Below are 283,904 nucleotides of genomic sequence, written 5' to 3' on the forward strand. Positions count from 1 at the left end.
GACCAGCATCCAAGGACCTCTGGTCTTCCTTCATTCCCTGAGTATGATCATTGGCTTCTTTCTCTGCTGACATCCTGGGACTGCCTGGAATGATTTCTCCACTCTCCTTTGGGCTATCCACCTGCCCATTTTCTGAAGCTGTGCCATTCCTAGAAGATGCTGTTTCTGCTCCTCTCTTTCTCTTCAAAATCTCACTCAGAGGTTTTGGGCCCTCAAAATGAATTGAACCTTCAGATTCTTGATAACTCATTAGTGGTCCCAGTCTTAAGTTTTTCTGCTCCTTTGGCTGTGACACTTGTCGAGCTTTCACAAGCCGAGCCTCAGTACTCCCTGAGAACTTTGTACCTTTCAACTCAGCAAGGCGTTTTGGACCAGCAAAAGATGAAGTATCACCATCCACCTCATCTCTTCTGTTTCCTCTAATATCTCTAGACTCTCTGAAGTCATCGTGGCCAGGCCGTCTTATTCTTCCTTCTTGCCTTCCCTGGAGGAAGGATGTTGGAGGCCTGCCAGGTGACAATCTACTGTGGCTCATTCCCCCATCAACGTCCCTCTCTAGACGCGAATCATTTCGACTTCTGTCAGGTGAAGATCTCCTTGGAAGGGAGAGTCGACCTTGAAGCCTATTGCTTCTGGAACTTTCATGAGGTATATGGTGTGAATCTCTCGAAGAATAACCGCGGTTTCTTTGGTCATGACTGTGACGATCATGGTCATCCCTACGACGGACATCACCACGATGGTCAGGGCTAACTACGGACCTCAAACCATTGACCCTCCTTTGCTTTGACAGACGTTGGCGCAGATCTGATTCATCAATCTGATTGGGTTTTTCAACTCTTGAGAAACCTCTCTTTTCTAGCATAGATGGCCTTTCTGTCCAGTCAGATAAAACCCTTTGCTGTTCCCTAGCGTACTGATCTTGCAATTTCCCATATGAATCAAAGCCATGTGGATCATCATATGGTTCTCGGTCAAATTTAGCAAGTGGAGCATAATTAACAGAATGGTCATAATCAAACTCATTCAGAGAGTTCAAACGCCTTCCCTCATGGCTAGCCGTTCTTCTGTACTCATCTTCTGCATGATAGTAATCAGGGTCCCTGAGTTCATCATCAACAAGAACATCAAAACCAGGAGAGGATTCCCTTAAGGACTCATCAGCATCTTTACCATCCTGGAGAACTCGGTCATCAAATGCCTGAGCCTGAAGGCTATGGTGGGGCCTTGGTACAGAATTTCCACTGGCATTAGGAGAAGCATTTGTCATCATGTGTTTTTGACGCTCATCTACCGATGTGATGGGTGGCAGTATGTTTCTTCTCATTATGCTGACTTCTGACGGAGACATTTCAGGCTTCATAACTAGTTTTGGTTGAGGGGGAACTTCAGTGGACTTTCTGAAGTTCTCTCCTGTAGTCTGTTGTTGATTTGACTTATCAAGGCTCCCATAAGTCTTCTTTGGATTAAAGGGCTCAGAAACATTTGTCACAGCTTTTGTTTCCTGTTGCTGTGGCGGTGGATTACTGAGGGGTTGTGCTCCATGCAAGAAGGCGCATCTGTCACCCTTTAAACAAAGCCCCTTCTGGAAGTAATAGCAAGGAACAGCTGGTTTTCCCGAGCTATTAGCTGGAGTATGGCTTGGAGGCATTTTTGGTGCTACACTTTGTGAAGGTGGTACAGACAATCCCACTGAAGGTGTTCCTGGGGTTCCTATCAAGCCATCAAGTGGCTGAAAGCAAAGTATTAGGTATAGAACTCATATTGATGATTGATAATAATATACTAAAGAACAGAAACAACATGTTCATTCGTAATTAAACTAAACAGGTATATTTGAAGAAAGAACTCACCGGGTGCCGGAATGCACATTTTGGATTCAAGCAGTTACCATTAATCCAGTACCAGCAATCCCTTGGGTTAATCCTGGCAGCTTCACTATGGCGGTATTCACATTCACTTCCCTATATCAAAGAAGGGAAAATAAAGGGTCATAAGAACCATATCCTACAGAGTATTCATGAATAGTATAAAAGTTGGAAATATATCAATGCTGATTAACACTAGCTAACAATAACCTGATAGACAAGGTTCATGTTACTATTGTCACAGGAGAAAACATGTCTAAGAGGCTATGCAAGTGATTAAAATTTTCCAACTCGCAGGAAATATTGCCAAAACCTGCCCAAATACATTCCTTCAAAGTATAATTTTTATGCATTTTAACTCAGGCTCAGCTCATTTGACCAAAAATAAATTAGCTATGCAACTGCAATTTTGCACATTAACTTGTCGATTTGCAGGAGAAGTTTACCCTCGTCATCCCCTCTTCCTTTCTCTTTTATGAAGTCTGTGTTTATCAATGAACCATAACAATAAACAATTTTCTTTTTTATGAATAAATAATTATATTAAACGAAAAGGAAACAAGAGAACAAGGTCTTTAAGTAGAAGACCAAAAAAAAGAACTAAGACCCCATGAATCAACAATAAACTTGTTCCTTGGGGTATCATCAACAAGGGGATGGGGGATAGCCAACAATCTAGAAGAAACATCAAAATAGATGGCATTCCAAATCCTGTCTATAGAGCGAGATTTAGAGGTCCATCTTCGAAGATTGTGCAAATTATACAGCCTCTTTACAACTAAACAGTTTGTTGACCCTGATTATCCTCAATTTGTGTAAAAATAAGAATATTGTGATATACAACAGTGGGTTTGTACCTCATTTCATTTAAGATAGCATTGACATACATTTCAAATGACACGAGATTTACTATGTGCTCATCATTCAAACCCACGATGAAGATGATCTTAAAAAACCAATATCAGCCTCAATCCATCCCCTCCTTTTCGCTGCCCATTTTTCTCAGAGATTTTGGTCTCCTTTACTTTTGGGGAAGAGAAGAAAAGTGGGGGGGGGGGGGGGGTTGAGAGTGATATAAGGAGATTCTACATTAGTTTTTTCAGTAACAAGAGACAATACATTAGTTTATGTTTCATATGTCTGACTCTCAATGTGTAAACTTAGAAAGATTTTATTCAATGTAAGCATAAATGCATGCATGCACGCAGGTGGTCAAGCAAAATTGGTTATGGGCCTCAAATTCATAGCCCCAGACCAAAGACCCCCCAACCCCAAGAAAAAATTTCTTCTAAACCCACAGCCAGCTATTCAAGCTCAGACTGGACTATAATTGGTTTAGGAAGAACAATGCATAATAGCAGCTAGTCGAATTACATATTTTTAGTTTAACAAATAAAGGTCCTCATCAAAGTTGCTAGTAGGCGACCTGAGGCATGGAGGGGCAACAAAGCAACAAGGCACCTTAGGCACACAGGATATGTAAGATAGCAATGAGAAATTCATAAAAATATGCTTCTATGCAACACTAGAAGCCATATCAATGCATTATGATAATTACGTTAGTTTTGATCTAATATGAGAAGACCAACATATAATAAATTAAGAATAAGACATGATGGTGGGACACTCAATTAGGTTCAGCATGGTCCAAAGAACTCCTGTATCAGGCTGAAGCCAAAACTCACCCTTCTCCTCCCCACCCCCCCCCCCCCAACCCCTTTTTCCCCCTTTACTTATAAATTCATAGAAACCAACAAAATGAGAAACGTCTAGTATGATTAGAAGATCAAAGACCCCTTACAACTTAAGTCTTCCTTGAAAATTGAAAATATCTAGAGTAATCTCCAATAAATCTCCCCTAAAACATCCTCAAACAACTCAAACCTCCTCCCTATGATCTGCATCAGTTCTTCGAAGATAAAGGTTGACGAATCAGATCCACCAGATGACCTTCGATCAGAAGTAAAACTCAGAAACCATTGACTTTATCAATCAACCCTCCATGGGAATGATGGCAAATAATGCAGAACTGATCCCAAACTAGTAAAGCCACCAAGAGACCAATCGCAATATAACTACACATAGAGACAAAACAGTATTGAGAACCAGATTCTCTAACAATGTGTTCTTTTTAAAAGAAGAGATAAAGGATACGACCAATGCTTCGCCATCTGACTTGCAGGAATGGAATAACCACCAGACCAACATATTGAATTACCAAAGCATGGTCTGGTTGAAGTACCAACCAATCAAGCTCTTGAAATCACCATCAAGAGGGCTGGAAGTGAAACAGACCACTGCACCAAAAAGGGTGAAGCCAGAATTCACCTTTAAAAAATGGTTCAGACTTAAGCTTCTTCCCCTTTATTTAGAACTTCACGACGATCAATAAAGGAGGAAACCTTGAGTGTGGTAGCACGATAGCTTATGACTTAAGTCTTCTTCAAAATGGAAACTATCTAAAACATTGTAAAATAGAAAATTATTGTATTGTAGCATATCTATCCAATCCTACAAAATGAATTGAAGCCACAAGGTGATACCCACAATTCCTGTAGGTACTGAATATTGTTAATAAATTACTTGCCACTCAGACCTCTGGTAGTCCTTCTAGAATATCCTACAAATCCCCTTTATAAATCTTCCAATATCCTCCGTATCTCCTCCCTATGATCTGCTTCAGCTTGAGTTTCAAAATTAAAGTCACGGCAATTCTGAGGCAGCAAGTTAACTCGGAAATTCTGAAAGCTAAGGCCAAATCAAGTGATATCGCAAATATGAACTTCGCACTTTTTTTTTTCACGGCAGAATCATTTAAGGTTCCCTCCTCAGCCATGTCATTAAAGTTCCCACTTTAGCTGTTTTGCATATACCTCAATTAAAAGAATTTCAACAATCATAGTCCTAAATAAATGCACCTGCTCACCAGTTCTTTTCGCCACTTAAAAATGAAAAGTAATATAAATCGAGATACTTTCTAGCAAACTGCCCATTTATGAGATCCACTTTGCTGAAAGTGTTGAGTTAATATCTTCTCCAACAAGAAGCAAAGCAGATGATTAATCATTTTGCTTTTCAGCATCTCAAATGAAATTTGAAATGCCACTTGAAATGTGCATTCAATCTAATTGCCACAAGCTATGTATAAGTGATTGGAAATGATGTCTCCTTTCCGAAAAGCACCATGAGGGCTTAGGGAAGAGTTTGCAATATGCTCTCCCTGCCCAACCAAATTTAATTAAAAAAACAAAATCCAACACCCCTAAAAGTAAGAAAACATTTAAGTCCAACCAACAATTATTTTATTCTAAGACCATTAAATTTAACGTTCATATGTTCTAAGTTGGGAAGTGATGTCAAAATTTATATGGAAAAAAATCCTCTGTTGTGCACAACAATGCAGCATGAGAGACTGGCACGTGGATTATTCAAAATTGATGCTGAGATTAAGATCTTGTTCTAAGTGTAAGACCCATGGGTTGAAACCAATCTAATCCTCAACCCACTCATAGAAAACCCGATCCAGGTAGTTCTCCTTTTGTTTTGCTGCAATTCGTTCCGTTCCACCATCTAGACAACAAACTAGATTTCCCATCTTGTACTTCTCTAGCGTATTCAAATGCAGCATGTCCCACCATTTCTGACGAGATGCTTATCGGTGGGCAGGGTTCTCAACAGCTATTCCTATCTTTGTTTCTATTCGGGTGGCGTTACCGGAGGTGAAGGATTTATTGATTGGGCAAATTCACGGTTCATCATCGCCTCAGTCTTAAGTTCCTCTTCTGCTAACAACACTCCATTGCTTCCTAAAAGAAAAAGCTTAAAACCAAGGCACATAACCAAAAAAGGAAAAATTAAAAATAAAAACTATTCAAGTAAAGTGTGATTTGGCGAAGGCAAGTTTAGGATTAGGTTTGTGCTTGCCATGTTCATAAGAAAATCCTCTAGCAAAGCACGATTTGAGGAACCCATTTCATCAAGATTGAGATTCAAGGCCTGGAACACACTTGCAGGAATTGAAATTGTCGAACATGTTACTGTACCAAACCAGGAGAAGAAACTGATTAGAACACACAAGTTTCAGCCAACTTTTTTTTGTTCATTGCTAGGTAATTTTACCAGGCTGTGTGCATTTTTGTTCAGAGAACGGAAAGCTTCTTCCATTTCCTGCCATGTCTGGATTGAATTTGCCGGCAGATTAATATACCATTTGAATGCCGTCTCCAAGAGTGACTTGCTGGTGAAGTGCAGAAAAGCGAAACCTAAACGAGAACTATCCGATTCGAGGTTTGCGGGTAAAGAATTAATCCCTTTCATCAACCCATGGGTCTTTACACTTTAAAAAGGTTATAATCTCAGCCATCAATTTTGGATAATCCACATGTCACCCTCTCATGCTGCTCTGCTGTGCACAGCAGATGATTTTTTTCCATTTTATATATACAGTATTGAGCTTCTGCCTAATAAAATCATGAAAACAAGCTGAAAATAACGTCAAAGAACAGTCTGATAAGATAGGAAAAGGATGATCCTTTTGTTGCTTCCCCAAGAAACTTCTAAAAGCAGAACGTTAAATATGGGTCATGGAATGACTACAATTCCGTTTCATCATGCTTTGAATAGCTGCAACTTAAGGTCCCCTATTCAATCCAAATATTTCCCAGTAAGATGCTTACTGGCACATGCAAAGTAAAACCCACACTCCAAAACAACTTTGCTTCTGGTGTCAACAGTTTCCAGAAATGGTAACTCATGTTTATTAAAAACAACTATCAGGATATGCACTCCCACATAAAAAGCACAACATGTTAAAAAGATCCAACAGCATTATCAGTAAGCTAATCTTAAGTGATTGTCATAACTACCGTACTAAAATTGTATTCAACATCTGGACAACAAAACCAATATCTGAAACTCCTAGTTTCCAGAACCAAAAATATAGAACTTCACTAGTCCAACTACTGGGTTTTCAATTAACAAAACCTTAATCAAGCGCATAAATCTAAGCACTCATTCACTAATCAAGATCCAACACAGAAACAGTCAATCAACCCACTCATATCACACCGATTCAATATTCAATCTAAGAGAACCCAAGAAACCCTAGAAACCAAACAATCAAGATTGAAAAACCCACAAATTAGACAGAAAAATCGAACCTTTTTGCAGGTCAAAGGAGACGCAAGGAAATAAACGCAATCCGTATTTCTTTTCAGAGACTCTTCCTCAGCTGTAGATACATGCTGAGCTGAATCTCGAGTCCCAGCTTCCATGGGCGTTCTGCAACCTCAAAACGATCCCTTGTTTTCAACCCAATTCGTTACAAGATAGATCCTGAAAGCTTAATCAGTCAGAAGCTTCGCTGTAGCTGATAGAGATTAGGGCAAGCACATACGAGAGTAGGAAGGATTGATCCGATCTCGGGAGCTCAGATCCAGTCACCACTCACGTGGGGTTCGGAAGAAAGAGGAGAGAGAGAGAGAGAGAGAGAGAGAGTTAGAGATATAGAGAGTAAGAGAGAGAAACCACGGTGGCTTTTTCGGGAGCACTTTCTAATCTCTATTCATGGGTTTCTTCTGTACTTTCCCACGTTGTGAATGAAAAACTAGGGTAACGGCTACCTAAGAATAAAGATACTTTTCTGTTCAATAAGGCACTAGAAAAAGGCATCTTATGGGGTAGTTTCGTAAATGAGAGATGAAAGACAGTTACTGATTGGTGCAATTACGTAAACGCCCTAGTCACGTTAACGTTCAACACTATGGACTTGTGGTCAACGTAGGTTGCTCGATTGATAAAGTCAACACTTTTTAGTGAAGAAGTTGTAGATTCGACTCTTGTTGATGGAATACCTACTTAAAAAGGCCCAACTTCCCTGGGGGAAGTCTTGGGTTCGCACCCGTTTGGCGACATTAATTATATATATATAAATTTTCCTTGAGGATGTAATCGTGGGTAAGCTGGATCGGATGAACCTCATCAAAAAAAAAAAAAAAAAGCATTATTGTATTCAAAAGATAGTGTTGATACGTGTCAAATTGATTTTAAAGCAAGATTAAGGGTGTTTCTTTAATTGTGGTACGATCAAGCGGTTGTTTGATCTTTACCAACTGAGCCAACCCCCGTCAAGGTTATATAAAAGATTTACTAGTAATAGATAATTGAGCTATCAACCTATCTCTATTGTCCATTTGGGGCCAAACTACGTCCTTATGTGTGGCAGCATGGTCCCACCACAAAAAAATATTTACCTATTCGTTCATGATGCTTGCAAGTATATTTTATTGGCTCTTGTTCTTGTTTTTTTTTTTTTTTTAGAAACAAAGCTGAAATTATATTAGACTCTCAAGTCAAAGACCTGAGGCAAGTAAAGAAGGGTTTACAACGCAAGCAAAAGGGGACAACCTCCAAGATCTGCTAAGTTTAAAGACCCTTGAGCCCCTGGCAAGGGAAATCTGCCTATAGCATTGAAGGACTTGTTGATGTAGATGAACCTGATAAAAGAGAAAGTAGCTGAAATCTTTAAAATATCAAGGATAATGTTGTTGCTTAGCCAATCCAATGATTTCCCATAGCCATTTAAGGCATTGATAGAGGTAAGCAGTTAGAGAATATTACCACCTGATTGATCCTAAAATTCAAAATACAAACGACAAACAAGCTAAAGCTGGTTAAAGGGGTCGAAGAAACCTCATGAGCATAAAAAACATTGTTGAAGAAACTTGCAGGCAAGGTTCATCTTGAGCTAGCTTCACATCACTAATCAATCTATTACAAAAATTCATAGAGTCAATAAGAGAAAAAGATTTTTCAGTGAACAAAATGTTATTTCTATTAAGCCAAATCTCCCAACAAATAATATTGCACATAGTGACTACAAAATCCTTTTGATTTAAAGAGGAAAACCTTGAGGCTTGAGTCAATAAAGTCCAACCACTCATGAATGGAGTTACTATAAAAGTCAGCAGAGTTAACCTGTAACGTAGAAGCTCTCTAGATTTGTTTCGCAAACTCACAAAAAAAAAAACAAAGCATGATTACCAGTTTCAATTTGAATAATACTTCGAGAAGAACAAGGCAAACAAAAATGAGATTGAAAACTATTTATATCAAACAAAGCTTTTTGTGTTGCAATATACTTTCATGAGTAGCTCTCCAAAAGAAATTTCTAATTTTAATCAAAGTTTAGTACATATGTCACATGACCAAGTAATTTTCATTTTTTTCATGAAAATGAATAAAATAAATAAATATAAAAAATAAAAAATAAAAAGAAAAAAGACTAAGAAGAGTAAAAGAAAGAGGAGTTCCAGAATTCTCAATGTCAACCCTAATCTTCTCTAGTAAAATAGCAAAAATGTCCATCAATAGCCAATTTTATGTATTCAAACCTATGTAGAAGAACCTATGTTCAAAAAGAAAAGAATATCCGTAGACCAAACATCACTGAATTTGTTTGAAAATCGATCAAATATTTTCATCTGAATATAATAAGATATGGATATTCTTGAACCAATGTTTTGAGCTTATTAGTTTGTTGTTGTATTTACAACTTTATTTCCAAGGTTTTATTGGGTTTGACCCATACTTTAGCCTAGATGAACCGGTCTATAGCATGTATGACAATTTGGTCAAATTCCACTCGTTGGTTTCAAATGTTTTTGTTCGAGCCTTGTGTTTCTATGCTTCTATCATTCTAATTTTTTTTTTTGTGTGTGTTTTTGTATTTCTTTCTAGTTTAATGAATGAAGTTTGTCTTCTTACCCAAAAAATAAAAAATAAAAAATTCAATATTAAGTATCGAATCACTTAGGTGATTTTAAAAGAATTATCGTCTCGTATTTATTATTATATTTTGAGAGAAGTATTGTCTTGTATTTAGGGCCTTTTTGGTTACATAAGTCTGGAGACTTCAAAATCTAGAGATTTCAAATCTATATATTTCAACTCTATGAAGTCATAATTCATAAAATTAACCATTTGGTTAACCTGAATTAGTTGAATGAAATTTGTGGATTTATCTTGAGAAATTATATCGTCTTGTATTGGGTATTATATAAGAGACATATGAATACATATTGCATCAATTGTATCCAATATCGAAATTAACATATCAATTAGAATGGTGACAACTGCTCAGGACATTAATATTCTTCCTTTGAGGCCCAGCCCACAAGCCCAGGATTCTTATTGGGCCTTATGTATGGTGACCTATTGACAGCAATGTCCGATCCAATTGGCTTCATGGAGGTTCTTAACTACAATAGAATCTATGGCTATTCGAACATGATGGAATAGTAAAATCATTAATGGTGGATTAGTAGAGCGGTTAAAAGTCTAGACTCTCATGGAGAGGTCTTGGGTTCGCACGAATCTGGCGGCATTTCATTTCTAGTATTAAAAAAAGCACCAGGACCAAAAAAAAAAAAAATAATAGTGAAATCATATATTATTATATAAATACACTATATATTTGCATTATATAAATATAACATAAACAATAGCCAATATATAAAACCTTCAACAGATTCTCAGCCTATAGAGTCTTCGGCCATACCAGTGCATTCTCATTTAACCAATGACAAACTTCAATTTGGCCTGGACCAAAACCTAGAGCCTTGAAAGCAAGATTATTTGGATCCCACATTGTTGTGTCATAATGGCATGCCATGATCACATGATTCACCTTCTTGCGGGCAAATATATCGACTTCATATATTTTAACTTTCTGAAAAACATGGCAATAATAAACTTGGCCATGCATTTTTTTTTTTAGCTTAGAATAACCTCCCATATGATTGGCTACGCGAATAATTCAAATTGCCAATCTAAGAACCAAGAAGTCTTAATGCAAAGCCTTTTAAAGAAATATTGGTAAGAGAAAATTAGTTATTAGTAAAACATAAAAATATAAAAAATGGATAGTAAAATTTTAGGCATAGAAAGGATAACTAGGTTGCTATTTAAGTAAATTTTGTGAGCAGATAGATTAAGATGTTTTTAATGTAGCAACATGTAAATTTTCTATTTTAGAAGTTTTGTGAAATAAATAAACTTTAAGTAAAAAGCTTTATAGGTTATCTCTAGAACAACATTAAGTATCGCCACATAGAAAAGTAGTGATGTAGTAGAGTTCCTGCCATATGGCTAGGGTAGTCTACAAGCAGGGTTGGTAGAGTGGTAAGATCCATACTTTTCAGTGGAGAGGTCATAGGTTTGACCCTTGCGGATGACAAAGCTCCCCCCTGAGGATGTAATCAAGGTGCCCACAAGTTGTCTAGGATGAACCTCAGATACCCAAAAATAAATAAATAAAAGAAGAAAAAAAAACCTTCCACATTATCTTATTCACTTGTATAACTCAAAATATAAATGGATCAAACCCTACATCGTATTGTGTGCTGTGCCCCTTCACCGAGTTTCTCTATGTGTGCAAACCCAAGACCTCCCCATGGGAGTCTGGGCTTTTAACCGCTCAACTAACACATCATTGGCTTATAAATACACTATTGCGCAACGATGACATACAAGAATCACGGATGTAAGACGTGGCACAGATGAAAAACTGGTTTTCTTGTGCATAAATATATTTATTTTCAAAGGGCATTTACATTATATAGAACACAAACAATAGCTAATAAAACCTTCAACTGATTCTCAACCTATAGAGTCTTTGTCCAAACTAATGCATTCTCATTTAGCCAATGACAAACTTCAATTTGGCCTGGACCGAAACCCAGAACCTTAAAAGCAAGATTATTTGGATCCCACATTGTAGTATCATAATGACATGCCATGATCACATGATTCACCTTATTGTGAGCTAGTATATCAACTTCATATATTTTGACATTTTGAAAAACATGACAATAATAAACTTGAAACAAAAATGGCATACTATGACATAATGTTGGTGGCTCAGAGAGGTTCCCATGGATGAGTTTTATAGCTCCAATTGTGACATTTTCATAAGATCCTTCAACACTCTTGGTACTCCATACACGTAGATGGTGTCCTAATCTCTCAACAACAAAATCTATGAGATCCTCACCGGAAGTCACACAGGTGCATTGCTCACCCTGAATGGGTTTTTTCTCGCATATCTCAATGGTGTTTTGAATATATTCATCCATCTCTGAGTCGTCCACAACATCAAAAAGCTTCTTCAATTCCCCAATTTGAGCAAAGGAAAATGGAATTTTTGAAGCCATATCTCGTGGCAAGAATGATTTATATGATATTGGTTCCCTTAGATCAGGAATAGGAACAAAACCTCCCTCTTTCACCATTGACTCTCGAAAGTATGGTAACCCTCCTTGGCTGGCAATAGATAAGGGTGTTTCATTTGGAAGTCGATCATATTTCTCTTTAATATGATTCCATTTAGCCATTGGTGGAAGGGTTGTGTCATCCATTGTTTCCTTCACTAATGCATTTGTAGAGCAAGCAACATTAGCTTGCTTACAAAACAAATGCAAATGAGAAGCAAATTTGTTTTCCTCCATTAGTTTCATAAAAACTTGTACTTGATGTAGGCTTAATGGAGAAGCCTTTGCAGCTAAGCAATGTGGAAAGTGTGGAAGACCAATATTGTCTTTCCAATACAATGACAAAGAATTCTCAGCTTGCAAACCCTGCATTTTATTGGAGAAAAATTAACCAAAAAAAATAAATTTGAAAAGCAAATCAAGAAATGGAATGAGCAATTGAAAGGATTGAACGATGGAAATCATCATATTTCTTACACTCAAATATGTCATCTCCAGAAGGCCAATTAATAAAATGAGATGCATTTTGGTGGAGCTAAAATATAGAATAGAATGAACTGAACCTGTGCCTCAATGGAAATGCCTTTGTGCAAGTATGGGATTTTGAATTTATATAGAGGCAAAATTTTGTTTACCAAAAAAGATAAAACCTTCTCTTTTTAGGTTTGGGGTGAGGGTGGGGGTGGGGGTGGGGGAGGGTTAAGCATATTCTATAGTTTTTAACTTTTCTACAAAATTTTAAAAAAGAAAGCTACTCTTTTATGAGCATTAATGAAATCACAATTTTTTTTAAATATTCCTTTCCAATATTTGGGATTTCAAAAAAAAAATTCGAAACAATACATCTATTGAATTGTTGATGAACTGGAAAGTTATTCAATTAGGAAGATGACTTTCTTGGGAAGAACCTCAGCCATGCATTTTTTTTTTTGTCTTTTTTTTGAGCTTAATAGTACCTCTCATATGGTTGGCTATTTGAATAGTTCAAATTGCCACTCTAGGAACCAAGTTATAGACTCTCAGGTCAAAATGCATAATCATTTAAAGAAAACATTAAACATTGATAGGAGATAATTAAATATTATTAACAATTATAAGAATGGTGGGAAGATTTTAAGCATAGGAAGGATGACTAGGTTGTATTTTCAGAAAATTCTGTTAGTAGATAGTTTAAGACATTTTTAGTGAATTTATCAATATGTAAATCTTCTATATATGTTATAAGCTTTGTAAATTATGCCTACACCAACACTAAGTATTTCCGCATAAAAGACTGACATTAATCTTCATTTCTCTAGTTGGTTCTGGAAGTTTCTTTAGAAATTATTATTCTCAATTTAAGTGTTGTTCTTTTGGCGTGCTTTGCATGCAAGAGTACCAATTAATGCCATTTTATTTCAGTGGAGCTGAATTCAACGTACGTACTTGTGTCTTTTGTGTCAATTGTACAAAGATCACAAACCAAGTGACTGTTTTGAGTGCAAAATCCATTTGGGAAATGAGATTTAGATTAGGCCAACCATGTTCATACCCAAACAGATAGTTGAATATGAATAGGAGATCGAAGATTACCAAAAGCCAGACCGACACATGATATAAGGACTGGCCGATGGTATGGAAAGCATGTATTCACTGATATCTGTTTTGAATTTTGAAGGACTGGCACCTTGCTTCTCTTGCAAACCCAAGAAATTGATAAAAGCAATAACAGAATAAGGTGTGAAAGAGAAGAAAACCCATCTAGGAAATTGGTTGTTGAAGAATCCGAAAGCAATACCCAAATATTCATATTATCTTTTGATTCTTCAGATACACCCATGTTCGGAACCATTCCTGTCTCCTATTTGTAAGTTGGTGCATGGTTCAGACAGTTCCATTGTAAGCCCTACCAGCTACCCACAATTTGAATCGATGCAAGTTCATTTGCAAAAGTGTTCTGGAAACTCGAAACTTCAAAACCAACTATCCAACGTATGTGCTTCAAAATGACTTATACCAATGTTGGAATCTCAATATCTCCTTCGACGTAATTGCACCTACTCAAATAAACAAATGAAGAACTGTCTGAAAATATGCATAAAACAAAATAACCATGAAAATCCAAGAAACAGCATTTATATATGACTACGAACATCAGTTGGATCGATGAATTAGAAATTGCAAAGAAAGGCAAAGAACTTCGTATCATAAGAACATCCAAAGAACAAGAAGAAGAGATGCACCTCTTGAACAGGAAACAAAAAGTTGGGCTAGTAACTCAAGATGGGAAGCGCTATAGATGAGTTTTCTCTTGGGAACATTTTAACTCTTGAGAACCTGAGAGATAGGAAGGGTAGGGGTCCATATCAATAATAGAAACCCTAGATAAGGCAGTTACAAAGGTAATGGATGTTCATGGCTTAATATCAGCAACTGCTAACAGCCTGAGAAATAATAGGGAAGCAAAGTAGTCCCTGCCTCTTGAATGCCAGTTTCAGGGATTGCTTTACACTTGCAAGTAAAGTAAGAAAACACTCATTTTTGGTAATAAAAGTAAACAAGAAACTGGAGGAAGAAAATCATTGGATCTCGGATAAGGATATCATTGGTTCTGCTAGGGTTTCCAAGGAGTACTCTCCAATTACACATGTTGATTCCTTATGTTTTATTCGACAAATAGGAGCTCATGCATGCTCAAACAGCATCATGAAGAAAATCCAGAACTTGCAAATGAAAGCCGGTGTAGGTACCTTTAGAAGTTCAATAAGTAAGGCAACAGTACACATGTGCTTTTCTGTATGTTCATTCATTTTTTGATCCTTTATGGTTCCAGAATTCCTTTTTCATATCATTTTGTGTCTAGGAAAAATGTTAAGAGGAAGAAAGTTAAGGTTGAAGAGAAGAAACCTTATACTCCCTTTCCTGCTCCTCAACAACCCAGTAAGGTAACACAAATGCTTAGTTTTTTTATTTAATAGATTATCTAGTACAAAAGTTCTCAAAATCATCACAAACTTCCTCTTTCTCTTTTCTATTGCAATTTCTCAATTACTATTGGCCATTTGTGAATCATCGGATACTTTCTTATTCAATGTTTGTTCAATTACTCTTTTAGCCAATGACAAAGTTCAGATGTCGAACCAAGAAATGTCATCAGCCCCTGTTCACGTACTAAGAAACCATGAGAAATAAAAACAAAAAAAAAAAAAGCCCAGAAAAGAAAACTCACAAAAGAAAAAGTTTGACACCATGATATGATGCCGAAACAACAAAGAAACAAGACTGAACAAAAGAATTAATTGAAAATGGAGAATTTTATCTCTCAAAAGTTTCTTCAGAAAACAAAAATATTCTGCCGTCCTTCAAAAGACGCAGAAAACATGTTTTTATAGTGCCAAGAAACCCTAAACAAGAAGAAAAGAAAATTACAAAAATGCCACTGAAAACAGTAAAATGCCCAAAACGCCCTCAAAACGATCTTGAAACGCAAAAAATGGCGTCCAAGCAGTGTGACCTTCTCACGGGTTCGCTTTGAACCAAATTGACAAATTTCAGCCCATTTCGAGTCCGGGACCCCAAGATACCCCATATGCATCATGATGAATAGTGAAGTCATATATTATTATAAATGGGGGTTTACACTATATATAGATAATAATGGTATACAACAGTCATGGATGGAAGATACGTGGTACAGACAAAGGACTAGCATCCTTCTATTTAACATATTTATCCTTCAAATAGCATTTGCATTGTGTGCAACACAAACAAGTGAACCATAAGCTAGATAATAAAACCTTCAACTGATTCTCAACTTATAGAGTCTTCAACCAGATCAGTGAATTCTCATTTAGCCAATGACAAACTTCAATTTGGCCTGGACTGGAACCCAAAATCTTAAAAGCAGGATTATCTGGATCCCACATTGATGTATCATAATGGCATACCATGATCACATGATTCACCTTCTTGCGAGCAAGTATATCAACTTCATATACTTTAGTATTGTGAAAAACATGGCAATAATAAACTTGAAACAAGAATGGCATACTATGACATAATGCAAGTGTCTCAGAGAGGTTTCCATGGATGAGTTTTACAGCTCCAATTGTGACATTTTCATAAGATCCTTCAATACTTTGTGTACTCCATATAGATATATGGTGCCCTAACCTTTTAACAACATAATCTATGAGATCCTCACCGGAAGTCACACATGTGGATTGTTCACCCTGAATGGGTCTTTCCTGGCATATCTCAATAGTGTTTTGAATATACTCATCCATCTTTGAGTTGTCCAAAACATTGAAAAGCTTCTTTACTTCCCCAATCTGAGCAAAGGAAAATGGGAGTTTTGAAGCCAGAGGTCGTGGCAAAAATGATTTGTATGATAGTGGGTCCCTTAGATCAGGAATAGGAATGAAACTTCCCTCTTTCACCATTGACTTCCGAAAATATGGCAGCCCTCCCTGGCTAGCAACAGATATGGATGTTTCATTTGAAAGTCGTCTATAAATTTGTATCAAATGATTCCATTTGGCTAATGGTGGAAGGGCTGTATCATAATCCATTGTCTTCTTCGCTAATGCATTTGAAGAGCAAGCAACATTAGCCTCCTTACAAAACAAATGCAAATGAGAAGCAAATTCATTTTCTTCCTTAAGTCTCATAAACACTTGTACTTTATGTAGGCTTAACGGAGAAGCCTTTGCAGCTAATTGATGTGGAAGGTGGTGCGGAAGACCAATTTTGTCTTCCCAGTACAATGACAAGGAACTCTTAGCTTGAAAAACCTGCATTTTGTTTGAGAGAAATCAACAACAAAAAATGAAAAATAAATCAAGAAATGTAATAAGCAATTCAAGTGATTGAAGAATGGAAAATCACTACACTCAAATATGCCGTCATCAGAAGGCCAACCAATTGAATAAGATGCATCATGATGGAGCTAAAATAGAGAATAGAATGAGCTGAAGGCCTCTATGGGAATGCAATTGTTGGATGCATGGGACTTTGAACTTATATAGAGACAAAATTTTGTTTACCAAAAAACTAAAACATTTTTTTTGGGGGACTTCCACTAAAAAATTAAAAAAGAAAACTACTCTATTATGAGATCCATGAAAGAGACTTCAACATTCCTAGCTTGGCAATATTTAGGATTTCAAAATTCTTTGGAAACCACACATCAATTAATCAAAGAGTTTATGTAATGAAAAGTTATTCGATTAAGAAGATGACTTTCTTGTGAAGAACCTCAACCATGCATTTTTTTTAGCTTAGAAAACCTCCCATATGGTTGGCTACAAGAATAATTTAAACTGCCACTTCAAGAGCCAAGTTTTAGACTTTCAAGTCAAAATGCAAAGCCATTCAAAGAAACATTGATAGGAGAAATTAATTATTAGTTAACCATAATAAGAATGGGTAGTAAATTTAGGCATAGAAAGGATAATTAGGTTCTTATTTAAGTAAATTTTGTGAGCGAAATTAATAGATTAAAATTTTTTTAATGTAGCAACATGTAAATTTTGTATGTCAGAAGCTTTGTGAAATAGAGACTTCTTAAGTAAAAGCTTTAAAAGGTTATCTGTAGACCAACACAATGTATCTCCACATAGAAGAGTGATGTAGCAGTTCCTGCCATATGAATTTTTAAAAAGGGTCTAACTAGGGTTGTCTACATGCCAACTTCTAAACAAATGAATCCTCCCAACATTATATCTTATTCACTAGTATACATCAAGAAATAACTCAAAATATAAATTGATCAAACCCTAAAGCATGTATCATGCCTCTTTGCCGAGTTTACCTAACCATTACTATTTTGCCACCACTTATGTTCTTAAAAGAATCCGTCATATATGTTTGTATGTTTGTGATTTCAAGTCTTTTAGACTTGGGCAAATAAGTGTAAAAAAGCAAGTGAAACTGATGATTATTTATCCTTTGAATAGCATTTGCATTTTATGTACACAAACAAGTGAAGCGCCGGCCAGTTCAACCCTAATTCCGCTTCACCTGCTACATTTTGATCTAATCAAGAACATATATGATTCTGCTCCGAACGAAGTGGTTTGAAATTGTTGAAAACAAAAAACAACAGCAACTTTTGATTTTGACCATTTAACCAAAAACAACAGAAACTTATATCTTCAGTAGTGGTTACTTTGGTTGGAAGAGCAGGTAGTATAATTTTTGGTTTCTATGAACTAGCCAAAACCCTCCACATGCATGCAGCCTCTTCGAATCTTCCCTTTCACTCGATCTTCGTTGCTCCAGTATCCCATCAAAACTGTTGTATTCATTAAATCCTAGTTTCAATGTTTCATTGAAACCCTGAAATTTCAAGAAATAAGATGGATGGTTTTTCACAGGGGATGGTGGGTGATTTCCTGCAAGATGAAGAAATAAGATGGATGAAGGGGTTCCCCTTCATCCACTTATATGGTTTTTAAAAATTAATAGGGTATGGAGGCATTTTTGTAAAGTTACATTTATTAACTATTAAGGGGGCATTTTGGCCCTTTAACATTTAAAATTTGAATTCAACTAATAGTTAATTACTCAGAGTGTTAAGAGACCTCATGCTTAGATGTAAGGTTTACCACTAAGAGGACCCAACAAGATTTTAGGCTTGACTAAGAGAACCCACACATAAATTTTTCTTTTGGAAAACTTGGAACAAAAATGCCATGCTTATGATATATCACTAGTGGCTCAAAGAGGTTTCCATCAATAAGTTTTATAGCTCCACATTCCTGTGACATTTTCATAACATCCTACAACACTCTTATAAGTACTCCATACACGTACATTTCTCGACAACAAAATCTATGAGATCCTCACCGAAAGTCATACAAATGCATTGTTCGCCCTGAATGGGTTTTTCTGGCATATGATCTCAATAGTGTTTTGAATATATTTATCCATCTCTTAGTCATCCACAACATCAAAAAGCTTCTTCAATTCCACAATCTAAGTAGAAGAAAATTGGATTTTTGACGCTAGAGATCGTGGCAAGAATGATTTATATGATATTGGTTTTCTAAGATTAAGAATAGGGATGAAACCTCCCCCTTTCATCATTGATTCTTGAAAAATATGCAACCCTCCTTTTCTGGCATCAAATTAGGGTGTTTCATTGGAAGTCGATGATATTTCTCTTTGATATGATTCCATTTGGCTATTGGTGGAAAGGTTGTATAATCTATTGTCTTCCCCTACTGATGCATTTGTGGAGCAAGCAATATTAGCCGACTTAAAAAACAATCACAAATGAGAAGCCAATTCATTTCATCCATAAGTTTCATAAGCACTTGATGTAAGGTTATGAAGGAGAAGCCTTAATTTGCAGTTAAACCAATATAGAAGGTGTGGAAGACCAATATTGACATTCTAGCACAATGACAAGGAATTCCAAGCTTGAAATATCCTGCATTTTGTCCAAGAGAAATTCACAACAAAATGTAAAAAATAAATCAAGAAATGCAATAAATAATTGAAATAATTGAAGAATGGAAAATCATTACATTTCACATAAATATGTCATCTTCAGAAGGCCAACCAATAAAATGAGATGCATTATGGTGGAGCTAAAATATAGAATAGAATGAGCTGGAGCTGTGCCAGTATGGGAATGGATTTGTTGCTGATGTATGGGGTTTTGAATTTAAAAAGAGGCAACATTTTGTTTACCCAAAAATTAAACCTTTTTTTGGGGTTCGGGTGGGGTTTTTTTTTTTTTTTTTTTTGGGGGGGGGTTGGAGGGAGGGCTAAACTTATTTAATAATTTCTAACTTTCCTATAATTTTTTCTAAAGTAAACTACTCTTTGATGAGAATCATTAAAGAGATCATAAAATTCTGTCAGCATTCCTAGCTTGCCAATTATTTGGAATTTAAAAAAAAAATTGAAACAACATATAAATCGAAGTTTTGATGTACTGAAATTAAAGTTATTTAATTATTAAAATGACTTTCTTGTGAAGAACCTTAACTTTCATATGGTTGGCTATACGAATAATTCAAATGGCCACTGAAGGGACTAATTAGTTTTTAGACTTTCAGGTCAAAATGCATAGCCCTTTACAGAAACATTGATAGAAGAAAATTAATTATTAATTAACCTTAACAAGAATGGATAGGAAAATTTTAGGCATCGAAAGTATAACTAGGTTGTTATTTAAGAATATTTTGTGAGCGATAGAAACTTTTGTCCCTCCACATGATCTTAATTGAAAGGGAAAATTACATATAGACCCGTGTATTTGCAATCAATTATATCTATTACTCCCAAAAAAATCAATTACAAATGCCTCCTTACTACTTAGTAGAACTGTCCATTTTCAGCTTTCGATTCTTAAGAGTAAGAAGGTATTTGTAATTGAATTTTATTTTCAGGAATAGTAAATGTAATTGATCACAAACACAGGGGTTTTATATGTAATTTGTCCTGAATGAAATCATTCATATCATTTGTAAGTATGAGATTTCAAGTTTTTTAGAATTGAAGAACAAATTTGTTCTGAAACTTGAAAACTTTAAAAAGCAACAAATTATCAATTATTTATCCTTCCATAGCATTTGCATTTTATGCAATACAAACAAGTAATCTAGAAGCTAATCAAGCCTTCAACTGACTCTCAACCTACATAGTCTTTGTCCAAACAAGTGCATTTTCATTCATCCAATGACAAACTTCAATTAAGCCTGGGCCAAAACCCAGAATCTTAAATGCAAGACTACTTGGATTCCACATGGTTGTGTCATAATGGCATGCCATGATGAGATGATTCACCTTCTCCGGAGAAAATATATCAACTACATAAACTTTAACATTTTGAAAAACATGGCAATAATAAATTTGAAACAAGAATGGCATGCTATGACAAAATGCTGGTGGTTCAGAAAAGTTTCCATGGATAAGTTTTATGGCTCCAATTGTCACATTTTCATAAGATCCTTCAACACTCTCAGTATTCCACACACATACGCGGTGCCCTAATTTCTCAACAACAAAATCTATCAAATCCTCACTGGAAGTTGCACAGGTGCATTGTTCGCCTTGAATAGGGCTTTTCTCACATATTTTAATGGTGTTCTGAATATATTCATCCATATCCGAGTCATCCAGAACATCAAAAAGCTTCTTCAATTCCCTAATCTGGGCAGAAGAAAATGGGACTTTTGATGCTAGAGGGCGTGGCAAGAATGAAGTATATGATATTTGTTCCCTTAGATCGGGAACAAGAATGAAACCCCCCTCTTTCACCGTTGATTCTCTAAAATAAGGCAATCCCCCTTGACTTGCAACTGATAAGGGTGTTCCATTTGGAAGTCGATCATATTTCTCTTTTATACCGTTCCATTGGGCTATTGGTGGTAAGGATGCATTATCCATTGTCTTCTTCACTAGTGCATTTGTAGAACAAGCAATGTTAGCTTGTGTACAAAACAACTGCAAGTGAGAAGCCAATTCATTTTCTTCCATAAGTTCCATAAACAGTTGCACTTGATGGAGGCTTAGTGGAGAACCCTTTTCAGCTAACCAATGTGGAGGGTGTGGAAGACCAATATGATCTTCCCAATACAAGGAGAAGGAATTTTGAGCTTGAAAAGCCTGCATTATCTTTGTGGAAAAATAATAACAAATTAGAAAAGGTAAATCAACAAACGCAATAAAAGCATGGAATTGAACGAATAATATAGAATAACAGTGTTTTCTTACATTCGAGTATGCTACTATCAGAAGGCCAAGCAGCAGAATTGAATGAATCATGATAGAGAGCAAAATGAGTTCAAGAAAATGGACTTGTTGAATGTATGGGGTATGAGTTTATATAAAGCTGAAACTTTTTAAGTACAAAATGATTTCAAAAGGGGAGTGAGGAGGTGGGGATTTTTGCCAGTTCCCTATAGGGCTAAACATATATATATACTGTAATTTCCTAACTTTCCTGCAAAAAGTTAAAAAAGAAAAAGAAAAAGAAGGATTTCTCTTTTATGACAGTCACGAAAGGAAATTTCTTATTGTTGGTTTGGCCTTCTCATTTTAAACCTTAATTCTGGTAACTTGTTCATTTCTCTTATTTTGTTTCCTTTGATATGTCTATATCTAAAGTTTAACCGGCATAGAGAAAGATAATTATTATCGCCATAAAATTAAAAATAAAAAAGAAGTTATAGTTCAACAATTCAGTCATTAACGGTAAATGTGATAAGAAACTATAGATACGTGGCAAATCTGGACACCTCTTTTTCTTTTTTTTTTGTTGGGTATCTGGGCCAGTTTGTGCGCACCTCGATTATAACTTGGGGGGGAGCTTTGTCGTCCGCAAGGGTCGAACTCATTACCTCTCCACTGAGAAGTATGGACACCTCTTTTTTTATAGATAGGATAAATAACTAGTAAAATTTCAAAATCAAATTTAACTCTGAATTTCTCCTGCATCCTAGTTCTTCCTTTGGTACGTATGATATAAAAAAGGCTATCCTGAAGATATAGTCAAGTTACACATAAACTTCTAGATGAACCTCAAATTCAAAAAAAAAAAAAAAAATTTCCTTTAAGTTTTAGTTGTCCATTTAAAGAAACTCATTTTTCCAACAGTTACACTTTGCAAAAAATTGAAAATGAGAACAAAAAGGACCTAAATTTAATTCCATCATTTGAAAGGTTATGTTTATATCAATTATATCTATTGACATCGATCCCCAGCTTTGTTGCCAAAGTTTGGGGGATTCCAGCAAAAATTTTGAAGCCCGAAATAAAAAAATGTTGATTTACTAAAAAGTTATTTAACTTAGAAAATGGCTCTCTTTTTCCTTGATTTCTTTGAAGAACCTCAACCATACAATTTTCTGGAGTCCGAATTACCTCCCATATAGTTGGTTACATGAACAATTCCAATTGCCAATCCAGGAAGCAGGTTTGAGACCCTAGGGTGAAAATGAATGACCATTGAAGGAAATAATTGATAGGAGATGGTTAATCTTAGTTAGAAATGGTAGGTTTAAGCATGGAAAAATCTAGAAAATTGCTTTTCAAAAAAATATGTGTTAAAAAATTATCTTGATACGTCTGATGTAACGAGTTGGGATCTTCTATTCCAAGGATAGGCGATTGTGCTCCTTTCAACACTCATACCATCACATATTTAGAAGTGGAACCCAGTTATAATCCACTTTGTTTTCATAAATATGTTGAAGGAAGCACAATTTATGTAACAACATGCAAATGTATTAGAAAACCTGAGGAAGTCAATTTAACTTACAAGAGTTAGAGAGTATCTCTAAACCAATACCAATTTTCTTACAAAGAAGACTGAAATGGTAAAATATTCTTTTTTTGGGGGAGAAAAGGAGACTGAAATGGCAATATTCACCCTATGGTTTTTGAAAAATGGATACAGCTAGGGTTGTTCTTCTTTTGGTAAAGGATTTAAGGTTTTTTGTTTTTAATAAGAAGATTTAAGGTTGTTCATGCATGCCAACATTCAGATTCAAACCTTTCAAAGTTTTATCTTATTCACTTATATATTTAGCTGTGTACTTTTTTTCTTTTTTTCTTTTCTCATTGGAATTAAAAAGATTTATTTTGCCACTTTACTACTAAACTGGTCCCAAAAGTTCATATATTTGCATGCAGAACCTTCTTCTTTTTTTCCTTTTTTTTCATCATCTTCTCATAGTTTGCCACACCCAAAATAGCAGCATCTTGACCTAGTGTGATCCATCACATGTAAGCATTCAAAACTCACTCATTTCAGAAATTATGAATTGCATCTTCCAGTATACTTCTTATTAACAAGCTTTGCAAAAGATGAGGACTTGATCTCTAATAAGTTGTTTGGGGAATCATATTCCACTATGAGGCCTGCTTAAGACATGAAAACAAATCAATCTAGTTAGACAAGTACCAAAAAAAAGAACGTACCAAATTCAACTATACCCATTTGATTATGTTGCACTTATTAATAGCTACTTACAATTGTCAAGGAGGAGGACCATATCAACATTAAGAATTGATGTTATCCTATGTGCAACTGTAAGGACAGTAGATTGTGAAAAGTGTTTTCTAAGTGTTAATTTGTTGAATTAAATAATCAGTTGTAGTATCCACTGATATAGTAGCTTCATCAGTACTAATATTTTTTGCTCTTCTTTAGTAACACCCGTGCTAAACAAGCTAGTTGCCTCTGACCCATGCATCAGTTCTCACCATTTTCTGTCACTGTTGCAATAATACATGGAAATGGATCTAGAATTAGGACCTAATTTTCCTTTCTTTTCCCCTTAAGTTTGTATCCAAAGAGGTTGAAAGATAGGAGGTCATGTTGTACTTTATAAGTTAGAAATATTATATAGTGAACTCTACAAGAATTGTTATTTGTGTGTGAAAAAATTGATGTTGAGAAACTTTGACATAGAGTGAATGATCAGACCAACCTTCAAAATCTAGCAATTTGTCCTTTCTAACTTCATCACCAAGTTGACACTTATCTAAAGCCTAAGTGACAATAAAAAAGTTCATGTCAGTTCACCACCTCTCTTGATTGTTCTAATTTCAACTAATCATCAAAGACGATCGAGTTCAAGGAAAAACAAAGAAAAAATTATGAGAAGAAGTTTTACAGCTTCCAGGTGAAAATTGAGCTTCCATGTAAAAATTGTTGAGGGTAATAATGATTTTTCGCATTTAACGGATAAGATTGAACCTTCTCATGCTACCTTAGCCGAATATAGTGTTGTCCTAGCCACCATCATATCCCTTTTGTGTGAAGGATATCTCTCCAAGAATCTGATTCCATCTCAAACACCTCAAGGTCTTCAGAAAATTACATCATCTCAACAGCTGGAGCAGACTCAGAGTTGTACTCAAACACATAGGAAACTCAATCTATGTAAAACCCTAATATCAACCATGTAAATCAAACTCTAGAGCGAGAGTCCTAACTAATGGTGAAGGACTTTTCTATCTACTTATATATGTAAGCTGTAATATAATAAAACTCAAGGAAGCTCATTAACATTCTCATGGACATAGGTTACTAAGATCAACTGAACCATGTAAACTGAGACACTGAAACATTTCTCTCTAAACCCTAATTCTTCGCTTCCAACAAGAACGGACATTTGGACAACATTAATATATAGTCCCAATTAAAAGAATTTCTTGGACCAAACATTAATTAAAAAAAGGAATAAACTTAAATGAGTGCGATGATAAGAAAGGAAATCAAAGAGATAAATGTCCCAAGTGATCAATTGTAGTGTATTTATTTTATGTGTGATTCATCAACAAGAAAAGCACGGTAGAATAGAGGGCACTAACTGCATATCAGATTCTGGAGCTTTACCTTTGTCTGCAGCCTTAGAAGTGTCTCTATGTGGAAATGTGGAAAGCATGCAGTGCTTGATAGGTCAGGTCAGTCGAGACTGGGACGCCGGACGGTGGTCGTGTAGGTGGTGTAACCTATATGAGGTTGGAGAGTTGGATGGGTTTACTTCCATTGATGTTCTGCAGAGTGAACTCTAAGTCCTCATACCGTGGTACTGATGAAGAACTGGGATTGCCCAATGGTTTAGTAGGGATAATGAGACTGATAGGACGGGGTTCTCTACATCCAATGTGTCATGGGAGCACCAGGTTACAGACATTAGCAAATAGGAAGAAGCTCCTAGCGAGCTCAACATCTCGTTTCAGTGAGTAGGGAACCGTGGGGTTTAAGTGTTAATGGCCAAAAGAGCGAATTAAATACTCATCATACCAGAGAACGTCGTCTTTGAGGAGGCCTTGTCTTTTCGGTGTGAGAGCTATTCGGGGCATAATGTTAATATAACCTAATTCAAGAGCCAAAGAGAAGGATGGAGCTGAAGATATTGTGGCCTTAAATGGGCAACCAAGGGAGCTTATGGTCAATCCTATTACACAATGAACATATTAAGGATGGGCGATGCTCATATACATAAATGTACAACAAGAGAGGGCGCGCTGCGTATGTTCAACTTTACTGAGAGGTGGGAACATATGGGTACAGTGGAAACACAACCCTAGCAATGGGTGAGAAGGTAGCACTACTGATGCCGAAGGGGCACCCAGTCCAATTACACGACCCACTTTAGGGAACAAGTTGCTCAGAATGTCCCTGTCATAATACATCCAATGCACATCCAAGAGCTGGACCCAAATGATGCCTACGTGAAATGGAGCTAGATGGGCAGGGATAGAGGAGTTCAACGGCTGCAGGAAAACTAAATGTCCCTTATAGACCCAGGTGGGGGAAGAGGAGGGGGGGGGGTTTTGGGGGGGAACCCCCCCCCCTCCCCCCCCCCCCCCCCCCCCCGTGGGGGGGGGGGGGGGGGGGGGGGGGGGGGGGGGGGGCCCCCCCCCCCCCCCCTGGGTCTCACCCCTATTGTGAGTGAAAAAACATCTGAGGGCAGTATGTGGTCCTTGGAGGTGATCCAGAGTCACCCCAGTTAGCGGAGAGTGTTTGAAAGTGTTGGTTACCCAGTCCTTCCTGAAACAGTTTTGTTATCATGTAAAGGATGGTGGTACAAGGAGGCTCTCGTATGACAATCATCTTACACTCTCCGGTGCATAGATGGAATTCACTCAACCTACTGGATTCTATCTGCAAACTTATCATAAGAGAGCCTGGCCTATAGTGTGATTGCACGGCACAGCAGCTGTGCCCATCAACCAATTCACATGTTATTCATGATTTCACTTGCGTTGCTATTAAGTTTTTACTTCCCATAGTGTCATTCAACTGCCATGTCTCAATATTTATTAGAACCCTTAACTAAAAGCACTATAAAACTTCAATTGTGTTAAACAAAAATCTTTCAGGGCCCCAGAGAGAGAGAGAGAGAGAGAGAGAGAGAGAGAGAGCAGTGCACCTCTTCAACGAACCAAAATTTTTCTCTGGTAGCTCTTCAAAGAACTTGGCTTGGACCATGGCTGCTGCTGGTGTAACCCAACATGGGTGGGAGTGTAAGATGAGTTTTCGCCTGTGGGTGAACAGGTGGAGCATTTAACTCTAGATTCCCTGTGAAATAGGAAAGTGAGTGGTTAAGCTGGGTCGTTGAGCCTAGACAAGCGAGCACATTCATAGTTTCAAAGGAGATGGGTGTGTATGACTTGGTCTCGCAACTGCTGACTTCCTCAGAAATAATAGGGAGACAAGGAACTCCATGTCCTCTTGAATCCCAGTTTCAGGGATTGCGCTACACGTGCAGTTAGAATATATGATCACCGGTGCCCAAAAAACAGGTAAGTTACTTACCAGAAAATTAAGAATAATAATTGATAAAGAATCTACTCAGAAGACTATAAATATGACTAGTTGCCCAACTAGATGAACACGCTTGTTATATGGGTTCTGATTCTTTTGCATGATATTGTTCAAGAAACCCTTCATTTGCTTCCAAACTGCATCAGGAACAAGACCCCAAGATTTGTTTGCAGAAGCAGCTAGCTAGCATGATCAGTCCACATCTTATCTGATACTTGTTTGATCAAAAAAGCCACAAAAGAAGAAGAAAAAATGCATTTCAAGGACCAGATGTTTGAATATATCAATAGTGTAGCAGTGAAATACAAATGAGGGTACAGGTGTTCCATAGGTAAATAACTAGACACTAACATCCAGAATTTATGAACATTTATAAAACTACTAAAATGAGCAGTCGAGTATTCTGCCTGATGAACAAATGCAATACTGCAACCCCACAGATTGGCTTGGAATGAGATACAAAGTAAACGTGTTAAGCATGCTAGTGAGCATATTTATATTACACAGGAAATCCAAATAGTTGTTTGAAGAGTTCATTATCTCAATCTTCAACTAAACAATCGTCACTAGTTCTAGCGGAGCAATGCTACCTTCGTCTCCTGGAGAATCTGCATAAAAATTGAAGCAACTTCAGTTGAAAAACACAGTAACCATAGGGACAGTGGGCAAAGCATGAAATCCAGAGGGAGAAGTGGAAAAATTATGATAACCATCAACAACATTACCCGCAAAGGTTACTTATTGACATAGCAGGTAAATGATTGATACCCTAAATTAAACAAGTAACCTGGTGTAATAAACATCAAACTGGTTCAGCAAATTCCAACTTTTAAGACAAATCTCTATGTTAAGGGTACAGAAAAGCTCAAAAAGAAACACCGGTGACAGAAGTAGCAGAACATTGTTTGAATAACTGACCAAAGATCAGAGTAACGAAACACGCAAGTGCATAAACAGACCTATACAGGTAAAAAGAAAATTGCTAATCAAGTTTAACTGTACCCAATGCTACCTATAAAGAATCACCTCCTATTCTCATTAATTTTCTGCTCAGTGCACAACTCAATAGACCAAATTTAAGCAGAAGCCCAGGTCCAGAATGGCCACATATCATTCAATCTTATAACGAACTGCTTTTTCTTTTTCCTCAGCTTTTCTACCCTCCTCTCTTTTTTCTTGTGCATAAAAGTAATGTTTCTACTTAAGACCACCTTTACTTATTGAAGTATTAGGTTAAGCAGATGTTCTGGACACAAATGTATTTCTCATCTGGAATAAGAGTATCAGGAGCCAAAATATGATAGTAGTCATACCGTCTTCTCTCATTTTAGTAGTCAAGAGAGCCCACAGGCAGTACCCCAGATCCTTGTTTCCCTAATTTCTTCACATCCTCAGGAGAAAGTATCTTGATATACCAAACGTTATTTACGAATGCCCTGCACATATAGCCAGCCAAATACACAATCCATGAGTCGAGAGATAAAGGAAGAACTAAAGTTACAAGTTCTACAAGTATTTCAGAATCATCATATTCAAATTTTCCATGTTAAATATTAAAAATAACCACTGAAGAGGTTAAGATCATTTCAGTGGGTATTTTGGTTCCATTTGTTTCAATGTCAAATGCCTAGAAGTACAGTATAGGATTTTTATTCTTTTACTTTCCCTATATTATAACAGCTGGGCAGTCTCCCACTGTAAATATTTCTCTCTTCATTTCACAAAGCTCAACTACTTAAGAGGTTTAAAAACTTACCCATTTAAACCAAGACAAACAGAACACTATTCTAATCGACTAAACAGGTATATTGATTGCTTTTACAAAGTACTTACTCCCAAGGATCGTCTCCAAGGAGAAGCACATCATTCTCCCTGTCAACGAATACAAGCTGCCAGCCTGATCTCAGAGGGTCATCCAATTTGCCCTCAATTCCGAACATCCTCCCTAGCTCCTCTCTCAGCTCATGATAGCTGCTGAAGCGGGCGATGTCCAACGACCTCCCAATTGACCCCGATTTGTAGACCTGCATAAATCTCAAACAGCACCATCAAATCAACAACATTGCAAAAGAATCTCAAATGAGAACCAAATTATTGCTCACCTTCACAAATGTTTTGGTAGATGGATCATGCAGCAAATCAGAAGAATCATCCATGCAACCATACAAAGGACTCTGAAGGCCAGAAGCTCCAAAGGGAATGGAGGACACGTCAGCATCAATTGAAGAAGTAACTAGATTGCGCACTGAAGTCGGAAGCAGGAGCTCAGATGAATCAATATTAACGCCAAAAAGTGTATGGTTCTGGGCATCTCCACTACAATTTTCCGCCTCCAAAGAGCCATCTTTGCCAGTGAACTGTGGGTCAGATACTGAGTTACTGAATGCATTGTCTTGTGAACAAGAAAACTTTGGTACCCAAGCCTGCTGTTGTTGCTGCTCTGCAAGCATGGATTGACCAATTCTCGAGAAATTCAGAAGATTGCCATTCCCTTCAGGACAAAGTGATCCCACCATACTTTGCATGCATGAAGGGTTTATTGCAGACGAGAAGGTTATGTTTGAATCCGTAAAATCTGGTTTCTGACATAAAGGAGCAGCATAAGTAGCTTGCTGCGGTGCAAGGTGATCATTTGCAATCTGAAAAGCTTCTTGATACGTTTGTTGCTGCTGCTGTTGTGGCTGATGCTTCTGCTGATCATTCAGTGACCGTAGCAGTTGTGGCTGCAGAAGGTGTTGGTGCTGACTAGCCAGATTTTGAGCTTGTGCCTGTGCAGTCTGCTGAGAAAGTGACTGTTGTATAATTTGCTGCTGCAATAGTTGATTAGATCCACTTGACTGTTGCTGAAACAGGAAAGGCAAAGGCTGTTGAAATTGCAGATATTGCTGTTTCAAAGGATCACTTCTTATATCCTGAAAAGCTGCAGCAGCCATGGTTTGGTACTGTTGATCATGTTCATTTCTCAGAAATGGCTGATCATGCCTCTGCTGCATCCAGGAGTTCACACCGAGTTCCTGAAAATTTAAGGATTGAATACCTCGGTCTCCATTATTCCCTCTCAGCCACATAAAGGCATTTGCTGCATCTTCTTTACTACCTGAAACAGAACAGAGAAAAAACAAGAACTATAACAACAATGAGGAGTAAATAGAGAGAAAGTGTGATATCTGCATTACAGACAAAATGAAGATGATATTGGAGGTAAAAAGTAGCTTTCACAGTTGCTGGCAAAATTATCACCACTGTTGAGAAATTGTCCATCTACTTCTCTATAAAAGCTATCTACTTGATGGGGATAGTGGACAACCTATCAAGGTCTGTAAAAGGAAAAATCAGGTACACACTTCTATTACCATTCCATTTGGCAAGATCAATATTGCAAGATATCACGTAAGAGTAGCCTAGAAGACAGGAAGTTAGGGACCAAATATGCATGACAACACTTTTGGGTTTAATTTGTTAGTTCTAACGAGGAGCTTATATACAGGAGCTCTCTTAAAAATATTAGAATCTAGTTGCAGTTTCCATTCTTTTGTAGCACAGGCCAGGGGCTACACAAGAATTAAACCAAGGGAAAAAGTCACACGGCAGGAGAAATGTCTTCATATGTCACCCTGGACCAGAATAATTAATAAGATGGTGTACGAGTATGCTGAACAGATTGCACTTCTATTGTTTGATGAAATATAATATCCTTCAATTTGAAGTCATAAGTAGAGTATAATACCAAATAAACTAAAATGCTAAAATTAATGCAGTTCAGAAGAACAGGAAGGCCAGCCAACCTGCACCAAGAATGGCCTAGTAGGCTTACGTTTGAGTGCCCCATGGTTTTTTCCAGTCATGGGCTGATTAATATTGTACTTTCTACTGCAATGATCCAATTCTATAAGTAGGCTACATCTATAAAAGCAAGCGAGCCTTCAAGCGATATGAACACAGATTGAACTACCCAGGCCCAAATCCTAGAGTGGGCCCCAGGTCCCTCCAAATTATCTGGCCGATCCATTATGGAGGGCATTTAGGGCATTTTCAGCCCTATTTATTTGCTGGAATTAATTCCAGAAATTCAGTTTCACTTTTAGAGTCGAGTTATGTTAAGAAGTCTTAATTTGAGTTAGCAGTTGAGCAAGAGTCCTCAGTCCAGCACATGTTAATTAGAGTTTTAATTAAATTAAATTTAGCACGTGCTAATTAGAGTTTTATTTCAGCATGTATCAATTAGGGTGCATTAGATCTTTTAATCTTTATTTCAATGGTTATGACTCGTGTGGTGGGATCCTAATCTATAAGGGAATCCCACTTAGAGTTAAGGTCTTTTAGTAGACTATAAATAGCATATTCTTTCTTTGTATTTCTCAAGTCTGATTGAAATAAGAAAAGTGAGTTTGGACGACCATGGTGGTTCCTGTTTGACGGGGTCACAGTCCATTTAGAGAGAATCTTTCTTCTTCAATGATCAACAACCTTGTCTAGCATTCTTCTTCAACAACTCCAGCAAGTTCTTCCAATTCTAGCAGACATTAACAGTCAACAGCAGCCTAAACAAGTACAGCAACCAAGAGCCCCTCCCCTATCCTACGATCCGACCAAGAACCTTCCCCTTCGTCCCACTTGTGTTGCTTATCCATTGAAGAGCTTACTGCTAGTACAACTAAGCTTGATTGAAGCCCCATCTCACTGTTCCTACACTCTATAGCTAGCTATTCTGGAGTTCTATTGTGGTGATTGTTTTCCCCTTTATGAATCAACATGTCAAACTTTCATTCAGATACTTTTTGAAATACTTTTGGTATTTCATATACTGTCAGTGCCCCCTTCATGACCGGAAGATGAGCCCCATTCACTGGTTAGATATGTAGGAAACAAGCAGCTTCTCATTCTGATCCTACTTGCTAATTTCAGAGCTGTGTCAATATTTCTTAATCTAACCATTAGATTTGAGCCACATTGTTGGATGCTTCTATTGTTTTCAATATACAACATATCAAGAAGGCAACCAAAGAGCATGAAGCCAAACAATTTTATTTATGTAATATCTTATTGGCCACATGATTGGAAAAAGCAAAGAATACAATGTCACGTAATAGTTAATACCCAGTAGATACAATAAAACGGAAACCTCCTCCCCCCCCCCCAAGGAAAAAAAAAATCCAAGCAGTTCATACAAAGAGGAATTAAGCACCCCTAATATTGATAGAAGAGCAAAGAATCTAAATGCTTGGCTAGCTAACATACCTAGCAAGATTTGAACAATATTAAGGCCATATAAAGATTATGGAGCCAAGTGGTCAATATCCCTTCAATTGTTGAACCTACTGACGTAGATTAACATGCTAAAATCATCTGAACAAAGACTAAATACATGCTAAATCAGTCATCCAAGGCACTGGGTAGAGAATAATCCTCATTTATCAAGGATTATTTATCAAAGAAAAATAGGGTTTCACCTGCCTGTAAAATGCAATAGTTATGGGATTAGTCAAATAGGTACAAGTAAAAATGCATCTATAGAAGATACAATAACTAGATCTAAATCTAATTGTGAATGGACTCAAATGTGACACTAGAACTTTTAATCATACATTAAATAGCTATGGTTCTACAATTCCTGTTCATTTGATGTACTTAAGAATTTTAAGAATGTTGCTGACAAGGAGATTCTTAAATCCAAGTTTTAGGAGAAAAGAAGAGCACAAAATTATCAAAATAAGGTACCCTTATGGGTGTGGGAGTGTCAAGTCTCCCTCCAAAAACTCAGTTTCCAACTCTAATTTTTATTTTCATAGTTTCATTTGACATTTTTCATATCTCGTCTCATTTTTCATTCCCCTTTCCATCTCTTCATTCTCCTTTTTGGTACTTCTTTTGACCTGAGACAATCAATTTTCTCTCTAAAAACTAAGTTTCCATCTCTACTTTGCATTTTCATAATTTCAATTGTTATTTTTTATGTCTCATCTCATTTACTACCCCTTTTGTACTTGTTCCATTTTGGATCTATTTGGGAATCCATTTAGTTGACCTTTGGGATAAGGCTGAAATAGTTGTACTTGATTTAAGAAACTTATGTATTAATTATAGAGGGTCCATATCTAAAGAGACACTCGGATTTGATTATTTGCACCTCCCAAACCCTATAGTAGCAGAAGCTTTGTGCCCTGCATTCCTCTTTTAATACACAGCCATGCAGCAGCACTGAATCACACCACAAACATTTTATTTTAATTTCCACATTAGGAATCCAACTTCAGAACATTTACAGCTTCAAAGGCCTTATTCTGCATGCTATAAGAAAAGAGGGGGGGGAGAAAAAAACTTTATTCAACTGGTAGATGACAATATTTCAGTCCAAAACTGAATCTCAACTTTATTGTTGTTCTTCTTTTCTAAAGCTAACGCTTGCATAAATGTGTGTTGATACTGCTATACTATCAGACTACTGCATCAGCATTTTCTCTGCATTTGAGTAAAACAACAAAAGGTAAATACAGAAAAGTTTAAACACATACCATGCAAAGAAGAAATACCAGGATGCCAAGGTCTTTTAAGCCTTATGGGAAATAACGACGGATACATGGGAAATGTTGTTAAAGGCTCAATTTCCCACAAAGAAACTCTTGGCTGCCTCTCACCAGCAGTTGATTCATCCCAACCCACCTACATTTTTGGAAGTAAAAAGTAAATTATGACCATGGTATTCCAAAAACAAAATTTTAGCTAAAGCATATTCAAATCTAAACATATATGTAAGACGCTTGGCTCACATAGATCTCCATTAGATACCCTAATGGCCATTGACTCGTGATTCAGAGCAGGATCATTCAATTGGGATTGGGGGCATTGTCCAATAAGAACAGTTCAATAGGAAGCACAGATTGATGAAGCCCTGATTTAACCATTGCAGCTGAGAAGAGTAACAATATGATCATAGGCAAATTTTTTAATCAACCTCTACTAAATTTCCAACGGGTGCCTAAAAGCATTGCCAATCAGAACAAAAACAGATTTTTTTGGTCACAGGCCCTAAATGTCGTCTTCTGTAATATCCTACAATAGTTAAATATAAACAACCTTTCTATCTAAACAAAGCCAACTATTTACTACATCCACAGCATGGAAGCAAATCTTAGTATACCAGAAGTCCAAGATGGTCATATTGTCAAAAAATACCAGGTTTTGGCAATATTTCAGAAATGTCAATAGTTTTGACCAATGAATACCAAGTTTAGACCAACTTTAACCAACGGTTTAGTATTTTTGGCCAATGAATACCAAGGGCTGGGTGGCTATCTGTCATATTGTAAATTGACAAGGCAGGCACCATGGGACTCCGAGCATCACAGGGGCAGCTTAGTTGGCCTAGGTCCCTAGGTGCTATTTGTTTTTTTCTTCCACTTGCATTTTCCATCTAATAAGTAATTTTGACCAGTTTTGATTAGATAAGAAAGATGGGATCATTTACTAGTTAGTATCCCAAAAGATAAATGAACAATTTAAGAAAGTAATCAAACTTCAGTAGTTCAGTTCTCTTCTTCTTATATAAATTGCAAGACATAATGGTAAGTTACCGCATAGATTCAATCTGTATTGTTTTTGCAGCAATTTATAAGTCTAATTGTATTGTTGACACACTAGATATGATGGATATAATAAAAGCAAATAGCAGGGCACCATGTCTCCTAGGAAGTTAAGCACCCCCTTCAATGGAAATGCCTAGGATTGCCAAGGCAACCGGACTACTAGAATGCGAAGCTCAGACACTGAGACATCAAAGCTCAATCATGTCAGAAAATCTTAATTTATATACTTAAAACCTTGTTTTATGGGATCTAACAAAGATTGTTGAGTTGGCTGTGAAGTTTCTGAGAAGTAAGCTAAGCCCTTAAATTGCACTGAATCCTTCAGCATAGAACATTCCCAGATATGTAAGCACATCTATTTTTCCCTCCACCATAACTCCCTTTTGCACTTCATGAACTGTCTTGCTGCCCGCATGTAGGTAAAATCCAAACCACAAATAGGAACACTGCAGTACTAGCATTTATGCTATTTTAAAACGAGTTTTAAAAACGAGACTTGATTGGACACATTTACCTTGACAGACCGCCAATAAGAATTTGGCCAACGAACAGGATCAAGATCACCAGTGCCAGTTATCGTGCCCATGTACCTGAATTACAAAGAATTTGTCAGAAGAGGGGAAAAATCCTAACTTATTGATATAAGGCAGTGATCTAAAGCATTCACTACAATTAGCGAATAGACCACCAAGTCCAAAAAACTCAATCAAGACCAGAGAGTTTTTGAAGGTTATTACTTCCTCCACGAAAGAAAGAGGATTTTACTGGAAGCTGCATGCAGAAACCCCCCATAAATCAATTGTCAATGCAAAGTTGAGGAGACAAGCATTATATTCTGGACATCAAAGATCATATGTGCAAAGCTGCAGACAATATGATGCCCTCACAACCCCCCCCCCAACACACACACACACAAAGACACACCACAACCAAATAATGAAATAACAGCAGCTGCAGGCTCATGGCTTTTTAGGATTTTTTTTTTTTTTGGGGGGGGGGGAGGTTAAACATGGCTTTTTAGGTCAAACCAAATATCTAAACATTAAAGGTATTCAGAAGTAACATAAGAGATAGCCATGTTGCCAAAGTCTAATTATGCTACTACCGGCGAACACTAGACTCTTCGGTCTCAAACAGCATCCGAAAACGCATTCCAACAGTGACACGAGTGTGAAACACCGCTTTTGCATACTTGGAGAGAGGTATAACAAACTCTGAAGGACTTGCCCTGGAAAAATAACAATGAAACAGGAAATACAAACTATTAGGGAGAGAAGAAGGAAAAAAAAACCCAAAAAAAAAAAAAAACTCAAAGTGGTAAAGAATGAATTTGAAAACATTAGCTACCTCGGATTATAAAAAATCGTGAAACGGCTATTCGTGGCAGCAGCATGTGCTGCGGCAGCAAGGAGACCTATATGCATGCTATCACTTGATAGAACAGATGAAGGCATCACTGTTTGTGGTCGATTGGCACGGCGAATCCCCAGTAACAGTTGATTCCTTTCATTCCTAAATTGGATATTAGAATAAAATAATGAGCATCAACAACATTTCCACATACATGGCTGATTGCTCAAAAGTTAACATGTACAAGTCACTGATTACCAAATAAAAATAACAGAATCTCCAGCAACAAGTCTCTTGGCACTGACAAACACACTCCACCCTGTGGTAAGAAGATGCCTTTTGGGCTGCCCTGCATGATGACAAAGCAAGTAGGAGTTATGTATGCAATACGAAGCACCTACCATGATTCTAAGTGAAATATATTCTAGAGTAATATATGACCTAGCGAGCCAACTAATCAAGCAGACAACTGCATCCATGTTCTCAGCAGTTCCAAAGTGAATATATACAGATATTTCATAATTCATATCCTACTACAGCAATGAACCCAACCCTATGGCAGGACACATGACAATTCACAGATATGGCTGCAAGGGTAAGACATCAAAGGGAAAACAACAACAATAATAATAATAACCTAGAAATTCTCCAGCCAACTAGAAAGGCCAGACATATGGCAGCAGTCAGTAAAAAAATGTCAATGTTAGAACTTCGTAGCAACTTCAAGTCGAAAGAGGAAAAAGAAAAAGAAGCAATTCTTTAATATTATGAAATCAAAGCATGCTAATGACTTCACCATCTTCAAAGCTAACGACTTATTCTATTGTCAGTCAGTATAATGCCTTGGGGGCCTACTATGTCTAAACCCAGCCACAATAGAGACATTCGGTCAGAAAAGATTATATGAAATCAAGGCAATCAATAATGTACAGATTATAGGTGAACGTTACCTTGAACTGCTCATTTTATCACCTATAGAGAAGCCCTTAAAAGTTAGGGGGAATCAAGATTTTGATTCCTAAACATCAAGGTTTCTCTCCAAGGAATCAATTATTTTTTAAGGAACCTTGCTTACCCCTCAATCAAAGTTCTTTCACGAGAACCAATTTGTTTTAATGTTGTTGGCGTTAATAGTATTGAGTTCTTGAGCAATAAAGATGATCTTTCGCTTTTCCAATCTAGAAATCACATATGCTAAACTTGCCCTGAAGCCAGGTTTTCTTTTCTCGCGAAATGCTCCAACAAATCAGTTGATGGAATTAAACCTCAATGTACTGAATTTTACAACTCCATGATAGTCATAAAAATTCACAGCATCAACCAACTCAAACCCAACTAAATCATAGCAGTCCATACATTAAAAAGTTTTAGGTGCAAGAATCACAAAGAGAGAGAGAGAGAGAGAGAGAGAGAGAGAGAGAGAGAGAGAGAGAATCAGGTCTGTAAATTACATTGTCAAGTTCAACTTGATCACTGTCCTCAAAAATAATTTAATTTATCTATGGAGCCCTCTAACTAGTAGCAGGTGAGAAGGCTTCCACTGCCCTCTCAAATGGCAAAATAAGATTTCACCCTAAAGCTGTCAGATCTGTTACAGCTCCATATTCTGCTATCTTCTTCAACTATGTAGAAGTAAATAACTGTTTATTCTCTACCAACCAGACAAGCTGAAGTCAATCTTGGTGAGACAAAGATCAAAACCTATTTCACAATCCTATCACACATCGACACTTTTGTTTCTTTACCAATGGCCATAACAGAAATCATAATTGTCAAGGACTCGCCTTAACGACCACCTTGGCACCCAGGTGCATTAACAATTTGCCCATAGGACATTTTGGTCCGTTCTGTTGAGGCCTCCTTCAATGCCTCTGGTTGCCTTGAAATGTCACAACAATGACATATATAGCAGAAAATCTAGTATGATATCCAAATCCAAGGATCAACTTAGATACCATTTTGAGCTTGAAATCATCAATAACAGCCATGACACTATTGCAGACTAGTACACGGCTTCTACTAGTTTGATTTATGTCCCATTCAGGCCAGGTAACCATAAGATACACTTAGCCAAATGAAAACATCAAAGTGGAACAGCTAGAATGCACAGAGAGTTTTCTACAGTTGTCCATCAGTGACATGTAGACATAAATATCACTGAGAATTTTGCACAATAAAAAGCAAAAGATTGCAAACAGAAGGCATTCAATCAAGTGGGGGCAAAAATTATTGCTTTCACTAAAATAGAATTGATTACACATCTAATATTGGATGCTATAACCCTACTAAGACAAACTTCAGAATATTAGCGGTAAGGTTTGGATACTAACATCAATTTTTATTGTAGAGACTTCAGACATGCTTCAAAAGTTTATGGCAACTGTTACCGTTTATGAAGAAAGAAAAAATAATTCAGGACAATTTATAGGAAACAGAATTATGGAAGACAATAGTAAGTAAGAGAGAGAAAAAAATGGAGCATGAATAATGCATATTAAAGCCCAATTCCAGGGAATATAGAAAACCTAAAAAGCTCCATGGATTATCCTGTCGATCCAAAATCGGCAAGATGGAAAGAACCTTTTCCTTGAGCTCTTCAATATGCCCAGGAATAAAGTCTAAATTAGTTGCTACTTGAATATCAATAGTCAAGTATTCCCACAGGCTACTGAAAGAAAGAAGGTTCACGGGCACATAAGATCCATATATGAATAATTAATCTCAACTTACCACGAAAAATGTGTCTAAATTTCCACTCAACATCATGAAGATCTCTTGCGACAAGCTCCTGAGCTGGGGGCTGCTGGGAAAAGTCCTGAAAGAAAATTTTAGAAAATGATACTAGTAAATAGCATAAAACCATTTATCATTCAACGTAATGAACTCTCGTGCTGAAGGTTTACCAGAGGAGGAAACACTTTTTCAGCAGCACGACGAGGAACCGAGAATCCTCCATGAGTACTGGTATCACTTGCAGTTAATGTCTTGCAGAAATAATTGGTTGGCTGCTTGCTTGGAATTCCAAGGTCCGCAGGTAGATAAGCATCCTTCTGCTCTTGCTGGACGAACAAAAATTTAAGAATTTCAAGTTAGAACAAATCACCATTTCTTTGAGAATATGAATACTTTTAAATAAAAAGCACAACTTGGGACTACCGCTGTCAAGGGCTGCAATGTCATCTGAGCATAAACCTCGTCTGTTTCCACGTCTGCCTGGAATTCCACATCAACAAACTTCTATCAATCCTTTACTAACCTTAAACAGTAATCAACTACTTATAGAACCAACGTCCAAGACCTACATGCATCGTAACATCATGGAGTTGACAGATCAGTTGTGGAGGCAAGTTCGGATAATTGGGTATATGCCCATCGACTTCTTTGTTAGTGGAAGCAACAACCTGAGTGCAAGAAAAGAGTAAACAAAAACTGCTCAATTGAAGTCAAAGACAGCAAAGAAACACCGATTCTCACGTGTACCTGTTCACTGTGACCCTGAGGAAAGTAGACAACACGGCTGCCGACCGCTGGTAGGGACACAAGAGGCCCAGCACAGGCATGCCAAAGCTCAGAATTCAAGCATCTCTTCTCCCCTAATCAAAAACAAAGAAATTTGAAACAAATTACACTTTTTGATTGAGGAAATGGCGTTTCCAGCAAACTCCTTCAACTAAGAAAAGGTTTTTGCATAAGAAGCAGAAGAGGAAGAACTATACCGCCTTCCTGACCCGGCTGACAAATCCCCGTAGCCGAAATCTTCATTTTCAGGAAGGAAAAATAAGATTCTCAAGATTTAGCAAAACTGACTTGAAGAGATTGATAGCTTAATCTTCTTCCCAAGCACGCTTGACTGTGCCATGGATGATTCCTGCGAAACTACTGTTTGCCCTCAGAACCCTCAATCCGAAGTAATAGGCTCCATTTCTTTTCACAAACCACACAGCATTCTGTCATATCCGAGAACAAAATAAACCAGAACTTTACCAGTACAAGACTCCTGTGAGCGAATCCAAAGCTTAGATAATATCCATAACTTCCTCGACTAGATACAAAACATGAAACTCATATTTCCATTTCCAAGTCTCTCTTTTAATCGCTTTCAAAGCAGCAGCACAGTTGAAGATCCCAAACACACAATCAGCTTTACAATCACCGCAACTGATGGGTTCAACTTCCAGTTGCAACCACTACAACCTAATTCGACGAACAGAAACCAAGAACTGAAAGAAATTAATCTCTAACACATTCAGAGATCGCGCATTTCTTCACCAAATCCAAAACTGTAAAAGCAAAACATGAATATAGAGAAAGACACATCAGACATCATCCGAGCTCTGCGCGAAGCTCGTCATCCAAGATCGCCATCAAAAGAGCTTTTTCTCCAGTTGAAGAGAGAGAAAGAGAGAGAGATAAAGCTACAAGCTTTGCTAACCCTTTAAGCCCAATCGCTATCTTCTCAAAACAGACGAAACTCGAACTGTAGTGAGAGAGCAGGCTTTTATAAGCTCAGAGAAGAAAAAGAAAGGTAAAGAAAGATGAAACGTTGCGAGTTCGGGCAAAATGTAATCCTGACCGTTCATAATGTCCGTACTCGGATGATCTTATCCGTTAATTGTCTCTAATGCTCTGACTGATATGACCCGAGGCATGTGCCGCTGATTCATTAGTGGTCGTTGTCAGAGTACGGAATGATAGACTAAATTTATTTCCCATAAAATCCGAAAATAAAAAGATTCTTTTTATTTCCGGACAAGAAAAAATAAAGTGTTTCATAAGTCATAACCATAAATTTGAAGAGAAGCATAGAACTAACTAATTTGTCTCGTCCCTTATACCAAATATTTAAAATTACTTCTTTTTTTTTTTATGAAATATAATATTTAAATAATTAATATAACTTATATTAAGTCACTGAATGAGTCAAAATATGTCTAGGAGAGATATTTTTGCCACCAACAAAGTAAAATCCCCCTTGAATATTTGAGGTATTGGATTGATGCAAGAGCTGGACCGGATGAACCTCAGATCCAAAAAAAAAAAATCGATGAGATCCTCGTTGAATTTTTCCATATTTAGATGAAGTTGATCAAAGCAAGCGTATTTTTGATGAATCAAAATTATAATTTGAGGTCAAGTCCATCAAGATATCATAGTAACTCTTTTATAAGAAAAAATTCCTAATGTTAAACTACATCAGACCTTAGTCAATCTCTCATCTAGCATTATAATAACACATATGGGTATATTATATTTTTTTAATCTTTTCATGAATTCGAAAGGGAATCTAAATAAGATAAAGATGTAAATCTATGGTCTGATATAGATCTAAGACCTGCTTTTTCTTTTTATTCTTTTAATTTTATAGAGGAAGGATTCGATATGGTGGCATGGATATAGTTACACATCTACCATCTCATAAGCCTCCCTATAACTTTTTGTATTACATGCATTGATAAAGATATAAAAAGCATTTGTAAATTCTTAATTTTCTTTGTAAAAATCCAAGAACGTCACTTGTAGGGTTAAAAACTGGCTATGTAGATGTGTTTTATCTGTGTGTGATTTCACTCTCTCTCTTTTAATACTGACATATTTATACATATATGAATCTAAGAACATCATCAATGGCGTTAAAAACTAGTCATGTAAGTGTGTTTTCATCTCTACGTGATTTCACTAGATCTCCTATATATATTTTGAGTAGTAATAGTTTTGTATTAGAGGGTGGGGATTATTATATATGCCACAAATAGTGTTAAACCATGACCTCTTCACTAAGAAATAATATTAAGCAACACTTTGACAATATTTCATGGATAATTCTTATAGCCTAAAAACGTAAGTTAGTGTAGTAATAATTCTAACAAGAATTTTACCCAAAATTTTTTTCTAACAAGAAAAGATTCTCAAAGATATTGAAGAGGGTATTGGTCTTTGCAGCTTAGAACAAATAGAGATTCCAAAGGAAAATTGTCAAAAGAGGAGGAAAAAGAAAAGAAGTGGGAAAGGGAGGACGTCGTTTTCACTGCGATCCGTCAGAACGCTATTAAGATTTTCATGGGCTCCTCTAACAGGGTGTACGAGAACTTTCCTGTGGGCCCCACTTTGTTATGAGTCTTCGATGTAGCTCTGTCAGTGACAATCTTTATGGGTGACCTTGACCCACCAACGACTCAAGGGCAGTTATTTGTGAACCAATCGGGTCGTTTTCCTGTCGAGTTGAGGTGTGGTCCATATGGTTCATATTGATTTGGTTCACTGAGCTACTTATTTGGGGTTAAGGACACCCTGGCACGGAAGGTGTTGTCAATTGCAAAGCTCAACTTCGTGGCCGTTTTTCACGGGTTCAACTTCAGTGTTGCACAAAAATCTCGACTATGGATGGTTGAGATCAAAATCTCAGTCGAAATTTAATCTTGGCCGTTGGCTGCAGGTGCTGCATTTAAGTTCACTCCGTTTTCCACTCCATAATTGCAGAGCCTTCTTTTCTCTGCTGTTGAATTTGCTTGTTTCTTCTATATGGTATTTTCTTACAAATCATGATTTGAAAGTCATTTTTGTTCGATCAAATAAAGCTTTAAACTTTTTTTTCATTAAACATATAGATCAGGATGCGTTAACCACATGTGAGTAAGCCATCTTAATACATAGTAAAGAATTGAAAGTTCCCCGATTAATTAAGACTTGTTTGGTTATTGAAACAAGTTGTTAACAAACATTAACATACTTTGTGTTCATATTATATATGTCACTAACAATCACTTTCATTTGAAGAGGAGGTATTCCAACACTAATAGTGTCACTTATCTAACATTATTTGTTTAACCTACCTTTTGAAGGTTGTCACACGAGTTTGAATGTGATTTAGGGTTGGGATCCACAATCTAGAGAAGAGATAATTAAACATCTGTCTTGCTCTGTGATGGTTGTTTCGATTTTGCTTCCATGGATTTTGGTATTGCAAAATGGGCACATGATGAATGAAAAGGAACAGTACTCATGACAAGGAGAATTTTATTTTTCATTAAGAAAGTCTTTATTTCCCATAGCACCTTCCATATTTTCTACACAACCCAAGTTTTTTACACACCCCCCCCCCCCCCATTCTCAAAATTCACACTCACATAAGGCCTGACATAGTGCAGTTGGGTGGAAAGGATATGCACTTAGGTCCCGACTTGGTTGGCAGTTTGTCCCATCTCATTAGAGCATGTTCAGGATTTTGATCATTAGTTTGATAAGTCCTCTACTTTGGTATTGGCATTAACTGCCTTCTACCTCCTTTCTCCACCTACACCTTAAACATCTTGGGCATCCTCCCAATGGCACTATGCCCTTCATAGGCCATTTCACCCCTCCCCTTTCTCTCAAGTTGATATATTTTACCTTTGCAGGTAAAAGATTACACTAACCAACAGGGGTTGGTCCAAGTAGTAAGCAGCTTGGTCCGCTTAAGCAAGGTTCCAGTATTGAAACTTTGTGGATGCAAAAAATTCTTGCTGGGAAACTCATCCACCACAACTAGGTGTGCGACCCGAGTCGAACACCGGATTAGTCATGGCAAAGCCCTGAAAACTGGGGTTGGCAACAAAAAAAAAAAAAGACTACACTATACTTCTTATACTTTTCAACCACACATTTAGGATGAGAATTCACCTCTAATCATCTTATCAGTATTTAAAAATGAACCTCTCCTAAATATGTGATAGAGAAATGTCAAGTGAGCACAGTATTTTTCCCTGAAGGTAGAAGATTCGGACTCCTTTCTCTTTACCCAAAAAAAAAAAAAAAGAGAGGAGAGGAATGAAACACAATATATGCCTAGATTTGTGCTTGCTGCGTGTGCTAAAATGCTTTAATTCTTCTAATGAAGTAGATGAGAGGTCCAAAAAAAGGTAAAGCCAACATAATGCTCCACCATCATGTCCTACTTAGATCCTGATTCCAAAAGAGTGAAGCCATTGTACACCACAGATCACAAACAAGTGTAACATGACATGGTAGTATCCACAAAAGGCGACAAGGATGTTCAAGCAACTTGCCCACTTCCATTACCCTTTAGGAATGTCAATTTACTAAGTGGGGACAAAGCTGGCATTAATTTCCTCATACAAGAGTGAATCATGTGGATGACAGAGAAAAGTCATTAGGTCACATGCCAAGAAAAGGAGCCAGTCTTCAATCATTCATTGCTAAGAAGGTTTACCCCATTAAGGACTCAAGTAAGAAAAGAATCATCAAATCCTCTGCAAGATCAATGTGAAAGACATAATGAGCACTCATGGGCCCTTCTAAATCATTCTACCATTATTTCAACTAGGGCAGAATTGCTTTTCTAGAAAAGTGGACCTGTTCTCATAATTACCCTACATTTAAATAATATCCAGGAGAATATCTGGATACAAGAAATGGAGATCACCTACAACCAAATAATATCATCTTTTCCAAAAGTTAATGAACAGGTGAATTTGAATCAACATACTCAAAAGAAAAAGAAAAGAGCATTCAATAAGGAATTTTATTTTATTTATTTAATTATTTATACCTTGCCCTAGATAAAAGTTAAGAGGTTGGTTAAAGCATTGCTGATATGGATTTAAGGAGGCAATGAACCCAAAAGAGGGTCAAATTGTGCTAAAGAGCTGGCTGACTAGCATCATTGCATGACCAAAAGGAATTGATAGATATTTAGGGTTCATAAAGACCACTATAATGATTCATGAGATGCTTGTGTTATCCAAGACACCCTGATATGTCATAAATAATTCACACTACACTCCATTTGGTTCATCTAGTTAGTCATTACACTTATTACCAAAAAGAAGGAAAAAGCTAATCATTACACTTTTGCTTGAAAATTTGAGTGAAGAATTGGAGAAAATTACAACTAATAGGCCCACAAAGTGGACCACCCAATATGAGACAACTTGAAAGGGGTAGCTTCAGTCCTGTGCAATAAATGCGTCGGAGAACACGTTCAGCAGAAATGGCAGTCGTCGGATCAAGATCTCAGTTGAGATTTTTCATCTTGACCATTGTTTTTCAATGGTTGAAATCGACCGAGATCTCGATCTAACGACTGCACTTTTCGGGCTGATGCATAGAACTGAAGGAAAATCCACAATGTATAGCTTCAAATTGCCTGGACTCAAAAGGAAGGTTACCATCTTATCTACTTGGGGATATGGGGTCAATCTTCCACTAACAACTTAATTATACAGAAAATTAAGCAACTGGGTATTGGTTACTTTCACACCATATGTATAAAGATCACAACATGGAAAACGCTTCTAGCAATCCACTATCAGTTGGCATGTAAAATAAGATGGACCCACTCTGTTCAATGAATTTGAATGATGTTTACAAAGGGTTGTGATTAGATTCTAAATGTGCCATCTAGATTAAGTATTACCGATGAAGGTTATTGATGTTCCATCATATGAGTAAGGCATATATGAAGGATAGTGTGACAAATGGGTGCATCTTCATCATCACTGTGTGAGCACATTCCACTCAAAACGTTTCAACTCTTCCTTCTATAGGGGTAGACAGGGAGACCCGTTTGGGCCAAATTTATTTATTTCGTTTCACTGGATGCCTTCATTGATCTTGAGGTGGTTGTTGTTGGGACCCCTTGGCATACTCTAGTCTGAGCTATATAAATAAGCTAAGCTACAGAAATTGACGTGTGATTCAGTAGCTTTCTTATATAACAGTAGGGGAACATCAATTCTATTTTTAGGGCTCCAGCTGGGCTAGATTGGATTTTTTTGAAAACCCAGGCTGTTTGGAACCCTCAGGGTCATGCAGGCTGGATAGCTGAAGGTCAAGGTCAGGTAGGGATATGTATATATTTTGTAGAATAGTAGATACATTAGTCATCATGTATGGCAAGGATTGGCTAACTGTGTTGGAAATGGTTGATTGAAAATGGCCTGAATGTAATAACTTGGTTTTGTCATGCTAGAACTGTTACCTCTATTAACAATCACTAATGTGTCAACTTATCATAGTTAAAAGTCTTATTAATTTGAACAGATCCTACCTGTATTCTTAAATAAATACAGTGGTTATATACAGTATGTATAGATATCATATAACCAAGCTCAATTCTTCTTGCAACAAATGTTGGTCTAATTGGAAATTGCATATCCCACGCATGGCCATTATCACAACCATTTCCACAAAACCCCCCATATTAAACCCTAAATCACACCTCAACATATTTAGTAGCTAATAGCAACTTTATAAACAAATTGGGCAAAGATTAGTTTTTGGACTAGTAAACTCCATCTGATTTGATTGAAGGACTTAAAAACTCCTATTTCCAAAACTCAAGTATCTAGTTTGGGGGTTTCTATTGATCTCACCTGATAGGATTAGTCCAAGTAATTTTTCCAGAAAATTGGAGACCAGGATCGGCTGAACTTGTGAAGACCATTTTCAATGAACAATCTAAACAGCACAATTACTATTATGATGCTTATCTTAATATATGCATGTTAAGTACAAAATAAATACATGTAAAAAAAATCATACACGTAAGTGACAATGGCCCAGGTACTCCAAGGAATAAGTGTAGGAATTTCAAGCGCACCAATTCCAGCAGGAAAATGAGGATGGGATGAGACCAGTTCTACGTATGTACTCTGCTTGCTGCTCAGTTTTTGCAGCTCGTTGGTTTCTCTTTGCTTCGGCTGCTAGTCTCTTCTCTTCTGCTTTGTGAGTTGCTGCTGCAAGCTTGTTCATCAACTTATCATGCGCTCGGCCCCTCATCCTTTCCACCTCAACCTGAAAAGCAATTAACGTCAGTGCATTACTTTGATGTAATATCAATCAATTTCTGAAAATAAGGATCAAGAGTTTACTTCCTGTACTCGGTGGGGATTAGAACTCGAAAAGTTCTACAACTTCCAAATCAGGGATTTGGATATGTTTCAGTCCACAACACAATGAAAGTTATGCCACATGACTCACATCTAACAAAATGAATCATACAACAATTCAAGCAGTTTTTAAATTCTTAGCAATAGCAGCTTAGACCATAGAATAACTCATGACATGACATTACAGTCAAAATAGAGCATAGGATACTGTTCATGTTACCTAGATAGGTAAAAGAGTAGTAAACATTTTCTGAGTCATTGGAGTGACTTTCTTCACTTGATAAAGCATAATAGTGATGTTTTATTAATTAATCACCTTCTGCCAAAGTTACATACGGTCTAGAAGACACTCAATAAGGAGGGAAAACCTCAGAAACTGATTGTTGTGTTTGAGAAATTTGTGGTTTGCATTACAATGAAATTGGTCATTTATATTCTAGGTGATGCGTCCAAAATCTGCTCAGCCCTTAAATATCCTCGTGATGACCTGCAAAACGAAAGCGTCAGATGTGGCCCGACCGCTGGGGTCGGGAGTCCACCTCCGAAGGCTAAGTCAGTTGATGAACTTAATCACAAACGGCTCTGCTAGAAGCACAGAGCTAAGGAATGAAGAACTGGGAAAGGTGATCTAGATAGCAGATCGCTGATAGTTTTGGTCTATCAGTATGTATCTGAACCTAAGTCTCAGATAGTATTCTTTTCGATCCACTCACCTTGTATGGTAGTGAGGTTTATATAGAGTGTACCTTCGAATCTCCTTCGTTGGATGCACTTGAGCCTTCTTCGGGTAGTCGTTGGATCTTAACTGTTAGATCCGTTGAGCAATAGACTTCTACTAGTTTGGACTAGTAGAGGACTCCTGAGATAACCTTTAGGTTATGTGATAGTTATCCCTTCGGTAATGATTATCTGCAGCCGTCAATTCAAGTCTGCCATCATTAGGGTAATTACCCTAATCCATAAGTAGGATTAGGGCACGCTTGCAGCCGAATAAGCTTTCTTCTTCAGCAAGCCATCTTCTAGATCCCGTTCGCTCGGGAGCGAGTCGGTTCTCTCTGTCTCGACCGGGGTCGAGGGTCGGACCAGGTATGAACCCGGTCTGATTATAATCTCTCCGTATCACGAGCCCCCCAGACCAAGCGTTCGGTCGATCTCGAGGGCTTGGTTTTTAACTGGGTTCGTCGTCAGGTGATAATCTCTGTGTGCTTCATTAAATGTCATATCACATTTAATGCGGTGGTCACTTTTCCTTGAGCGTTGTGAGTGTAAGGCCACGTATCTCCTTGCAGTTGATCTGTCGTGGCTCACGTCATCCACGCGACGGTTTCCGAACGCCTATTTCGGATTCGTGAGTTCAAACTTTCAAAACGTCTTTCAATCTTGATCGTTGATTTTGAATCAATCTCGATCGTTCAGATTCCCGAACACTCGTGCGGGTGTTTTAAAAGCGGTTCGTTGTCTTCGTAGGTTTCATTCTTCCTGTCTGGAATTTGAACCTTTGTTGTCTGCTTCGCGCCTTCTTGCTCTCAAGCTTCCGCCTCACTGAATCAGTAAGTTTCTTGGTCTTTTTCTTTTTGTAGTTCTTGAAACAAGTAATGGCGGACGATAGGGCTTCTCCGGTACCCAGTGTTGGTAATAGCGGTGAGGCTTTTGCTTCTCCTGCTCCCGAACAGGTTGGATAGTGATAACAAAACCCTAACTGTCCTCCGGCGCGAGTTTTTGAAGTTTCTCAAAAGGTTTAGAAAGAAAAACCGAAACTTCTCCTGTCCTTCTCGAGTCTGGATCTTCCAAGATTGTCGAGTCTTCTAGGCAGCCTCAAACTTCCGGGTCCGATGGTGGACACTGGCTCTGTTCCCTCCATTTATAATGAGGAAACCCTTCTTTCAGCTATCCAAGATTTTGATTTTCCTTCCTCTTATCAGGTTAGGGCTCCCCACCCTGATGAGAGGGTTGATTCAACACTTTCGGGTGAATTTTCTCTGTATATAGATGCACTGGAAAGCGGGGTTCGCTTTCCCTTTTTTAATCCTTTGTTCTCCATGATTCTGAATCATTGGAATATTTGTCTCGGAATGCTCCTCCCCAATAGTTGGCGTCTCATCGTCGGCTTCTTGGGTTTGTGTTTTGAACTTGGCATTACGCCATCTCTTTCTCTCTTTGTACATTTTCATGTTCTTTCTATCTCCCATCCTCTCGGATGGGTTTTTCTGTCCAAACGCAATAAGGCTGAACTTGATTGGAGGGGCAGCATCCTTGTCAAAGGAACTTGCCCTTCTAACCACAAAAGATGGCGCGAACGATACTTTTTCTGTCGAGCACCTCCATCAGATCTTAACTTCCCAACCGCCTGGAGGAGGTGTACTTCTTCTTCCAAGAATAACCGAGGCCTTCCCTTATCCGAGAGAAGACGAGGCGGCCGTCAGGAAGATCAAATCCATTCCATGGTATCAAGAGATACATGGACTTGAAGTGGAGTATAACTCCATCCTTCAGTACTGGGGCTTGGCTCATTGTGAACTTCTAACCACCATCCTTTAATTTTACTGAAGTGATGTCTTTAATTCTGACTCTTGTCATTCTTCTTTGCAGTGCCCCCAAGAATGAACCCTGAGAGCCTGCGGGTGAAGGCCGCTAGGGCCGTTGTGACAGCCGAGCAAAGATCACCCAGAGCCTTGACCGTAGATCAGGAGGCCTCGTTCCCTCTCCCGACCCCTCTTATAGGGGTATCAGGAATATCAGGCCCGTGGCTGATGCTTCGGGTAAAAGGAAAAAACCGATGGTGGAGAGGTCCAATATCTCTTCCTCCGCCCGAACCAAAAGGAGGCATGACACAATTGATGCTTCCTCCAATAAAAAATCCAAAGCTTCAACGGATTGTGAGGAGGTCTTCACCCCCGGTGGACCCCGAAGGCGACCGACGGGGTGACTCGGGATCCCTGAGAAAGCTGCGAGAATGGAGCTCCCTCGGTCTTGCTCCTTCGATCGCCGGGAATTTGAAGCCCTGGATGACACCTCCCTTGTTAGTCAATCTACAAGGTACCAGTCTTCTTGCTTACTTATTTTTTCATAATTTCTTATGACTTCTTCTGATATTTTCCACCTTCCCAGGAATGCTGTGTTGAGCTTTTATCAACACATGGAAGCATTGAGCCGGGTTGGTCGCACTAGCTCCTTCTTGCAAAACTGTGAAGAGAATTTGGCCAAGGCCAATTCCGAAATAAAACCGGTGGCTGCAGCTGCCGTGGAAGCTGCAGAAAAAGCATGAGGAAGAAGTGATCTCCCTCAAGGAGGCCCTCGAAGCTTCGAAGATTCGTGCGCGCTGCTGCCGAGCGCGAGGCCAGGAAGCAAAAAGCAGCTGCCACGTTGTTTGGTGACAGGCTTGAATTCAAAAGTAGGGAGCTCGAAGAACATCTGAAGTTGGCGATCCTTAGCAAGCCTGAGCATATAAAGCCAGAGCTTCGGAAGGAGTGTGTTCGGAAATACCTGAACAGCGTACCTTTCTCCGAGCTGTTAGGTATCTACAACGTTCAAGCTTATCGCTTGGGGCAGAACGACGTTTGGGAGCGAATTCTCGGATCAATCCCTGCCTTCGACAATACTCCCTTTCGTGAGGTGTGCCACAAAGAGGTCTTCGGGAAAGTTGGTATGGATCTCCCGGACTGGGCTCAGGAAGAAGATGATCCTTTTCCAGCTGACCCTCAATATGAGGCATACCTGGCTGACGAGCCGGCACTTCCAGAGGAGAAATCACAAGCCGAGTCTCAAGTTGCTGCTGTAGAGGACTCAGCCGATGCCATTCTTGAGGAAGGATCTTCTCAAGATCCTGAGAAAAGTCCTCCCGAACAGGGTCCCTCGGGCAACAATGAAAAAGAGGCTTAGGGAGTCATCTTTTATTGTAAAGATTTACCCTCTTATTAATGAATAGACATTTCTTTTTCATGTTGGCCTTTACATTTCCCCGTCTCCTGCCGAAATCTTGCCTTGAATATCAAAGTATAAATGATAAAACTTATCACTTAACTTTACATTCCTCGCCGAATAATAATCTTGTAGAAATATTGTGAAGATGCGTTTCGGAAAGATGCATTAATCTTCCCCACTACTTCATTTATTGCAACGTCCGCACGTTTCCCTTTTGCGAAGTTCAAACGTTTTCTTGCTTTTGTATACCATTCACTGTTTCCAATGAATCGGAAATACATCCATTATTTTAATGGCGGTGCGACGATTGGAGGTATCTTTGCATCAGGTGCTCGTTTCCACATGTTTCCATGTGGCATCCCTCCGACTGTTGATCTTGCTTTCTGCGGATTTCGAAGCGTCATTTTGATCTAGGTCGTCGGTTGTCCTTAGCCTTCAACCGTCGTCTTAGTACCTAAGGCTATTTAAAGCCTTCGTGGGTACCCTCCATCTATCGTGCTATCTGCAAGTTAGATTTGCTAAAGTGCTAAAGCGACCTTTCGTCCTTCGGTCTGCTTCCGTATTCCTCGTACTCCAACAATAGCTCTATCAACTTCTAAACAAGTGAGTTTCTTGGTTACTCATCTCTTTCCCCACTTCCCCCCTGAGTAAACTGCACAGTAGTTATACTTGGGGTTTAGTTATTTGGTTTTGTTGGAAGTGATAAAAAACTAGGGTTTTCCCTCTTGTTGTCGTCGTTTTATTTCTGTACTGATACGGCTTGTTTGTTTGCATAGTGGCTCCCAAGATCAACCCGAACTTTATCAGAGCAAAATCTTGCAAGAAAATCGTTCCGTCGGTGGTGGTTGGGGCCAGTGAGGTGGTTTCAGCTAGTGAATCCTCCAAGCGTAAGGCGACTGCTGCCAGTGAATCTTCAAGTCAGATTCCCACAGTTTCTATTGATGCCGTCCCTGCGCCTCCTTTGCCCGAAGTGATCGCTCATCTTTCCCAGGAAGATCTTGATTACTCCGTTGCCGATGGTGCTGCCGACGCCCCTGCTGGTGAGACTGTTGGTGCACCCCCGAAAGAGACTCTTTAGGCATCTGAGGCAACTATGTTGGCATCTAATGAAGGTGTGGTCCCAGCAGGTGCTGCTCCTATTTCCCATTCTAATGCTTGTTTGGCATCCTCCTCCTCTCCTTCCGAGTCGGAGGATTTTGCCACTAGGAAGCGCCGTCGGTTGACAAGTGATGCAGCTCATCCTTCTCATCCTTCGCCTGAATTAGTGTCAAAACGAGTTTGACAGAGCGTTGGAATGGTGTACTGCTGCTCGAATGACTTCTGAGAGCGCAGTTCTTTCCAAACTTCCAGATGAAGTCTTTACGAAGTCACTGGTGATGTAAGTCTTTCTTCATTATCCTCTGATTCTGAAAAATTACTCTTCTGCTCCTTCTTAACTCGGAAGTTGTTTGCAGGAGTCTTCTTTGGTAACTTCCACAACCAAGTGGAAGCAGTTTCTAGGCTCGATGAGGTTGAGCAATGAAGTTTCTAGGCTTCGGGAAATCTCTGAAGCTAAAGATGTTGAGATTGCTCGCCTTCGGAATCTAGCTTGGGAGGTGGCAGGAGAAAAAATTCGATGATTGGTCGTCTTCGATCGGACTTGGATGATGCCAGGGAGAAGATCCGGCGATTGGAGCGAACAGTTGGAAAGTCGGGAGCCAAAGGATCTCGAAACGTTACCCGAAAGGCAAGCTGTCGTTCCTTTGCCCGAATCCCTTCCAATCGATGTTCGCAGAGCCTGCGTCTTCAAGTATTTACACAGTAAGCCCTTTGTTGATATGCTGAATGCTTATAACTTGCAGGCGTACCGGGATGGTGAGAATGAAGTATGGGAATCAATATTAAGGAAGGATCTCATTTTGATACGACTCCCTACAGTGTTGTTTGCCATCCTGAAGTATCTACCGACACCGGGTATTCCTCCTCCCGATTGGACCAAGGATAAGATTGATCCTCCACCTTCCTATCCAGATATTATGCATTATCTGGAAGATTCTCCTGTTTATTCTCCCCTGGAAGAAGTCAATTATGACGAGCTCATCTTGAATGCAAATTTGGTCGAGGACCATACTTCTCTTGGACAAGCTGGACAAAGAGTATGAAATTGCGGAGGATTTTATGTATACCGAAATATTTTTTGTAATCCTCATTTCTTCTCTTCTTTTCCTTGAATCCACACCAATGGTTGACTCATATGTTTGTTCTAGCAAAGTCGCGTCGATCTTGTATAACTTCTTAACAGTCACCTATGATGACTTTCTTTTTTGACCGAAGATTGTATCCAGCTCTTGTAATTGTTTTGATACTGGCCTCTTTGGATCTTTTGAAGAAATAAGAAATTAACTTTATCTTGAACTTTGCTAGCCACTTGAATCGTTGTTGCATTAGGTCTTAGTTGTTTGAAACAATGCCTTTACTTAAGGATTTCCGGAGAAATACAATAAGTCTGAGAAGGAACTCACTCGGGTTTTAAACCGATGCCTTTACTTAAGGATTTCCGAAGAAATACAATAAGTCTGAGAAGGAACTCACCCGGGTTTTAAACCGATGCCTTTACTTAAGGATTTCCGGAGAAATACAATAAGTCTGAGAAGGAACTCACTCGGGTTTTAAACCGATGCCTTTACTTAAGGATAATTCAAAAATTCAATAAGTCTTGAAGGAACTTACTCGGGTTTCAAACCGACACCTTGCAAAAGGAACTCACTCGGATTTTCATCCGATGCCTCGACTTAAGAAAGTCCGAAAATTTTCCATAAGTGTTGAAGGACCCACACGAATTTTCATCCGATGCCTTATAGTTGGATCTTGTTCTTGAATGTGGTGTATGATGCCCCCCAATCAAAAGATAGTTTGTTGAAAGCCAAAAATTGCATTAATTGAGTTGAAAATGATTACATCGCGAACAAAATTGAAATCATCATCAAGGATAAAACTTTTTGAGATGCCTAGCATTCCACGAACGATCCAACTCTTTCTGGGTGTTGATGTTCTTCAGCCTGTAAGCTCCTGAACCGACTGTTTTCACAACCATATAAGGTCCTTCCCAGGAAGGGTCCAATTTTCTTTGGTGACGCGGGTTGGAAGCTAGGGTGTTTCTAAACACCAAATCTCCGGCTAAGTACCGACGATTCTTCACTCGAGTATTATAATGAGACGCTATCCTTCTTTGATAATGTTGAGTTCATGCTATTGCCTTTGCCCGAACTTCTTCCAACAAATCAAGACTATCAAGTAGTCCTTGTTCATTTGCTTTTTCCTCGAACTCACGATCCCGTAATGTCCCCGCCATTATTTCCACTGGTGCTAATGCTTTGGATCCATATGCCAACCTGAATGGAGTTTCTCATGTGGGTGTTCGAACCGTAGTTCTATAAGCCCACAGTACATTATGAAGTTCTTCGACCCAAGAAGCTTTGTCGCCTTCGAGTCTTCTCTTTATTCCTTCCAAGTAGTGTTCGGTTAGTAACCTCTACCTGTCCATTGCTTTGGGGGTATGCCACTGAGGACATACGATGCTCGATCATATATGTTCCACAGAATTGCTCAAATTGTTGACAGTCGAACTAAGTACCATGGTCAGTGACGATAATCTTTGGAATCCCAAAGCGATATATGATTGATTCAAACACGAATTTCTCCACTTTTTTCTCAGTAATTGCCGCCAGTGCACTGGCTTCTACCCATTTTGTGAAGTAATCAATTGCTGCTATCAGATATTCCCATCCGCTTTGATGCCTTGGTGAATTTGCCCATGATATCAATTCCCCACATCGCAAAGGGAATGGGATTTAGAATTGAAGTCATAGTTTCCGCCGGGCGCTTCGATCTTGTAGCATGAATTTGTGAGTTACCACATCGACGAACGTATTCCATAGTAGCCTCTTGGACCTTAGGCCAATATAACCCAAGTCTCGAGAATTTTGTGAGCCGGGGCTCGTCCACCCATGTGAGCTCCACAAATTCCTTCATGAACCTCAGCCAAAGCTGATTTTGCTCCTTCGGGGCCTATACATCTCATAAGGGGTCCAGCATAAGATCTTTTGTATAGTCTCCCATTCCGAATGACAAATCTAGCTGATCGAATCTTGATCAACCTTGCCTCTATTGGATCCTCGGGTAATTTGTCATCCCTTAGATACTCGATTATCGGATCCATCCAAGAACGTTTCGCTTCAATATAAGAAATTTCTTTCTCATGATAACTTGGAAAAGTTATCTCTTCAATGTAGACCGAAGGGTCTAGATTCTTTTCTTTGGCATTGGCTAGTCGGGATAGCTCATCCGCCACTGAATTTTCATTCCTCGAAATCGAGATATCTTCAAATTCCAAAATTGGTTTTGAAATGCCTGCACTATCTCTTGATATTTCGCAAGCGTGGTTCTTTAATACCATACTCCCCCTGGACTTGGTTGACTATAAGTTGAGTCACTATAAATAGTGACATCTGCAATAGATAATGCTTTTGACAACCGAAGTCCTCCTATCAGAGCCTCATATTCTGCTTCGTTATTACTTGCTTCAAATGCAAATCTCAAAGCATATCGAATAATAAATCCTGCTGGACTTTTTAATAGAATTCCAGCTCTCTGCTCCATCTTTATTACTCGAACCATCCACATATACCTCCCAAGTGGTTGGTATAATGGGATCCTCAATGGTGGGTTCCACCGGTGCGGTAGTTTCTACTACAAAGTCGGCTAATGCCCGAGCCTTGATTGCGGTTCCGGGCTTAAAGCTCACTTGGAACTCGTTGAGTTCAACCGACCAGGACACCATCCTTCCGGACAAATCGGGTTTATTAAGAACTTTACTAAGAGGAAAAGTTGTAAATACCTCAATTGGATGAGCCTGAAAATATGGCCTTAGCTTCCTGGCGACCATCATGAGAGCAGAGCACGCTTCTCAATCTGTGAATATTTTGTCTCCGCATCTAGCAACACGTGGCTTACATAGTAAATCGGCCATTGTTTTTTATCTTTTTCACGAACAAGTCTTGCACCGATCGCTTGAAAGGGACGTCGCTAGATATAGCTGTAATATTTCCCCCTTCTCTCGGTCCGGACGGGATCGGTGGTTGTCCAAGTGCTTCTTTTAATTCCTCGAAAGCTTCTTTCGGCACTCTTCGATCCATTTCGCTTCCTTATCGCCCTTCAGGTCTTTAAGTGCCTTGAAGAAAGGCAAACATTTTTCTCCGGACTTGGAGATGAATCGATTTAAAGCAAAGAACTCTCCCCGTTAAACACCTGCACATCCCGAACAGTTTTGGGAGCCTCCATATCAATCGAGCTTGTATTTTGGCGGGATTAGCCTCAATTCCCCTCGGTGATACCATGAAGCCCAAAAATTTGCCCGAGGAGACTCCAAAGGCACACTTTTCCGGATTTAGCTTCATTTGATATTTCCAGCATGATCTGAGAATACCTCGGTCAAATCGTAATATGATTTGCTTTTGTAAAGCTTTTCACTAGCATGTCGTCAACATAAGCTTCAACATTCTTTCCTATCAGCTCTTTGAAAATCTTGTTGACGGCCCTCGATATGTTGCTCCTGCATTCTTCAGGCCAAAAGGCATGACCTAGTAATAATAGCTTTCACGATCAGTCATGAAAGCCGTATACTTCTCATCCTCCTTATTCATAAGGATTTGATTATACCCTGAGTAGGCATCCATGAAACTTAAAGTTTCATATCCTGCGATCGCATCTATCAAGAGGTCAATCCGAGGCAACGGGTAGCAATCTTTTGGGCAAGCTTTGTTAAGATCCGTGTAGTCCGTACACATCCTCCACTTCCCATTCGCCTTTTTTACCATTACCACGTTGGCCAACCAAGTTGGGCACTCAATTGGTTCTATGAAACCAGAATTCTTAAGTTTTTCAACTTTGCTTTGAACGGCTTCATATTTTTCAATGGAGAAATTTCTTCTTTTCTGTATCACTGGTTTCGCCTTAGGATCTATCCAAAGTTTGTGCTCTGCAATGGCCCGATTGATTCCGGGCATGTCCTCACAGACCATGCAAATACATCTTTATTCGTTGAAGAAATAACTTCAACTCATCTTTAAATTCTTCCATTGTTCAGACCCGATATAAGTAATCTTTTTCTCATCCTCGGTACACAGCTGGATTTGTTCCAGCTTCTCCACTGGTTCGGGCCTTTGCATCTTTGTCTCTTCCCGATCATTTCGAACTTCTATAGGCAGGGCAGTTACCTTCCTCGGGCCCTCCTTGTCTTTTAAATAGGCAACGTAACACTGCCGAGAGATCTTCTGGTCGGAGGAGACTTGACCAATTCCCATATCGGTCGGGAATTTTATCTTCGAGTGCTTTGTCGAAACAATAGCACCTATCTTGGATAAAGATGGTCGCCCAAGGATCATATTATAAGCTGGCAGTTCCCGAACCACCAAAAAATTGATTCGGACGGTTGTTTCCTTAGGAAAACTTCCAATGGATAAATCCAACTGGACCGATCCTTCCGCCACTGCAGATGACCCTACAAAACCATATAGATGTGTGGATGAAGGTTTCATCAAGTCCTGATCCACCTTCAATTTTTGATACACTTCGTAAGAAATTAGGTCGATTGCAGAGACCTCGTATCAATCAAAACTCTATGCACTTCCCGTCGTGCAATCTCTACCTTGATGACTATAGCATCATCATGAGGTAAACAAACATCTCTTTCGTCCTCCTCACTAAAGGTGATAGAATCTTCACCATTCAGCTTCTTCCGCTCTGCGTCTCTCCGGTTCCAACAAATTTGGATTTTGTTTTCGAGACTCCGGAGTGATTCGGGCTCTGGTCCCCTGAAGATGGTAAGGATTGGTGACCGAGTAGCTTCAATCACCTCCTTGCCCTTCTCTAGACTTCGGGGCCTCCCTTGATCTTTCCGAACTAACCAAACGGTCCCTTTTAGGAGCAGCCGCACGTGGCTCACGTGGCTCACGTGGCTCCTCCCTTCTTCTGCTAACGAAACTGGACAGATGTTCCTGAGATATTAATCTCTCAATATCTGCCTTCGATGACGACAAGTCATTAGTATAATGACCATAGTCCTTGTGGAATCGGCAATACTTTTCTCGATCCCGTTGCTCTCCGGGTTTCAAAAGAATTTTAGGCGGCCACTTTAAAATATTTTTTCTTTTGAGGATATTTAAAATATCAGCCCGAGGAGCATTCAATGGAGTGTACTCACTTTTACTGGGGGACCTTTGGCGCCAAGCCTGAGATTTTCCAACCCGATCACGGACATTTTTTTTTGGCTTCTGCTTCTGCTCAAGAGCCTTCTGTTCCTTATTGGAGACTTTATTATCTCCTTGGCGCACATCTAGAATCTCCATGACTTCAGCCTCGCTTCGGCATCTCTCGTACCAACTCAAGATAAGTCGCAGGCATATCCCGTAGTAATAACTCCAGGAGTTTCCGATTAGTGAGTCCCGTGAATAGAGCATTTTTGGCTACTTGTTCATCCAAATTTTCTATCTCCATCGTCACTTTGTTGAATCTTTTCAGAAACTCTCTGATTGATTCGTTCTTTCCTTGTTTGACAGTAAACAAGGTTTCTTCCGTTTTCTTGACCTGTATTCCACTCCGGAATCGCCCTATGAATTGGCGCGCCAATTCATCAAAGTTTACGATCCTTCAGAGGGGAGGTTCGAAAACCACTTTTGTGTTGCTCTAGTGAGAGATGAACCAAAAACCCTGCATAAAATTTCATCAGAATTACCTGAAACTGCCATGGTCTGTTGGTAATAGCCGATGTGAGCTGTTGGATCTTCGGAGCCATCGAATGTTGAAAAGGTAGGCAAACGGAAGTTACAGGGAAACTGATATCCCGCAATTGGCTCGGCAAAGGGAGTCTTCCGAATGACTGAGTAAATATCCTCAGTTATTCTTCCCTTAGCCAACTGCCCTAATTTCTCATTGATGTTGGCCAATTCCTGATCAATCTGGGTCGGGTGATCTTCAGCAATATGATCACGACCTCGACTAACACGATCATCCCGTGCTACTCGATCATCACGAACAACCCGTCTTTCCCGAGCATTCCGCTCATCACGAACTGCTCGATCATCACGAACGGTTCTTCTGACAGTGGGTGAGTGAGTTCTTACCCCTGTATCCAACCTTGTATTTGAATTAGTTGTACTCTCTTGCGGTCTGTCGAACCGATCGTCTCGCCTCGGTTGATCATCAATCCTCCTAAGTCCTCGGTCTCCTTCATGAAAATTCTGATCGATATTCCGGTCTTTAGCCAATCTCTGGTCACGTGGCAATGCAGTTCTCCCTGAATCGCGCTGATCAGGTTCTTGTGGTAAAACCACTCGTCTGGTGAGCATGCGGAGTGCTTGGCTCACCTCCAAGAGTTGAATCTTTACCTGATCTAATTGATCTTGGAGTGTATCAGGAGGATGATTACGTCCTCCCTGGCCACCATCTACCTCGATAGGATTTTGGCTTTCCTGGGGAATATCTGGATTATTCACTCAGGGATTTGAACACCGGAATTGCGTTGTGCAGCAGCTGCGCGGCTGCTGATCTAGTCACCATGGCTTTTCAAGTTGTTTCCCACAGACGGCGCCAATTGATGCGTCCAAAATCTGCTCAGCCCATAAATATCCTCGTGATGACCTGCAAAACGAAAGCGTCAGATGTGGCCCGACCGCTGGGGTCGGGAGTCCACCTCCGAAGGCTAAGTCAGTTGATGAACTTAATCACAAACGGCTCTGCTAGAAGCACAGAGCTAAGGAATGAAGAACTGGGAAAGGTGATCTAGATAGCAGATCGCTGATAGTTTTGGTCTATCATTATTTATCTGAACCTGAGTCTCAGATAGTATTCTTTTCGATCCCCTCACCTTGTATGGTAGTGAGGTTTATATAGAGTGTACCTTCGAATCTCCTTCGTTGGATGCACTTGAGCCTTCTTCGGGTAGTCGTTGGATCTTAACTGTTAGATCCGTTGAGCAATAGACTTCTACTAGTTTGGACTAGTAGAGGACTCCTGAGATAACCTTTAGGTTATGTGATAGTTATCCCTTCGGTAATGATTATCTGCAGCCATCAATTCGAGTCTGCCATCATTAGGGTAATTACCCTAATCCATAAGTAGGATTAGGGCACGCTTGCAGCCGAATAAGCTTTCTTCTTCAGCAAGCCATCTTCTAGATCCGGTTTGCTCGGGAGCGAGTCGGTTCTCTCCGTCTCGACCGGGGTCGAGGGTCGGACCAGGTATGAACCCGGTCTGATCATAATCTCTCCGTATCACTAGGTAATTAATTTTGGGTTAGACTGAAATTGCAACAGCCAAAAAAAAAACTCAGAATAGCACCAATAGAACTCTTAGTAATTGGATGTTCAGACCCATCTGGTCTCCCAGATTTCAGTTTCTCCAACGGAAGCGTTCAGTCACAAGAAGAAAAGGTCAGCTCACTAACTTATTTGCAGTTATATAGCCAAGACACTGCTACATTACAGAAGATCTTCATTGAAGTGTGATAGAGCCCTGGGATCATAGCCTGATGCTATATTGGGAGAGGAATGATTTGCTGAATAACTGGTGAACAGCAGTTAGGGAAAGAAATCAGATCTGGTCCTAAGAAGGAGGTTGCTGAAAAAAGAATGATTTGCAGAATATTTACTATTGAATAAGAGGGATTTGGGGACAAGCAAGAATCTGTGAACTCATAGATGATGGACTGAAGCACCAAAGACAAGCCTGCCAATTTGGTCACATATAGAGGTACCTGAAAAGTTACTCAAAACCCAAGACCAGTCCCGGGCAAATCCAAAAGAGCGACGAGAGCGGGGCCAGATGAAGGTAAGGGCTTTTCTCCAAAGAGCACTAGAGAAGGGGCAAGAAAAGAACAGATGCTCAATATCCTCAGTGCTATTCCAGCAAAGAATGCAATTTGTGTTCACAGGGACATGGCGCAAAACAAGGAAAGACTGAGTTGGGAGGGCAATGTTTAGGGCTCTCCAAAGGGTAAGAGAATGGCGGGGGATATGACCTTTGAACCAAACCAAGGGGGGCCAAATGGGGGGAGGGGAGGGAGAACGGAAAAGGCTCCAAGCAGAGGGGGTAGTGTAAATTTTGGAAGTGGAGGGGAGCCAAATAACTCTATAATGGGGAATGGAGAGGATAGGGGGAAGAGAGTTCCAAACTTGCGTGAGACTATGGTGAGGAGAAGGGACCCAAGAACCGTTAGAGATGAAATGCGAGAGGCGGGTAGATTTGGGAATGCGGGTCTCATAGACAAAGCGGGGAGTGAAAAGATTGATAAGGATACCCAATGGATGCCACGGATCTAGCCAGAATGAAGTGGAGGAACCAGTGGAGATCTGAATGGAAATGGCAGGGAGAGCATGGTGTCTCAGGAGAAGAAGCTTCCTCCAGGTCCAGGAAGGATTAGGAGGGATAGGGACAAATCAGAAGGAGTCAGATTTGAGGAGATAAGAGTGGACCCATTTAACCCAGATGGAATCCAGGTTGGTGACAATTTTCCAAATGAGTTTGAGTAAAGCTGCGGAATTGACTTCTTGGATACGACGAATTCCAAGGCCCCCTTCAGATTTGGGCCGACAAATGTTGGACCAACTGATAGGCCGGAGGAATTGTGCAGATTCTTGGCCCTTCCAAAGAAAAGCACAGAAGAGAGATTCCATTGTAGACGAAATGGCCTTGGGAATCGGGAAAATGCCACACCAATAAAGGTAGGAGGATTGGAGCACAGACCGAATGAGCTCCACCCTACTGGCAAAGGATAGAAGCCGGCTTTTCCAGAGTTGGAGACTCTTACGGATGTGATCTAACATGGGAGAACAGTGATGGCGAGAGAGTCTACCTGGGATAAGCGGGAGACCAAGGTAAACCACAGGGAAGGAGCCAGGCTTGAACCCCGAAAGATTTAATAGATTTTATCGAAGAGGCTCAGACACTCCAGAAAGGAAGAGGGTAGATTTATCAAGATTGACCCTAAGACCAGAGATGGATTCAAAGAAGGTAAGGGCCGAGATGATGGAGGAGATGGATCTATGGTCCGCTTTGGCAAATATCATGAGATCATCAGCAAAAGCGAGATGGGTGAGATTAAGGGCTTTGCATTTAGGGATGGGAGAAATCAGGAGCTGATCCGTCTTGGCTTGGGGGATTCGCGAGAGCACCTCCAGAGCAAGAGAGAAAAGGAAGGGAGAAAGGGGACAGCCTTGGCGAATACCGATACGAGAGGGAAAAAATCCAGCCGGAGAGCCATTAGTTAGAACGGAGAAGAAGGGAGTACAGGTGCAAACCTCGATCCAATGGATGAAGGAAGGAGGAAATCCCATGGCAGCGAGAACATTATTGATAAAGTCCCAACGGATAGAGTCGAAAGCTTTGTGGAGATCAACTTTGAGAAGGGCTGCAGAGGAGTGAGAGGATCTATCGAAACCCCTGACAACCTCGGCACAAAGTAGGATATTATTTGCAATACTACGACCCGCGATGAAAGCCGATTGGTTGGGACTAATCAAGCTATGCATAACCTTTTTGAGCCGATTCGCAAGGATTTTGGAGATGAATTTGTAGAGGAGATTACAAAGGGAGATGGGGCGAAAATCTGAGACAGAAGAGGCTCCAGCCTTTTTGGGGATTAGACAAAGAAAAGTTTGATTGATGGAAGGGAGTTGAGATGGATTAAGGAAGAAACTGCGGACAGCTCGGATAAGGTCATCCTCAATGAGATCCCAGGCACAAGAATAGAAGCCCATACTGAAACCATCTGGGCCAGGGGCTCGGTTTGATTTATGGGAACAAATAGCCTGAATAATCTCATCATGGGAAGGAATAGAGAAGAGAGAGGGAAGAGAAAGGGGGTCAACAAATTTATTGATAAGACCCGGGGGGAGGGAAGGGCGTTGCGGGAGAGTAGAAGGAGAGAGAAGATTTGAAAAGTAAGAGACAACCTCGGCTTTGATTCCCGATGGGTCGTAGATCCAAGTACCATTGCTAGAAAGGAGGGCAGGAATGGAGTTGTGATTAATTCGAGATTTAAGAGAGCGGTGAAAGAAAGCCGTATTAGAGTCTCCAAGCTGGAGCCAATTGATTCTGGCTTTTTGCCGGAGGAAACTCTCTTTAAGGGAGACAAGAGAAGATAGCTCTGAAGAAAGGTCCCTTTCACTCTCAGCAAGCAAAGGGTTGAGGGGGTCAGTTTGGAGGAGAGCTTGGATCCTTAGGAGATTAGAGCGGCTATTAGAAACCCTCGAGGGAATGTCTCCGAAAGTGGAAGAGTTCCACCGACGGAGAGCTTCCTTAGTATTCCTAAGATGGCGAGCAAAGGCAATAAGGGGGAGGGAGTGACAATGGACAGGCTTCTCCCAGGCTTCCTTGACAGCGGGAAGGAAGGACTGGTTAGAGGTCCACATATCAAAGAATTTAAAAGGCTTGGGACCAAATGAAGAAAGGGGAAGGAGATGGACAAGGCATGGAGAGTGATCAAAAAGGCAAGCAGGAGAGAAAGAGGCATGGGAGTCTGGGAAGGAGGAGAGCCAGTGATGATTGACAAGGAAACGATCGAGTTTCGAGGCAATCCTATCTACACCGATACGCCGGTTATGCCAAGATAGAGAATGGCCCGACCATCGAAGATCAGTGAGACAAGAGTCCTCAATACAAGAATTAAAATCCTCAACCACAACTGGGTTTTGGAGGACGCCCACCCACCCTATCATGGGAGAAACGAACAAGGTTGAAGTCTCCCCCAACACCCCAGGGAAGGTGCCCGAGAGAAGAAGACAAGGAACGAATGGAGTCCCAAAGAGGGGCACGGTCGGAGGCCCTATTAAAACCATAGACAATGGTGAGAAAAAAGGAGGAATTAGAATTGGAAGGAGAGACGGAAAGGTGCATGAGTTGAGGAGAAGAATCAGCGAGGGATATAAAGAAGGAGGAGGGGTCCCAAAGAACCCAAAGTCACCCACTTGGGCAATGAGAATAATTGGAAAGAAAGGACCAAGATGGGGCCAAAAATTGGGCAATCTGTTGGGCATTTTCAGCTTGGACATGAGTCTCAAGGATGGCACAGAAGGTAGCTTTAGAGTCCATAAGGAATTTTTTTGACTTCCCCCTGTTTTGCAACAGCATTAAGACCTCTAATATTCCACACAATAAACTCAGACATAATAAAATGGGGGGGGGGGGGAGCTAAGAGAAAACTGGGTTAAGCATTCTGGTGGGGCGAGCAAGGAGAACTAGTCTCACGCAAAGGGGAATTCTTCTAATTCCATTCAAGCCAATATCTTACCTTGGTGGACCATGGACCATATCATTTAGGGATTTCCTTTGTTATTTTTTCCCCACGTGTAAAGCTACACGTGAGGGGGAGATTGAAGATGTCTACAATTCAATGTTTACTTCAAGAGTGTTTATATTTTTTAGGTCATTATTTAAATACCTTTCACGTAGACTTCCTTGTGTAGAATTTGATCTTTGTTACCTTTGAAAGTTTGTCCCTTACCTTCGCAATCTTCCACTTTAGAGATCTAACATTGCTATAGAGCTAACTTTGTTGACTGTGCAGAACTTGATCTCTGTTAACCCTGGAGATTTGCCTTTTATGTTGACATCTTCCCTTTGGAGACCTAACATTGCAAAAGATTTGGCGTTTGACCTTTGCAGAACTTGATCTCTATTACCTTTGGAGATTGTCACTTATCTTGACAATTTTTCCCTACCTTTAGAGATTGTCCCTTGGGAAACTTTCCCTTTAAAGATCTAATATTGCTACAAATCAAAAGTTTCACTTTTGCTGTTGTACCCTAGCAATTGTTACCCCAAAAATATATTTTCCCTTAGATTTGCGCAGAAATTTAGTCTTCTCAACATTTGAAGATTCTACCTTTTTTCTTGGGCGTTCTTCCTTGGAGACATAAAGTTGCAGTAAAGATGAGGACAAAGCAAATGGGTATAAGGCAGACATAATCTATAAGTTTGAAGATCAAATTGCAGATGTTTACTTGGACAGATGTTTTAAACTCTTTTGGTCAAGTTGGGCATGTGTGATATCCATGCCTCAACTTGAGGGGGAGTGTTGGATTCTATTAAGAGTCTAATAAGAGTTTGTATATGAGTTAAATTAGAGTTTTTATTCATGTAAAATTATATTCCTTGTAATAGTATACTTTCCACTTAATTATAAATAGAGGGCTTGAAATCATTGATCAATAAGCCATTCTACCAATTTCATATTTCTCAACTGAAGTGCATGGTACTACAACAGGATTTTACTTTTTGAAAGCTAAACAAGTATGACTATTCATCTTAATTAGAAAACACCACAGTTTTACTAGGAAAAAATGAAAGAAGATAGAGTATACAATACAAACAATATTAACAGAATAAAATAGAGAAAAGAAGCAAATGAAACCAAAGAATAATATCTACACACATGCGAAGGTGGAAGAAAAAAAATAGCTAAACTAAAAAATTCTAATAAAGATGTTTGTTTGCTTAAAATTTTGCCATTCTAAGCAGAGTCGGGATCAACTCCCGTCGAGGGAGCATAGAGTGCTCCCCAATGGCTTCCCAACCACAAAAACAGTGTGGCCCACAGGTGAAAAACACATTTTGGAAAGAAAAAAATTCATATTTTCACTTGTGGGCCCCACTGTGTTTTTGTGGTTGGGAAGCCGTCGGGGAGATGACCCAACTCTTCTAAGCACTGGTAGTGATGTTTCTCTTTACAATATGAGCTTAACAAGCCTATCTTATTGCAGACAGAGCAAAGTTTTCACAAAAACACTGGGAAAGAAGAAAAAAAATCATCCCCATGGTCTAATGCTACTCCACAACTCCATTTTTAAGCAAATACTTCCGACTTCCAAGTACCAAATCACACTGATGTGGAGAAAATATGATCGAACCTGGTTCATGCTTGGTTTGACCTTCGACTCCGGTCGGGACGAAAAGAATCGACTCGCTTCCGAGCGAGCCGGGTCCAGGAGATAGCTTGCTGAGGAAGAAAACTAAATCAGCCACAAGCACGCCATAATCCGACTTATGGATTAGGTTAATTACCCTAATGATGGCAGACACAACTTGGCGGCTGTCACTTATCACTATTGAAGGGATAACCATCAAATAACCGTAAGGTTATCCTAGGAGTCCTCTACTAAGTAGAAGTCTATCGCTCAACGGATCTAACTGTTAGGATCCAACGACTATTCGAAGAAGGCTCAAGTACATCCAACGAAGAAGATTCGAAGGTACACTATATAAACATCACCTACCTACAAGGTAAAGGGAGATCCATACACACACATTTGGACATAAACACTCAGATGCTTATGATCTAAATCGTATTCCAGTTATTCATTCCTTAGCTCTGTGCTTCTAGCAGATCCGTTTATGATTAAGTTCATCGACTGACTTAGCCTTCGGAGGTGGACTCCCGACCCCAGTGGTCGGGCCACATCTAACGCTTTCGTTTTGCAGGTCATTTTAAGGAGATCTAAGGGCTGAGCAGATTTTGGACACATCATTTGGCGCCGTCTGTGGGAAATCGATTCAGAAAGCTATGGTGACTAGATCATCAGCAGCAGCCGCTGCACAACACGATACTGGTGTCCAAATCCTTGGAGTAAACAATCCAAATATTCCTCAGGGAAGTTTACCACCTCTCGAAGTAGATGGCGGTCAAGGGGGACACAATCCTCCAGAGACACTCCAAAATCAATTGGATCAATTGAAAGTCCAACTTTTTGGAAGTAAGTCAAGCACTCCGTGTGCTAACCAGAAGAGTGGTATTACCGCAAGAACCTGATCATCGCGATGCAGGGAGGCGTGTATTACCACGGGATCAGAGATTGATTGAAAATCAGAATATCGGTCAGAACTTTCGTGAGGGTGACCGAGTGCCTAGGAGAATCGACGATCTACCTAGGCGGGACGATCGGTTTGACAGACCGCAAGGAAGTACAACCGATTCGAATACGAGGTTGGTTACAGGAGTGAGAACTCACTCGCCAACTGTTAGACGAGTTGTTCGTGATGATTGGGCTGTTCGTGATGATCGAGTAGTTCCTGATGATCGTTTTGTTCAAGGTCGTGATCATATTGCAGAAGATCATTCAACACATATTGGTCAGGAATTGGCCAATATTAATTAGAAGCTGGGACAATTGGCTAGAGGAAGGATAACTGATGATATCTATTCAGTTATTCGAAAGACTCCATTTGCCGAGCCAATTGTGGGATACCAGTTTCCTCACAATTTCCGTCTACCAACTTTTTCCACATTCAACGGCTCTGGAGATCCTACGGCCCACATCGGTTATTATAAGCAAACTATGGCAGTTGCACGTAATTCTGATGAAATTCTCTGCAGGGTTTATGGTTCATCTTAAACCGGAGCGGCACAGAAATGGTTTTCCAACCTCCCATCAGGAAGGATCGTAAACTTCGATGAGTTGGCACGCAAAATCATAAGGCAATTCCAGAGTGGAATCCAGATCAAAAAGACCGAGGAAACCTTGTTTACTATAAGACAAGGGAAGAGCGAATCGATCCGAGAATATCTGAAAAGATTCAATAGAGTTACAATGGAGATAGAGAATCTAGATGAGCAAGTAGCTAAAACTGCTTTGTTCACTGGACTCACTAACCGAAGACTTTTGGAGTTATTACTTCAAGATATGCCTACAACTTATGCTGAGTTGGTACAGAGATGCCAAAAGCAGACGGCAAGCTCCACCAAAGAACAAAAGGCTCTTGAGAACAAGCAGAAGCCAAGGCAGAATGTTCGTGATCGAGTTGGAAAGCCTCAGGCATGGCGGCAGAGATCTCCCGGTAAAAGTGAGTATACTCCATTAAATACTCCTCGGGCTGATATTTTAAATATCATTAAAAAGCAAAATATCTTGAAGTGGCCTCCAAAGTTTCCTTCAAAACCTGGAAAGCAACAGGATCAAGAAAAATATTGTCGTTTCCACAAGGATTACGATCATTATACCAATGATTGTCGTCATTTGAAGGCAGATATTGAGAGATTAATATCTCAGGGACATTTGTCCAATTTTGTTAATAAGAGAAGAGAGGAGCCACGTGAGGTTGGCCCCAAAAGGGACCGTTCGGTTAGTCCAAGACAACCGAAGGAGGCTCCGAGGTCTAAAAAAGTTAAGGAGGTGATTGATGCTGCTCGGTCACCGATCCTTACAATATTTGGAGGCCCCGAACCCGAATCACTCCGAAGGTTGAAAACAAAATCTAAATTTGTTGGAACCGGAGAAACGCTGAAGCGTAAGAGGCCAAATGGTGAAAATTCTATCACCTTTGGCAAAGAAGATGAAAGAGGCGTTTGTTTACATCATGATGATGCCATTGTCATCAAGGTAGAGATCGCGCGCCGAGAAGTACATAGAGTTTTTAGTTGATACAGGGTCTGCTGCGGATCTAATCAGAAGCTTAAGGTGGATGAAGACTTGATGGAGCCATCATCCACACATTTATATGGTTTTGCAGGATCATCTGCAATAGCGAGGGGATCTGTCCAGTTGGACCTATCGATTGCGAGTTTTCCCAAGGAAGCTACCGTCCGAATAAATTTTTTGGTGGTTCGGGAACTTCCGGCCTACAACGTTATCCTCGGGTGGCCATCTTTGTCCAAGCTAGGTGCTATTGTTTCTACGAAGCACCTGAAGATAAAATTCCCAACAGAGATGGGAATTGGTTAAGTTTCATCTGACCAGAGGATCTCTCGGCAATGCTATATTGCCTATTTGAAGGACAAGGAGGGCCCAAGGAAGATGACTGCCCTACCAATCGAAGTACGAGATGATCGGGAAGAAGCAGAAATGCAAAGGCCCGAGCCGGTAGAAAGGCTGGAGCAAATCCAGTTGTTTATTGATAATACAGAAAGAATTACTTATATCATATCTGAGCAGCTGGAAGAGTTCAAAGGAGAGTTGAAGTCTTTTCTTCAACAAAATAGTGACGTATTCGCATGGTCTGCCGAAGACATGCCAGGAATCGATCGGAATGTTGCAGAGCATAAACTCTGGATAGACCCAAAGGTGAAACCAGTTATCCAAAAAAGGAGAAATTTCTCCATAGAAAAATACGAAGCCGTTCGGGGCGAAGTTGAAAAACTGAAGAGTTCTGGTTTCATTGAACCGATTGAATGCCCAACCTGGTTAGCCAACGTGGTAATGGTCAAGAAGGCAAATGGAAAGTGGAGGATGTGTACAGATTACACAGACCTCAACAAGGCTTGTCCTAAAGATTGTTATCCGTTTCCCAGGATTGACCTCTTAATATATGCAACTGCAGGATATGAAACTTTGAGTTTCATGGATGCCTACTTAGGGTATAACCAGATCCTCATGAATAAGGATGAAAAGTTTACGGCTTTCATGACCGATCGTGAAAGCTTTTATTATAAAGTCATGCCGTTTGGCCTGAAAAATGCAGGAGCTACATATCAGAGGGCTGTCAACAAGATATTCAAAGACCTAATCGGGAAAAATGTCGAGGCTTATGTTGACGATATGCTGGTAAAAAGCATTGCAAGGGCAAAGCATATCGTGGATTTAACTGAAGTATTCTCAGTACTGCGAAAATATCAAATGAAGCTGAATCTGGAGAAATGCGCCTTTGGAGTATCTTCAGGCAAATTCTTGGGCTTCATGGTATCACAGAGAGGTATTGAGGCTAATCCAACCAAAATACAAGCTTTAATTGATATGGAAGCCCCAAAAACTGTTCGGGATGTGCAGTGCTTAACGGGGAGAATAGCCGCTTTGAACCATTTCACCTCAAAATCTGGAGAAAAGTGTCTACCATTTTTCAAGGCACTTAAGATTTGAGGGGCAGCAAGGAAGCGAATTGGACTGAAGAGTGCCAGAAAGCTTTCGAAAAATTAAAGGAAACACTGGGAAGACCACCGCTTTTATCCCGACCTGAAAGGGGAGAAGTCTTACAACTATATTTAGCAGCATCCCTTTCGGCAGTTAGTGCGGTACTTGTTCGGGAAAAGGATAAGAGGCAATGGCCTATTTATTATGTCAGCCATGTATTACTTGATGCGGAGACCCGGTATTCTCAGATCGAGAAGCAGGCTCTAGCTCTCATGACAACAGCTAGGAAGCTACGGTCATACTTTCAGGCTCACTCAATAGAGGTATTTACAACTTTCCCTCTTAGTAAAGTTTTTTGTAAACCTAATTTGTCTGGAAGGATGGTAGCCTGGTCGGTTGAACTCAGTAAGTTCCAAGTAAGCTTTAAGCCTATAACGGCAATCAAAGCTCAGGCACTAGCCGATTTTGTAGTAGAAACTACTGCACCAATGGAGAACATTGTTGAAGAACCCACCATACCAACCATTTGGGAAGTATATGTGGATGGTTCGAGTAATAAAGACGGAGCAGGGGCTGAAATTCTTTTAAAGAGTCCAGCAGGATTTATCATTCGATATGCATTGAGATTTGCATTCGAAGCTAGCAATAATAAAGCAGAATATGAAGCCCTGATTGCTGGACTCAAATTGTCAAAAGCATTGGCAGTAGCAGATTTATAGTGACTCTCAGCTTATTGTCAATTAAGTTCAGGGTGAGTATGGTATTAAAGAACCTCGCTTGCAGAAATATCGAGAGATTGTGCAAGCATTGCAAAAAGAATTCAAGAATTTGAAGGTATGTCAGATTCCAAGGACAGAAAACACAGTGGCAAATGAGCTATCCCGATTAACCAATGCCAAAAAGAAAAGTTTAGACCCTTCAGTCTACATTGAAGAGATAACATTTCCGACTTATCACGAGAAAGAAATTTCCTACATTGAAGCAGAGCGTTGCTGGATGGATCCAATAGTTGAATACCTGAGAGATGATAAACTACCGGAGGATCCAAAAGAGGTAAGATTAGTCAGAGTACGATCAACGAGGTTCATTATGCAAAACGGAAGGTTGTACAGAAGATCTAATTCTGGACCCCTTCTAAGATTTTTAGGTCCCGAAGGAGCGGAGTCGGCTTTGGCCGAAGTACATGAAGGAATTTGTGGCGCTCACATGGGTGGACGAGCCCTGGCACACAAAATCCTGAGACTTGGGTTATATTGGCCTAAGATCCAACAAGCTGTTATGGAATATGTTTGCCGGTGTAGCAATTGTCAAGTTCATGCTACAGTATCCAAACGCCCAGCAGAAACCGTGACGTCAATTCTAGATCCCATCCCTTTTGCGATGTGGGGAATCGATATCATGGGCAAATTCACCAAGGCGTCGGCGGAAGAGAATATCTGATTGTAGCAATTGACTATTTCACTAAATGGGTTGAGGCCAGCGCCCTGGCAACAATCATTGAAAGAAAGGTGGAGAAGTTTGTGCTTGAGTCAATCATATATCGCTTTAGGATGCCCAAAATAATCGTTATTGATCATGGTACCCAATTTGACTGTCCACAATTCGAGCATTTTTGTGGAACTTACATGATCGAGCATCGTATGTCATAGTGGCACATCCCCAAAGCAATGGACAAGTAGAGGTTACTAACCGAACGCGACTTGAGGCGATAAAGCCTTGTGGGTCGAAGAACTGCATAATGTACTGTGGGCCTACCAAACTACGGTTTGAACACCCACAGGAGAAACTCCTTTCAAATTGGCTTATAGATCCGAAGCATTGGCACCTGTGAAAGTAATGGCGGGAACATTGCGGGACAAAGAGTTCGAAGAAAAAGCGAACGAGCAAGGACTGTTTGATAGTCTAGATTTATTGGATGAAGTTCGGGCAAAAGCAATAGCACGACCTCAACATTATCAACGAAGAATAGTGTCACATTATAATACCCGAGTGAATAATCGTCGGTACTTAGCAGGAGATTTGGTATTGAGAAATACCTTAGCTTCAGATCCACGCCATCAAAGAAAATTGGACCCTTCTTGGGAAGGACCATATATGGTTATAAAACCAGTCGGTTCGGGAGCTTACAAGCTGAAGAACATGACAACCCAGAAAGAGTTGGATCGTTCGTGGAATGCCAAACATCTGAAAAAATATTATCCTTGAAGATTATCAATTTCGTTCATGATGTAATAAATTTCAACTCAATTAATGCAATTATTGGTTTTCAACAACTATCTTTTGATTGGGGGGCATCATACACCACACTCAAGAACAGATCCAGCCACAAGGCATCGGTTTCAAACCCAAGTGAGTTCCTTCTACAAGGCATCGGCTTCAAACCCGAGTGAGTTCCTTCTCAGACTTATTGAATTTATCCGGAAATCTTTAAGTAAAGGCATCGGTTTAAAAACAGTGTGGGTCCTTCTACAAGGCATCGGTTTCAAACCCGAGTGAGTTCCTTCTCAGACTTATTGAATTTCTCCGGAAATCTTTAAGTAAAGACATCGGTTTAAAAACCGTGTGGGTCCTTCTACAAGGCATCGGTTTCAAACCCGAGTGAGTTCCTTCTCAGACTTATTGAATTTCTCCAGAAATCTCTAAGTAAAGGCATTATAAGACCTACTGCAACAATGACTCAAGTGACTAGCAAAGTTCAAAGATGAAGTTCAATTCTTTATTTCTTTAAACGACCAGAAGAGGCCAACCTTTACAACCAGCATATATATAAACAAGTGTTGGGGTACAATCTTCACTCGGTCAAATGAGAAAGACATCATCAAGAAGTTACAAGATTTGAAAGAGCTTTGCCAGAAGTAATACAGAGTCAGGAAGCAACACAAATTCAAGAAGAAGAAGAACAGAGTCGGAAAAAAGCATGTTATCAAAATCCTCTGCAATTCCATACTCTTTATCCAGCTTGACCAGAAGAAGTCTGATCATTGATCAAACTTGCATTCAAGGCAAGCTCTTCATAACTGAATCCTTGGAGAGGAGCATAAGGAGGGGAATCATCGAGATAATGCATGATATCCGGATCTGGAGGTAGAGGGTCGTTCGTACCCTTGGACCAGTCAGGGAGAGGAAGACCCAGCTTTGCAAACACTTTAGGATGACAACTAGCGCTGTAGGGAGTCGTGTTGAAATGAGGATCTTTCCTTAATATCGATTCCCATACTTCGTTTTCGCCATCCCGATATGCCTGCAAGTTATAAGCATTCAGCATATCAACAAAGGGCTTACTATGCAGATACTGAAGATGCAAGCTCTACGAACGTCAGTTGGAAGGGATTCGGGCAGGTAATGACAGCTTGCCTTTGGGGTAACGCTTCAGATCCTTTCGCCCCTGACTTTCCTGCTTCTCGTTCTAGCCGCTGGATCTTCTCCCTGGCATCATCCAAATCTGAACGAAGATGCTCAATCACAGAATTCTTCTCTCCTTGCAACCTCCCAAGCTAACTTCCTAAGGCGAGCAATAACAGCATCCTTGGCTTTGGAGTCTTCCCGAAGCCTGGAAACTTCATTACTTAGTTTACTGAGTCTAGAGGCTGCTTCCACTTGGTTGTGGAAGTTGCCAGTAAGACTCCTGCAACAACTTCCGAGTTAGTTAGGAGCAAAATCTTCAGAATCAAAAGGTAATGAAGAAAAACTTACATCACCAGCGACTTCATAAAGTCATCGTCTGGAAGTTTGGAAAGAGCTCTACTCTGGGTAGGCACTTGTGCAGCTGTGCACCACTCCAGCGCCTTGTCAAAATCGTTTGACACTAATTCAGACTTCCTCGGTGAATGAGAAGGATGAGCTACATCAAGAGAAGGATGAGCTACATCATCTGCCAACCGGCGGTGCTTCCTGGTGGCAAAATCCTCCAGCTCCAAAGAAAGAGAGGAAGAGGATGCCAAACAAGCATTAGAGTTGGAAATAGAAGCAGCACCTGCTGGGACTGCGCCTTCATTAGATGCCAACATAGTTGCCTCAAATGTCCGAATGGTCTCCTTCGGAGAATCCCGAATGGTTTCTCCAACAGGGGCATCAACATTACAGGCAATGACGAAGGGATCAAGATCTTCCTGGTAAGACCAAACGATCTCTTCAGGCAGAGGGAGCGTAGGAGGAGCATCAGTAGAAATTGTGGGAATCCAATCTGAAGATTCACCAACAGTAGCCTCCTTACGTTTAGAAGATTCACCAGATGCAATCACCTCACTGGCAAAGCAATCTGCGTCGGTACTGGGACAGTCTTCCTGCAGGACTTCGCCCTAATAAAGCTCAAATCGATTCTGGGAGGCACTACAAGTACAGAAAAGGCGATATCAGTACGAAAATCCAACAACATACAGAAAAAGGGAAAACCCTAGTTCTCAAACAAATATGAACTACTCAGAATACCCATTAAGTGAACCCCAAGTATTACTACTGTGAAGTTCACTCAGGGAGAAGGAGAGGAGATTCGTGACATGGGCAAAGTAAAAGCTTACTTGTTCAGATGCTGATCGAAAATATTGTTGGAATACGAAAAGTACGAATGCAGCAAAGGAAGACGGAATGTTGTTTTGTTTTGCAAATCTAACTTGCAGATAGCAAGATAAATGAGGAGTACCCTTGAGGGATTTAAATAGCCACAGATAATGAGGCGATGGTTGAGAGCCAAAGGCAACCAAAGGACCGGATCGAAGAAATGCTTCGAATTCTTCAAAAAGCAAGTTCAACGGTCAGAGGAAAGCCACGTGGAACTATGCACCTGATACGAGAATACCTCCAACCGTCGCGCCACCACTTAAATAATATTTGTATTTCCAACTCGTTGGGAGAAGTGAGTGGTATACAAAGGCAGAGAGACGTTGGGACTTCGTAATAAATGAAAAAGCAGTTGGGAATAGATAGAAGCTGAAACATCTCTCCCGAACGCTTCTTCATGATATCCCAAAGGTCATCCCTCGCCAAGGTACAAGAAGTTAAGTGATAATTTATATCATTTATATTTTATTTCCAAGACAAGCTTTTGGATATAGGATGAGGAAATATTAAGGCAATCATTGGAAAAGTTCTATTTTCATTGATTATGGAGGGTCAAGCTTTACAAAAAAAAAAAAAAAAAAAACCGGTGACTCCCTAAGACTTCCTCATTATCGATTGAAGAGTCTTTCTCAGGATCGTCTTCCTCAGGATCCTTTTCAGCGGCAGGCTGTGAAGTTTCTTCTTGAAGGGGCGGTGAATCAGCAAGATATTCCTTATATTTCGGGTCAGCTGGAATAGGATCATCCTCTCTCAAAGCCCAGTCAGGGAAGGCCAACTTAAGCTTCCCAAAGATCTCCTTGTGACACACCTCACGAAAAGGAGTTGTGTCAAAGGAAGGGTTAGATTTGAGGATCTTTTCCCAAACATCATTCTGCCCCACACGGTAAGCTTAAACGTTGAAGGCGCCTAGCAGGTTAGAGAAAGGAACGCTGTTCAGGTATTTCCGAACGCAATCCCTTTGAAGCTCTGGTTTAATATGTTCGGGCTTGCTAGGAACTGCCATCTTCAGTAAATGTTCGTTCTCTACGGCTTTAAGCTCAAGACTCTCACCAAAACAACGTAGCAGCTTTTTTCTGTTTCCTAGCCTCGCGTTCGGCAGCAACAGCACGGACAACTGAAGAGTCAAGATCCTTTTTCAAGGAATTCATCTCCTCATCATGCTTCACCTTCAGCTCTTCGGCTGCTGTCTTCAGCCGGTCTATTTCAGAATTGGCCTTCGCCAAATTCTCTTGACAAGTCTGCAGCAAGGAGCCATTGCGACCAACTAGGCTCAATGCCTCCATGTGTTGATAAAAGCTCAACACAACATTCCTGAGGACGAGGAGATTATTAAAAGAACTCATAAAAGATTACGAAAAGCAATTGATGAAAAATCAAGAAAGACGGTACCTGGTGGACCGACGAACAAGAGCATCATCTTCCAGGGCTTCAAAGGCCTGACGATCAGTAGGCAGAAGACCAAGAGAACTCCATTTGCAGCCTTCTCAGGGTCTTGTGTTGCCCTATCAGTCTGCGTCAGTGTCCACTGAGGCATGAAGATCTCCTTGCAATCTTTATTCCTTCTGGATTTTTTCGGGGCGGAAGCATCAACTGAATCGTGCTTCCTTTTAGTTTGAGCGGCAGAGGGGATATCAAACTCTTCCACCATTGGTTTTTTCCCTCTTCCCGAAGCCTCAACCACTGGCTTCAAGTTCCTGATACCCTTATAGGAAGGGTCGGGAGAGGGAACAGAGGCTACTTGTCCAGCAGTCAAGGCTCGAGGCGATCGTTGCTCAGCCGTCACCACGGCCCTAACAGCCTTTGCCCGAAGATTTTCAGGGTTCATTCTTGGTGGCACTGCAAAGAAGGACAAAAATCAAGATTGCAAAAAGGCATATCATTCTTAGAAAATTGAAAGATTATGGTTAAGAAGCTCACAATGAGCCAGTCCCCAGTACTGGAGGATGGAGTTGTATTCCATCTCATATCAATGTATCTCTTGATACCATGGAATTGATTTGATCTTCCTGACGGCCGTTTTGTCTTCTTTGGATAAGGGAAGGACCCGGTTACCCTCAGAGTATGAAGTATACTGTTTCCAGACGGTCAGCCTTTGTGATTGGAAGGGCAAGTTCCTTTAGCAAGAATGCTGCCCCTTCAGTTAAGCTTAGTCTTATTGCGCTTGGAAAGCACAACCCAACCGGGAGGATGGGAGATAAAAAGAAGATGAAAATGCACAAAAAGAGCAAGAGAAGGCGTAATGCCAAGTTCAAAGCATAAACCCAAGAAGCCGACGATGAGACACCAGCTATTGGGAAGGAACATTCCAGGGCAAATGTCCTAGTGATTCAGAATGGCTGCAAACAGAGGATTGAAGAAAGGAAAGTGAACCCCGCTTTCCAGTGCATCTATATATAGGGGAAATTCACTGGAAGGGTCGAATCAACCCTCTCATCAGGGTTGGGAGCCCTAAGATGGTAAGAGGAAGGAAAATCAAAACCCTGGATGGCCAAAAGAAGAGTTTCCTCATACGAGGAGGCAACAGAATCAGGTCCACCACTAGATTTGGAAGTTTGTTTTGACTGCTCAGAAGACTCTACGGTCACCCTAAAGAGTCATGGATGGTCCAGACTCAGGAAGGGCAGAAGAAGTTTCAGCTTTTCCTTCTAATCTTTTCTGGTTAACTTCTACGAAGTCACGCCAGAGAGCAGTTAGGGTTTTATTATCACTATCCGATTGCTCAGAGGAAAGGGAAACAAAGGCCTCGTTACCATTATCACTCTTACTGGCGCTGGGCACAAGGGAAGCTTCGGAAGAAACCCTACTGTCCTCCATTACTAAAATCTCACTATGGTACAAAAAGAAAAGAAAAACCTGGAGACAGAAAGTCAACTTTGCAAAGGGATCAGTAAACTTACTGATTCAATGAGGCAAAAAGCTCGAGAACGAGAAGGCGCGAAGGAGACGACAAGGTTTCAAAATTCCAAACAAGAAGAATGAAACCTACGAAGACAACGAACCGCTTTTAAGCACCCGCATGAGTGTTCGAAGACGTGAACGATTGAGATTAATTCAGCATCAACGATCGAGATTTGAAGACGTTTTGAAAGTTTGAACTCACGAATCCAAAACAGGCGTTCAGAAACCGTCGCTTGGGTTACATGAGCCACGATAGTCCGACTGCAAAAGGACGCGTGGCATTGCCCTCATAACGCTCGAGGAAAAAGTGATCACCGCATTAAATGTGACATGACATTTAGTGGGTTATGCAAAGACCATTGCTTGACAAAGAACCCAGTTAAAAACCAAGCCCTCGGGATCGACCGAACGCTTGGTCTGGGGGGCTCGTGATGTGGAGAAAATATGATTGAACCTGGTTCATGCTTGGTTTGACCTTCGACTCTAGTCGGGACGAAAAGAATCGACTCGCTTCCGAGCGAGTCGGGTCCAGGAGATAGCTTGCTGAGGAAGAAAACTAAATCAGCCACAAGCACGCCATAATCCGACTTATAGATTAGGTTAATTACCCTAATGATGGCAGACACAACTTGGCGGCTGTCACTTATCACTATTGAAGGGATAACCATCAAATAACCGTGAGGTTATCCTAGGAGTCCTCTACTAAGTAGAAGTCTATCGCTCAACAGATCTAATTGTTAGGATCCAACGACTATCCGAAGAAGGCTCAAGTACATCCAACGAAGAAGATTCGAAGGTACACTATATAAACATCACCTACCTACAAGGTAAAGGGAGATCCATACACACACATTTGGACGTAAACACTCAAATGCTTATGATCTAAATCGTATTTCAGTTATTCATTCCTTAGCTCTGTGCTTCTAGCAGAGCCGTTTATGATTAAGTTCATCGACTGACTTAGCCTTCGGAGGTGGACTCCCGACCCCAGCAGTCGGGCCACATCTGACACTTTCGTTTTGCAGGTCATTCTAAGGAGATCAAAGGGCTGAGCAGATTTTGGACGCATCACACACCATCCATGCACAAATTTTTCTGATAAGGTGGCCGAGTTTCTATGAGATTGCAGCATTTACCCAAAACCTAATCATTCTTGTAAAATTAACGTATTTCCCATTTAACAGCGCTGCATTATTGAATGACCCCTCTGAACCACCTTCAAAATGCAAGTTGACCAACTAATTCCCTGAGTAGGGCAACCAAAAGAAGAAAATAAGAACAAAAACACCTATCTGGAAAATTTGGAAAATAACAGATAGAAACTTCTACCCCAAATCTGTGAGAATTATGTGGTCCCGAGAAATTGAAAATATCTCTATCTTAGCATTTTCATTGCATGTCATATCCCATTCTCAAAAGTTGATATGAGTGACAAGAGAATCAATAAATGGACAATGCACACCCACCTTGTCTGGACCTCTGTGTGTGTGTGTGAAAAAGGTAAGCTTAGATTTTGCAAATTCTCCACCTCCCATCGAAAGACTCGTTCTCCCAGGAAACAAACATAGCCTTTATGTTTTCTCAAGGGGGTAGAGAGGCTAAGGCCTTCTAGCATGTAGGTGGCTTGCTGTCATCTCTCATGTTTAGCAATTTTTTATTCCATTCAGAAAATTAGAGAACAGGTACAAGGTTGCTAATGGTTTTTCCCGAGCAAATCACTCTCTCTTTCTAATATAACAACTTTCAGGAATGAGAACTCAACATGGAGAGAGAAAAACATGAAAATGGAAGATTCAGGTAAGTAAAATCGTAGTAAGCCTTACTCAGTTCAGAACAAAGCTTCACTGAATTGCATCTGAATTCTTTGGAAACCTCTGGGCTTCCACCTCTTTAGAAACCTGAAACCCAACTGTGAACATAATTGGACTACCTTTCAGTAACCCCAGGAGGAATGGAAAGCCTTATATGGTGGATCTTTGGCAGAATGAGAGTTTGATATTTTCAGTTGACTACAATTGGTCAGTCCAAATGTAGGCTTTGTCAGGTCATGAAATTTTCATGAAAGATGTTCCCCCTTCCTACACTTTCAGGTACAATATGGAACACAGCCCAGGCTCTAATTTCCTAGCTGATGATTTTGTATGACTTGGCTAATTTAGAACCAGGGGCCAATGATTGACTTCTACATGAAAATAACTTCAAATGTTCAACATTCACCATAAATGTAACCAATTTCAGTTCACTGAAGTCTGAACAGCGTACATCACAAAAAAGTCTGAGATGCAGCCCCTGCTTCTGCTTCCTCATAACATCAAGTGTGTCAGGCTCCCATAATCAAATGGTCCATCTATCTTACTTCTTCAAGTTTTGAATAATATATAGGATCATAATGAAGTTAAGTCCCTTTTTTAGTGAAAGCATTATTGCTGGAGAAGATACTTAAATTCCAAGAAGACAGTAACAAAGATAGTTAATACAAAGTATACATAATTTGATGATAAGTCAAACTGAACCCATTATATTAGATCAACTGTCAATTGTGTAGGGAAGGTTAAAAGTTTTCATGCAACAAACAGCCAGATTGGAAGACTACACACCACAAAGGTACAGAAAATACCTCAATTTTCCTCATCTCAGCCTCTGCCTTCGCTTTTTGGTGATTTTCCCATGCTTGTATTTTGATCTCTTCACGTGTGTACCTGAAATGCTCACCATGACTTCCAATTTGAGATAGGGAAAAAAACATACTTGGAGGCAGTAACTGAAAAGAAGTGATGCCCTATTGGCAGCAATTCTTCTCATTCACCGAGTGAAACTAGCCATGACCTGACAGTTCCAAATACGTAGAGAAAGGAAAAAAAAAATACTTGGAGGTAGTAACTGAAAAGAAGTGATGCCCTATAGGCAACAATTCTTGTGATTCACCTAGTGAAACTTGCCATGACTCAACAGTTCCAGATATGTGAAGAATCAAACTGGAATTCTTGTAAGAAAATAAAAGCCAACTTTTTTGCATGAAGTAATTTAACCTGGCCTTATACTTTGCTTTCTCTGCTTCCTCCCAAGCAGCTGCTCGGATCTCAATGACATTTTGGGCTTGTTGATCCACAGGTACACTTTTAAATGAAGTAGATGCATCCTTGACCTCGCCATTCTTGCTTGCCCAAGTAGCAATATTTGTCTTACCAAGCTGAGTTCCAAGAACCATTATCTCCCTCCTAGTTTTCATTTGTAATTCCTTCTCAGACACCTCATCTTTGTTGGGATTTAGATGGCAATCAGTTGTATCAACAGGTGATGAAGCAGAAGCAGCTTGGCCAGCAGTAGTGGGCCGAGTAGAAGAAGGGCTTCGCGTTGGTGTTGTTGCTCTCACAGGAGTTCCAGTCCTCGAAGGTTCTTGACTTGCTATAGGAGTCATTTCTGTACCCATATCTCTCATAGACACAGACCTAACTGTGGTAGGGGGCGCAATAAACGTTGTGGAACCAAGGACAGATATGGATGAATCATGCTGGCTCAGGCTAACTGCACAAAATGACACGTAAGCACAAGTAAGTCAAGTTCAAAATTTTACCAATAACCATAATTTAAGGAATGTATATATATACAGATTGCTTCAAGGTAAACAACTTTTTGAATGTTATGTAGTCTTCTTTATTTCTTATTCCTTTTGGGGACCATAATCTTCTGCAGTTTTCAGTCCTTGCAGTTGGTGCATACCTACCTACTTTGAGGAAAGGCGGGAACAAAAGCCAGAATCTTACTTGGGGTGGGGGAGCAGAGGATAGTAATAATACCAAGTGACAGTAAAATGCAGGGCAACGTAAAGTTCAGGCAATTATGAAGCCCCAGAAGTCCAAAATTGTTAGGAGATGTAGCCTCTTACCAGTGGTGTATGCCATGAATAATTCGCCACATTAGGATAGGCTTAGAACTCCAGACACCTCATAAAAATTATTGTAGTGATCCAAGAGAAATCATGATCAAGAATTTTTAAATTGATCTGAATGATTCATGATGAAACAGGAAAACCTAGCTTTATTTTCAAGATCCAAAGGAAAATGACTGCCCAGTCCCCATTACTGCATGATTCTAGCATCTTAACTATGAACTTCGGTTTGAAGCATCACCCAGATTGACAGACTCATACACAATTCTCACATAGCTAATTAAAGAATGATTATATGTTTCTTTTGCCTAATGCATGTAACTCTGTATCTACTTAAGACAAATAAGGATGAAAAACCTTAATATCCTATAGAAGGTCCAGGCAAAGCCATTACACCCCAACCTATGATACCTGTGGTGTTTCTAGCCCTCCTTCTCAAACACTTGCAAGGAACAGACACTTTTGGGTAACAAAGATAAACAGGAACTTTAACATAATTTACACAGCATCTTAATTAGTATTCACAAATCACAACTTCGATCTGCCTTTGTATCCTTGGCCTTTTGACAAAGATAACAAAATCTGCTGTATCAACACCCTTAGCTATATTACTTGCAGATTTTGGCACAAAAGGTGTCCAAAAACCTTGTTTTCTATAGATAAAAAAAATCCTGATTTTATTAGATAGCAGAAGAAAGGTAGAAGGGCATCTCTACATAGTTTCATGGACATCATCTGATAAGGAGACAAAGGTCATGGACAACAATCAGACGATACATAATGCAGCAAAATACAGATCCAATAACGACAATAGCACAATAACCGAATTAACACTATCATAGTTCGTATGGATCAACAAAAACAAAACCATAGCAAAATTAGTACATAACGACGGCATACCAAGAGTATATTTTGGACATTTTGGTATATGTGAAGATTTTTTAGGAGATCTTCCTTTGAAATTAAGTAGCAATGAGAACAGCAGAAAATATACATATCTTCGTCCGACGAAGAAAAATAAAGGCAAATAAAATAACATGAAGAACAACTGTGACCTAAAAACTTGCTTACTTGCCGAATCTGACACAGAGTTCTGCATTACAAATTCGGGCTTACAATACGAATCTGCGACTGGACATCCGTCTGGCATCCAAGACTTCTGTGCCCACACTTCCTTCTTAGAATCGTTGGTGTCGATACGTTTAGTGTCTACATCTTCGAAAGCAACTGATCTTTGTTCTGGGACTTCATGGACAACTCTTGTGGATGCATGCCGACTTCCATATCCAAGCAAACCAGTTTTCCGAGAACCAACCAACTGCCCAGCCACTGCTTGGGATTGTCCAATCCTAGACTTGTTTGACGTAGGGCTTGCAATCCATTTCTGAGCGTCGTCCCACTTTGAGGGAGACGGTTTAGAGAATGGAGCCAAGCTCACTCTATGAGAAGCTCTCTCAGACTTCTGAAAATCAAAATTAGAGGAAGATACACTCTCGTGGCCACTTTCATAGTCTAGACAACTATCATCTTGCGATCTAATTCTCGAATTCCCAAAAGACTGTTCCTTTAATCTGCGATCACTAGCCATATCAGAAGCTAAAGTGTCTGCCGTCGTCGTTGAGGTTGTGCATTCAGGAAGAACATCCACATCTTTGCAATTCTCTGAAGTACTATCCCCTACAGAAAAAGTTTATAGCAAATCCGTAAGAAAAAGAAAGATGAAAAGAAAAAGCATTCTTAGTGTTAACCCAAACTAACTCTCCGTGTTCCCAAACAGTATAGCAAAATAACTCACGAATAGATGAAATTCCAAGTTCTAACCTCCACTACCCATCTCACAAACTTCAGATCTCAATGAACAACTCGATTCCAGCTCTTCCTCTTCCTTTCTCTTCTTCTCAATCCCTAAAAGTATGTTCCGAAGCTTACCGGGAGATAATCCTCCCCCCTGCAGAGAAAAACAACAACAATTTTCAGCTCGCTGTTTCCCCCAGCTTGATTCCAAGAAATTCCTACAATAACAAATCAACCTAACTGAACAATAAATCCACTAGCTACAATTCAGATCTTAAGCTAAATTCCTCTGCAAACTCCATTTAGACATTACAGATCTTCAAATTGAGTATCTGTAAACTCACACAAACAACAGAGATAGAAAACTCAGCTGCAGAAGCATCGAGAGAAGAGAAAGCAATAGAGAAAGAAGTATAACCTGCGGTTTATCTATCCTTTCGTAATCCATCTGAGCTTCTTTCTTTGATTCACGTAATGTTCAAATGGTGAAAGACCAGCTTCTGCTATTGTGTCTGGCTTCTGCTCCTGATAGTTTGACTGGAATTGCCACGTAAGAGGATCTTTATTTATAGTTTCGATTTTGGACTAAGAAGAGAAATACCATTATTTTTTCTAAAATTTACAATAATGCCACTATATCATTTAGCCGTTAAAGGCACCTTATTTTACAGTTTTAGCTGTAACGTAAGACAATCTGAGCTTGGTTGTTTTCAAGAAGAGCTTTGACCATAAATTAATTCTTATTTATATGGTCTTTAACCGTTTGAGTTGGAAGTAACTTGGAAAAGTGATTCCCATGTGGCAAAGAATAGAATCCAAAGATATTTCTAATTTTGAGGAACATGACCAATGAGACATTTATTCTCTTCGCGTCCATAAATCACTGATTATTTATTTATTTTTCTTTCTTCCTTGATAAATATTGGGGCAAAACTAAATGTTGCGCATTTAATATGCAACATCTGCTGCCAATGGTCAAGATTGAAGTCTCGACCGAGATTTCGATTTCGATCGTCCGTCTCACAAGTGGTTGAAAGTGAGACAAAAGGTCGAGATCAAAATCTCGATAATCTCGATCATTCGCAGCATATTATCGCACATTAAATGCGCAACGCTAAAGTTGAACCATAAACACTAATACTCTGTTAATTGTAAAGTGATTACAATCTTTGTATGGATGTAATCAATACAAGGGTTAGTGGTCCATACATTTCAAAATTAAGAATGGATATTTATTAATTAATAAATTTTATTTATTCAAATATTTGGGAATAAAGTTATTTGGAATTTTTTTAATACAAAATAGCATTACTTTTTTAAGTGTTGATAATTCTTGATTAATACCTTGTGGGTTTATATTGATCACACAGTTGTATGGGTGGTCATATATTTAGGTTGAGAGATTTGCAGGTCCCTGGATCTTGTACATATAAAATGAGCTACATCATTCTTATAAAAGCCAATTATATGAAATTAATCATGGAATCTACACTGGAGTAATTTCATTTCCATGGCACTAGATTCTATACGGTTGACTCTTGGGGTGTTATGAGCTCATTGTAGAAGTATAATATTCGAGGTCTCAAACTATCCTTAAAGAGTTGGCTCAATTGACAATGACAAACATTTTTAGTGAAGATGTCACATGGTTAAATTCTCCTTGGTGATATGTGTAATAGTTACTCTATTAGGATTGAATCCTAAGAACAATGACATAACCGAAAGAAAGAAAAAAAAAAATGAATACAAGAACACATAAGATTTACATGACAAAACTTCAAGGGGAAAAAAAATCCTCGGTGGCCAAAATCCACTAATTTCAACTATTTCAAAAATCAGTTATTGAAGTGAGTTATGTATTTATATCAAAATCCTAATACATGGTATAATCAATACCATACGTTTATTAAGGTAATTTGGGATATTAGATAAAGAATTCAAATGCAATTTGACTTCATCAAATTCCTTTTAAGCTCAAAAACTCAAAAATTTTACCTTCGCTCACTTTTTAAGGAAACTCCACGAGCTCAGATCCATTTGCGAGGTTGCCAGCCCTTGTCACCTCCTGCAGTCATACAGAATCAGACCCCTACATATATAACACCCCTATATGTAGAAGCTCCATTGTACCAAACAAGACCAATCTCAAATGCCGCATAGGTGAATCGATTATAAAGGTATGAAAAGTTGAACTCAGGCTCCCATAATTTATTAGGCAAAGATCCTTTATGAACTAGACTTCTTTTTTCCCCATTTTGGCCCCAAAAGAAAAACTGATGATTATATTAACAAGACAGATTGGTTGAAGATGCCACCAAATTCCTTGCCAAACTGCTTAGAGACTCTAGCAATAAGGTCTACTAAAACTTGACTAACCCATACAGTTTTTTCTTTCTATTCTGATAATAAAACCCCTGAAGTCCTATTCAAAGTAATTGACATGATTTAATGTGATTAAAGTGATGAAGACCAATTAGTGTAAAATTATATAAATAGTTTAGTGATGGGCATATCTCCAAATTAATGTGAGTATGGTGGACAAAATGTTAAAAAAGTGAACAGTTAGTGCCATGTGTTTGGGACCATTGACCAGGACTTAATATAATGAAGAGTTGGGAATGCAAACAAAACAGAACAACCAAAAACAGTTTTGAGATAATTGTATTATGTATTATTGTGGTTGGTAACAAGATAACAACTGCTACGAACTACCAACCCAGTTTAAATAAAGGATAAATATTCAACCTCTAATGAGAAATTAACCCAATTGGAACTAGGACCTAAGGCTCACTACTCTATATATGTATAGGGAAACTATAATTTCATATTAACCAATATTATTTTTGAATTCATATTTTCTATCACATGGATATAGGTGATAGATAGATCTAGACCATTGATAGAATAGTGCTCCCACAACTAAAGGTATGGGTCTTATATCCCCATGAAAAGTGAAGATCTATTCCATCTTACCCATATGGGTAGGTAACTTAGGTTTCACCTTTAGAAGAAAAAAAAATTTCTTCAAAGAATTGGTAGCTTTATATTAAGAGACGAGGACTATCGCATATTTACATATACCATAAGGCGACTCAATTTGTGACTTCTGCACTAAGAAGTGCCGGTCATTACTAATTGAACAACCTTGATATGGGTTCTTTAAAATTCTTTACATCAACTTGATCTGAAACAACCCGGTGTCATCCTCGTCTTTCTCTTGTTAAAACCTTCAAAAAAAAAAAAAAAATTCTTAGGACCCAAAAAAAAAAAAAAAAAAAAAAAAGGTGCTTAGAAGCACGGTGGGGAGCCAATGACAGTGAATAATTGCAATCCAAAATGGAATGATTTCTTCCATCGTTTCTTTTATTTTTTCTTTCTAGGGTTTGAAACCTAAGGGGAAAAAATGAGATTTAAAAAATACAGTAGATAGCTTAATCCTTTTATTGTAATAGTGGATACAATTGACATGTAAGATAAAATAAAAGTTTTTTGTTGATAAAATATAGAATAAATTTCAGGGGAAAATAATATTGCTGCTACCTTGAGTAGCAATTGTTCTCGATCAATTACAGAAATAGAGGAATTCCCTTCCCAACAGGCATCACCATTCTAGACATGATGAATCCATTTGCAAATATCAAAAGCCGATTCCCATCACTACATGACCTGCATTCAATACAACAAATTATAGCACATTATGCTTTGCAAAAGCCACTAGTGTTCCTTTGAACCATCTAATAAAATGCATCAAAAGGAAAATCAATTACATTCTAAAGAAAATTCATACCCTGGAGAAGTGTTTGAGCTAGTAGATTTGTTACCTTCATATCATGTTTCAAGCCATTCAAATGGAGATGTTGAGTGAAAACGTTTTTTTGGGATGTGTTTGATTTTGTAATTCTCTTTGCCTCCATCTTTCAACCTCCTCCAAAGATCAAGGTGCACTGGAAACACCTGCAATACTTTTAGCTTGCTGACATATTGTAGTCCTTCAGGAAGATTCAACAACCGTGGACAAGCATGGAAGCAGAGGAAGGCTAAGCTTGGCAATGCCCCTTCTTCTATCTCAGTCCATTCTACTAGATATCTTGAACAGATTCTGAGCGTCTCTAGCTTTGGAAATCCACCCAAACCACAAAATTCCTTGTTCATTTGTTTGGTGTTGCATGCTCCACCCAAATTCAGATGCTTCAAGTTAGGAAGAAACTGAAGTGCAGAAATTGCTTCATCTGCTAGACATGAGCTGGCTAAGCTTAACTCAGTGAGGATTTCCATGGAACAGATCCAATCAGGAAGATCAACTAGACGCCCACACAAGGAGAGTTTTTCCTAAAAAGGGTGGGGTGAAAGGTCCAATGTGGGCAACAAGTCATCTTCCTTATATCCTGATTGTATAGACAAGCATAGCAGCTCTTTCATATTCATAATAGCAACAGAGAGCTCACTAGCATGTTCTTCAGATACATCCTTCAATTTCAGTTTCTTGAGTTGAGTTGAGCCTCGCAGTTCTTCGATGATGCCAGGTCTTACATATAAACCAGTTATACTTTGTACGTTTGATGACATGCCTATTCCTAGGGGGACATTTATTTTATTCAAAGGCAACATAAGGTGCCTCAATTGCAGAAGATTCACAACTCCACTTGGCAATACCCTTGGCCTTGGGATGGATCGCACTCTAATGTCCAAAGTTTGCAGATTTTGAAGGTTGCCTATGCTTTCTGGAATCTTATGTAGTAGTGCATGTTTTAAGCCTAGATACCTCTAGTGTATGAGATCTCCTATTTCCTCTGGTAAGCTCTTAATACAAAAGGATTTCAATTCCAAAACTCGCAAAAGTTTGAAGGTATGCAAGGCACTTCTCATGGGGAACATAATCCTTGGGAATAGATTCCTTTTGCTGGATTGACAAATAATGATCGAATTGGGAAATCATCGAAGGTTGTTGTGATAGTCTCACCATGGTAGTCGAAGACAAGAATGTTGGAACCTTTGGGGCAATTAGAATCATAACCAGTGATATCTTCTCCTTGCTCCAGCATGAGTAGACAGATTCTATGGTAAGGATCAACAAATTTGAGTGTGTGTTCCAACCCAATTTCAACTTGAAGCATTCCTTGGCAAATCAAATCGCTGATATTTTCTTCAGATATATCTTCCATAACTTCACCTGGTTTTTCTTGGAACAAAGCTTCAGCTACCAATAGCCGAACCCAATCTTCCTCTTCTTATTTTCTAGGGTAAGATAGAACAATAGAGTAAGCAGGAGGATCTAAGGTGACTAGGTAAGTTTCCATAATTCATGCAAAGGGGGTAAGAGATTACTTGCCTTCTATGTTAACACCCTCAGTTGTAGAAGAACTTTGCCCAGTTACCTCTTTTGCTTCCAAATCCAATGTTGGTGTCATGTTCAGCGACGTTCTGAGTGCAACTGTGGCAAGACCTTCATTAATCTTCTCCAATTCATTGCAAAACTCCACAATTGAGAGTGCTTGATCAGACCCATCTTGACACCTACCGATCTTATCCACATATTGATCCACATAATTGCTAGCATTCTGGGTCTTTTCTATGATCTCATTCTCCCAATTGCAATCCAATAACCCATCCTTTTTTTTGCTCTCTTACCTACTTCTCCAAGAAAGAGCCTATTCTTGAGCTGTTGGATTTGATGTAGCAGATCTGTAGAAGCTTCATTCTCTTGCAATATTAAAGAACTCAGTCTATGCAGCAAGGATTTCACTGAGATTTCTGCCACCTCATACAGATGAGAATTCGATTGACAAACAAGGGTTTGTATGGTCAGGGGAACAGACAAGAGGTTTTTAGGGGAAAAAATTACTCATTGTGCTCATCTTGTAGTTCCTTCCACACACAGAGTCAAGTCCACCATTGAAAATTCAGCACAAGAAATATCTCTTTTCAGTCGCTAACCCATTTAAGCGGATTGGTGGGAAAATTTTTGGTCGTTTACAAGAAAAGTCTTCCAGGTACAAAATCAAGTCCATTGTATTGAAACATTTTCCCAAGGTTGCAAAATTGCAATACAATTATTAACTAACTTTTCCGTGCAATACCCAGCAAAACACAACACAAATATAAGTAAAACCAAATAGAAAATAAACTTGTCACATTGACCCTAGACCCCGTTGGGATTATCATCAGTCTGTTTTCTTTTCTTTCTTTTCTTTTCCACCATTAATACATAGTAGACAATGCAGTCTTTCATGAAGTGTGTCAGTCGTCGAATGATAGCACTAAAGTAAATGCAGTAGCCAATAACGCAGATAAGAATTGCCATCCACTTGAGCTCCGACGATATCACTGCATATAAGCCAAACATAAAGGCAATCATAGCTGCTCCCACTGCACGGTCAACTGAGGTTAGAACACGTATAAACACGGCTGCGGTTGGCCTTCTCGTGGCTGTCATCACGGCCAAGATGGAGAAAGAGAAGGCAATTGCATCTGATAACAAGAAGACTTGTAATGCTGGCTTGTGTAAGAGTAGCGGAGAACCATCAGCCTTGTAACCCCCAGGTATTGCAAAAGCTGCCGCAAATGTTACTGTAGCAAGTAGACCTGCCACCACTGAGAGGCCACCCATCGTTTCTTTTACATCCTTATTTCTACTGCTTTCGGCTTGTTTTCTACGATCAGAAAATCCATACTGGTTCCATATCACCCACTTGTACAAACCTGTCATCCACCTGTACAAACTAGTAACCTGTACAATTCAGGGTAGAAGAATCAACAAAACATATGTTAGATATTATAGCAGATAGGTGTAAAAGGAAGATGCATCAACATGATCGAGGGGCTGAAAAATGGTAATCTATATATATATCATATATGCATGGGGTCTTAATTACGAGATCCAAATTGGTCTGAAAGAAAGAGTGTCTCTACTGACAACATGAGCAGAAAACATGTTCTAAGATGAGAGATAGACTCATTGACGGGAGTGTTTTATAGAAGTACCAGCATCCTTAGGATAAACATCTTGGGTATTCTAGATATCTTGGTTATTCTAGACTTCTTGGCTTTTCGCTCCAAACCTGCTACGGATAACAACTGTTTGATGAACAAAGTAAGATTGAACCAAGTTGCTTTAAGTTGCGGTGTGTCTCCTTCGTTATCAGGTCGTCTTTTTAGGGTCCTCATTTCTTCCATTTCCAACAACTTTTTATAGAAACTGATATTAGAATCGTGGGCTAGGATGTCAATATCGAGGAGGGCTAGGTGAAGGGCATTGCGGCCATTATAATCTGAATGCTCGACCGAGGTTGGGCAGGCTTGAAGTATAGCCCGAACAGCTTCCAAGTTACCAGTTTTTGCGGCAACTAATAGAGGCGAGAGCCCATCATTATCGCGCATGTCTGCAGAAGAAGCACCCACCTCCAGTAGCAGACGCACTATCTCAGAAGAATTTTCTCCTTCTGTTGCACTTGCATAGTATAGTGCAGTTTTTCCATCGGAATCTTGCTTTTTAGTAAGTTCCTCTATGTTCTCTGTGGCAATCTCACATATAATGCATATACATTTTAGCATCAGCATTAAAACTAGAGCTAAAAAGAAGATCGGAAACTAGTTAGTAAAAACCTACCTGAGGCATGTAAGGGAGTCTGACCCGAGGGACCATCAATATTCTCGCCTCCTCCTGCAATTTGCAGGATCTTATTCAAAACACGGACGAAGCCGGCTCCAGCTGCCAGATGCAGAGGAGTGGCACGCATTTTATTCGCATCAAAGACGACCACTTCATCAAAATCTAGCAAGTGCAATGCCACTTCTTCATGCTTGCTCAGTAAAGCCACATGAAGAGCCCTGTTGCCTTCATCGTTTGAAGTTCTCGATATCGAGTACGTCTGAGAACTCTGTTGGAACTGCTGGAAGGAATGTTCAGTAAGGAGTTTGACGATGGGAAGGTGACCCACTCTTGCAGCAACATGAAGTGGGTTGTCTCCTTTCTCGTTTGGATAATTTAGAAGGGAAGGGTCACGGTCGATAATTTTTTTCACCGACTCTTCATATCCCAACCTCGCGGCTGTGTGCAGCGTAGTATTTCTCCGGAGCTCAGATGCAATATCTGACAACGATACACGAGCTTTTGGTGCATCATAAACTTCTGCACTCGCATGCCTCTCCATATCGCAGGCCAATTCCTCACAACAAGTGCTCACAGTGAGAACTGAACTGCAATCTTTTCTCCTTTATATAGTCCAATACGTAATCCCTTTATCTTTGTTCCATGGAAGCTTCAGTTTTTTGGAAAAGAAATGCCTTGTCCTCTCTTCAAGGCTCTGCTTTTCTCTCTTCAAATTCTATTCGTGGAGACATGGACTGACAATTAATTCCTTTTCTTTATTCGTTGCCCTTGAATTCTACAATTAATTTATTTTCTTTATTCATTGTCTTGAAATCACCTTTGCCTTTTTTTTTTGGCTCAACTTCAGTACTACACAATTAATACAGAGCATTGTGCTACGAACGGTCAAAATCTCGATCTCAACTGTTCGTTGCAGGTGTCGTGTTGTACATTACTATGCATCACCTAAGCAATTTCCTAGAGAGTTCTTTGATTTTTTTATTCATTACTTGATCTTAGTCATTAAAGCTGTTTGCTTTCCTTAACTAGGTATACAAGGCATCTCGGTAAACACAATTGAACTTGTTATCTTCTTTGGAGACCCTTGTCTTATTCCACTGAGTTCTTTCACTAAGAGTACACATGTTGCTCAAGAATCTCCTTGCTCTAGTTCAACTAGGGAATACTTTGAATCAGAGTTTAATAGAAAAAGAACTAATGAGAGAGGGCCGCCTCTGATGGACGAGGAGCCACCTCCAATGGTAAATTTAGATTTTGGGTAACATAATTCCTCTTATGAATTTATTTTTTTTTTATAGAAATTCCTCTTAGGAATGAGTAAATATCCAAAGAAGTATATTTCTCTTGGGTGGTTGTAGAAGTAATGTAAAGTTAAACTTGGCTTACCAAGTGAAGGCTTATATGTCCATTTTTCGTTGTTTAAGGATTGCTCACTGCAAAAACATCAAAGAGTGCTAGAGCCTGGTTGAAAGGAACAACATTTCATGTAATCAAACAGGTACCTAGAAGAAAATGAAAAAGTCAAAAAATAAAGTAGATAAAGAAGAAATTTGTTTGGAAACAAGGGGTGTGCATAGCTCAAGAACTTGAGGCCATCGTGAAGGATAGGTGTAAGAGTGTCTTCCTCCAATGGCTCACAATTCTCTTTTTTTTTGGTAACAACTCGTACCTATCAAACCCACCGATGCAAAAGAGTAAACATGGTTATTTTTATCCCCTAATCATCTCATAAGATCTAATAAAATCTTAAATTGTGAGCTCGAAAACAGAGGACATTTCATTGTCCTCCTAAGCAGTTGGATCAATATTAGTTCCCTCAAAACTCGTACGTTAAAGAAAGAGATGCAGCATAAAAGTAAAAATGATTTAAGTATTAAAATAAGTTCTTTTTAGGGTGGGAAGAACACACCAACAGCTAAATTCCATGGAGTCGGTGGGTGGACTAGTTGTAGAGGAAGAGGGGAAATCTAGGGGTCATAGTTCTCATAGAATCTATCAGGATGAAGACCTAAAAAAAAGTGGGTTTATTTAGAATTCCATATACAAGTTCTAAGGAAATGAAATTTAGTTGAAATGGGAGAAAAACTATGAGAACCCAGGAAGGAATTAAGCATGCTAAAAACCTGCTCTAAGTTTTTCCTTTTCAATTCAAATAATGATGAAGAAGACCTTTGTATTACTGTGAAGTGAATTTCCTTTGAGATGAATATCTTCTTGTTTAAATCTCCAGTCATTTTTAGCAACCGGATCAGCCACGATAAAAAATTAAAAAAAAATCTCAAGCACATGAGATGAAAGATGTAAAAACCAAAAATCCACTAAATGTGAGAGGGAAATCAATGAGTTTTGCTCTCTCTCTCCATGTATTCATCCTTGAACTCTCCCTTACATTTTAGAAGGTAAGAGATGCATAGAATTTGTTCAGTAGGCCAAAAATTCAAGTACTGCAGAAGTCCTTGGAGTGGTAAATGGGGTTGGTTGTTATAGGCGGCTGGCAAAAATCATGAAAGTTAAGAATAATTTTTATTGTTTACCTAAAAAAGAAAAAAAATAACAATATTTTTAATTAACTATCAAATTTTTTTATTAAAAAAATTAACTGACAAGGGTTAATTGCCAATTTGCCATTGGTGAAAATCATGGAGGGTTTTTTTTTTCTTTTTTTTTTCAATAAAATCATGAAAGTTAAGAATATCTTTTATTGAAAAAGATATTTTTTTATTAAATAATAATTACCTAACATTTAAGAAACTGTCTACTAGTAAGTGGTTTGGACAGTTGTGTGCTCTTAGGCCTGGGCATGAGTGCTACTGGTTTCTGTGGACTATACTAGGCCTCTAGGCCTCTAGTGGGGCTCCACTGACGGAGGGCTAATGTTTGCATAAGTAGCACTCGTTCCACTTCCTTCATTTATACTCCAAGTGCAATTGCTATAATATATACTCCCTCGACCACTTCAAGACAGATCGATTGCACACTCCCCAGTAGTCCAAGAATTGCACACTCCCCAGTAGTCCAAGAATATGCAAGAGTTATCAGTATTTATCAAATCTGTTCCTATCTAACGGAATGCTGTTGGATCAAATGACAAAGACATTGTTGAGAAAGAGAAAGAGTGAATATATATAATCCATCTGCTAATGTTTTTCCTCTTGTAGTCGTCTGGTCTTTTCTTCCGGGGATTCTACTATTCGGTTGGCCAAAAGACGCATAACCGTCGACCCCAGACCGAGGAAGCGAATGCAGCAGCCAATAACGCATATAAGAATTGCAAGCCGCCTAGACTCCACGGATATGACTGCATATAAGCCAGAAATAAAGGCAACTACAGCTGCCCGTAGTGCATGGCCAAGTAGGCCTAAAACCCGTGTATACCTGGTTAAGCTCATGTCTTCCCCTTTTTTGGCGCTAAGAGCTGATGAAGCCACTGCCATGACGGAGCAAAAGAAGGCAATTGCATTTGATATCAAGAAGACTTTTAGTGCTGGCTGGTGCAAGAGTAATGGAGAACCATTGGCCTGATTGTAACCCCCAGGCATTGTAAAAGCTGCCGCAAATGTTAATGTAACTATCAGACCTGCCACCACTAAGAAAGCATTCATGTTTGCTTTTAGATCGATCACTTTAATAATTTTGGCTTGTTCTCTAGGATCATAAGGTAACAGAGCTACTCGTAGCTTTTGTTGGAACGCATTCCATAACTGTACAATTCATGGTAGAATCAACTAGACATGTTAGATTTTCATTTTTCTTTTGGTAAACAAGAAGACATGTTAGATATAGTATATACCAGATGGGTGTAAAAGGAAAGCTAGCTGCATGCAACAAGACTACAAGAGGGGCTGAAAAATGGTGTCATGCATATGGGATCCATTAATTGTTTAATTTATGGAAGTACCTTACGACATGGATAACATATGACCGAAGGTGGATTCATGTTTGGGCAGGCTTTTTGTATAGTTCGAACAGCTTGCAAATTACCTTCTCTCGCCGCAACTGATAGAGGTGACTGCCCATCGTTATCAGGTATGTCTGCTGAAGAAGCATCCAACTCCAGTAGCAGACGCACTATCTCAAAAGAATTATTTTGTGTTATTGCATGGTGTAGAGCTGTTTTTCCCATTGAATCTTGTTTTTTAGTAAGTTCTGGTATCCACTCGTGTAGCACTTCTATGTTCTCTGTGGCAATCTCACATACAAGGCAAATGCATTTCGGCATCAGCATTAAATTAAAACCAGCAGCTAAAAACTAACCATACACATATATATACCTGTGCATCGAGCAAAAACAGAGGCATGTAAGGGAGTCCAACCCGAGGGGCCAGCAATATTCTCGCCTCCGCCTGCTAAAAGGATCTTAATCAACACACGGACAAACCCGGCTCTAGCTGCCAGGTACAAAGGACCGGCACCGTTGGCGTTTACATCAAGGACGATTTCGCTTTCCAAATCTAGCAAGTGCAATGCCACTTCTTCGTGCTTGCTCAGTAAAGCTACATGAAGAGCCGTGTTGCCTTCATCGTTTGGTGTTCTCCATATCCAGTATCCCTCAGAACTCTGTTGGAATCGCCGGAAGGACTCATCGGTAAGGATTTTGACTATGGGAAGGTGACCTGCTCTTGCAGCAACATGAAGTGGGTTCTCTCCTTTCTTGTTTGGGCGAATTAGAAGGGAATGCTCACTGTCGATAATTCTTTCCACCAACTCTTCATATCCCAACCTCGCTGCTATGTGCAGGCAATTGTTTCCCCCAATATCTAACGACGCTTCGCGATGGGAACTCATAATTCCTTCCAAGTGAAGCAGCAAAATTTCTCCCCTGCATTTTCAACAAAACGAGTAGAAGGGTTAGTTGGAATCCTATCCAACATCAGACCTTAAGGAGGATTCTGTTTTTGGCTTGTATGAATCATGAGAAGACCATAATCAAGCTTTTTTTATCCAGCAGGTCCAGTGAGTGAAGGGAAGAAGAAAACAGAGCAACAACTGAGATCTCGAGGTAAGTAAAACAAAATCCTCAATCAGCACAGAAATTTCCATTTCATGTGAACCAGCAAGCTGACTGCCTGAATGCTGCTGTGAGCTGGGAGTAATCGCTCAGCTCAGACCCAGCCAGCCAGGCCCGACCATAACCTGATGTAAATGGTATCTCTGTAAATGTATATTGAACTTGTTATCTTCTTTTGATTCCAAAGAGTTCTTTCAATCAAGAAGTAAAAAGATTTTCAGAAATATCTGAAATTGTACTTGAAACAATGTGAAGGCGGAACCTTAGTGCAACAACAAAAGCCAATCCATTGTGACCAAATAAGTTTGTCATGGGTATGAATTCAGAAACACCTTCTCTGAAGGCAAGAATAGCAATACATAAAATATGACCCTCCACAGACCCCGCAATGGTATAGCTCGTACACTGAGTACACCATTCTATACTTATAAATGCAAAATGATAAAAGGAAAATACCAATTTTAGTTTAGTTAGGTTTTCCATGGAACAGACCCAGGTAGATCGACCAGACACCCAACTAATAAGCACAGTTTTCTGATAAATGGAGGTGGTGATGAAAGGTCCAATCTTGGAAACAAGTCATCTTCATCATATCCAGAGTCTATAGGCAAACAGAGCAGCCCTCTCATATTCATGATAGAAGCAGAGAGCTCACTGGCATATTCTTCGGACACTTTCTTCAAATACAAAGAGGGCAAGAGAATCCTCACCTTCTAGGTTAACACTCAGTTGTAGAAGAACTTTGCCCAGTTTCCCCTTTAGCTTGTGAATCCGATGCTGGTGGCATGTTCAGTTGCAACCTTCTGGGTGAAATTGTGGCAAGACCTTCATCGATCTTCTGTAATTCACTGCAAAACCCCTGAATTGAGAGTGCCCGATCTGACCCATCTTGACACCTACTAATATTATCCACATATTCATCTACACAACTACCTGCTTTCGGGATCGTTGCTATCAACTCGCTTTCCCAATTGCAAACCTACCCATCCTCTTGTTTGTTCTCCCCTACTTCTCCAGAAAAGCTTTCGATCTCCACAAGTCTGTTCTTGAGCTTTTGGATTTGATGTCGCAGACCTGTAGAAGCTTCATCCTCATGAAATATTAAAGAATTCAGTCTTTGCAGCAAGGATTTCACTGAGGTTTCTGCCATCTCTTACCAATAAGAATTCAATTGACAAAGAAAAAAAGGCTCTGAATGGTGGAGGTGAACAAAGATGTTTTAGGGGAAATTACTCATTGTGCTCATCTTGCAGTTCCTTCCACACACACAGTCAAGTCCATCATTGAAAATTCAGCTCAAGAATATCTCTTTCAGGCGCTATCCAATTTAAGTGGTTTGGTGGGGAAATTTTTTTTTTTTTTTTTTTGGTATTGGTGCTTTTTGTAATACTGGAAACGAAATGTCGCCCGGTGTATGCGAACCCAAGACCTCCCCCATGGGAGTAACTGCTCTACTAAGCCACCATTGACATTGGTGGGGAAATTTTGGTTGAAAAGTCTTCAAGGTACAAAATCAAGTCCATTGAAACAAAAACATCTTTATTTTTCCAAGATTGTAATATCACAAAGTAATTTTCCATACAATTCCCAACAAAATACAAAAATAAGATTTTTTTATTTTTTTTTGATGAATAAATAATTTAATTAATGGAAAACAAACAAGCACATACAACCACTAGCCCATACAATAGCACATACAATGGGAAGGGGGGAAAGCAATCAAGAAAGAGACTAGAGAGGGGAAGAGAGATTTCAAGAACTAACAATCAACCTATTTCTTGGAGTGTCAGTGACAGGGGGATGGGGAAGATAGAGAAGTCTAGAAGAGACATCATGGGAAATAACTTTCCAAATCATATCTCGAGAGTGTGATTTGGTAGACCATCTTCGCATATTACGCTCCCACCAAAGACGATGTATCGTGGCGGCAAAGACAAGCTTACCCACTTGATCACAAATAGTAGCACCGGCATAGCTTCTTAGGATCCAATTCCAATCTCGGACAAAACCCAAAAGGCCTCCGTGATCTAGGCCAAATAGATGCAAGTGCTAGGGTCCAAACAGAGGAGGATAGCGGGCAACGGGAAAAAAGATGGTCAAGGTCTTCCGTGTTATTCCAACAAAGGTTGCAATTTGGATTGGCAGGGATGTGGCGGCTAATGAGGAAAGCTTGGGTTGGGAGGGCAAGGTTTAGGGTTCTCCAAAGGGTAAGGGAGTGGCGGGGAATATGGCATTTGAACCAGACAAGGGGGAGCCATGGGACAGTGGGGGAGAAACTTAATTTCTCACATCAACCCTAGCCCCCAAGAGTGAATGTCACTGATCTGTTTTCATCTTTTCATCTTCTTCAAATCTGATGGCTTCTTTCTGGAAATCTACCATCAGTTTAAGGAGACCACCAATTTCCTTAACTTCATCTGCAGGATATCACAAATTAATGAAGCCAATGCAGCCGCCAATAACGCAGGCAAGAATTGCCATCCACTTAAAACTCCATGGAAATAAACACTGCATATATGCCAGAAATAAAAGGCAATTATAGCTGCGTCTAGCACATACCTAACTAAGAATAGAACACGTATAAACATGGATATATAAGCTTGTATTTCCCCCTCTTTTGGCACTATAAGTCCATGAAACCACGGCCATGATGGAGCAAAAGAAGGCAATTGCATCAGATAACACGAAGACTTTTACTGCTAGCTTGTGTAAGAGTAATGGAGAACCCAGGTAGGGGCCATCGGCCTTGTAACCCCCAGGTATTGTAAAAGCTGCTGCAAATTTTAATATAGCAAGTAAGACTTGCCACCACTGAGAAACCGCTCATCTTTTCATTTAGATCCATCTCTTTAGTACTTTCAGCTTGTTTTCTTTGATTTGCAAATCCAAAAAATTTCAATATCATCCACTTGAATGCATTACAGATCTGCACAATTCAGGGTAGAGTCAATAAGACATATTATAGCAGATAAATGTGAAAGGGAAGCTACATGCAACATGAGGAGCTGAAAATTGGTATCATACATATGGGGGGTCCTCACGAGATCCAATTGGTCAAAATAAGGGAGAGAGTCTCTCTACTGACAACATGAGCAGAATAAATATATAGATATAGTGTTTTATGGAATTACCTGAATATTTGTAGGATTCCTTAGGGTGGTGTTCATGGGCTTTTTCGTCCATACCTTCTATCGATGCAATCTCTTGGCTGAACAAAGAAAATTTGTGCAGAGTTGCTAAACTTCACGGTGTGTTTTCTTCTTTATCAGGTTGCCTTACAAGGGCCTCCATTTTGGCATTCCCAACAATTCTTCATAGAAATTGATATCAGCATTGAGGGCTAGTCGAAGGGCATGGCTGCCACTATTATCAGAACACTCAACTGAGGTTGGGCAGGTTTCTTTTTTTTTTGTGGGGGGAAGGCTTCAACTATAGGTCCAGCAGCTTTTGAATTAGCTGTTTTTTGCAGCAACTAATAGAGTTGAGAGCCCTTCATTATAACATATGTTTGCAGAAGCAGCATCCAACTCCAGTACTCAGTAGCAGAGGCACACTATCTCAGAAAAATTTTCTTGTGTTATTGCATGGTATAAAGCTGTTTTTCCATCTGAATCTTGCCTTTTAGTAAGTCCTGGTATCCACTCGTGTAGCACTTCTATGTTCCCTGTGGCAATCTCACATACGATGCATATGCATTTCTGCATCAGCATTGAAACTAGATAACAAGAAGATAAAAAAACTAGTTAGTATACGCCTGCTACCTGTGCTTCCACCAAAAACAGAGGCATGCAAGGGAGTCTGACCCAAGGGACCAACAATATTCTCGCCTCCACCTGCAAAAAGGATCTTAATAAAAACACGGATGAAGCTAGCTCTTTCTGGAACCATCGGCATCACATCAAGGACGACCAATGCACTGCCTCTTCTTCATGCTTGCTCAGTAAACCTTCATGAAGAGCCGTGTTGCCCTTCATTGTTTTTTCTCCATATTGGGTATCTCTGAGAACTCAGTTGGAACTGCTGGAAGGAATCAGTAAGGAGTTTGACGATGAGAAGGTGACCTGCTCTTGCAGCAAAATGAAGTGGGTTGTCTCCTTTCTTGTTTTGGTAATATAGAAGGGAAGGGAAGGGCTATCATTGATAATTCTCTTCACCAACTCTTCATACCCAGACCTTGCTGCTATGTGCAGGCAATTGTTTTCCCAGTGTTCAGATGCAATAGCTGATGATGAGGGTACACAATGAGGATCACCTGCTTTTGATGCATTATAGACTTCTGCACTTGCATGCCTCTCCATATCACAGCCCAACTCCTTACTAACAAATCTCACATTCCCTCTCTTTTGCCAAATTGAGAATTGAATTGCAATCTTTTCTCCTTTATATAATCCAATACCTAATCCTTTTTATCTGTCTCCATTTAAGCTTCAGTTTTTTTGGAAAGAAATGTCTTGTCCTCTCTTTAAGGCTCTGTTTTTCTCTCTTCAAACTTCCATCGTAACTCATGAGACATGGACCTACCATTAATTCTTTTCTTTATTCCTTGCCCTTAAAACTTCCATTGCTTTCTGTTGGAGTTCCTGCAATTCCTTTCTTCATTACTTGGTCTCAGTCATTGGATCTGTACTGCTTTCCTTAAATCTGCTTGGTGCAAATGGCATCTCTGTAAATGCATATTGAGCTTGTTATCTTCTTTGGATTCCCTTGTCTTATTCCAAAAGAGTTCTTTCAGTAAAGGGTACACAACCTCTTATATAGTTTTCCTTTTTCTGAGATTGAGTTGATCTCAAACTCTTTCCCACATCTTGAATACATATACTTTCCAGCTTAATGAAAGTTTCATCGAGTCTATAATTCAAAGCAATTTTAGATTTAATAGGTAAAAAGGATATTTCCAGAATAACCTGAAATCCTACTTGAAATAATGCGAGCGGCAACCTTGGCATAACAGCAAAAGTTGCTTCATTGTGATAAAAAAAGTGGTCATGGGTCTTTTGCAAAAGCAAGGATGACACTGCATACAATATGACCCAGCTCCCTAGACCCTGCAATGGTGGATACCTCATACACTGAGTATGCCATTCTGTATTAGTTATAATGCCATTGTCCCCCACTTCTTTCAACTATAAATGCAAAATGATAAAACTTCACTTCTACTTTAAAAATATTTTGTTATACTAAGAGAAGGTCAAAAACTAAGGTTAAGGAGTGTTGACAAGAAAATATCTCATTGAATAGAATTGTATTGAAATCTGAATCATCCACATTAACTCTGTCATGCAAAAAACAGTGATAGGAAGTAGTACAAATGTCTTTTGTTTGATTTTATAATTCTTTTTTCTTCAACCAAATTAAACAGCCTTTCATTATAAAGTCCAAATAATATGGATTCACTGATAAAACATGGTGGCATATTTTGAATCCTTTGGAAAGTGTCATCAATCAATGCATGGACAATAAAGAAACTCCAAACAAGGCAGCACCATTATCATCCTGGATATGATGAATCCATCTGCAGATATCAAGAATAATTCATATGACTACAATATGAGCTGCATTCAATACACACGGAAAAAATAGCACATTACACTATGCCAAAGCTGCTAAATCTTCTTGATAAACATTTCTTAAAATTCTTTCAAAAAGTACATGAAAAGGAAAATCAACTTTTATTATGAAGAAAATTCATACCCAGGAGATGTGCTTGACCTTGTAAATTTGTTGTCATTCATTTCGCATCATAATTTAATCCACTCGCCCAGAGAAGAAGAGTAATAATGTTTTTCTGGGATGTGTTTGATCTTGTAATTCTCTTTGCCTCCATCCTGTTTCAACCTCCGCGCAAGATCTGGGTGCATGGGTAGCACCTGCAATACTTTCAGTGTCCTGACATATTGCAGTCCTTCTGGGAGAACCATCAACCGTAGACAATTTTGGAAGAAGAGGAATTCTAAGTTTGGCAATGCCCCCTTTTCAATCTCTGTCCATTCTACTAAGTTTCTTGAACAGATCCTGAGTGTCTCTAGCTTTGGAAATCCACCAACACGACAAAATTCCTTGTTTATTTGTTTGGAGTTGCTTGCTCCACCCAAATTTAGATACTTCAAGTTAGGAAGAAACTGAAGTACAGAAATTGCTTCCTCGGTTAGATAGGAATAAGCTAAAGTTAACTTAGCAAGACTCTCCATGGAACAGACCCAATCAGGAAGATCAACTAGACGCCCGCATAAGGAGAGTTTTGTTAACAAGGGCGGTGGTGAAAGTTCCAATCTGGGCAAGAAATCATCCTCACCAAATCCCGACTGTACAGAGTTTATAGACAAACAGAGCAGCCCTTTCATATTCATGACAGAAGCAGAGAGCTCACTAGCATGTTCCTCGGATACGTCCTTCAATTTCAGTTTCCTGAGTTGAGTTAAACTTTTCAATTCTTCAAGAATGCCAGGTCTTAGGGATAGAGCAGTTAAACTCTGGAGGTTTGATAACATGCCTATTCCCGAGGGGACATTCATTTTATTCATAGGCAACAGAAGGTGCCTCAACTGAGTAAGATTCATGACTCCACTTGGCAAGCCCCTTGGCATGGTCTGCCCTCTGAGGTCCAAAGTTTGTAGATTTTGAAGATTGCCAATGCTCTCTGGAATCTCATGCAGTACTGCACTTTTTAAACCCAGATACCTCAGGTGTATCAAACCTCCTATTTCTTCTGGTAAGCTCTTGATACAAAGATTCTGTAAGTCCAAAACTCGCAAAAGCTTGAAGGTATACAAGGCACTTCTAATGGAGGCCCAGTGGTCGTCGGGAATGCCTTCATACCAGTACTCACTGGGGAACTAGTCGTCGTGAATAGGCTGTATTGACATATAACGATCGAATTGGAGTATCACTGAAGGTTGTCGTGATAGGTTCACCAACGTAGTGGAAGACAATGGTTCTGGAACTCTTAGGAAAATTAGGTTCTGAATCCAGGTTAACAGTGATACCTTCTCCTTGCTCCAGCTTGAATCGGCAGATTCTATGATAAGGATCAATCAACTTTGAGTCCCTGTTCTCAGCCCAATTTCAACTTGAAGCATTCCTTGGCAAATCAAGATGCTGATATTTTCTTCAGCAATATCCTCCATAACTTCCCCTGGCCTTTCTTGGAACAATGCTTCAGCCACGAATAGCCGAACCAATCTTCCTCTTCTTATTTTCTTAGGGAAGATAGAACAGTAGCGTAAGCAGGATTTGAGGTCGGAAGGCATGTTTTCATAATTCAACACGAAGGGGGCAAGAGATTCCTCACCTTCTGTATTAACACCGTGGTCAGTTGTAGAACAACTTTGCTGCCCAATTTCCTCTTTTCCTTGCGAATCCGATGCGGGTGGCATGTTCAGTTGCAACCTTCTTCGGAGTGAAATTGTGGCAAGACGTTCATCGATCTTCTCTAATTCTTTGCAGAACTCCCCAATTGAGAGTGTCATATCAGACCCATCTTGACACCTACTAATCTTATCCTCGTATTGATCCACACATCCACCTGCTTTCTGGATCGCTTCTGTGAACTCTCTCTCCCAATTGCAATCCAACCCATCCTCTTGTTTGATTTTAGCTACTTCTCCAGTGAACCTTTCAATGTCCACAAGTCTGCTCTTGAGCTTTTGGATCTGATTTTGCAGACATGCAGAAGCTTCATTCTCCTGCAATATTAAAGAACTCAGTCTTTGCAGCAAGGATTTCCCTGAGCTTTCTGCCATCTCCTGCCGAAGAGAATTCGACTGACAAACAAGAATAGCTTGTTTGTATGGTCGAGGTGAACAGACTGAGATTCTTAGGGGGAAAATGCTCATTGTGTTAATCTTGCAGTCCTTTCTACAACCAAAGTCAACTCAACCATGGAATCGCTCTCCAGCTGAAGTGGGATGGTGTGGAAAATTTGGGTGTTAAGTGTTACAAATGAGGTCTTCCAAAGTTATGCAAAGTGTGGTTTTTTTTTTTTGTACTTCAAATTTTCTTTTAAAGAAAGAAAGACTTCAAAGTTCTTTAATTATTTATTCAAACTTATTATTTTTTGGCAAACGATTCAATCAAGTATTTTTCACATTTTTAATCTTCCAAGCAATATCGTTGGAGAGTAATATCTTGTCTATTTCTGATAAGAAAATAAATGGTTCATTTTTTTTATAGATGTGTGACATGTGTCCTAGCATTGATATCAAAAGGTTGAAATTTATTTATAAGTCACATTATTTTTTTATTAATTTAATCACAACTCTTTTATGTAACTTATAAATGAATTTCAACCATCTAATGTGATGTTGGGACACATGTCATATATTTACAAGGAAATGGATGGTCCATTTCTAATAAAAAAATATATTGAATAAATTTTCTTTTAGTTGGCCTGCAACTTCTCTAGTTCTACTTCTATCATTTTTTTTAGCTTATTTATATTATAATTTTTATTTTTTTATAATAATTTATATTACAGTTTCAAAGAAGTTTAATTTTTTTTTTAAAATGAAGAAGTCTAAATATTATTGAAAATATTATGTATGACAAAATTTCATTCATTAATTTAATTATTTTTCCATTGTGTCCAGTATGAAATGACTCATAGCAGTACTCGGTCAAAATGATTTTTTTTCAATGTATTTTTTGTTTATATCTAGTTGGTTGATGGGAGGGACCGTTTTTTCCGGTAAGGGACTCTCATTGAAACAGGCAAGAAGGACTAATGACGTCTTAATTACAAAGATCAAGAAGCCACGTAGTGGAATTTTACCAAATCTTCATGCTTATATCAGTAGTTGATTGATGGGAGGGACCGTTGGCCTATTGATTTTGATGGGCTGCTTAATAGCCTCGACCAAAAAATAAAATAAAAATGGTGCTCAATATTGTTAATTACATAATAATTTTTTTGTATTATTTTAAATCATTCATAGAACTTGGTCCACACGCACAAGGGATGTGAAGGCGAGGAGAATGGAGGTTCAAACCTATTCTTCCTTGGACTTATTACCTCTATTTTTGAGGCGGTAAAAACTCTCTACTATGCACAATAGTGCACCTAAATGCCAAATAAAAGGCAAAGCAAAGAAACTAGAAAATTATCGAAAAAAATTTTAATTTAAAATTAAGCTTTTAGACTCAACCTTTTTTTTTTTAATTAGTGCATGACTGTGTCCAACATAATTTTTTTTCCACATTCATAATTAGATGGTTTTCTTATCATTATTATGCTAATATTGCTAGGCTGGCAGCTAGCACAAGTTATGTTAAAATAAGATAAACCAGCATATCATTTTTTTTTCAATTTATTTTATTGTTTCAGTAGTTAGTTGATGGGAGGGAGTGTTGACCCAATTATTTTGATGGGTTGCTTGATGAAAAGAAAATAAAAGTTGATCTTTTACTTATTAATTATACACTTAGTTGGTTTCCTCATCTCAATTCTGCTACTATTATTAGGATGGCAGCTAGCACAAGTTATGTTAAAATATAAAGTTTTTTTTATAGGAGGCTCACTTATTGGACTTCAAAATCTTGAAGTGGACGATTTTGAAGTGGACTAAATTATAAGACACGACTCTATTCATATTGAAAAATTGTAAGTTATCAACTTTAACGATAAAAGCTTTGACTATTAAGGTGAGTAACTTCAAATGATTCATTTAGCCCAATTATATGAAATGATCAAATTGCCTCTCAACCATGACCCAACCCCTAAGTGGCCATCTTCTTCCCATATCCCACCGGCCACCACCACCGCCCCCTCTCCTACCGGCCACTACTCGCCCTTCCCCCCCCCCCCCCCTCTTTCTATTTCTCTCTCTCTCTCACACTGACAAAGTTGTCCTAAGATGAAAGGGAAAGTGTGCGCGAATTGTTGAATTAAGCCGGCAGGGGAGGGTCAGTGATGATCCCCCATGATGTGGGATTCCAATCTGTATGGGAAGAAGATGGGTGAGGGGTTGGGTCCCTTACGTGACTTAGGGGCAATTTGGTCATTTTATGTAATAGGGGTATATAAGTATATAAGTCATTTGAAGTTGCCTACCTTAACGGTCAAAGCTTTGACCGTTAAGGTGGTTAACTTGCAATTTTTCAATATGAAGAAGGCGGGTACCGTGCAAATTAACCCACTTAAACGGGCATTCAAGAGTTTGAAGCCCTCTTAAGTGGGCACCTTACCAAAAACTCTAAAATATATGATATAAGGTGATCTAATCAGATGGTTGATAAGTTCATTTCATGCATATTATTTTGGTTGATTAACTGACTATATTTGCATGTGTTTATAATTTTTTGAGCAAATTACATGGCGCCCTATATTTGGGGTGAAACTAATGATCACCTACTATTGTCTTTTCTGCTTTATATAGTCCAATACCTAATCCATTTTATCTTTAGTTCCATGGAAGCTACCCAATCCTTTTTATCTTTAGTTCCATGGAAGCTTCACTTTTTTGGTAAGGAAATGTCTATTCGTTTCTTAAGGCTCAGTTTTTTCTCAATCAAAACACAGATGACGAAGCCAGCTCTAGCTGCTAGGTACAAAGGATTGGCTCCATTATTGGCATTCACATGAAGGACGATTTCACTTTCCAAATCTAGCAAGTGCAATGCCACTTCTTCATGCTTGCTCAGTAAACCTTCATGAAGAGCTGTGTTGCCTTCATTGTTTTGAGTTCTCCATATTGGGTATCTCTGAGAACTCTAATGGAACTGCTGGAAGGAATCAATAAGGAGTTTGAAAATAGGAAGGTGACCTTCTCTGGCAGCAACATGAAGTGGGTTTGTCTCCTTTCTTGTTTTGGTAATAGAGGAGGGAAGGGCTATCCTTGATAATTCTCTTCACCGACTCTTCATATCCAAACCTCGCTGCTATGTGCAGGCGATTGTTTCCCCCGTGTTCAGATGCAATATCTGACCACGGTACACAATGAGGATCGCCTGCTTTTGATGCATTATAGACTTAATCGCATGGCTCACCATCTCACTGGCCAGTTCCTTACTACCAGTGCTCACACTCCCTCTCTCCTTCCTAAATTGATGAGTTAGTTGGAATTCTATCCAGCATCAGAACTTAAAGAGAATTCTGTTTTTGGCTAGTATGAATCAAGAGATGTCCATAATCAAGCATTTTTATCCAGTAGGTCTAATGAGTGAAGGGAAGAAGAAAGTACAGCAAGAACTAGGATCTCGAAGTACAACACAATCCTCAATTAGTAGAGAGAAATTTGCATTTCATGTAAACCTACCAGAAAAGTAGTTCATATCACTATGATGTGACCTGCATTTAGTACACACAAAATATAACACATTACGCTGTCCCAAAGCAGCTTAATCTTCATGATAATCATCTAGAAAGTTCTACAAAAAATACCTGAAAAGGAAAATCAACTTATACTATAAAGAAAATTCATACCCAGGAGATGTGCTTGACCTTGTAAACTTTTTTTTTCTTACATTTCACATCATCTATAAAATTGCTTGTATGGGATGTGTTTGATCTTGTAATTCTCTTTGCCTCCGTCCTGTTTCAACCTCCTCCGAAGATCTGGGTGTAAGGGAAGCATCATCAGTACTTTTAGCGTGCTTACATATTGCAGTCCTTCTGGGAGACTCATCAACCTTGGACAGTTGTGGAAGTAGAGGAATGCTAATCTTGGCAATGCCCCTTCTTCAATCTCAGTCCATTCCAGTAGATTCATAGAGGCAATAACAAGTGTCTCCAGCTTAGGAAATCCACCCACCCGACAAAATTCTTTGTTCATTTCTTTGAATTCGAAAGCCTTCCACAGAGTCAAATGTTCCAAGTTGGGAATATTTTGAAGAACCAAAATTGCTTCCTCAGGTAGAAAGGAAAATCCCAGTTTTAGACAAGTGAGGTTTTCCATGGAACAGACCCAGTCAGGTAGATCGATCAGACGCCCATCTAAGCACAGTTTTCTGATAAATGGCAGTGGCCGTGATGAAAGGTCCAATCTCGGCAACAAGTCATCTTCCTCATATTCTGAGTGTATAGACAAACAGAGCAGCCCTCTCATATTCATGACAGAAGCAGAGAGCTCACTAGCATGTTCCTCGGATACATCCTTCAATTTCAGTTTCCTGAGTTGAGTTAAACTTTTCAATTCTTCAAGAATGCCAGGTTTTAGGGATAGAGAAGTTAAACTCTGGAGGTTTGTTAACAGGCCTATTCCCGAGGGGACATTCATTTTATTCATAGGCAACAGAAGGTGCCTCAACTGAGTAAGATTCATGACTCCACTTGGCAAGCTCCTTGGCATGGTCTGCCCTCTGAGGTCCAAAGTTTGTAGATTTTGAAGATTGCCAATGCTCTCTGGAATCTCATGCAGTACTGCACTTTTTAAACCCAGATACCTCAGGTGTATCAAATCTCCTATTTCTTCTGGTAAGCTCTTGATACAAAGATTCTCCAAGTCCAAAACTCGCAAAAGATTGAAGGTATACAAGGCACTTCTTAGGGAGGCCCAATGGTCATCCGGAATGCCTTCATACCAATACTCATGGGGTAGTCTTGAATGGTTTGTGAAGACATGTAACGATCGAATTGGACTATCATTGAAGGTTGTCGTGATAGTCTCACCATGGTATTGGAGGACATCAATATTGGAATTCTCAGGAAAATTAGATTCAGAGTCTTGGTAACCAGTGATACATTCTCCTTGCTGCAGCTTGACTATACAGATTATATTATAAGGGTAAACAACTTCGAGTTTTTGTCTCACCCCAATTTCAACTCGAAGCATTCCTTGGCAAACCAATTCGTTTATGTTTTCTTCAGCAATATCCTCCATAACTTTGCCTGGTCTCTCTCGTATCAAACCTTCAGCCACAAATAGCCGAACCAATCTTCTTCTTCTTACTTTCTCAGGGAAGATAGAACAGTAGCGTAAGCAGGATTTGAGGTCAGAAGGCAAGTTTTCAAAATTCAACACGAAGGGGGCAAGAGATTCCTCACCTTCTGTATTAACACCGTGGTCAGTTGTAGAACAACTTTGCTGCCCAGTTTCCTCTTTTCCTTGCGAATCCGATGCCGGTGGCATGTTCAGTTGCAACCTTCTTCCTAGTGAAATTGTGGCAAGACGTCCATCGATCCTCTCTAATTCACTGCAAAACTCCCCAATTGAGAGTCCCTTATGACACCTACTAATCTTATCCACGTATTGATCCACACATCCACCTGCTTTCTGGATCACTTCTATGAACTCGCTCTCCCAATTGCAATCCAACCCATCCTCTTGTTTCTTCTTAGCTACTTCTCCAGTAAAGCTTTCAATCTCCATAAGTCTGCTCTTGAGCTTTTGGATCTGATTTCGCAGATAAGTAGAAGCTTCATTCTCCTGTAATATTAAAGAACTCAGTCTTTGCAACAAGTATTTCCCTGAGCTTTCTGCCATCTTCGGCTGCCGATGAGAATTCGATTGACAAACAAGAACAGCTTAATTTGTATGGTAGAGGTGAACAGACTGAGATTCTTAGGGGAATATGCTCTCTGTGTTCATCTTGCAGTTCTTTCTACACACAAAGTCAAATCCACCATTGAAAATTCAGCTCAAAAATATCTCAGTCGCTATCCAATTTTAGTGGTTTTGTGGGGAAATTTTGGTTGTTATATGAAAAGTCTTCAAGGTGCAAAATCAAGTCCATTCGAACTGAATGATCTTTTTATTTTACCAAGATCGTAATGCAATCATAAAGTAACTTTCCATATAATACCCAAAAAAATACAAAATTAAGTTACAGCAAAGAGAAACTTAATTTCTCACATCAACCCATTTCATCTTTTCTTCTTCTAATCTACCATTCGTTTAAGGACACCACCACATCTGCAGGATACCACAATTTAATGAAGCGAATACTGCAGCCAATACTGCAGACAAGAATTGCCATCCACTTAAACTCCATGTATTCACTGCATATAAGCCAGAAATAAAGGCAATTTAGCTGCGACTAGCACATACCTAACAAAGAATAGAACACGTATAAACATGGATATATAAGCTTGTATTTCACCCTCTTTTGGCCCTATAAGTCCATGAAACCACAGCCATGATGGAGCAAAAGAAAGCAATTGCATCAGATAGCAGGAAGACTTTTGAACCAATTTGAATGATCTTTCAAAAGACAAATTTTGCTTTTCCAAAACTTTTCGTCTTCCTTCCACTGTGAGCAGAAAGAGTTTCAGCAAGCGATAGAACTCCCATGAAGTTTGCAGCAAGTATTTCATTGAGCTTTCTGCCATCTCCTATCGACGAGAATTCAATTGACAAACAATGAAAACTTTGTATGGTCGAAGTGAAAAGACATATTTTTTGGGGAAAATACTCTTTAAGTGTTTCACCTTTCAGTTCTCAATTCACACAGAATCAAGTTCACCATGGAATTGCTCTCTAATTGAAGTGGGTTGGTGTGGGAAAATTGGGTGTTACAGAAGAAGTCTTCTAGGTACAAAATCTAGTCCATTGCCCCCCCCCCCCCCCCCCCCCCCCCCCCCCCCCCCCCCCCCCCCCCCCCCCCCCCCCCCCCCCCCCCCCCCCCCCCCCCCCCCCCCCCCCCCCCCCCCCCCCCCCCCCCCCCCCCCCCCCCCCCCCCCCCCCCCCCCCCCCCCCCCCCCCCCCCCCCCCCCCCCCCCCCCCCCCCCCCCCCCCCCCCCCCCCCCCCCCCCCCCCCCCCCCCCCCCCCCCCCCCCCCCCCCCCCCCCCCCCCCCCCCCCCCCCCCCCCCCCCCCCCCCCCCCCCCCCCCCCCCCCCCCCCCCCCCCCCCAGACAAAAAGATTTTAATTGTTTCATGATTGTGATACAAATTAACTTTCCCTGCAACACCGAACAAAATACAATTTCATCTTAACAGGGCGAGGGAATGTCATATTTAATTTGAGATTCATCCCTACTGTGACTGTTGGCTGAACAGAGTTAAGGACTTGGGCGAGGGAGGGCTGATGGGTTCATTGGTTCAGATTGGAAAGCCAAGGTGAATGCTCAGTGAGTGTATTAACTATTTCTTTGTGCTCCATTGTTCATCTTCCTTCAGGTTTCTTTAGTTTAAGAATTTTGTTTGAAAACCTCCTCTGAACTTAAATTAATTCTACTACAACGGCCATGATTGAGTATATCAAACGGCTATTATGCTTTAGAGATGAGTAGGCAAAAGTAGAAACCATCCACGTCAAAAATGGCTATGTGTTCACATGTCTGACACGTGTCGGTCGATCTATAAAACAACCATCAATTTCCCGGTTTCTCTTCCTTCGCTGTGGCGCCTATGTTTTCGAGAGAGAAAAAAAAAATCAATTTCAAGAAAACCTCCTCTGCTAGTCGGTCTTGTTGAAAACTGAACTAGGTTAGGAATCAAAGAAGAAACCCTCGAATACATCTCTAAAAATATTCTGCAATTAATTAACTCTAAATTTCAAGTAGAAAAGTTACAATCTTTAACGTTTGAATTTTCCATTTCCGAGATTTCCTTCTTGAGTCGCCGGGGAATTTTTCTCCTGAATTTTCCGGCGAGGGAAGGCTAATGGGTTCGACCGCTGTGCCTTCGTCGGTGATTTATTATGCAATCAATGACGCGTCTAATTGGTGGGAGAAAATCAATAATTCAACAGTTTGGCAGGATCGTATCTTTCATGTCCTCACGGGACTCTATGGCTTTGTTGCCGCCATTGCTCTGGTAAAAGTTTGATTTCAGCTGTATAGAATTTGCTGTATCTGTTTATATTATTGAATTGGATGGAATAGTAGTTGAAGCTTTTATTTTTTTTTTCTTTTCCTGATGATGCATCTGTTATGTGTTTTCTTTGGGTAGTTCTCAGAATAAGGAACTGTTTGGGATCATTGTATTTCAGAGTGGTTGTTCGTTTTGTTATCTGTTGATTTTATACGAATTTGAGCTATGGCTTTTAGGATTCTTTAATTCGAGGGAAAAGTATATAAAGTTTCATATGTTGGGAATTTTGGTTTCTCACCATCGTGTTCCTAGGGTAGGTCGTAGGTTATTCGGTTTCAATATGAGCTTGAAGTCGCTATGATGTGGGGGTTTTGTTGTTTCTTGTTTCATCAAATTGTTGGCAGAAGCTTGTGAATTTTCGTTTGGAAGTGTTTAATTTTTTGAAGTCATGGGTTTAAGATGGAGTGTGCTATGTTTGCAGATCCAACTGATTCGAATAGAATTAAGAGTTCCTGAGTATGGTTGGACGACACAGAAGGTTTTCCACCTTCTTAATTTCTTGGTGAATGCGGGTTTGTATCTTTTTGTGTATGCATCATTTTCTGTTTTGCAATTTTATTGTGTTCTGATGGTTCAATTTGCTTGATTGTGTTTCACAGTTCGGTCATTGGTCTTTGCATTCCGTCGGAATTTGCAACACATAAAGCCCGAGGTGTGGATTAATTTTCATGGATTGAGTCTTTATGGTTATTATGTGTGCTTTGGTAGCCTCCTTTTTGTTTCTAATAGTTTTCAATGCCTTATCATCAGATCTTCCAACATATTTTGCTTGACATGCCAAGTCTTGCTTTCTTCACGACTTATGCACTACTAGTTCTGTTCTGGGCAGAGATATACTATCAGGTCAGAACTTCTTCAAATATTGTTAACTACCTGTTGGTTTGTTTTCTTTCTGTTGACTGTTAATTTTTGTCAGGCACGGACTGTATCAACTGATGGGCTTAGGCCAAGTTTCTACACTGTAAATGCTGTTGTATATGGCATCCAGGTAAAGTCTGAGTTTCTTTTGTTTATCAATGTCAGCCCCAGCTGAGCAAATTGTTTTAATGAGAAACTGTGAATCAGCTAAGTTTTTCAAATGTATGGGATTAGTGAGTAGGAGTTCTGTATTGCCTCTGTATTTGTTTTTCCTTTTGACGGTAGATTCAAACTTGTTGACATTGGCAAACGGAGAAACTTACTAGTGGTTGTTTTGTGGACAGCGTTGCTTTCTAGGCACTTAGCAAGCCTCCATCAACTCTATAGAAACTATTTAAAACACACTTGGACAAATCCGGTACTTCTGCCAGACTATAAATCTTATATGTTTAATTGAACTCTTTTATCTCTAATCTGAACCCTTGCTGACAGTTCGTGTGGGCATAATTGGTTTCCATCTTCAAAGCTTTCTGCAATGTTTAACAAAAAACCCAACTTAACCTACTGTTATTAATGGCCACATTAAGACTGGTTGGTTCTCCTTGCATGGGTTTTGAAATTGAAACATGTCGGTATGACCAGGCTAGTTTCATTGTATCAGATTGTTAAATCATCTCTTTCCATATTGCAAGTATGGGCCCATGTCTTAAACATCGAGATGGGAATTGTTGCAATATTATGGTCCTCACTATGTTTTAGGGTTAAGAAAGCTAAAAGAGATCCATTGTTTAATGGTGCTGTTGGTTTTCTCTTTAGACATTTTCATAAGTTTCTTCTTCTTCCTTTTATTGTACCCTAAAATTCAGATTTGTCATTTCATTTACACAACTTATTTGGGTAAGCATTATTTTTTTCAGAATTTTTTGGCTTGCTACTTCTGTCTTCTAGATCATTTGTGGGAGGAAGACATCTTTCTTCAAGAGGTTTCAGTTATAAAGGAAATAGGCTGAGTATCCCCTTAGGTTTTATCTATTCTCCAAAACTGCCACCAATATTCTAACTTTGTAGGTCTGAGCCAAAGCTACAACTTATTGTTGATTGTTGGCCTCAGTTACAAATACAGGATCATGATGAGTGCCTCCCAAGTAAAGAAATGGAAATCCTAGAATGCCAGCCAAGTCAGAACTCTATATTGGAAGTTAATATAAGCTTTCTGAAATCTAAACTCTCACCATACGGCCAACTTCTAGCCTTACAGACATAGCCCAACAAGTTGGTGATCAGAGTAATTCATACGATGATAAAGTTGCCTAAAGGTTGAGAGCTTTCCAATCAATCACCTCATCATTTGAAGAGAAAAGAAAATTGAATGAGTTTAAGGTTGTGAAATCATTAAGTTCCCTTTTCGGTTTGTGAGAAAACCATGCAACAATGAGAGCACCAACCTTAATGTAGCTCTCAAATCAACAGAGCCTTGTTTAACCTGTAATTCTTGTCCCTCAGCTGTATGGAGTGGGGATTTCATATTGGCATGGGGGGCATGGGTAATGAGTTTAGGCCTCAAGACTTAGGCATGTAGGCAGCTGATGGATAGAACCGGTAGGTTATATGGGTATGTAGGTATGGCCTTGATGATGCAGATACTGCATTTCTCTAGCCCAAACCCAATTGGCATGATGAACAGGGTCCAATTTGAGTCGAGGGTCTGGTAGGATTTTCAAAATCTACCTATTTGGGAAAATTAATGCTTTTTTTAGTTTATTTTATTTTATTTAACATAGAAGTTAGCTGAGTAGGATATTTTGTGACTAATTATTTTTAATCCTTATTGAATTAGTCTTCTAGATACATAGTTGGTTTTAATTTAGGAGTGTTTGAATTCTCTCTCTCTCTCTCTCTCTCTCTCTCTCTCTCTCTCTCTCTCAAAATCGAACCCAAAACTTCAAACCCTAAACCCTGCCCCAAAACCTAAGACCTGGTGTACAAACCGGAATCTTACGGCTTAAGGATCTTTAACTGTGATTGAACAAAGATAGTAGGAGAATGCAAACTTTCATAGACATTGCAGAACACAAAACCCTAAACCAAGAGTATGGGTACTCCAATATGTGGAGACTTAAGCTCTTGGGTGCTTATATAGGCACAGAATCTAGACTCGGGTGCGCATAGGGCCCCATCGTCAGTACTTGGGATTCTTTCCGGATAAGCACGAATCAAAAGTGACATGCAGACCACGTGAAAAGAAGGAGCACTAAGTAGCGCCGAAAGTAAAAGATTCGGTGCGCAGACCGAAATAAAGAAAAGATGGGCACGTAGGCCCCACACTCTTTTTACAAAGTAAAGGCACCATCTGTAGTGCCTAGGGTCCACACGCTTCCTGTGAACTTCAGGGGGTCCACATGGTAACTTCTTCTGCCAGTTTTGCATTAACATCCACCACTTCCAGTGTTGCTTCTTCCATCTTGCCCAATTCTTTGTGACACCAGGTGTGTGTCCGATTTTCTGCATTATATAATTTTTCAATTTTTGGGGCATAGTAGGCAGCAAGCATATTGTAGGTGAACTGCTTTGCGCAAAGAACCCTTTTAGTTGCCGTAATGTGTCCAACTTCTCGGATAGATTTCTGCAAGTCCAGGATGGATCGGAGCAGCTGCCTCTGTTTGTCTTGTAGTGCAGCCCGAGCTTCCTGTTCCAATTCCGCCATAGACCTTTGACCCGCTTCGTCAACCTGTTGGGACTGAGCGACTCGGCGGAGGCGAATAAGATCCACATCCTGCGAGGCCCCGGGGGCACTCGAGTGGTCGTATTTCCTCATATACCCGCCGATGCAAGAGTATACTCGGGATGGGTATGTTGCTTGCTTCTGGACTGTTAGATGATTCACTGTGGCTGGACATGCTTGCGATGAGTGAGCAAGCCTTGAGAGTTTATCGGCAAGATAATTTTTGGAACCGTCAATATGCTCTATGTGGACTTGAACTCCGGTTCCGGTGAGGTAGTCCACGAATTGAAGCCAACGTAGCCTTGAGGGCTTATGGTTTACAGATTTACCAAAGAAACTAACTATAGCTTGACAGTCAGTCCTTAAGGTTACCTGTTGCTTGTCGAGATAATAGATCTTAAAGGCCTCCAGTGAATTTATAGCCGCTGCAATTTTTGCGTCTATAGTACTCTTGATGATTGGAAACCGACCACTGGCATAGGCTGAGATCTTTTTAAGACTGCGTGAGTCATGCTCACGTGGCTTCCATTTCAAGATTCCTCCCCATCCTTTTATGCATCCATCGCATTCAATAATAATGAAACTTATTGGAGGGGGAATCTCTAGGTCCGGCAGATCTTTGACAATTGCTTTATTTTTCTGACGAGTTCCCAGTCCGATGGCTTCATGTTTTTGTCGCCATACGGGCTCATCTTTTGATACAGAGGACCCAGTAGGACCCCTAGCTTTGGGATATGAGACCGGGTATAATTCAATGTTCCGAGCCATGATCTCAACCCTTGCTTTTCCTTGAAGGACGCGTCAGATACCTCAATTATTGCCTTTATGATGTGAGGTTGTAACCGCATCTTCCCTCTTCCAATGTGAACGCCCAAAAAGTCAATTTCGGGAACAACGAGCTTCATCTTGGTGGGGCTTAAGATCAGCCCTTCCTTCTGACAGATGTCTAGCACTTGTGTCAGGTGTTGATAATGTTTTTCCTCATCCTCAGAGTAGACGAGAATATCATCAATGTAGACAGTTGTAAAGTCTTCTGTTCCTTTGAAAGCCTTATCCATTTTTCGCTGGAAAACAGCTGGTGCGTTCTTCAATCCGAATGGCATGACAAGCCATTCATAGAGTCCAGATGGCGCAAGAAATGCCGTCCATTCTATGGAGGACTCGTCCATTGCAATCTGATGGAAACCGGACTTTAGATCGAACTTAGAGTAGATCTTAGAGTTACCGATTTTCCTCAGGATAGTGTTGATGCCTGGCAGGGAATATTAGTCTTTGTGAGTGTTGTCATTGAGAGTCTTGTAATTGAAGACCATTCTCTCCTTTCCTCGCACCTCTTTTCCTTCAGCATCAACCGTAGTGCCAGATCGCACTATCATAGCCATGGTCCTATGCCGACTCTGGCTTTCCCTTATTACCCCTTGTTTCAGGAGCTGGTCAATGTTGCGTCTAAACGCCTCTTCCGTGGCGGGGTCCACATGCTTGAGTGGTTTACACTTGATCTGGTTTTGCTTCCAGTGTTCCATAGGATTTTCCCCTATGACCTTTGCTTCCTTTAGCCTTTGCAATATGGGCCGAAGCTTCCTTTGAAATTCTGGGCTAGCTTCTTTCATACTAAAGTGGGCTTCACTTGTAATGCCTAGATATTGGTCATGATCCATTTCTAATTCTGGGATTGCATAGTGACTTACTGATGCCTCGGTGGTAACTGTGGTCACATTTTTGTAGAATGTAACCTGATTTCCTTCGAACCTGACACCACCAAACATGGACCGAATAAAGTTGCACCCAATTAAGAACTGGGCCACGGTTTGCATTGGTACCACAAAGATAAGGGGGATCCCGTAATTGGCTCCCCCAATTTGCATGTAACCGTTTGTTTGGACTTTTCCTTGTACCTCGGTTCGACTGCCGACTCCATTAATGTGGGCTTTATATGGCAAAGCCTCCACGAACTCTTTGGGTAATGTTGTTGTGTTGATACAACAGGTTTGACAGCCGGTATCTACAATAGCTTGTACCTCAATGTTCCGTCAACCAAATTGGAAGTGCACTGGGATATTGTAGAGATGGGTAAGATGATTTACCCGTTTGACCGTGGCTGTAGGAGTTCTTTCTTCTTGTACCCGGAGTGTTTCATGTGTTACCACTGCACATGAATGGTCATCGTCATCAGAGGAAGTGGCAATGACAGATTTCGCCTTTAGTCGGGCCAACTCTTCTCGTAGGGCTTTATTTTCTTCTTCAAGTGTTACCTTGATGGCCTGTTTTTCCAGTTCATGGGCTTCCTCTCTTAACTGGGCCTCCAGCTATAGTTGCTTATAAGCTTCTTGCTGGGCTTTTAGCTGGACTGCATGGGCCTCTTGTTCCTCTTTGAGCCGTTCCTCCAGTGGGGCTAACCTTTTGAGTTCTTTTACTAAGGTTGCTAACTGTTTGTTGGCTCGCTCGGCTCGGTCTACCAAACCAGTTGCTGAACCGGTGTCCTTTTCAACCGGTTTATACCATTCGGAACTCCTGAAGTCCTAGCTCTGTTGTAGCACAGATAGAGCAGAACGTATGATTACAAAGTTCATACCTTAATCGCATTCTTTGGTCTGTGACACGCTGATAGATGCGACAGATAGCATCTGAGTGTTTCTGAATCACTTGATTCTCATCCCAGTGATGTTGGCATTCTTTGTAGGCTTGGGATGGCTCATACTTTGCTGTCCACCGTGGTCTATCTAGCTGCACAACGTGGGTGGTGACAACAAAGACGTTATGAACCTGGCTTGTGAGGACATCATTACATTCCTCTTCTCCTTCAGTGATGCTGTAAATGCCATCAGAGTCAGGTTCATTTTGATCAACAGAGACGAGATCCCAATCCTCCGGTAGATTGGAATTATCCAGATATTCCGCTCTGCTGTAGTGGACTTTTACTTGTGACCTAGGACAGTCACGTGCAAAATGCCCCTCTCCACCGCAGGTGTAGCATTTGCACTTCTTCTGTGCTTGTGTACGTGTCTCTTTCTTTTTAAAAGCACGTAGGTGGGTTTTATGTGGCTTGCCCTTGTACGTTTTTGCCTTCCTGAGACTATATCGTGCCTTTGGCTGCTGTGCCCCATAGTATCCGGGTAAGGGTATCTTTGCACAGAATGAGAGATCTTTGACTTCACGCTGTATAGCGACCTGTTTGCAGAGGTCCATCAAGTACTTGTATGTGAAGTAGATCCTTGGTAGGACTCCTATTGTCAGTCCTGGATACTTTGCGTCAAATGCCTTGCGTAATTCTTCGGAGAATGGTGTAGGCATTTTTCTGAAGAGCTTTTCTGAGAGCTCAGTGGATATAAACATCCGTCCTGAACGTGCCACTAGGATTTTGTAGGTATTCAGGTACATGAAGATGTCCTTCATGTTGGTGCACGTCAGTCTTTCTAAATCCGCATAGGCTCTATTCTGCTCTTCTGTACTTCCTGCGTTGCTACTTCATATGTAAAGATTCTATGTATTTAGGTTGTGATATTCCTTGTGTTTGTAGCTGCTGCAAGGATCACCTCACACTCAGTTGGGAATGCCAACTGCCATTGTTCCAGGACCTTTCTTTCATCTGGTCCGAGTAACCCGATGACAGCGGTTAATCTTTCAGTATTATCAGCCCAATTGCGTGAATTCACGTAATTAATTGCTGATGATTCCCATGCTGAGATGGTGTTTTCATACCGGCCAATGTCCTCAGGTAGGACCAAAAATAGGCCGTGGTCTGCATATGCTGGCGGTAGTGATACCATCTGTTGCTGCCGCACATAGCCGCCTGCGAGCTGTCTTGGCCTCTGGTAGCCTGTCAGGTCTACATTAATGGTAGATGTACCAGTTGCCGGAGGATAGCCGACGGGACCATCTACCTTTCGGCTTCATGGATCATATGCTGACTGTGCAGAAGTTTCCCCTGCACTGGCCAGCGCCTGGCTTTCTTTTATGCCAACCTGCTGCTCAAGCTGCTGAATTAACTTATCGAGCTCGGCTTCACCAAGCTCTAGATTTGTATGATCTTCAATAGTCCATGTCATAAATGCAGGTGATTCAACTACAGCTTCACTCTCCTTGGAAGAATCTTCTGGTTCCTCCTCTTGTACGGCAAGTTTTTCTGCTTGAGCAAGAAGCTCATCCCAATAAGTGTCGTCGACTTGCTCGTATTCCGACGGTCCTGGTGAAGAGAAGGAAGAAATGGGGGTATACCACCCACCACCTTCCGAAGAAGCGGGAGATGCTTCACTGTCATCGTCAGAGGAAAGGAACTCAGTGCCCCAACCATCGGGTTCGGGCCATGGTGTAGCGGGAGGAGCTGTGTAGGAGACCAGAAATTCATTGGCACGACCGGAGGGTTCGCCTAGAGTGTCCCAAATGGTGCCATTGTCATCGGTAATGCTGACGGAACCCATGAGGACATGGTGTTCCTCGAGTCTGCATCACTAGGACGGGAGGTGGGCAGTGACTGGTATGCTCCAAAGCGGATACTGAGGGAGCCATCAGCACAGTCATGCATGCGAATATTACGGGGGACTTGGATCGTGCGTGCTTCCAGAGATGAAGGTTGAAGCCGCCATGGTACACCCTGTTGAGGAACTTCTTGGGCACCAAGGATCACGCGGATTCCATAACTGGCGAGGTAGGATCTCAAGGTATCAATATTATATCTGAATCCCGTATAACTAGTGTTGGTGATGCGCCCAATGAGGCTCCGAGTAATGAGCAGGTTACTATCTGCATCGGGGTGCCAGTCGTAACCTGAGGTCTGAATGCTGAGCGGGAAGAACCTAAAGAAATCCCAAATGCTTATGAGCATATTTGGGGCACAGGAGACTAACTATACAAAGTGTGTTAGGTCAACTTCCATAGCTCCGATGACTCGAGTCCGGGAAAGACTCTTGGCATCCCGGAGGACAACCAAGGCCTGTGCGCCTGAGTGTGTTCGATGCAAAGCAGTTACCTTAATCATTGATTAGGCCCAAATGAATGTGTTCCATCCCAGCCTGCTGAAGTCTCCGGTAACTTTCCTCAGTGATGAAGGACAAGTCTACCTGTTGTCCTTCCCGAGTGCACAGAACTCGTTCTTCCGAATAATGCTGGTATATCTGATTGTTCGGTCCTCCAGCAATGGAAGTGTACAATACCTCGGCGGGTACTGTATGCGCACGCCTGAGCTGGGCAAACGTCAGCTCTGTATCTGGCTGCAATTGTTGTTCCAGCATGCATTGATATCGTTGCCGGTGCAAGACTCTGTTGATGGTACCGACAACTTGTCTCCGGATCCTATGGCCCACTTGATAAGATCGAATTTGATCTTCTGCGGTTGGCGTTGTACGCCGATGGCCTTCTGGGATCTCATGGAGCTTGTAGAAGCTGAACGACTGAAAGACCTCATGGATCTACTCATCGTAATTTTGCCTTTTCGCGATTGTAGATGTCTTTTGGGTCTTCTTGTACGTACAATGGTCCTTTAACTACAGGTTGCTTGTCTTGACCAACTGTAATGCTTCCAAGCCTGGTTGAGAGGGCTCCGATGGATTGCTCTAGATCGCCGGTGAAGCTCAAACGTCGGACGCTGACTTCCAGGCTAGTAACTTTATCGTCTAGGGCTGCAACCTTGTTGGTAAGATCAACCAAAAGATAGAGCAGAGTATTCTGCTGCCGAATTACTTCTTGAATAAGACCTTGAGTGATGCCAGTAGGCGGAGCCTGAAATCCTCTGGCTGGGTTGCTTATCGGGTCAGTGGCGACTAACGTGTCTTTACAAGTTTTAGACCCTTGTAACTTCTGATATGACGGCGTTTCCGTCATGGACTTTCTCCGGTTTGGAGGAGGTGTCGAACACTTTGAAGTAAGTGCTTCACCTCAGAGAGCTGCTTCTGAGTCTCCTGAAGTAACCTTGTTACTTCGGCTGTCGGCAGTGGCTGATGGTGTTCAATAGCACTGCGAAGACTTTTTAGTTCACTGTGCAGCTTTTGATGTTGGAGTCGACTCTCGGTGTTTAACTCAGAGATCTGTTTCTTCAAACTATAGTAATCCTTAATGGATATCCTACAGTGAAGATTTAGACGATCATACACACAATGGAGGTTATGTGCAAGATCTTTCTGTGTAACAACTGATCCTGCAAGGTCCAGATACTGGAGGTCCAAAGTACCTCTTTCTCAAACCACCTTTGTACTTCTGCTTCCCACCTTTCACTCATACACAAACCGTCAAGATCTTTTGAAGGTCAGGGCTGCTGTGATCAGGCTGTCCAAATTACCAACCTTCCTTACCCCAGTCACCAAGAATGCAACCAAGTCACAGACTTTGTAATTGAATAGTCGAAACTCTTCCTGGAAGGACCACTTACAGTATTACGCTCCACTGAGCAGATGCTAGCTGGCGTATTTCTGCTGTCCAAAGGTTTCCCCCTTGGCAGGACCTATTAGAGCTGTTGAAACCAGGTTTCGTTCCTATCAGTCCTTAACATGAGTCTGGCTTGTAGGAGTTCAAGAGACTTGTAGAGAAAGAAGAGGAGGTCGAGAACAGACTAACAAATCAACAGTTCCTAACGATCGCAACCTTTATTAAAGTGAAGAGTTACCTGTAAACGCTGAATACATAGTGCATAAATCGTCGGTATGAAGAGAGAAGCTAGCTCAAACGACTGGAACCTATTGCACCTCTTGTGACTTACGGCGGTTCACGGCGTTCTTTTGCTGAAACCAAGCTCTAAGTTAGACACCGAGAGTCGACTCCAACATCAAAAGCTGCACAGTGAACTAAAAAGTCTTCGCAGTGCTATTGAACACCATTAGCCATTGCCGACAGCCGTGAGGCAAAAGACATCTACAATTGCGAAAAGGCAAAATTACGATGAGTAGATCCATGAGGTCTTTCAGTCGTTCAGCTTCTACAAGCTCTCAAAGATATCTTGCGCAACCGGCAGACGACTTATCAAGGGGCTGGACCGGACTTGCTGGAACAACAATTGCAGCCGATAGACACGCTGGAACAACTTTTTGCCCAGGCGACGTTTGGTGTCGGGCGTGCGCATCAGAGTACCCGCCGAGGTATTGTACACTTCCACTGCTGGAGAACCGAACAATCAGATATACCAGCATTATTCGGAAAAACGAGTTATGTGCACTCGGGAAGGACAACAGGTAGACTTGTCCTTCATCACTAAGGAAAGTTACCGGAGACTTCAGCAGGCTGGGATAGAACACATTCATTTGGGCCTAATCATGATTAAGGTAACTGCTTTGCATCGGACACACTCAGGCGCACAGGCCTTGGTTGTCCTCGGGGATGCCAGGAGTCTTTCCCGGACTCGAGTCATCGGAGCTATGGAAGTTGACCTAACACACTCTGTACAGTTAGTCTACTGTGCCCCAAATATGCTCCTAAGCATTTGGGATTTCATTAGGTTCTTCCAGCTCAGCATTCAGACCTCAGGTTACGCCTGGCACCCCGACGCAGATAGTAACCTACTCATTACTTGGACCCTCCAGCAGGTTGGCATAATAGAAAGCCAGGCGCTGGCCGGTGCAGGGGAAACTTCTGCATAGTCAGCATATGATCCAGGAAGCCGAAAGGTAGATGGTCCCGTCGGCTATCCTTCGGAAACTGGTACGTCTACCATTAATGTAGACCTGACAGGCTACCAGAGGCCAAGACAGCATGCAGGCGGCTATGTGCAGCAGCAACAGATGGTATCACTACCGCCAACATATGCAGACCACGGCCTATTTTTGGTCCTACCTGAGGACATTGGCCAATATGAAAACACCATCTCAGCATGGGAATCATCAACAATTAATTACGTGAATTCACGCAATTGGGCTGATAATACTGAAAGATTAACCGCGTCATCGGGTTACTCGGACCAGATGAAAGAAAGGTCTGGGAACAATGGCAGTTGGCATTCCCAACTGAGTGTGAGGTGATCCTTGCAGCAGCTACAAACACAAGGAATATCACAACCCAAATACGTAGAATCTTTACATATGAAGTAGCAACGCAGGAAGTACAGAAGAGCAGAATAGAGCCTATGCGGATTTAGAAAGACTGACGTGCACCAACATGAAGGACATCTTCGTGTACCTGAATACCTACAAAATCCTAGCGGCACGTTCAGGACGGATGTTTATATCCATTGAGCTCTCAGAAAAGCTCTTCAGAAAAATGCCTACACCATTCTCCGAAGAATTACGCAAGGCATTTGACGCAAAGTATCCAGGACTGACAATAAGAGTCCTACCAAGGATCTACATCACATACAAGTACTTGATGGACCTCTGCAAACAGGTCGCTATACAGCGTGAAGTCAAAGATCTCTCATTCTGTGCGAAGATACCCCTACCCGGATACTATGGGGCACAGCAGCCAAAGGCACGACATAGTCTCAGGAAGGCAAAAACGTACAAGGGCAAGCCACATAAAACCCACCTACATGCTTTTAAAAAGAAAGAGACACGTACACAAGCACAGAAGAAGTGCAAATGCTACACCTGTGGTGGAGAGGGGCATTTTGCACGTGACTGTCCTAGGTCACAAGTAAAAGTCCACTACAGCAGAGCGGAATATCTGGATAATTCCAATCTACCAGAGGATTGGGATCTCGTCTCTGTTGATCAAAATGAACCTGACTCTGATGGCATTTACAGCATCACTGAAGGAGAAGAGGAATGTAATGATGTCCTCACAAGCCAGGTTCATAACGTCTTTGTTGTCACCACCCACGTTGTGCAGCTAGATAGACCACGGTGGACAGCAAAGTATGAGCCATCCCAAGCCTACAAAGAATGCCAACATCACTGGGATGAGAATCAGGTGATTCAGAAACACTCAGATGCTATCTGTCGCACCTGTCAGCGTGTCACAGACCAAAGAATGCGATTAAGGTGTGAACTCTGTAATCATACGTTCGCTCTATCTTGTGCTACAACAGAGCTAGGACTTCGGAGTTCCGAATGGTATAAACCGGTTGAAAAGGACACCGGTTCAGCAAGGTCTCGGTAGGACCGAGCCGAGCGAGCCAAGCGAGCCAACAAACAGTTAGCACCCTTAGTAAAAGAACTCAAAAGGTTAGCCCCACTGGAGGAACGGCTCAAAGAGGAACAAGAGGCCCATGCAGTCAGCTAAAAGCCCAAAGAAGAAGCTTATAAGCAACTACAGCTGGAGGCCCAGTTAAGAGAGGAAGCCCATGAACTGGAAAAACAGGCCATCAAGGTAACACTTGAAGAAGAAAATAAAGCCCTACGAGAAGAGTTGGCCCGACTAAAGGCGAAATCTGTCATTGCCACTTCCTCTGATGACGATGACCATTCATGTGCAGTGGTAACACATGAAACACTCCGGGTACATGAAGAAAGAACTCCTACAGCCACGGTCAAATGGGTAAATCATCTTACCCATCTCTACAATATCCCAGTGCACTTCCAATTTGGTGGACGGAACATTGAGGTACAAGCTATTGTGGATACTGGCTGTCAAACCTGTTGTATCAACACAACAACATTACCCAAAGAGTTCGTGGAGGCTTTGCCATATAAAGCCCACATTAATGGAGTCGGCAGTCGAACCAAGGTACAAGGAAAAGTCCAAACAAACGGTTACATGCAAATTAGGGGAGCCAATTACGGGATCCCCCTTATCTTTGTGGTACCAATGCAAACCGTGGCCCAGTTCTTAATTGGGTGCAACTTTATTCGGTCCATGTTTGGTGGCGTCAGGTTCGAAGGAAATCAGGTTACATTCTACAAAAATGTGACCACAGTTACCACCGAGGCATCAGTAAGTCACTATGCAATCCCAGAATTAGAAATGGATCATGACCAGTATCTGGCATTACAAGCTGAAGCCCACTTTAGTATGAAAGAAGCTAGCCCAGAATTTCAAGGGAAGCTTTGGCCCATATTGCAAAGGCTAAAGGAAGCAAAGGTCATAGGGGAAAATCCTATGGAACACTGGAAGCAAAACCAGATCAAGTGTAAACTTGACATCATTAATCCAGATCTCACCATACAGGATAAACCACTCAAGCATGTGGACCCCGCAATGGAAGAGGCGTTTAGACGCATCATTGACCAGCTCCTGAAACAAGGGGTAATAAGGGAAAGCCAGAGTCGGCATAGGACCATGGTTATGATAGTGCGATCTGGCACTACGGTTGATGCTGAAGGAAAAGAGGTGCGAGGAAAGGAGAGAATGGTCTTCAATTACAAGACTCTCAATGACAACACTCACAAAGACCAATATTCTCTGCCAGGCATCAACACTATCCTGAGGAAAATCGGTAACTCTAAGATCTACTCTAAGTTCGATTTAAAGTCCGGTTTCCATCAGATTGCAATGGACGAGTCCTCCATAGAATGGACGGCATTTCTTGCGCCATCTGGACTCTATGAATGGCTTGTCATGCCATTCGGATTGAAGAACGCACTAGTTGTTTTCCAGCAAAAAATGGATAAGGCTTTCAAAGGAACAGAAGACTTTACAGCTGTCTACATTGATGATATTCTCGTCTACTCTGAGGATGAGGAAAAACATTATCAACACCTGACATAAGTGCTAGACATCTGTTAGAAGGAAGGGCTGATCTTAAGCCCCACCAAGATGAAGCTCTGTTCCCGAAATTGACTTTTTGGGCGTTCACATTGGAAGAGGGAAGATACGGTTACAACCTCACATCATAAAGGCAATAATTGAGGTATCTGACACATCCTTCAAGGAAAAGCAAGGGTTGAGATCATGGCTCGGAACATTGAATTATGCCCGGTCTCATATCCCAAAGCTAGGGGTCCTACTGGGCCCTCTGTATCAAAAGATGAGCCCGTATGGCGACAAAAACATGAAGCCATCGGACTGGGAACTCGTCAGAAAAATAAAGCAGATTGTCAAAGATCTGCCGGACCTAGAGATTCCCCCTCCAATAAGTTTCATTATTATTGAATGCGATGGATGCATGGAAGGATGGGGAGGAATCTTGAAATGGAAGCCACGTGAGCATGACTCACGCAGTCTTGAAAAGATCTCAGCCTATGCCAGTGGTCGGTTTCGATCATCAAGAGTACTATAGACGCAAAAATTGCAGCGGCTATAAATTCACTGGAGGCCTTTAAAATCTATTATCTCGACAAGCAACAGGTAACCTTAAGGACTGACTGTCAAGCTATAGTTAGTTTCTTTGGTAAATCTGTAAACCATAAGCCCTCAAGGCTACGTTGGCTTCAATTCGTGGACTACCTCATCGGAACCGGAGTTCAAGTCCACATAGAGCATATTTACGGTTCCAAAAATTATCTTGCCGATAAACTCTCAAGGCTTGCTCACTCATCGCAAGCATGTCCAGCCACAGTGAATCATCTAACAGTCCAGAAGCAAGCAACATACCCATCCCGAGTATACTCTTGCATCAGCAGGTATATGAGGAAATACAGCCACTCGAGTGCCCCAGGGCCTCGCAGTATGTGGATCTTATTCGCATCCGCCGAGTCGCTCAGTCCCAACGGGTTGACGAAGCGGGTCAAAGGTCTATGGCGGAATTGGAACAGGAAGCTCGGGCTGCACTACAAGACAAACAGAGGCAGCTGCTCCGATCCATCCTGGACTTGCAGAAATCTATCCGAGAAGTTGGACACATTACGGCAACTAAAAGGGTTCTTTGCGCAAAGCAGTTCACCTACAATATGCTTGCTGCCTACTATGCCCCAAAAATTGAAAAATTATATAATGCAGAAAATCGGACACACACCTAGTGTCACGAAGAATTGGGCAAGATGGAAGAAGCAACACTGGAAATGGTGGATGTTAATGCAAAACTGGCAGAAGACGTTACCACGTGGATCCCCTGAAGTTCACAGGAAGCGTGTGGACCCTAGGCACTACTGATGGTGCCTTTACTTTGTAAAAAGAGTGTGGGGCCTACGTGCCCATCTTTTCTTTATTTCGGTATGCGCACCAAATCTTTTACTTTCGGCGCTATTTAGTGCGCCTTCTTTTCACGTGTCACTTTTGATTCATGCTTATCCGGAAAGAATCTCGAGTACTGACGATGGGGCCCTATGCGCACCCGAGTCTCGATTCTATGCCTATATAAGCACCCAAGAGCTTAAGTCTCCACATATTGGAGTACCCATACTCTTTGTTTAGGGTTTTGTGTTCTGCAATATCTATGAAAGTTTGCATTCTCCTACTATCTTTGTTCACTCACAGTTAAAGATCCTTAAGCCGTAAGATTCCGGTTTGTACACCAGGTCTTAGGTTTTGGGGCATGGTTTAGGGTTTGAAGTTTTGGGTTCGATTTTCGTTTGGGTTTAGGGTTCTCTCTCTCTCTCTCTCTCTCTCTCTCTCTCTCTCTCTCAAAGTATACAGTATACAGGATCTAAAAATCTAGTCCATTCTTCGCGGAAATACAGTAAAATCTGGTCCATCAACTGTATTATCATTATCTCTTCCATACCGATGGAATGGCAGTATGAGTAAGTCCCGCATTTCCGGTTGAAGGACATAAGGTGACAGAGAATTCAGATGATTAAACAATCAGTAGTGAAGGTGAGACAAGTGAATTCTATAGAATTCAGGCATACTCCTTGGAAAAAAAAGAAAGAAAGAAAGATCGTACAGTTTCTTCAAGGAAAGAAACTGCTCTGATACCACTAAGGAGGGAGAGGTGCCGGATTTTAGAGATCGCTGGTACGATCTTTTTTTTTTTCTTTTCTCTTTCAAGGAGTATGCCTAAATTCTATAGAATTCACCTGTCTCACCTTCACTACTGATTGTTTAATCATCTGAATTCTCTATCACTTTATGTCCTTCAACCGGAAATGCGGGACTTACTCATACTGCCCTTCCATCGGTATGAACTCTAGGCCTTTACACAGCCGTTGACAGATGATTTTTCCTTTGTAGTTTAGGAGATAGGCACCTTTAACTTTACTCCATTTTTTCTTTTGCTTTCGTTAGAGAATTACCACCATAGATATACAGTGCTCTGCCTCACCGACTATTTCACGGGGCTTGTAGCATCCGCATATTCTATAGTTATCTTCTCAGACTATTCATCAGGGATTATTATATAATACTGGCCGTCACCGACAGCAGAGGCACGACTGTAGGCATGCTTTACGGTTATCCAGTCCGAAGATAAGAAAGAACGAAAATGAATAACAAACTCATACTAGGTATCTTACTCCAGGCCCATCTTAAAAGTTTAAGGAAAGAAACTTACTGAAGGAGGCAATAGCCTTCTCCTTATCTTATGCCGTTGGTCTTCAGGGCTTAAAGGAAGCGAAGAGAGAACATCAGGGAACTCAGAATTTCTTAACAGAAGTCTTTTATTGCTTGCACTCATTCTGCTCTTTTACAAGTACATAAGCTCGCTTATATAGGCGAGAAAAGTAAGTTGAAATGCAAACTTAAATTAAAGCAACTTAAAGTTACATAAAAGAAAAAGGCAAATTTACATCCTGTGGCTAACAGGCTCCTGCGTAAATCTGGGTGCCTTTATGTCGCCATTATAAAGGAGACGTGTCAACAACACGTTAGATGATAACAAGATTCAATTACTTCATCATAATCTATATTTGCGATTTTACAGGATCCAGGGATCTTGCAATTGCAGTTAATATCCTTCACCATGTTTCGCTGCGGATTCTGATGGGAAGGTAGAGTGGGTATGATTACACTCTGTCTAGTGAGCTGAACACAATGTTTATTAATGGTTAATGCACCATCCATTACTAAAATAAAATTGAGGCCAATGAGTAGATCCCATGGCGAATCTCGAACAAGAACTGTTCCTAATTGTAACCATTGGCTTTGGCCACAATTAGTCTGAAAACTAATGAGAGGATTTTTCAGCTTTTTGGTGACTGAATATCCAATATTATCTATTCCTCTTGTGATTATGGGGGGTATTTCAACTAAATCCGATGGATCAGTAAACCATTTGGTATTAATGGTAGAAACTAAACATCCGGTATCTATGATTCCTTTGAGGTTGTATACTTTGTTTCTAAACTTTAATTGGCAGGCAACCTCAAGCTCTTTTAAATCCAGTTTTAGCTAGCATAACTGAACTTGGTCGGTTCTGGCTATTCCAACTTCCATGTTCGAAGTAGAAGGGATATCTACATTTGTTGATCCGAATCCTCCTCTTCTCTGTATATCTGGGCCAGGTTCATAGTTTGGAAGAATAATGAACTGGGCAATCTTTTCTCCTACAGTAATAGGTCTATCTAATTCTGAATGATTAAAGAAGAATATCTTTATTGGATCATCAAAATCTGCATCAATAATGCCTCCAATAACAGTGATTCCTTGACTAGCAAAGGAAGATCTTTCTTTAATCATCATTCCAAATTTTGGGTTTATCTGGAATGTTAGATAAGTTCTACTTGTGTTATTGATCTAGCAGCTAAGATATGGTCAACCGGACTAAAGATGTCATATCCTAGATTATGCTTCGTGGATTTTCTGGGAAGCATAGCAACTCTTAAAAACCATTTAACATCTGGGTTTAAATTAATATCCTCAGTTTTGGCATTAAGGGTATCAATCTGTTCTTGTAATAATTCAATCTCGGTGGAATCTCGCTTAGTCTCTAATTCTGTAATTCTAATATTTTTCTCTCTCTGTTCTACAAGGATTACAGAATTATCTAAACACTTATTGCATCTTTCTTCTAAGCAAGTTCTACACTGATATCCAACATCTAAGCAGAGAATTTACTAAAAGATCGTACCGGCGATCTCTAAAATCAAGTTCTACACTGATATCTAAAAAATGCCCCTTCTGTATTTCAGCGAAGAATGGACCAGATTTTCTTATACTGTAAAATCAAGTTCTATACTGATATCTAAAAAATGCCCCTTTTGTATTTCAGCGAAGAATGGACCAGATTTTCTTACCCTATAGAAAATTTGTAGTTGTCTATATAGATGATATTCTGGTTTACTCCCAGAATGAAAAAGACCATTTTCAACATTTGTTGACAATGTTTAGGCTATTTCATGATCATGGTCTAGTTATTTCCAAAAAGAAAATGAAAATAGGAAAAGATGAAATTAAATTCTTAGGCTTAAATTTAGGCAAAGAACTTGTGTCATTACAAGACCACATTGCCAGGAAAGCCTTAGAATTTCCAGATAAACTTGAAGGAGTTACCCAGATAAAATCCTTTATTGGACTAGTTAACCAAGCCAGAGATTTCATTAAAGATTTAGGAAAAATGCTTGGACCTCTTTATGCGAAAACATCACAAAAAGGAGAAAGAAGATTCAATCAGCAAGACATTGCCTTAGTCAAAAAGATTAAGGAGCTTATCTCAAAGGTACAGCCTATGAGATATCCTAAAGAAGATTGGTTTCATGTTGTTGAAACTGACAGTTCTCAGGAAGGATGGGGAGCAATCCTTAAAATTAGACCCAATGAGTATTCTACTAAGAATACTGAAGTATTATGTAGATATGCATCAGGGATACATAAAAATAAGACCCTTGCTGCTATAGATTTTGAAGTTGAATCAATTATCAAAGGACTTGAGGCATTCGAGTTCTTTCTACAAAATAAGAAGTTTATGATTCGCACTGATTGTGAAGCCATAGTTAAATTTTACAAAAATTTAAATGAAAATAAGATTTCTCAGAGAAGATGGCTCGTATTTCGAGACATAGTAGTTAATAAAGGTTTCAATATTAAGTTTGAGCATGTTGGAGGAACTGATAATTTTATTACAGATTATTTGTCCAGAATAACATGTTCTCAGAATATTGCAATAGATGAACAAATTTCTTTACATGATTCTAATCTTTGTTCTGATCATGATCTAGATGGCTGATCCAGCTAAAGAAAAAGATTCGTCATCTAAGGCGAAAGATAAGATGCTCGAAGAAGCAATCAAAGATACAGTGGGAGAGACCACTAAAGATAAAAAAATTGTCAAGATCAATTCTCCAAATTTGAAGGAGAAACATGTTCCAAAAAGATGTCAATTCGGTCAGAACTATTTGTTCACCATTGACCCAAGATTCCAATTCAAGAACTTACTTGAAGTTGGGCCAGAAGATAAAGTTGTCCTAGATAACCTCTGGATATCACACCATCAGGTAGTCCAGACTCCTGCAGATAAAAACAAAAGAGATTACTTTGCCACGGCAATGAACAGTTTGTGCTACCAGATGAATATGTCACAATCAAAATCCCAGACAAGATATCGCTACTATGTGGTGATGAAAGGGAAAATGCCTAGTGTTTATACATCATGGTCTGATGTGGCAATGTGTATTAAAGATTTCAAAAATCCTTTATACCAAGGATTTGTAGATTTGGGCGAAGGCGTTCGATCGTGTGCCGAAGGACGCTTGGAGTTAACTTTTACAAAGATCCAAAGATTGAAAGAGCAGACCAGAAAGATTTCAAGGGAGCACTCGTTGCTTGTGATGAATGCTCCGTCACAAAGATGGAAATGCAAGACCTGGTTAAAGGTCTAGATACTAGCAGAGCCCAGTGCTCAAGGCTGGTAGAAGAAGTTAATTCCTTAAGAATCAAAAACTTGAACGAGAAAACTTTGAGATAATGACATGTCTTCTCAAGGCAAAAGATCTCCTCCAGATGAATGAGGCCCAAATTCATAAGGCCTTTGAGCAAAAAAACCGGAAAACCCAAGAACCGGTCCAACAGATTGTCCAGAGCGATCCAGCCCAACAATTTGCCCAGGCTGAGATACAAGGATACTCAAAGATGGAAGCATATGTCAAGTCAATTGACACAATGCTCGAGCAAATGAAGAAGATAACGGCGGAAAATGACGGACCCTCCTCTACTAAAGAACAATGAATGCCATACAATTTAATGTGAGGTTAAATCTTCCAAGGAGTAAACCTCTAAAGTCAAAGATGAAGAAGGTGGTACATCCACTCAAAAGATACTTGGCAAAAACCAAGAAAAAGTTGAAGAATAAGCTTTTTGTTCAACAGAGCTGTGAAGCCACCTCATTTCTTTCAGAGGTAGGAGAAGATGCCACGCATAGATTAGTTTCACTTTTCGAGGAAGATGACGTCACCAGATATTTTGACGGATAAAGTTGCAAGACACGTTGATATCTGATGTGATGTAATGCTTATCTAAAAGATTCCCATCTAACGTGTTGTTGACACGTCTCCTTTATAATGGCGACATAAAGGCACCCAGATTTACGCAGGAGCCTATTAGCCACAGGATGTAAATTTGCCTTTTTCTTATATGTTACTTTAAGTTGCTTTAATTTAAGTTTGCATTTCAACTTACTTTTCTCGCCTATATAAGCGAGCTTATGTACTTGTAAGAGAGCAGAATGAGTGCAAGCAATAAAAGACTTCTGTTAAGAAATTCTGAGTTCCCTGATGTTCTCTCTTCGCTTCCTTTAAGCCCTGAAGACCAACGGCATAAGATAAGGAGAAGGCTACTGCCTCCTTCAGTAAGTTTCTTTCCTTAAACTTTTAAGATGGGCCTGGAGTAAGATACCTAGTATGAGTTTGTTATTCATTTTCGTTCTTTTTTATCTTCGGACTGGATAACCGTGAAGCATGCCTACAGTCGTGCCTCTGCTGTCGATGACGGCCAGTATTATATAATAATCCCTAATGAATAGTCTAAGAAGATAACTATAGAATATGCGGATGCTACAAGCCCCGTGAAATAGTCGGTGAGGCAGAGTACTGTATATCTATGGTGGTGATTCTCTAACGAAAGCAGAAGAAAAAATGGAGTAAAGTTAAAGGTGCCTATCTCCTAAACTACAGAGGAAAAATCATCTGTCAACGGCTGTGTAAAGGCCTAGAGTCCATACCGATGGAAGGGCAGTATGAGTAAGTCCCGCATTTCCGGTTGAAGGACATAAGGTGACAGAGAATTCAGATGATTAAACAATCAGTAGTGAAGGTGAGACAAGTGAATTCTATAGAATTTTGGCATACTCCTTGAAAAAAAAAAGATCGTACCGGCGATCTCTAAAAAGATCGTACCGGCCATCTCTAAAAAGATCGTACCGGCGATCTCTCTCTCTCTCTCTCTCTCTCTCTCTCTCTCTCTCTCTCTCTCTCTCTCTGCTAAGTGACCAATCTCATTATGGCTAAGCCAAGGCTTTTCTAATATGTGTTTGGGTGCTCATGCTCCCACCTTGTTTGCTTTGGATGTTCATTTAAGTCATCAAGATTGGGCACCTCGGTTGGCACTTTATCAAAATATTCCTGCAAGCGGAGGTTCCTATGTGGTATGTGCTCGGTTAACCTACTTGATAAAGATGGGATTTCATTATGGGAATGTACAACCGTAGAACAATTATGTCAATCCATTGAGTTATGGTATGCAGCAAGTGAACATTTGCGACAAGAAATGAACCCTAATTTTAGGATGACAGAACCTTCTAAGCCAGCCCATATAATGTCTTTTTCGGGAGCTAGAGAAAGTGCCTCTCAGGTATGCCAAATAGTAGGGATGAGAGGCTTATGTCTCCAAAATGTCTACTTATTGGATATGGGTGATAGGAAGTTATACAGGAGAAAGGAGCAAAAGGTTAGGCTAGTAGCTAAAGGCTTTACTGAAACATATGGGATAGATTACTAGGAAGCCTTTGCCCTAGTAGCCAAGATGAAGTCTGTAGGTCTTCTTCTCTCTATTGCTGCGAATCACTGGTGTCTATTCCAATTATATGTTCCAAATGCTTTCCTAATTGGGGACTTGCAAGAAGAAGTTTACGTGAGTCCTCCACCCATTTGTCTAAAGAGAGAAGAACAAGAGAGGTAAACTGGAGTCGAAGCCATAATGCATTCAACCAGCTCATGATCCTTAGGGTATAGAGCATGGAGCAAGCAGAGAGATGAAAGGACCACCTTCTCTTGCTTGCTTGATCGGAATCAATTCTATATATATACACACACACATATTCATACATACACTCACATATACATACATACATACATACATACATACATACATACATACATACATACATACACACCCCATCCACACGCCATCATTAGAGATAAATTTGAGATAATTGAGTTATGGTTTGGCAGCGTGTGTGGTGGAGTATGCTTGTGCTACCCAACCCCCTTCCCTATAGCAAGAAAAACCACAAGAAGCCTTGTCCCAACTAAATGGGGTCAGCTACATAGATTCTTGCCTTCAGCCTTCCGATGAGCTTTAAGGCCATGTTAGATACAAGGCCATGCTATGCGCATCCTTTCTCACCACTTCACTTAAGGTTATCTTAGGTTGCCCCTAGCTCTTATAATTCCTTCAATCTATATTATATCACTTCTCCATACTAGGGCATTTATAGGCCTCCATTGAATATGGCCGTGCCACCTCAAATGACTTTCTTGTAGCTTATCACCTACTGGAGCTGCTCCTAGACTAGTTCTAATATGATCATTCCCAGTTGGTGGAGATTCTACCTTCTATTTTGGTCCTCTACATTTTGAGGAAGCTTCTCCCCAAGCGTGGCATCACTCAGTATCACTCCATTCGCTAACATCGTTAGAGACATTATTTGATGAATGGGAGAACCTACAAAGCGGGGATTAATGGATGCCTTGGCTTTGGAAAAGCATAGTTGCCTCTGACAATGAAGATTCAATTACTTAGATCAAATGCTGCGCTCATCTTGTACCATCTTAGGTATGGCCCTAGCTCTTATAATTCCTTCAATCCTTCCTAGTTTTGCCTCATCTTAGCATCTTCATTTCTGCCACACTATACGATGCTTTTTAATAGCTCAACACTCTGTATCATACAACATAGTTGGTTGAGCGTAGGTCCTATAGAATTTTCCTTTGAGCTTTAATGGAATACGTCAATCACCATAAGACCCTAGAAACACCTCTCCACTTCATCCACCCTGATTTAATTCTTTAGGAAACATCATCCTTTGCATCACCTTATTTGTTTATAATTGAACCAAGGTACCTGAAACACTCACTTTGAGGATTCTCCTTATCATCAAGTTTTTTTTTTGGATGAATAAATAATTTAAATTACGAAAAAGGAAAACAAAGCGGCCTTTAAGAGGAAGGCCGAAGAGTTAAGGCCCCAGGAGACCACAATAAGCATGTTCCTTGGGGTATCATCAGTCAGGGGGAGGGGAGAAAATACAATTCTAGAAGAAACATCAAAGAAGATGGTGAGCGGGATTTGAAAGTCCATCTTCGAAGGTTGCGCTCCCATCATAAATGATGGACAATGGCACAAAACACGAGCTTACCAACCTGATCACAAATGGTAGAACCTAAAAAGTTTCTTAGAATCCAAGACCAGTCACTAGCAAAACTAAAGGAGCGCCTCGAGCGGGGCCAAATGGAAGATTTGGCTTTTTCCCAGATAGATATGGAAAAAGGACAAGAAAAGAAGAGGTGGTCAAGGTTCTCCAAACCATTCCAACAAACGATACAACTTGGGTTAATAGGGAAATGGCAGTCAATAAGGAAGGATTGGGTGGGAGGGCATGGTTAAGGGCTCTCCAAAGGATAAGGGAATGCTGGGGAATGTGGCCTTTGAACCAAACCAGGGGAGGCCAAGGGGGTTTTGGGTTATGGGCACGGAGAAGGTTCCAGGCTGAATAAGTGGAGAAGGTTTTGGTAGGGGATGGGAGCCAAATGGCTTAGTCACTAGGGGAGTTGGAAAGGACGGGAAGGGAGTCTCAAACTTGTGTGAGAACAGGGAGGGGAGCGGTGGTCCAAGAACCACCGGAAATGAAGGCGGACAAGGGGGTGGATTTAGGATGCTAGTATCATAACCAAGTGGGGGCCAAAAAGGGAATAGAGAATGCCCATCGAATGCCATGGGTCAAGCCAAAAGGAAGTAGAGGAACCAGTGGAGACTGAGATAGAGATAGCGGAGAGGGTGCGGGGGCGCAACAAGAGGATTTTCCTCCGGATCCAAAAGGGGTTGGATGGCATGGGAACCATCCAGAAGGAGTCAGACCGGAGAAGGAAAGAGTAGACCCAATTGACCCAAATGGAGCCATGCTTTGAGACAATTTCCCAGATGAGCTTGAGAAGGTAGGGCAAATTAACTTCAAAGATTCGGCAAATGCTGAGGCCGCCTTTAGAGGTTGGGCAACAAATGGTCAACCAACAAACAAGGTGGATGACACGAGACGCCTCGCGCCCTTTCCAGAGAAAAGCAAAAAAAAGGACTCCATGGCATGGAACGGTGGACTTTGGAGGGGGGCCCAAAACCCAAGAATAACCGCCAACAAATGGGATTCCAGGATTCTTGCCCTCCAATCAGTATCGAGGCAGGTAGTAGACCCCCTAAGGTGATGAGCACTACTCTCCATGAAAATTTGCTGCTGTTTGATACAGCCTTTTTGAGTATAATAATGCTTCTGACAGGCAAACAGAAATAACCCAAATTACATACAGTAGCGGTAAAATAGTCTTTAGGTTTCCAGAAGTAAAGTATTGGACTGAAATAGGACTGACTCACTCCGGCAACCAGCCAACCTAATACCAATTCTATCCTTGGATAAACAACAAACATCCCATTGATTCTGTTGGGCCCCCTGAATCAACCGAAAGCAACACCTATTGAAGAAAACCAAGTTAAGAGATTGAATTTAGAGTGAGAATAGGATTTCAAATGAAGACACAGATGCTCTGTTTTTCTAATCCCACTCTAGACTTGAATTTTTGTCTCGTATACTTCTGCTACTTCCTCGACTTCATTATGTAAGTTACCTATTTCTCCTAGCTGGAGGTGTTAACAGGTAAATGGGGAGGGTAGTTGGATGGGTGAAAGTCTTACCCTCCTAATTTTGTTTTCCTTTCTAGATGATGAGAATATAAAATTTCTTCCCTCATCCTCCACAAACTATGGTAGCTAAGACAAATTGAGAGTCATGCACTGCTACTGCTACACACGTCTTGGAGAGAATATAATGGAAGAAGATATCCAGCCCCAATTTCCAGTCTTAATGCTTGTCACTAAACCATCTTATATAGTGTCGATTACATCATACCTGCTTGTTATGATTTTCTCTGTGACAACCCCGTAATGATTTTTGTAGTTGCTTTATTTTGCTTTCACTGAGTAAATGAAGATCATCTCTACTTCCTTTACATAAATCCATCAGTTTTTCCAGTAAAACCATAATGCATCTGATGTCCTTTGCATGTCAACTGTTATTCTTCTGGTTCCCATCATTTTGTGCATCTGACGGCATTATCCAGTTTTGTATTAGATAACTGTAATCGTTTAAAAATGATTTTCCAAGTTCAATATATAAACCCAAATTTAACTAGAATAAATGTCTTTAGAGCTGCATTTAGATTTTAGAAATATTTTCAGAAACTAAAATAATTTTTGGGGCACTAGGAAGATTATATCAATTTGATTGGGCCAAAAGAGATTGGAGGTAGGAGAGACCCCTTGGTCAGTTCACTAGTCTCAAGAAGATTCAGGGTTATTGTATTGCATTCATATGCTATAAGATGTGCATCACGGCATGCAGTTCATTGACTGATAAGACCAACCTTTTCTTGATTGTTGTTCAGATAGGCATATGTTTAGGCCAATATGTGTAACCCCACTGAGGTTCATGTAATTTTGCATACAAGCTAAAAGATAAACCGAATCACTTCTTTTATTTGTTTTGGTTTGTTTTGCTTTTTTGATGAAATAATAAATAAAACAATGTGGTTCATAATTGCAAAGTAGATTCTTTTAACCTTTTTTCTTTACTTCTTTACAGGTAGTGTTGTGGTTAATTTTGTGGTCGAAGCCCGTCCATGTTGTGCTAATCCTGTCCAAGATCTTCTTTGCAGGTTTGCATGTGTTACAAATAACCACTTATTTAATAGCATTCCTAATTTGAGCCTAATTCTTTTGAACATGTGTTTTGCAGGTGTCTCACTGTTTGCAGCCCTTGGGTTTCTTCTTTACGGAGGAAGGTTAGGGTTTTTCTTGGGCTATTAATTACTGTTACTATATTTGAAAATGCGTAGATTGGATGCATTTATTGAGTGTTGCCTACTAGGACTTGCTTGCCCACCCTGTATATGGAAGCTTCAAATTTTGAAGCACAAGATCGCATACAGACACAATGTACATTTTACATGTACATTCTGGAGAGGAACTGGACTCATGTTATGTATGAAATGTGATATCAACAATCCATAGTTGTTGAGGCATATAATCAATTCAAGGTGGTTGGAGGGGGAAAAAACTGTGACCACATTGAAGTCCTGCTTATTCAATGCCTTGACAAACAGTCTTGAGTATACTCACTCAATAGATGGGAATGGATAGGGATGCCCAAGCTAGTGATAGTGTTTTGGGCCTGCATAAAGAGTTTAAATATGGAAAGGAATTCTAACCTCAATTTGGACAAGCAGTTGGTCTTATGCCAATAGAAGTCTTGGAATTTGAAGAAATTATTGCTCACAAGGTTATCTTCATTCATGGGCCCCAATGGGGTATTTATAGTTACAATCTGAGTAAATCCTACTTTGAATAGGATAAGAAAATATAAAGCAAATAGAATAGAAAAACCAATCCTAGATATTAGGAAACTTAGTCTAATACAAAATATGAAGCCAAATATAAAGAATATAAAAAAAACAAAGATATAACTAAAAGAGGAGTCTATTCCAATTAGGAAACCTTAATCATACTTCCAACAAGAAGGTTGGGACATTTTTCTTACTGCATGGTGGAGATCCTAGCTGCATCATCTAACACAACATCAACTTTGAATGTTGCTGGAATAAATAATTTCCAACATTAGTTATTGTAGGTCAACATGCTGAAACAAAAACCACAAAATACCAAATCGAAATAGAAACAAAACGAAACACAGAGATTTAACGTGGTTCACACACCAATGCGGTATGCTACGTCCACGGGTGAAGAGGAAGAGTTTTTCACTAAGTAGAAGAAGAACAGAAGGAGATCTCACAACAAATCGCCAGGAACGGCGTTACAAGAACTCTCACTCAAAACCCTAACTGAAAATCCCAAATCTTTCAATAATGTGGTAGGCGAACATATATATATATATATATATATATATATATATATATATATATATATATATATATATATATATATATATATATATATGGAGAGAGAGAGAGAGAGAGAGAGAGAGAGAGAGAGAGACTCCAATAGGGTAAATGGGTCTACCCATCAGGTCAGGTCAGGCCATTCCGCAAGGGCTACGCCCTCACACTCCCTATATAAACTAACATCAGTGGTGGGCTATCGGCCCAAGCCTCTGCTTCCACCACAGATCTTCAAAACGGGTCTTCGGATTGCCCACTAAAATATGTCGGTACGGGTCCATCTTCCAAATCGGGTACAAGAATTCGAGTCACAACATAACACATGTTATTACCATTGAAACAGGAATACAACTGGTTCAATGGGCAAAAGGGTCTGGGGTTGGTGACGTAAGCTCTATGTGGTGCATTTAGGGGCCTTGCCTGACATTCTGCACGCCATGCCCAATCCAGACTATGTAATGATGGAACTGGCAGGCCAGAGCTTATAGCAGCCTTTCTTATTAGCCTGGCCAAGCATATAATTTCTTCCCTCAGCCCCTGCTAATTTCTGTTTTAAAGTTTCTATTTACATGGTCCTGCATTTACTGATGGCACTTGAATTTTTGGCTTTCATGTTCTGTCAAGACTCTTCTTAATGCTTCAACGCTTCCCTGTTGAGTCAAAAGGTCGAAGAAAGAAGTTACAGGAGGTATTTTGGACTGTTCAACTTTGGCGGGCACTTTATGTCTTTTAGCTAGATATTTAGTCATCTGTTTTCTGGTTTATACAGGTTGGCTACGTGACGGCAATATGTTTCTCATGTTTCCTAGTAAGATGCATCGTGGTGAGTTGTTCTGTGTTCTGCTAGCATAGTCTAGTATTGTATAATGCTTGCTTGTTCTAATGATTCACCCATCATAGGGAGTGGCTTTTAGTGCTGTACCAAAGGTGTTTGCTCACATTGCTTCTGATTGTTGAAACCATCTCACATGCTTTGATTTCAACCGATCAATGGCTACAGGAATATTGATACCACTGTAATGTATCTAACTTGCAAACTGATTGCAATCATGTTATGTGACAGGTATGCATCAGTGCTTTCAATAAGGCAGCTGATCTTGATGTTTTGAATCATCCAGTACTAAACTTCATATACTACCTGGTAAGTTTGGTTGTCTTTGGACTGGACAATTGGTTATGTGAAATGATGTTAAAGTAGCATTGGGAAGTTGGAGATTAGGAAATGTGACTTTCTAATGCTGTAGGCAGGTGGCCAATTAGTTACAAGCCACATATTTGTCAAAATATTGGCAAAGATGCCTTTGAACCACATAGTGAATTTTCAAATCAGGTCGGGTTACTGGAAGAGCAATTGACCCGTGGTTATAGTGAACTCCAAATGTAGCCTTGTCCGCTCTTATTTTCAGTTAATATATTTTTCAGGAAAAATTAGGAAAACAAAGTTGGCTCTTTAATGGTTTAGTCTACTATAGAGCAGATTTATTACTTTTGAAGGAAATATTCTATTTTGCTGCCTTAGGAAATAAAAGTAACTAATACATATTTTGTTGGTCATATCAATCCATTCTTTTTGAAATTGCTTTGTTGGGTAAAATTTATTCTGGGTGGCATGTCTAGTTGTCATTTGTAACTTGGGGGAGATTGAATACATAATAATGCATTTACTAACTTATTTGGAAGCAAGATCAAAGAATTCTTTTCTTTAAGAACTTCCTTTTATCCTTGAACTGTTTACAGTTGGTGGAGATTCTACCTTCTATTTTGGTCCTTTACATTTTGAGGAAGCTTCCCCCCAAGCGTGGCATCACTCAGTATCACCCCATCCGCTAACATCGTTAGAGACATTATTTGATGAATGGGAGAACCTACAAAGCGGGGATTAATGGATGCCTTGGCTTTGGAAAAGCACAGCTGCCTCTGACAATGAAGATGCAATTACTGATATCAAATGCTGCGCTCATCTTGTACCATCTAAACAAGGGCTCTGTTCCTTTCAAGTGTTGTAGATTTGTGAAAAAGGAATATTTTCGTTCAGAATTTGTGTGAATTCTTAGGACCCACTTTACTGTAACCTTTACTTGATTGTGTTTGTGTATAGATGATACAATGGAATACTGTGTTCTGGGTTCTTGATCTACTTTTCTGCTCTGGAATGATACTCAGCATCAGGAAGTTAAACTCTTGGTAAACCACCTTTTAAGAGAGCACAAGAGTCAACAGCCAATTGCCTGGTAAGTAATGGTCGTAGCTTTGATAATTGGTGGAGAAAGATACTTACCTCGTGCTTTGTTGATTAAGAGGGAGAGGATATCATCTGTTCAGGGCTGATTCTCTTTCTCTCTCTCTAGCTCTGCAAATCATCTGTTCAGGGCTGATTCTCTTTCTCTCTCTAGCTCTGCAATCTTACTGCAAAATAAGAACTGAGGATGGAGAAAGTCTGAATTTCAGAGAGGATCTTTCTGCTTCACGGGCCTTTGTTGTTTCCCAAGCAAATAAATCAGAGGAAGAACCGGCTTAACAGAGGGAGTGGATTTTCTGGGGTGGAGATGGGTGGTTGAGAAAATATACTGGCTTTTGGCTCTTCAATTCTACCAGTCTTCATTTACCTAATGTTCTTCCCCTGTTTTTGAATGGCAGCTTTATTTCATGTGCATTGTATTCTACTTGATTTCTCTGCTATTGCAATTACAACAGAGTCCACCCATTTCTGCCATGTGTGCTTTGTAATTGTCTTATGCTTAGACATTATTATCATTCTGCTCTTTTATTAGTTTTAAAACTAACCTTTAGTCAAAAAAATCCAATTAGTACATTGGGAGGGCTTAAATTCTGAAGAAGCATGATCAAGACTAGAGCAAATTGAACTGCCACTCCAAAATGGAGGCCTTAAAGCACTAACACCACTTCATGTTTGAAAAATACAAACGCTTAAAAATTGGATTTTCAGTGGACATATTAGTCCAATTTGTCACTAAAAATCATTAAATTATTGTTTATTTTTGTTTTCTTTTATATTTTGATAGAGATATTTTTTGGAATTGAAACAAAATAAACAGTGGTTTTTTGGAAGTATCTGTGTTTTTTAAACATAAAGTGGAGTGTCAGTGCTTTAAAGCCTCCATTTTGAGGTGCCTAATGCAATTTGCTCTTAAGATTATATTGGATACGTATCAATGGCATTTTAAATTTCTCAGCCAAGACAGACAGGGTTGCACCCACTAGATTCCTGATAGTTATGACTGCCAACTCACCACAATTGGAGAGTGGTTAGCTAGAATGGTGATCTCTGTGGACTTTCTCAGAGGGTTCATTATAAAAATAGAGAGCAATCTAAGATTGGAAAGACTGCTTTATCTGCAAAGAAATGATGCCATGGATCAAGAGTGAAGCTGACAAGTTCAATATGAACGAGTTTGGGGAAAAAGTGAAGTTGAAGCTTTTAAGCAAACCTTACAAATCTATATCCTGTAGTTTTATGTAAGAGATACTGCAAAGCTGATGCAAGCGTGAGAATGGAGATGAGAAGAAGAAGTGAGTGTCCGTAAAGGATAAACCTCTGAATTCAAATTCAAAATGACAATGATCTTAATACGATATAGTTTTGATGTCATTCATGCATTCAATCAACAAGGTTATTCATGGTTATGTACAAAAATCTATTCATCTACTTACCTTTCCTGTAGGTTTTTTCCTGTGCTATTGAGAAAAAGATTCAAAAATAAGTGCCGTGCATCATTGACAGTCAGAAAATACTTACAAATCAAGAAACATCAGATACTGGATTCCAAACCTATTGTGATGCAAATCTAAGCACTGTGGAGTTAGTTCATGATAGGGGGAGCTAATGTAATATATAAAGAAATCAGAGATTCTAGCTCTCTGATAAATATTGAACATTATCAGTAGGAAATATTCAGGAAACCTAATTAAATACATACCTGACAGATGCCATCTGCTCTCCTATACAAGTAGAACTATTTATTGATTAAAACTTACATATTCTGAGAAGCTGAATGTGTTGCTTTTGTTACATAGCTTTCTTCCTCATGTTAGGAAAAGAAGATAAAAGCTGAAAATTTAAGAACATAGAAAAGTATGTACAATCTCTCTGAAGAAGGCAGCCCAGTTGAGATGGCATGCATGGAATTTCTCGTGTCATTGTCGAAGACAACCGAAATGACTACACCTCTCCGATATGCGATAATGATATAAACCTTTCTCCCTTAGACAAGCCAGTCAGCCATTGACATCAATATTCTCCAGCCAAGAAACTATCTGCTGGGTGGAAGGCCTCAGTTTAGGGGATTCATCCAAGCAATGGCACGCTATCTCAAGAGCCCGTAACATTTCCTTATGATTTTGCTTGTCATAGATGAATGGATCAAACACTTCGCTTTCCCTCTTCTCCTTCTTCATCTGAAGCACCCATGAGATCAAATCCCGGCGCCCTTCTGGTTTGCACACATCCACTGGTCTCTTCCCTGTAAGTAGCTCCAAGAGAACTACCCCAAAACTATACACATCGCCCTTATATGTGGCCACGGAGGCTTGTCCATATTCCGGAGGGATGTAGCCCAATGTTCCAACAAGGCCTGTGGTCACATGAGTATCATACGGAAGAATAAGTCTAGCAAGTCCAAAATCAGCCAAATGTGCTTCAAAGTCTTCATCTAGCAGGATGTTACTTGACTTGATATCTCGGTGTAGGATATGTGGCTGACATGATTGGTGTAAGTAGGCCAATCCCCTTGCTGCCCCTTGTGCTATTTGAAGCCTAGTCTCCCAATCTAGTGACGAAGCTCCATCAAGCTTCTCATGCAACCAGTAGTCCAGGCTCCCATTTTTCATGTATGAGTAAATTAATAGCCTGTCATTTCCATATATGCAATAACCTTGAAGGAGGACAAGGTTTCCATGCTGAGCTCTTGAGAGTGCTTCGACTTCAGCATAGAATTCTCTCTCCATTTGACCACAGTCATCATCAGAGAGTCTTTTGATTGCAACCTTCTTCCCATCTGGAAGGGTCCCTTCATAGACAAGACCAAAGCCGCCACATCCAATAATATTTGCTTGGTCAAAGTTATTGGTGGATCTTAACAGGTCATCAACGGAAAGCTCTTTATTACTCTCCGTGTGGAACAGAACAAGCAGTCCTGATCCCAATTGCTCCAACTCTTTACTGGTGGCATCAAAGCATTCATTTTTGGGGTCATCCCTAGTCTTACGACGTGGCCTTGAAATCATCAAAACTACAAGAACAAGAAGGAAAATTGAACTTAAGCCAATCCCAAGGGCCATTCCAACAATGATCCTTATGTTTCTTGTGTGTTTTGGGGTTCTTTCAGAAGGATTTTGATCAGCAGTACAAGGGCTAGAGCGTTCACATAGATCCTTGTTACCTTCAAAGCTTGAATTTGGGAAGGTCAGGAACTGACCACCCAATGGTATCTTTCCAGATAGCTGATTGTAAGCAACACTGAACTTCGAAAGAAAGCTGAGATTTACTAAGGAATCAGGTATGGTGCCTGACAGATTATTATGTGACAAATCCAAAATCTCCAAATTTTTCATCATCGATAACTCACTAGGAATTTCTCCAAACAGAAAGTTCTTGTTTAGATCCAGAACAATGAGTTTTGCCAGGTTTCCAAAGTCCGGCCAAATTGGTCCGGTGAGCATGTTATTGCTCAGGTCCAAGGAAGGAGGAAAGCTACCAATCCGATTGTACTGTAATGGTCTTCCTGTCTGGTTCCGTTTCATGAAAAATGGAAAGTCAGGTAAGGGCTCCTCAAACAAGATACTGCAGTTGACAAGGCTCTCCAGTGAAGTCAAACTTTTAGGGATTACTCCAGAAAGAGAGTTGTTTGACAAGTCCAAATAAAAGAGAAACCTCATCTCACCAATCCAGTTTGGAATGTTTCCACTCAACCGGTTCCAAGAGAGATCCAAAAGCTGTAATTTGGTGCAGTTACTCAACCATGTCGGAATCGAACCTCTCAGACCACAGTTTGGAATAATGAGGGTGTTCAGGTCATGGAAATGGAAGCTTGTATCTGAAGGCATTTCTTCCTCATGGAAATTTAATGTAAGAACCAGAGTTGTTAGATTCCTGAATTGTTGGAGAATCCCAAAAGCAGCTGAAAGATTATGGAGACTGGTATTTGAGAGTGAAAGGGAAGAAAGTAGGCGGAGGTTCTTGAAGCTCTCAGGGATTTGGCTGTCAATATAGTTCCGGGCGAGATTTATAGTTCTTAATTCTTTACATGAGGAGAGAATGTCAAGAATGGGACCATAGAACTCGTTAGAACCAATATCTAGGGAGGTGAGAGAATTCATGGCTGAGCAATTAAGGTTGAATAAGCCACCTAAAGAATTGTTCCTCAGATTAAGCGAGACAAGGGTTGAAGAATTTGACAAGGAAATCGGTAAACCACCAACAAATTCATTAGAATGGGCTAAAAAGCGCTTGAGTTTTGGAAGGTGATTGAAAACATCCGGGATTTTTCCAGAGAAGTTGTTAAAGGAGATATCCAAATCGATGAGTTTTGTTAAGTTACCAATCATACTCAAAGACCCATAAAGCCAGTTATCCTGAAGAGACAATTTCTGCAACTTTGCTGGCAAATATAAATCCTCAGGCAAACTTCCGGAGAGATAATTTGAGTTGAGACAAAGATGTTCTAACGAACTACAATTTCCAAACTGAAGGGGAAACTTCCCAACAAAGTAATTCATGGAGAGATTAAGAACTCGAATTTGGGTTGAGTTAATACAGATATCAGTGTTAATGGCACCCTCAAACAGATTCTCTGAAATGTCAAGATACTCAAGAGCGGGTAGATCACTCTCAACAGGGAGCTCGCCAGAGAAATAATTATAGCTTAAGTCAAGGACTTGCAAGTTCTGTAAATGAAACAGATTAGAAGGAACAGTACCTCTTAAGACATTGTGAGAGAGATTCAGGAACCTCAGCTGATCCAGACCAACCAAGGATTCAGACAAATTCCCTTTCAATTTTTTCCTACCAAGCTCCAATCCAACTACCCTTTTGCTCGAATCTGTAGAATTCTTCACTCCCACAGCTGAAGAAGAACACTTGACGCCAGTCCAACTACAACAATCAGAAGAAACATCACTTCTCCACCCACTAATCCCTGATTCCAAACCCTTCAAGAAATCCTCCAATGCTTTGAGGTCCTTAGAATTGCAAGTCACGTTCTGAGAACTCAAGACCAAAACATGGAAGAAGAAGCTAAGCAAAACAGTAACAACCCAGAAGTCTCCAGTACCCATTTCTGAAGTTGCCCCTCAAGAAACCCTTTTGAGAGGAATAAATTAACTGGGCACCTTTCTCAGAAGCAGAACCCATTCCCTTTGAAACCCATTCGAGCTCTTTGGGTCCTATTATTTTTCAATTTGCTGCAGAATCAGAAGAATAAACCACCGAAACAAAGAAGAATAGATTGGAAAATCAAACTGAAGACAAATTTATCCGTCAGAAAGATTGACAAGAAAATACAGACAAATAGGGAAAAGGGTTTTTCTTTGACTTCTAACCGTTTTTGGGACTTCAAAGCTTTGGTTGAGCAATCTCTACTTAACCCATTTCTCAGCGTGAAGAGAGAGAGAAGAGAGAGACAGATACGCTGGGCCGCCGTGCTAGATGATCCACCTGAAATCTTTGGTGGATGCATTCTGTAGAAAATAGTCAAATTTGTGATTAGGAGTAAACATGAGATGTTGACCCAAAACCACTCATAATTTTCTTTTCTGTGAAAATAATCACTCATAATCATGGAGAAGTTTGACCATTTGCCATTATTGCTTTCTTGCTTTCTTGCATGGATCATTGGCATGAATCGACCAAATTGCGGTTGAATATTTAAAACGAAATAAAAAAAAAATAAAAAACTGAATAAACAGTTGGAGTAGAAACAAAGCCAGATCTCTAGTTTTGGATCATGAACTTGAGAAAATAAGATCATCCCCTTGGATCTTTCTCTTTCCTATGCTTGTACTTTTCAAGGTTACCAACTGGGAATTGGGGATCCTTCAACTGAGAATGCATCTGAACTCTTGAAGCAATGAGCATCTAAGCAGATCTCATGTTTGACTTGAACCTTTTCAACCTATGCTGTTCTTGTAGAAGTTGCCAAATTGCTTGGATTAAGAAAGGTTTGACTTCTCAATGTTTCAATTTAGGTAAAGTTTATTCTAAATCCATGCTAGGAACTTTGAATCCATGCACCTTAAAACATGCATGAATCAAAATCAGATCCATTGACTAATAAAGTTGATAAGGAAAGTTCAGACTACAAATCTCAATAGATTGACCCAATTGATAAAAGTTAACGTCTCATAGTATGAGGTCAAGAATTCAAATCTTTCTACGATAAGAGAAAAAATCTCAAGATTCAGGGGCTACTCCAGGGCAATGGAGCTGTGCCCCCATGATTTTTTGAAATTTACTTTGAAAGACCCGTCTGATAGTCTTTGTATGAGTAAAATATCAATATTTTTTTTTTAGAGAAACCTTTATGATTTTCTTTCTATATTCAAAATACCAGATAGTATTTGACCATCTTTCCATGTGATTTCATTATCGTTAGATCTAGACTTGTTGAGATTTTTTTTTTTTTCATTTTGGTTTTCTTTTTAAAAGCGTTTTTAATTTTCAAGATTGTGGAACTGATATAATTTGATTAACCACCCATGTGTGGAGTCATCATTTTCCATTTAGCAAGTATATAAAATGGATTTATATTGTGGTGGTGGGCCCATTGGCCCATGACTTCAAGAACCTTATCATCACATTCTATGATTATATGAGACTTTTTGTTTCATGGTTGGATCCACTTATACCATAATTTGTTGCTCCACATTAATGGACTATCCACTTGTAAGTTGTAACACTTGGTGGAGAAGCAATTTTAAACCATTTTCTTCCCCAAGATCATAATCACAACACTAGGGTAATGGTGACCATAAAATGTGGGCTTAGATTATGAGAAGATTTTACTTTTTGGGTACCCATTTGGCCTTCAATGGTGAAGCACTAAGTACAACAAAAACATGATTGAAAATCTAAGTGTCACCCACCATTGAGTGCTTTTCAAATTAGATGACTTGATTTGAGCAACTGTGGTGTTCTTGGTAAGCTATTTGATGCCATATAAGAAAGCCAAATCCAGGGAGCTTGTCATTTTCGAAAATTCAATTTGGTAGATAGAGAGGATTCGATTTGTTAAAATGAGTTATAATGTGGTGGGCCTCTCTTGCTAAATGCTTAATGCTAATGTTGCAAAGGTGAAGTAGATTGTGAGACTTGGGTTTTTCTAGACATGGATGTGTGAAAATATTATATTGTCCCCATGGAAATGTTGAAATATCATATACATGGCAAAATTTTCAAGTTGTCACCATCTTTTGTCTACTTTCAAAAGGGTAATAGAGTCATTTCAATAATGGGAAAGTGAGATAGACCCAGAGTGATAGCTATGTGCACGGCCACTAATAGCATACGTCCTTATAAAGAAACTACAATTAAGAATCGTCGCAATCTTATAAGGTTGTGGGCTATAAAGATAGATAAAGAGAAGGGCATTAGGGTTGGTTGATCAACACTAATCTCGTTCTTTCTCTTGGCTTTTATTAAAGTGTATGCTTGTAGTCGAGATTTGGGAAATCTGATTTTATACTATGAGACATTGATCTTCTATGTTATTTGAGACTTGTAAGTTTTTCTCATAGATAATAGTTTTGTCATTTAGAAAAATCAACAAGAATCATCAGGATCAATTTTTAGACTTCAATTCTCTACAAGTAATCAACTAGTAATTTTTGAATTTTCTTAAGACTAGAGGCAAAAACCTCACTCTATATTTAAACAATTTTATGTTGCCAAAGAATAAAAAATGGGAGAGCAAAGAAAGAGAGAGAAAAGAAGGAAATGTCCTTATACAGTGCACTTATATAGTTATAGCTGAGGAAACATAAAAATTAAAAGAGTATTTGAGGACCTTTTTTAATTCAAAATAAAATCTTTAATCACAGCCTTCTGTTTGGCATATAAGTGCACTGTTGTGCACTGTGATTTTTTTTCAAATTTGTCATAACTCACATACAAGTATCAAATATTTATTTAAATTTTTAACGTTATAAAATCTAGCCAACTCTTGGTTAGATTCTCTAAAATTTTGATTCAACTTTGGTGATCTTTCTTTGTTTGCTCATGCGGAAGAATCTTTTTTTGGATTCTTAACACGATATAATCTAGACGACGATTGATTAGATTCTCAACAATTTGCTGATGTGGGTGCTTCTCGTGCAACTATTGGAAGGCGATATGTGATATTTTGAGATTCAACAATTATGAACTCCCTTACCTTTAGAATCACATCATTTACATTGTAGAGGTGGACGAAGGAATACCTCTTGTCCCAAAATTCCCAAAGATTGAATATCATTACACTGTTTTTGAAAATGTAGCCAAAACTAAACTAAATTTTGCATATTGAAGAAATATCAAAAATGGTAGTGCTGCCACCAACTTATTTATTCAACAACAGCAACACTAGAGATGGACACAAAAAGTGCCTTACAATTGATGAGTTTCATCTTTGTTCTAAGGGTTTTGTGGACGTGATCCATTTTGGGTTTGACCCAACTCTTATCCTGGCTGACCCTGTCTATTGCATGTATGACAGTGTGGTCTTTTTCCGCTCCTTGATTCGTTTCGAATCTTGTGTACTCATGCAAGTGTGTTTGTACTTTTTTTAGTTTTCTGAATGAAGTGTTGTTTACCAAAAAAACAATTGATGAGTTTCATTAGATGCAAAAACATAAGAATAGTCTCTGATTAGCATTGGTGGTGCTCATGGATTCACTACAAGAAAATGGCTGTTTGACTTCGCTTTTTCTTGTATTCGTCACCATATATTCATTTTTCTGGACGGTTTACGAGAAATTGTTGCCAAATACCCCGTCACCAAATAAAACATTCACTAACGGTTTACAAAAACCGTCGCCAAATAAAACATTCAACGATGGTTTGAGCTGCTAGAACAAGAAGCATCAGGTGAACGTTGGGGCGGGGTCCCGCGAGGGCCGCCCCGGGGGGGGGGGGGGGGGGTGGTGGGGGGGCCCCCCCCCCCCCCCCCTGGGGCGTGGTTTGCCCTCCCCCCCCCCGTGTGTTTTCCCCCCCCCCCCCCCCCCCCCCCCCCCCCCCCCCCCCCCCCCCCCCCCCCCCCCCCCCCCCCCCCCCTCCCCCCCCCCCAAAAAAAAAAAAAAAACCCCCCCCCCAAACCCACCAAACCCCCCCCCCCCCCCGCATAACCATGATGAACTAGTTGAAATCTAGGATTACGAAATGTGATTTTGATTCGATGGTAAACAATTTAGATATAAATAGATGAAATGGCACTCTTGTTGTATAAAGGACAAACGGGGAAGTCATAAGGAAACAAAAAAAAACGCAGAGAAAAGTCAATAGATCTGATTCTCCTTCATATCTGGGTTGGTACTCCAAGGGTATCTTAGTGATTACCTCTTATTATAAAGGGTATTACTCCATTGTGTATTACATATACTTAGAGATTACATTGTATTTCCTATATAACACCTGTAGTCTTTCATTAATTGAATACAATGAGAATCGTTAACATGGAATCACCGCCACCTCCTAATTCAACCTATATTCCAAATCAAATTATCAGCCATTTTTTAAAGAAAAGTGTTTAATACTTTACTCTAACCGGATAATTTCCAATATCCAATTATATGGTTAGTGATTACCGGTTTCAGAATCCGATTATCATCATTTTAAAAGGAAAAATATGTTGAATACTTTATTTGGATACAGACACCCTTAAACAAATACGAATGCGAGATTCAGGTATCCATTTACAAGTCTACTTGCTCACCACAGGTGGTTTGTACAAACCACCTGAATCTTGCATTTGTATTTGTTTAAGGGTGTCTGTATCCAAATAAAGTAAATATTCAACATATTTACTGTATCCAGAAAAAAGAAAAATGTAAATCGGGTGGATGAGATTTTACCCTCAACGATCCATTCCATCTTTACTGTACGTAGCTCAATGCTGCATTAATTACACAGGACCGAAACTCCATCACATTCATTTGGGGCTATAAACCCAGGTTTTATCGAGGATATACCCATGCAGATAGTAAATCTAAATTCAAAATGAATTAGTGTTCTTTTTACCATCATTTGTTGGGATTAAAGCGATCAATCACACACACAATCGGATAAAGAACAAAGAAAGAAAAAGAGATACGGATTTTACCCTCGTTCACCTCAATGTGAGGCTACGTTCAGCATTAGATTTTTCACTATATTCAAAGTTCGATTACAAGAAAATATAAGCGCTTAAAACCCTAAGCCATAGCTATTCATGGACCCAAGTCCAAACTATAAAGAAACTCTCAGTCCCATAGAAATATGGACTCTCTATGGGCTATGGGGAACCCCCATGTCCGTCGGCAATACAATGTGAAGCATTAACCATACTCAACATTATCAAAGAGAGTGGATTTTTTATGTTTGATTCTAATGCTTCTTTGTCTCTCATTTCTTTATCAAATTGGAAGCCCAAGAACCATTTGAACTATTTCTCCTTGGTTGTGCCAGAGCTGATCAAGGTCAGGTAGAAGAGGTAAGGATGGGCTTAGCTACCATCCAGCCCACCCAAAACCCAGAGCCCACTTAAATTATAAATTTAATTTCAAACATGAGTTACATCCATAGTGGTGTAAGGGTTGTGTAATTTACATTATAAGGTCCACATAATTTCTAAATGGGCTTCAATAGCTTGGCGAGGCTCTTTAGGATTGGCCCATTTGAGAGATCTACATATAAGAGTTTCTTTTTTTGGTACAAAGCACATTTTGTATCTACCGAATGAGATATTATATATGCCATCAGCAAGAGTCAAATTCATGACCTTTTTACTAAGAAATGTTGATTTTATTAATTAAACAACTCTGTGTTGTTATTAGAATTATTTTTATATGTTTCTCGGTTGGAAAATTGTTCTTTACTTAACAATGGACCTTTTAGTGTTAGAAGAACGAAAGTCAGCCTTTGTTTACTTTATCACCTACCAACACGTCTATGTAAGAATTGACAAAACATTTCCGTGTGGCCCCAAAGTGGAAAATCACCAGACTTTTAGAACACTATAAAGCTTAGGTGGTCCTAGAAGTTTGTGAAATTACAACCAATCAATTTAGAACTTTTGTTTGTCACTAAACGAGCATCTCCTGCGTGACACAACCTGCGACGTTTTAGATTTTCAATGACTGTAATCTCTCGACCATGGTAAATACAATTGTTGGAATTCTATGATGCCACGTATGGTAATCAAAGAATAACATAAGAGATACCCCATGACAGGAGGAAGAAAAAAATTTCGGCAATTCCAAATTTCCAGATTCCTTGTTTGATTTCTTTACCCAAAAATAGAGATTCCTTATTTGATACTGAGTCAGTGGCCGAGTCGTGCTAAATTAACCAAAAGCCGTCCTCTCATTCTATTGAAATTAATTACGAACAAAGGTCGGCAATTTCTAATAACTACAAAACAAATTCCAAAATCCAAACACACGTCACGGCGCCTTCTTTGTAGCGACCAGTTCCGCTAATTAAGAGATTGATGAAGATGCCACGTCAGCTGCCGTGTGGATTGTTGTCAACCGGGTCCCACTTTCCAAACTCGATCGGTCTCCAAACGTCTTAGACCAAAACGAGTCTCTCTTTGAATTCCCGGTCCAATTTGCTAAAACTTTCTTTCCTTCCGCCTGACGGAGACGTATACGGTTGCAGTTTTTTAAATTGGACCGGAAGGAAGACCCAAAGAACTGAATTATTTGGTCTGGTTTGAATTTTAAACAAAAAAGAACCTTAGGTTTGACTCATGTAATATCTTTCTAGAAAATCTAACTTCTCTCTTCAGCATAGTGTGAAATTTCGGCGAATTTCATTAGTTCACCCTTTGCGAACCCACCCAACCAACAGACGAAATTTTGGCAAATTATAGTCAGATTTCGACCCCCCATTTCAGGAGGTATTTTAAGTCATTTTGGGCCGAAATTTGATATCTAGCTTAATTTGATAAATTTGAATTATTTCCTATAAATTCTTCTTCTTCGCCACATTTAACATGTTACCTTCTGTGGCCTAAATCATTTGAACATAATTATAAAAATTATCCCCTTAGTTGACCTTGAAGATTCCATTATAGAATCCCTTCATAATTTAAATTATTTCTAGAGAGTCTTTCTTGCATATATTTTTCTCTAACCACATTTTGGCATGTTATCTTTTGAGGCTTGAATCATTGGGATATAATTTATAAGATTATTCATTGATCTTGAAGATTTTGCTATAAAATGTTTTTTTAATTTGAATGATTTTCCATAAATTATTATATGTAGATTCTCCTCCTTAACCATATTTGGAACATTGTCTTTTGATGCTTGAATCATTGGGACAGAATTGATAAGATTGTCCGTTGACCTTAAAGATTCTGCGATAGAATCGTGAGAAAAATTACCTAAAAATCATAAGAAATAACAAAAAAATTTCTATTCACGTAGTTGGATGTTTAACATGAGTCTAATCTTAGAACAAAATCTTCATTTTGAGGAGAGGAGAGAAAATATTTGAATTTCTCCATTTTCGACATTTTTTGACAAAAAGGGTTTTGTTTTTAGATTAGAAACGTGTCAAATTAACATCCAACCATCTGAGTCGAAAATTTTCCTTTTTAATGGAGGATCTTGACTCAGCACTTGCATGTCTGTTGCATCTTATATATCTAAACTACATATATAAAATTGTGTTTGATAAAAAAGCTCAATAGCCTAGTTAGTTAGGTACATGAAAAAAGGATGATCATGGGTGTTTGTTTGGTAGGACATGTCATATGTGTGTATTTAACTCCTGTACCTGTTTTGAATATTTATTATCTTTCATAAGCAATTTCTCCGAGTTTATTATGATATTGAATGGCTTGGCTTAATGAAATTGACTTTTTTTGAAATATATATGTGTTGTATATGCATTCTAATTAGTGTTAAAAGCAAGTTTTGGGTTTCTACAATAGTGTTTTAAAGAAGAGAGAGTTACACTATCATTATACTTGGCTTTGAAGATTGACCCATACTGACATATTCGATGTAGAACTAAATTAATGAACAGTTTTCAATATTTATGATGGAAGTTGGGAGTTTGGGTGAAAGTTTTCTAATGATTTTTTTAAAAATGGTGAGACAGCTCTATTATAATCTCTTTTCACGTAAATTGTTTGGGTGCTACGCAATTAATGTACAACACCTACAGCAAAGAACACACTTTTGAGAAACGGACCGTTTGCAGTACAGTGCTGCGCAGCACTCAAGTGGAGCCCCTCCTTTTCACATAGTAATAGTTTTTCTTGAATATATTCAACTCCAGAGCAGAAATAAAAGAGTTAAAAACTAGTTAAATTCTAAATGAGCGAGTGGATTATCATCATCCAACTTCTGAGCATTTGTGTGGTCTACATGAATACTTGATTGCAAAAGTTGAAAATGTGAGAAAATGGAAAATGGAAATCTAAAATCTGACTGTAACTTCTCTATTATCTCAGTTAAAACCCACTAAAGCCATAATGACAACCATTATTCTTCCACGAGGATCTGATAATGATTCAAATTTCTTTTTGGGCAAAATGATTTAAACACTGATACCATTCTACAATGAAAACATGCTACTAATGATTCATCGTTTGGTCTAGATCTGCTTTTCAATACTAAATACTAGTAGTTAGAGCTCGTGATGGTTCAAGTTATGCTTTAAGCCTGAAAATGTGTTGCTACAATGATGTGTGGCAGCTTTCCTGTATAGGGGTAACAAGAACAAAAAAGTTATAGGTTTGAATTTCCGTCACTCTACATCTTTTTTCCCCCTCTCCCGGGCTTATGATTGTCGAACCTTATGACGGGATTGATGATGACTAACCCAGAAGCAGTCAACACGAACATGACCTATCACAAGAATATTTTTTCTAGTAGGTCGATAACTCTAGAAAGAGAAATTGAATCCCCCGGGTAAAATATGAACAGTCCCTACATTCAAAGCCTCATTTTTACTATTAACAAGAACTTGTTTCAGTTGCGTATCATAAAGGATTCGAACAACTGCTTCAGATATAGTATCAGGAAGTACGGCTTGTGAAACCTCAATATCCACGAGCTTATTAGCTAAGTGACAATTGGCACATACAATATGCCCAGTGGATTATCTTTTAATGCTATAAGAAATACATCAAGTGGGTCATAAATGTAGCATCAATGACTACTACATGTTCTTTAGCCAAGGAATTTGTGAAGCACAAGCTACGCTTGCTCCTTTCAATAATGATACTTATTAGGCATGATTTGATATAAGTAAAAGCACAACCATTACCAATACCACAATTATCTTGCAGCCTCAATTGTTGTCAACACCACCACCACTGGTTAAGCTCCCAAAAGCAACAAGTCTATTCTCAAAATATTGATATGAAACTAACCTAGCATGCTTTAATTTAGTTAAATATCGTAACACGGACATGTCGTCAATCCAAGTGTCAAAGTAGTTTTTTCTCTTTTTTTTGTTACACTAAACGGGGTCAATGATCCAAGAAGAGCACTAAGAACGACAAGAAATACGATTCACTATGAGAATTTCCTCCAAAGCTGATGGAACATTTTGAATAAACATCAAAGAACACTCATAATTAAATGTCTTTTAGACATTCAATCGGCAACTTTATTTGCGTCACGTCCTTATCCACACCATCAAGCCCCAAGCCAATCTCATCTGTTAGCCTTATAAGATTTAAATCAATAAAAAATTGTCGTAAAAAAATGATTGTTACCATCTAAACATTTGGTTTGGAATCAATTTGTCAAGATTTTTTTTTTTTTTTGAATATCTTCTCTGAGTCAACCGATTCCATCCGAGTTACCAGAATATCTATTATTTGCATAGAACTCCCTCAATGAATAAACCATTTCAGAATCTTTCTGAAAATTGGAATCTCTCGTTAATTACGACACTTTTATCGTTTAGGGGGAAATTATTATTATTATTATAGTAATTTAGTATTACTTTTTTTAATTTGGTAAATTTAGGGGAAAATTAGTTATCAAAGGAAGGTTGACTGAGCAATTCATTTATGTCTTTGACCTTTTCTTCTCAGTTTTTCATTCTCTGGCTCCGTTTATTTATCAAATCTTCCTGATTTTTCTCTCTCGTCTCCTCTCTCTCTCTGTGTTCCCAAAAGCTCTCGTCTTGCCTTCTTTGCTTTCATGGCCTTCTTCTAAAATCGGAATCGTGATCGATTCTAGGTCATTAATGGAGTTATCAGCTCAGACTAACGGAGAAGAAGCAAGAAATTGTGATGGAAATCACGCGAACTGTGTCTCTTCCGACGAAAATCTCAAAGATGGAAACACCGAAAGTGGTGATCAACCGTTACATGGAAATCATACTGATGACGATATGTCTGAAATTGAAATCGAAAAAAGAGAGATTTTGGTGGAAGAAGACAGAAGCAATTCGAATTTGGATTCATCTATGAGAGACGAAGCAGACGGACCAGAGACACTAGGTGGAGGTCATGATTTTTCTGATGCAAATGAAGCCATTAATCTTAATGGAGATTCTCAACTTCTTCGACCTCACTCGAATCTTCCGCAGCCAGAACGTCCTGTAGGATTGATGAAATCACGCGATGAGTTTAATCAAATGCAGAGATCACAGTCTGTTTCGGGAAATATTTCCAAATACATTCGAGATGGGAGCAACGCAATTTTAAATCGTTTGTCATCTATGAAGGATGTAGAAAATCGAAAAGCTCACTTGAATGATTCTTCTTTTACTGAAATCCATCTTCCAGGAGTAAAGGTGATTGTTCAAATGAAAGACGAGAACAACTTTAAAGGTCGAATTAGTTTCTTTTCCAGATCGAATTGCAGAGATTGTTCGGCAGTTCGATCGTTCTTCAGAGAGAAAAGATTGAAATTCGTTGAAATCAATGTCGATGTTTACCCTACCAGAGAGAAGGAATTGATCGAGAGAACTGGAAGTTCTCATGTGCCTCAGATTTTCTTCAATGAGAAGCTAATTGGTGGTTTGGTGGTTTTGAATGCGTTGAGGAACAGTGGTGAGTTCGAGCAGAGATTGAAGGAGGTGACGGTGAAAAAGTGTCCGGAAAATGCACCGGAGCCGCCGGTTTATGGATTTGATGATCCAGATGAGGAACGGACGGACGAGATGCTTTCGACCGTTAGGGTTTTAAGGCAGAAGTTACCGATTCAGGATCGGTTGATGAAGATGAAACTCGTCAAGAACTGTTTCTGTGGGAGCGAGATGGTTGGATTGCTTGTGCTTCAACTCGATTGTGGAAGGAAAAAGGTATGTTCCGTATATAATATATTATCTTCTCATATGTTTTTATTCACGTTAGATTAGAATCTCCGATCACACGTTAGATTAGATTCTCCGATCGCATCATAAGTATGTTTTAAATTTAGATCCTATGATAAAAATGAGAAACTCAAGAAAAATATGATCAACGGTTGTGTTTGGGTAGATAGAAAAGAAATATATTCCTAACCTCCAGGGTTGGCAAAAGTCCATTAGAGTTTTGATTTCTTCCAAATTAAGGGTGACGCTTCATCTTATATTGTAGTCAAAATGCTCGTAAGGTGGTTCTGATAAATCTTAGTTCTAATTGAAAAAATGAAAAGAAATGGGATTTTCAAGTCTTGTTTGGGTCCTACGCACATCAAATCACACACTGTGGGCTGTCAGGTTGAAATTTTGATCTCAACCATTGAAATTCAACGGTTGAGATTTCGGATCTGACTTGACGGTCAGCAATTTCCGAAACTTCTATGATTTGATCATTAAGAGAAAAGAAAAAAAGAAAAGAAAAAGGATGTCGGTAAATGGCAATTAAATGGGACGAATACTTTATGCATGACTCTCAAACATTGTCTCAAACTCATGATCTTGATTTATGAGGAGCTTTGAATTATATGAATTCAAACTTTTGATGGGTTTGTGCAAATTTAATTGGAGAAAGAGAATAGAAATTTTAGGAATTGAAGAATATGATTTCTTCTAGGTTCATTTGTTTCGTCCAAAGTAAAACCAGTTTTTTTCACTTAAGTTGATTATATATGACATGATATTTTGAGTGGCTGAGGTTTAATGAATAATAACGACGACCATCTAATGTTCGGCACCACATGCACCATCATGTACCACAGTGTGTTAGTCTAGCAAAATCTTTCAACTTCATCCTTATAGTAACTTTTTTTTGTGTAATTTAAATATACCACGAGGATGAATTTAACACTAACCTCTTCATTAAGAAGAGTTAATTCATTTGCTAATAGATTTAAGAGGTTTTTTCTGTTGAAATTAGGCTGTGGAGATAGGGAAGGAGCTCGCAAGAAGGCACTTCATCCATCATGTATTTGGGTAAGAAATCATTCAACAAGCCCATTCTGATGGACCCAACTGATGTTTTCACTAAAGTTTTCTCATTTTTTCCCTCGTTCTTTCAATCTTATGTGCAGGGAAAATGATTTTGAAGATGGCAACCATTTCTACCGTTTCTTAGAACATGAGCCTTTCATTCCAAAATGCTTCAATTTCAGAGGATCAACAAATGACAGCGAGCCAAAGCCAGCAGCTCTTGTGAGCCAAAGACTAACCAAGATCATGGCTGCCATTCTTGAATCTTATGCCTCTGAAGACAGAAGCCATGTTGATTACCTGGGCATCAGCAACAGCGAGGAATTCCGGAGGTAAGTTTCCGAATTCCTTGCACATATCATGAAAGAGATTGTGCTTACGTAGTGCATCTGATGTGATAGTGCCTGTGATGCCCACCTTAGATATACACCACATATATTCTATTAAATCTCATCCACTCAAAACATGATTCGTTTCACTTTAAGAAAAAATTGGTTTTTTTGAGTGATTGAGATTTAATGATATCTACAGGCAATGGGTACACATGCGCCACCACGTCAGACAACACCTAGCTTTAACCCTTGGATATTTATGTCCTTATATGTTTTTCATGAATGTAGATATGTAATTCTCACGCAAGATCTTCAACGTCTGAACCTTTTAGTGCTCTCAGAAGAAGAGAAGCTGGCCTTCTTCTTGAACCTACACAATGCTATGGCAATCCATGCTGTGATTAGGGTAGGTTGTCCAGAAGGAATTGTTGACAGAAAAGCTTTATTTGCTGACTTCCACTATATAATAGGTGGCTACCTTTACTCTCTCTCAACCATTACAAATGGTATCCTCAGAGGTAATCGGAGACCACCATACAACTTGATCAAACCCTTTGGAGCTGGAGATAAGCGTTTACAGGTAAAATATATGTGTCTTCCTTCGCATCTAAATTCTGCATCAATAGATCGAGATAAGAGAACTTGAGAGCCCCTTTTACAAGAAAATCTGCTAAAATGAAAAACCAACAAAACCCAAACAAGAAATAATAATAAGAAGGTTTATTAGCAAATTGCTACTAGCCCTGTCTAAGCAAATGGGCTGCCCATTAAGAGCTGCAATTGCAGATATACTAGCAGTATTGCGTCCTTATTTAAGGCACTGAGTGTTTAATACTTGACATATCATAAATTAGGGCTGCAACAAAGTTGGGTTAGACCAAGCTTTTGCAATTTCAACCCTGGTCTTATATAATATAATCTAAGCACATTCTCGCCTTGACCCTAATTCAGGGCTAATGATTATTGTCTCTGACCCTAAACCCTACAGGACCAAACCAAGCTCATTCCTGCCCTGATTGGTCCCTGTCCTTGGCCCTAATTGACTTTGTCCTTAGCTCTGATTAGCCCTATCCTTAACCTTAATCCTGATTGACTCTATATTTGGCCCTGATTGAGCTTGTCTCTGATTTTGATCGGTTCTATACTTGGCATTGGCCCTGATTGGCCTTATACTTTGCCTGACTCCGATTGACCCTATCTTTGTCTATGTTCCTAATTCAATAAGATCAAACATGAAAGACAAAATTAAGGCTAGAATAAGGGCCAGAACAAGGGCAGGGGTCAAGGCAAAAAATCAGGAATGGGTCTAGATAGGCTTAGCGGGACAAAGAGTAATCCCATGCTTGCCCTTGACCTTAGTCAGGACTAGAATATTTTGACCCTCATCTGCCTTCAGGGTTAGAACAGATTAGAGTCGTCAGGGCCAAATTTGCACCCCTATCATAAACATGAAAGAAAGAGAAAAACATGTAATGCAACACTTCTTTGCATGACAATGGTATCTAAATTAACCCAAAACAAATAAATATTGCAGCTGGCTCTTTCCAAGTTTAATCCATTGATTCACTTTGGACTTTGTAATGCAACCAAGTCAAGCCCTAGAGTTCGGGTTTTCACCCCCCAAGGGGTTGAAATGGAACTAAGAAGTGCTACGAGGGATTTTTTCCATGGGAATGCAATCGAGGTGGATTTGAACTCGAGAACTGTCCATTTCTCAAGAATCCTTAACTGGTAAGCTATAATTTGTAGGCTTTTTTTTTTAACATTAAACAAATAGATTTACTTATTAGATTTTGTTTTTGAGTTTATTAGTTGAATTTTGTGTTGCAGGTTTAGCGCTGATTTTGGGTCTGACAAAGATATCCTCAAATGGATCGTCAATTATATGGATCCAAGTAAAGCTGGTCTTCTAATGCATCTTTTAAGCGATGAAGGCCCTATCAATTTTACATACCAAAATTATGATTGGTCACTAAATAATTAAAATCCATGTAATGCCACGATGGACACGCCGTATATAAATTTCCTTACTATAATGAAAATGTTTATAATTTGGGGTTTTTTCTTCTCTCTCTTTTCCCTTTTGATGTTTTCAAGTTTTAAAGATAGATATGAAAAAAAATGAAAGTCAAGAGAACGGTAGATGAGAACATAAATTACAAACTCCCCCTTCCTCCATAGCTGATTCATAAAGGATAATGAAATAGTTAAGATGTTTCAACATCTGATTATTTGCAAATTGCTTGAAAAAGGAAACAAATGTGCATATGTTGGCTAGCAAAATGGCTATTAATTTTAGTTGGGCCTATCCACATAAAAAAATTTATCTAAATTTTGAATTTAAGTATTTGTAAACCATTGGCAATAGATTATCCAAGCAAAAAAGGATTCACATCTTTTGTAATTCAATTTTGGATTCATTTTTCCACCTCAAGCAACCAAACAATCTACCATTTTGGGATTTAAGGGAAAAGTAAAAAATCTACTCTTTTTTAAGAATTTTCCCACCCCACCTTTATTCTAGCAAACAAACGCAGCCTTATAGGATTGTGTCATGTAGTATTTAAGTAATCCAATGGTTATCCAATTTAAACTAAATTTGAATTGTATTTAAACCCACCCATAAATTTGAATTTTATTCAAACTCTAGTTTGTTAAACTACCATTAACTTTTGCGCCTATCCAAGAGAACTTCATTTCTACCGGCATTGACTCCTCCCTGTGAGAAATTGTGTTATCTAAAATCTAACTTCACCATCGGAGGTGGTTTTCGTCCACAAAGGTGGACTGCTCTCACTTGTTACTTTGTTTATAGATTCATGGCTCAACACGCTTCTTGGTTGAATTAGAGCAGGAAGACTTTAGAGCAATAGATCAAAACACTGAAATTTGTGCATCATAGGAGGTATTGGATGTTTTCAAAGGTAAGTCTATCATCTTCTAAATGTCACTCTTGATTTTCTTTGGGTTGTGGCTCTCAAACCTTTCTTCCCCGAGACTTCTCGAATTAATTTCAATGTGATTTCTCTAAATTCCTTGATTAAGATCAAGATCACCAAGACACACTCAACTTCTTCGTGGATGTTCCTTAGGGGATAGGTTAAGAAGACAAAAGGATTCGGGTGGGGGGATAGGTTAAATGGTTTCTTTTGGGTGGAAAATTAACCGGGTTTGGGTTTCACCCTCAAAATATACTATTTTAATCTAGACCATCGATTTGGTATTTTCCAAGTGTCAACTAGTGGTGCCGCATTGGCGCACTGCCATGCACAACAGATGATTTGTAGAGTAGAGGATTTCCCTTCCTTAGCTGACGGAAAAATATCTTCTGTTGTGCATAATAGTACACATATATACTAAATGGTTGGCTGGAAAAGTAAAGCAAATACAAGACTATTGGAGAATTTTAAAATTTTGAGCAAATTGTACTAGCACCCAAAATGGAAGTCTTAAAGTACTAACATCCCATTTTATGTTTAAAAAGCATAGAGATCTCAAAATTGAATTTTTATTAGACATATTTGTTTAATTTGTTATTGAAAATCTTTCAGACACTGTTTATTATAGTATTTTTAAAAATAAACAGTAACTTAATTGTTTTTCAGTGATAAATTTAACAAATATATCAAATGAAAATTCAATTTTTGGGTCCATGTGATTTTTAAACATAAAATGGAGTGTAGGTCCCATTTTGGGTGCTAATGCAATGTGCTTACAAATTTTAAAGTTAAACTTTTTATCTCATCCTTTTATTTGGTATAAAAAGTGTATTCCGGTGTTGTGCACATCGGATGATTTTTTTTTCTCAGCTGACGGCTGTGAATTAAGTTTTCGAGTCTTGTAAAGCAACCATTCGCAGCAAGAGAGAAGAAGTCCTTGACGCAGGCACTTGAGGTGAGTTTTCGGTATTTAGGGAAGTTAAAGAAAAATGCTGTTGTTGTTGGGCTGCTCAGGAATTCGGATTTCTGTTGGTTTCTCAAATGGGGTTTCGATTTTAAGCTGTACTCCAATATTTGATTTTGTTTGTCTCAAATAAAAGATACGTGAGAAGTGAAATGTAGAACGAATAAATTTCTTATCATTGATTTCCTCATCTGAAGTTTTCAGTCATCTAGCGCTGTCTTTTTCAGAATTTTTTTTTGGGTTGTGAATACTGAAAATACTGATTTCATATTTCCTTTACAGCCGTCAGATAAATGGGTTTTGCGCTTAAACCTCCAACAACCCTATTGCGGCGAGAAAAATTTCTGCCGTTCTATCAAACCCAGGGACGGTGCAGGATTGATGTCCGGAAGCAGAGACTGCCACTGCAAATCTGCTGCATGTCGAAGACAGCAGCCGAACAGAATCTTGGGTTCCCACTGATGGTACTGATAGACTAGTGCTCTTGTTCATTCTAGCTCGATTGCGTTATTTGGAAGTCGGTTTACTGTTATATTTCTTGCTGGTATTTTTTGACAGTCAAGTCGTTCTCTTTGTACTTGTTTTAAATGGAATTGATAACGGTTGGACTGTTAAATTTTTTTTATTCCATCAATTGAAGCTATCCAATTTATGTGGTTATTACTCACTCCTGTGTTGATTCTAGTAATACATTTCTTTGTGTATGAAGTTGTTGAGTACAACTGATGCCAAATAGGCATATTTAGCTGCTTGAGATTAGTTTGTTAGTGATAAGAGCAACACTCATGTGCTTTTTCAAGGGCAGTCCTGGGAATAATATATATAGTAGATAGTAATGCTGGATTGCAATGTATCCTTCAAGTTTCATGCTTCTTGGTCAGGTTTGATGTTTTTACTAAGTCATATAGACAAACTAAGCATGGCAGGGATTAGGATGTTGAGATGGATGTGTGGAAAAACTGGGAAGGATAAAGTAAGAACTAACCATATTGTAAAGGATTTGGGAGTTGGATGTCACATGATAAGCTCAGTGAAAGTCATTGGCAGTAGCATGGCCATGTTTAGCGGAGGCCCTGGGATGCCCAATACGTAGGACTGATGTAATTCTGATGGAAGGATCTAAAAATGCTAGGGCCAGGCCTAAAGATTGTTAGGAATGACGTGCTTGGTTTAGGCTTATCTTATGACATTGGCTAGAGCTGATTGGAGGGCAAGGATCATATAGACAAATCCATCAGGTGGGGTTATTTTCTGAGTTGATATCCAAGTAGCTGGGTTATTTACTTTTTTCTTTATAAGGAATAAGGATTTATGTAGCTGACATATTTAGTTCAGATAAGGTTCAGTTGTTGGGGTTCTGCTAGCTGATTGGAGACATATAACTCTTGTTCAACCCAGTGGTCCTTGCACCAACTATATTATGGTGAATCTAATAGAACCATGTTATTTGTGTTGGTCAATTGTGCTTGGGTTCCTTCAAGATTTTAATATCATGGGTTCTGTGTGTGCAATGTGGTCTATTTCATCTGCTGCTGCTGTGCATGGGTGGTTGTTGAGCTAGTTTTTCTACATAGTAAGTTATAGATTTCATGTTTTCTTGTGGTCACTTTTGCAACAGAAGTGCTGCTTGAGTGCAGGTGCCAAAATAGTAGCTTGTGAATTTTGTTTTAACACAACATTGTAAGGCATGGGTGTTCCTTCTGAAACTGACTCCGAAGATAGACAACACATGAATTCTTGTCTAATTGACAATTCTTCCTCCTTGTGTTTCTTCAATTGAAAACAATGTTGGCATTGCAGTGTTGCTTGTGGAAAAGTGACTTTCTATTGATATTTATCTTATCAAAGATAAAGATGCATCAGTATCAGAATGTACTTTCCTTTCAAATATACAATGTCTGTCTTTTCACTGCTTCCTCTCAAGACAGAAACCAAATCTTGGTTGAAGGGCTCAATAATAGCAGAGACTTTTTAATCCCATGATTTATCTTCAAATCTGCAACTATTCCTCTCTTTCAACAAGCACCATGTAATAAGTATTACGGACCAAAATCCACTGGGTATTATCTTTAAGACTAGTGATGATCAAGCCAGGATGTGAAATTCATCCTTACTGGAGGTAATGAGATCTACTCAATTTGGTCGACCCCCAACCTAAATTTTAAAAGTTGTTGCGGGTTTATATCTGTGTTTTCATATCCAATGTACAATTTGAGATAGTTATTACAAAAAAACTCTAGGGCATAAATCAACTTCTAACAATTTTCAGCTAAATAGATTTGGGGATTTTCCAAGTTCATTACTGTAAGTAGAAGCTCCTAACCTGGGAATAAATAAAAATTGACAGCATATGCAGCACAACAAGCAGTGACACCTGTCCGTAATGGAGTATTCCTTTAAGTATTAATCCAGACCTCTTAAAAAATGAATGCTTGTCTGTTATGGGGAACTCCTCAAGAGTACTAATCAAAACCTCTTAAAAAAGGATCTTTACTAGAATACTTCCACATGTATGCAGGTTTTGTTAAGCCTTATAATGTTTATTCAAACAATGGAATAGAATTATTAATCTTAAGATACGAGTTTCTTTGTCTTTTTTAAACTACAGTTGTCCAAACCTAGGGTTTGTCTGGTCCTGTTCTGTGACTACACCCAAAGTATTTTACAATTTCTCCACCGATTCTTGTTGTATAATTGCTCACCCCCATGCAATGATCTTCACTGTGTTGGGTAGCTTATGGGATACCAATAATTTATTCGACTGAAATTAACTACTTCTGACATGATATGATGCTTCCCTATAGACAAGAAGATATTCTGTTTTTTTTTTTTTTGATGTGTCTGGTTAAGAGTGAATGTTGCTATGTTTTCTTTCTTAACATGACTGATGGAGCTACATCACTTACATTTGATGGCCCCATGGTGTTTGTAACTTTCTGTAGGTGAATAGCTGTACTGGTAAAATGGGGAAGGCTGTCATAGAAGCAGCAATCTCTGCTGGAATTCAGTTAGTTCCCGTATCATTTGGTACTCCAGAAGAGGCTGGTCAAGTTGTGGAAGTAGGTGGACAGAATATTCAGGTTTATGGCTCTTCTGAAAGAGAGGGCATTCTTGCATCAGTATTTGAAAAACACCCAAATCTGGTTGCTGTTGACTATACTGCGCCTAATGCTGTTAATGGTAATTTTTCTCTTGAGCTTGTGTAAATGACTCTTTTTTACTTGTGGTGTGGCGTGCTCTAGATTGAGTAAATAGATAACATCTGTTAGCGTTGACATGTGTATATTGAAAGTAGGGGCGGAGGCAGGATTTTACATTGGTGGCGGGCCCAATAAGGGCTTATATTAAAATATTTTAGAGGGCCCCCCCTCCACGCGCATGATTCAAAGTCCAGGCCTCCTGCATGTGAGTCATTGTAGAAATAGTAACATTTTGTACTTTGTTTAGTGAAGACTGTTTATGGTTCATGTTTCTTTTCCCAGTGGTTGTGTTTTTTATGCTGATCCAAAGTTCACCCCCCGCCCCACCCCCAAGAAACAAGATAATGTGCATAGGAGAAAGTTCCGGTAGAACCAAGCCTGAAATTTTGTGCAGATTTTTTGACCAATTTTTGGTCCTAGATAGAACCAATGCTTCGTGATTCTTCGTTCTGGGTTTTATATTCTGTTGCATTCCTTCTTTACTTTTTTGTTTGTAGAAGGCTGGTCAGCTGACATTAATTCCAGCCTCTTTATTTTAATCTACAAAGAGTTCCTTTTTGGTTTTAGTTTTTTTTTTTTTTCCGGTGATGACTTGTGTTTGAAAGGATCTCCACGCATGGGAACTTCCCCATCTTAATTTGTTCTTACATGTACGGAACTTCTCTCCCCATGATTTTGACAAACTTTTAGTGTTATGCTTGTTTCTCCTATTAGAAGTAAAGAGCTCCTATGAAATGCTGTAGCAGTGTTAGTGGATACCAAGATATACTAGTGATGATGATCAAATTCTAGATGAGAGTCCTAGTTCATATTTTTCTTCCTCAAGGTTGAGTTTCTGCTGTATAAATTTTCTGAGCATACAACTCAGATTCTGTTTCATTCTTGTGCGCAATTAATCATTTTAGATTCTTTCTTCAGTCTCCAGATTAACTTCCTAGTGCTGAAATAACCTCCACCTCAGTCCATTGATTAACTATTGGCACTTCACTAAGCATCTTTCTTTGGGTGCTCTTACAGCAGTAGTTCTACCTTAGTTTCTACTTTTTTACGAGTTTCCAATTGCTGAAGTTCACTTACTATTTTCTGTTCACAGTAGTTTACTTAGTCGAATAACAATAACAACAACAACATAAGCCTTGTCCCAACTAAATGGGGTCGGCTACATGGATTCTTGCCTTCCAATCAGTTTTCTTTGAGGCCATGCTAGATACAAGGCTTAAGCTATGCATATCCTTTCTCACCACTTCTCTTAAGGTTATCTTAGGTCTACCCCTAGCACTTTAGTTCCTTCAATCTGGATTATATCACTTCTCCATATAGGGGCATTTATAGGTCTCCATTGAACATTGTCGTGCCTCCTCAAACAATTTCTTCGAAGCTTCATTTATGGGAGAAACTCCCAGACCAACTCTAATATGACCATTCTTTATTTTATCCTTCTTAGTTTTACCACTCATCCATCTTAGCATCCTCATTTTTGCTATACTGAGTTTTTCTATATGATTTTTTTAATAGCCCAACACTTTGCACAATACATCATAGTTGGTCGAACGACGGTCCTATAGAATTTTCTTTTAAACTTTAATGGAATATGTCGATCACACAAGACCTTGGACACACCTCTCCACTTCATCTACCCTATTTTAATTATTTGAAAAACAACATCTTCTATATGACCTCTTTTGTTTATGATTGAACTTAGGTATCTAAAAGAATCACTCTGAGGAATCTCCTTTTCATTAAGTTTCACCACCTCATTGTTTGCCCGATCATAACTAAAGTTACAAATTAGATATTTTGTTTTCATTCTACTTAATTTAGAGCCTCTTGATTCCAAAGCTGCTCTCTATGATTCTAACTTGGTATTAATACCCATTTGAGTCTCATTTATCAACACAATATCTTCAACAAAAAGCATACACCAAGGGACCTCGTCTTGAATGTTTTTGGTTAATTCATCCATTACAAGTGCAAATAAATATGGGCTTAAAGTTGATCTTTGATGTAATTCAACTGTAATTGGGAATTCATTGCTTTGTCCCCCCCCCACTATTCTTACACTTGTCACTGAACCATCATACATATCCTTAATTGAATCATTGTCTTTAATTTGTTTTGACTTACCATACTTGATTCTACATCCTATTTTCTATACTTTGCTGGTTTTTACTTGCTATTTTCTCTTGTTGAACACGAGGACTTATGATTTTTATTTTAAAATCTAATCATTGGATTTTCTTCAAGGTTGAAAGAGTTGGTACTCACCCTTAATAGGCCTTTTGGTTTGGGTTTGTATTAGATCCGATCATCCCTAACTTGGCTCGAGTTATCACATCTCAACCATTCCTCCGTACTTTAGTTCTAGATTCTCCCTTATTTTCTGATCCTAAACCCTAGGTGATTGAAAACTCATTACAATTTTTTTCTTTGTTTAATTACTTTCTTTTATTTTGGTCTTGATATGCAGATAATGCAGACATATATTGCAAGGTCGGAGTTCCTTTTGTCATGGGAACTACTGGTGGAGACAGGGAGAGGCTATATAAGACTGTTGAAGACTCAAAAGTTTATGCAGTAATCTCTCCACAAATGGGAAAACAGGTGCTTAGAACCCTTCTTTTTTAGTTAAGAAAGAATTCGGTTTACCATATTTCTCATTTCCTGAGGAAAATCTACTTTCTTTGGTTTTGGTAGGTGGTTGCATTTCTTGCAGCCATGGAGATCATGGCTGACCAGTTTCCTGGAGCTTTCTCAGGCTATGACCTTCAGGTAATAATATTGTTCATAAATTGTGTCTCCACACCTTTGATATTCCATGGTATGGACAGAGCTTCATTCCTGAGTAAAAGTCCTAGACCACTGACTAGAAAAATAGAAGTATTAGTGCATTTTCAATGTGAGGATTGTCAGTTAGGAAATAGTGGATCAGTACAGCGATATCTCATCCATCTTCCTCTTAACAGACTGGGGAAATGTATTTGGCTTAAGGATTCCTGGGATGGGTGTCTCTTGGGAAGTTCTACTTTTCCTCTATAACTCTATGGGAAATTTAAGGGCCATATGGGCATCATGCGATCATCTACAAATGACGTCCTAGAAGCATATGCTAGTACTAATAGCAACAGGACTTCCATTTAGTGCTGACCTCTCTCTATAAATGGTTCTGGATCGTGCTCAGAGAAGGCTTTGAAGACATGATATTTGGGGCATATTGCAACCTTTATAGCTTGGTCATCATCCAAAGTTCAGTGACCTCAGATGTATGCTTGTATTAAAAGGCACTAAGATCCTTGGACTCTCAAATGAAAACTGCTTATTCAGTTGGAGACCTAGATTAACCAATTCTGTGACAGATCCTACCATACAAGGAGTAAGAAGGCTTGAATGGTGCTTGCCTCCTTGGGGCAACTGTCTTCCATAGCCGGAGAAGAGAAACTGGGTTGTTCTTTTTTTTTCCCCCTCCCTTTTGTTACTGATGCAGATCCTTGTTATCATCTTTGAAGTTCATTGTAGTTGTTGAGGATGTTATAGTCACAGTAGTCAATGTTTATGACTGTGTTCCATTATACCTTTTATTCTTTTATGCTGTCAATAAATGCTATTATGATAGCTTATAGAAACATAATGGTTAGTGATGGTCTCTTGGTTTTATATATGATAAAAAGAGTTGCATTAGTCTAATGGTTATTCTGTGTTGAGTTGTTATAGGCATCTTGATAACCATTTTTGATGTATTACCATCTTCAGGTGATGGAGTCCCATCAGGCGAGCAAATTGGATACGTCTGGAACAGCTAAGGCTGTTATCTCCTGCTTTCAGAAACTTGGTGTTTCATTTGATATTGATCAGGTGTGTTAATTACCTTGCAACTTATCTTTGTGCTTTTGAGGAGTTGAATTTTCTAAATCAGAAATGATAGGATTTAGTTATTAACTTTCAGTTAGTTATTTGACTGTCACTGCCACTGAACTGCAATCTGCAATGCTCAGTCACTGTCGCATGCTTGGCTGCATGACCCTATGAATCAGTTAATGAGATGTGATGCTCAGGTGTAGTGGAAAGTACAAACTTTCCTTGTTGTTGGCCACTGTGGGAATCCTTGGCAGAATCAATTGTGCTGGTTTGTCTCTGGCTTTGGTATGGCCTCACTCTCAAGGTCCATTTCATTGCAGATTTGATGACCTAGAACTCTGTTGGACTGTTGTACGCTAAATTATTTGAGTTTTCAGGTTCAACTTACTGAGGACAATCACAAATTGGTTTTCCATCAGAACATCTGTTGAGCACTTAGTGGACTTGGCTGTACTTGGTCAGTTTCCCACCTTCAACCATCATGCTGTCTTGGGCATGTGGCCTGCCTTCACTTTCTGTGGAGGCAGGTAGCAGCCTTGAGCTGCATAGGTTATGGCTGTTGCTGAATGTGCAGGCCAGTGTGGCATGCTTGTGCATTTGTTGCAGCATGGCTGCATGCTGGCCTTGGCCCCTATGCCATCTCACTAATGATTTTACCGCATCACTGAAGATGCTGTGATAGCATTCACACCTCATGCGGGTCTGTTATTTCATACAAGTATATCCTCTTTAATGACTGTGACCCGCATGCCATCGCATGATACACCACACACAGATGCATCAGTGCTGCCCCACACTAACAACTAAATTTGGGATCACTGTGATTAACTGCTGTGGCCACTGCCATGCAACCTGCACTGCCCAATCACTGCTGACTCATCCAGAAGCTATGTCATACCACCAGATATTATCAAACAGTTGCCAAAAATGACAAAACACTGCCAGTTTGCCAACAAAGATCTGATAATAGGGTGCTCTGAACTCTCGTTTCAGGTCTAACATTTTGGTGATTCTTGAGTTAAAGTTATCTAATTCTTCCTGTTTCTGATCTATCAGTGCCTCTTACCTCTGTTCCTATCATCTTGGCATATAGCCTGCTTCTGTTGCTATATCAGTCCCTATTATCTGTTTTTCTTTGTGTCCAGTTAGCCTGTTCTCTGCTTTAATCTGATTAGGTGGGGTTTTTGATCTTGCACCAGCAGATTTAGAGGCTAGTTTTAAATCATCTATCATTTTTTCCCCCATTTCTTCTCTCTGTGAAAATGTTGGGCACATTTCTTTCTCACATCCTCTAGGGATATTTGACAGAGTAGATTGGTTGAATGAAAATCTGTTTTGGCTTTAACTATTTGAATAGCTTATGCCTTGTATTCTAAATCATGGTAAGTCAATGTAATCATTGGTGGACCTTTAATGTTTTGACATATTCATTTGATCTCTGTATGATTTTTCCTTTTGGTAGATAAAACAAATTCGTGACCCCCAACAACAGCTTGAAATGGTGGGAGTTCCAGAGGAGTACCTATCTGGCCATGCATTCCATATTTATAATCTTACATCACCTGATCAGACGTAACTTCTCCATTCTGATTTCCTTTTGGTGATTTCTAGCTTTCTACATATTCACGTGTCTTTGCTTCTAACAAGCGTCAAAAAACATACGCAGAGTTACATTCGAGTTTCAGCATAATGTATGTGGTAGGTCAATATATGCAGAGGGTACTGTTGATGCTGCAATTTTCCTTGCTAAGAAGGTGCCAACTGCTCGATTTCCTCCTTTCTTGATGGTTCTGCTAATTTGTTTTGCTTGGTAAAATCCAACCATAAATTTGTGCAATGATGCAGGTTAGGTCCAAGGCAGAGAAGCACATCTATAATATGATTGATGTTTTAAGGGAGGGTAACATGCGGTGATGGATTAATGAATGCCATTTATTGTTTGTACTAATTTATACTTTGGTGACATTCTTGATCTTTGTCATTATTGTTTTTATTTTGAGGCCCTAGATATGTTGAGGTTAGGTTATCAAGGATATGAACTCATATATAGGGTAAATGCAGTTTTGAAGCAAGGGATGTTGCTTTTGGCAAATTTGGCAGTAAATGGTTGTATCTCTTGATATTTTTGAAGATTGTTGTTAAGGCTGTGAACTTATATTTAGGGTAAGTACAGTTTTGAAGCAGGGATGTTGCTTTTGGCAAATTTTGAAGTAAATGATAGTTTCTCTTGATATTTGAAGATTTCTTATGTGTTGTATCTTCAATAGTTCTACTTGAACTTCTTCCTTTGCTTTTGTTGTTTTCTTGGAAATAAAAAAGAAGAGTGTGTATTTTATTGTTTCATTCAAACTCTTAAATTCAGGGAAAAGTTTCCTTCACTTGGCTGTTAAGGTCAGCTTCTGTAGTTTTTCTTATCTTTCCAGAATCGTAATTGTAGCTAGGTAGTCAATTCCTTGGGATCTTGCTTCTGTTAATGCTCAGTATGGTTGAAGGAGTATCTCGATTGTCCGATCCCAAAATTTCAGTCGAGATCAAATCTCGATCGTTTATTTTGATCGAGATCTTTTGAAGGCAACAATGAAATTTTGGCATCAAACAGTCGAGATTGCTTCGATGGATTGTAGGACAGAAGCTTTTTCGATTCCCTGGCCTAGAAGAGCCTTTCTTTGATAGGAAGGAAATATTTGCTGCAGTGGCTTTTTTGTATAAAATTAGTTATATGATGGTGTTTTTTTTTCCTTGGCCCTAAGGGGGTTTAAATTCTTGAGGTGTTGGTCTTTAGCCAGCCTACTCTTTAAGGTTTATATTTAAACATTCTCTTTTGTCTTTCACATCCTTTGTTGCATATTTAGGAGGGAGAGTTTACTTTGGTCCATCTTATTAGGGATTTTGCTTCAGTGTTGTGCAATTAATGTGCACCGCTAAGATGCCATTGGTGATGATTAATTTTGGTGGTCGAACACCTTTCTTTTTTTTTTTCCTTTGTACACCACTGGAACAAAAAAAAAAAAAAAAAAAAAATTGAATCTCAACGACCACTTTAGATCAGCTGGACTGTAGGCGTTGCACATTAATTGTGCAGCAGTGAAGCAAAATCCTCTTATTAGTGCTCAAGGATGGACTTCCTCTTAAAAGGAGTCTTGAGTACCTCTCCATCTTCTCCACACAATAAGAATAGGAATATGTCTTAAGTAAAATTTAACAACACTTCTGATTTATTTTTTTAGTACTTAAAAGTGAGCCTTACTCCTATTATGTAATAGAGAAGCGTCTAAATTCTCTTAAATGTGTGGCAAAGGGATATGAAAAAACCATAGTACCACGTGCTTAACGGGTGACAACATAGAACTAGCACAACCTTGCTCGTGCATCACACGTGCCTTCACCTAATCAATTATAATAGAAATGACATTTTTTTAGTTTTAATGGAATTTTCAAGTCTATTTAGCTATACTGTACCTGTCAATATTGTCAACTATTTGCTTCAACATTAAATGTAAACATGGCTGCAAGGGTAAGTAAATAGACATTCTTCAATTTCTTTAACCTAATTTTGGATTATTTTTCAATGTCAAGGATCGATTCATGGGGACATTAGATGCCAAATGAAGCTATTTTTGTTTTGTTTAAGTTCTTAATTTTTGGATTATTCAACTCCAAATCATTTAAGAGAAGTCCACTAGTGGGTTTATATCAACAAACAAAGCATCATAATAACTGGAATCTCTTGCAAAAGGATATCATTAATTAAAGGTGATATTAAATGCAAACCATCCTCTTTTACAAACTCTTTTGAAACCCTAATGTGAAAGGAATCAAATCATCTTATAAAACTGCCAGACCATCTCAACGATGATAGAACAAACTATGATAGTAAATGAAATCTCTCATTATCAAGTCTCTCAACTCTTATTCTCTATAAATCCCACTGTAGCCATGCAGTGTCAGACATACACAAACACACTTCCATAATCATAGTTTTCAGCCATTCATGTCTTCCTTAGAGCAAACTTCCTTCTGTGAAAATTATATGCCTGATGAGCTACTGATAGATAGCATCAAGCAGATCCATGGAAGCATTAGTAAGTTAGAATCATTGCAGCCATCGAAGCTGGTTAATACCCTCTTCACTCAGCTAGTGAAGTTGTGTACATTTCCATCTTCAATTGACATCAACAACTTACAAGAAGAAGTGCAACAAATAAGAGTAAGTTTGATAGATCTGTGTGGACGTGCAGAATGCCTTCTTGAGCTCGAATTTGCAACTATTCTTGCTAACATACCACAACCATTAGAGCATCTTAATCTCTTCCCTTACTATGAAAACTATGTTAAACTTGCTGGTTTAGAGTACAAGATTTTACTAGAGAATGGGGTGACAGAACCCAAGAAGGTGGCCTTTGTTGGGTCTGGTCCGATGCCTCTTACCTCCATTGTAATGGCTACCAATCACCTGCAACTCACACAATTTGACAACATCAATGTCGATGGATCGGCAAATGAGGTGGCTCGACGTATCGTTGCTTCAGATGTGGAGTTAGAGAAGAGGATGAAATTTGAGACTTGTGATATAATGGAGGTGAAGGAGAAGCTAGAGGAATATGATTGCATTTTCTTGGCAGCTCTTGTAGGGATGAACAAGGAAGACAAGGTACAGATTCTTGGGCATGTCAGAAATTATATGAAGGGTGGAGGGTTTTTGCTTGTGAGAAGTGCAAATGGGGCAAGAGGGTTCTTATACCCTGTAGTTGATGAGAATGACTTGCTTGGTTTTGAGATCCTCTCCATCTATCACCCAACTGATGATGTGATCAATTCGGTTGTTCTTGCTCAGAAACCCATCTTCTGAACAGAGAAGAGGTGTTTTGTTGTCACAATAAGTTGATCAATGGCTTTTGATTTTTATATCTTTCTTTCACTAAGTTTCTAATTGTTTGTGCTTTATTAAAAGGTCTTCTTGTCACAATAAGTTGATCAATGGCCTTTGTTTTCTAGTATTTTTGAAATAATCAGCCCTGCAGCTTTGGACATGCAAGGTTCAACATCTACAAAACCTTCAACTTTCTCATATCAAATGAGCTAATTAGATCTTAGAACAATGGATTGAAGAACAGTTACAATCATATATGCATAATATTTTCAAGAGATTATGAAATGGGTACTGAAAAACATCTTCTGGTTCTTGGTTTTGAGAAGCTCCAAAGTAGGGAAGAAACTAATCCTTCATGATGAAAGGCCAGCAGCTATCAATCAGCTTGCAGAAACCATTACTGTTGGAACTGTAAAATTTCGTTTCATCACGTCAAAAATCATTTGTTAAACAAATCAAACTCAATAAACAAATACTAGAAGTAGGAATAATTTGATATAAATAATCAATTGTGCATGAAGCTACTTAGTTGTGAAGTTGATTTTTACAATTAAAACAACACCTATTGAACATTATCGTACCTGTCTGATAGCCGCATGAAGATCCTCATCTGTGAAGTTTCCAGTTTCTAAGTGATCTGGAGGGTGATTTATGAACATCATAATGTCACCTTCGTCGACATGTTCCAACCTGAAGCTCTGGATATCGGCTGAGATGCCTATTGTTTGGCCTGTAAAAATCCAGCTTATTCTTCATGGAATGTTTGAGAACAGCATGAAAGTGTATTCGATTTAAGAGTGAGTAAAAGGTTGCAGAGGAAAATTGGATCACCTTGAACACATGTACTAAGCTCAGTTGAAGCGTCTGTTGGAATGGTAGATGATGCATTAGAACCACCAAAGCATATATTGGGGTAAGAGATGGATGCAGATGCATTCAAAGAGAAATTTCTTGAACCAAGTCCAGTACTGCTAGCATTGTAAAATGGAACATGGGAAGAATTCTCCATGTAATCATCGAGCATTGTGGTTCTTGGAGGAAAGCACTGATGTTTTATCCCATTGTAGTCTCTGTGTTGATGTAAATTATCCATCCTTAATGGGTTTGATGAGTAATAGCCAACTCTAGGAATATGCATTCTCTGCAATACTTGATTAACTTCAGGAACTTGTGTATAGGGTTGGACTAAAATTTCTCTCTGGTTTAGAGTTGGAAGTACAGATAAAGGGTTCGGATCTAAGCAAGATTTCTGACCAAATTGACTGTGTTGAAGTGACACAAGATTCTTATAACCGTTGACTTCAAATCCATCAGGCTGAGTAAATCTCATGGCAATTTGGTTATTAGGAGATGTAATGGTTGTAGTTGATGGTTGTCCACTGATTCCAGTTGACTCAACATCATTTGCACTGTTCTTCTTGATAGCATTTCTGAATTTCTACCACAGCAGTAAAATGATGACTCTGAGCAGCAAAGACCAAATCAAAGCCACCATAGATTTGGAGTTAAGGAATGAAGGCTCACCTGAAGACGGCTAGCAATATTGTCTCTAGAAACCTGTGGTTCATTCATATGTTCTAGTATTTTCTTAGGAACAGCTTCTGTTGAACAGAAGTAAAAAAGAAATCTCAATAGAAGTTCTAGAATTCTGCTAATATAACAAGTTAAGAAGACAAACAATACTTACTGTCAACTCCTATTTCATTAACTGCATCAATGAACTTCTTGTTCAGTTCAGGTGTCCAAATTACTCTCTGCTTTTTATGTTTTGAATTGTCTCCACCTGAATCATTGTTTAGGTTACTTTCATTCTCCTTGCTTTGAAGCCTTTGTCTTTTGGTAGATTTTGAATTTTGATCTGGAACTTCATTTTTGACAACTGATCCATTGGGGTGATATAATTTTTTTCTAATTACATGTTGCCATATGTTTTGAATTTCCTCCTTTCTTATGGGCTTTAGCAGGTAGTCCCTGGCTCCATGCTTTATACCCTTCATCACCATGTTCTTTTCACCATTTGCAGAAATCACTGCAATAATGTGTAGCAGAGATACTAAAACAAATACAAATCGACGAAAAACCAAAACAAATTCGACAAAGTAAGATCGATCTTGATGAACTCACTAACTACAGGTATGTCCATTTCCAAACTAACAATCTCCAAGAGCCTGAACCCATCCATGTCAGGCATGTGAACATCAGTAATCACTATATCAAAATTGTCTTTCTCCTCCCATAATAGTTTAAGTGCTTTGGCTCCATCTGAGGCAACCTTAACTGCAATGCATATGGGAAAATTTTGTTCAGGAAAACTAGCCAACTCAATAAGACTAGATTACATTGGTGGGAGCAACAAAAGAAAGAGCAAAACAGAGAACTCTTTCCTGGTATAGAGGAGAAGAAACTAGAGAAACATGATAAGAAGAAACCTTTATAGTTGCAACTTTGCAGAACAGCCTGAAGTGTTCTGAGACAAACCATATCATCATCTACAGCCAAAACCCTCAACCCCTCAGGAAAAATCTCTTGATCTTTGTTCTCTGATTCCGCTGCTTGAGATTGATCATGATTATCATTCTTCTCTGATAGATGATCCATTCCCAGAAAGGAAAGACAAATAATATCAAAACCCACTGAAAAACTCTCAAAGATCTCAGTATCACTGTTTTGATTTATCTCCCAGAACAACACCCTCAGAGAAAGATTTCAGAGAATCGCTGGGGAGATTTTTACAGCAATTGAGTCAATGACAGATTAAAGGCACGGGCAGAACAGAGATCAATCCGGACAGAATCATTAACCCGTGATGTAAAAACAGACAGAAAACAACACGTAGGAAAAAGGAAGGGGTGAAACCGGATTTCAAAAGCTTACAATGACATCACAAAACGCGATCAAATAAATTTTGGATGTCACGATTTCATTCCCACCAAACACTAATTTTAAATTTAACCCAGATTTGAAGTCATAGATGAAACTCAGAATAAATCTCGACAACCAAACGCAAACACCCAATGCTTCTATTCTCTACAAAAATGGAAACCAAATCTTCCGTGTCTTTTACTTTCTAAAATCCCAACTTTCCCATATAAGAACAAACCAAAATATCCAGTTTCCATAGTAATGCATTTGTTATTCTACACACATATGAAAGTCTCCATCTTGGTGTGCTTTGTTTTTTCCCTCTTGATTTTCTATTTAATACTTTTAAAAACCATGAATTTAGCTTTCCAGAAAGGAAACTACAAATCATAAAATCTAAGCAGATTTGTATTCTCAGAAATCACTCTCTCACTGTCAGTGAGTTTGAGTTTGCTTGGAGATCCTATCTCATAACCCTGTGGCTCTGAACTCCCACTAAGAAGCTCTCATTCCACAATAACCAGACGCTTTGGATCCTACAATAACCCATTATCAAACCGTTTTAACTGTTTCAAATTAAAAACTAAATTTGGGTGTTGGATCTTGTAAATTGGGGTTAAGACCCAAATAAATCAACTTCTTTAAATAAAATAAAACAACCTCATTTCAAAATTTCACCAGGAAAAAAAATGATGTATCACACAAACAAGCAATAAAAAGCTATAACAGGTTGGGTTTTTTTAGTGGTTGGGTCTGGTTTGCTTAATAACTTACACCAAACTGATTCGAAATCCATAGGTTTTTCAATCCTCAACTTATATCTTGTCCAATTAGCCTTGGGTTTGGCCCTTAGTCCTTGGTGTCAGGGTAGAGGTATGTGCTTTTATGACATTTTTTGTCACACAGTAGGAGTAGGACTCATGTGAAATCCGGGGGTTGTGTTTTTGCTTCTTTTTTTTGTGGTTGGGGGGGGGGGGCCCTTTTTTTTTTTGGGGGGGGGGTGGGGGGGGGGGGGCCTCTGGGGGGTCTCGGGGGGGGGGGGGCGGCGCGGGTGGGGGGGGGGGGGGTCGGCTGCCCGTCTGTTGGGTGGGGGGGGGGGGGGGCACGGGGGGGGGGGGGGGGGGGGGGGGGGGGGGGGGGGGTCAACGAGAGGAGGTTTGGGTTATACTTTGCGAGATGATAGGAGTCTCCTATTCTCTTTTCTACACCCTTGGTAGAGAAGCTTTAGGAATCGTGAGAGCCAGATGCCTCTACAAGGGGTTGACTCACATAGTGATGGAGAGTGATTGCATGCAGTTTGAGGTACATGCTCTTAATGCTAAACCCTAGCCGTTGAGATGCTAAATGTTGGGAGGAGAGCATCCACCTACATAACCCATTTATGGTTGTAGTTTTCACTTTGTGTGGTGTGGTTCGACACTGGTGGTGCTCTAGATGGGAAACACCGTATAAGGGGGACCATGCCAAATCCACTACTAGGATGTTGGATTATATATCAACACCTTAAAAACACCATGTACATATTCAACCAAAAAAAGTGTATCAAAACCAATTTTCCTTCAAATAAACGGAATCATATGTCGAGCCATTGAGAATTAATAGAATCTACACGTCATGCATCCGATGTTGGGCACTACCGGCGTGACCACGTTAGACACCCCACACAAGCAAATCCCTCTTTTTACTTGTAAAATTAAATAAGAAATATATGCGCGCCATTTTTTCGATTTATTCCCGCCAGGAGAGGTTTTCTCTTTTCTCCAAGGCTCGTCACCTGTTGTAAATCAACAAAGCGGAGCTGTAGAAGCGCGTGAGGCCAAAAAAAAAAAAATAATTCAGAAATGGAGAAACGCGCCACCGATGCTCCCACCGGCTGTTACAAGTGCGGCCGTCCAGGCCACTGGGCTAGAGAATGCACTCTCTCTGCAACAGATCCAAAATCAAACACCGATTCTCTCTCCAATTCAAACCCTAAAACTAATTTCTCCCGTCCATATTCCAGGACCGGTAATTTCCTTCCCAGACCACAAGAGACAGCTTCTGAAAAACCCAAGAAACTTCCAAGGACGAGACCCAAGCTCACTCCTGAACTTCTCCTCTCAGACGATGGCCTGGGTTATGTCCTACGCCACTTCCCTCGGGCTTTCAAGTTTGGTGGCCGTGGTCATGAGGTAAATCTCTTACAAATAATAGATTTTTTTTTTCTGGGTTTTTTGGATGACACCAAAGACGTAAACAAATTATGGAATGTCTTTTCTTGGGGAAACCACAGCACAACATGGAATCTTAATGTTGATAATTGGTTTATAGAGTTACAAATACTGAGTTCGTCCGGGTTTTTGGTAGATGTTACACAAAGGTCGATACCATGGTTACAACTTCTAGGTTTTGAATTAGTTGATTTAATTGGATTGATTTACTCTATATGATTATGATTTTGTTGGTTCTCTGTTTTTTTCTCTCTCAAACTAGATGCCTGTTTTCAGGTTTCTCTTGGGTATTGATAATTAAAGGCAGCAAATCTCATCTCTGCACTTTTAATCTAGATCTGGACTGTGATCATAATATACTTTTCCGAAGACATCCCAATCATAATACACTTATTTTTGAGTGTTACTGCCATGACTATAACTGGGTTGCAGCTTTGGGGTTTTCAGTGCGGTCGATTGTGGGATTGATTTTGATTTATGTTAGTTTAGATAGATTATTCTCTGGTGAGATCTTTGTATTTGGGGATTATTTGTTTTTGATAATTTTGAGTTATTTTTTGACATGGAAAGATGTGAATTTGATGACTTACTGCAATCACTGCCTTTGCGTTTGTACTCACTCATTGGATTTTCAAAGGATTCTGGTTTGCACAAGTACTCTGGCTGCGGCTTTGGTTATGAATTTTGTAGATTTAGTTTGATTGATGTTGGTCTCTGAGTTTGGATGTGACAGGTTCCCTGATTTTTCTATCAAACAAACATCCGCAGTTTGAGTTTTTCCATCTGCAAATTAGTATTCGTGTAATAACGATAGTGAAAGATAAGGCTTTTGAAAACTATCACTGCTGGTATTTGTAACGAGTAATGACTATGTTGATTGTTATTATGTTTGTTATTACTCCTTTTTTTTTAACAATCTGTGTCTGGGTTTATATAGGTTCGGGATCTTGGGAATCTCATTGGGTTATATGCTCAGTGGCACAAGCATTTGATTCCCTACTATTCCTTTGAGCAGTTCATACACAAGGTTGAACAAGTTGGTGCCACCAAACGAGTCAGGGTAATACATCCTCACTTTGGTTTTTTAATTCTGGCATATTCACAATTTGGCTAATTTTGAGATTTCTGTACATATTCCTAAATTTTTTCTACTGTGGTTTTGATTCATTGCCTTAGTTGTGCATCTCCTTTTGTTCTTTGTTTCAAGTATGTGACTTATATTCAGTGATATGATTCTGAACAGACATGTATTAGAGACTTACGAGACAGAGTTGCCAATGGAGGAGACCCCTCAAAGTTGCATGAACTTCCAGTTGAACATGACATCTCAAATTGTGAACCAGGTATCACAAATTATGGTTCTGTCAACTTTTGTCATTTTCTTGTTCGTGATCAGGGAGTGCCTCTAGGCATTTTGGTTGGAATATGTGAAGTGTGCAGAAGCAACAATATCTGAACAATGTATTAATAATATTTGATAGCAAATTATAGTATTCATTTTTTTTGGGGGTTCAAATATCCCTGATTTAGGGACAGAAATTGGAAACCTCAAATCCGGTGCTTAAAAGAAAATATTAAGTGAAAGCAACTCTTATATGGTTTCTGGAGTTTCTAGTTGGCCTCCTAGATTCAGTGAATCAATTTTATTTATGGATTTCTTTCGTGATCTATCAGGAAGGAGGTTATAGACTGGCTGCCATTGGGAATCAAACATCTGCTACCCACACCATAGATGGGATTGGGATTTTGGATGTGCTATGAAGCCACCATAATAATTGTTATAAAGGAATCTTTTTGTTGGGGCATTTTATGCATGTCAGGATCTTAAAGCCCTGAATCTTTCTAATAGTGTTATAGCGTATCAAACTACCTGCATGTCAGAAGTTGATATTGTTATTCATGCTTTGTTGTTATGGTATTTGTCCTTCAATCTTCTTTTCTCCATTTCTGTATCAGTCAACTGGATACTAATTTTTCTCCACGAAGGTCTGTTTGACCAGGTCATTTTTTGAAAACTTTCTTGCTGGGGGTGATCTTCATGCTTCATCTGTTATGTATTCTTCTTTGTTCATTATCATAAGTGAGTCATGATTTAATTCTTGCAGGTATGGAGGAAGCAACAAACTTGGAGAGCACAGATCATCAAATGGCAGACCCCCAAACAAATAATCCCAGTGCTGATATTGTACAAGAAGAGATGTTTGATGAGATCTACAGGAGTGCAACTGGAGTAAGTAATTTTTTTATCTTCTTTTTATTTTTGCTTCTTTCAGCTGTTCATCTGGTATGGTTCCAAGTACTTGTTCATTTCAAAATCTGAATAAAAAGTTAATTTATTTCAGTTTCTTGTCCTTGAAAAATACATAATCTTTGATTCTACAAAGCCCAACCAACTTCATTATCATTATTTTCTTCTTTCCTAGGGTGTATACTTTATTTTTATGTTGGGTAACTTTATTGTTAATTAAGTTGCTTACTTGACATCCCCACCTGACACCATGCTACATATAAAGAGCTTCAATAAAGCATTAGCTTGGTAAACTTGTCTGCATGATTATTTCAATTTAACCTCAACTTCGTCTGGCTGTTTACTCAGGTTGCTTCAGAAATTGTTTTATATAGTCAAATTATTTGATAATTGGAAATACCCCAAAATGTATAATATTACACCTGCCATTTTGAAGGCTTACTTAGTGAATTTATGAAGACTTCCATAAAAGTTCTTCCCAGAAAGTATGATTCTGCACCTGTATTTCTACTACGTTAAGAACTAGATAGTACTGAATCGAGGAAGAGCAACGAGGGATTTATGATGACAGTGGAGCTCATCAATAACACATTGGTTGGATGGAGAAAGAGGAAGCATAATACTTTTAGGACTAAAATTCCCTTACTCTTAGTGCTAGATGACCCAGGGAGTATATGCCATCCTTATGGCATGAATAGTCATTTAACATATTAAGTCAATTTAAATACTTTGATCTGAATGGTTTGATCATTAAACTGTTCACTTGAATGGGGCAATTCCAATCTGTATGAATCTGACCTAGTTTTGGTTTCTACTTGTATTGGAGGAATGCATATTTTTGTTTTATATGATCGAGATGGGATATAGCTTAGGTCCTTGTTTTGTCTGTAATTTTTTCAAGGGAATTATCTCCTGTATTTCCAAGTATGAAATTCATCCCCCACTTGGAACCTTCCAATTGTTGCAAGTGAAAATGTTGAATGGATTTTAGCAAAGGCGACTTATTTTCCACTCAACAGGTTACTCAGTATTTCAACAACAGAGCTGTAACTTTTGGTTACTATTTTCCGGGTTGGTGTCTATGTACTTCACATGAAAGTTTCTGGATTTTAGTGAAACTATGTATTCGTTGTATATTGCACTTTTATAATTTTCTAAATAAGCCCTCTAAAGATAGCAAGTTGAGTTTTGAATGCTTATTGTTTTTGCAAAAATCTGAGTAGCAACCATTCAGGTTCGAGACAAAGCTGAAGGAACATTAATTTTTTTAGTGGTAGTATTCTTGAAAAGTGCAAGTGTATTAGTACACAGAATAAATACCCCCACCCTTGTCAGCCTAGGCTCTACAGATCCCAAAAGAGAAACCACTTTATATTACTGTCTGGAAGAAGTTTATGAAACTTCCCGTCTTACTGGCTGATATCCAAATGCAGTTATTTCCGTCGAGAGTTAGAGAACTTTTGAACACCAAATAGATTCTAAATGTCATGTTTAAGATAAAAAATTCCATCTATTGGAGATTCGTTGATCACTTTCTTGCTTTAATAATTTTGTGACTGAAAATCTTGTTGGCCTCATGCTTAGCGTAAACAACTGTATGATAACCAAAGATTTTGATTAGGGTTATTAATGTCATGATGGAAGAACAATTTCTTTGGAAAGAATACAGAACCCACATTGACAAAAGTTCATTGGAAAACAAACTGTGTACACTAACACTCGATGGAGCCCCATCTTGTACTTTAATACAAAACAGTAGTTGAACAATCATTTCAAAGATGTATCACCTCTGAAAGGAATTGCAGGGTGATAGTAGACAAGATGTATGGAGTCTTGTTAAATGAATTGGAACGTTTGATTTATGTGGTAGATGAACTTCTTTACTGTTCTCAGTTGGGAAGCATTGTAGCCATGAAAGAGTTTGTGGAAGAGTATTGAAGCATATGGTGTTCTGATGTTATTGCAATATTGGACTTCTGATCTTTTGGGTTGTGGGAAACATGTATTTTCTAGTAGCCTTGGGATTAACTGAATTGCTAACACTTTATACCATTTTTTACCTTTGTAGTTGCTAGAATCCACTGATAATATTTGCAACCCCAACTGCAGGAACCTAGTCAATCACAAACTCAAAACAATATCTCTGAAGTTGCTACTGATCAAAGTTCTGGAAAAGAGTTGTCTAACAGAGTTGCAGATTCCTCAAATGAAAGTCAAGTAACAGAGGAGCAGAAAGCTCGTATGGAAGCTAACCGATTAAAGGCGTTAGAAAGAGCTGCTGCCCGTGCCCGATCCGTGGGAGCAACTTGAGTGTCACTATACATTGTGCTTGTTTCAATTATCTACTCTTTGTTCTTCATGTCAATGGAAAAGTCAGTTTGGACCATCTCTTCATTTGCATTTTTGCAGTAGAATTTCTCCATTGCTGTGGCATCTCTCAACTGCACGATTCATATCATCTTTAGTAAATCATTTTGTTATATGATCTGTCATTTTCACCTGTTTCATGTAGCCGTGTAACATCATCTTTCCTTGAGAATGGCAGCTGCATGATTAATGACTAATTCTTCTGGAGTCAACTGGTAAGCCTCCACACGTTTGTTGGTACACCCTCTCATTTGGACTCAATGCAGTTATGGCATTGCACTCTTGTAAATCTTGGTTTTAAATTATTTTTAGTAGTAATTTTAAATTTTTTTCTTTATTCACACGATTTCTTTTTATTTAATTTATTATTGAAGTTGGTGAATTAATTACTTTATGAATTTTATAAGGGAAATTATCAATGTCATCTTTCCATAATAAATCAAAATATAAGGTGATGCAATTTTAGAGTCATCTATTCTAACTGAAAACTGGTTAAAGCATATCATAACCAGCCCAAATTGGTAGTTGAGACCGAAATCTCAGATCTTTGGTAATAATACGTTGACCAGGTTGGTATGTGGAATTAGGTGAGTAAAATTACATATTCAACCCTTGGGTTTTTAAATTATTACGTCTTCACTCCTTAAGATTTATTCTGTTACATTTACTTTTCTTATGTTATTTTATTACATATGGACCACACCTTTATGATGAGTTGAAATCCATTGTATATGCACAATTTCCAAAGTACCCTCTTAAACTGTTTGGATGATTTTCAAGTATACATATACAAGAAAATTCTCTCTTTCTAATTAAAACTAACAGCGTTAAGCAGTCGTGGCATTTATAATAGAATAAATTTAAGGGATATATAGATCCATAAGAGGGGTGATTAGGGTTGGAAGATATATATTTTTTTTGGGTAAAAAACAATCTTATTCAAAGCAACTCAGTGGAAATCGACTATTCTTTCGGGCTTGAAACCGAAAAAGTCTTCCTGACTAAGAGATCTGTTATACATTAGAATTCCTAAGAATATAAGCATAGAAATAGTGTACAAAGTTATCCATTAGATAATGGATATCTTGGATGGAATCCGGATCATCTCCCCGTCGGGGGCAGCACAGAGTGCTCTCCCATGGCTTCCTGACCACAAAAACTAGTGGGTCCCACTGGTGGAAAAAAAAGTTTTTTTTTTTAAAAATTTTCCAAAAAGTGTTTTTCACCGTGGACCCCACTGGTTTTGTGGTCAGGAAGGGTCGGGGAGCATTTTGTGCTCCCTGTCGGGGTCGTTGATCCGGACTCATCTTGAATCAAAGGCTCTAATGTCATCGGTGGTTATATCTGGTCAACAAGATACCTGATTATCTGCTTGCAGTCTGATTTAATTAGAATCAACTTATATCCACATGCAAGCGCTTCCAATAGTCTTGTTCTAACGACAATAATTTCTCATTCTTCAGCAAAATTATAATGCCCAGATAACGATAAAGCACCCAATGGTTTACCCTCTACTTCTCCGGGATGAGTAACGAAGGAAAAAAAATAAAAATCTAAGAATATAAATATATTTATAAGTAACCTAAGGGGTATATATGTAATTTGATATTTTTTATTTTTTTATTTCAAAGTAAATAATATTTCACCATCACATTTCCTCCGTGTCTCTTACCTCCTTTTGATAATCTTGCAAATAAAGAACAGGATCGTGCAAACAACCTTTAGCTTAAAGTATCAGAGCCTATAAAGTTATATAATCGTTTCTTCCCTCTTTACCAGAGAAAAACATATAGAAGCCCTTCTCTCCCCCTTCTCTCCCCCTTCTCTCCCTCTCTCTCCAAAGCTTTCAGAAGCTCATCTCTCTCTGAAGGAGGAGAAGGAAGGAAAGAAGCCTGTGTTTCGGTAAGCCTACTTCTGTGTCTTGTGTTGAAGGAAAATGAACCCTGTATCTTCTGTGATCTTATGTTTACAAGCATTCTGATTTTCCTTCACTTTCTTTTTACTCTGTTTTCTTGCCTTTTGAACCATATTTCATGTTTCTAGGTTCAAACTTATTTAAAAAAACCTAGCTTTGATAGGATGGAATCTGGTTAAGATAGATCTTATCTTTGATAGGAGACAACTAGTGATGATTAAGTCTAGCAAATTACATATATGTTTAGATTAATGTGTGGAACTGCTGCTTTAGATTTACTGCAAATCCATGGCTGTTTGCTTGTTAGAACTCTCTTATCTTACTTGAAAATATATTTAACAGAGACTGGTTTTGGTATCCATTAGGTTTTCTTTTCGTTGTGAGATGTTTCTGTAGTAATTCATGTTTCTTATGTTCTTTTGATGATTCAGTTGCAGCTTTATCATAATTATTCTTTAATTAAAAACGAAAAGTAGGAATTTCACCCAAATAGAAAAGGTGATGGAGACTTGAGAGAATACGAATAAATAATTGTAATCCTTTCCACTGTTTCTTGATTCTCGAAAAATCCAACAATGGTGGACAACATTCATGGTGGACACCTTTGGCACTCACCGACAAAGACCTAAAAAGTTGCTTTTTGAAAATCGTCACGTGGTGAAATATTTTGTGTAACACGTGGTCCATTACCCTTCGCACAAATAAGCAGGGAATAGAGATTTTCTGTTTCAAGGGTATTTCTGGAACACTGAATTTTGTAATGCTCCTGCATTGCCCTTTGTTTTTTCTCTGTCTTAAATGCACAAGTAGATGGCAAAATTTCAGTGGAGATTTGATCTTGATCATTGTTATTTTCAAACGATTTCGATTGAAACGAATGGTTGAGATTTGATCTCGACCGAAATTTTGGCATCAGACGGTCAAAATACCTCATTGGACCATTTTGTAATAGAAGCAATGTCTGTTGTCTATCCGATCTTTGGATGGACAACACTTGGATTGGTACACTTCAAACCTTCAAATGGAAAGGCTAAAATGAAATTAGTCCATCTAGAAATGGCTGAAACTAATTAGTCCATTTTCAAAAGGTGTGATTCTTCTCCATTCGATGATTGCAATTTTATCAATCCATGCAACGTCCATCCAACACTTGAACGGATAGGACGGGAGATCACACGAGACCCTTTTTCATCTCACCATTTGCCTATGAAGTGGTGGTAGGCAACTTTGTTAAGTTCTTTTTTTTTTTTCATTAAAAGGTGCTTAAGAGAAGCAAGGACAGGGCAGAGCAAGAAGATGAAGGTGATAGAGAAGATCAAAGCAGCTTCAAAGGAAGAAAACCAAGTGTTGTTCTCATTTGAATACTTCCCCCCAAGGACTCGTGATGGTGTGGATCAAACGCTTGAGCTGTTGGATCGTATGTCATTCCATGGGCCGGCTTATTGGGACATAACCTGGAGAGATTCTAGTGCAAAACTCAGCCTTGAGATGGCTAATGTGATGCAGAACTTGTTCTCCATTGATACCATGATTCACTTCACCTGCAACAAGATGCCTGTACAAGAAATCAATCAAGCTCTTGACACTATCAAGTCTCATGGCATCCACAATGTTCTTGCCCTTAGAGGTGATCCCCCTCTCGGCGAAGACAAATTCGTTAAGACCGAAGGCGGATTTGACTGTGCCCTAGACCTCGTAAGCCACATTCGTAAAAACTACGGAGACTACTTCGGCATTACCGTTGCTGGTTATCCGGAGGCACACCCAGATGTGCCAAGGAAGGATGATGGTTTACCAACTCTTGAAGGATACCAAAGTGATCTTGCATATTTGAAGAAGAAAGTTGATGCAGGTGCTGATCTTATCATCACTCAACTGTTCTTTGATACCAATATTTTCCTTAAATTTGTTGATGACTGTAGACAAATTGGGATAAATTGCCCAATTGTTCCTGGCATTTTGCCAATCAATGACTATAGGGGCTTCTTGAAGATGACTAATCTTTGCAAGACAAAGATACCAACTGAGATGACCATTGCACTTGAAGCTATCAAAGACAATGATGAAGCTCTTAGGGCTTATGGCATTCACATTGTAACTGAGATGTGCAAGAAGATTTTGGCTCATGGGATCAAGACATTACATTTTTATACAGTTAACAAAGAGAGAGCAGTGTTGTCTGTATTAATGAATCTTGGGTTAATCACTGAGATCAAAATTTCAAGGCCCATCCCAAAAAACCAGGAAGAGATCACAAAAATGTCGTCGGAGATGAAGAAGATGCTTCGCCGTTGATCATGTTGAAGGCAGTATCAGAGGACAATAACTCGGTACCTCCATTAAATAAGAGAGGACTCAGGCATGTTCTAATTACTTCTGATTGATTCCAGGCCTGAAGAAATTATTTGTACTCTGTTTTATATAATTTAAATGCCTCTTTGTTACCAAATGATTCAGTTCTGCACTTTAGAAATTTTAATGCATTTCCTCTTTCTCTGCTAACTTGGGTTAGGAGATGGTTTCAAAAGGTACGAGATCATTAAATTTGATCATTTTGTGGTTAAATGAAGTTGAACTGAATTGACTTGGGAAGATTCAGTTACATCTATCTCTTCACAGTGTCAAATCTTTTGGCAATCATGTGATAAAAAGAGAACAACCATATCATTTAGACCAACTTTAATTCAAAACAACCCTAGCAAATGCATAAAAATACCTTAAAATGTTTCATAAATTTTAATTTTATGACAATTTAGTATCAGTTTGATAATCTACTATTTCTGTCTAAAAAATACTAAACATAATTCTAAATGATTTTGGAAGCAAAAACATTTTTACAGGTGTTCACAACACTTGCTTATAAATGAAAAAACAGAATCGGATTCTTATTTTAAAATACCAAATTTTCCTTCTCTAAATTGTTTTACTTGAAAACCTTTGTCCAAACAAAAATATTTCATAAATTTTAATGTATATTTAAAAAAATACCCAAAATAAAACAAATTTATCAGAAACATATCTGAAAAACATTTCACTTTGAATTAATGAGATAGTCTTTTGATCTATCTCACTAATTGGATCCAATATAAATGTGTCATGTTCATGTGTGTGTCCTGATTTGGTATCTGATTAAGGTGGGCACCCACTTCTCTAACAACCATGTAACATCATAAATGATTGACACGTGTCAAAAAATTATCCCAGTTCACTATGGTGATTCCTGTCTTCTTGATGATGGTGCTGTATTCTTCAATTCAATCACTCGTTCCTTGAGTTGTTGCAGAATGGTTACAGAGCAGCTGTTTCGTCCTTTCACTCTGTCAGATCTCTCTTTCTCTCTCTTAAATTATTGGCTTCAGCGATCCAATACTTGTTTTTCGTTTTGTTCTTGACTTCCTCTTTTCTTCTCTTAAAGGAAGAGAAAGCTTGATTAGTCTCTTTCTGATTTCATAGTTCCACTGTGATTTCCACGAACCCAGTTTTGTTTTCTCTTCCACTGAAGCACAGATCGATCTGGGTTTACTTTGGATTCCCTGTTTTTCTAGTTTCCTTAACCTCAGAGCTTTAGCAAGCCCGAGGGATTCCTCTTAAGAAATTGATTTATTTTTTGTTTTTCTTCTTATTTTAGTACAGTTCACGTGAGGTTACCTCTCTTTGTCCGTGAATCTTGCAAGCAAGAGACTCGACAAACAATGTAGAATCAGTTTCTCTTCGATCAACGAAGTGGAGTTTCAGTTTGAAGATGTGTGAGTGTCGGTTTAGTTGAAGGTGGGTTTTGTAAAAGAGCGACAGATACTGGTTTTGTAGGGTTTCCTATGGAAATGGTCGATGGGTTATGTTCATCCGGTTAAAGAATGAGAGATTTCATCAGAGAAAGTTAGATTCGGTGGTTTAAATCGGGGAAGCGAGATACAGATGAGGAAAAAGAAGAAAATCAGAACCAGAGAGGAGGAATAGAGCTTTAAAACTTCGATTTTTACACAAATGGAGTATCTTCTCTTTCCAAGGTGCTTGTTGCTCATCTCTGTTGTGTTTGTACTATCTTTTCTTCCTTTATCAGAATCAGGCGATGCAGAAGCACTCTTAGGTGTGAAATCCTCTATTGATCCTTCAAACTCTCTTCCATGGCCACAAGGATCCGATTTCTGCAAATGGCGAGGAATCAGAGAATGCATAAAAGGGAGGGTAACAAAACTTGTTGTAGAACATTTCAACCTAAGCGGCACCTTGGACGAGAAGAACTTAAACCAGTTAGATCAACTCCGTGTCTTGAGTTTCAAAGCAAACTCGATCTCAGGCGAAATCCCCAACATCTCTGGTCTCAAGAATCTCAAGTCACTCTTTCTCAGCAACAACCAATTCTCCGGTAGTTTTCCAAGTTCCATTACAGATCTTCACCGCTTGAAAGTTATTGTTTTGTCGGGAAACCAAATCTCCGGTGAAATTCCATTGTCTCTGTTCAAACTCCAGCGACTCTACGTTCTTTACTTGCAAGACAATCGATTCACAGGACAAATCCCTCCTCTGAATCAAACAAGTCTCAAATACTTCAATGTGTCCAGTAATCAACTCTCTGGTGAAATACCCAGAACCTTCATACTCTTACAATTCAACTCCTCATCGTTCTCCAAAAACCTCAATCTCTGTGGTGAACAGATTGGAAATCCTTGCAGTGTCACACCCACTTCTCAGTTCATGGTTCCCTCTGCTTCTTCAAAACATAGTCGAAGAAATAAGCTGGTCAAGATTATTGCAGGAACCATTGGAGGGTTTGTACTTCTATTGATTACTTTGTGTTTATCATGGGTTTGTTGCAAGAATTGCAGAAAAAGAAGAAAATCAGTAGATTTCACTAGCAAAGAAGTTGCAGGTGGAGAAGAGGGATCTGGTGATACTACCAATGGCAGGGATGGTAATAATGGAAGGAAACAAGGGGGTTTTTCGTGGGAAGGAGAGGGACTAGGGAGTTTGGTGTTCCTTGGAGCAGCGGATCAGCATATGACATATGCTTTAGAGGATCTGTTGAAGGCTTCAGCAGAGACGCTTGGGAGGGGTATTTTGGGAAGTACATATAAGGCTGTGATGCAAACTGGGTTTATTGTGACGGTGAAGAGGTTGAAGGATTCCAAGTACCCGAGAATGGAGGAGTTCCGGCGACAAATGGACGTGCTGGGGCGGCTCCGCCACCCTAACCTGGTCCCACTTAGGGCATATTTTCAGGCAAAAGAAGAGCGTCTACTAGTGTATGATTACTTCCCAAATGGCAGCTTGTTCTCGCTCATACATGGTAACAAATGCTTAAACTCCCCCTTTTAAGTTTTAATCATTATCATTATATTACTAAATAAGTGTTGTCATTGTCATGCATATTTACATTGTCATACCCTCTTAAAAAATCACAAGATAAATCTTTTACTTTCAAGATTAGGGTAATAGTGTCATTTAACATATTTTGTTTGAGAATAACATGTATGATAATGACATATCTTCGTGATAAAATATAATGACAATGACATCGAGTCTTAGACTTATTATTTTCCAACATATGGAAAGTAGTATGGGGTTTGGGTTACAAAATAATTAGCACCGGCAGGTCGGGTAGGGTTTGAATTTAGCCATTGGACTAGTCGGGTTCAACTGGACCTGACTCTGTGTCGAACAAGAATTATATATAAATTGAATTTAAATAAGGATAAATCAGGGTTAGTGTCAGAGTTAGAGTAGGGTTTAGGTTTAAGATTTAGGTCTTTAAGATGAGTTTAGATCACCCGCTTCAAGTGGGAGAGGTATATGCTCTTTTTACGTTTTTTCATCATACAGTAAGAGTGAGACCCTCGTAGAATCTATGATATACCTCTATCTTAATGGATAGAAGATCCAGGCTGGATTGATTTGAACCTGCCTGACTTGACCCGACCCGTTAACACCCCTAGGGTTAAGGAAACCAGCATGAAGGTTCAAATGTATCCTAGTACATGAACAGAAAGTCAAATAATTCGTCCATCTCTCATGGCTTTCACTTACTCAACAGTTCCATGTTTGTCTTCTTTCTCTGCAAAACTTTCATTTTCCTGAGGGCCCCAAGTTCTCTGTCATCTTCTTTGTGATGTTTATGGATCCTCAAGAACAGATCCACCACACATGCTTTCGTCCTTTAGACCTGGAAGCCAGACTGCCCCCAGCAATAATGTCTTTGTCCTTGTCTACCTCTCAGCCTTGACTGAAGAGTGAAGACTTTGAATGCTTATTCAAATTTATAACATTGTGTACAGGTACAAGAGCATCAAGTGCTGGAAAACCTCTTCACTGGACATCCTGCCTCAAAATTGCTGAGGATTTGGCAGCAGGGTTGGTCTACCTCCATCAGAATCTTGGCATTACTCATGGAAACTTGAAATCCTCCAATGTGTTATTAGGATCAGACTTTGAATCTTGCCTCACTGATTATGGACTCATGTCATTAAGAAATCCTGATTCAATTGATGAGACAAGTGCATCTTCTCTCTTCTACAGAGCTCCTGAATGTAGAGATGTATGGAAACCTTTAACTCAAAATTCTGATGCCTACAGCTTTGGTGTTCTCATATTGGAGCTCATGACTGGAAAAACTCCATTCCTGGACCTCGTCCAAGAACATGGGGCTGACATTCCTCGCTGGGTTCGTTCAGTAAGGGAAGAGGAGATTGATTCTGGAGATGAGACTGCAGAAGAGAAACTTGGGGCTCTCTTGAACATTGCAATGGCTTGTGTGTCTCTTGCTCCCGAGAGCAGACCAGTAATGAGTGAAGTGTTAAGAATGATAAGAGATGCAAGGGTTGAAGCTCAAGTATCTTCAAATAGCAGTGATCATTCTCCAGGTAGATGGTCGGATACAGTTCAAAGTTTGCCAAGGGAAGAACACTTGGGCATATGAGAGATTCTATAGATTAGCAGGTCTGAAATCCCTATCTAATTTTTGTTTTCCCTTCTTTGCTTTTCGATTTATAATTTGTTAAGGAGCCATTGTAGATTGTGGTGGTGTAAAGCTTTAGGGTTGTTTCGTTGTTGTTGCAGTAGATAAGATTAAGTTTGATCATCTGTTGTTTTTCTTCCTTTTCTTCTGCAAATTTAATGGTTAGTAGTACTTCGAAGATGAGAACAAACTATGAAGATGGTTCCCCAATCTCATAAAGTGAGGAAAAAGATGGATAGATTATACTGCCCCACATTTGAGTAATAAACATTATTGAAATTGGTCCCTCTTCGATGACAAGCTTTGTTGTTTCTCACATTGGGTTTTCCAGCTTTAAGGGCTCAATAAGCCAAGAATGAATCTATCTCCAATTGGGTCACTTTTATAAAGTCTTTGTATTTCTCAATCTGCAGGGGCAGGCCTTAGGATAATAGTCAGTGGACCACAATTGTAGCTTGGGTTTAAGTATCGAAATAGCTCTCAGTGAAAATTGTTGGTAAAACTGTATAAATTGTTCCAAAAAAAATGAGAGGCCCCGGTCCTTGTGTGAGTTTACTTGTGGCGAGAAAAGCGAGGGAATGTTATGATGGATAAATATACTTTTAGACACATGTGGATAATAAAATATCATTAAGATCGGTCCCTATCCAAGTTTTTTGAATTCAGTTACATTATTTGCAAAAAATTGGTCTCTTTAATGAGGATTTTTTTTCTGGGTGGGGTAGAGTATTTTCGTGCTTTTGCAAAAACTAACAAAGGGGAGTTAGCATATCTGCATTTAGGAGGTTATTAGATTCTTAACCTGCCAGATCCTAAGAAACAAAAACCAATTCCATGCATGTAATGTGAATGCATGGGTATTCGGGATAATGTATAACCAAATTCACGCTTGTACAAGAAACATTGCAAGAATTTTTCAGGTAATTGAAATTTTGATAGAAGATCACTGCTATGTGAATGTGATTAGTAATGCTAACATATCTTAATATTCTATTACCTCCATTTAATTCTTCAGGACCTTGAAGTTCGGGGGGCATGTTTGGCCTCTGATGGCCTTGACTTGCCCGAGCTCGAATAGGGCTTGGGCTCATGATTCTAGCCCTGAGGGCGGGTTTAGGCCAAAATATTTTGGCCTTGACTAGGGCCCAAAGGCGGGCTTGGCATAACTCTTTGGCCCGCCGGACCTGGGATTACTCTTAGGTCCGCCGGGTCTCTCCAAACTTGTCCCTGATTTTGGCCTTGACCCTAGCCCTAATTTTGGCCCTAATCCTAACCCTAGCCTTGATTTTGAGCCTGATGGTTGATCTGATCAATGAATAGAAATAGGGACAAGGATAGGGCCAATCAGGGCCAGGGCAAGGGACATGACCAATCAAGGCTACGGCAAGGGCCAATCAGGGCTAGGGCCAAGGACAGGATCAATCAAGGCTAGGAATAGGGCCAATTAGGCCAGGGACAATGCCAATTAGGGTGGGAATGGGCTTGGCTTGGCTCTGTAAGGCTTAGGGTCAAGGACAATAATCATTGGCTTTGAATTAGGGTTAGGGCGAGAATGGACTTAGATTAGAATACATAGGGTTGGGCTTGGGATTGCAAAAGCCCGGCTCAACCCAACCCTGTTGCAGCACTATTTGAAGTCAATCAAAGAGCAACTATAATAACAACCATGTACTTTGAAGCTCGAGTAAAGCATGCAAATCTAGTTCATGGGAGCACAAAAATCATAAGTGAACTGAGAAAACGAATACGTGATACACAAGCTGAAGTTGAGAAGGCCCGTGCAGCAATTTCCCTCCATGCCAACCAAATAGGCACCACAAGGATCCTTCCTCAACAGTTATCAAATGCTTCTACCAGCTCAAAGAACAATCCATAAACACCATCCATGCTGATTACAGGAGAGTCTTCTGTCTTTACATTAGCTTAATAAACAAAGTTGGAGGCAACAACTACCATTTTTAGTACTTCTTCAATTTGCAAATGTGTGGTTTAGTTTTGGTTACACTTTTAGAGACATTTTAATTGTATTTGGTCTTTGAGTACCATGGGACGAGGGGTACATCCACCTCTACAAGGTAAAGGATGTGATTTTAAAGATGATCTCAAAATATCAGGTGTCACCTTCCAATAATCTCACGTAAGTAACCACAGCAACAAACCAAAAAAAAAAAGGTCACAAAAGCATAATCAAGATTTTGGAGAATCTAATTTCAGAGTCATGTAAATTATATCATGTTAAAAATCCAAAAATCCAATTAATGAGTCTCCCGTCTTAGCAAACAAAACGTGACCCAAATCAAAAGAAAAAAAAACCATTTAATATTATTGAAATTCTAGAATATGATTTTTTTTTTGTAAACCTAAATTATCAATACTTATTTGACATTTCTATTTACTGACATCCGCGTAAGAAAAAGCCAAAGGATACTAGGATGGATAAATATACTCTTAGACACGAGTGGTTAATAAAATATTATTAAAAATCAGTCTTAGGTCCACGTCCAACTTTGTTAGAATCCAATTCAATAACCTGAAAAGTCGGTTTAAATCTTTTTGGGATCGGTTTCAATAATATTAAATCTTTTTGGGATCCACGGAATATTTTTGGAAGGTAGAAACGCCTTTTTCCGAAAATTGGCATGCAAAGGAGAGTTATTACATCCAAATTTAGAAGGATATTGGATTCTTAAGATATTAGATCCTATTAAACAAAAACCAAATCCTCGCATGTAATGTGAAAGCATGGGTCGGGATCTATATAAACAATTCAGTACGCTCGTATGAGAATAACCCATCAGATATCGAGTTCAGTCTGCAATCTATCTATGCCATCTCTCTATCTTTATTTCCTCAACAATGTCAATTGGTGTGAGGCGTTTCAAAAGAAGGCACTTTCGTTTTAAATCTATCCATCACTTTAGGTGCAACTTACAGAGAGATTTAGAGCACTTGGGATTGACGACATCTTTGTCAAAAATGTGGCGGAGAGGTAAATCTTACGCTGTACAAATTGTTTGTCATGCTTCGCTACTTAGACATTTTGGTTTGGCTCTTTTCATCAAATTGAGAATCCATAATGTAGTTCTCTTCAATTATTGCAAGAATATAATGGAAAATTGATCTATAATTTTATCTGATGAATTATATAAATTTTATAGTTAGGTGTTCATGGTTATTCATTGATATGATCATCAAACAAATTTTGCATTTCATTGAACTCAAAACCTAGAACTCCATAAAGTTGTGCCAAACTTTCATCTATTTATCCAAAATTGTTTTACTACCAAAAGCAAAATCACATTTCTGTTGCCATACACTTCTATATTCATTGGCTTTTGAATAGTTCAACATGAGTTACTGTTGTGCAGTTTGCACCAATGTTAGGAGGAAATGCCAAGAAGACTCTATTTTTGCACCTTATTTTCCTCCAAATGAACCAAAAAAAAAAAAAAAAAAAATTGATCTCCTTCACAAACTTTTTGGTGCCAAAACATTGCAAAAGTCCTTAAGCTAGGTAGCTAGAAATTTTGATGGAAGATATTGTAGTATAAATGTGTTTAGTGATGCTAAGAGACGATAATAATCTATTGCCTTCATCTTATTCTTCAGGAACTTGAAGTCGTTCAGAGAGCTACAACAATGGCAACTATGTACTTTGAAGCTCAGAAATGAACGCAGATCCAGTTCATGGGTACATAAAGATGTTGAGTGAATTGAGAAAGTAGATACGTGACACACTATTGCTGAAGTTGAGAAGACCTGTAGCAATCACCATTTGTTCTATGGAGCTGGTGTTACTGGGAAGCAGCCTCAGCAATCATTTGATGCTTCTAGCAGCTCAAAGAACAATCCATGAACGCCACCCTTGTTGATCAAAGAAGAGTCTTATGTTTTTGCATCCAAAACTCTTTCAGTTTTAAGTCGCTTCTTATGTCCTTGATCCATTGTTGCTCTAGTTGAATAACCCATGAACACCACCATTGTTGATTAAATTAGAGTCTTATGTTTTTGCATCCAAAACTCTGTCAGTTTTAAGGAGCTGCTTGTATCCTTGATTGAATAAATAAAGTTGGAGGCAGCAGCTACCATATATTTCTACTGCTTCTTCAATTTGCAAGTGTGGTTTAGCATTGGCTACATTTTTAGAAACATTTCAATGTTATTTGGTCTCTGGGTATTTTGGGACAAGTGGTATTCTATTGTCCATCTTAATTTACAAGGTAAAGGATGTGATTACAAAGGCAGGGGAGTTCATAACCGTTGAATCTCAAAATATCACATCTCACCTTCCAACAGTCGCATGGAGGCACCCACATCAGCAAATTTTAGAAAAATTAATTGAAAGAGCACATCAAAATTATCTTCTACATTGTATCGTGTTAAGAATCCAAATAAAGATTGTAATCTTTTGGGGAGTCTTGTAAAACATGGCTCTTGAAAGTGCAAATCTTGGAGTGTAATAATGGTGAGATGGCCCTAGAAGAAACACTGAAGAACTGAACTCAGAAAGCCACTTCCGAATCAGAAATGCAAACAAAGCAAAAATGATAGTCCTTATTCATTACAATAAGCAACAATACAAGTTGAACCACACCCTAATAGACCAGATCTTTTCCAGAATCAATGGGATTGTTATATTGGAATTTATGAATTCAACATTATTAAGTTAAAAGCAAAGGTTAAAAAAAAAAAAAAAACCTAATTTGAAAAACTACGTGCGATCATGCACAAATTACTTCCTAACAACAATATTTTAGTCTTCTGGAACTGATCGATGCTGTGTTTACCAGGTGAAAACCTAGTTTGTTTCGCTCCAAAATAGAGCAAATCCAACCGCACCACTACCCATGCAACTTTCAATGGATATACCCAATGGCTTCACTGAATTGGTAAAGAAAAAATATAAAACAAAAGGATGATTATATGGTCATGCGGCCATGACGATTAGAGCTACTAATAAGGATCGCCATATATATCAGCTGGTTTCCACAGTTTTACATAGAAAAAAGAGAAATAACTCATATGGTCATGCTTCCAAATGATCATAATCAACAATCAGTAGGTTGCCGATGATGGATTAGTAGATCAGTAGCTACATCGCAACAATTAGCCTTGGAGTTACCAACCCAGATTTCAATGAGAATCAGATTACATTGAAATTAAAACTTCACATACATTGAACATTTTTATTGAGTTCATATTGATGAGTTTGCATATAAGGAAAATTCAACTGATGACACAGATTAGAAATCTAACTTTGTAAATCTTGGATTCTTCCAGATTATACAATACAGCATAAGGCTGTCAAACTTTCATCTATTTATACCCAAAATTGTTTACTACCAAACACAAAATCACATTTCTGTGCCATACATCTCTATAATCCTTGGACTTTGAATATTTCAACATGAGTTACCGTTGTGCAGCCTGCGCTTACTTTAGGAGGAAATGCCCAGAAGATTGTATATTTGCACCTTATCTTCCTTCTGATGAACAAGAGAAATTTGATTTGCTTCACAAATATTTTGGTGCCAGAAACATTGCGAAAATCCTTCAGGTAACTAAAATTTTGATAGAAGACATTGTAGTCCAGATGTGATTAGTGATGTTAACAGATCTTCTTAATAATCTATTACCTCCATTTAATTCTTCAGGACGTTGAGGCCAGTCAAAGAGTAGCAACAATTGCAACTATGTACTTTGAGGCTAGAGCAAGGAATGCAGATCCAGTTCATGGGTGCACAAAGATCATCAATGAATTGAAGAAGCAGATACGTGACACACAAGATGAAGTTGAGAAGACACGTCTAGCAATTGCCTTCTGTGCCAACCTAGCAGGCACTATAGGGAACCAGCCTCAACACCCATCTGATGCTTCTAGCAGCACAAAGAACAATTCATGATACAACACCCATGTTGATCAGAGGAGAGTCTTCTGTTTTTGCATCTAATAGACTCATCCATTGTAAGGTGCTTTTGTGTACGCAAATGTGATTTATTTTGGCTGCATTTTAAAAAAGAATTTAATGGTATTTTATTTTTCGGCGATTTGGGACGAGTCATATTCCTTCATCCACCTCTATAAAGTAAAGGATATGTTAATAAAGGCGAGAAAATTCAAAATAGTTGAATCTAAAAAATATCACGTGTCACATTCCGATAGTCGCGCAAGAAGTACCAGCATCAGCAAACGAAAAAAAATCACCCGAGGATAATCTAGAACTTAGAGAATCTAATCAAAGAGTTGTTTAGATTATATAATCTTAAAAATCCAAATAATCAAATTTTAGAGATTCTAATTAAGAATATTCTAGATTATATTATGTTAAAAATCCAAATAAAGATTCAATATTTTTACGTGAATCCTTTAAAAGCCTCTGCAAATGTAAACCCTTTGGGTCCTTTTTTCCACATATCATTCTCTTGGATGATGTGTAGGCACAAATAAAATCTAATAACCCCTTCCCCCACGAGTTTGGACCGTCTTTCCTGACGGTTGTTGACCACAAATTATAAGGTGGCTCACAAGGTAAGGTGATGAGATTTATTTATTTTTAAATATTTTATTATTTTTTACTTGTAGGCCATAGTTAATTTTTAATTGTAAAACCATAAAAGAAGCACAAAGTGCTCCCGATCAGGAAAGAGAGATGATCCACATCCTCCCCCCCCCCCAACGCACACAAACGCACAAAGAAAAATTAAACTAAATTGAATAAAATAAAATATTTAAAAACCCTTCAACTTTTCATCTCCCTTTGTTAATTGGTTGTATAAACTTAAAATGCATTTATTAACTGTAAATGATCAACTTTTATCCTTTTTTATATTTCTTCAGTAATTTATGACTTTATTAATTGATACATATTAATTGCCATAAATTATTATTTTTTAAATGACTTGCCATGAATCCAGCCAGATAATCTGCAAAAGTGGGTTTTTCAATTTGCCCCCAAAAAGATCTTGTTGGATTTTGCAAAGTATTTTAAATGGTAAAAATGTCTTTTTCAACCAACGGGCCAACGGGGTTGGTCCAAGTGGTAAGCAGCTTGGTCCGCTTAAGCAAGGTTCCGGTATCCAAACCTTGTGGATGCAAAAAATTCCGCTGGGAGACTCACCCACCACAGCCAGGTGTGCGAAGCGGGTCGAACACCGGATTAGTCAGGGCAAAGCCTTGGAAATCGGAGTTGGCAACCAAAAAAAAAAACGTCTTTTTCAAAAATTGACATGCAAAGGAGGGTTAGCATATCCAAATTTAGGAGGACATTGGATTCTTAGCATATTAGATCATATGAAACACAATCAATTCCACGCATGTAATGTGAACGCATAGGCGTTCATGATCATATAGATCCAACTCACACGCTCATATGTGAATAACTCGTCAGATATTGAGTTCAGTCTGCAATCTTTGCCATCTCTCTATCTTTATTTTCTCGACAATGTCAATCGGTGTGAGGCATTTCAAAATAATGCACTTTTCTTTTCAAATTTATCCATTACTTCGGGTGCAATTTACAGAGTGATTTAGAGCACTTGGGATTGGTGACACCTTTGTCAAAGATGTGGCTAGAGGTAAATCTTACATCCTACAAATTATTAGTCATGTTATTCTACTTAGACATTCTGGTTTGGCTCTTCTTGTCAAATTGAGAATCTATCATGTAGTTCTATTCAATTATCATAAGAATATTAGTGGGAAATTGATCTATAATTTCATCTGATGAATATATACAAGTTATTGTTTGGTCATGTTTATGGTTATTCATTGATATGATCATGAAGCAAATGTTTTGTTTCATTAAACTTAAAACTTAGAAACTCCACAAAATTTATTTGTGTTATCTATTCTATTATTACTTGATATGGTTTAAATCATACAATGGATTAAGCCTTCAAATATATATTTGGTTTTGCCGAAGTAGAAAATTCAAGTGCCTACAAATTTGTAGTCAAGGTATTGGTAGCCATAAACTAGTGTATATACACATTCCTTAGTCAGGGTGATCTTGTCTATTGCATGTATGACATTTGGTCAATTTTTAGTCCTTGATTCGGATCGAACCTTGTCTTTTCATGCATTTATCTTTTGTATTTCTTTCTTTCCTTTGATGTGTCTGTATTTCCTTTCAAATTCATGAATGAAGTTTTTCCACACAAAAAAAAAGGGAAACACACCCCCCAGGACAAGACCACCCAGGGAAAACCCCCCCACCAGAAATCAAACACCTCCCCATGAACATCGGAAAAACCGAAATACAAAACCCCAAACACCGCAAAAAAAAACCCGCACACCCAAGAAAACAAACCCCAAAAAATAAGAAAACCAAACACAAAAAACCCAAAATCAAATAAAGCAACAACCCCTATTTTATTTTAAAGTATCAAACAAAAAAACCAAAAAGAGACGGAATTATCAACATACCTTTTAATGCATTTAATTACGATAGAGACGGTTTTTTAATTGTTTCACAAATTAAAAAAAAAAAAAAAAAAGGAGGGGCAAAAAAAGAAAGATAACAAGGTGGATAAAAATTAAAGGGAAAGATAACGAGGGGAGACGAAAAGGGTTTAAAAAAAAAAAGCCAAGGGAGTGGGGTTAGAAAAAAACGGAAAAGAAACAACGGAAAGTACAGAGGGGAGGGGAATATGCAGGTAAGAGGGGAGGTAAGGATATTATCCAACTAAGAGGGGGTGTAAGTGCTATTTGTCCAGCTAAGAGGGGAGGTAAGTGATATTTACCCAAAAAAAAACCATTGTATACACACACATGCACTGTAGGTTTGATAAGAATAGAAAGAAGAGGTGACTCTTTCATATTCAGGAATCTGCTGTGGTGTTAAAGGAAAGTAGATACTTAGGCAGCAAATTGCCTTGGAGTTACCACAAGGGATATCAAGAAAAATCAGATTCGAATTAAAACTTCACATACATTGAACAGTTTTATTCTAATGTTGATGAGTTTGCATATAGGGTAAATTCATTAGAAATCTAACTTTGTAAATCTTGGATTCTTCCTGATTGTACAATACAACATAAGACTGTCAAACTTTCATCTATTTGTATCCAAAATTTTTTTACTACCAAAAGCAAAATCACATTTCTGTTGCCATACATCTCTACAATCCTTGCTCTTCAAATAGTTCAACATGAGTTACCGTTGTGCAGCCTGCAACTACTTTGGGAGGAAATGCCAAGAGAACTGTATTTTTGCAGCTTATTTTACTCCTGATGAACAAGAGAAATTTGATCTGTTTCACAAACATTTTGGTGGTAGAAACATTGCCAAAGTCCTTCAGGTAACTAAAATTTTGATAGAAGACATTGTAACACAAATGTGATTAGTGATGCTAACAGATCTTAATAATCTATTGCCTCCATTTAATTCTTCAGGTTGCTGAACACAGTCAAAGAGCTACAACGATAACGTCCATGTACTCCGAGGCTCAAGCAAGGATTGCAGATCCAGTTCATGGGTGCACGAAGATCATCAATGAACTGAAAAAGCAAATATGTGAGACACAAGCTGAAGTTGAGAAAAGGCATGCAGCAATCGCTTTCGGGAACCAGCCTCAGCAACCATCTAATGCTTCTAGCAGCTCAAAGAACAATTCATGAACACCATCCATGTTGATCAAAGGAGAGTCTTTTGTTTTGTATTCATTAAACTCATCAATTGTAAGGCCTTCTGTGGATATAAATGTGATTTAGTTTTTGTTGCATTTTCAAAAGATTTTGATGGTATCCAATCTTTTGGTATTTTGGGATGACGGGTATTTCCTCATCCACCTCTATAAGGTAAACGATGTGCTCAAAAAAGCACAGGAATTCATAACAGTTGAATCTCAAAAATATCACGTGCCACTTTCCGATGGTGATGGAAGAAGTACCCACATCAGCAAACAAGAAAGCATCATCCAAGCATAATTAAGATTTTAGAGAATCTAATCAAGAGTTGTTTAGATTATATCATGTTAAGACTCCAAATATTCAAATTATAGAGAATCTTATTAAGAATAGTGTAGTTTATATCATGTTAAAAATTCAAAATAAAGATTCAATAGTTGTATGGAAATCATGACAACCTTTACTATATGGCCTACAACAAATTTGCATATGGTGTATGAGATTAGAACACTGACAAGTATTTGTAAAATTAACTTAAAAAGGTATTGCAAGTTCATGATGTACAAAAGAGAGACTATTTTTTAAATCAAACCCTATTACATTCATTTTTTTTCTCTTGCCTTCTCTCTTCCCCTACCACTAGTGTAACTATATTTGTCTCCATTCTTATCCCTCCAGAAGCTCTCCAAAATCATAACCAAATTCCTAGTTCTCAATCTCAAACCCTCACTTTAGTGTTTTGTGAATTGAGAAAAGTAAATTCGGGTCACTCACAATGAGATTCTGGAGAAAAGGATCACCTCTTAATTTGTTTCTTGAGATATAAACAGATATGGTGACCCAGATAAGATTTTAAAATCTAAAATAACCTCGTTCATTGGGTTCAGTTCAATGGGCACCATCTTAGCTTATTCTTACATCGTGTTTTTGTAAAATTAATTGTCATTAATACAAATCTATAATCAGAATAGAATGAATTGTGGTGTAAATAAATAAAGTTGGGTTGAGAAATAGAAAAAATAGAATAAGAATTGAATTTGTTTTTTAATAAAATTTCCAAATAATAATGGGTTGCCCGGTGGTTTTTAAAACAAGGAATAGGAAAGAATAATCGAATAGAACTTATTAGGTCAGCTTGGGGCCCAAAAAAAGTTTTTTCTCTTCGAAACCCCATGTATTGGAAAGTTGAGTGGACGAGAAATCATACATAAATGATTGAACTCTCATATGTTGTCTCCTCTAGGGATGGGGGTAGGCCCAGCCCAGGCTTGTGTGGTGTTGGTTGTTGTACACGACTAAAGAAAGTAAGGAAGACTTTAATGATATCACCAAAGGAAGAATTTAATGATATCACCACTCTTCACAAGGCCCTGAAAAAAAATGAAAATATCTAATAAATGTAAAATTAATTGTCATTAATAAAAAACAATTTTTGAGTATTCTGAATTAATTTTATCCCTCAAAAGTGATCATCGTTGGGCTCATTCTATCAAGATCCTCCTAGCCAAGTTGGGCTCTTCTTGGCATCTCAATTTGTGAGTTGTAGTTTTACTTGTATTCTTAGAATGGCCAATGTTGTGGCCGATAAACTAGCAAAAGTGACTTTGTAAATTCTAAGCTCGACATCATGGCCTACTACCACTCCGTGGCTGGATGACTCTGTGGACATCCCCACATGTTTGTCTCAGAGCCATTCATCAAACCCATTCACACATCCGCTACAATTTAGCTTTTCTTTTTGTGTGTGTGTGTGTGGGGGGGGGTAACTGGTAAGATAACTTTTTCATACATGGCTCTCGCAACTTAATGACATTAATTATCTCTATTAATAAAAAGATTTTGAGTAATATCACTTGAGCATTAGTATCGATCATCATGAGTGAGTTTAGTTGAAAATTCGATCAATTTGGATGCCTTAGAACTTATAAGAGGGACTTAAATTTAATCCTACTTCAGTGATTTGAATCACTTATTACATTACATTCAATTAAAAGCCTAATTAACGACATAAGCATCCCCATGCATAAGAGACCTAAAACACAAACCTCATACAATCACAATAATCGAACCTACAAAACACAAACCTCTTACATTAACCCAAATCCAAATCTAAACTAATGCTGGATTAGGTAGAAGAAAGTAAGTGCAACACAGTATTAAAATTCATAGCACAGCTACCATTAGGTCCCATTCCAATTTGGCACAGCTCTTTAAGTTCCTGAAGTTTCTCCTTCATTTTCTTCCCTTCATCTTTAACCAAAACCAAATCCAATGCTTCAATGATACCCTCTTTAGTGACAACCCCATTATCAAGTTGCGAACCTATTCCCCAAAAATGAGAGACAAAACGAGAATTGGTATGATGGTCTGCTATGAATGGCCTGCAGATCAATGGCATCCCCGTAATCAAACTCTCCAGCACAGAGTTCCATCCACAATGTGTCAAGAACACCCCAACTGCGCTGTGTTGCAGAACACGAAACTGAGGTGTCCAGGGCACTATTAATCCCCTCATCTTGTCCTCTGATATCCATTCAATGAATCCCTTTGGTAATTGACTAGTGTCCTTCAAAGACCATAGAAATGGTGTTCCACTTGCTTGTAGTCCTTCTGCCAATGCAACCAATTCATTTGGTGGTAGAAAACCTGTTGTGCCAAAGCTAATATACATCACTGACTCAGGTTTCTGCTCATCCAACCATGGCATACAATCATTTTTATCCAAACTTGATTGATCAGGTGTGAACAGTGCAACTGATAAGCACATTTGAAGCTTCAATCTTATGGCATCCATCGTTGCTGAACCTAATTCCTCATAAGTATTGACGCAGACAGCAGCAGCTCTCGGCAATTCCTGACCCATCCGATGTGTTATTCGAGCAAATGTAGCCTCGAAGTTCCCAGAAGCAATTCCATCAGGTAAGTCACGAATTCGCAATGCAGAGAGCCCTGGAATGAAATCAAGCGTCTCATCTTCCTTTCCTGCAACAACAGCTAAAATATTCTAGTTCTGGGTTAGTTCTCTAACTAACAAAACAAACAAATAATCAATAAATCGGGCGAAATGATTACCATTTGGAGCAACTCCAATGGTGGAGCGAATTAGATCAGTGTAGACATGAGTGGCAAGTGAGAAAGGACCACCGGCAAAAGCTGCAACCCAAGGGATACCCATCTCCTCTGCAAGCTCCCCAGAAAACCAGAGGAAAGCATCACTCATGAGGCATGTAATCTTCCTGTTCTCCTTCTCTTCTGCAACTCGCAAACCCTTTCTACAGTTTGTCAGCGCCACCTCCATGAAAAGATCAATGGGTTCCAACGGATTCCCTCTGAAAACATAGTTTTCTGGTAACCCACTACCAATGTCATAACGTTTAATATTTTGAGGAGCTTCGTCTTCACCTCTGCTGCCAAAAAGTTCACCATTGGATTTTTCTGTGCTGAAGAACGAAAAGGTTGTTTCCGGTGCCGCCGCCGCTAATCGACGGGCAAATGTGATATGACTCAGTGGATGACTTGAAAATGGAAAAACGAGATAAGCTACATGGGATTTGTTTGAGGAGGTTGCATCCTGAACAGCTTGTGCCATGGCTATTTCAGAATTTCAGCACCACTGAATTAAGAAATGAACTGAAGCAGCTGGGTTCTTTGCTGAGACTCTTATCATTTATACATCGCAGAGGCGTGTCTTGCTGCGTTTTGGCCACGACAGATCATAAAAGTTGCCAATAATGCTTTGAATGGAAGCTGAGTAACAGACGAAAGCCGTGCATGAATGGTGGAGCCTACAATCCTATAAATATCTTAGATACTCTGCATCAGGTATCTAGGGTCATAGGGGGACCTTGCTTGGATGCCCAGGACCATCAAGCAATTCACTTTGGGCGGTGGGATCGGAATTTCGATCGAAATTCTGGCTTGATGATCCTGTGCATTAAAGGATCCAAGCTTTTTCGATCATAGGGTCTTGCTTCAGTACTACGCATTAAAGCACTGAACTACCTATAGTACGAATCAATTTTGGCATTCACTTTGGTTTTCTTCTTTTGTTTACTTTTTGAACTACACTATTGAAATCCAGAAAGAAAAAAAAAACAAAATGGGTGATCAAGACCACTTTAGACTTAGTAGGCAGTTCAATACTGAGCATTAATTGCGCAACACTGTAGCCAAACGTGGGTATGCATCTATCTAACTGTCTATTGAATGTTCTGCATGTGATACCAAACAGCTACGAACAGACTACCCGTTGGCCATCCAACAAGACAGCTAGATGGTCGCACACCTATCTGAATGCACGCGATCTACATTAACCCTTTAGGGGATGATATTATCATGGCACCATATGAAAATAAGTTGAATGTAGGTTCCATTTTAGCCGGAAGGTTTGAATAGTTGGTGACTTGGAGTTGTGAGATTTGTGACTCAATGAATATACTAGACCATGGTTAAGGAGGTCGATCCAAGGTTGCAGCTATTATTGTTGCTCAACCTGTAACTTAGCAACACCCAGATGTTCACAACTTTATTTTTTCTTTCTTTATTTGTGGTTCCTCACACCTCTTTGACCAACCTCTAGTTCATTTTATCAACATTCAAAAGTGAATTACACTTCCAATATGTGTGGTAGAAAGTTGTATTTACCAAAAAAGTGGTAGAAAAGTGTGAGAAAAAAAAAAGTTCATAAAGGATCTGGATTTGAAAGTTTACCAAAAATTAAGAAAAAAGAAAGAAAAAAATTTTATTGATGTCACTGCTTTCTGCAAGGTAGTGAGAAAGATGAAAATATCAAATAAATGTAAAATTAGTTGTCATTAATTGAAATCAACTTTTGTGTGTTCTGGATTCATTTTATCTCTCAAAAGATGGATTTTATTTGCGGCAGCAACTGCCTCGACGGCTCTGATTGAGCCACATCATTGAGATAAAAATCAAAGATTCATATTTAAACAATGAGGGGTTATTGTAAATATTGATTTTTTACTCACACTTTAATCCCTTACAGTTTTCTTAATTTGCAATAACAGGTCCTCGTCTCAGCCTCCGGCATATAGGAATTGAGAGAGAACCAACGGCGAGATCAGGTCAGACCCCAACCTCTCTTTCGAGCATCCCTACCCTCCCAATAAAACCATCTCAGATCTTCCAAGCGGCAAGTCTGCTCTAAGAGAGAGACCCCTGCGATGCGAATAGCAGCAAATGATTCAAATCTTTCTTAATCAAACCCTGAGAATCGGAGCTTGGCCAGAGAAGGCAATGGCAACCCAATCGGATTGGGACGAGGACCACTGCAGCAGTTCGATCTCAGCCCCAGCAGTGTAGGTGAGAATAGGATCAAGGCCGCCCTCTACTGTCTTCTCCTTCGTTGATATCAATTGTTAGAGATTTAAATTTAAAAAGAAACCAGAGAAGGCTGCGAGAAAAAGAAATCTTGGTTTTCGACAAAAGTCTAGAGTCTCTAGAATGGAAAAAACACAAGGATGACATGATGATGATAAGGAAAGGGCCATGGATGGCAGAGGAAGACGAGATATACTGAAAGATTATGTAAAAAAGAGATCCAGAGATTGGAGTTCCATTCGATCCAAAGGTCTTTTGCCACGAACAGGAAAATCTTGTCGATTCATATGGGTTAACAAGCTTAAACCCGACTTGAAAACGTAAGCATTACCAATTCTTTTCTTACTTGGATGATGGATGATAAATTTTCTATGCTTGTTCATTGTTTGGTCAAATGCTTCGGAAATGTTCATTGCATGTTTCCTTTGCATCTCTGAGTAGTTCTTGTTTTGTACGGGCTGAACCGTCGTTTCGGACGTTGCTCAATTAGAGTTTGCTGCCACTCTCCTCTGAGAAGTATGGATCTTTACCACTCAACCAACTCTGCATTGGCTATGTTAGCCATTATTGATGTGTACTAAGCCTCCTATTCCTATCTCCAAATGTTATGCAAGTTTACATAACATGAATAAGATGGTAATTCATTACCAAAAAAAATAAGATGGTAATTAACTTTACAAAATCGAAAGTTTCTTTGAAAACGCACAAAGGAGAATTAGAATTTAAAGGGTGAGAGAAAGGATCCTCAGAGAATCAACCAACATCCCATCTTTTGCCAGATTAAACTTTTAAATACCCATTCAACCAGATGTGGATTGCAACTGGCGAGTTATACTGTCTGGGTTTTAAGATCTATTAGTTCAGATCGATTCAATATTATCAACCTGAATTGGGCTAAGAATCAATATTAATCTAATCTTACTAATTTCACAAACCCAGAAACATTTCTTTCTTCCATTTTTATAGCTTCCCGAAGAATGGATCTTGAGTCAAAGATAAGAATATGGAAGAGAAGACATGCATTTGAAAGTACCAGCAGGGCTTCTAGTTTAAAGTACCAGCAGGGCTTCTAGTTTAACTTTTTCTCTATTAATAAAAAGTTTTTGTACCAACGCGGTTGGTCCAAGTGGTAAGCAGCTTGGTCCGCTTAAGCAAGGTTCCGGTATCGAAACCTTGTGGATGCAAAAAATCCCCGCTGGGAGACTCACCCACCACAACCAAGTATGCAACCCGGGTCGAACACCGGATTAGTCAGGGCAAAGCCTTGAAAATCGGGGTTGGCAACCAAAAAATAAAATAAAAAATAAAAAGTTTTTGTGTTTACTCCCATTTGAATAAGATCACTTCAGCATTAGTATTGATCATCATGAGTGAGTTTGGTTGAAAAATTCGATCAATTTGGTTGCCTTAGAATTTTTTTTTTCTTTTTTGATAAACGACACTTCAATTATTAAAGAAAGAAAAGTACAAACACACAAACAAAAGAAAAATAGAGACACACGAGCATGAAAACACAAGGTTCAAATCGAACCAAAGAGCGGAATGCGACCAAACTGTCATACATGCAATAGATAAGGTCCTCCAGAGTAAGGGATGGGTCAAGCCCAGTATTCCCTTAGAAAGAAAGCTGCAACAAATACAACACCAAATAAACACAGGCACCCACTTAGGGGGACAAATACACGCCTAGAAGGCGGATACACAACACGCCTCAAAGGCGGACACACAACACGCCTCCAGGGCAGACACAAAAGTCGTTCGGTTGTCGCAGTGGTAACAACAAAAGTGCGGATGAAGGTCGGACCTGCCATCTGGCTCTGCTGTAGAGGCGTTCAATTTAAGTTCTACCTTAGAACTTATAAGGACTTAAATTTAATCCTAGTACTTCAGTGATTTGAGTCACTTCTTACATTACATTCAATTAAAAGCCTAATTAACATAAGAGACCTAAAACACAAACATCATACAATCACATTCCGAACCTACAAAACACAAACTAATGCTGGATTAGGTAGAAGAAATTAGTAAGTGCAACACAGTATTAAAATCCCTAGCACGGCTACCATTAGGTCCCATTCCAATTTGGCACAGCTCTTTAAGTTCCTGAAGTTTCTCCTTCATTTTCTTCCCTTCATCTTTAACCAAAACCAAATCCAATGCTTCAATGATACCCTCTTTAGTGACAACCCCATTATCAAGTTGCGAACCTATTCCCCAAAAATGAGAGACAAAACGAGAATTGGTATGATGGTCTGCTATGAATGGCCTGCAGATCAATGGCATCCCCGTAATCAAACTCTCCAGCACAGAGTTCCATCCACAATGTGTCAAGAACACCCCAACTGCCCTGTGTTGCAGAACACGAAACTGAGGTGTCCAGGGCACTATTAATCCCCTCATCTTGTCCTCTGATATCCATTCAATGAATCCCTTTGGTAATTGAGAAGTGTCCTTCAAAGACCACAGAAATGGTGTTCCACTAGCTTGTAGTCCTTCTGCCAATGCAACCAATTCATTTGGTGGTAGAAAACCTGTTGTGCCAAAGCTAATATACATCACTGACTCAGGTTTCTGCTCATCCAACCATGGTATACAATCATTTTTATCCAAACTTGATTCAGAAGTGAACAGTGCAACTGATAAGCACCTTTGAAGCTTCAATCTTATGGCATCCATCGTTGCTGAACCTAATTCCTCATAAGTATTGACGCAGACAGCAGCAGCTCTCGGCAATTCCTGACCCATCCGATGTGTTATTCGAGCAAATGTAGCCTCGAAGTTCCCAAGAGCAATTCCATCAGGTAAGTCACGAATTCGCAATGCAGAGAGCCCTGGAATGAAATCAAGTGTCTCGTCTTCCTTTCCTGCAACAACAGCTAAAATATTCTAGTTCTGGGTTAGTTCTCTAACTAACAAAACATACAAATAATCAATAAATCGGGCGAGATGATTACCATTTGGAGCAACTCCAATGGTGGAGCGAATTAGATCAGTGTAGACATGAGTGGCAAGTGAGAAAGGACCACCGGAAGTAGCTGCAACCCAAGGGATACCCATCTCCTCTGCAAGCTCCCCGGAAAACCAGAGGAAAGCATCAGTCATAAGACATGTAATCTTCCTCTTCTCCTTCTCTTCTGCAACTCGCAAACCCTTTCTACAGTTTGTCAGCGCCACCTCCATGAAAAGATCAATGGGTTCCAACGGATTCCCTCTGAAAACATAGTTTTCTGGTAACCCACTACCAATGTCATAACGTTTAATATTTTGAGTAGCTTCGTCTTCACCTCTGCTGCCAAAAAGTTCACCATTGGATTTTTCTGTGCCGAAGAACGAAAAGGTTGTTTCCGGTGCAGCCGCCGCTAAACGACGGGCCAATGTGATATGACTCTGTGGATGACTTGCAAATGGAAAACTGAGGTAAGCTACATGGGGCTTGTTTGAACAGGTTGCATCTTGAGCAGCTTGTGCCATGTCTCTTTCAGAATTTCAGCACTGAAATGAGAAATGGACTGAAGCAGTTGGGTTCTTTTCTGAGACTCTTATTCATTTATACATCGCAGAGGCGTGTCTTGCTGCGTTTGGGCCACGACAGATCATACAAGTTGCCAATAATGTTCTGATCGAGTGGTGGTAAGCTGAGTAATTCATGAAATGGAGTAGCCTACAATCCTGTAAATATCTTAAATACTCTGCATGTACAGGGTATGTAGGGTTATAGGGTCGTGCTTCAGTACGTACACGTTAAAGCACTAAACTATCTACAGTACAAATCAATTCTGGCATTCGACAAGACCACTTTCGAATTGGAGTAGGCTGTTCAGTACTGAACATTAATTGCGTAGCACGGTAGCCAAACGTGGGTATGGATCTATCTAACCGTCTATTAAATGTTCTGCATGTGATGCCAAACAACTACGAATAGACTACCCGTCGGCCATTCAACAAGACAGCTAGATGATCGCACACCTATCAGAATGCACGAAATCTACATTAACCCTTTAGGGGATGATATTATCGCAGCGCCATATGAAAGTAAGTTGAATGTAGGTTCCATTTTAGCCGGAAGGTTTGAATAGTTGGTGAGTTGGAGTTGTGAGATTTGTGACTCAGTGAATATACCAGACCATGGCTAAGGAGGTCGATCTAGGGTTGCAGCTATTATTGCTCAACCTGTAACTTAGCAACACCCACATGTTCACAACTTTATTTTCTCTTTCTTTATTTGTGGTTCCTCACACCTCTTTGCTTTCCACCAACCTCTAGTTCATTTTATCAATATTCAAAAGTGAATTACACTTCTAATGTGTATGGTAGAAAAGTGTGAGAAAAAAAAAGCTCGGATATGGATTTGAAAGTTTACCAAAAATTAAGAAAAAAGATAAAGAAAAAAAGTAGAAGAATAAAAGAAGAAGAAGAAAGAAGAAAAGAAGAAGAAGAAAGAAAAAAAGAAGAAGAAGAAGAAGAAGACAAAAAAAGGAAGAATTTATTGATGTCACCGCTTTCTGCAAGGTAGTGAGAAAGATGAAAATATCAAATAAATGTAAAATTAATTGTGATTAATTGAAATCAACTTTTGGGTGTTCTGGATTCATTTTATTTCTCAAAAGATGGATTTTTATTTGCGGCAGCAGCTGCCTGGTATTGCCGACGGCTCTGATTGAACCACGTCATTAAAATAGAAACCAACGATTCAGATTTAAACAATGAGGGTTATTGTAAATATTGATTTTTTACTCACACTTTAATCCCTTAAAATTTTCTTAATTTACAATAACAGGTCCTCGCCTCAGCCTCCGGCATGTAGGAATTGAGAGATAACCAGGACAGACTCCAACGGCGAGATCTTCCAAGCGGCAAGTCTGCTCTAACAGAAACCCTGCGATGCGAATAGCAGCAAATGATTCAAATTTTCTTAATCAAACCTTGAGAATCTGGAACTTGGCAGAGAAGGCAATGGCAACCCAATTGGGTTGGGACGAGGACCACTGCAGCAGTTCGATCTCAGCCCCAGCAGTGTAGGTGAGAATAGGATCAAGGCCGCCCTCTACTGTCTTCTCCTTCGTTGATATCAATTGTTAGAGATTGAAATTTAAAAAGAAACCAGAGAAGGCTGCGAAAAAAAGAAATCTGGGTTTTCGACGGAAGTCTAGAATCTCTGGAATGGAAAAAACGCAAGGATGACATGATGATGATAAGGAAAGGGCCATGGATGTTAGAGGAAGATGAGATACGGAAAGAGTATGTAAAAAAGAGATCCAGAGATTGGAGTTCCATTCGATCCAAAGGTCTTTTGCCACGAACAGGAAAATCTTGTCGATTGAGATGGGTTAACAAACTTAAACCCGACTTGAAAACGTAAGCATTACCAATTCTCTCTTACTTGGATGATGGATGATAAATTCTATGCTTGTTCATTGTTTGGTCAAATGCTTCGGAAATGTTCATTGCTTGTTTCCTTTGCATCTCTGAGTAGTTCTTGTTTTGTATGGGCTGAACCATCGTTTTGCATCCATTTGAGTTCTTCGGCTATTGCAGATTGTAAATTAAGAAACTTTAAAGGATTAAAGTGTGAGAGAAAAAAAAGATCAATATTTACAATAACCCCTCATTGTTTAAAATTGAATCATTGATTTCTTTTTTGATGACGTGGCTCAATCAGAGTCTGCTGCCACTCTCCACTGAGAAGTATGGATCTTTACCACACAACCAACCCCGCATTGGCTATTTTAGCCATTATTGATGTGTACTAAGCCTCCTATTCCTATCTCTAGTTTTTTTTTTTTTTTGGGTAAACAGTACTTCATTCATTAAAGAAAGAAAAGTACAGACACACAGCTACATGAAAACACAAGGTTCACACCGAACCAAGGAGCGGAAAGTGACCAAACTGTCATACATGCAATAGACAGGGTCATCCTGAGTAAGGGATGGGTCAAACCCAATATACCCTTAAAAATAACGTTGCAACAAATACTGCACCAAATAAGCACCGACACCCACATAGGGGAACAAAATACAAGCCTCAAAGGCGGACACATAACACGTCTCAAGGGCAGACAGACAACACGCCTCAAGGGCGGACACAAAATCGTTAGGTTGTCGCAGTGGTAACATCAAAAGTGCGGAGGAGGGTCATGTTGGATCCTAAGGATCTATATTATTTCCATAATAATTAAAGCATGTTATGAGTACAATCGCGGAAGCGTAGATGAATAAATACCTCAGTGTTTTGTTGTAGATCTGCTTTCTGCTTTCTTCACTCTCCTTGAATCTTCCGTAGCCTTTCACCTTTTGGAATCCTTCGTTTGAGTGTTCGTGGAAACAATCTCAAACCCAAATATTGCGTGTGACGGCTACGGGGACCCAAGGAGTTATTTATAATATAAATCCCTAACCTTTAACCACTCCCACAATAGTAAAGGTCAGTAATACCCCTGAATGAATATGAGCCCAGATAAAAGGACCAGTGTTAGTTAAGCCCACAAAACCCAACAATCTCCCACTTGGGCTATACTAACACAAGTACATTTATCTAAGTATTCGGCCATAATGCCCATAATCCTTCATCACTCAGAAAACCTGATTCAACCAACAAACAATTAATGTGAACGACAGTAGGAGATGCTCCTCAATATACGGAACACAACTATCTCGCCATTACAAGTCATTAACAACTCGCTGATATGAATCCTTGGGGTGCATATAAGAGGTAAAGAATGCAAAACCTTATGTGATCACAAAAGCATTCCCTCTTGTGGATCCTTTCCTGATCAATGATCAGCCTACCTTGAATTACCTCATAGGTAGAATACTCAGATATTATAATTTGGCAAACCGTCATTGATCGATCTAACATTAATATCTGACTTTAGCAATACCGCCAATTGGCATAACCGCCTATGGCAAAACCGCCCATTGGCGTAATCACCCATTGGCAAAACCGCCCATTGGCATAACCGCCTATTGGCAAAATTGCTAACCAGGATTTAGGCTAAATACCGCCATAAATCAAAACCTGACCATAATTTAGGCTAAATATCGCCATAAATCTGAATCTTGACTAAATACCGTCATAAATCAGAATTTTGGCTAAATACCGCCATTGTCATTAGAACATCAAATGTAGCAAATATAAATCTACACTATTTACTTTAATCATTAACACAAGATGAAAACGAATTAATCATCTTATTAATGAATAAATTTCATAGTGAAGTCAAAGAATGTTGAATAAAAACAAACAACAACAACTCCCACTAAAAGAAAGTATCAAAATATTATAAGACACCCATACTGGAAACATGATTTTTAACAACTCCCACTGAAAGTGCCTTATTAAACGGAAGACATTTTGATGGTACTTTAAATGACATATATAACTTATCAAAGTCAATCTTAGGCATTCATTTAATAATAATGACAAAAAATATATATATTGCCAAAGAAGGAAAAATTACCATAATACTGGTAAGAGTTGCCGACTGTTACTACATTTCAACCTTTGGGTTGGGAATGCACTAGTCCTCTTACAATTTGCAATTACCGCGGAATATATGATTTTGAAAGTGCCAACACCTTTGGGTTAATGGTACTTCTAAGTCATCATATTCTTTTAAAAACATGTGCATAATCTTATTTGATGAAGACACCTTTGGGTGAACACCATCAATCTACTGCAATAATTATATATACATTGGATCACAAAATACTATAATAAAATTATATTTTACCACTTTGGTGGGTTCCATATAATTCTATCATAATTTTATGTAATCCTATTTGCAGATAATTTATAATGGGATTCTTTCAATGAGAAAACAACTATGCACATCCAATGTAAATTGTTTCCATATTCTAGAAACTTTTATAAAGCAAAAACATTTTACAGAAATATTTCTTTGGCAAAAACAACTATGCACATCCAATGTAAATTGTTTCCATATTCTAGAAACTTTTATAAAAAGCATAAACATTTTACGTAAATATTTCTTTGGCACAAAACAAATATATTATCCCACATTAAAAATGAGTGCAACAACAATCCTTGAAAATCTCATTACATTTAGGTAAATGAAATTCCTTAAATTATTATTCACTCCCACTTGTGTGCATATACTATCATTACATTTATGATATCATATTTAAGCAAATGTCACCAAACTTTGACTATTATGACAGACAATAGGAAAGTAGAGCGATGCCACTTTGATGAATTACACTCCTCTTCTTATTATCTCCATCCAAAATTTGTAGTCGAAAAACAAAAATACGCACAATATATATTAGTATAAAATACAACCAATTAAGGTTTCAAGTCACCAATCTCCATACCTTTTCCAAAATGCATTATAAAGAAGTGTGTTCTAAAAGGTTTATAAAACCGCATGACATCCATATCATGATGTAAAATCATCCATGTGTATCATCATTCAGAGGGTAGAGGATGGGCTAACCATGTTGCAATACCAAGATTTGTCAGTTGGCCTGCCATGCTTACCAAAATTGCAAACCATGCCAAGATATCCCAGGCTAACTTTTCACTTAGGCAGTCATCCCAATCCTGGACTCCCAACGGTAGGAGAATTGATAAACCAAGCATTGCAGTAATCAAATTAAGTTGAATAACTTAAACCCTAGTCCAACATAGTATTTAAAGACAATAGGAGGGTTCACACTGACTTTCGTGGAAACTTCCAAGTTTCTTCAAGAGAAAGAGAATAAATATGCCCAAAATCCAATCTCTAGAATCTGGTAAGATGCTTTAATATTTTATTCTCTTTTATAATTAGAAATGCATGACTATTTTCATAGGATTGGATGACAGTTGGGTTAGCTAACTATCTAAGTCAACTACATCAAAACCATGTACTTTGCATGAACTTTCAATTTACCAAACAGTTTACCAAGGATACTCTACCATTTCCAATTAAATCATACAGGAAAGCAGAGCAGCAAATTCATAAGGTTCTCATGATTTTCTATTAGAAAAGCGTTAGTTCCATCCTAAACAATATCATTAGCCACAATTCTACAAAAGCCATGATAAAGTAAGAATCAATAATCAATGCAAATTTCTGCATACCACAAGCCCTCACCAAGATCTCACATTTCAGATAAACTATTTACCAAAGTGTACCCTAATCGTCTCTCGGAGAGAAGTATTTACGAGTTAGTAAGATAAGCTTTTACTCTAACCGATTGCACCAAAAGTATAATGTCAAGCAAACAATGTGATACAATGGTCATCTTGCACCCAGGCTTGAATTGCCAAGACATCAAAATTGAAACATAAGTGGTGCACATACAATACTCCGAAATTCTTATCACCTAGATGGTTGAGTCAACTTGGATTGGATTTAATCATTATCTGGGAAAAACTTTTTGGATCTCTAACCAACTTCACCGAATATGGGTTACCAAAATCAAGATGCTATTATGGGATCCAGATATTCATCAAAGCACTCATGATGCACGTTGGAAGGCAATAATACTGAAAAACAAACTGTAGTGCCAAGAGAGTAAAGGTAAGCCTCAGAAAATGAGAAGTTACAAAATTGGGAAGCCACATACTCGAGTAACGTACACGAAGACATCTCATATCCCACAAAGCAATGACGCCTCACACATATCAAACCTTAGTAACAAAGAGGGGAACCAACAGATTAAATTTAATATATTTAGAAGAAACATTGTTCCACACTTATTATCATCATAAATCCACTTGAAACCATGTCTTCTGATTCTCAATACAACCTGATGAACTAGTAAAATCAATGATCTAGTTCTGATTCAAATATCGAAAACCAGATGAAAATTACAGAATTAATTCAACGATTAAACCATATAAAAATCAACGATTTTAGAATAATAATAAATTCAATGATTTTATCCTTATTTAAAGACCATTAAACCTTATAAAAATTGAAACTAAAATCATTTCTTAAATGATCTAACGATCATTAACTAAGAGGTAAATCCAATCAACACTCTTAAGAATTCCTTCCAACATGATCTTCTTGAATCCATCATAAAGAAAAGATGGATGAACAACAATTAGCGTTTAAAGTCAAAATGTGATTAGTTACATCTAAAAACTTATTGCCACTTTAATGATCACTTTATACGCCATTCACAAAGACATGGTACACCAATTATCTTGAAAACTGCATACTCAATCTTCCAATTCCAGCATAACCATAGGATAATCTAACAGCAATTAGTCTTTCAAGCCACTCAGAACTTAGAGAGATATAATAGTTTTCAAGTTCTCTACCAAAAATAGAAGTCAACTAATGATGTAAGAATCCACCCGAATCTTCTGTTAGAATTATTTAATCCATAAGAACATCATCCAAACTGGGTAGTGTTTCTTCTGCATCAGACGAAACCCGTCTCAAGACGTACTGTAGTGCACTACTGTTTGAGATATATGTCACCATTCCCAGTTTTATACAAGAAAGAAGTCGAGTAATGCAAGCAATCCCAGGAACCATTCTTTTTTCTTTGTCAACACAAAAAGGCCATACTGCACTAGGCTTTCGGTTCAGCAGGTTCTGGGGTGGATCAAAATGTACAGACCTTATTCCTGTTTCCACAGAGGCTGTTTTCAGGCACAACATTCCCAGGACTTCCGAAGGCTAATAACATTGCAGATCACCCAGAGTATTAAGTAATTCTGCAGCTTTTAGGACTTCTGGTGGTAAGATTGGACTCAGACGTGTTTTGTTGTCAATAAGCTACAAAGCCAGATCTCCATAGTGGAAGCTTACGTTTCACACAACAAGACACCATGTGGTCTCTTACCCATATACATTTCCAACGTTCCCATTGCTCCACAGGAACATATCCGAGGAATGTAGGAATGTAACCAGGTGAGTCTAAGTAAGTTACCAAGTTATAATAATAAATTCCAGTACAAAAAATGGAGGGGGAAATAAAAGGAAACAACATTGTGCATCCGAAATGAACCCAACACTTCACCCCAAAGAACTCAGACGAACAAAAGGCAAATCAATTCATTGGCATAAAAAACTTTCAACCCGGATCTACCATCACACAAATGAGTTACGTTTTCACCCAAAAGCAAAAAGGACCTTGTCAACCAAAATGTAAAATTGACGGAAGAAATAATCCAGAGAAAAAGAAGAGAAAAAAACAGAAAAATTGACACTAACCAATTTTGAAGAAGCGAAAAGAAGGATCGGCTAGAGCTTTTTTTTGTGGGATTTCTTATCTTTCTTTGTTATGGTATTCAATATCTCAATAATGAAAAGTCTTTTGAGAATTTCTTTGTCAAGAGTTCAGACGAACAACACTCAGAAGACACAGTGGGAGCGAAGAGGATTAAATTTTCGTTTTGTGCGTCGCCGAACAGAGAAAATTAAAATAACAATCAAATTAAACTAATTTCCACTTTAACTGATATGAAATCAGATTAAAATATTAAACTAATCTGGAGGTAATCATCACCTCCGTTCAACGGAGTTACGGAGCTAATCTGCTTCCTTGGTTTCAATTAAAAACATGGATCCTCTCTAATAAATCAAATCAAATCAATAGACTTCCCAATGGATCCCAATAATAAATCAATCTAGATTTCAATTAAACCTTAATCCTCCCATTGGTTAGGATATCAGGCTTTCACCCAGCTAATTACACAGTAGAAATCAATAATTCATAACATTAAATTATTATAGAAAAATGACTCTGATGCCAATTGTTGGATCCTAAGGATCTATATTATTTCCTAATAATTAAAGGATGTTATGATTATAGATGATAAATACCCGGTGGGATCACCTTTAACCTTGAATCTTCCGCCTTCACCAATCGCTAGAGGTTCTTGGAAACAATCTCAAACCCAAATGAATATGAGCCCGGATAAAGGGACCCAAGGAGTTATTTATAATATAAACCAACCTACCACCCCACATAGTAAAGGTCAAGACCCAGATAAGCCAGTGTTAGTTAAGCCCACAAAACCCAACAGGTCAAACCTGCCATACAGCTCTGCCGTCAAGGCGTTCAAGCTTGCCGCAGAAAAACTTGTATCCAGAAATTCGAAAGTTTCTTCTAAAAAGCACAAAGGAGAATTAGAATTTAAAGGGTGAGAGAAAGGATCCTCAGAGAATCAACCAACATCCCATTTTTTGCCAGATTAAACTCTTAAATACCCATTCAACCAAATGTGGATTGCAACTGGCGAGTTATACTGTCTGGGTTTTCAGATCTATTAGTTCAGATCGATTCAATATTATTAGCCTAAATTGGGCTAAGAATCAATATTAATCTAATCTTACTAATTTCACAAACCCAGAAACATTTCTTTGTCGAAGAATGGATCTTGAGTAAAAGATAAGAATATGGAAGAGATGAAACGCATTTGAAAGTACCAGCAGGGCTTCTAGTTTAACTTTTTCTCTATTACTAAAAAGTTTTTGTGTTTACTTCCATTTGAATAAGATCAATTCAGCATTAGTATTGATCATCATGAGTGAGTTTGGTTGAAAATTTCGATCAATTTGGTTGACTTAGATTTTTTTTTTTTTTTTATAAACTACCCTTCAATCATTAAAGAAAGAAAAGTACAGACACAAACAAAAGAAAAATACAGACACACGAGCATGAAAACACAAGGTTCAAACCGAACTAAGGAACGGAATGCGACCAAATAGACAAGGTCCTCCAGAGTAAGGGATGGGTCAAGCCCAACAAACAGGGTCAAGCCCAGTATTCCCTTAGAAAGAAAGCTGCAACAAATACAACACCAAATAAACACAAGCACACACATAAGGGGACAAAACACGCCTCAAGGGCAGACACACAACACGCCTTCAGGACAGACACAAAAGTCGTTCGGTTGTCGCAGTAGTAACAACAAAAGTGCGGAGGAAGGTCGGACCTGCCATCCGACTCTGCTGTAGAGGCATTCAATTTAAGTTCTGCCTTAGAACTTATAAGGACTTAAATTTACATTACATTCAATTAAAAGCCTAATTAACATAAGAGACCTAAAACACAAACCTCATACAATCAAATTCCGAACCTACAGAACACAAACTAATGTTGGATTAGGTAGAAGAAAGTAACTGCAACAGAGAATTAAAATTCCTAGCACAGCTACCATTGGGTCCCATTCCAATTTGGCACAACTCTTTAAGTTCCTCAGCTTTCTTCTTCATTTGCTTTCCTCCATCTTTAACGAAAACCAAATCCAATGCTTCAATGATATTCTCTTTAGTGACAACCCCATTGTCAAATTGCAAACCCATTCCCCAAAAATGACAAACAAAACGAGAATTGGTATGTTGATCTGCCATGAATGGCCTGCAGATCAATGGCATCCCCGTAATCAAACTCTCCAGCACAGATTTCCATCCACAATGTGTCAAGAACACCCCAACAGCCCTGTGTTGCAGAACACGAAACTGAGGTGTCCAGGGCACTATCAATCCCCTCATCTTGTCCTCTGATACCCACTCAATGAATCCCTTTGGTAATTGACGAGTGTCCTTCAAAGACCACAGAAATGGTGTTCCACTAGCTTGGAGTCCTTCTGCCAATGCAACCAATTCATTTGGTGGTAGAGAAGCTGCTGTGCCAAAGCTGATGTATATCACTGACCCAGGTTTCTGCTCATCCAACCATGGTATACAATCATTTTTATCCAAACTTGATTGATCAGGTGTGAACAGTGCAACCGATAAGCACCTTTGAAGCTTCAATTTCAAGGCATCCATTATTGTTGAGCCTAATTCCTCATAAGTATTGACGCAGACAGCAGCAGCTCTCGGCAATTCCTGACCCATCCGATGTGTTATTCGAGCAAATGTAGCCTCGAAGTTCCCAAGAGCAATTCCATCAGGTAAGTCACGAATTCGCAATGCAGAGAGCCCTGGAATGAAATCAAGTGTCTCGTCTTCTTTTCCTGCAACAACAGCTAAAATATTCTAGTTCTGGGTTAGTTCTCTAACAAACAAAACAAACAAATAATCATTAAATTGGGCGAAATGATTACCATTTGGAGCAACTCCAATGGTGGAGCGAATTAGATCAGTGTAGACATGAGTGGCAAGTGAGAAAGGACCACCGGAAAAAGCTGCAACCCAAGGGATACCCATCTCCTCTGCAAGCTCCCCTGAAAACCAGAGGAGAGCATCACTCATAAGACATGTAATCTTCCTCTTCTCCTTCTCTTCTGCAACTCGCAAACCCTTTCTACAGTTTGTCAGCGCCACCTCCATGAAAAGATCAATGGGTTCCAACGGATTCCCTCTGAAAACATAGTTTTCTGGTAACCCACTACCAATGTCATAACGTTTAATATTTTGAGGAGCTTCGTCTTCACCTCTGCTGCCAAAAAGTTCACCATTGGATTTTTCTGTGCTGAAGAACGAAAAGGTTGTTTCCGGTGCCGCCGCCGCCAATCGGCGGGCGAATGTAACATGACTCAGTGGGTGACTTGCAAATGGAAAAGCAAGGTAGGCTACATGGGATTTGTTTGAGCAGGTTGCATCCTGAGCAGCTTGTGCCATGGCTCTTTCAGAGTTTCAGCACTGAAATGAAAAATAAACTGAAGCAGCTGGGTTCTTTGCTGAGACTCTTATTCATTTATTTATCGCAGAGGCGTGTCTTGCTGCGTTTGGGCCACGACAGATCATACAAGTTGCCAATAATGTTCTGAGTGGTGGTAAGCTAAGTAATTCATGAAATGGTGGAGCCTACAATCCTGTAAATATCTTAAATACTCTGCATCATGGCAGGGTATCTAGGGTCATCGAAAAAGCTTGGATCCTGCGCATTTAATGGGCAAGATCATCAAGCCGAGATTTCGGCCGTAGGATCCGAAATTTCGACCGAAATTCCGATCCCACCGCCCAAAGTGAATGGCTCGATGGTCCTACGCATTTATTGCTCAGGACCCAAGCAATGTCCCTTGGGTCATAGGGTTGTGCTTCGCATTAAAGCTTTGAACTACCTATGGTTCAAATCATTTCTGGCATCCACTTTGGTTTTCTTCTTTTGTTTACTTTTTGAACTACACCATTGAAATCCAAAAAAAAAAACAAAATGGGTAATCAAGAGTCTAGACTATAGTACTGAGCATTAATTGCAGCACTGTAGCCAAACGCGGGTATGCATCTACCTAATCGTCTATTGAATGTTCTGCATGTGATGCCAAACAACTACGAACAAACTACCCGTCGGCCATCCAACAAGACAGCTAGATGGTCGCCCACCTGTTTGAATGCACAGGATCTACATTAATCCTTTAGGGATGATATTATCACAGCGCCATATGAAAATAAGTTGAATGTTGGTTCCATTTTAGCCAGAAGGTTTGAATAGTTGGTGACTTCGAGTTGTGAGATTTGTGACTCAGTGAATATACCAAACCATGGCTAAGGAGGTCGATCCAGGGTTGTAGCTATTATTGCTCAACCTGTATCTTAGCAACACCCAGATGTTCACAACTTAATTAGATTATGCACCTCCAGAAACTCCCTATTATCAGTAATTCACAATAGACCACAAAATCATCATTATCAAGGATTGATTACTTGATAAAAATTAGTTGAAGGAGGCACATCAGGTAATATTCGATAATCAAAACCGAAAAGATGCAACTGGATGTTTTGATCAGCCGAGATTCTTATGTTTTTGCATCCATTAATTGAACTCATCATTTGTAAGGTGTTTTTGTTCATGCAAAGGTGACTTAGTTTTGGCTGTTTTTTCAGAAAGAGTTTTATGTTCATTAATTGATCTTTGGGTATTTTGAGAGGAAGGTTAATCCTTTATCCACCTTTATAAAGCTTATAAGGTAAATGATGTACTTACAAAGGTGTGGAAATTCATAACGGTTTAATCTCAAAAATGTTACGTGTCACTTTCCGATAGTCGTGTAGGAGGTACCCACATTAACAAACAAGAAAACTTCAACCAAGCTGAATCAAGATTTTAGAGAATGTAATCAAGAGTTGTCTAGATTATATTATGTTAAGAATTGAAATATTCAAATTATAGAGAATTTAATTAAGAATAGTCTAAGTTATAGCATGTTACAAATTAAAATAAAAATTCAATATTTTTACGTGAATCATGACAAACTTAACTACATGACCTACAAAAATTGGCTCATGGCATATCAGATTACAACGATGATAAGTATTTGTAAAATTAACCTCCGTCACGACATCAGTTTTCACAAGCTTTGTGGGGCTTACATTACAGACATTCAACTAGGGCATGTGATAGTTCCTCTCTTTATCAACCTGTTTGTAATCATTCAGACAAAAATATTAAACTAAACATTTCCAATGACGAAAACAAACAACTTGTTTGACAATTTGACCTTATAAACATATGTATACAGTTCAAAGTCTTGTTATGTTTATATTTGAACTTTCAACAGTATCTAGTTAAGTATATACAGTCTCAAAGGAATATATACATCCACATTCCAATTAAATAAAACATCAGTTGTAACAAAAAGACAAAGAGTTTCCATTTTCAACTTTAAAGGCATGTTGGGTGGCAGCGCCCTTACCCTTGTCATATATCTGAAGGCCTATCAACATTTAAAATAATGAGCTTTATAGCCTAGTAAGTAAAATAGACAACCATGTAAGTAAGTTAGGCAATTCATCATGCATCCATTAACACGTCAAAGTCTAGCATTATGCATTCTAATTTTTCTTTCATTTATTTTCATCTCTGTTATCTAGCATTATAGTCTTGATCCTAAGCAAATCCAAAGGATGTACATTTATCTTCACCACTGAAGTGGCTTCTATCTCTTCACCTCGGAGTGGCTTCTATCTTCACCATCATTGCTTCTCTCGTTGGGATTGGATTTTGGATCATTGACGTTGTAAGTTCCTCTTTTAATAGTTTCAGTTTAGTGAAGTTTAGTGATTCATATCAATATTCCAGCGCCGTGAATGGTTATTTGGTATTTTTATAATTTTTTATATTTACATTTCGTTAACTTTGTCGTGAGGCCAGGTTTCTGCTCGAGTCTTACATTTTCTATGCAGTTATACTCAATTGGGTTATTTCTAGGGACCTAAAGGGGCTGCCAAGGATCTCAAATTATGGTTGTTAGTTCCATTGGCCTAAAATGAAGGTGTTGTCATTGTTGGCAACTTAAGTGGGCTTTGATATGGTACAGCAACACACAAAAAGGTTCCGAGAGAAAGAATCCAATTCAAATAAAGAAAACTCAAGAATCCCGTTTTTGAGGGTCTCTCAAGAATCCCGTTTTTAAGGGTCTCTATCCAGTTTTGATCAACATCTTCATCGGATGGTCATCCAGTGTCCGATTGAGCCGATTTTTGGAGGAGAGCTTCACGACTTCTTGATCTTCAAATCCAACGGTGGGATTGTTCATTGGAGATCTCTAAGTTAGTCCGATTTGTACGTCAAAACACTCCTTGTTTAAGTCGGATAGGAACTCTAAGTTTGATTCAAACTCTGAGTTTAATTAATCTATAAAAGGAGAGCAAACTCCAGCAGAAGAGGTAGGACGTTTTGAGGAGCTTGGGAAGAGCGTGGAGGTCGAACCAGAAGACTTGGTTGGCTTTGGAGATCTGAAGCTTGGGAATAAGAAGTCTTTTGTTTTGCTGAACAAGAAAGAAAGTGAAAGAGAAGGAAGAAGAAGCAGCAGAAGAAAAGAAGAGAACATGCTTGTATGGTTTTTTTAAAGAGAGAAAACTGAAAAAGATTGAAAAGAGTAAAAAAAGAGTTGGAGAAAAAAAGAAACAAGTATTGTTACCATGCATCTTACACATCTTACACAAGTTGAGGTAACCCGTATTTACAAGTTATTGTCTATTATTTTCTAGGTTATGTTAAATGATGAAGAACCTAGATCACGAATGTAATTTGGGGAACTTGAATTATTGGTTTACATTGTGACTTAGCAAGTTGGAGCTTGTCTAGGGGGTTGGGGTTGGTGCCATCTAGGAGTTTATTGAGTAATATACAAAACCCTAGGTAGGGTATTACTCCGTGGATGTAGGCAATTTGGCCGAACCACGTAAACTCTGGTGCATTGCGTTTTTTGTTTATTTTTCTTTGTTGCACATATTGGAGTGCCTTGATTGCAGAGTGGTGGTACACTGTCTAGTAGACCCAACCACATTGTGGTGTGTGGTGGACGTGTCCTTGTGCAGTTGATAGCTACGAGTGGTACACTGTTTGGTAGACCCAACTACATTGTGGTGAATTTTTGAAGACACTGATTCACCCCCCCCCTCTCAGTGTCAATCTGGGAATAACAATGGCAAAAGGAATTCAGAATTTTTGTGCGGTTTCTAATCATTTCTTTGCTCTTGAATCGGTCTAAGATGATGTAGACACTTGTTGAGAAGTTTAAGGCTCTTGTTGATGACAGCAGGACCACTTTTTGGGTATTGTCTTCTTCTACCTTTACTGCTATTGTTAAACTGGTCTCTTTCATTATTTCATCAGTTCAATTTTTAATTCAATTTTAGGTGGATTGTTGAGGATTATGAGTAGTTGAATTAGATGACTCCTTCATATCTTTCTTTGAATCTCAATTTATGGAAAGATATGTAGTTAGTATCTTGAGAATAGATTTCCTTAGTTTATTCAATTGATGCCAATCACTTTTCGGTAGAAGGTATGATGCCAACTAATGTTGCAAGTAAGCTTTATTCTGGATGCACAGTTTTGCATTTTGGAGGTTGACATGTTTAGGTAGCTTGATCCTATTACATCTACTCTTATCCATTTATCTCCTTTTTCTGGTTGGGGCTTTATCCCAGCTGATGTATCCTGACTGGTGGAAGGGCCAAGCAATCCAAGATCTTAGTTAGAACCAGATCAAACAGGATTCTAAAATTAGGCTTCATTTGCTGCAAATGTAGGTGGTCAACTATATGGGTTTTCAGTTAGAAAAAGAGATTCTTGAATGAGGGTCAAATTGGGTGATATGGGATAAATTCATTCTTGAGATGGTTTTGGGGACTTTGGAAGGTCACTGTGTTAAACTTGGATCAATAGGATTGCTGCCCTAGAGATGGTCAGCAGGTCTCATCAAGTTTGGATGGTTATGATCAAGTTATATGGAAAATTTTGATTTTATGGTTTGGAATCATGATTTCAAAGTTGAGGGTTCAATGGATCTAGGTTTTGGCTGGTCAGAATTGAATGGATTTTGAGTTGAAAATAGGGAGCAGTGTGGGGTGTATTGTGGTTGAAATTCGATTCAACCCTGCTAGCTGGTTGGAAATTGTGGAGTTTCATGGATTCAGGTACAAGAAACTGAGAAAGAATAGAATGGGGGTTGGGGAATCAAATCAAATAGGAATAAAAGAGGAAAGAGGTAAGGGGAAGGCAGTGCTAATACCTAGATTGAAGTGCCTTATATGATGCTTAGTTGAGCTGAAATTGTTGTGTAGGTCGAATCCTCAATCAAGAGTAGGAACTTAGCTTGTATTCACCAAGAACCTTGAGTGAAACCACTTTGGAGATACCTTTACAACACTAACAGTATTTTGAATTTAGAACAGTAAATAGAACTCCAATTAGCTGGAGCAATGTTGGGAGAATTTCAAATCAAGTGTATCAGCATTGCCAGGTCTATTTATAACTTTTACAAGAACAGTCATGAAATTTATTAGCAGAGGAGATGATGGGTATGGTGGCATTCATACAATGGCAAATCTGGCTAGCTTGAAACGATCATACCTTTGAAAGAAGAAGATGGAGCCCAGCAGAAGTCATAGAGGCAGCGAAGAGAGCTTTTGGAGAATCCATTGAAGCCAAAAAGCCAACTGAAATTCCAAGCGAAAAGAACCCATCTGCTACCTTGAGCATGAATTGGGAAAAACCTCCATTAGGTTTTGTGAAGTTCAATTCTGACGCATCACTCTCACCTAGAAAATCAAGAGGGTGTATCGGTGTCATGGGCAAAAATAGTCAAGGTGAATGTCATTGGAGAAGCCCTTGCTTTAAGATCTCGAATGCTCTTCGTCATTGCTGAATGCTACAAAGAAGTCATCTCTGAATCAGATTGCAAAGAGGAGATGGACTGCATGAACAATCATAGAAACCGGTGAAGACTAATTTTGCCCCAATCTTTGAAGATATCAAAACCCTAATGACTAAATTTTTCTCCAATAGGGTTTGTTTCATCTCTAGGAAATTTAATGGTGCTGTTGATTCCGTTTCTCTTGCAAGCAAAAAAACTTTGGCCTCTTTCTACTCTCTAGATTCAACCTCTTTTGGATTTCTCTGATGTAGTTCGCACCTTTCCCGTTTTGCTTCAAAGTACTCCCTTACCAAAAAAAATAGAGGTTTGTGGTTCTTTCACACCTCTAGTTCATTTTATCAACATTAAATTATACTTCTAATGTTTGTGGTAGAAAAGTGCGAGAAAAGCATAAACTTATAGAGGATCTGGAATTGAAGGTTTACCAAAAATAAATAATAAAAAGAAAGAAGAAGACAAAAAAGTAAGGAAGAATTTATTGATGTCACGGCTTTCTACAAGGTAGTGAGAAAGATGAAAATATCAAATAAATGTAAAATTAATTGTCATTAATTGAAATCAAATTTTTGGTGTTCTGGGTTCATTTTATCTCTCAAAATATATCATTGTTGGGCTCATTCTATCAAGATTCTCCAAGCCATGTTGAGGTACTCTTAAGAAAATATCACATAGAAAGATGATGAAATGGGGTATTGAACCTTTTAGTCTTGGGCTCAATTATAAGCTCAGCAACTACAATTTCCTGTGATGATGCTATATTTGCTTTCCAGATTTTCATCTTGTCTATTTCTGACAAGAAAATTGGTCATCCATTTTCTTATGAGTGACACATACTTATAGGTCGCATCAAAGGATTGCAATTAGATTTAAAAAATATATAAAAAATTTATTTTAATTTAATGTCAACCCTTTAATGTGATATATGGATATCGTGTCACTCATCAACAAGAAAATGGATGATCCATTTCTTTGTTAGAAATGCATTAGATAAAATTCATCTACTTTGCACCTATGTTAGCCACTAAACCTCCTATTCCTATCTCCAGATGTTATGCAAGTTTACAAAACTTTGAATAAGATGGCAATTAACTTCACAAATTCGAAAGTTTCTTTGAAAACGCAGAAAGTAGAATTAGAATTTAAAGGATGAGAGAAAGGATCCTCAGAGAATCAACCAACATCCCATTTTTTGCCAGATTAAACTTCTAAATACCCATTCAAACAGATGTGGATTGCAACTGGTGATTTATACTATCTGGGTTTTAAGATCTATCAGTTCAGATCGGTTCAATATTGGCCTGAATTGGGCCAAGAATCAATATTAATCTAATCTAACTAATTTCACAAACCCAGAAACATTTCTTTCTTCCATTTTTATAGCTGACAAAAAATAGAAATTGATGATTTTCAGGGTGACTTATTAGCTTCTCGAAGAATGGATCTTGAGTCAAAGATAAGAATATGGAAGAGATGACATGCATTTGAAAGTACCAGCAGGGGCTTCTAGTTTAACTTTTTCTCTACTAACAAAAAGTTTTTGTGTTTACTCCTATTTGAATAAGATCCCTTCAGCATTAGTATTGATCATCATGAGTCACTTCAGTGATTTGAGTCACTTCTTACATTACATTCAATTAAAAGCCTAATTAACATAAGCATCCCCAACCTCATACAATCACAATCCGAACCTACAAAACACAAACTAATGTTGGTTAGGTAGAAGAAAGTAACTGCAACAGAGAATTAAAATTCCTAGCACAGCTACCATTGGGTCCCATTCCAATTTGGCACAACTCTTCAAGTTCCTCAGCTTTCTTCTTCATTTTCTTTCCTCCATCTTTAACGAAAACCAAATCCAATGCTTCAATGATATTCTCTTTAGTGACAACCCCATTGTCAAATTGCAAACCCATTCCCCAGAAATGACAAACAAAACGAGAATTAGTATGTTGATCTGCCCTGAATGGCCTGCAGATCAATGGCTTCCCTGTAATCAAACTCTCCAGCACAGAGTTCCATCCACAATGTGTCAAGAACACCCCAACTGCCCTGTGTTGCAGAACACGAAACTGAGGTGTCCAGGGCACTATCAATCCCCTCATCTTGTCCTCTGATACCCACTCAATGAATCCTTTTGGTAATTGACAAGTGTCCTTCAAAGACCACAGAAATGGTGTTCCACTAGCTTGGAGCCCTTCTGCCAATGCAACCAATTCATTTGGTGGTAGAGAAGCTGCTGTTCCAAAGCTGATGTATATCACTGACCCAGGTTTCTGTTCATCCAACCATGGTAGACAATCATTTTTATCCAAACTTGATTCAGAAGTGAACAGTGCAACTGATAAGCACCTTTGAAGCTTCAATCTTATGGCATCCATTATTGTTGAACCTAATTCCTCATACGTATTGACGCAGACAGCAGCAGCTCTCGGCAATTCCTGACCCATCCGATGTGCTATTCGAGCAAATGTAGCCTCGAAGTTCCCAAAAGCAATTCCATCAGGTAAGTCACGAATTCGCAATGCAGAGAGCCCTGGAATGAAATCAAGTGTCTCGTCTTCCTTTCCTGCAACAACAGCTAAAATATTCTAGTTCTGGGTTGGTTCTCTAACAAACAAAACAAACAAATAATCGTTAAATTGGGCGAAATGATTACCATTTGGAGCAACTCCAATGGTGGAGCGAATTAGATCCGTGTAGACATGAGTGGCAAGTGAGAAAGGACCGCCAGAAAAAGCTGCAACCCAAGGGATACCCATCTCCTCTGCAAGCTCCCCTGAAAACCAGAGGAAAGGATCACTCAGAAGACATGTAATCTTCCTCTTCTCCTTCTCTTTTGCAACTTCCAAACCCTCTTTACAGTTTTCCAGTGCCGCCTCCATGAAAAAATCAATGGGTTCTAATGGATTCCCTCTGAAAACATAGTTTCCTGGTGACCCACTACCAATATCATAACGTTTAATATTCTGATGAGCTTCATCATCACCTCTGCTACCAAAGATTTCACCATTGGATTTTTCTGTGCCGAAGAACGAAAAGATTGTTTCTGGTGCCGCCACTGCTAATCGGCGAGCAAAGGTGATGAGACTTAGTGGGTGACTTGAAAATGGAAAAGTGAGTAAAGCTACATGGGGTTTGTTTGAGCCATTTCCATCTGGAGCAGTTGGTACCATAGCTCTTTCAGTACAGAAATGGACAGAAGCAACTATGTTCTGGTTTTTCAGATACCCTACAGAGAAAGTCAACTTGGGTTTGTGATGAGACTCTTATTAATTTATAGATCATAGATGATAGATGCGTGTCTGGTTGCTTTTGAGCCACGACTGATGATAGATGTGGCCATTAATATTTTGACTGGTAGGTAGCTGAGGAGCAGATCAAAGCCATACATAAAGGGTGGTGCCAACAACCCTATGGATGGCTTAGATGGACCTTCGAGTCCAAATCCTCTACATTCCAGTGGGGCAGATGTCCTGTCAGTCTGTGGTACCAAGCAGATAAGGGCAAGTCATATGTTGTCTCTCAGTCAGAGACTCAGAGCAGTTCGATGGATGCACGCCCTACCTGGACATAGAGAATCTACGCTAATCCTTTAAGGGCCCCTCTATCCGCGAGAGTAGAGGATAAAATTATCTCGACGTCTCTTCCATTAGTCATTTAGGAAAAGGGTTCACTTTGACAAGATCTGTCCCTAATTGCATGATCATAAGAGGTTAGAATAAAGTTCATTAATTGAGAAATTGTACTCATTCTATGATTACCCAATAGCTGATCTTAAATTAATTCTAGAAAATACTGAGAATTAAAATAGAGGTTGGAAGTAGATTCCATTTATCTGGAAGGTTTGATTGGTTGGTGACTCAATTGATCCACTCATTTTGAAGCCAAACCAATTTTGGTAGGTACATTTCCAGGAAAGAAGGGGGGCAACAACACGGGCCCCCCCCCCCCCCCAGCCAACACGAGAACCCGACCCAACCCAACCCGCAAAACCCCGGCGAAACCCCCGGGCCCGCATCCCTTTTAAAAAAAAAAAATTTTAAATTTTTTTTTTTTTTTTTTTTTTCTTTTTTCTCTCCTCCCCCAAAAAAACCCACACATGATTCGACCAACTTATTGTTAATGAACCAAGATGAAAAGCCCCTACGGCTAGCCCAAAAGCAACATGCCAAATGTGTAGGGAAATACTGAATTAGGAGGATGAGAACATTTTTTTTTAGACATAGACGGGCTAAACAACTCAAAAAATAATAATAACTTAAATAAGACTCTTTATTCACCATGAGAATTTCTTCTAATCCAGCTGGAAGATCTGAAAAGAATGGCGCCCATGGGTCCAAGGAACAAGCTTGCACTTTAGACATTCAATCAACAGCTTTGTTCGTTTCTCTACCAAATGTGAATAAAACCTCACATTTCCATTAATGCAAAGCTCGAAGAAAGCAACAGCTTTCTTGAAAACTGTGAAAGCTGTACAGCTTTCTTTGAAGACTTGAGGATTCAAATTATGCAATAATTATGGGCCAACGGGGTTTTAATGGGAGTGGGCGGTTATATTACTTCTATCATAAGAAGACAAAACATAGAAATAAAATCCCATGTGAAGTAGAGTGTTTTATGGAAGAAAAACAATTTCATTTTAGGGAAATGTTTTATTTCTAAGCAAACAAAAGGAATTTGAAAAAGATTACGTTTTTTTTCCTTTCTTATCTTCTTGGTAAAGAAAATGTTTTCTCATTGAAGAGTTATTTCCCTAACGGGCCAGTTCTTTAGCATGCCTATGGGCTTCATAACCCAATCAAATATGGCCTCTCATTCGACGATCACGTAGGGTCTCTTCACGGAGGATTAGGTCAGTAACTAAAGATCAATAACTCATAGCATAATTAATGTTAAAAGTTCACATTTTCTTTAGATCAAGGGCAAAGCCACCCCCCCCCCCCCCCCCCAACCCCTCCCACTATATAAAATTATAAAATTATCTTTCTGAAGATGTAGTGACTTATGCATAAGTTGGCACGAACGAAGCTTAGTTCCAATAATACATAAACCCTAAAGGACTTGCTTAATTAGTGAAAGACCAATACCAAAGAGGTCAAAAGTTCGAACCTCCTTAGGACTAAGACTCCTCCCCTATATATATAAACACCTGCCTGAGGATTAATCGAGGTGTATGTAATAGACGTTGAAGGTTGAAGAAATAGAAGAAAAAAAATGAAAAATTTGCTTAGCAAACAGGGTTTTACAGAAAATTAAAACTACCCTTTTGCAATGTACTATTGGTTTGGTCATCTATGTATGTTCACATGCACTCTAGCATGAAAAGATATTTGGCAAAAAAAAAAAATGGAAAGATAAACATTAAAGAATCAAAATTTAGAAGTGCATATATAGTGTTAAGTAGAGATTCTCTCCACCCAACGTGCTCCCCATGGCCTAATAACTCTTACATAAGGCTTGGCTTGACACGGGCCTTATGTGAGAGGGGGAGGATGGGGACATGGACAAGTAGGGTGGAGAAGATTTAGATCCATTTTATTTCCTAAGAGATGGCTCAATTGATAAAGACAAATACCAGGTAAGTAAGAAGTCAAAAGTTTATGGATGTGCTTCTAGCACATTGGGTGGCAACCTCTATTTAGAGGCATAAAGTTCAAAGAAGTCAGTAGTTCAATCCTCTGTTCCCTCCACACTTTTCCTTCGCTATCCATCCCCCTGGGCTTGTGGGCCCATAGTCACTATGACTCCATCAAAATTGGACCAAAAAACGAAGTCAAAAGTTCAAATCTCCTGAGGACTTATATATAAACAGCACTTAAAGATTAATCTAAGTGCCCATAATGGACATTCAAGGTTGAAGACAAAGAAGAAAATTGAAATTCTGGTTTTACATAAAATTAAAACTGCTCTTTTGCTTCTTTTCTTTTTTTTTTTTTTTTTTTTTTCCTTTTTTTTTTTTGTATCTGAGGTCATCCCTTGCGCTCACCATGATTATATCCTCGGGGGATGCTTCTCGTCCACAAGAGTCAAACCCATAACCTCTCCACTGAGAAGTATGGATTTTACTACTCTATCAACCCTGTATTGACAATTATGTTCATATTTCCTAGAATTTATTCTATTACATATGTTTAGCACCATCAATTTTTGGGGGAAAAAAAATGTTTACCTTACCGAATCTTCTTATAAATGAAAAAAAAATTAAAAAATGCTTCAAAATCAGTCATTTTTGTAAATATGAAATAACCATTATACCTTTCTAAAAAGGATTAAAATTAAAATTAAAAAAAGACCATTATACCCACTGGCATCTTCCATTCTTCCTTTCCAAGAGGCTTGACCGGAGTTCCCGATTTGGGTCTCCAACTAGAACCAGCACTTCTCGCTGATGGTGGGTTTTTCTGGGCCTCTCCCCTTGTTTTCTTTTTAACTTTTCCTCTTCTACTCGAAGACCCATTCAGGTCTGATGAACCATAGAAACCTCAGCCATTGTTGATTCTTATGGCAGCTTTTCACCCTTTGCAATCCATCAAGAACCACAAAGGCCTGAGCTTTTGCTAAGCCCTGAACAATGGGTACATCAATCTTGTTCCCAGTTCTCAACATCACCTATAGTTTGGTTGCCGCCATAGCTGCAACTGTTTTTGGAGAATGAAAGAAGAGGAGGAAGACAATGCAAACTAGGGTAGGGGTAGTATGGTCACTCAAAGATAATCAGGGGTAGCTTTTGAAATTAAAATAAATAAAATGGTGATTTAATGGAAAACACTAACAAAATGTCTAATCCAAGTCCAGTTCTAGGGTGCGTATGCTTATGAAACATAAAATGGGGTGTAGGGTGTCAATTCAATTTGCTCTTAGAAAAATGATTTATCTTGACTAGTTTTGACGAGATAGAACTACTAGAATTTTCAATGGATAAGTTTTGCCACGAAACCTAAAAGTGTAGACTATGAAGAGGGAGTAATTTTGATTGTAGAGTCTTGATCTTCTATATATCAATCCAGATAGAAGTTTGTGATGCAAAGCTCCATGAATTTATCCATAGTTGGCAAGAGTTCAAAAAGAAGGACAAAGGATTAGCAAATGAGATGTTGGGTATGGTGGCATTTATACCATGGTAAATTTGGCTAGCTTGAAACAATCATACCCCATACCAAAAAAAGGAAGAAGAAGAAACAATCATACCTTTAAAAGAAGAAGATCTTCGAATCGGATTGCAAAGAGGTGGTGGACTGCGTGAACAATCATCACAAACCGGAGAAGATTGATGCTGCCCCAGTCGTTGAAGACATCACAAACTCTTTGGATTCAACTTCTTTTGAATTCCTCTAATGTAGTTCATCCCTTTTCAGTTTGCTTCAATGAAGTACTTACAAAAAAAAAAGGTTTGTAGTCCTCTCAAACTTTTATTCTCTCCACCAACCTTTAATTCATTTTATCAATATTCAAAAGTAAATCACACCTCTAATGTGTGTGGTTAAAGGTGTCCGGAATTGAAGGTTTATAACAAATAAATAAGAAGAAAAAAAAACACAAAGAAAGTAAAGAAGAATTTAATGATGTCACTGCTTTCTACAAGGGCTCATTCTATCAAGATGCACCAAACCATGTTGAGGTATTCTAACAAAATATCACATAGAAAGAAGACAGAGATGCTCAGTTTGGATATTGAACCTTTTAGTCTTGGGCTCAATTTTGAGTTCAACAATTGTAATTTCTTGTGATGATGCTATTTTCTTTTTCTTTTTTTGTACAAAGGGGCTTTATTAAGTCAGGGGATGGAGATATTAATATGCCTCAATAAAGTCGAACCCACGACCTCTTCACTAAGAGGTGTTAGTTTCAACCACTAGAACAACTCTGCATTGGCTGATGATGCTATATTTGTTTCAAGGGTTTTCATCCTGTCTATTTCTGGCATGAAAATTTGTCATTCATTTTATTATGGGTGTCACATTTCTATATCACATCAAAAGATTAAAGTTAGATTTAAAAAATATAAATTTTTTAATTTTAGTTTAATTAATGTTAACCCTTTGATATGACCTATAAATACATGTCACTCATCCACAAGAAAATGGATAGTCTATTTTTAACATTATTTCTTTGTTAGAAATAGACAGAAGGGGGAAAAAATCATCTATTTAGCTCCTATATAAATCATTCTTAATAGACCGTAAATGAATAACTAAAATCCGCCTCCGTATTCACATTCGCATTCATTTAAGAGTGTTAGAAAACCAACGTTGGTTGGTCCAAGTGGTAAGTAGCTTGGTCCGTTAAGCAAGGTTCCGATATCGAAACCTTGTAGATGCAAAAAATTCCCGAGAGACTCACCCAGCACAGCCAGGTGTGCAAAAAAAAAATAGAAAGAGGTAAGTAAAAAGATGATTTTGAATAATCATCATAATCGAACCTGCAAATCACAAACCTCATACAATCACAATAATCGAACCTACAAAACACAAACGTCTTACATTAACCCAAATCCAAATCTAAACTAATGCTGGATTAGGTAGAAGAAAGTAAGTGCAACACAGTATTAAAATTCCTAGCACAGCTACCATTAGGTCCCATTCCAATTTGGCACAGCTCTTTAAGTTCCTGAAGTTTCTCCTTCATTTTCTTCCCTTCATCTTTAACCAAAACCAAATCCAATGCTTCAATGATACTCTCTTTAGTGACAACCCCATTATCAAGTTGCGAACCTATTCCCCAAAAATGAGAGACAAAACGAGAATTGGTATGTTGATCTGCCCTGAATGGCCTGCAGATCAATGGCTTCCCCGTAATCAAACTCTCCAGCACAGATTTCCATCCACAATGTGTCAAGAACACCCCAACTGCCCTGTGTTGCAGAACACGAAACTGAGGTGTCCATGGCACTATCAATCCCCTCATCTTGTCCTCTGATACCCACTCAATGAATCCTTTTGGTAATTGACAAGTGTCCTTCAAAGACCACAGAAATGGTGTTCCACTAGCTTGTAGTCCTTCTGCCAATGCAACCAATTCATTTGGTGGTAGAGAAGCTGCTGTGCCAAAGCTGATGTATATCACTGACCCAGGTTTCTGCTCATCCAACCATGGTATACAATCATTTTTATCCAAACTTGATTCAGAAGTGAACAGTGCAACTGATAAGCACCTTTGAAGCTTCAATCTTATGGCATCCATCGTTGCTGAACCTAATTCCTCATAAGTATTGACGCAGACAGCAGCAGCTCTCGGCAATTCCTGACCCATCCGATGTGTTATTTGAGCAAATGTAGCCTCGAAGTTCCCAAACGCAATTCCATCAGGTAAGTCACGAATTCGCAATGCCGAGAGCCCTGGAATGAAATCAAGTGTCTCATCTTCCTTTCCTGCAACAACAGCTAAAATATTCTAGTTCTGGGTTAGTTCTCTAACAAACAAAACAAAACAAACAAATAATCAATAAACTGGGCGAAATGATTACCATTTGGAGCAACTCCAATGGTGGAGCGAATTAGATCAGTGTAGACATGAGTGGCAAATGAGAAAGGACCACCGGAAAAAGCTGCAACCCAAGGGATACCCATCTCCTCTGCAAGCTCCCCTGAAAACCAGAGGAGAGCATCACTCATAAGACATGTAATCTTCCTCTTCTCCTTCTCTTCTGCAACTTGCAAACCCTTTCTACAATTTGTCTGCGCCAACTCCATGAAAAGATCAATGGGTTCCAACGGATTCCCTCTGAAAACATAGTTTTCTGGTAACCCACTGCCAATGTCATAACGTTTAACATTTTGAGGAGCTTCGTCTTCACCTCTGCTGCCAAAGAGTTCACCATTGGATTTTTCTGTGCCGAAGAACGAAAAGGTTGTTTCCGGTGCAGCCGCAGCTAATCGACGGGCGAATGTGATATGACTCTGTGGATGACTTGCAAATGGAAAACTGAGGTAAGCTACATGGGTTTTGTTTGAACAGGTTGCATCTTGAGCAGCTTGTGCCATGTCTCTTTCAGTAAGGAAATGAACACAAGCAGCAGGTGGGTTCTATACTTTTGGTTGTTATGTCATTAATTTATAGATCAATTTATACATCAAAGAAGCATGCTGCCCACTTGCCAATAATGTTTTGGCTGATCTATTTTCTTGTAAATGTATGAGATATGTCTGAACATCACATCAAATAAATTTATAAATTACATCATAACTTGTGATTAAATTAAAAAAAGTTATGTGAGTTGTAAATAGACTTGTAAATAAACTTGTAAATGGATAATCGAATTCGACCTCCAAGTTCACACTAGACTTGTAAATGGATAATCGAATCCGGTCAACTGAGCAACCGAACAAACACCGTGTTCCTTCTTCTTCTTTTTTTTTTTTTTTTTTTTATTTTAACCAATCCGCTCAAATCATAAGAAATAAAAATATTAAAAACTTTACGATTCATATCTTCGATCAATTCGTTGAAGCCTTTTTCGTTCTCCTGACACCTATCATCTCCTTTCTGGATCTTCGCACACATCCGATGATCCACCAAACCCACCGAACCTCGCTCCGATACCACATGTTAGGGATAAACCACTTGTTAGGGATAATGGATGCACAACCACGAACAAAGAAGAACACAAACAAAGCACACAAGGAAAATTTAACGTGGTTCGGCAAAACCATGCCTACGTTAGAGAAAAAGAGTTTCACTATTTCCAGTAAACCTCACACCACTCTCACACCCACAAAGTGCTACCATTTACTTGTCCTCCATCCTTATCAGGATGAGTACCCCAATCCCCTATAGGAATTGATTCCTCAATTTCCTATAGAGATTGATACCTATAGGTTATCCCACAGAGACTATTTATAGGGAAACCTAAAACCCTAATCCCAATGTAATTACAATGTTACCCCAGTAATAGTAATTGACCAAAACCTGTTTCAATTACAAATACAACCAAAACCATAATTACATGAGCCCACAGAATACAAGACACCCAAATCCAACAATTCACATTCATATTCCTTTAAACGTGTCTGAATCAGAATTTTTCTTATCGGAAAAATATTCATATATGTACGATGGCTAACAGATTCGAATTTAAATATTTGCTAAATTAATCGGATAATATATTATCCATTTATAAATAAAAAAATATTTTTTAATGAGTTTAGTAAATAAAGATGATTTTTGAATTTGGAGAAAGTTCTCTACCACTTTCTTCATGCATTTTAAAAGTTTTCTATATAATCACATGTCACATTATTAGTTTATTACATGACTCCAAAAATAAAAATAAAAATTAATTATTATTTTTCAATAAATCTCGAGTGACTTCACGAGCATGATAGCTGTATTTTAAAAAATTTTAAAAATAATTTTTTGTCATAATCACTAGCGACAATCACTTGTCACCTGATTACATGACTTAATTAAAATATAATTATTTTTGGATAATCTCGAGTGACTTCACGAACTCCAATGGAAAATAATTTATGGGTAATTTTCATCACAACCCCTGAGCATGAGGGTTGGGTTATGTCACTTTTAGTCAAAAAAATTGAGATTTTACATTGTCTCGCATGTGCTATAGAAAAATTTAATTTATGGACAAATTATCACTTTTATGACTCACTTGCTTTTTTTTTTTTTTTAATTTAAATTTTTTACATACACACCTCTCACCTACCATAAAATTCACGCTCATATTCGTTTAAACGTGTCCGAATCAGAATTTTTTCTTACCAAAAAATATTTATATCTGTCCGATGGCTAACGGATTGGAATCATATATTTACTAAACGAATCAGATAATATCCGGATAATATATTATCCGTTTATAAATAAAATATATATTTTTAATGAATTTAGTAAATAAAGATGATTTTGAATTTGGGGAAAGTTCCTACCACTTTCTTCACGCATTTTAAAAGTTTTCGATACAATCACATGTCACATTATTACATGACTTAAATTTAAAAAATTAATATTTTTCTATAAATCTCGAGAGACTTCACGGAGCATCGATAGTTGTATTTTAAAAAATTTTAGAAAACAATTTTCGTCATAATCACTTGTCACGTGATTACATGACTTAATTAAAAAATAGTTATTTTTGGATAATCTCGAGTGACTTCACGAGCATCAATGGAAAATAATTTATGGGTAATTTTCATCACGATCCGTGAGGGTTGGGTTATGTCACTTTTAGTTTAAAAAATTGAGATTTTGCATCTTTCTCTCATGTGCCATAGAAAAAATTAATTTAAGGACAAATTATCACTTTTATGACTCACTTGCCCTTATTTTTTTTTAGACTGAATTCGGATATCGGATTTGAATTCGGATAGTGGTGTATCCAAGACCGAATCTGATCATTACACAGATCTACTTGTAAATGGATCTCAACTTTTTGACGTGATGTTGGGATGTCACACATCTATAGTTGTTGTGAAATAGATAAAAGCCATACATGAAAGCATGGAGCCCACACAACTCTATAATGGCTTAGATGTACCCTTCAAGTTAGATCCTCTGCACTCAAATAGGATAGGACATATATCTAATCAACTACTTGCTAGATGCCTTGCCTATGGTACCGAAGCAACCACGGTCAGGTTATACGTCATCCATCTAGCAGGCCAATTGTCTAAATACACACCTTGCCTAGATGCAGAAGATCTGCACTAATCCTTCAGGGGATCCTCTACCTTGAGAGTAGACGATAATATTATCTCGATATCTCATCCATCACTCATTTAGGAAAAGGGTTCACTTCTAAACATTGACAAAAGATCTTTCCCCTAAATGGATGATGATAGGAGATTTGAATAAAGTTGAAGGATAGAGGATTCATGACTACCCAATAGCTGGTCTTAAATTAATTCTAGAAATATACTGAGAATTAAAATAGAAGTTGAAAGTGGGTTCCATTTAGCTGGAAGGTTTGAATGGTTGGTGACTTGGAGTTGTGAGACTCGTGACTTAGTGAAGAGAACAGACCATGAGAGGTTGATCCACCCATTTTGAGACCAAACAAATTTTGTAGGTACATCAGTTCCACATGATTACCAACCAAAAAGATGAAACTGATTTTTTTTTGGAGGATTTTTTGAACTGATTTGGAGGATTTCAAATGATTTAATAATTGTGGGCCAATGGGGTTTCAGTGGGAGTCGGATGGTTACATTATTTTTACTATAAGAAGATTAAACATAGAAATAAAATCCAATGTGAAGTACATGTTGTTATGAAATTTCTTTTTCTTTTTAGAGAAATGTTTTCTTTCTTAGCAAATAGAAGGAATTTGAATAAGATTAGCTATCTCCAAAGAAAAGTTTCTCATTGAAGAGTTATCCCTAATGGGCCACCTATGGGCTTCATAACCCAATCAAATATGATCCTCATTCGAGATCGTAGGGTCTCTTGAAGGATTAGTCAAATCATTCGTAAAGTTTAAAATTTCTAAAATTGCAAGCCCCCGTCCCACAACATATAAAAATGGAGATAGCATTGATAACGGTTTATTCCAATAATACGTAAACCTAAAGGACAACTCAATTGATAAAGATCAATACCACATAAGTAGGAGGTCAAAAGTTTGAAACTCTTTAGGACTAGGACTCCTCCCCTATATATATATAAACACCTGAGAATATATATTAGGGTCTCTTCAAAGGGTTAGGTCAGTAGGTGAAAGATCAATACCTCATATAACGTTAAAAGTTCAAAATTTCTTAAAATCACGTGCAAAGCCCCCCCCCCCCCCCCACTCCGTCCCACTAACATATAAAATTACCTTCCTGAAGATGTCATGAGATATGCATAAGTTGGCACTAACGATGCTTAGTTCCAATAATACATAAACCCTAAAGGACAGGCTCAATTGATAAAGATCAATACCACATAAGTAGGAGGTCAAAAGTTCGAAACTCTTTAGGACTAGTACTCCTCCCCTATATATATAAACACCTGCCTGAGGATTAATCGAGGTGCACTTAATGGACGTTGAAGGTTGAAGAAAACTAAGAAAAAAAATTTGAAAATTTGCTTGGCAAATAGGGTTTTACAAAAAATTAAAACTCCCCTTTTGCAATGTACTATTGGTTTGGTCATCTATAGTGTATGTTCACATGCACTCAGCATGGATAGATATTTGGCCAAAAAAAACATGGAAAGATAGACATAGAAGAATCAAAATTTAGAAATGCATATATAGTGCTAAGTAGAGATTCTCTCCACCCAATCTGCCCCCATGGCCCGATAATTCTCACATAAGGCTTGGCTTAACACGGGCCTTATGTGAGGGGGAGAGGATGGGGAAGAAAAAAAACGTAATCTTCATATAACGTTAGGGTCTCTTCAAAGGATTAGGTCAGTAGGTGAATATCAATACCTCATATAACGTTAAAAGTTCAAAACAAAACACGGCAAGCCCCACCCCCACCCCCCCAACCAACGCCCAGGCCCGAAACCACAAAGCGGCACACGGGCCAGGAGGGGAGAGGAGGGAAGAAAAAAACGACCAAAACGGGGCCTCAAGGAAGGCGAGGGAAACAACCTCAAAACGAAAGCAAATCAACCCCCCCCCCGAACCCAAGCGGCACACGGGCCGGAGGGGGAGAGGTGGGGAAGAAAAACGATCTCTACGTTGGGTCTCTTCAAGGTTAGGTCGTAGGTGTTCAATCCCTTCGAAGTTCCCCGCCCCCCCCGCTCCCATGGCCCGATAATTCTCACATAAGGCTTGGCTTAACACGGGCCTTATGTGATGGGAACATGGGCAAGTAGGGTAGAGAATATTTAGATCAATTTTATTTACACTTGGTGTAGTAATTGAAGTTTTAATCTGTTTCCTCTCGCAAATCAAAATTAATGGTAGGATTTATGTTAAAAACTGTGAGTTAGTTGAAGGAGAATCTATCAAGGATATATGAGAATTTGTCTAGTTTCAAAATTTATTATAAAACAAATTGCATATACACCTGAAGTGTTTTCAAACTACTATGTTCACATATGTTAGAATTTATTTTATTACCTTCTACCCAAAAAAAATTCTATTACAAATGTTTAACAATGTTAATTTAAAAAATAAATGTTTACCCTCATTGAATCTTTTTATAAATGAATTCACCTAAAAAAATTCTTGTAAATGAGAAAATTAAAAAAAAAAAAATCAAAATCAGTCATTTTCATTCTTTACCCTCTCCATCCCCTTTTCCCCTTTTTTCTCTTGAAAGTCAAAATAATTTTGAAGCTAAAAGATGATAATATAAAATTTTAAAAATACAACGGATGTTAATTCATCATCATCAAGGATTGATCATTGGTTATTGATAACAATTAAGTTAAAAGAAGGCACATAGTTAATATTCGAGAATCAAAACGAAATCATGCAAAAAACTCACAAGCCACTTAGGAGTGAATCAGGTACATATGGAGATTTGTCAACACAACCAAATTAACTAATTTTTAGTATGTCACAAGGAGGACCCAAAAAAAAGGTAGATGGAACAGTTGATTTAAAACAAAAAAGAAAGATACTCAGAGAAATATAAACCAAAAAGAAAAATACATAAATCAATTCTTCAGAATCTCTAGGCAGTTTGACCATTTTCAGCAGTAGCCTCAAATGTCTCCCCTGCAACAAGTTCTGGGACATCATCATCATCATCCTCTTCTTGAGTTACACCAGCACCGGGTGCCCGCTTCTGGTACTGCTCTGCTACCCTTCTCAGGTTATCCATGTTATCTGGCCCTGAAAATAGACCTAAAAAAGCAATCAACTAATGAAACAAAACTACATATCCCTCAAAAGTAAAAGTAGAACAAAGCACCCTAAAAGGAATGAAATCAGTCTTCAACTTCACGCTCTATCATTATAATCAGAGATTTATGATTAAAAACTACGGCAAATGAAACAATCAAACAACAACAAAAAGCCACGCACAGGTTCAACAAATTTTAGTTGAAACCAATTAACATCCTTTAGTATAGTTTTATCAAAAACAAAGCTAAGACAACCAATTGAATATGGAATAAATATGCTAATCCCAGGTATACCCAGGATTAAAATATGCAATTAGGGGGGGGGGGATATTAATTAGCATTCTTAAGATGGACAAATGAACAAAAGTTGAAAACAGAGCACATGAAGCAACAAGATGAGGAATACCCAATTGGTTGATGATTCCGGGGAGAAGATCTTGCAATTCTGATGAGAGCAGAAGAAATTCAGATGTTAGTCCCTAAAAAAATAAAAGAAAATAAAACATAGAGGCTAGCACCAGCAAGAGCACTTTGTTTTCTTAGTGGGGCTGGAAAGAGGCTTTCCAGCAAAATGATGCTAATCATATAATTGATTTTATGCGGACAGGAACCAAAATGAGCATCAGCTAATGGAGGTCAACTTAACTTAGCATGTATGTTATCTATGCTCTTTAAAGAATATGGTACACCAAACCATGAATCATCTAAGTTGGGACCATATATAGTTTAAAATAAACCGACCATATGCAGAGGTGAATGAAAGAATGAGAGAGTACTTTTTGTTTGGGGAGCACCACTAACAACCCAAGTGTTGGCAGCAATTGACGCTTGAACTGAAAGAACAAAAATACAGTCAGCAAATATATTGAGTCATATATAAATGTACAACCTTATGCCTCAGCTGGTGGTTGTACCTTTGGGGTTTAGAAACTGGATTACAGTGTCATCCTTGAAAATGTTGACTTCCTCAATTGCAGGGATGGCATTCACCCCGATTCTCTTCAGGGTACTTTGAAGCCTTTTGTCATCAGTTGTTGTCGTCTTATGAACTGCCTTCTTCTTTCTGTTGTCCAGAGCATGTAAATAATTGAAGTAAAACTTAAATAAAAATAATAATTAAAAAAAAAAAAAGCACACACACACACAAAGAGAGAGACTATCTGTAATAGTCAGGAATTAACAACAAATTCTAATCCATGAGCAATTATGAATTAATAGCCTTCTGTAACAGGTATCTTTAGTATTTTCATTAAGGGAGTGAAATGTAGATCCCATTGACAAGTTAGGAGAATGCATTAGTAGGCATCAAACAAACTACCCTTAGAGACGCATCTCCCTGCCTCCTGCCCACTGAAGCACAGCAGGAAAACTTGCTGGAAACATAGGCAACTTAATCCAATGGGCATCATGATGAAGTTTGAAAACCCAATAGTGCCAAATGACAGAGCAATAACTGCCAACATCAATCCACATACTATTTGAAACTTTCATGTGTATCAATCATTTTCAACATACATAACAAGATTTTGGAATCATTTGATCTATGATTCATTGGAACAAAAAAAGGACCCGGCTAGTATTGACCAGGCCAGGCAAAGGGAATAATAAAAGAAAGGACTTTTATCACACATACAATACAGTATGAAAAGTCCAGAAATTATTAATGGTCAAGACCATTCCCTTGGGATCACATTATTAGTAGGCATAACCAAGCCAGCCAATTAGCATAGAAGAGGCCTAATTTGAAACCCAAAAAGTCACATGAGACATTTATGCAAAAGAATCTCCAGAGTGGTTGGAGTCGCTAAAGAAGAAAGTAAATTTATTGTCAAATAAATTGTCTGCATATAATAAACAGAAGCCAAATATAGATTAAAAAGGAGTTCCTGACACTGTCTTCTGCCAAAGTGCTAGAAATATTTCTTCAACAAATGAACCTTGGTATAACATGTACAAGATAATTTGTCTACAGATAACACTACAACTACAATGTCTTAAGATTGAACTGTCAAGCAAGGAATGAGACAGAGATGAACCCACCTTCGCACGCTACCCTTACCACCAGTGCGTACAGCACCGGCCATCTTCATAAGCCTCTCCCGATTCATCTGAAAGAGAAGTAAATGCCTCATTCAGTTAGGTCAAGTACAGGAGCTATTAACCATCAGAAGATAGCAGTTCCAATATTAAAACTATTAGTCATGAACACAACATGCAAGGAGGGGGTGATGTCCTACACAGTACCCCAGCAATTTGCTGAGAGACTGTTTCAACGCCTTGATTTCAGGCTACGACAATGGTACACTGACCATTGCACCAAGGCCCACCCCTAATCATGAACACAGCATGGATCATGAAATACAAAATGCACATTCATCACACAGCTTAAGGAGAGTATCACTGGATTCAGATGCTCTTCATCAAGCAAAGGCTTTAGAAAAGCAGTATAGAATCCAGATGCTCCTCTACCACATGAAGACTTAAGGATCTTGCAAAATCATCACCCTGGTTCCATAATGTGAATATGATCTCTGCTTGAAAGAGACTTGATTTTACAAAGCTTGATCCTACAGTATGTGAAATACAACTATTAAAAGAAAACCCCCAAGCAACAGCACATGGAGATGTCTTCATTACATGATTATGCCCTCTCCTCATTGGTCATCTACTCTTATAAAGGCCCTGTTGCAAGGCTGTTTGTTGATCGTTTCAAGTATCACCCTTAACTACAAAATTACAGGATACCCTAATGTAGTCTAAATTAGTGGCCGATCAACTCAGAGCCAAATCTTCCAAGATCTCGATCAAAATCAACTTCCAGGGCAAATTAAGTTAAGTTTAGGTAGGTTCAGTTATTGGGTATGGGATGGGTTTATGGTGCAACCTCAATGTGATACCTGAATTGAAGGCTTAAACAGGTTTGATGAGATTATGTAATAAGAAATAAAGAGTTCAAATGCGATCACTAGGGATGATGTTAATGGCGAAGTGGAAGGTCCTTGATATTGGGTGATATGGTATGAACTTTAAAAGTTAAGAATCCACAATCTACAGGTGTTAGAATGGGCAGCTGAAACTTGGAGCAAATATAGGGATATTATGGCGGTTTTTAGGGTTACCTTGACGTGAATAGGCTGTAACTTGCTCTCAAGGATGGGATGATGTAGAGGAATGATGCTTAAAGTTTGGGACAAATCTAATGATTTGATTAGAGCAAATCAATTGTAATGGGTCAGAAACAAAATTCTGACAATTCCCCCTCATAACCTACTCAAGAGATCTTCTCAATTTATAATTATTACAAACAATGCATCACTAAGGATTGAAGTAATACAAAATCAACATAAAAATTATATATCATGCAAAAATAATTCAAGTTTACACCAATTCTCACTATCACCACTAAGCATGTAATTAAGTTGAACCATTCTTCTACCAAAATAAACCAGCAGATATACCAAAGAAAAATCCCCTTGACAATCAGTCTCAAGTGTTTCCAACTAAAGAGACCACAATAAAAATAGAGAACATATGACGCATTTTAGAAACCATCAGAACCCTAGTCCAAATGGTGGTATTGAACCGACTATTGCCCTAGTATTAACCAAACTAGCCTCCTCATGTCCAACATGGGCCTCTCCACAAGAAGCACTGAGCTCTACATTCCATCAACAGCACTACCAAAGCTAGTGCTTGTTTGAAAATCATGACCACTGGTAGCACTTAATAAAGTGTCACAGGCAAAGCCCAACCAGACATAATAATTGTCTTTTCATCAGGTGATTGTCATAGTTTTATATCCCATCATGCCAAGAAAGGAAGGCAAAGCATGGCATTGTGACTGTATCAAGAAAGGAAAGCCAAAACATATATGCTCATAGTATGTCATGGGATTTTCCATGGTTCTACAGTATCCATGAAAAATGATAATACTTATCGAACAACCAATTACCAATCAAGTAATCCCTGTATGAGTTAAGCAAAGTCCATCATTTGAATCAGACCCAAAAAGAAGGTAAGGATCAATCAAAGCAACTCCAATGAACCCTAATACTACCAACACGATATGAAAAATAATTATTTCCGGCCAATATAAGGTATGTATCGACTAAAGCAACTCCAGTGAGCTCCAACACTACCAATGGAAATAACTATTTCTGGGTAATGGCCAGAAGTTAAAGACTGAACTAGAATAACTCATCTTATCCATAAAACCCTAAATAAAAAATAAAATGAAAACCCAATCCTCACGCTAAACCCTACCGATAATAGCATCCTTCCAGGAAAACAAAACCAACCTTGAAACAAAATATCATTCAAGAAAAACGAACAATAACAAAATCATACAAAACGAGAAGCATTAACCCTAACCACCGTCAAGCCTACAGAAGAAAAGTATCGAAGTTGAGAGATAAAGAGATCGAAATTCTTACTTGCAGAAATCAAAATCAGAATTCAAACACTAGATAAGGAAGATAAATCGAGAGAATGAGAAAGGAATATTTCATTGAGAGAGTACCTTTATGAGGGTTTTGTGGATAACCTGAGAGAGAGACTACAGAGAGGTTTAGGTCGCCGCAATGATCTAGCTCAACTGAGCCCTGCGACTGGCTAAGGACGATATATATTAAATAACACTTTTCCCAACTTACCCCAATATTTTTCGTATATTTAAAAATATATATATAGATATCTATGAAGAAAGCTGTATATAACCGAAATCTGTTTGTGAATTCAATCCATAACCGTTTGATGTGAATATATATATATTTTTAAATTTTCTATTAAAATAAATTTAAAAAATCAGTAGTAATAAAAGGTAATTAAAAAAAAAAAAAAAACCTTAAAACTATGAAAAGAGGATGATAATCGAAATTATTAAGTTCTTAAATTTCAACCCTAATCTACATGAGTAGAATCATAAAATCTTAATAGATAGTTGAGAATGTGAAAAAGCTAAAACATAATAAGAACTTTCCAAATTTATAAAACCCACTCCAATAATCCTAATCCAAAATATATCTACGGTAGAAAATAAGACTCCCAGTGTTGTCTAGTGAAATATTAGTCGTACACTTGTATCCAGCACCCGCTTTTGTGCTGACGTCAATCGTCAACTCATTTTTAGAAAGTGTTGTTTTGGAGTCTGGACTATTGTTTTGGAATCTGTATTATTGTTTTGGAGTCTGAACTGTTGTTTTGGAGTCTGGACTATTGTTTTGGAGTCTGAACTGTTGTTTTGGAGTCTGGATTATTGTTTTGGGGTCTGAAGACGCCTCCATAAACCCGAGTCATATATAAAGTGGTATAAGTGTATAACAAAATGCAAGTCTAAAGACAAGGTCATAAAGGGTTTAGCTAATGGTGATATTGACTCTTCCAAGAACCAGTAACGCGTAAACCATGTCAGGTTTTGTATTCAATGTACGTTTGCTATGACGGCTCATACATACTATGTATTAGCTATCTTTGTCGTTTCTATTCCATTCTTTTTATTCATTTAATCTATTACTTAACTTCTTCTTCAGGTATGATGAAGTGTTAGAATATGATATCTTTATCTTATTCATTTCCAATTCTTAATATAACAAAATTGAATTAGATATCGATTCAGTTGAAAAGTAGATATATTTGTCTTGAGTTTCATGTATTTGCATCCATTTTTAATTTCATTCTAGAATTGAGATTGTGAAGTTGGAAACGACATTGGCCTTTTCATTTAAGGCAACTTGAAAAGCCAAAAAAGTTGAAAACAATAACTTTCTACTAGCGTCTTCCTTGGAAAAACAAGATTGTTGTCAAGTACTATATAATGACCAAAGACTCAGATCTTATTTTCTAGATTAAGTTAACCTATAATTATTGTCTTGCAAAATATGTGAAATTCGATAATTATGGGACCATTTGTTTTATATATTGGCTTACAGCAGTAGTCGATGGTTTTGAGTGGCCTATACATGGATCACACATCATCCATTATAGGTTCAGAGTATTTGTTGCTTTCATACCTCTGTTGTATTCTTCCTCAAACTAGTCATTAAACAGTGCCACCGAGCATGGAAGTGATTAAAGTATTTCTATCTCAGATAATTATGGATATAAAGAACATGTGGACATATCGGATCAATGATTTACCAGGTATCATCAAGTGTGTTTTATCGCTTTTTCGTTTAGTCAATATTTCTCATAACTTATGGTGTGTGTGTGGGAGATTCCTAGTCATAAGGGGAGGGAGAATCTCTTATGCTACGTGCCACCTCTTTTCTTTTCTTTTTTTTTTTTGAGAATTTTACATGTGGGTCTTTTTAATCAAGCCCAAATTATGTGTTGGCTCGTCTTAGTAGGAAACCATACATCTAGGTATGGTCTCATAACGTGAGTAACCATTAGTCAATTCAAATTTTAAAACAAGTGGGTGAAGAGATTTTCCCTTCATCCATCTTCCTTCCCCTTGCATAAATCACCCACCACCACCGTCCCCTAGTCGAAAACCACCCACACCACTAGAAAAATAAAAAATAAAAAAAGGGGTAGATCTAGGGTTTATTCTTAATTTGGTTTTGAATCAATTTCCCTTTGAATCATCATGGGCATGCACATGAATTTGGGAAAATTGTTAGTCAATGGAACTTCTAGAAAATGCTTCATAAACTCTAGATTCATACCCTAAAAGCATATTGTTCTTCATTAAAAATTTTCATCAATTTAATTTATTTGCCCTTTGATGTCTCCACAGGTAAGTTTGAGCTTACGAGGCACCTGTGGATGGAGTTTAATGGACGTGCACCCAGTCCCCTCTATTGATCTGCATAACTCAAGCCAGCGAATGCAGAATGGGTTCGCAAATGAAATGGCTAAGGTGCTCTGATTTCATCCCCAAGAAAAGAAGAAATACCGTGCAAAGAAGCTTTTGTAAAGGTCACCAAAGGGGATGCGAAGCCAACGAGAAGGATATTGAAGATCCAGTGGTGAAGAAAAAATCATAGATCTGCCCCTTTTTTATTTTGGTGGCTGATTTCTGATGGTGGGTGTGGTTTCAAGTGGTAGGAGTGGTTTCCAACGAGGGGGCCAATGGTTAGTGATTTTTGGCAAAGTGACAAAAGAAGATGGGTGAAGGGCCTACATGAAGGGTACATGATTTTTTTTTTTCTTTGTAAACTTATATTGAATAACCGTAAACAGAGGCAGTTTGGTACTTTCAACTTCTAAAATTTGAATTGAACTAACGGCTACTCACGGTGTTAAAGACCCCAATACCTAGATGTAAGGTTTCCCACTAAGAGGTTCCAATATGTAATTTAGGCTTGAGTAAGAGGATCCACATGTAAAATCTCTCTCTTTCTCCTATACACTTAAATGGAGTATAATGGGGGAGTAATTTTGTAATTTCAAGATAACTTAATACTGAATAAAAAAATATCAGCAGTATTCTGAACTGGTAACACATTACTAATATGATTTTGTTAGTATTTGATCTAAATTCGATCTGGATGGACATGACCATGTACCATTTCCTTTGTGAGAACATGACCATATATCCTACATGGTTTCATCTTCACCCAACAATGTTAATAACAACTATACATGTACCCTTCTGCTTATAACATAATGAAATTTACTCATTCATACTTGGATAAACCCTAATTTTCTTTTTTAAGAACTTTTATGCACAACCCCTATTAAACTCTTATAAACACGTGTTTACAAATTAATTGCCTTAATTTTTTTCCCTTCATTTTTAAATTGATAGCTTTATTATTTAGGGGGGGGGGACTATTACACGGGTTCAACTTGAAGCTCGCTTTCTCGTGTATTCGGCATCGGTCTAGATCAATTTCGCTCTCAACCGTTCATCTTGCTTTTAACCACCTGCAAGACGAACACTTGAGATTTCGATCTCGACCGTACATTCAAGTCTTCCCCCTAGTACTACGCATACCGCTTGAAGAGTCGAACCTATGAATTCTTTACTAAAAGGTGTCCCCGTGGGAAATAAATCTTCTGTTGTGCGCAGTAGTGCACGTATATGCTAAATAACAAGTTGTGATTCAAAGTCGGATATTAATTTTAAAAAGTCCAAAATACCCTTGAAATCTTATTGTTATATGTAAAAGTTAATTGCCATATGTATCTATCTATTCTCGTATTATTGCCGTACACGAACTTAGTAACTATGGGTTGTCGCCAACCACAATTTGCTCCGAATTTTTAGGCTGTTTTACTCAGTCTCATATTTATGATTTTCCGGCTTTGCACGCTCGTTTTAGTTCTGAAGCTCTTGTGGGACATTACGAGAAGGGAAAACTTATCGACGAACAAAGGGATCATCGGTAATTTCTTTCTCAAAACTTCTTGTTTCATGTTGGAGAAAATCTGATGTTCGATCGATTCCATATCTTAATTTTGAAAGAAAAAGGGTTGTTTCCTGCATGAATTTGAATTGGAGCTTTCATGGTAAAATGAGTTTCCTCTTGCTTTGATCTTATCGTTCGTGTGATTTCATTTAAAGGTATAATATGTTCGAACATATTTGATTATGATTTCCTCCTTGAAATGCAATTCTGAAAATTCTCAGATCCTCCATCTTATCTCCCATTTACAACTTTGCGATCTCTTATCTCTTTTCATGGAGACCATGCTTAGATTATTGATCAAACACCTACTCATGGGTATACCTGGGAAGAGATCCCCACCTTTCATGGGGTCTTGAAACCCACCTCTGAGGTATAGGATCCATACCCTATTGATGGGTTCAGATCTCTTTCCACCTGTATCATATGGAAGAGTCTAAATTTTTGACTCCATTATCAGAGAGAATTAGAACACGGAAATTTTCAGACATGTTAGAGAGAGAGAGGGGTCATTAATGGACAAAATTATCTCTTTGACTAACAATAGCTTTATAATGAACTGAGTAGATCAAATATGGGGAAAAGGAAGTCAGCAGCAAAGCCAGCTCCAAAGAAGAAGATGGACAAACTTGATTCTGTCTTCAACTGCCCTTTCTGCAATCATGAAAAGTCTGTTGGTTGCATCATGTAAGTTTTCATACATCCTCTCTTGGGTTTGGGTGCTTTTTTTTTTTTTTTTTTTTTTTTTTGGGCATTCTGTGTATCTATATAACTAGAATTTGTAGTTGTAATTGGAACAAGATTTGGGTTAATTACTAGTACATTGGTAAACTGGTAGAACAAGGATTTAACATTGCGAGGGGGCAAGTATTGATATTTCATACTGAACATAATGTTAAAAATTTTATCTACGTGACCAAGTATTGATATTTCACACATAGAAAGAAGGTCAGGGTGGAAATTTCAAAAATTTGGGAAAAGTGATAATATTTCACACATGAAAAGAGGAGAATAGGGAAAATATCAAAAATCTAGAAAGGGAAAAAGGAAATTTTTAAAAAAAAATTGGAAGGATGAGGTGGGGGGGGGAGAGAGAGAGAGAGAGAGAGGTGGGGTATAGCTCCCTTGGTCCCAATGTAGCTCTGCCTAAGGGGGTAGAATTGTAATTGTATGGGGATTAGTGTTTTGGGTTCTTCTATAGATATTGTCTCCATTAGATAACCTAAGAATAAGGCAAATGGCAAGTAACACTTTGTAAAATGTGAGACTGGTGAGGTTTTTAAGAAATAGTGAAATCTCTTTTTTCTTTCAAGTAAATATAGGCAATTTTGCCGAACTATTTTAAATTCATTGAATTTGTTTTGCCTGTGTTCTTCGAAGTTGTGCATTCCTTTCTCAACACCTTACAACTTGGAGCTTTGACAATTTTGAAATTGAATTTCTTTTTATTGTTCCTAAATGGATGTCAATATATTATTTCCCTCACCACTCCCTTCTCTTCTTTGTTTCAGTTTCAGGAAGGAAATGATTGGAGAACTAAGTTGCTGCATTTGCCAAGAGAAATACAGCACTTCCGTTAATAGTATGTTCCTCCTCTTTTCTTTTTTCATGTTGGTGGTGTTTTTAAGAAAGATTCAGAACTTAGCACAGAAGTTCATCTGTTGGTTGATTTCTTTGTTGAATTCTTATGTTATTCTTTTGTTACTGATCCTAATTTATCTTGAACTCTGCAGATCTAAGTGAACCCATTGATCTGTGAGTTAATGACACAAAACCCTATACTTCATTTGTTCAGATTCATACTTTCAAACCCATTAACTCATTCATTTTTATGGTTGATTTGGATTTGTGCAGTTACAGTGAATGGATTGATGAATGTGAAAAGGTGAATGATATAGAAGATGACAATCCTCCCAGACACCTCTTCTAACACATCATGATGCCTAGTGAAAAGCCAGATGGAAATTAATGACTGAAGATCCAAACCATTTAACAAAATGATTTTATGATCATCTTTCTTTGGTTTGTCTTATCAACTTAGCGAGTTGATAAAGTCATTGATCTGGAGACATTTATGTAATGTTTAGGTAAATTGAAGGAAGAACATGTGAGATTGAATAAATTTATGGGAAACTTTCAGTGCCACCTCGTGAGTTTTGTTTAAAATTAATGTCTTTTCTTGAGTTACCCAATATTAAGAACACCCCTTGTCGGCAGGAAAGTAAAGTTAAGTGTTGATGTAAGTTAAAACTTTTCAAAAAGACAATATTACCCTTGAACGGAATATCCTTTGCTCGATTTGTCTGTCTTTCTCTGCCATCTGCAACCACTCTTCTTCTATTATTGCATCTTCATGATTTCTATTCTTGCATGAATCCCCTCCCCCCTTTATTTTGACATCTTCTTCCCTTAGAATTTAGGGTTAATATCAAACATGGATAAATAAAAACTAATTGAGACTAATTGTGTTGGTAATAGGGGGCGTCATTGATATATTAGATAATTCAAGGGGTGGCATAATATTAAGGGGTAACTCAGGAGGTGGCTTTGAAAATTTTCCTTTTTTGTTTTCCTCTCCTGTACCATCTTCTTCCATTATAATGTGGGGGTGATATTGAAAATGGATTACTAAAAACTAACCAAGACTAGGGTTGCTAGTAATAGGGAGTGTGATTGATAAGTTGGATAATTTAGAGGGCGACATTAATACAAAGGTAACAAAGGGGGCGGGGTTGAAAATTTTCCTTAAATTAAAGCAACATTTGGCCTCCTAAGAGATGGGAAGAAAACATTTTATAATTACCATGTTTCTTAGATGGTCCTTTTATTTGCTAGTTGGTGAACCACAATTGTAGCCTAAAGTCAAGGCATTGGAACAATCTCTCAACAAAAATTGTTGGAATAAGGCTATGTAGGAAATTTGATTTTCCCGATTCTACTTGTGCAAAAACCTTGGATATCAGATTCATCGTTGTATAATATCTTTTATCATTTCATAATAAACTATGGTGAAATGGTTCTGCAAATGGCTTAAAGATAAAAGATTCACAAAGGAATTAAGTTTGTTGACCACCATCAGCATCTGATGGAGGAGGAGAATTCTCCTTCTTCTTTCGAGAGGGATGAGATTCAAAATTAAGAATCCTATATTGATTTAGGGCTTTAGAGGATGCATATAACAAGTTTTAGTTTAGGGTTTTTGGCTTACAAGTTTGAGATGTTTAGGACACATTTGGTAATGGGCCAAGAAATAGTTCTTCACGTTCTCGTAACGTCAAAAAAACAACAAAAAGTGTTTGGTAAAATGGTTCATTTTTAGGGAACACATGTATCCAATTTTAATGTCTTTTTTTTTTTTGCTGAAAAGAAAAGGACATACGTACCATTATTGGAAACTAATGGTGAACTTAGTAGGCTAGTAAGAAGTAAATACCAGTGGAGACAACCTGAACACAGATGAGGCGCTGTGTTGAAATTCTTGGCCACAACAGAGGGAATTTAAAGCCTGTGCCACCGCCCTACATAGAGCTCGCGCAACATGCCCACCTAGCCCATCAGGCAAAGACCAACATGCAAGAAATCAAAGAAACCAAAACCATAAAGCAAGAATAGAAACATGGTGAAAAATATAGGGCTACGAGGAGCAGACATCAGCAATTCGTTTCTTCGTGAAACTTGACTATATTTTTTCTGCAATTTTAATGTCTAAGAAGACTTTTTGCAATACAATTTTAACTAGTTTCGTTATTCTCAAAAACAAAAAGTATTTCTCTAAATTAAGCACAAAAAGGGACGTGCAACCCAAATTCCGTTCACACACAACTTCTAACTCCTTAGAAAAAATTTTTAAAAAAATCTCTATCGTCTTACATGAAATGCTTAGTAAAATGGTCGAAACGATGCTCATACCACCGTTTTTTAATAAGAACATTAGAAAATGATTATTGGAAAGAACACCGGTCTTATAAAAGACTGTTACCAAACGCGCAATTAGCTTTATTCGGATCGATTGAACCATATGCTTTATTCGAATAGATTGCACCATTGGTCTAACATTGGTTCATAACTTTTGGGTGAAACATACGCTATATATTAATTAATAATCAAAGACTTTTACGTGTGGGTCCCCTTAGTACAATATATTACGTGTGAGTCTCAATCAAGGAACAATATATCGGCGAAATTCGCCCAGTTCACCAGTGGACGAAATAAAAAAAAAACTCACCAAAATCGAGATTTTAAAATTTCGCCGGAAAATCGTCTCCAGCAAAACTTCAAAACTTCTTTTTTTTTTTTTTGTTGACGATCATGAAACTGGTAGCAACGGCGACATCGCCGGATCGTTGAAGGAAAAGAAGAAGAAAGAAAGAGAGAAAGAAAAAGAAACAGAAGAGAAACGTAATACCAGTGGCGACATCGCCAGATCGTTGAAGGAAAAGAAGAAAGAAAGAGAGAAAGAGAAACGTATGGCAGCAGCCAGCAGCGATATCGCTGGCTACGGCATCGGCAAAATCTTGACGAGATTTCGCTGGTTCGCCTGGTTTGCCGAGCGGCGAACCGGCGAATCCCAGCGAGATATCGTTCATTGGTCTCAATCATATTAACATTATTAGCCGCCCTTAACTGTATTCAAATTTCAAATTTAGAAAGACCAAAGTACCCGTCAGGTTATTTAATACAATGTGTTATGATTAAAATACCTTTTAACCATTCACAATATATATATATATTTTTAACTACATATTAATTAACGCTTAATGACAAAAAATGTTAGTTAATTAATATATCTACAAAAAAGATTTTAATTAATATATAGTAAAAAAAAAATTGTGAATAGTTAAAGGGCATTTTAGTCATAATACATTGTATTAAATAACCTAAGGAGTATTTTATCCCTTTAGGTTTGAAATTTAAATACACTTAATGACAACTAACATTGTTATCTACTTTTCACGTAAGAGTGGACGTAGAATACCAAAAGGAGTTATTCATATTCAAGTAAGTTTCAGCAATACCATTGTGATTGTTACAGATGTAGGAGGTCGAGTGGTTTCTTGGTCTTCCTGCTGGTGCTTGCGGATTTAAGGGCACAAGAAGAGGGACACCTTTTGCAACTCAAACCGCAGCAGAAATGCTATTCGTTACAGTAGTGGATCAAGGTATGCAACGAGTATAAGTCATGATAAAGGATCCGGGTCTCGGAAGAGATGCAGCATTACGAGCCAGAGACCTACACGTAATATATTGCACTAAAAGGACCCAAATGTAAAAATCTATAATAATTATTAAAGAATTACAATTTTTTTTTTTTTAAACTATTTAACGATTTCATATATCTTATACACGATGGTAATTAAAGCCACTCCGGTCTTGCTCCTCAATCTCGCAAAGCCGAAGAGGTTCTAAGTTCTACTTCCAATTCGCGGCCCTAAACCGTAGCTCGCCCTCACCCGGTGCCAAACCCAAGACATCCTTCGTCTCCGTCGATTATTCTCCAGTGGTTTTAGGTTGATCGCCGGCGAATGGTGACTGAGATTTTGGAAGACTCAAGAACTAGGTGATTGCATCGATTGCAGCTGCGGTGGAGCGACGATTTCAGCTCGGCCACAGAAGGTAAGTGCTCCGTGAGTGTTTGCGGTCTTTGAATGCATCTGAAACTTTTTTTTCTCTTTTTTTTGGAGATTTCCACCGTGTGAAAAGATTATCTTTAATTTTTATTATTGTTGCATGTTATATGTTCGATAAAAGGAAGTTTAGAAGTTGGAAGAATATAAACTGGAAAATCAACCCTGTCAAAGGCTGCTTTAAATAATTAAAACCTGAATGAATCTTATCAATTCAGTCCCTGATTCTTTAATGCCTGCACTAAGTTGTATTCCACGGGTAGATATCATAACGTTAACTTGTTTGTTTGAGTAAGCCTTTACCAAACAGCAATTCAGGCTAGTTTTGCAATTGGCTTTACCAGATTGCAATTTAGTGAAGCTTTGCAATGGGCACATTTCTTTGTTTACTTTTTGGATAGGTGTTCCTTAATCTGATCATTGTGATGTTTTTGCTTTCTCTTGATTTTGACCTTCAATTCTGTATATTAGATGGTCCTTTTTGAGGGGAAAATGATCCAGTGCTGTACATCCTAATTAAGATGTGTCATTGATATATTTTATATGTTCAAAAAAGGGCATTGATATGTTGTTTATTTGGTGGTGTACATTATATTGGATTGTAAATATAGATCCCTGTTTTTTACTTTAGTAGCAACCAGATTAAAATGAACTAAATGTGTATCTTATCATTGCAAAAGACGTTTTATAACCTTGGATTTTTTAAATTGTTATTGCGATATGTCATTTAATTGATGTGTGTATCCCTACCTGTTCTCCCTAACTTTTACTACCTATGGTTGCAACAGATAGGTAAAGGAGAGAAGGACTTGATTAAGCATTGGAAATGGCCAGCCAAGAGCCTGTGAAGCAGCTTGAAGATTGTTCTGTTTCAAAGTAGGTAGTTCTTTTATTCATATCAAATTACCTTCTTCTTTATCTTTTTATGGGTTTGTGTTTCATGTTTATCATTCCAAGTTTATCAGTGCTGCCATCCCATTAGTTTGATCTTTCGGAGTTAACTTGATTTGCATTTTCCTTGATAGCTACCTTAGCAGATACAAACTGCAACATGCATGTATGCTGTAATTGTTTTGCTTAGCTTTTATAAAAGTTTTTTCTACAAAAAAAACAAACAAACAAACTTGATTTGCATTTTTATGGTCAAGATATATGGTTGAAGTAGTTGAATTAAGTAAAAGGTCATCTGAAAATTTACCTGGCCTGTAAAATAAATAGGGTGTTTTTCATTTGACCTGTTGGCTCTATTAATTAATTGTATGGGTGCCTCCCAAAGGATCAGCAATGCTTATTGTGTAGTGTGGAGTTCTCGTCATATTTCTGTATTTGCAATGTGCATCAGGCACCAGCTGTTTGTGTGGGATTTATCCTTTTTCATAACAAATGCAGTTGTCATTATGGTTTATAGATGACAAGTGATGCAACATAATATTTTAATTTTAATTTTTCAAAAAAAAAAAAAAAAAAAATTCTAGGAAGGTGGAGCTAGTAGTATTATGTGGCTGCTGATGTTCAAAGAGGATCCTCTCCAACTCCTTGGCCAGCCCAACTTACCCCAGCCTTACGCAGGCAGGGTAAAATGGCAGCTCTGCACCTGCTCAATGGCTGCCTGTGTGGGGTCCACCCTGCCTGTACGAGGTTGGGAGGAGTTGGATGGGCAGAGAGTTAGAGAGGACCCAGATCCGCTGATGTCAGTCTGGGTCTAGCATTATTATCGCATTTTCTTTTGGAAGATGATTAGTGTTTCCGAGTATTCCTAATGGGTGTTGGGGAACTACGTTAGTTCTATGAGTCATTATATATAGTCAATGAAAATGGACATACAGCTGCATGCGCAATTAAATTTACTTTGCTACAGTGTGCTTTTTCTGATGTTGGATGGCAACTCTACTTACCTGTTTGTTCATTTCTTTTCATGGTATCCCACTGTTGAATAAAATCCTTGAAAATTAGTATTACCATATCAGTATGAAGTGATTTAACGGTGATTTGTGCTTTTGTGGGTTATCATCTGGGAGATCATTATCACTGTATCAATATGAAGTGATTTAATTGTGATTTGTGCTTTTGTGGGATATCTGCAGTGCACTGGGGACATGGGTATTCTCTGTGGCTGGGGCAGTGCTTGCAATTCCGGTGGGTATACGACGAAAGTCTCTGGCACCCCTGGTGTTTTTTGGCACAACTGGTACCATGCTTGATATTATCATGGGTATCAGCCAATGCGAAAGGGAACATGCCGAACGCCAAATGAAGCTTCTAGAAGCTGCAAATGTTGCAACTGAATCTTCTTTAGTAGAGTCAGTGAGTGAGTCTTCATAAGTTTGTCCCCTTGCAATGTTTGTTCAATTGTGAGTGCTCTTTTCAATTTCCCTGCCATGTATATCTGGGAGTTTGAAATAAGATTTTTGTAATCTTGTATTACTTGGATTACTTAATGCTTTAAAATTTCCTCTTTCAATTGCTATGGCTGATGCTGTGATTGGATATTTGAGTTTTGGCCTGACTCACTATATTCCTGGGTTTTTAAAAAATCTATCTCCCCAAGTTCTGTCTACTGGAGACTATGTGAGTGGCTGAGAGGCTGAGATGCTGAGATGCTTTTCTAGCCTCAGTTGCAATGGCATAGCTTCAAGATTTATTAGAACATGTCAAGTAAGTATTATATCCAACAATCATTGTCATATTTTTAGGATTGGGACATTCTCATTGCTCAACATACCTTGTGACAATGCAAAAGTCAAAGTTGCTTGAACTCCTCTTGAGCCTTGATCCCTGCACCAGCCACAGAACCACTTCACTGTCGTCAGGTACATCTACTCTTAAATCACTCTTGTTATGCTTGATTTAGGAGAACTGTAACCATATCCTGCCTTTCTTAATTTTCTTTGGTTAAAACCACCTTCCACATTCATTTCATATGCCTACAGCTTACATATTCTTTCATCAAAGGTGAGATAGTTGCAGTTGAGTTTGGTTTGTCATTACCTACGAATCTCACTAAGTACTCACAGAAAAGTCCCCACAGTTAGCTAGTGGTCCTTTCTGAATATACCAGGTTGGGGCACCTCAACCTTCTAAATGAAATGGATTAGAGAAAAGGTAAGATTGCTTCCTAATGTAACAGTAACTTCAAGGGTTGGTATCTTCTTGATTGTTATCTTTCCCTTATGTCCATACTGCTCTTATAAGCTTCAATTTATTGGTTTGAACTCCTTGAAACATCTGCTTGCAAGGCAATCTAAATTGTAAATGCTGCCTTCTGATTTTAACAAAACAATCTTGGGTAGCAAATACGCTAGATGTGTTCAAAGTCTGGCACTCCCGTGACCTTCCTAATTCATTCAAAGTCACAATAGAGTAGTTTGAAATTATTTTTAATGGTCAGCAAAACATTGGATCACAATCCAAGAGATGTTCAAGATTGACCTCTGGCGGCATTCCCAGTTAAAAAAAAAAAAAAACCCTAGTTGGATCATTGAAAGTGTTTCAGAGGGCTCCATGGTCAAGTCACACCATTCTCATTTGAAACCAGAGATGTCAACTTTTGACAACTCTTGGAGTTTCTCCAAACTTCTATTAATTTGATTCCCAAAATTTTGCATTGTTTCCATCCCTATGAAAAAGGCCTCCATTGTTTCCCTTGATTTCAAAGCCTGCCAATCCAAACCCAAAACTTCTTTTATTACATCAGTAAATTGTTCAGGGGTTTACTGTCTAGGGGAGGAATAGTTGTGATTTACAGAAATTCAAACTAAGATTTTCTTGATTTTATTATCTCTGTACGGAAGTTTGTTATCATTGTGCCAGAAACACATCTATTTTATGAAAAATATGAAAAAAAAAATGAGAAAATTATAATTCTTTGTACACGTATATGATCATCCATTGACCCCTTAGACTTTTGTTCTAATTGAATATTTTATACGGGAAATAATGGCTTAAAATCATTTAAAATCAAACCATAGAGTAATCTAAACTTGCCAGGGGTAGAAAGGGGGAAAGACCCCCCCCCCCCCGGGGGGGGGGGGGGGGGGGGCCCCCCCGGGGGGGGGTTTGTGGGGGGGGTAGGGGGGGGGGGGGGGGGGGGGGGGGGCGCCTATAATAGAAAGTTAAATTTGACAAAAAAAATGTTCGTCTATTTGAATGTTGTATAAGCACCAAGTCACTCAATTGAATTTATTCAGATGAAATCGTACATCACATCAAAGAATATTTTATCTACAGAAAAAAATGAGGAATGTTGATGTAGACAAACATCATCAACAAGATTTTATGCATGACATCAAAAGGCGAATCTAGCACCGAAAGTTTTTACATAAATAAATTTTTTTAAGAAATGATACAAGTTGTAACATTAAGTAGCTCCTTTATTAGAACATTTTCCATGCATATTTAAAAGATGTATAGTGAAGTCTTGAGATTAAAGTTTCGAAACATTCTCTAAGGGCTTATTTGATTACATGAGTGGAGATTTCAAATCTATGAAGTCATAATTCATAAAATTAATTGTTTGATTAACATGGAATGAAATCTATGGATTCGAATAAAATCTATGGATTCATCTTGAAAAACTGTTTGATCAACGTGATTTTTGTGAATGTGCAAATATTTAGTGCGTTTATAGTTGGGTTGCATATCCATAAATCTACAGATTCACGTTTTTATTGTAAAAATATGAATCTTTAAATTTCATGAATCCAGGGATTTCTACATCGAAAAGGGTATAAATCTTGCATTCATGAATCCACAGATTTCAAATCTCTGGATTCATAAAACCTAACAGGCCCTTAACGAAAATTACTGAGATAAGACTGCATAGAAAAATTGCCCTCCAGAGCTCTATTCTTGCGGAAGCCAAAGGCACTGAATTCGCCCTTGAAAAGCTCTAGCATCAAAGCTATGAACCCTAAATATCTTTAATCATATTAACATAAAACACCTATTCTAAAACACTCTTAACCATCATTCATTAACTTCCATGGTTTGAGTGGGTAGAACAAACTATCCAATCATTCATTGCCACGCATACAACATGGACCCCACTTGGAATTGATCCTCTACTCATCTCAAGTCATCCATGATCCATCCCATAATATTTTTTTGATATTCCTTTATTTATCCTCATTTATCTCAAATACAATAAACACATCACCACATTAAACAAGAGTAAAGAAAATGAAAAGAAAGAGAATACCACGTTTTCAATTTGTCTTGACGCGTGAAAGCCAGATAAAAGCAATTCTGCTGCCGCCATATAACCCAATCCAGAGATTTCAAAGATTTTTATGTTTTCTCCTTTGAGAATTGTAATCAAACCGAGTTTCACTCAGTTCCGTTCATGTAAGAGGTAATATTCTATGAAATCACCGTTAAACTCGCCGATTCTAAAGCACATATAGAGAGAAACAAGAAATAGTTCAGAACTGAGAACCACAAGACTCAAACCATATACGTATTTCATACCTGTCTTCACTTCTTTCTACGTATTCTTATACGTCCGAATCCTTCCAACAACAAATACGTGTTTCCTCAGGAGTACGGACGATTCCTCTTTCTGAAAGGATCTCTTCTCATTCAGGTGAACCCTCTTTTTAATACTCACTTTGCTGTTTCATTCCTTTTCTAGTTCTCTCTTGTCTTTCTGGGTTTTCCACCATTAATGCTCTGGTTTGTTGGTTGAGTAGCAGATTAATTAACAGAGGTAACATCTCGTAGCATTTCTTTTGTTTTTATGATATGGGTTTCTTGTTTGGATTTGGATTACCTGTAAATTTAGTTCTTTAGAAGGTTTTCTTGTTCTGATATTGTGTTATTGGGGAATCCGCAAATGGGTTTGGCTTAATTCTTTTTGGGTTCTACTGGTGATCTCTGTTCTGGATTTTTAGAAGTTTCATGTACTTCGATCATAGCTTGAACTTCTTTATCTTACTAAAGAAATCAATTTCCATTTCTTGAGCTTCAAGAAAACCAAACACGAAGAAGAAATTGAAGTAAACAATCTTTCTTTAATTAACATAATCAGATTTTAGCTTATTTTGCATATATCATTTTTGTGTAATAGTTTATAATTCCCAATTAAATAAGTAATGGCAACTGCTTAAACAACTTAAGGGTAATCAAAAAGCTCTCTTTATCAGTTTTGTGTCAAATTAATTTTAAGCAAGTTACTTAAAAAGGTATTTATATAAAGCTGAGATGGTGTAAAATTAATTGTTGTTGTCTCAAGTGTTTGTTTTTGGTAAGGTAGGATGAAGATCCCATCCTTCTGTAGTAGGGAATGGCTTTTAATTTATTGTCTTGTCTTCCCCTTTTGCCCTTTCCTTTCTGGGTACTTTTCTTGCTTTCAAAGTTTCTTCTTAGTCATATATAATGCCATTAAAGCTTAACAACCCAAGCTTAATTTTCTTTCCTTCTTTGCAGTTTCTCTCTGGTTTCATCAACATGGTGGATGTTCAGTCAACAGGAAGTGTGAATCGGATCAAGAAATGTGCATTTGATCTTCTATCTATTGGAGACATGAGTGATGATGAGAGTTCTTGGGATCTTATGGGAAGAGATCTCAAGCTTAAATCAATGTTCTTGTACTGTGATTTCACTCAGGTGATCTCTAATGCACCAGAAGAACAAAAGAAGAGCCTCACAGACCTTGCTAATAGGTTGTTTCACTACATAGAAGAGGTAATTAATCTTCAATTTCTATTTCTTAAAATTTTTCTTCTGGGTTCCAGATAATTGAATGGTGAAGGTCAAGATGGTCAATTTTTTTTAAGGTCTTCTGATTGAAATCATGAGTTTTGCCTTCAATTCTGACTTAGTCTCTTCAGCACATGTTTGACCCAAACAGAACTTACTGGAAAGCAGGCTTCTGGGGTCAGGAATCGGATGGTGAATCGGTCGGTTCCAGACTTGAATCGGTGACCGATTCCTTAAAAAGTACATGAATGTAGTAGGTCTTCAGATTGGTTGTTTCTAGGGTTTTCTTGGGGACCATTCAGGCAATCATGATCCAATTGTTGTCTATACATTTGAACAACCCTAAGCAACCCTTCTAGGCTTTTTGGTGGTTGGACCAAATTGACACCCTAGTTGTGAATCAAATGGGCTTGGGCTTACCTTGGCCCAGCCCAATTCTAACCAATGTAGAATAGCTTGAGAAGTAGTTTACCCATGGGTTCTGCTACATGGTATTCAATTGAGATTCTGGTTTGATTGTTCAGTCTGAGGCATTGCATAGATTAGCATCCCTGTGTGGTCGATTCCGGCCATTCGATTCTGATGATCGATATGAATTATTCATGCAGCTGGATCATGCAGTGAAAATCCGAAGCATTCCGCTAACGCAGAACCGATACAACGATGCGGCTCTCGTATTGCAAGAAGTAATTGCGATTACGCTTTGATTGAAAGGTATATATTAGAACTAATTCAAGGGTTCAAACCGAAAAGAAGTGGTGGGTTTGTACATAACATGATGAGATGTTATACATGTTAATAGGTATTCTCTCTATATGAAAGAGATATATATGATATGTTTGTACATACTGCTTCTCAGAATCATGGGTAAGTAGAGCCCATGCATGTGTTTGAGAAGGAACAGGAAATTCTCCTCCCCCCCCCCCCTCTCTCTGCAACATTCAATTCTATCTGTTGTTAACCAACTCTGCTTCATGAGAAATATGGAATGATCGATGAATCACAGTTATAGTCTGAGATCGAAGCGTTGAAACAGTCTTTCAGCAAAAATTTGCTGGGTTACAATTACGTAGGACGATTGTTATCGGGTACTTTGTTCATGTGAAAGCCTTCTGCACTGGATTCGCCATTTTTAAGTGTCTTAACCTTAACTCATCTGAATCCAGCTACTAGGCTTTGAATGGAAATGGGAATGGAACATTAAAGACATTCAGGATTTTTTTTTCCTCTGTTGGACTGACCACCTTAACCTTCATTGAAGGCTATTAAGATTACTGGTTAATGCATAAACAGGGGCCATGCTCCCAATGGAGAATCCTGCCTTTGTCAAAATAAAAGTCTCTGGAGAAATGTTAGCTTTAACACCCCAGAAGATAAAAGAGGCTTAAATAAAGTCCATTATTGCAACAAAAAGGTACTTATGACAAGCCCAGAATGCTGCTCATCCCTCTCCTTGATTTCTTTAGCCAAGCTTCTATATAGGTGATAGTAAAGATTTTTTTTGATGAAGTGGTGATTGTAAAGACGTCTGAATGAATCAAGGGAAAAAAAATCATAGGAGATCAGTGTGTATGACAAAGCAATCAGAGCCTAATTTGATTAAAAGAAAATTATAACCTCCTTTCTCTCTAAATGGGCAAAGAAATGAAAGAGAGATCTGTCTCGTAACTCATCATACGATGTAGAACCAAATCCCAATGCAAAAAGGATGAAAAACAGTGATTGATGGCTTTCAAAATAGAGTCCGGATCAGCTGCCCGTCGGACCGCTTTACCACTATAAATACATGGGGACCTAAGGGTTGGGTGATGGGTTCATTTTTTTATTTTATTATTTTTTTACCAATGGGTCCCACAAGATTTGTGGTAGTAAACCCGTCGGGGAGCACAAACGGGGTGATGATCTGAATTCTTCAAAATCTTGTAGTAGAGGGAAGAGTTGTTTCTTCACTCATTCGTCTCCAAAGTCTCCCACTTCCAACTTGAATTACATTTGCTTTGCCTTTTGTACGCTGTAGTGAGGTTAGTTTTTACATCTAAATTCTATTGTCTTGATATATATACAAGACAATAGAATATAGTAGCCTTTGAAACCAGCCCATGATTTTCTATTCCTACTGATTTCTCTGAGGTGATTGAAGGTAAAGCCATGGCATTAAGAGAAGAACTTCTTCAATGTCTAGGTGAAGGCTTTTGGTTGGTGAAAGCAGCGGTGGATTGCCAACTAGTAGCCAACTACGTCAATGGTATAGCAGAGGATCCTATATTCATTCACAATGTGGTTAAGGACATCAATTTCTTGGCCTCTAAATTCTTAGATTGTGTGTTTGTTTTTTCTCCAAGGGAGACTAACAGCTGTGCTGATTCCCTGGCTAGGATGGTTGTCTCTGTGCCGAGCAGAGTTCACTGACCAAGGTCCACTTTTTGGTTATCCAAGCTTTGTAACTCGGATGTTTGTACTTCTTTGGTTGAATGAATTTGAATTACCACAAAAAAAAAAAAAAAAAAAAAAAACCAGCCCATGAAATTTCTCTGAATACAAACCAATCCCTAATAAGTAAACAGAACAAACACAACAGTATCGAATATAAATTTCATTTCAGAAGAAATAAAAAAGAAGATACATGCAACTTTAAACTAGGACCCATTGTTTTGTCCAACAACTGAAATAAGGTAGAGAAAGTGCAAATAGTTGACCTACATTCTTCTTCGAGGCATCTAATGTTGAATCAGAGCTTAATGCAGCCTTCAGTGAGGACCCCCTGAAGGTAGAAAAATCATTCTTACCAAAAAAAAAAAAGAAGGTAGAAAAAGTATTTGAGCAAACCAGCATTGAATCTAACATCTATTTCCATAACCAACAAAATTCCTGTTCTATGCATCTGCTGAATAACAATCTTCTGTGCAGGGAAATCTAAACCATCTTAGATTGAGTTTCAACCCGAAACTCATTGAGAACCAAAAATTAATATTGACTTTGTATGCACAATAAAGTTCCAAGTCTTTACTGTACATGACCCCCCACCCTGATGCGCACGTGCGCAGGGGTGGACTGAGAAGTATCACCAAGCTTGTAATCTATCAAGCCCTCTGGAACATTTGCTGATCAATATATCATCTGTTCCCAAAGATCAAATCACAACTAAACCCAACCAAATTGTCAGTCCAACTCCGACCAAAAATATAAACCACGAGAATGACCAAAAATAACACTTACTTAGCTACAAGCATTTCACAAAGAACAGATTACCTAATGCATCTGGTCCCTAACTTGGCAATGCAAATGACTTCAACAACCGTATCAGAAATAACTTCATTTCATTAGATGCAACTCACATCCCTATATCTCCTTGATAGCAGTTTCCAAGATCATGCCAAATGGTCAAACCAGCAGTAAGATTGTAGATGCACTAATGACTCACTTCAGTTAGCAATGCAAAGAGTATGACAAAATTAGGAGAAAGAATACAATACAAATAGCAATGGTGTAACTTAATTCCATACCGCACGCTTTGATGAACTGTTTCAAAATAGATTAGCATGTCAGAGACAAATAATTTGATGAACGGTTTTCAAAATAAATAGGTAGATCAAGAAGAAAAAATTAGATGAACTGTCCCAAAAATTAATCACTATGTCAGGAATAGATCATCTTTGGACTTTCACCCTACCCATTACTTCCATTAGCCTTTTGAGCGACTGTTCAAGAAATATTTGAAGGTAAGGAATAAATGACATAATTTACACTGTGAGAATATCAAAACAAAAATATTTTCGTTGGAGACTTGCAATAGAATACAAATTAGCAGTCATTCTATTTCTCTATATATGGCTGTTAACATGACCCCCAAAAAATAAAAAAACTAAAACTTACATTCAACCACAGATTAAATACTAGCTCCTGATTGAACGGTGACACGAAACTATCCATCGATCCTGTGACCATCTGTTGATCTGAAATAAAAGCAAGCACAGTTCATTATCCAATAAAAATCCAGTGATGCAACAAAGCTCAATTGTTTTAGAAATATAGATCAGAGGAATACAAGTATTCTCAATATTTTTTTCCCTACAAGAAAAGAACTCAAAATAAAATTCTAATCATTTTATTTTATTTTTGGATGATTAAATTCCAATCATTCTGTTGCTATGCTTTCAGGTCAAAGAAATATCTAAAGCAAACAGCTTCAGCATACGGTTGAGAACGTGAGACTTGATGAAACTAGTTGAAGGTTTAAGAACCTCAGGGTTCAATGATTAGTAATGCTAAAACAAATTTCTCACAGGAGACCAAGTGACCAACAACATCAACACACCGCCTTATCCCAACTAAATGGCGTCCATGTTTCAAAGTGAAGAAGAGAAAAAGTGAGTAAGAATAAAAACGAAGAAATGAAAGAGGAAAGTGAGAGGAAAGTGGAAATTGTCTCAAGAACAGGTAGTAGTGATGCAGTAATGCACAAGGTTAGACAGGGATTCTTTTCAAACACCACCTCTTTGTCAGATATGCATTAGTGAGTCCAAACCAAATTTGAGCTCTGTGTACACATTGATTCCAACTGAAGTAGACTCCATACATTCATGTAATCCTTCAGTTGTTTACAGTTATTGGAATATGGAACAGGATGAAACTAAGATTAGTTGTTATCATGAGGAAAAAAAGTAAAAGTTGATATATTTGGTCCTTTCCTCCATTCAACTTTTTTTCCATCTGGTTCATCCTCACTGCTCAGACTTTTGAACCTCCTTCCTATCAACCACTTCTATTTCCTTCACTAAAACAATCACTAGTTGTACTCTGTTTTACGCAACAGTTGCAGCCAACAAGCAGTTGATTGATCTCTTCCATATGAGCTCATTTCAACCAGGTCTTTTGGATGCAAGTCACTCTCCCACAGATGCCCAACACCTATGTTCTGGTTCCCTAATATTAGTCTATATTTAGAATTTCAGATCTAAATCTGGAAAACCTCCTTCAGTTATAGTAATTTCAGAAAATTTTAGTTGAAAAGTTTTAGCCTTTAGGATGCTGAAACATTTATCTTTTGAATCGATTCAACAGACCTAAGATCACAAATCACCCGAAACTTCAGGTTGATTGAAAGCCTATAGTGGGAGTTCACACTTTCGAACTAGACCTGGGTTCATCCTAGTATGTCCTTTGTGAGGTTGAAAAAGACAGTCTCCACATTTAGAATTAGGCCCAATTCCTTTCCTGACTAATCACAGGCCCTTTGCCCTCATAAGTTAATTCTATTTTGTCTCCATATATCGATATAATTCAAGAAACAACTATCTGTTTAAAGTTTCAAGCCCATTTTCAACCAGTTCTAGCTTACCTAACCCCATAGCATTCTGAACTTCATAAATCGGACTATATATGGAATTGGCATAATTCATTCTTGTCAGCCCATAGTGACCCAGAAAAAGGGTTTCAGAGCATACCAACAGCATAAAATAAATCCTTCTAACACTACTTGCACTTCTCACACAACTAATGTTTAACTAAGAAATTCATTCAAAAGAAAATGTTTTAACTAAGAAAATTCTCCAAAGAAATCCCACAATGACTCAGAAGTCAAACCATAAGGGATGTGATTGAACAGATCAAAGCATGAAGAAAATGATTGAATACACTAGGGGCTACATACCTGGGGAACATATAACAAGATTAAAACTTCATCTGTGTCCACCAATACATACACACAGCTTCTATTCTGACAGAAGCTGCTATCTCATGAATTTCATATTCGACAACTTCAGTATGATTATCTGTTATTATGAACTCCAGGTTCAGAAGATCCCTTAACCACTGGATCAAGTGATAGATTAGTTGAAGGTCAAGTCTGGATTCTGTTCAGACTCTGTAGCTTGTTCTGAGGAATGTGTGGTACAACATAGCATGGTTGGCCTCAGCGATATCATAAAATTCACCATTAAATTGGGTTTAGTAGTAGCAAGCACTCTGACTACAATCATAATTTCATCCAGCTACAGCTAATTCTGTGGAAATATCCCTTAAATGCTGCCACTAACCACATTATCTGTCATTCTGTCTACAAAAATCTAGACTAAGATTAACCTGGATTTATTTTCCCACAAAATCCTCCTTATCCAATTGTAGGGTGCAATTCCTTGAGTACTATAAAAAGTAAATAAACTTGTGTGTAAAGTAACATGAATTGTAATTTAATGAACAAGATAAAAAAACAGTCTGATTTAAGGTATACAAGAAGTTAATTATTATAAATAAAATAAAATAAAAGAGCAAAGGAGAGAAGACTACTGTAGCTTATTTTATATTATCCATACATACAAGGTAAATTATGGGGAAAGACTGACAGGAAAGAATGACTGAACTACCTTTGATCAGAATAACCCCTGATCATTGTCAGAATTACCACCATCAAAGCCACCGAAACGGCTCGAACTGGCTCCTCCAGAGCGACTTGGACTGAACTCCCCAAAACCACTTGGACGACCTGAACCACTGAATTCACGAGAACGACCAGAACCAAAATCACTTGAACGACCTGAACTGCCAAAGTTACCAGAACCACCTCGCTGGCCAAACCCAGAACTGCCATAGTTGCCAGAGCGGCCTGAGTCATAGCTGCCAAATCCACCACCAGATCGACCTGAACTAGATCCACCAAAAGAACCAAACCGACCTGGACCTGATTCACCAGAACCACCACGACCTGATCCACCAAAGCCACCAGAACGGCCAAAGCCAGACCGACCAAAACCAGAATCATTAAATCGGCCACCTCCTGAGCCAAACCGACCACCGCCACCCCTCTCACCAAATAAATCTCGATCACTGGCCTCAACAGCAATCCTGGGGAGCTGAAAATAAGAGAAGAGGTCAGCAATCTCCAACAAAGAAGCATACACGTACAAGTTTTCATGTTTGAGCATTAGCATTCAGCAAGTGTTGGTGTATTCCACAAAGTAAACAATCTTCTCACATAGAGAACATGGTGGGTGCACAATAGTTTGGAACTCATGACGGAGGCAGGTTCAACCAAAAAGAGCATTGTCACAAACTCCAAAGTATGTATAAAAGTATATACACCCACAATACTGATTATTCTTTGGACTTGAACAAACAATTGGTTCATTTCAGCTAATATATTGATCTGTGACAACCGATTAGACCTCAGGATCCTTCCATGTAAGCATGTAGCTGAGCAATGACTTGAAGAATGATAAACAAGCCAATATTTTTATAAGATGGTCTGAATGGGTCTGAGACTATTTTTCCATAAGAATAAATTCAAAACTCATATTTTTTTAATTTTCTTTTCCATTTTGGGAAGGGGTGCTTGGGGAAAGGCAATCAATTCACTTGGACCATAAGCTTTATAGGGTGCCCAATAGATAGTGTTTCCTACCTATCCAAAAGTTGAAACGGAAAGATCTCCATTCATGATTCTCAAATTGAAAGGCCACTCATGTTTTGGCTAGGATGACTTGTTACAAAACCTTTACCCACACAGTCACTCCGGATGGCAAAAGTCCTTGGTTGCTTTTTACACCACAGCTCACCTTGGTACATGGTAATTTAAGGATTGTAATGACTGCAGAAAACGGGCTTTTATCTTACGAATTGTTTTCTGCACATTTCGACTAACCCCTCAGGTTGCTAAAAGTCCCACCGAAAAATGAGACAAGGAATTCTGAAATTAGATATTTTGTAAAATAAGAAATAAAAAGAAAACTTTATTTTTCTGATATGTAATTAGACTGTGAGATTAGCATCTCATTTTTCTGCCTGCAGTACATGCATTAAGTTGGAGATTGGCATACCTCAGTAAACTTGCATCCAACATCTCGTTCAATCGTTCTGACCATCCTGTGTTGCTGATCTGTATAAATGAGAATAGCAGTCCCCTTTTTTCCAGCTCGTCCAGTTCGGCCAGATCTATGAACAAATATCTCTGAAGTACTTGGAAGTTCAAAATGTATTATCTGAGCAATAAAAATAATAAAAAAAACAGTCAGAAATTGAAACAGCTGAATGTTAACTTATGTCAGTCTTGGAACAGTAAATGATACTAGAACTTGAAGCCTAACTGAAGCCACAACTAATCAAGAATAGAACAGAAAAAAGAAGGAGGGGGGGGGGGGGAAGGTGTGAATACATTCAGAGATAAAATCCACAAACGAATAGGCATGCAGAAAGGCCCTTTCAATCACCTTTTCAATGCAGATGCACCAACAAACAATTTCAGTCATCCCTTTTTCATTCTTTAAAGGAGACATCTACTCCCTTAAAAGTTAAAACCATTCATCAGCACATTACCAAACAACTAAAGATTCCATTTTAAATTTTATTTTGTTTGAATATTCAAGTAGATGAGCCTTCTATCATCAGGGATGAGGGTGGTTATAAACCGGCATCACCCAAGTAGTAGCTACATAATTGCATCCATGTAAGTAGTAAACTGGACTGGAGAACATTAAGGTTTTATCCAGCAAGAAGGAAATGAGTTTTAGGCTTTAGATTGTGAGTACGAATTTGTAAATGGGCTTCCTCATATGAGCCAATACAGAGCTTTAGTTGGCTTTCCAAGAGAGAAATCATTGGCGGTTAAGAGTGTTTGTTTTAAGTTGGGCTTTATATTTGTATGTTCTTAACTCTTCATTTAATAAATATGGTTGTCAAGTTATAAGGGAGTAGAGTTTCTGAACTAAGTTTGAACCTAGATTCTTCTTTTCTGTCAGGTGAAGCCCTAGGGTGCTTCTATATTGCCACCTATTCTCTGCAACTCTGTGGCTAGTCTTTTCTACTTTACAGATAGATTGAACATTGATTCTTCTTTTCTTTCATTCCTTCTTTAGAGTCACAGGATGGACCTGTTCATTATATTCTGACTCTATTAGAGTGGTTCAGTTTGAGTAGGTTTATCTTCTAGTTGCAAGTCCTTAAATACATGATTGCAACTAACAAAAGATCACATTGGAATGAAGAGTTTTGAGTTAATACCTCGAATGCCAAATTGGATCTTGGTCTATTTGAGATTGTTCCTTTTAATCGTAATCAAAGATGTTTTCTTGTCTCTCGTTTCTTTTCCGAACAAATCAAAGAACCTAATGGAGTCAAACCAAGACTTACCGCAGCTCAATGAGGTACCAATCCAGTCATACTACCACCCACAAACTTAGGGGAGGCACTCGAAGAGTCCACACCCTTTCTTCGTCATTCCGCATAATCAAATTTGCTGTGCATCCCTCTATATCCTCCTCTAATATTTCCTCTCTCACCTCAGGGACTCCCAAGCACAAGGAGACAGCAAGGCCTTTTAAGCCCGACACAACGAACAAGGGTTTTCTTAGGTGGGGCTACAGTCCTAGCAATACGTAAGTAGCATGGTGATGAATAACCCAGCCTTCCAGTCTGTGTCTCCAAGATGCTACTTACTAATACCATTAGGACGCCTAAGGACTCCCAAGCACAAGGAGACAGCAAGGCATTTTAAGCCCGATACAATGAAGAAGGGTTTTCCAAGGTAGGGCTACAGTCCTAGCAATACGTAAGTAGCTTGGTGATGAATAACCCAGCCCTCCAGTCTGCTCCAAGATGCTACTTACTAACACCATTAGGATGGTCATCTTTTCTTCAATCCAAAGAGTAAGTATGCCCAAACAATATATAGCAGTTCTCTAGGACCCTACGGATAACATTCTTTCTATATTGTACAAGTTTAAGGATCATGAGCATAATTTTAGCAAGAGTAGTGGCTTTGTTATTCTTTTTCTAATCAACAACCAGGCGTACTTTTATCCAATGGATTCAAATCATTGGATGGGTATCATGCACTAAAAGATTTGGCAGAAATATAGTTCTGTTATTTACCTTAAGGAATTCCCTTCTTAAAACCCTATGAAAACTTATTTCCATTCTGATTTTAAACTTCTACAAAGGCCCAGCCCTGATTAAGTTACTCCTATGCCCCGTTTCCATTGTCTTAAACAAGAGGCCCAATTTATTCTGAAATTTATGAAATTGCCACTTGACCCTCAAGTTGAACTATTAATTAGCTTTTCAAATTTGAGCTGACAGTTTGACTGAAGATTCTGCAGAGAAGATTTCAACAGTGGCTGTTCCAGAAAGTCCTGTTAAAAGAATTTTGTGTTAGGGGAAGGGATGTATGGTCACATAAGGGGAAGGAACCAGTCATCAAATAGGGGATGTTTGGTTGTTTACGCCACTATTGTTCACATCTGACATTTTGTGTGCGACTGTCCACGGTGCACGGCCATGCACAAAGCCTATGGCCTTTATGTTATTTGCTCCGGTTTACTGTTCTAGTGAGACTGTTAGAGATCTATACTTTGACTGAACATTCTACAGATAAGATTTCAATGGAGGCTATTTTCATAAGTTTCTATTTGGTGATATTATTTAATTTAGCTAAGAAACATTGTATATATTAGTACTTTCTGTTTTTGAACTTCTTATTTCGTTAAGTTTCTTGATATTCTCTTTATTAAAAGTTTCTCGAGAGTTTTATTTATTATTCTTTATTTTTGAGTTGGTGCACATAAGGAATGCTCTTGGTAGTTGGGTATTCAATCGGTAGGTCTCTAGTTAAACAATATATGGTTGTAACAGATAAGGTTGATTAGCTTTCCATTTACCAGCTTGGGGCCACTTGCTTGGATTTAATTGGCTTCCACTAAAGCCTTGAATGACTGTGTGACAATGGGACTCTCACAGACTTGGTGGAATAGTCAAGCAGAAGGCCTGCACTTCATTATCCTCCCCAACACCCCCCCCCCCAAAAAAAAAAAAAAAAAAAAAAAAAAAGAAAGAAAGAAAGAAAGAAAGAAGAAGAAGGAAGAAACAGTTGAGAACTAAAAAAAAAAGATGTTCTTTGTTGATTGGTTCAATTGATGAATCTCAACAGGATGCATTGGTGAAGCTGTAAAACATCTTCATGGTAACTCCAACCACACCGTACAATGGTGATTCAATTCCTGCAGTCCAAGTGGTGAAGCATTACTCATATCCATGTTCTTTCTTATTTCATATGGAAAACACAGAAGGGGTAGAAAACTCTGTTCACGATAATTTTTTGTCCACACATGCAATCTTGCTGTGATGATCTCACACTAGCTTTACTGGTTTGAGATCAATTCTGCATTACATGGCTAGAGACTCAACATGATACTCCGACAAAATTGATGGAATGAATGCCATAATGTTAGCATGATAATCAAGATATTATCTTAGCATTGACAAAATCAAAATGAGGGAGTGTGAAACCTCTTACCAGATCAACATTAGGTATATCAAGCCCACGAGCAGCAACATCTGTAGCAACTAAGATATTAAAGTGCCCTTCCCGGAAGCCTGAAAGCGTCCTTTCCCTCTGATTCTGCGATATATCCCCATGCAAAGCCTCACATCTAAAACTATGCCCCATTGAATATGCCAACTTATCAGCATCACGTTTGGTTTGGGTGAAAACAATACATTTGCCTCCTTTGGCATGTTCCTAACAAGGACACATGGCCAGCAATTGAGGGAAAGGATGGATATCAATTGAGATACTAAGAGCATCTAGTAAATTAGTGAAAGCTTGCATCACACTCCCAAAGCAAGGCAAGCTGACTCAAGAAAATAATTGAAGTGCACAGAAAAAAATTCTGGAATGATACCGTTACTAGAGGACCAATAATTGATGCCTTCCCATACATATCTGCTGTTATTGAATATAGAGTAATCCCCTCTGCCAGCTTTCGATCAGAATCCCCAACCTGCTTAATAATACCAATTAGTTTGCAATCATGAAAAGTTTGGCAGTATAACAAAATTCATCAGAAAGGGTTTCATGAATTCTTTTTCCAACTTGTCTCTCCTCAATAAGAAATTAGATTTTATTAATCAAATGTTGCTGTGACAAGTAGTTGATATTTTAAGATATAATAACATCAAGAAGAGTGTGCTTCTTATCATTATATTAAGACACTAAAACACCTAGGAACTGATTATGATCATTGATAATTGATTAACTGAATATATAAATGATGCAAAGGAATGTGCACTCACAAGATCAATAGTTAATGGATTGTTCAGGTACTTCTGCGTGAGCCTTCTTATCCAGCTTGGCATTGTAGCAGAGAACATCATGCTTTGACGCTTCTGGGGTAACTTCTCTAATATTATTTCAACATCTTCATCAAATCCCACAGCAAGCATCTGATCTGCCTCATCAAGAACAACAAACTGAACCTCCGACAATACCAAGGCACCTCTCTTTAGCAGATCAATAATGCGACCAGGTGTACCAACAATTATATCAACACCATAGTTAAGAGTTCTCATTTGATGTGAAATTGGCACACCTCCATAGACACACAGTGTATCCAAGTTTGGTGCAGATTCATGAAATTCCTTCTCAACTTGCCGTGCAAGTTCTCTTGTTGGAGCCAATACTATGGCTAAAGGATTTCTTCCACGGCTGCACAAATTACAGGAAACTTTTGAGGGAGGGAGGGTGACAGTAGGACATTATATCAAACAGCTGATTCCAAGGCAACAAGCAGATTATCAATAACTAATTCTATCAGCACCATTAAAAGTCTTTAAGAAAAAGAGAAAGTGTGGAGAAAGTCACAGACCCATGCTTGGCATTGAACTGAATTATTTTATCCATAATGGGAATGCCAAAGGCTAGAGTCTTCCCTGTTCCTGTTCTAGCCCGACCAATCATGTCGCGCCCCTGCATAGCTGGTTCCAACACAGCCCTCTGAACAAAGATAAGACAAAAAATAAACATTAACCAGAAACGACAAGCAATATATAGGTGACTCCAATCAGGTACTACAGCCTAATCCAGACTCGATAGCAACACTTTCAATTAAAAATAAAAATAAAACATAAGTCCTTAGTTCAAAAAGTCCAGAGGAGTAAGTAGATCAATGCATCTAAGTTTTAGGCAAGTTAGATAATTCATTGTATCATAACAGGTAATACCAATATACAGAACACAATGTCAGTTTTGGCTACGCCGCAGCAGATACCTGCCTTTCTTGAAAACCTTAATAACGAAATACTTAAAGAAAAAAGGAGTTGGACAAAAAACTAGTCCTGCATCTCCCAGTTGCAACCTACCCTTCAGCAGATTCAAACATAGATTAGCCATTACAGCAGTGCCTCGTTGTCAACTGAACCCTTATGTTGATCCAAAACCAAACCCCAAACAAGACCAAACCACGTCAAGCATGTACTAGCAATTTAAGATGAACAATGATAACTTTCTTCAAAACTCACTTTGCCATCAAGGTATGGATGAACAGAAATTATGGTTCATCGATTCTCATGTTTCATATAGAATTTTTGAGTGAATATACCAAAGCAGGGTATAGGGCAGCCTCGCCCCTTCCCCCAAATGTTTTCATCCAGGATTTTCACACAGCAACTTCAGCAGTTAATCAAAATTTTCCGGCAAGTTAACAATTTTCGATATCGGAGCACTTCGTTTAATCAAATTTTGATAGGAATGTTAGAAGTACCTGAATTGGGAAGAGCTTCGTAATTCCTTTCTTTGCAAGAGCGGAAACAATCTCGGGAGCAATCCCAAGCCTAGCAATCTCAAGCCCCTCATCTTTCTCTCCACCAACCTTCCCAGCCGACTTCTCTTCATCTGATAAATCATCAACAGCATACCCCAATCGTGTAACCGTAGAAGCCTTGAATTCACGTGGGAGAGTCGAAAAATGAAAACCTCTCGCTAGCAAACCAAACTCAAGCTTCGACGGCAATTTTAAACACGAGGATGAACAAATTTCACCGCTAAAGATAGCATCTTTAACAGCTTCAGAAGATATTGCAGCAGGAGCAAAACGAAATGCTTCTAAAGAACTTCGAGTTTGTCTCGATAGCACAGAAGCGATTGATGATGACTTTCTGAAGAGGTGATTCATCATTCTTCAGTCCTGTGAACACTGATGAACACAAAGATGAATCTTTAACATCCAAAGGGATTCTCAGATGGAGAATCCTTAGAAGAAGAAGCGATTGAGAGGAAGTACAGAAGCGAAGCGCGAGCAGTCAGCACCACCGTAGGGTTTTAGCTGGGGATTTTGCTTATTGACGCCGTTAATATCATTTGTATTTTCGTATTCTTCTCTTATTCTTATTCTTATTCTTATTCTTACAAAATGAAAAGTCAATCTGTATTTTTTTCTTTTTTAAATGGCAGTTATATCCTCTGCTAGTCTACTGAATGACACTCAAACCCCTTTGAAATACCATGATGACACTTAGTATCCTTTCTAAGTCACAGCCCCAAATGTAGAGGCAGTCACTCGAACGAGGTTATGGGTTTGAACCTCTGTTTGTTCACGTCTTCTCCCTATTCTCGGGCCTGTGGGCCCTAGTCTCTATTAGTGATTTGATGATAACCAACCCAAATATATATATATAGATATTCCTTTTTTGCTTACCCCTTGGCTCATCTTCTTGATACAATTTTTTCGTAGGTCTACATCACATTACCTTTAGCTCCGTAGAATCGTAGATGGATGATTATACTTTTCTTACACTGATTCATTAAACATTTAGGAAATGGGTGCAATTGCTCAGTGCTCAGAGGTGGAAACTATCCCTCATCTCTTTAATTATATGGTGAAATAACGAAAATGGAGCACAGTTTTCTATTTTGCACGTGGGATTACCTCTCAACCCATAATGAACATAATATACTCATCTAAGAAAAATGTTCCTTCAAGTGTTCTCATTGGTTCTCTTGATGACAAAGGTTTTAATAAGTTTAAATTGGTGCATGCAACCATCCATTTCATATCATACAATAACATTCCATTATTCTTATAGGGGTTTCTATGACTTTTTGTGGTTTAATTTTGTTTCGAGTTGGTCTTAGTTTAGGGTCTGACTTATGTTGATAAGTTTTAACAATATAGGGTTTCTGTTTAATTGTGTCCATGACATCTAGGTAATTTAGAAGAATGTAATTGATTGCAAAATGATGGACGATGGATAGCCACCAAACTGGCGATGCCAAATCTTTGATGAATACTATTCCTATAAAGAGCCAGAGGAGGCATAATTAGGGCTGAAATTATATAGAGAATATCTTTAGTTGGTCTTTTCAAAAGTGTTATGCTGACTTAAAATCCTTAACACAAAAATGCCATGGGAAAAATTCAACATAAACTGTCTCTTAGGAAAAAAAAAGAGGTAAAATTTGGTCAGTTTCTAAATGGGCGTCAGACGGTCCAGACCGTTCTAGTCCAATTATAAACCCAATTTGTTATGGGCTGGGCTCCAACTTTAACATTTCACCTTTCTCATATCTATTGGAGACTGCACTGGAAAGTTGGGCTGGGCTCCATCTTTAATTTTGGTTCCATTCATTTTCTGTTCTCAAGAGGCTTTTATGGGCCGGGAGCCTTAGGCCTCACTCACCTTTGAATAAGGCCTAGCTATCCATCTTTTTGTCTCATCATTGCTTAAGGGCCTGTTTGGTTACTTGAATCCAGAAATTTATACCCGTTTGGTTGTAAAAATCTCTAAATTCATTAAATCTAGATATTCACCTTTTTATACTAAAAATGTGAATCTGTAGATTTATAGGTAAGGGGTGAAATCCAGAGATTTAAAAAAAGCTATACATTTGCACATTCACAAAAATCACGTCGATCAAATAGTTTTTAGGATGAATCCACAAATTTCATTCCACAACCAAATATCTAATTTTAAAAATTATGACTCCATAGATTTGAAATCTTCAGACTCATGTAACCAATAGGCCCTAATAGAATGCAGTCTACTTCTTTATGGAATTCACATCCTCTACAATTTCCATCCTTGCAATTCCCTATAATTCCTGCAACAACTTAAATATACACCATTGGAGTTGGAATTACCGTGGTTGCTGGCAACAACTCCAATGGATCATCGTTAAGGGATTTAAATTGTACTCATTCCAATTACCAGACTCAAAAAGCCCGGTATTGTTATTTACTGTCACTACCTCCCCGTGCCAGGATTGGATGATTAGGATGAGAATTATAGGGAATTGCAGGGTGGGAATTGTAGAGGATGTGAACCCCTCCTTTACTACCAAAGAAAAAGTCTACTCTTTTTGGTCCATTTACTAATGACTACCTCCTAAACTTAGCTTTACAAAGCATGTATTCTTGTATGAACAAGACCTGAAAAGGTGCATGTTTAACCCATCTATGTACATGTTTTTAACTATGAAATAAGTTAAAAATAAAAAAAATAACAAGGCACGAAGCACATAATGGCGTAAGAGACTTGACCCAATCGAATTTGAACTTGATATTACTTTCATGCATAATCAAACTCGTTGTGCACTTGACATGGCTTCCACGCTTAGACATAAAAATTTTCTTACCACCTCAAGGTAATAACAAGTTTACATGCATTCATGAAAGAATAAAAATCCATAGGAATCAAACGAGTATTTAATTTCCAATCAATATGATGGTTTATAGGTGTGTTTCTAGACTTTTTTATTTGGTAGCCTATGCCTAAGACATGAGAACTATGTTAGACCCATGTCTCTCTATAATTTTTCAAGGGGAAGATCAATCCATTCCTGAAGTGTAGGCAACCAATATTAAGAAGACACTAATTAAATGTGAACCATGACCCCTCTGTAACTGTATTTTACCCTTAGAATTGATCGATCACCATCCATAGGGTATGATCCCCACACAAAAAAGATAATGTTGTACTCTTTTTTTTTTTTGGGTAGAAGAGATAATGTTGAATTCAATAATGGAAGGTTTTTAGCCTAAAGAGAAAGATAATTAATGAAAGTCCAACTAATGGTTAAATATCATCAGAGAGAACCCAAGCTCATTAAATGGTGTAGCTTACCACCAGTGAAATTTGATTTTAACCATTAATGGATCTTCCATTACAATGAGAAGTTAGGTCTCCCATCGCCGTTCATTCTGAAAATGGAAAAATAGGTGGACCAAATTAATAAAATGACCCCTTTAAATTCATAAGGACACTGCCATGCACCAAATGCTTAACAGATGGATTCCAGCGACCCGTACAGTCTGAGAGTTTGATTTTCCTTCACCATCTACGCGTAGAGAGCCCACCTATTTATTGATTATGAAATGGGTACAGTGCAGAAGGAGGAGGAGGAGTGAGTTATTGAGGGGTTAGGGACAATTGGTTAGTTGAGAGCTGGGACATTGCAGTAATGGTTGCACCGGCATGAAGGTTCCAATGTCAAATTTGCTTCTTCATGAACAACTACTGAGCCACGAGGAAATGTCCTCCTTTGTCAAGAGAAATAGACTTCTCAACCTTTTAGCATTCAATGTCATGGACTTGGTAAGCTATAAAAGCCCTTCTTCTTTGTCTTAAGAAGCACAAGTACTGAGCTTATCTGGGTTCAGTTGTATCAACTTTGATAGAAAGATGGGGAAGTTATCAAAGCATGTTGGGGTGTTGGGTTTAGTTTTGATTATGGTCGCAGTTGTGGTCAGTATAGGGGAAGGGCGGCGATACGAGAAAGACAACTTGGGTGGTGGTCTAGGTGGTGGTGGAGGCGGAGGTGCTGGCGGTGGTGGAGGCCTTGGAGGTGGTGCAGGTGCTGGTGGCGGATTTGGTAAGGGTGGTGGGATTGGTGTCGGTGGTGGTTCTGGTGCTGGTGGAGGTGGTGGATTAGGAGGTGGTGCAGGAGGAGGAGTGGGTGGTGGTGCTGGAGGAGGTGCAGGGGGTGGATTAGGAGGTGGTGCAGGAGGAGGAGCTGGTGGCGGTGCTGGTGGAGGTGGTGGATTAGGAGGTGGTGCAGGAGGAGGAGTTGGTGGTGGTGCTGGAGGAGGTGCAGGTGGTGGCATTGGTGGTGGTGATGGTGCTGGTGGAGGCCTAGGTGGTGGTGCTGGTGCAGGAGGAGGTGTTGGTGGTGGAGGTGGAGCTGGTGGAGGGGCTGGTGCAGGAGGAGGTGTTGGGGGTGGAGGTGGAGCTGGTGCAGGAGGAGGATTTGGGGGTGGAGCTGGTGGAGGTGCCGGTTCTGGTGGAGGACTTGGGGGTGGTGCTGGTGCAGGAGGAGGACTAGGGGGCGGAGCTGGTGGAGGTGCTGGTGGTGGCGCTGGAGGAGGACTTGGGGGTGGTGCTGGTGCTGGTGCTGGGGGTGGACTTGGTGGAGGAGCTGGTAGCGGTGGAGGTTTTGGAGGTGGAGCCGGAGGAGGAATAGGTGGTGGCGGCGGCCATTAGAAGACGAGCACAACTCTATACATGTAGGTGAATGGAGATTAATACGTAATATATAATAATATTTAGGGTTTTCCATACAGAAAGTATTGATACCCGTTGTAAGCCACTCTTAAGTTTGTGATGTTTCTTCGTAGTCCATCCAGGAAAATGTTGTAGTTCCTTGGAAGCTATTATATATGAGAACAATTTCTTTGGCTCATTAGAGCAGTAATAAATTTGTAGTTCAGAGTTCAAACACCTTAGATTCTCCACAGAGGGCTCGGTGCTAAATTTCTTCTCTATGGCTGTCTTAACTTTGTAGTTCAGAGTTCAAACACCTTAAATTCTGGTTCAATCTCATGAAAATCAATTAAAGAAACCATAAGCCTTAAATCCCATTAATTTGTGAATATCTAACTGCCCAAAAATTCATGTATTGAACCTTTTTTATGACAATTCATTTGCATTGATAAATAAACTAAAAAAAAAAAGAAAAAAATCCCTTAAATAGTAGTGAAAATACCCATGTCATATATGTTCATGCTTCCTTTAAATTGATTCAATCAAAATATCTAGTTCGATTATTTGAGTGAAATTGAGTTAAATTAAAGTGTTAATTCTTTCCATTTACTTGGTATTCTTCTTAGAAAATAAAAATCGGGTTTTTTTCATTATCAGGACGAAAGCCCAAGACAGGGATAATATAATCCGATATGCATGTCAACAATAATATTGAAATGTCTATAAAGTGTTATGTTCTACTCGAAGTGTATAGGTCGTTCAAGTAATATAGAGGAGGAAGAAGAAATATGGTTTTAATAGATCCATTTGAGCTAAATTATATACTAATTTCAAAAACACTTATAATTATTTATTTAGTTAATCAGATTACTAAGAAT

At 38.7% G+C, this 283,904-nt stretch overlaps 22 protein-coding genes, 1 long non-coding RNA gene and 5 pseudogenes across 35 annotated transcripts in view; 13 read left to right on the plus strand and 15 right to left on the minus strand.

Annotated features, from left to right (window-relative positions):
* The window catches only part of LOC149000919 (zinc finger CCCH domain-containing protein 32-like), an 8,014-nt gene extending 605 nt beyond the window's left edge, over nt 1–7,409 (minus strand). The window contains exons 1-3 of the mRNA XM_089140578.1: nt 7,028–7,409; nt 1,854–1,964; nt 1–1,732 (exon numbers count right to left, since the gene is read on the minus strand). The exon at nt 1–1,732 is cut by the window's left edge and continues 605 nt beyond it. Coding sequence (XP_088996704.1) covers nt 1–1,732; nt 1,854–1,964; nt 7,028–7,141 — 1,957 coding nt within the window. The 5' untranslated portion in view covers nt 7,142–7,409. The remainder of the gene's footprint in view (nt 1,733–1,853; nt 1,965–7,027) is intronic.
* Nucleotides 7,410–27,487: 20,078 nt separating this feature from the next.
* Nucleotides 27,488–40,818, minus strand: LOC149000920 (auxin response factor 12-like). 2 transcript variants are annotated; one of them, XM_089139389.1, is made up of 15 exons: nt 40,063–40,818; nt 39,827–39,939; nt 39,649–39,747; nt 39,503–39,559; nt 39,250–39,405; nt 39,077–39,149; nt 36,605–36,695; nt 36,344–36,508; nt 36,102–36,224; nt 35,511–35,586; nt 33,926–34,073; nt 29,516–30,510; nt 29,247–29,437; nt 28,727–28,849; nt 27,488–28,021 (listed from the first exon to the last, which is right to left on the minus strand). In XM_089139389.1, exons 1-14 carry the CDS (start codon nt 40,106–40,108, stop codon nt 28,741–28,743), a joined length of 2,442 nt encoding a protein of 813 aa, XP_088995515.1. In that variant the 5' UTR covers nt 40,109–40,818; the 3' UTR covers nt 27,488–28,021; nt 28,727–28,740. The 2 variants fall into 2 exon arrangements, with proteins under 2 accessions (XP_088995515.1, XP_088995514.1); XM_089139388.1 differs by having other exon boundaries at nt 27,492–28,021; nt 39,077–39,161.
* Nucleotides 40,819–45,403: 4,585 nt separating this feature from the next.
* On the minus strand, nt 45,404–83,672 carry LOC149000921 (uncharacterized). 3 transcript variants are annotated; one of them, XM_089139051.1, is made up of 6 exons: nt 83,582–83,672; nt 83,191–83,317; nt 82,486–83,046; nt 80,510–81,005; nt 80,098–80,179; nt 45,406–47,137 (listed from the first exon to the last, which is right to left on the minus strand). In XM_089139051.1, exons 1-6 carry the CDS (start codon nt 83,609–83,611, stop codon nt 46,934–46,936), a joined length of 1,500 nt encoding a protein of 499 aa, XP_088995177.1. In that variant the 5' UTR covers nt 83,612–83,672; the 3' UTR covers nt 45,406–46,933. The 3 variants fall into 3 exon arrangements, with proteins under 3 accessions (XP_088995178.1, XP_088995177.1, XP_088995176.1); XM_089139050.1 differs by having other exon boundaries at nt 45,408–47,137; nt 82,441–83,046; XM_089139052.1 differs by lacking the exon at nt 83,191–83,317 and having other exon boundaries at nt 45,404–47,137; nt 82,441–83,046.
* Nucleotides 83,673–89,153: 5,481 nt separating this feature from the next.
* Nucleotides 89,154–97,100, minus strand: LOC149000922 (uncharacterized). Its single transcript, XM_089139236.1, has 8 exons — nt 96,491–97,100; nt 95,044–95,591; nt 94,671–94,951; nt 93,911–94,473; nt 93,839–93,844; nt 90,770–91,374; nt 90,145–90,674; nt 89,154–89,890 (listed from the first exon to the last, which is right to left on the minus strand). The coding sequence occupies exons 2-8, from the start codon at nt 95,555–95,557 to the stop codon at nt 89,303–89,305; spliced, it is 3,087 nt and encodes a 1,028-aa protein (XP_088995362.1). The 5' UTR covers nt 95,558–95,591; nt 96,491–97,100; the 3' UTR covers nt 89,154–89,302.
* A 4,418-nt stretch (nt 97,101–101,518) lies between these two features.
* Nucleotides 101,519–103,519, minus strand: LOC149000923 (putative disease resistance protein At1g58400). Its single transcript, XM_089139237.1, has 2 exons — nt 102,848–103,519; nt 101,519–102,511 (listed from the first exon to the last, which is right to left on the minus strand). The coding sequence occupies exons 1-2, from the start codon at nt 103,517–103,519 to the stop codon at nt 101,519–101,521; spliced, it is 1,665 nt and encodes a 554-aa protein (XP_088995363.1).
* A 3,726-nt stretch (nt 103,520–107,245) lies between these two features.
* On the minus strand, nt 107,246–109,195 carry LOC149000924 (putative disease resistance protein At1g58400). Its single transcript, XM_089139239.1, has one exon. It carries the CDS (start codon nt 109,193–109,195, stop codon nt 107,246–107,248), a length of 1,950 nt encoding a protein of 649 aa, XP_088995365.1.
* A 1,854-nt stretch (nt 109,196–111,049) lies between these two features.
* Nucleotides 111,050–141,955, plus strand: LOC149000925 (tobamovirus multiplication protein 3-like). Its single transcript, XM_089140071.1, has 11 exons — nt 111,050–111,467; nt 111,946–112,036; nt 112,124–112,176; nt 112,275–112,367; nt 112,441–112,512; nt 137,834–137,906; nt 137,987–138,032; nt 139,770–139,833; nt 139,915–139,968; nt 140,209–140,286; nt 140,883–141,955. The coding sequence occupies exons 1-11, from the start codon at nt 111,315–111,317 to the stop codon at nt 140,973–140,975; spliced, it is 870 nt and encodes a 289-aa protein (XP_088996197.1). The 5' UTR covers nt 111,050–111,314; the 3' UTR covers nt 140,976–141,955.
* Nucleotides 141,956–142,244: 289 nt separating this feature from the next.
* On the minus strand, nt 142,245–147,226 carry LOC149000926 (phytosulfokine receptor 1 pseudogene; annotated as a pseudogene).
* Nucleotides 147,227–156,419: 9,193 nt separating this feature from the next.
* On the plus strand, nt 156,420–161,065 carry LOC149000927 (glutaredoxin-like protein). The gene is made up of 6 exons (XM_089141032.1): nt 156,420–157,611; nt 158,630–158,685; nt 158,784–159,014; nt 159,303–159,594; nt 160,549–160,745; nt 160,845–161,065. The coding sequence occupies exons 1-6, from the start codon at nt 156,550–156,552 to the stop codon at nt 160,996–160,998; spliced, it is 1,992 nt and encodes a 663-aa protein (XP_088997158.1). The 5' UTR covers nt 156,420–156,549; the 3' UTR covers nt 160,999–161,065.
* A 1,742-nt stretch (nt 161,066–162,807) lies between these two features.
* LOC149000928 (4-hydroxy-tetrahydrodipicolinate reductase 2, chloroplastic-like) lies at nt 162,808–172,208 on the plus strand. The gene is made up of 9 exons (XM_089139981.1): nt 162,808–162,908; nt 163,200–163,381; nt 165,860–166,097; nt 168,585–168,718; nt 168,812–168,886; nt 169,865–169,966; nt 171,432–171,541; nt 171,636–171,723; nt 171,815–172,208. The coding sequence occupies exons 2-9, from the start codon at nt 163,211–163,213 to the stop codon at nt 171,881–171,883; spliced, it is 987 nt and encodes a 328-aa protein (XP_088996107.1). The 5' UTR covers nt 162,808–162,908; nt 163,200–163,210; the 3' UTR covers nt 171,884–172,208.
* A 1,635-nt stretch (nt 172,209–173,843) lies between these two features.
* LOC149000929 (nicotianamine synthase-like) lies at nt 173,844–175,108 on the plus strand. The gene has a single exon (XM_089140856.1). The coding sequence runs from the start codon at nt 173,961–173,963 to the stop codon at nt 174,816–174,818; it is 858 nt and encodes a 285-aa protein (XP_088996982.1). The 5' UTR covers nt 173,844–173,960; the 3' UTR covers nt 174,819–175,108.
* A 303-nt stretch (nt 175,109–175,411) lies between these two features.
* LOC149000930 (two-component response regulator ORR26-like) lies at nt 175,412–177,437 on the minus strand. The gene is made up of 6 exons (XM_089139240.1): nt 177,269–177,437; nt 176,964–177,116; nt 176,527–176,868; nt 176,364–176,440; nt 175,614–176,277; nt 175,412–175,569 (listed from the first exon to the last, which is right to left on the minus strand). The coding sequence occupies exons 1-6, from the start codon at nt 177,435–177,437 to the stop codon at nt 175,412–175,414; spliced, it is 1,563 nt and encodes a 520-aa protein (XP_088995366.1).
* Nucleotides 177,438–179,506: 2,069 nt separating this feature from the next.
* On the plus strand, nt 179,507–184,812 carry LOC149000931 (zinc knuckle (CCHC-type) family protein). Its single transcript, XM_089141002.1, has 5 exons — nt 179,507–179,872; nt 180,849–180,971; nt 181,155–181,254; nt 182,017–182,141; nt 184,269–184,812. The coding sequence occupies exons 1-5, from the start codon at nt 179,543–179,545 to the stop codon at nt 184,467–184,469; spliced, it is 879 nt and encodes a 292-aa protein (XP_088997128.1). The 5' UTR covers nt 179,507–179,542; the 3' UTR covers nt 184,470–184,812.
* A 1,461-nt stretch (nt 184,813–186,273) lies between these two features.
* On the plus strand, nt 186,274–189,133 carry LOC149000932 (methylenetetrahydrofolate reductase (NADH) 1 pseudogene; annotated as a pseudogene). The gene is made up of 2 exons (XR_016170701.1): nt 186,274–186,428; nt 187,701–189,133. The product of XR_016170701.1 is annotated as a methylenetetrahydrofolate reductase (NADH) 1 pseudogene (transcript).
* A 418-nt stretch (nt 189,134–189,551) lies between these two features.
* LOC149000933 (inactive leucine-rich repeat receptor-like serine/threonine-protein kinase At1g60630) lies at nt 189,552–194,012 on the plus strand. The gene is made up of 2 exons (XM_089139728.1): nt 189,552–191,728; nt 192,714–194,012. The coding sequence occupies exons 1-2, from the start codon at nt 190,426–190,428 to the stop codon at nt 193,352–193,354; spliced, it is 1,944 nt and encodes a 647-aa protein (XP_088995854.1). The 5' UTR covers nt 189,552–190,425; the 3' UTR covers nt 193,355–194,012.
* A 4,788-nt stretch (nt 194,013–198,800) lies between these two features.
* Nucleotides 198,801–199,296, plus strand: LOC149000934 (LOB domain-containing protein 24 pseudogene; annotated as a pseudogene).
* A 3,246-nt stretch (nt 199,297–202,542) lies between these two features.
* On the plus strand, nt 202,543–203,011 carry LOC149000935 (LOB domain-containing protein 24 pseudogene; annotated as a pseudogene).
* Nucleotides 203,012–204,890: 1,879 nt separating this feature from the next.
* On the minus strand, nt 204,891–206,677 carry LOC149000936 (anthocyanidin 3-O-glucosyltransferase 7-like). Of its 2 annotated transcripts, none has more exons than XM_089140152.1 (2): nt 206,093–206,677; nt 204,891–206,002 (listed from the first exon to the last, which is right to left on the minus strand). In XM_089140152.1, exons 1-2 carry the CDS (start codon nt 206,607–206,609, stop codon nt 205,146–205,148), a joined length of 1,374 nt encoding a protein of 457 aa, XP_088996278.1. In that variant the 5' UTR covers nt 206,610–206,677; the 3' UTR covers nt 204,891–205,145. The 2 variants fall into 2 exon arrangements, with proteins under 2 accessions (XP_088996278.1, XP_088996277.1); XM_089140151.1 differs by having other exon boundaries at nt 204,891–206,014.
* Nucleotides 206,678–209,860: 3,183 nt separating this feature from the next.
* Nucleotides 209,861–211,864, minus strand: LOC149000937 (anthocyanidin 3-O-glucosyltransferase 7-like). 2 transcript variants are annotated; one of them, XM_089140188.1, is made up of 2 exons: nt 211,315–211,864; nt 209,861–211,224 (listed from the first exon to the last, which is right to left on the minus strand). In XM_089140188.1, the coding sequence occupies exons 1-2, from the start codon at nt 211,829–211,831 to the stop codon at nt 210,368–210,370; spliced, it is 1,374 nt and encodes a 457-aa protein (XP_088996314.1). In that variant the 5' UTR covers nt 211,832–211,864; the 3' UTR covers nt 209,861–210,367. The 2 variants fall into 2 exon arrangements, with proteins under 2 accessions (XP_088996314.1, XP_088996313.1); XM_089140187.1 differs by having other exon boundaries at nt 209,862–211,236.
* Nucleotides 211,865–221,340: 9,476 nt separating this feature from the next.
* On the minus strand, nt 221,341–222,999 carry LOC149000938 (anthocyanidin 3-O-glucosyltransferase 7-like). Of its 2 annotated transcripts, none has more exons than XM_089140987.1 (2): nt 222,378–222,999; nt 221,341–222,287 (listed from the first exon to the last, which is right to left on the minus strand). In XM_089140987.1, exons 1-2 carry the CDS (start codon nt 222,892–222,894, stop codon nt 221,431–221,433), a joined length of 1,374 nt encoding a protein of 457 aa, XP_088997113.1. In that variant the 5' UTR covers nt 222,895–222,999; the 3' UTR covers nt 221,341–221,430. The 2 variants fall into 2 exon arrangements, with proteins under 2 accessions (XP_088997113.1, XP_088997111.1); XM_089140985.1 differs by having other exon boundaries at nt 221,341–222,299; nt 222,378–222,996.
* A 6,871-nt stretch (nt 223,000–229,870) lies between these two features.
* Nucleotides 229,871–231,639, minus strand: LOC149000939 (anthocyanidin 3-O-glucosyltransferase 7-like). 2 transcript variants are annotated; one of them, XM_089140155.1, is made up of 2 exons: nt 231,037–231,639; nt 229,871–230,946 (listed from the first exon to the last, which is right to left on the minus strand). In XM_089140155.1, the coding sequence occupies exons 1-2, from the start codon at nt 231,551–231,553 to the stop codon at nt 230,093–230,095; spliced, it is 1,371 nt and encodes a 456-aa protein (XP_088996281.1). In that variant the 5' UTR covers nt 231,554–231,639; the 3' UTR covers nt 229,871–230,092. The 2 variants fall into 2 exon arrangements, with proteins under 2 accessions (XP_088996281.1, XP_088996280.1); XM_089140154.1 differs by having other exon boundaries at nt 229,874–230,958.
* A 5,133-nt stretch (nt 231,640–236,772) lies between these two features.
* LOC149000940 (anthocyanidin 3-O-glucosyltransferase 7-like) lies at nt 236,773–238,400 on the minus strand. Its single transcript, XM_089140544.1, has 2 exons — nt 237,844–238,400; nt 236,773–237,760 (listed from the first exon to the last, which is right to left on the minus strand). The coding sequence occupies exons 1-2, from the start codon at nt 238,358–238,360 to the stop codon at nt 236,895–236,897; spliced, it is 1,383 nt and encodes a 460-aa protein (XP_088996670.1). The 5' UTR covers nt 238,361–238,400; the 3' UTR covers nt 236,773–236,894.
* A 5,335-nt stretch (nt 238,401–243,735) lies between these two features.
* LOC149000941 (nascent polypeptide-associated complex subunit beta-like) lies at nt 243,736–248,743 on the minus strand. 3 transcript variants are annotated; one of them, XM_089140459.1, is made up of 6 exons: nt 248,635–248,743; nt 246,156–246,223; nt 245,030–245,178; nt 244,892–244,948; nt 244,522–244,560; nt 243,736–244,104 (listed from the first exon to the last, which is right to left on the minus strand). In XM_089140459.1, the coding sequence occupies exons 2-6, from the start codon at nt 246,221–246,223 to the stop codon at nt 243,944–243,946; spliced, it is 474 nt and encodes a 157-aa protein (XP_088996585.1). In that variant the 5' UTR covers nt 248,635–248,743; the 3' UTR covers nt 243,736–243,943. The 3 variants fall into 3 exon arrangements, with proteins under 3 accessions (XP_088996585.1, XP_088996582.1, XP_088996584.1); XM_089140456.1 differs by having other exon boundaries at nt 243,736–244,116; XM_089140458.1 differs by having other exon boundaries at nt 243,736–244,116; nt 248,549–248,636.
* Nucleotides 248,744–253,040: 4,297 nt separating this feature from the next.
* LOC149000942 (transcription elongation factor 1 homolog) lies at nt 253,041–254,413 on the plus strand (annotated as a pseudogene).
* Nucleotides 254,414–257,836: 3,423 nt separating this feature from the next.
* On the plus strand, nt 257,837–260,619 carry LOC149000943 (uncharacterized). Its single transcript, XM_089140118.1, has 3 exons — nt 257,837–258,079; nt 258,879–258,966; nt 260,175–260,619. Exons 2-3 carry the CDS (start codon nt 258,917–258,919, stop codon nt 260,410–260,412), a joined length of 288 nt encoding a protein of 95 aa, XP_088996244.1. The 5' UTR covers nt 257,837–258,079; nt 258,879–258,916; the 3' UTR covers nt 260,413–260,619.
* Nucleotides 260,620–263,708: 3,089 nt separating this feature from the next.
* Nucleotides 263,709–265,994, plus strand: LOC149000944 (uncharacterized). The gene is made up of 3 exons (XR_016170853.1): nt 263,709–263,794; nt 264,514–264,771; nt 265,395–265,994. It is a non-coding gene; the product is annotated as an uncharacterized LOC149000944 (long non-coding RNA).
* Nucleotides 265,995–267,312: 1,318 nt separating this feature from the next.
* Nucleotides 267,313–278,894, minus strand: LOC149000945 (DEAD-box ATP-dependent RNA helicase 53, mitochondrial-like). Of its 3 annotated transcripts, none has more exons than XR_016170731.1 (9): nt 278,313–278,894; nt 277,419–277,546; nt 276,847–277,258; nt 276,456–276,554; nt 276,068–276,292; nt 272,598–272,759; nt 271,149–271,634; nt 268,660–268,739; nt 267,313–267,547 (listed from the first exon to the last, which is right to left on the minus strand). XR_016170731.1 is itself a non-coding variant. In XM_089139950.1 (8 exons), the coding sequence occupies exons 1-7, from the start codon at nt 278,724–278,726 to the stop codon at nt 271,155–271,157; spliced, it is 1,920 nt and encodes a 639-aa protein (XP_088996076.1). In that variant the 5' UTR covers nt 278,727–278,894; the 3' UTR covers nt 268,316–268,739; nt 271,149–271,154. The 3 variants fall into 3 exon arrangements, 1 of the variants encoding a protein (XP_088996076.1); XR_016170730.1 differs by lacking the exon at nt 267,313–267,547 and adding an exon at nt 267,561–268,305; XM_089139950.1 differs by lacking the exon at nt 267,313–267,547 and having other exon boundaries at nt 268,316–268,739.
* Nucleotides 278,895–282,091: 3,197 nt separating this feature from the next.
* LOC149000946 (uncharacterized) lies at nt 282,092–283,488 on the plus strand. Its single transcript, XM_089140566.1, has one exon. The coding sequence runs from the start codon at nt 282,229–282,231 to the stop codon at nt 283,024–283,026; it is 798 nt and encodes a 265-aa protein (XP_088996692.1). The 5' UTR covers nt 282,092–282,228; the 3' UTR covers nt 283,027–283,488.
* Nucleotides 283,489–283,904: the final 416 nt, after the last annotated feature.

Source organism: Hakea prostrata, chromosome 11, assembly GCF_041222555.1.
Source record: "Hakea prostrata isolate BN-2017 chromosome 11, UWA_Hpros_2, whole genome shotgun sequence".
NCBI classification, from domain to species: Eukaryota; Viridiplantae; Streptophyta; class Magnoliopsida; order Proteales; family Proteaceae; genus Hakea; species Hakea prostrata.

What these genes read in the sequence shown, in the direction of transcription:
- LOC149000920 (XM_089139388.1), bottom strand. Translation starts at nt 40,108, where the DNA reads ATGAAGATTTCGGCTACGGGGATTTGTCAGCCGGGTCAGGAAGGCG. An exon ending in TCAGCCGGGTCAGGAAGGCG is followed by an intron (nt 39,940 to 40,062) that starts GTATAGTTCTTC and finishes GTTTTTGATTAG; the next exon opens with GGGAGAAGAGATGCTTGAAT. An exon ending in TGGTATTTCTTCTTTGCATG is followed by an intron (nt 30,511 to 33,925) that starts GTATGTGTTTAA and finishes GTTCTGTTTCAG; the next exon opens with GTAGTAAAGAAGATGCAGCA.
- LOC149000921 (XM_089139050.1), bottom strand. Translation starts at nt 83,611, where the DNA reads ATGGATTACGAAAGGATAGATAAACCGCAG. An exon ending in CTCTGTGTCAGATTCGGCAA is followed by an intron (nt 81,006 to 82,440) that starts GTAAGCAAGTTT and finishes CATTTTGTGCAG; the next exon opens with TTAGCCTGAGCCAGCATGAT. An exon ending in AAAGCAAAGTATAAGGCCAG is followed by an intron (nt 80,180 to 80,509) that starts GTTAAATTACTT and finishes TGAGCATTTCAG; the next exon opens with GTACACACGTGAAGAGATCA.
- LOC149000922 (XM_089139236.1), bottom strand. Translation starts at nt 95,557, where the DNA reads ATGAGTTCCCATCGCGAAGCGTCGTTAGATATTGGGGGAAACAATTGC. An exon ending in GACTCCCTTACATGCCTCAG is followed by an intron (nt 90,675 to 90,769) that starts GTAGGTTTTTAC and finishes AGATTGCCACAG; the next exon opens with AGAACATAGAGGAACTTACT. An exon ending in TGTTTATCCTAAGGATGCTG is followed by an intron (nt 89,891 to 90,144) that starts GTACTTCTATAA and finishes TGAATTGTACAG; the next exon opens with GTTACTAGTTTGTACAGGTG.
- LOC149000923 (XM_089139237.1), bottom strand. Translation starts at nt 103,519, where the DNA reads ATGGCAGAAAGCTCAGGGAAATCCTTGCTGCAAAGACTGAGTTCTTTA. An exon ending in TTTGCCAAGGAATGCTTCAA is followed by an intron (nt 102,512 to 102,847) that starts GTTGAAATTGGG and finishes TTGGACTTACAG; the next exon opens with AATCTTTGTATCAAGAGCTT.
- LOC149000924 (XM_089139239.1), bottom strand. Translation starts at nt 109,195, where the DNA reads ATGGCAGAAAGCTCAGGGAAATACTTGTTGCAAAGACTGAGTTCTTTA.
- LOC149000925 (XM_089140071.1), top strand. Translation starts at nt 111,315, where the DNA reads ATGGGTTCGACCGCTGTGCCTTCGTCGGTGATTTATTATGCAATCAAT. An exon ending in TTTCTTCTTTACGGAGGAAG is followed by an intron (nt 138,033 to 139,769) that starts GTTAGGGTTTTT and finishes TGTTCTGTCAAG; the next exon opens with ACTCTTCTTAATGCTTCAAC. An exon ending in TAAACTTCATATACTACCTG is followed by an intron (nt 140,287 to 140,882) that starts GTAAGTTTGGTT and finishes AACTGTTTACAG; the next exon opens with TTGGTGGAGATTCTACCTTC.
- LOC149000927 (XM_089141032.1), top strand. Translation starts at nt 156,550, where the DNA reads ATGGAGTTATCAGCTCAGACTAACGGAGAAGAAGCAAGAAATTGTGAT. An exon ending in TTCATCCATCATGTATTTGG is followed by an intron (nt 158,686 to 158,783) that starts GTAAGAAATCAT and finishes TCTTATGTGCAG; the next exon opens with GGAAAATGATTTTGAAGATG. An exon ending in CTGGAGATAAGCGTTTACAG is followed by an intron (nt 159,595 to 160,548) that starts GTAAAATATATG and finishes TAAATATTGCAG; the next exon opens with CTGGCTCTTTCCAAGTTTAA.
- LOC149000928 (XM_089139981.1), top strand. Translation starts at nt 163,211, where the DNA reads ATGGGTTTTGCGCTTAAACCTCCAACAACCCTATTGCGGCGAGAAAAA. An exon ending in CTTACATCACCTGATCAGAC is followed by an intron (nt 171,542 to 171,635) that starts GTAACTTCTCCA and finishes AAACATACGCAG; the next exon opens with AGTTACATTCGAGTTTCAGC. An exon ending in CAATTTTCCTTGCTAAGAAG is followed by an intron (nt 171,724 to 171,814) that starts GTGCCAACTGCT and finishes GCAATGATGCAG; the next exon opens with GTTAGGTCCAAGGCAGAGAA.
- LOC149000929 (XM_089140856.1), top strand. Translation starts at nt 173,961, where the DNA reads ATGTCTTCCTTAGAGCAAACTTCCTTCTGTGAAAATTATATGCCTGAT.
- LOC149000930 (XM_089139240.1), bottom strand. Translation starts at nt 177,437, where the DNA reads ATGGATCATCTATCAGAGAAGAATGATAATCATGATCAATCTCAAGCA. An exon ending in TAATGAAATAGGAGTTGACA is followed by an intron (nt 176,441 to 176,526) that starts GTAAGTATTGTT and finishes TCTGTTCAACAG; the next exon opens with AAGCTGTTCCTAAGAAAATA. An exon ending in ATATTGCTAGCCGTCTTCAG is followed by an intron (nt 176,278 to 176,363) that starts GTGAGCCTTCAT and finishes CTGCTGTGGTAG; the next exon opens with AAATTCAGAAATGCTATCAA.
- LOC149000931 (XM_089141002.1), top strand. Translation starts at nt 179,543, where the DNA reads ATGGAGAAACGCGCCACCGATGCTCCCACCGGCTGTTACAAGTGCGGC. An exon ending in GTGCCACCAAACGAGTCAGG is followed by an intron (nt 180,972 to 181,154) that starts GTAATACATCCT and finishes GATTCTGAACAG; the next exon opens with ACATGTATTAGAGACTTACG. An exon ending in TCTACAGGAGTGCAACTGGA is followed by an intron (nt 182,142 to 184,268) that starts GTAAGTAATTTT and finishes CCCCAACTGCAG; the next exon opens with GAACCTAGTCAATCACAAAC.
- LOC149000933 (XM_089139728.1), top strand. Translation starts at nt 190,426, where the DNA reads ATGGAGTATCTTCTCTTTCCAAGGTGCTTGTTGCTCATCTCTGTTGTG. An exon ending in CTTGTTCTCGCTCATACATG is followed by an intron (nt 191,729 to 192,713) that starts GTAACAAATGCT and finishes CATTGTGTACAG; the next exon opens with GTACAAGAGCATCAAGTGCT.
- LOC149000936 (XM_089140151.1), bottom strand. Translation starts at nt 206,609, where the DNA reads ATGGCACAAGCTGTTCAGGATGCAACCTCCTCAAACAAATCCCATGTA. An exon ending in CATTGGAGTTGCTCCAAATG is followed by an intron (nt 206,015 to 206,092) that starts GTAATCATTTCG and finishes AGAATATTTTAG; the next exon opens with CTGTTGTTGCAGGAAAGGAA.
- LOC149000937 (XM_089140187.1), bottom strand. Translation starts at nt 211,831, where the DNA reads ATGGCACAAGCTGCTCAAGATGCAACCTGTTCAAACAAGCCCCATGTA. An exon ending in CATTGGAGTTGCTCCAAATG is followed by an intron (nt 211,237 to 211,314) that starts GTAATCATCTCG and finishes AGAATATTTTAG; the next exon opens with CTGTTGTTGCAGGAAAGGAA.
- LOC149000938 (XM_089140985.1), bottom strand. Translation starts at nt 222,894, where the DNA reads ATGGCACAAGCTGCTCAGGATGCAACCTGCTCAAACAAATCCCATGTA. An exon ending in CATTGGAGTTGCTCCAAATG is followed by an intron (nt 222,300 to 222,377) that starts GTAATCATTTCG and finishes AGAATATTTTAG; the next exon opens with CTGTTGTTGCAGGAAAAGAA.
- LOC149000939 (XM_089140154.1), bottom strand. Translation starts at nt 231,553, where the DNA reads ATGGTACCAACTGCTCCAGATGGAAATGGCTCAAACAAACCCCATGTA. An exon ending in CATTGGAGTTGCTCCAAATG is followed by an intron (nt 230,959 to 231,036) that starts GTAATCATTTCG and finishes AGAATATTTTAG; the next exon opens with CTGTTGTTGCAGGAAAGGAA.
- LOC149000940 (XM_089140544.1), bottom strand. Translation starts at nt 238,360, where the DNA reads ATGGCACAAGCTGCTCAAGATGCAACCTGTTCAAACAAAACCCATGTA. An exon ending in CATTGGAGTTGCTCCAAATG is followed by an intron (nt 237,761 to 237,843) that starts GTAATCATTTCG and finishes AGAATATTTTAG; the next exon opens with CTGTTGTTGCAGGAAAGGAA.
- LOC149000941 (XM_089140456.1), bottom strand. Translation starts at nt 246,223, where the DNA reads ATGAATCGGGAGAGGCTTATGAAGATGGCCGGTGCTGTACGCACTGGT. An exon ending in TGGTGCTCCCCAAACAAAAA is followed by an intron (nt 244,561 to 244,891) that starts GTACTCTCTCAT and finishes TGCTCTCATCAG; the next exon opens with AATTGCAAGATCTTCTCCCC. An exon ending in CGGAATCATCAACCAATTGG is followed by an intron (nt 244,117 to 244,521) that starts GTATTCCTCATC and finishes TTGCTTTTTTAG; the next exon opens with GTCTATTTTCAGGGCCAGAT.
- LOC149000943 (XM_089140118.1), top strand. Translation starts at nt 258,917, where the DNA reads ATGGCCAGCCAAGAGCCTGTGAAGCAGCTTGAAGATTGTTCTGTTTCA. An exon ending in GAAGATTGTTCTGTTTCAAA is followed by an intron (nt 258,967 to 260,174) that starts GTAGGTAGTTCT and finishes GGATATCTGCAG; the next exon opens with TGCACTGGGGACATGGGTAT.
- LOC149000945 (XM_089139950.1), bottom strand. Translation starts at nt 278,726, where the DNA reads ATGATGAATCACCTCTTCAGAAAGTCATCATCAATCGCTTCTGTGCTA. An exon ending in TTATTGGTCCTCTAGTAACG is followed by an intron (nt 276,293 to 276,455) that starts GTATCATTCCAG and finishes TGTCCTTGTTAG; the next exon opens with GAACATGCCAAAGGAGGCAA. An exon ending in TTGGATGCAAGTTTACTGAG is followed by an intron (nt 271,635 to 272,597) that starts GTATGCCAATCT and finishes TCTTATTTTCAG; the next exon opens with CTCCCCAGGATTGCTGTTGA.
- LOC149000946 (XM_089140566.1), top strand. Translation starts at nt 282,229, where the DNA reads ATGGGGAAGTTATCAAAGCATGTTGGGGTGTTGGGTTTAGTTTTGATT.